Source organism: Falco punctatus (assembly GCF_963210335.1).
Source record: "Falco punctatus genome assembly, chromosome: 3".
Lineage (NCBI taxonomy): Eukaryota > Metazoa > Chordata > Aves > Falconiformes > Falconidae > Falco > Falco punctatus.
The window spans coordinates 62,945,366-63,233,723 of record NC_137582.1 but is presented as its reverse complement, the minus strand read 5'-3'; the positions used below and the strand labels follow the sequence as shown (position 1 = coordinate 63,233,723).

Genomic DNA, 288,358 nt, shown 5'->3' with positions numbered 1-288,358 from the left:
TTTCGGTAGCAGGGGCTACCAGGGTGCCTTCTGTGAGAAGCTGCTAGAAGCCTCCCCTATGTCCAATGGAGCCAATGCCAGCCGTCTCCAAGATGGACCTGCTGCTGGCCAAGGCCGAACCCATCACCACCTCTGGGATAATACATTTAAGAAAAGGGGGAAACCCTGCACAACAGCCATTGGAGCTCAAGAGAGGAGTGAGAGTGTGTGACAGCAACATCCCCGCAGCCCCCCAGGTCAGTGCAGGAGGGGCAGGGGGGCTCCAGGCGCCGGAGCAGAGATTCCCCTGCAGCCCGTGGTGAAGCCCACAGTGGGGCAGGCTGTGCCCCTCAGCCCGTGGGGGGCCATGGTGGAGCAGATCCCCACCTGCAGCCCGTGGGGGTCCATGGTGGAGCAGATCCCCACCTGCAGCCCGTGGGGGTCCATGGTGGAGCAGATCCCCACCTGCAGCCCGTGGGGGTCCATGGTGGAGCAGATCCCCACCTGCAGCCCGTGGAGGACCCCACACCGGAGCAGGTGGGTGCCCAAAGGAGGCTGTGACCCCGTAGGGAGAGGAGCCCAGGCTGGGGCAGGGTCCTGGCAGGGCCTGTGACCCCACGGGGGACCCACGCTGGAGCCGGCTGTGCCCAAAGGACTGTCTCCCGTGGGAGGGACCCATGCTGGAGCAGGAACTGATGGCAGCCTTCATTTCCTGTCCCCCTGCACCACTTTTGGGGAGGAGGTAGAGAAATCAGGAGTGAATTGAACCTGGGAAGAAGGTAGAGATGGGGCAAGGTGTTTTAAGATTTAGTTTTCATTTCTCTCATTATCCTACTCCGATTTGATTGGTAATAAACTACACTAATTTCCCCAAGTCCGGTCTGTTTTGCCCGTGACGGTAACTGCTGAGCGATCTCGCTGTCCTTATCCCGACCCAGGAGCCTGTCACTGCATCTTCCCTCCCCTGCCCAGCTGAGGAGCGGAGTGACAGAGTGGCTTTGGTGGGCACCTGGCACCCAGCCAGGGTCAACCCACTACAAACATACAATAAAATATTGCTGCTTTGCTTGAAATTCTTTAACCTGGAGAAGAGAAGGCTACAGGGAAACCTTACTGAGGCCTTTCAATACTTAAAGGGGGCTTATAAGAAAGATGGAGAGAGACTTTTTATCAGGGCCTACGATGAAAGGACATGGTATAACAGTTTTAAACTAAAACAGGGTAGATTTAGGTTAGATACAAGGAAGTTATTTTTTACTGTGAGGATGGTGAGGCACTGGGCCAGGTTTCCCAGAGAAGCCGTGGATGCCCCATCCCTGGAAGTGCTCAAGGCCAGGCTGGATGGGGCTTTGGGCAACCTGGTCTAGTGGAAGGTGTCCCTGCCCATGGCAGGGGCTTGGAACTAGATGATCTGTAAGGTCCCTTCCAACCTAAACCATTCTATGATTCTATGAAATTGCCAATATACTCTTACAAACTTGCAGTAAAACATAAATTTATCTCTATTCAGGCACAAAAACATAGTACTATTGAAGGCAAAGTTCCATCCAAGTAGGGCAACTTAGAAAACAACTGTCTTCCATTTTAAAGACTGTTCTTTGGAGCATTAACTGTTCTTTCACTTGTCTGGACAGCATCTAGCATGCAAGTGCTATCACACCACAAGCAAGTGATACAACCCACAAGCAGAAGGGACAAATTCAACTAAATTACTGAGAGGTATGTCTTCAGAGCAGCCTTAGGACTACATCTTTCTTTCAGATTGTGTTACATCTTATATAAACTTCATCTTAAACAGGCATTAGACTAACTGTACAATATGTAATCAGCCCCTTGGTTATCACAGCTGGGCTTCCATGGGTTTGCCCAAAAGCCTCCTGTGGGCTCAGACTCACAGTAGTCAGCCCAGACTCCCCAGTTTCTAAGAGGTCCAACAGTCCATATCATTATACTCAAAGTGCAGGGGGCCCTACACACTCTTAAGGCAACTGAATTTTTCCTCAAGGCTGTTGTTAAGCGGAAGCAGTGATTTGCTTCTAGATGAAGAAATTAATTATGCAAGGAAGCAAACAATTTCCAACCCTGTAATTATTTTTATTTATTCAGCTCACAGCTTTTTTACAAATAAGTAGGCTTCAGTTCCAGCTGTCTGTTACACAACTGTACAGTGGCAAGTGTCAAAGGGAACTGAAGAAAGAAAAGAACTATTTGGACCAAAGAATTCAGAATAATTCTTCTATCAGAAAATTACTACTCCACAGAGCAGTTTCCTTGGACTATAAAAATTAGAGATTTAAAAGCTGTATTTTACACATAAACCAAGGCTTTGTGTTTATTATCTCATTTATTTTTCTGTGGGTTTAAAACCAACAAAGACTATTCTTGTGCCTGAAGTCAGAACAATTCCATTACTGTCAAGTTAGAATATGTGAATACAACTCAGAAGGAAGCTATTACTGGCTGGGAGCTAGTAAGTCATCAGTTGAGTAGTCTCATTCCAAGACTATGAAAAAGCCATACAAGTTAAGAAGAGCCAAACATTAGGCAGGAGTAAGAAAGTATGCCTCCAGAAAATGTGAACACTGTTACTCTGTATCCCATGGCGATGTTACACTGCTAAGAGTAGTAAATTTCCAGTTTAATCATGATTAGTGATTGATTAAGGGTGTGCAAAAGAACATCGTTCTATCAGATTGTGTCAGAAACACAACTTACATAAAGTCAGACAAGACTGTAAGACTCAGAGAGCACAACTCCTACAAAGCTATTAAAACAATACGGCCTATGAACTAAAAGAATATCCTTTCCTTGGGCTTCAACTATTAAAAGCACAGTCAGACCTTAAATGTTCAAACACCTTACCCTGAAAGTTAATTTCAGTTGCTGGGAGATAGACTAAAGTGAATAAAAAAACAATGTTGAGAACCAGATTTAATAAAATGAAGGAAGAATGACAGCTTCCATTAAAATAGCATTTATACACCATTGGAAAACCTTTGACATCTCAGAACTTAATTTATCACAGAATCACAGGATGGTCAGGACTGGAAGGGAACCCTGCAATTCACCCAGTCCAACCCCTGTGAAAGCAGGGTCACCTACAGCAGGTTGCACAGGATCGTGTCCAGGCGGGTTTTGAATGTCTCCAGAGAAGGAGACTCCACAGCCTCTCTGGGCAGCCTGTGCCCCTGCTCTGTCACCCTCAGGGTAAAGTTCTTCCTCATATTCAGATGGAGCTGCCTGTGCTGCAGTTTGTGCCCGTTGCCCCTTGTCCTGTTGCTGGGCACCACTGAAAAGAGCCTGGCCCCGTCCTCTTGACACTTGCCCTTACAATATTTGTAGACATTGATGAGACCCCCTCTCAGTCTTCTCTTCCCCAGGTGGAACAGGCTCAGCTCTCTCAGCCTATCCTCACAAGGGAGATGCTGCAGTCCCCTCATCATCCCCTTGGCAGACCTCCGCTGGGTGCTCCCCAGTGGTTCCCTGTCTCTCCTGAACTGGGGAGCCCAGCACTGGACACAGCGCTCCAGGTGCGGCCTCAGCAGGGCAGAGCAGAGGGGCAGGATCACCTCCCTCCACCTGCTGGCCACGTTCCTCCCGATGCCCCCCAGGATCCCTTTGGCCTTCCTGGCCCCCAGGGCACACTGCCAGGGTCTGGTGTTAGCTTTGTTCTGCCTTACATCTGTTCTCTAAGTAACAGAAACATTCAAGGCAGTAGATAAATCTATGATGGTGATGGTATGCTGGAAGGGAGGTTAAGAGAAAGTCATTTCACCAGCACTAGCACATCCATGTAAAACACTACACACTGAGGCTGCAAAAAACTAAACTACATTAACAGTTTTTAGTTCAGTGCACAGTATTCATGTCATCAGCAGACAGATTCAGATTTCAGACTTTTTCTTTAAATCTCAAATGAGGTTTCTTCAAAAACAACTCAAACACTTGCCGCCATGTCCTATGGCACTTAAATGACCTGATTTTTGCACTTCACAGTTCTGAAAAATCAGGATGCTCATTTGCATTCACAAGTAACAATACAGATGTCCGTTCCCTCACTTCTGTAGAGACAGAAACTCTCATTTGTAGCACGCAAGCAACACTGGGAACTGAGATTACAAGACTACTGTTAATCCTACTTGGTATTAGACAAGACATTGCTCCCCCCAGAAGCATTATTACTTTGGCAATAAGTGGATTGCAAAAGTGGATTTATTACCAGCCCCTTGATTACTCTGCAGATGTTTTAAATTTACTGCTACCCAGCTTAATGTTCCCTAAATTAACTGTTTTCAAAGTCTTTACAAACACAGTTTAGCAGTTAGAATACAGCATATAATTACTCTGTTTAATAAAAACAGGTATTAGAAGAGAGAGTGCTCTATTAAATAGACTATGACTCAAAGGAAAACACTTTTAGTCAAAGGACTGAGATGTTCATTATGTAAATTAATCTATTCAAATGTAACAGTAGTACATGTAAGATTTGCAGCAGCTTAGCTTCTTATGTCAATCAAATCATTCTACCAGGTAACATGGTATGCACAGAATCCTTCATTTAGAGTAAGCGCTACTTAGCAACAACTAAAGCATCAGTGTGTTATCAACATTATCCTCACACCAAATCCAAAACACAGCATTGTACCAACTACTAAGAAAATTAACTCTATCCCAGCCAAAACCAGGACAGTGGGTTGCCCAGGGTGGCTATGAAAATCTCCATCCTTGGGGATTTCAAAAGCCTTCTGGACGTGGTCCTGGGCCACCAGCTCTATGTGAACCTGCTTGAGCACAGGGTTGGATCAGATGATCTCCAGAGGTCACTTCCAACCACAATCATTATGTGATTCTTTGAAATGTTGAGATTTGCTTAAAAGAGGAAAGACACTCCACTGTATTTCCCCTCCTTTTATTATTCTGATTTCTTCCAAAAATAGCATAACAATGTACTTTCAAATGAAATTTGACACAAGAAAACTAACAAAACTAGTTTTGATGCACACAAATTTAAATGAAACACTTCAGCACTTCTAAACTGTTGGCATTTTTCAGCTACTTTCACAAGTACTAATTCTAGCAGACAAGAAAGTTTTGTTTTCTTAAATACAGCAGCAGAACTGACTGTCATTTTACTGCTTTGGCGAAGGCTACAGGTGTTCTATACAATAAAATAAAACTAAAAATCAGGAGTCATGGAGGAAAGAGTATGACCTAATTATAGGGGGAAGGCAATTCAACTACAAACTCAATACTTTGAATGCTTAACTCTGTAACAGAAGTGTTCTTTCCAGATCTATTGTAATTTTTCATAATGCTCATGTACCATCAACATTTCATCATATCATCTCTACGTAAAGTATACCAGCCACCAGCAGCCGCCAGTTACTGTTAGCCCAAGAAGGGAGAGAAAAAACATGAAGTATTCACACCCTCTCAGTAGTGGGTGACTACCATCATGTGGAAAGCAGAGCAAACACCATGTCAGAAATCCCTAAGCGAGCTCCAAGGGACTGATGGGCAGTTAAGATGGTAGGTAGGCACTGTTTTGCCTATTAGTGTCATTAGATTACATTCCCAAACAAAACATTTGTCTCTAATTTGGGGACTGTTATCCACATGTACGGGGGTATATACATACAGACACAGCCCTCCCTTCACGAGTGAACTTCTGGTATCCCTAAATGTTATACAGGCTCCCCTTTTGGTTCATGATCCAGTACATGGCCACGTTCCTAATGCCTTAAGGACTGTAGTGAGGTCCCCATTACCACCAACAGTTCATCCTTCTGCTGAGCCTATTTGGAATTTTATGTAACAAGTAAGAAACATAGCCTAAGATCTGTCTAGTAAGTTTCAGGAGACATTTAAACTACCAAAAAGTCAGGAGAGTCTTTAATAAAGTAGAAAACACTCAGCAATCTAAGTTCCTGTTCCAGCTATTATTGATTACTACAGTCTTATTTGGAAAAACAATGTAGAGATTTAAAACTTTAGAAATTCAGTTTTTTCAGAGCAGTTTTGTACAGAACAAACTCGTTTAATCTTGAAAGCACCATAAAGTGACACTACATATTAGCAAGCATGAAAAACAAGAACATCAGGGGACTTCACCATGTAAACTACACCTTGAATACCATTAAGGTAGATTTACACTGCAGGCTTGAGCACAGCACAAAGGTACTCAAACTGACTCAGGTATTATTTGCCACTTAGCTCTGCATGCAATGTAGACATACCCTATATGTCTGAATATATCTCATTATGAATTAGTTAACCGAGTACAATATTTAGGCCCTCATACTGCACCATCAAAGTCAACAGTCATTTTTCCATCAAATTCAGAAAGTGCAGGGTCAGGCTTGTAATCACAAACATACTTCTACTAACAAAGCATTTGTTTCTAACTTAAAGTTGTGTCAAGTTCCAACCATGAGTTTTGAGAGCATGCAGATTGCTTACAAATGCTTAAAAAGACTGGTTCAGAATCTTTCTTATATATACACACACAAGTCCATCTGTCACAGACAGGCAATGTAACTCAGAATCATAAGCTTGCTCTAGTTTTTGGTAGTGTCCCGCACACTTCTGATAATTAAAAAATAAAAAAATAGTTGCCACAATGGATTTCTGACCATTCCAACTTGCACATGGATATGATCTCTTCTTGCTGCATCCAGAAGTGAAGAATTTAATCCGTGAAGTTTCACAGTTGCTTCTCAAATGCAAACACCAAGTAAATACCTAAAAAATAAAATTAGAGCATGCAAAGTTTCAGCTTCCTCTGACTCAATTAAGTTTTCAAAAGGTAAACAGGTTGATATTCTGCCCAAACAACCTGTTAGCAGATTACTGAAATCATAAGAAATGCTACAGTTTCCCAATGAGTGAATCTAGTATTCAATTCCAGCATGGTTTTAGACATGTTTCCACAATGGAGCTAACAATGCACAAAAGCAAAGTATCTTAAATATTGCTGATATGGTTGCTGATATGCAACACTAACTTCAGTTAACAGTATTACTGAAAGGTGAATGGATTTCATAAATTACTCTGCCATCCATTCTACACATAATGAACATCTACTGGTGCATAAAAAATCATATACAACAAAGTTTACAGATTCCTTCACACATGCAGTAATGGACAATCAAGGGCAAAATTATCAACTTCATTTTTTATTAAAAAGTTAATAAACTCATGGTACAAAGTTATTAATTTTGCTCTTTAAAATTATCACAGACAAAGAAGAAATTATGGCATTTTCTCAACTCCAAAACAGTACGATTCTAAAAATGGATATGCATACAGTTCACACCATCACCCTTGGGAAACTCTTATTTGGCACATAATCAATGCCACCTGTGCCAGATGTTCTTATACTTCATACCAGACAGATAAGTTAAACCACTTTCTTGAGACCATGAGTCTAATTAAACATTTATGATTTTCCACTTGAACTCAACTTTTATCTTAACAGGTGATGTGCCATAGCTACATTGCAAATCTTTCAAGACAAGCCTATCATACATTCCTCAGCAATAAAATGAAGTTCCATGTAACAAGCAAGCTGTACTTCTACCCTAACTATCAGCAGCTCCGTACTCCATATCTCTCTGAACTACTAGAAACAGACTACTTTGCACAGTCATCACTGAACTTTTAAAGGTATAAAAAAACCCTCAGTTAGATCAACAGTTTACATAATACTTCTACATAGCTGGAATTAATGTCTACTTTATGATTCATACCCTTAGAAATTAGGTAATAATTTAAGAAAGCAAACAGCTTAACTAAAGATTTTTTTATTCATTAATTGAACAGCATTTTTCATTTGTTTTTAAACCACTAATGCAACCAGTACACTGGTCTGCAAAACTGAAAATGGGTGGTTGGCTGCAGTTACACAGAATTAAGTAACTATCTCTCCAGGAATTTTTACGCCTAGAATTCTCAGTGCCTTGTATCTGAATTTTATTAAACTCAACATCGGAAAAGAAAGATCGTAAAAGTTTTCCATGGCACATGCTCACAACATAGATTTGTATTATTTCTGATTAATGTATGTCCCAAGTGGAGTTTGTTTTCCAATTGACTGATAACAGTATGATATCCAAGTGTACCAAACAGAAGTATAGTATTTAATCCTCTAACACTAGCAAAGTAATCCTTTAACATTGGGCATCCTCTCTTCATACATCTTAAGTAAGGCTTTCCCAAACTATTTTAGCCCAAAAGTTTGCGTGCCAGAAGCTACATAAAGCAAAATTTCAAGCCATTTTATGCATTTCCCTCCCAATTGCTTGAGATGTGTGCACTACAAAACCTATACATAGGCATCTGAATGACACAAATAATAAAATCTTGTTATATTTAAAATGTGGATTTTCTTCCATAACGAACAGGCTATTTTACACACTTTCCATAGCAGTGATTCAGTCAATACTGAGTTTTCAAAACAGTACTTACTTGTTGCTTCCCATTCAGATTTACTCAAGGTTCCCTAGAAGGGGACAAAAAAAACCCAAAAACACAGTTTCAACAAAAAGTGAGGAAACAATAAAACACCAATTTAACTCAGGATAATTAATCTTTCACAGACCAACATCTCACCACCCACACGAGCTGGCTATTCAGGGTCAAGAGCAGCATTCCTGTAGACCACAAATAATTATAACTCCAATAACTATGACGGTAGCGAATGGAACACACCTAAACTACACAAGTGTAAGAGAACAGGCCAACAGTCTGTTGGGCTGGACTCCTCTGCAATGCAGAGCACACTGGGTCCATCACCACACATCAGTGTGACTTGACCTGGCTCAAGCCGCTGTCCAGCCCAAGATGCCCAAGACTTGTGGAAGTCAAGACCAGGCCCTATACCGCAGTGCTGTCACCTTCCCCAGGAAGAATACTACTACCTGCCTCCACGTGACACCTCCCTGCAGCCCACAAAAATTCTACCTGCCAACCCAGCTCACACTGTGAAAAAAAGGTCTGCCTCACGGCCTAGGAAATCTACTCCTAGTTCAGCCTTTGGATGAAAGCTGGGCCAGTGCACAAGTATAAAGCTGCCGCCATTTACCCTACCAATTAAGAAGCGTGAGGCAACAACAAGCTGGTTTTCTGCTCTGCCCACTTCATCCCCTTTCCATGGGGGCATGATTTAGCCCTTATGTTACCAACTGACCAATCCTGACCAAAGGATTAATCTTATAAAATGCTAGTGAAAAAAAGGCTTTTTCAAGCAGATTTTCTTCTCTGACAGGTTATAAAGCACCTAGCAAAAGATGCCTCTGGTCTGACTTGACTATTCTCACGTTCTTAAGCTTTTCTTAAAAGTAGTGGGTTTATTTTTAAAATTTTTAGATTTCAAATACAGAGAACAGGTTTATTTTCCCTCTTGATGTAGGATTTTTATATACACAGTAAAAGGAATACACCTTCAAGAATTCAGAACATGAACGGTATATAAACTAATGATTAAAAAAAGAAAAATCCAAGTGGAAAAACTTCAAGCTGACCAGCCTCATGCTACATCTATGACAATGAAATAGGATGCCATCTATCAGTAACTGCAAATGATTTTACTAAAACCACAATATTTACTCAAACTAGTCTCCAGTTTTGGTTCTCTCTTGTCAAAGAGCCTCAACATACAAAAAAAGACCTAAAGTTCAGACTGGAAGAGCCAACATTCCTTATCAGGAACCATTCCACATGAATGGCTAGGTTAAACTAAGCCTTTGCAAGGTTTCCATCCAGCCTGACTCTCCAAATGCACAGACCAAAGCAAACACAGCTGTATGCTACCCTGAATAGCTAGCCCGGGTACAGAAGAGGCAAGACCCAAATGGCAGCAGTTCCTGGGGAAAAATGACAGTAGACATTGCCTGTCCTACTGCTTGCCTCCCAGGAACAGCAGCTGTGCAGGCTCCTGTCCATCATGCACCCAACTCTGAAACTAATACAAAGGAATGAAAAGCTGCAGACAACTCCAACATAGTCATGTACTGCTAGGACAACGGAAGAAAAAAAATCCTTCATAAAAACATAAGAAAGACTGCAAGCTCAGAAAGGTAGCATGTGCATTAGAAGACAAGCAGAAAAAACATGTTTAATCGGACCACTGTTCTAAAATCTAGTATGATCTACATTAACGATGGTTCAATATTATTCTATTTCTGAAGTCATAAATCAAACTGCCGAAATGGGAGAAATGAATAATGCAATAGGATAGCAGACTAAGTTTTGTACAAAGTAAAATTACTATCATCGCAAATAGTTTCTTTTCATTTAGAATATGAACAGAATATCATACTTAATAAAGTCTCGGGTGGAAAATACATTGATTTAATTTTATGCACATAGGACTAGTCTAATTCTAGGATGTCTGTTAAAATAAAGATGGTACAGTATATTTTAAAAAACAGCATTTACAGAACTTTAATAAAAAAGTCAGGCAAGAAGGGAGCTGGATCTTCCTCACCCAAAAAGACAACAGAAAAAGTGCGTTTAAGATTTCAAACACATACAGTATTATGAAGAAGGTTTTGAACTCTCCTGTCAGAGGATTAGAAGAAGAAAACTGAAGCTTCAAATTGGTAGTCTGAAAATCCAGAAATCTAAGAAAGTTCTTCAAATTAAAAAGAGTTATGTTAGAACAGCTGCCAAGGAAGATGGCAAAATATCCCTTGCCTTTGGCATAGTTACAAATTTCTCAATAGCTACCACATTAAGTGAATTTGATTCCTTGAGAATGGGGTATTGATTAGGAATTCCTCAGCCCTGCAGCTCTATGATTTTTCACATGCAGAGATACATTCATACCAATTTCATTGCAGCTGAAATGAAGAATGCACCACATGTCTAAAAGACCAGGACCCTCAATTTTAGACACCATTTGCTCTAGTGAAGTAAGAAGGAACTTACCAATGGTAACTTTGCCTTGCCATCTTTGATGAACTCTTTGGCGTGCTCATAATCATCAGGTTTATCAGAAACAAGCCTAGAATCACCAAATGTAGAATATGGCTGGAAAACACAGAAAAAATAAGAAAATAAATATTAATTGCATAGTAAGATACATTAATCACATCAGTCAAGTATTTTTCACAGGACAGCCCAGAACAGAGGTCAGTAATAATTAAGAGTACCTTAAACTTAGATCTCTCCTTTACAGCATCTACAGTATCAGGTCTGACATTCCCTACTTCCCAGAAAATCTGACACCTAGGATTTACAAATTAACTTTTACATCTCCAAAACAGGGGAAACAGAGTAACTACAAAAATTACCCTCTGTGTACAGCTGATTATGGGTATTACCTAGATATACCCTCTTTTACAACAGCAACTGAACAAACCAGCATCTCTTAAGCTGAATACTAAGAAGCGAGCAACTGTAAGATTTCAAGCAGAATGCTTAAAATGCTTCAGTAAACACACAGAAGCTGCAAGAGAAGTATACAACTGATTCTCCAAAACTAATATATACTTATTAAGGATCCCACTTACTTCATAATGGTCTGTACTTAACAATTCAGTCCCCATCATAAGTGGCCACCAATTTAAGACAACTGTCCCTTTTCTAAGGACAGAGCTGATATGTCAAAGGCTGTGTCACCATGCTACTGGCAATATGAGCCCATAAAAACCACTGCCACCTTCAGAGTCAACAAGGACTATCAAGTGCACTTGCACCCATGTGACTCAGTTTAGTAAGTCACCAGATACTTGACTTTATAGTTATATGCTGAAAAGTTCTACTGTTTGAGGGAGCAGGGAAGCACAGAGAATTGTAAGTAAAGCCAAAGCCTCAGAGAGAGCACTGAAAAGCTGCTCTGAAGCTGCTAAATTCATCTAGGATAAAAGTCTGAGTATGAGAAAGCAAAAGCATTGGGCAAAACCACAAGCTCAGCTACAGTTAAGTACCATTTTCTTCTACAAACACAGCCTGTCCTTCCATTCCTACAAAGATTATTTTCTGTCTTTTCAATCAATATACCTTGCACAAAGATAGAGCTTTCAGTGTCTCTCTGCTGAAGAAGAAATGGATTATGGTTACCATTGTGTGACACCAAGCAGGATTCTGCTTACTACTTAACAAAAACTTGCCTCAAAGTTTAAATTTTATCTACAAAATTGAATCACTTTATTAGGTGCTGGTGCCTAGGTGCTGGCAGTGGGGGGGAGCTGCAGAGGCAGCCTCTAAGGAGGGGCTGGGGCTGTCCCATGTGGGACACAGCCAGTTCCACCACCCCAACAGAGCCACCACAGTGCACTGCTGAGCCCCTCAGCCACAAGTGCAGTGCCTCTGGGAAAGCATAGTTAAGAAAGCTCAACAAAACCTGCACAACAGCTGTGAGAGGGGAGTGAGGAAAAATGTGAAACAACCCTGCAGACACCAAGACCAGAGAAGAAGGAGGGGGAGGAAGCTCCAAACCCCAGAAAGGAGACTCCCGGGCAGCACCTGGAGAAGACCATGGCAATGCAAGTTGTCCTGCTGCAGCCCATGGAGGACCACAGTGGAGCTGACACCCACACTGCAGCACATGGAGAGGGCCCCGTGCTGCAGCAGGTGGACATGCCCTAAAGGAAGCTGCAGCCCATGGAGAGCCCACGCAGGACTAAGCTCCTGGCACAGAGCTGTGGCCCATGGAGAGGAGCCCAGCCAGGAGCAGGTTTCCTGGCAGGTCCTGCAACCCCGTGAGGAACCAAACCATGCTGGAGCAGTCTGCATCCAAAGGACTGTACCACATGGAGAGAACGCATACTGGAGTGGTTTGCAAAGGACTGTATCCCATTGAAGGGACCCATGCTGGAGCAGGAGGGGGAAAGTGTGAGGAGGAAGGAGAGGCAAAGTGTTATGGACTGACCAAACCTCCATTCCCCCTCCCCCTGAGTTGCAGGGCAGGGAGAAGAGGTATAAAGGTCAAATGTAAGGGAGTAAAGTTGAGCTCGGAAACAAGCAGTGGGTGGGGCAAAAGTGTTTCTAGGTTGTCTTTGTTTCTCACCTTCCTAGCCTTTTTTTTTCCCAGTAATAAATTTATCTTCTCCAAGTTTAGCCTGTTTTGTTCGTAACAGTAATTGCTAAGCAATACGCCCTATCTTTATCCTGACACACATATTTTTTCCTTATTTTCTCCCTCCATCCTGTTTGGAAAAGGGAACAAGCGAGCAGGTTGGTGGGGGTCTGCCAGCCACTCAGGGTTAACCCACCACAGCTGCACTTTCAGCCAAAGGAGTTTAGCTCTTCTATTGGCAGGCCTTAATTAATCGCACAATGGTCACAACAGGAATTTCAATTATTGCACAAATAACTAACAAGATGTAAAATGCTACTTAAATGAAATAAGTTAACTCCATATTTACCTCCAAGGCCTGCATTCTCCTTAACAGCATTTTATGCTCCTCGTTCTTGATTTTTTCTTCATAGAATTCCCGAAATGTCATTTTGTAGACTAATTTCATACCGTGCTGCTTTGCCATTCTGTCAAAATAATAAGCTTAATTAGGGAAGCCACAAAATTATTGTCGTTTTCTTTCCAAAGGAAAAATTTTAAGCCACAGTGACACCTTCTGGTATTCACTAGGATTACACTCTTTCTAGAATTCATTTTTTTTAGTAAAGACATTTTAGACGAAAAAAACCTGCACTACCACCACACACTGTACTTTAATTAGGACAACAACAATCTACACAAGTAGTTTACAGAAATTTTCATAGGAAAAATGTCTCTTTTTCCCAACACACAGAAGTAAGTTCCATTTGAACTTCCAGACAGACTACACCATTTTCCCCGCAGCATCACCATCCTGTCACATCAGGTATTATGGATATACTTACAGAACCTCTTTCTACCAGATCTAGTGCATTACATGTCAATTATATGTATACACCCTGGTCCTACAACACTGAAGTTACAGGTGTCAGTGACAGATGCTGGTATTTTTCATAAAGACCTAAAAATGAAGTGTGAGAAAATATACAGGTTTGAAGGGGAAGCTTAATATGGTTTAACAACCATACTGAGCTTGAAGAGAAGGAAAAACCCCAACATGGAAACATTTGTCTGCATCTCCAAAGACAGGCTGAGAAAGGCAGATCTGAATTCACACAGAGGTAACAGCAAAATATATGCTCACAGAAGATTTAGAGGGAAAAAAAAGTAAGTTGTAGGAAAAATCCTACAAGCATCCAAAGAAAGTTGGAGAAGACAAGGGGCACCATGATGAAGAGGATACACAAGTCTGCTTGCTGAAGGACTAAAGAAAGGTAGAATGAAACCTCCAAAAAAGTTAAGATCAAAGAAGAAAAAGTCAACAGCACTAGAGGTTTGCTGACAGATTGAACATATCAGATTCAGACATTCTTGTGAGACCTAGTTTAAGTCTTCCCAGCTTCTGACCAGAGCACCTTCAACTGAGTGCAATGGACAGATTACAGTTGTGGATGGAAATGCATGAAACTTCTGCATTTGGAGCAACAACAAAAAAAGACTGAAACATATGAAAAAGAAAACCAAAATACAATTTTCTGCAAAAATTATGCTATAATGCACAAACTAAACAAATGCTTATTATATTTCACACCTTTCATTGTATAATGAACTCAAATTTAACTTACTCTTCCAGTAATGGAAAGTAAACCAAGAACTCAGGGACATCAACCACTTCTTCTAAGTGGAAATCATACTTGCAGCCAAACAGGGGATATTCTCCCTTCTTTTCAAATTTTACATTGTATACCTCATTCCCAAATGAATTTGTTTCTGAAGCTTCAAGTCGCTTCCTACAAAATGAGATATAAACAAACAGTAAACGACCAGTTTTAAATTTAAAAGGCAGAGAAAACTATGCATAAGAGGCCTGAAAGCATTTCTCCCAGTACCACAGCATTCAGTAATCTCTGTAGTTTCCCACCTCCCTTACCTAATAAGGCAACAAAACGATGAAAGGAAGAGAAGCAGCATACTAGGTTTTAACACTTTATCATTCCCATACAACATGCCAAAGACTAAATGGACCTAGAAAAATCAACCGTTAGCCCAGACACAGCGTACATGGACAAGCCAGGCTTCCTGGAACAAACACAGCAAAATCCTGACAGTTACTCCCCAGGCTGTGGCTATTTTGCCACTACTGAAGTCACTACAGAGGGTTTATGTACGAAGATCTATACCCAATACCAGAAAGGCCATGAGTACAACAGACAAGGATCTGTACAGATTTACCTGTTTGACATTCAAGAGTGAGATTTTCCTGACTAGAATCCAAACTTGTTGCAAAAAATTTGCTTTTTTTTGCACAAACGTATCAGAGCACTGTAAGAATGACTACCACATAACTATGCTTCACAGACTTTTGAAAGACTAATAGAATATAAAGGTACTTACACAAGTTCAAAGCTATTTGGAGTTGTGCCAATGAAATACCCTCCAGGGGAGAGGTTCCCACAAGCATTTTTAAGCATCATATCAGCCTGCTCATATGTCTCAAATGAGTAATGGTAAACAAATTGACAGCTGCAAATGTCAAAGCGCATATCTGAATCATTGTATTTGGAAGACAAGAGATCCTGAAATAGATTAAAAAGAAAAAAATTTGTAACAAAAGCTACAGAAACAAGAATGATTCACTTAAACCCTGCAATAAGTATGCTACATGCATAATTCTTTGAAGTCTTTCCTTTCAGCTCCCATTCCTTCAGAAGTTCAACAAGAAGACGAAAAGTAAGAGTGGAAAAAAAAGTCCTCTGCTACACAAAAAACTTTACACGATATTTGGGAACAACAAGAATACACAAGACACATTTCATGTCATCAGTTAACACCACTACACCTGAAAGGTCAGAACCTGAAGTTAGTTACCTGATAGTTTCCAGAGATATTTTACTGCTGAGTGTTTATAACTGGCCACTATTTAGCTGGAAACAGCTAAATATATTATTGCATTATTGCAATAATTATTGCATTAAATTGCAATTATTATTGCATTAAAACAGATTTTCAGTTTACTAAGTCTCTGTAATGAGAAATGACCCATTAAACATATAATTGAGAGGAGGATGGGTTGTTTTAAATATGGCAATTTGCACTGCCCACGAAGTTTTATTTGTCTGTATTCTCACACATGTACGTACATGAGTACCAGCATACTCCTTCCCCACCCCAGACCAAGTAAGCAGTAACTCAGAAGAACTTGGCACCCTTGGTATTTGTCAGGTTAAAGCTTGCCAGTTTGACCCTGTACTGAGCAGTTCTCTAACTCATCTTCATCAGGCTTCTTTTATACAATACTAGTACTTACCATAAGTAACGCTGGAGCACACAAATTTTCCCCAAGGCCCATGACATGTATTCTATACTTAAAAATATTTCATGCTTAACAGCTCTACCCAAGTTTCTCTTCTCTCCCAGACTTCCCATCCACCCACTCACTCCCAGACTCTACTAGTTCATGCCACATACTGTCAGCGTTCTGTATGCAGATAGACAAAAATAGACACTTCACATACCCATGGCAAGTTTATCTGTTCAATTACTCCCCCTCCACTTTTTGACAAAGATACAGGAAACAGAGAAACAGAGGTGTGTGGAATTAGACAAGCTGTGAGAATGAGATTTTGCACTATATACAACATAGATGATAGAGATACAAAGTCAGGAAGATGAACTTCTGTGTGCACGGACAGACAGAGCAGAGCATGCAACAGGAAATATATATGCATGTAAGTCTGAGTTGTAATAGCAACATGAAAATATCCCTTTCTTTCCTAGCCAAGGCTCTTTACTCTCTCTCCCACTGTAATTTTGAGCCAAAAGAGATGACCTGGAACCTGCATGAGGCTGTATTCCTCAGAAGAGGCAACCAATAATTCTAGCAAACAATTCTCCCTGCAAGACTGGGAAGAACAGGTTCAGCCTTTCAACAGATATGCTGGAACCACATTGGCTCCGTCCCGCAACCTGCATCAGCAGAGCACTCTCAGTCTGCATTTCTAGGAAGCAAAAGCAGTGCTGGTTACAAAATTGTCTCCAAATCTTCGGCGATGTATTCACCATTGCCTCCAGACAGTCTAAGATATCTACTCTATCATGTAAGTTTTGAAGGTATGTACAACAGTAATTAAAATGGCAGTAGAACAAAAATACTGGTATAAGCAAAATGTACAAATCAAATCAGAAAACATCCCCTATTCATTCCAGTATAAAAATACATTCATCAAGATAGTTTCCAACATCCCATGCTGGCTCCCAGAAATCCAGATGTAAGCAGTCATTTCCTTCCCTTTGTCAAGCAAAAGAAACTGAAAGCACCAGATTTATTACCTGGAAAAGACAGGCTTCAAGAACGTTACACTGCAAAACAATAACGAAATACATTTACGTCTTACACATCTTTTCAGTAACTGATACGGCTGATTCTCCTGATAGTACAACAATCTGATCTTAAAAATATACACACCCAAACTATTACAGCACCACCATCACCTCCAATACTTGCTTAACAAAAGGACGTTAAATCTCAAAAATATGAGAAAGCATAGGAACTGTACCTTAGTACTATCTGCTTGTATAAATTCTGCATCAAAAATATGTTCATTATAACGACATCGGGCCTTCATGTCCTCGTATCGCTGCTTGCACTGTTGCACAGAAATGTCTGCAATATCTAATATGGAGAGAGTGTTTAAAAAAAAGTGTCTAAAATGCTCCCCAGGCAAGAAAAATTGAATGGTTACTGGAAAACAGCAGATCCATTATGATAGGGATAAAAGTTCATCTTCAATTACACATTGAGGAGACAAAACACTTACTGCCAATTTGCAGAAAAGGAATTTAACTTGCAGAAAGAGTTTGGGCTTATAACTCCACCACTTTCAGTCTTTACTTCAATACAAAAATTGCAACATGAAGGTTTTAGAAAGCTCCCATGCTCAAAAGTACAAAGCAAGCCTCCAAAATTACAAGTGATGGATACTAGGTGATTGATACTAAGTGCTGTCAGCATTAAGTGTCTAGTATGCATTAGTAAATTTCAGTTCCCAGAGTTTCGCCAACAGTACTGAAAGCTCTTAATCTTCTTAAAAATATACAAGATGCTAAAACGCAATTATTTCTGCTATATGCTGTTATACTGCATCATGCTAAAGTTTCTTCTTTTTAAGACTGTTCCTCTCTCAGACATTTTCACTAAGTTTGCACAAATTTTAAAACTAACAATATGCAATAAATTTACGTAAAAACTGCGTGACTAAATCAACTGCATTTGAAGACTGCCAACTGAAAAAGGCAAGAAAGAACTGTAAAATGTACAACACCCAGAATTATTCCCACTAAAAGAATTTTATGAAATTTTAGTATATAACTAAATTTGAAGTTAAGTAATACTTTGTCTGATTTTCCTTGGGACACTTTTGGGGAAAAGGGAAGATGGCATCTCCCTCCCAACACCTAAGCAAACTGTTTAAATAAAAGATTTCTTTAATCAGTTTCAGCTCCTTCCCCCGAGTCTGAAAATCTTTAGTTGACTGTAATACCAAAGAACATTTTTTTGTCACAACACCGTGGGGTTTATTTGATTTTTTAAATGGAACTTTTCTCTGTGTGCTTTTAGAACAGTTAAAAAATACAACAAGAGATTAGATGTGGGAGAAAACGCACATAATACAAAACGTCGGTCTTCTTCCCAGTGCTACATTTTGCCTAAGACAATCTGTGACAATTGTGTATTTTTTCAGTGATACTAGTTTTTATTTAGGAGTTGAACTGAAAGCTGATCACATGGAAAATCAGTGGTTCTTATATTTATGCTGGCAATCAAGTTTTTTGTCCTTTAACCTGAAGACATCAAAGACTTTTTGGCAGGTGTATCACTGCATTCTTGGGCTTACTGAAAAAATAATAAGACTGGAGACATGCTTGGCTTTCCCACAAAACACTGATGTACTTTCCCTGGAAAGTTGTTGTGTCTTCTTACCCGTACAGACAAGTTTTTTAATTCTGCCTTTTTTCCATTTCAGTAGATCTCCACCTTTGCCACATCCTAGATCCAAAACAGTTATATCATTCTTTTTCCGTCGTACCCGGTCTATAAATTCACCTAGAAAAATAAAGAGAATGCATGTACAGGTCTCTGTAGTTCACTTGGATTGTACAGAGAAGCCTAAAGGACCACAAGATTTTGAGAATTTTAATACACCTCAGGAATGACTTTACCTATAAGTCTTCTTAACATCACAGACTTAAATCTCTTTTTTCTAGAAACCACTAATGACAAAAGGAACCGTAAACTTTTAAAACTATGGAGAAGATAATTAGTATTTTCTGCGCTTAATGTGCTTTGCATGCAATATGTCTGGAGCTCTGAACTGTTTCACTGGCAGACAAAGGCAAAACTGCACATCACTAAACAACCACAGTTCCCTTTCATTACCCTTATAATGAAGGCAGACATTATAAGTACAGGAAAGCCTTCTGCAGAAGAGTAAAAGCCAATTAAATACATCAGCCACAACACTTCTTTGTAGTCACACTACAAAAATGCATAGTTTTCCACTCACTCTCCTAGGCCTTGCAGTAACATTGCTACTTATTTGCTGTGGTTTTACCCTACATATAAATATACATAATTTCTGCGCTGACTGATGTTAGCATATTGTGCAAAACATATCAGCATGTATCAGCATGTTAGCAACTTTTCTTCACAGTAAGACACAGGAAAGAAGTTTTGATACAACTGCTGTAACACCACACTACTGAGATTCATCATGACTGAAAGGCTTCAGGAATGGCTTTATATAAACCTAAACACTGCTTCTAACTGCACTGATAAAACACAATAAAAAGCAGCATGCTAAGATAAATGTGTCAATATCTCCTGGCACAGATCCCTCTTCATGAATCTGTGCTGCTGTGCCAGTAATTCTTTTCTTTGTTTGCAGGTATCTGATGGTTCTGTTCCCTCACTTTGGAATTGATTTGTGGACAGCAGACTTTGCCTTTTATAAAAAGCTGTTGATTCTTAAATCACTACATCCTCTAGTTTTTCATCTTTTAAACTGTTGACTATGGGTAATACAGAAAATATTTATGTGTTTCAAGTTCCCTGCAGAACTGCTTAATCAAGACCTGAGGACAAACTGCTTTGGGAAAATGGCTAAGAAATTATTTGAGGTAGATTTAAATAACAAGAACAGATTGCTTCTTTGTGATTTAAAGGTGTATCTTTCTCTTTAAAAATCTCAGGAAGAAGAAGAGTTTCCAGTATGAACTTTTCCTAGTTTTCAGGTCAGTTGATCTTTAAAACTTAAAATTAGTTAAAAGTCTGAAGTGACCAATTAAGGAAGCTTACCAATGAGGACGCTCTTTGTCCAGTTATTAAAGTTTCGGAGGTAGAATATGCGAGATTGGCTACGTTTTTCCAATCCAACTTCTTGAAGTTCATTATAATGTGCAGCTACAGCTTGTCCATGGCCCACCTCATGCTGTAGAAACAAGGGAAGGAATAGACTCAAGCAGTGAATTATTTTTGTTACTTTTTCATTTAATCAAGATGTGTTCACTTTAAGGACTTAAGAAAGTAAACAAGAAATACTATGAAGAGCACCATCATTATGTATATAAACATTTCCCGTATCTGTCCTGGTACTGATATCAGTACTTCAATTATCACAGAGATAACTCCCTTAAAAAGTCAATCCCCTTTTCAGTTGTTCCAAGTAATTTCTGACAGATGATGCCCAGCATCTTTCCTTCACAGAATACTTAACTTTCAGTTCTCTAATACTGGACCACTCTCAAAGAATCAGTTCCATTCCCCTTAAGCCTAGGATTGAAGAGAGGGATGTTCCTTCCCAAGGAACTTTAAGCTTCTTTAAAAATCCTGTTTCAGAAATTCAGTGCTTAGATCTAACAGAAGTGTATGAACTGCCAGTTTAACCAAAATGCCAACTAGCTGATGTTGCACAAAGCCCTAAGTGGATGATCCCACTGCCAGAGGTTTAAATAGACCATGGTAAAGGAATAAGTGTAATGACCTGACAACATATCCCATTTAATGCTTAAGAGTTAGCAACAGAAATGTCCCTGTTTTAGCTGTATCTGTAAATACTTCAAGAGATTTCTGTCCCGTGTGACCCAGAGAAGCAGTCTACATCCAGATATTACACTCCTAACATTTCTTTACTTTGAAAATAATCTTCAATTATATACATGAAATTGAAATAAATTATACATAAAATCAAAGTAACAGAAAATGGAGAACCAACACAAAGTCAGTGAGGTACAGAAGTGTTTGAAATAACAGTACGAACTAGAAAGAAGGATTCTCTGTTAAAACCCACAAACATGCCACAAAGCCCCAGCCAGTATGAATTCACAAGGTAATTAAAAGCATTCCCCACAGCTGACTACAAAAGTCAAAATCCCAGTATCTTACTATTCAAATAGCAGTTCTTCAAGGGAAAAGGTCTGACTGACCTCAGTACACTACATGAATTCTTCAGTGTTTCATATAATTTTGGTAACTTTCAGAATGAATACAAGACATACTTGCCTGGAATCTCTATGACCCCATTCATCTGTTTATTACCATGCTCGACAGACTGATACTAAAAAATATTTTGACCGTTTCTAGGCTTTTTTAGGGTAAGCACAGATGGCTCCTTGAATGGCCACTGAAGGTGACATAAGCTAGAACAGCTGACTTTGACAAGTGTGGGGGACACATTCATGCCATCCATTAATGTGTCACAACTGCCACAAGCACAGTTGTGAACAGCCATCAGCAATAACATCTAAATGGTGGCAGCTGCATTCAATGCAATCACCTTAAGCTAGACAAAAACAATGTCATTCTTGTCTGCTTAAAACTTATCACAGAACTACCTTATTAAAAAGATGAAAGGGTTAATACTGTTTCTATCACAACAAAGTGCATCCTTTATTTTACCTAATTGCTTGGCATAAATCAACATCCTGGAAATACTCTGAACAGAGAAACAAAACAATAGGTCAAAGACATTTTCAAACTATACTTAAATATCCCAAAAGGTCAAAATTAGACTGGATTTTAGCATCAGATTCTGCAAGCTCATACACAGTGAGGGACAGCATCATATAAAACATTACCCTTTTCACCCTCCCAGTTAAAAGGACAAGTATTTTTTGCTACTCTTGCAGTCTTAAAAAAAAAACAAACCAACACCTGTGAACCTTTCAGTCTTCACTTTGCTAACAAATCACACTGAAATTGTATCACAGAGGATGCAGTTTGTAGAGTTTTCTAAATTACATAATACTTTGTTGAGGAAATTGAAGGACAAACATCTTAAGGCAGAACCTCTTCCTAACCTAGTTAGGTTAGGAATAACAACATACACAACAGGATAACAACATACAAAACACATGAACTCAAGATATGGGACTTGGACTAATACCAGTAAATCCTACGCTACACTACCAGATTGCTACCAAATAGAGATGGAATGTTAAGTCTTAGCATTAGACTAAGAACATGCTGAGATCAGTTTTCTTGACATTCTAATTACTAGCCCTCTTTCTCTTCCATTTAGCCCAACATAACTTCTGCACCTGCCATTTTGCTAGGAAGCTAGCCACAAACTTTGACAATTGGCGTTTCATGCTGGTTCACATGTTTACCATAAATACTTTCAATCTCTTCTTGAGCTAAGACTTTGAAACAAGGATTTGAACATAGCTTAAAATAAACGATACTCACTACTTACTTTCTTAGGAGGTTCATCTTCAGGATCTAAATTCTTCCTTTTTGCTCTGCCATCCTGATTATCACTAACAACTTCTTTTTCATTTTCAGTGGAGTGCACTGTACCTGAAGTTGAACTATCACCTTCCCAACCAACACCAGAATCTGCCTCTAAAGTGTGTGGTGTTTTCTCCACTTCTTCATCCAAACTCTTCTCTACTTCTTGTTCTTCTGTCTTGGTTAAATCAGCCATTTCTGACAGGTTAGTCTCCTTGTCCATTGATCAGAATCAAAATCTGCAGGGGGCGGGGGGGAACAAAACACAACTGTTTTCAATGTTCAATTTCACTTACTTGTGGTTACAGTCCTGACTTTCAATACTAATAGTGGCATTATAAAAATAACATGCCTTTGCCCTAAACATCATCTAGACTTCAAATTTGACTAGTTATTTAATAAACACAGCACAATAAAATATGCAAAATTTCCAAGTACTCTCATTATAATAAGATCAAACTAAGATAAGAAAGACTCAGATGTGAAGAGTAAAGATTTATCTTTATTGATTCAACTGCAACGTGTTACTGGCTTTCAGCCTATAAACTCACTTTCCCCCTCCCCATTAAAAGTAACCTACCAATCAATTTATGCTTAGAAACACAAGCTGACAAGAGTTCCTTGAATCAGTAAATTCATTATTTAACCTGATATGTTTTCAAACGCAAGTTTTCAAATGGAAGTTCTCAAAAACAAGAAAATCAAGGTGGTTTTAAGAGCACATTTTCCTATCAGTTGCGGATTTTCAAGTTTGCCAAGAATATCCACTATGCCTCAAGCTTCACTAACACAAGGCATCTTCAGCTCTACCTGATTTTTTTGTATCTCCACTTCACAAATACATACGCAGCCTGAAGGACTGCAAATCACTGCTACAAAGCTCATTTAGTCTCCAGCACATCACAGCCTTCTTGTCACCACCATCAGGAAGCAGGGCACCGGCTTTTTAATAAGGCACAGGACAGGAGAGCTTGGCAACTCCTTTCCTAAAGCAGTGGCCTATTCCAGGCTAACAGAAAACACTCACGTTCCACCATATCCAGGCTCTGGTCTCCTAATGAGGGCTAAAACGCGTATACGGAGATGCCGAACAGCTCTCCTCAGAACAGATGGCCTCGAAGCATGCCTTACGGACACGATTTTTCCACCACGGTACAGCACCCAACGGACTTCCAAAGGGGCAGCGCACCCTCCCTCATCCCCACCCGGCTGTCCCCAGCAGTTTACCACATGCTTTATCAGCCTAAACGTAGCAACGCTCAGAATTTCACCACAGCGACGGCAGCCAGGTGCCCGGGGCAGCTCCTTCGGGAGAACAGCTGGGGAGCCCCCAGCGCCGGCGGGACGGCGACGGGGCTGCGCGCGCGGCCCATGGAGTCGGACGCGCCGAGGCGACAGGCCGCAGCGGCGGCTGCCGCCAACGGCCCGGGCCCCGAAGGCTGTCAGCTGCGTCACAGGGGGCCGCGCAACGGGAGGGAGCGCGTCCCGCCGCCGGCGGGCATCGACTCCGCGGCGGGCACCGGCCCCGCGGTCAGGCCGCTGCCCGGGGCGGTTTCCCAAGCACCCGGCGCGGCCCGGCCCGCCTCAGCGACGGGGCAGAGCGCGCGCCACCGCCACCGCCCCCGCCCAGCAGCCCCGGCGCGGCCCCAGCGATTGGCGCCGGCCGGTGGCGCGGCGCGGCGCCCCCCGCGCGCACCGCCCCCCCCCTCGCCTCGGCCCCGCCCCCCCCCCGGCCGCCCGCGAGGCCGAGGGCTCAGGGCCTGCCTCCCGCGCGCGGCGGGCCGCGCCCCGCCCACCTCGCGCCGGCCGCCGCCTCGCGCGTCCCGCGCCGCCCGGCCGGCTCCGCGCCTCGCGGCCCCATCGCCGGGCGGCGCGCGGCACTCACCCAGCCCAGCGCTCCGCCATCCTGTTTGCGGAAGTGACGCCCCCGGCGCGCGGCGGCGAGGGCGACGGCGTCACGTCCGGGGGAGGAGCGGGGCGAACGCGGGGCTGCGCGACGCGAGAGACGTGACGAGGCTCGACGCCCGGGCCGGGCGCACGGCGGCAGGACTGCCGGCCCCAGAGGGCCGTGCGAGGGGGCGCGGCGCGCGCCTGCGCCGTCGGGCCCCGCCGGGCCTCAAGGTGATGGTGGGGACGGGCGCTGCCGCACGTTGTCCTGCCGCGCGCGCGGGGCGGGTCAGGGGGAGGTGACGGGAGCGGCGCGCGCGGCAGCGGCCGTCGGTCAACCGCCGCCCGGCGCGTCTCCATGGCTCGGGGCCCGTGAGGAGGAGCGGTGGCGTGGCCACAAGGTACCCGCTCGGTGGGGCCGAGGGGGAGGGGCCGCCGCCCGGCAGCGGGCCGAGGCGGGTGCGGGCGCCTCCCGGAGCCCCCCGGGCGGCGGCGGCGGGAGGGCGTGTGGCCGCTGCCGCGCGCTGGCTGGTGGGCGGCGGCGGGACCCGCGGGCGCCCCCGCCCCCGGCTGTTTTGCCCTCGCGGTCCCGGGGGTTGGGTTGACCGACCGGCGGCCGCTGGTGGCCGGGGGCGCGGCGAGGCGGGCTGGCCGCCTGGAGCTCGGTGCCTTCCCCCCGCTGCTTTCTCTTTTGCAAACTGCGGGGCCGTTCGGTCTGGCGTGGAAGACGCCGGCCGCCTCTCTGACAGTTGCACCGTTATAGAGCCGTAGTTAAGTTTCGCTCCTGATGGTGTTTCTGTCCAGAGACAACCGATTCTGCGCGTTTCTTGACTTTCTATACTATTTAAAGAGGCCGAGCAAATATTTTCTTGTCTAATAAATGCTTTGAGCTGTTCTCGGTGACTGGCTTGTCGTACGTGACAAATAAGAGCAAAGGGCTGGCTTCCCTCAGTAGGAGAATCTCAAAAATGCGACTTTTGCTCCTCTTACCTGTTCACTGGTAAAACTATGTTTTCTTGCTCGCCTTGAGCTCTCAGCACCGTTTTTTCTCTTTACGATTTGTATGGACCATCTTTGGAGGAGTCTGAATCCTTTGGAGGCAGTGGCTGGCCGAATGAGGCACAACCCTGTTGGCAAAGTTGCAGAGAGTTATGGTTCTCATTAGTAATCTGCTTCTGGTAATTAACTATGGGAGTTATCCAGGGAGGCAGACTGAGAAGTCATGAGAATTTTTGTTAAAGTTCTTAATTCAAATGTGGATTTACGTCAGGTATTACAAACTACATGTTCCGCCTTATTTACATCTGTTTCTGAAATGCCTTCTACAAGCTGGCCCAAAAGAGAAAACATTAATGTGGATGGGAGTACATGAGGTGACCTAGAATTCTTTACCAAAACTAATTCTTAAACTGAAAGTGTTCCTCAGTTTACCAAAACCCCAAGATGTTATTGTTGTTACAAGCATAAACATAAAATTATTTGCCAAAGTTTTGCTACTTTAGGGGAGGGTTAGGGAACAGATTCCTTATCTGGAATGTGTTTTGCTGCCTGTGCCACTCGCTTATATGACTTGCAGCTGCTTCTGTGTGGGAAATGCATGCACAGAGGATAACGTGTCCCCACCATCCATCTCCTCCTATGGGGCTGACAGCAGATGTTTAACTCCTTTTATGTTCAAGGGCTGCTTGAGGTAAAAGGAGGATGACTGGCCTCTGCGGCAGCATTATTGTATTGCACTTGCTGCTTGAGAAGCACTTCCATTGAGGGGGGGAACATCATTTGATTATTTGAGTAGGTGGATATCTGGTGGCTTGCACATGGCAAAAATTGAGTAGGCAAATTTCAGACTGCTAAAGAGCATGTAAGAAGCTAAGGATTTGTCTAGCATGACTGTCTACAGATCTACCTTACAGACTATATCAGCTGATAAGAAAAGGTTTGATCTGATTTTGGTTTTTAAAAGTATCTGTGTAATTCTCCTGCTGTAGATATCTCCAAACTGACCTAGCTCTCTGTGTATGCTTATAGGCATCACTGAGAAACTGAAGTCTGGTTTTGCAAGACTGAGCTCTTGCTGCCCCCTTATCTCAGATAACAGCCCTCAGTTTGCATCTTGACACATTTCTGGATCTGGAGGGAGTTCTGACTGGTCTTGAAGATAAGGCCACAACAAATTCAATGACAAAAGCAGAAAGAGGGCTGATTTTTACAATGTGAAACTGCTAGTTGAATGCATAAGATTCCTTGTAATCAGTTGGTTTTGCAGATTGGGGAAAAGATCCAACAAAGTTCTTGGTGTTGATACGCTGTGAACCCAGATAGTTGAATCTGAACTTACTTTGAAAATCAGATGCTGAAGCAAATTCAGCATCAATCAGCAATATTTCAGTATTAAGAATGGCATAAAACCACTAGAAGAACTGAGGCCTGGGCCCAAAACATGATTGAGGCATTCCTGGACAGTAAGGTGTCATCACAATAGATCATAAGGATTTTACCTTGCTGTTCTGATAGGTAACTACCTAGTTCCATCACTTTAGATCAGAGATCAACCTCAAGGTCAGGGATTCTTAGTGACTATAAAGTTTTTGTAGTAGATTCTTTGACTTAAGACAAACTGATTGTTTAGTATGGCAGTAACAACAACAAAAAAAGAATGCTGCTCAAGCTACAGAATTTCAAGTCATGAATCATGATACCTCTTAACACCACAGATTATTCTTCATGTCCCTGTCATTACAATAAAATTACAGTAAGAGTAGAAAGTTGTTACTCAGTTAAAGAATCTGTATGATCTATTGTGATGATACCTTCCTAAATTTAAGTCTTGAAGGTACCAGTATAGGTATGTTAAGTCCAATGTAGTTTATTCATATTAAGTCAAGAATATATCGCTTCAAACTGTCAGAAAAATTATAGTTTAGCCAGGTTGGTAGGCCAGATTAGTGTGCCTAGTTATGTCAGTCCCCCACTTTCTGTCTGTCCTAGTAAGTAAGCAGTTAAGGGCAGAAGTAATTTCTCCTTTAAGGCTCTGCGATTATACAGTAGGGCTTTACTCTTGTTGATGTCTAGAATTCTGCAGTGCAAGTGGTAGTGATCTGTGTTCTCATGAACTTTGTGTCCTCTAAACAGCTCTAATCCTTTCTACACCTGTGCCTTCCATCAGTTAGTTCTGCCCGCATCATCTTCAAACTAGCTACCCATTGTATGAGTCAACAAAAAAAAAAGAATATTTTTTTTCATTGGGTTGCCAGACATGGCACTGCTCCTTCTAAACAGACATCTGAATGGTAAAACTAGGTTGTATTCTGTTTGTGCACATCAGAAAATGAAGGTGCCACTCAGCTGGGCTGTAAATTCTAATTGCTTGGATCTTGTCCAAAAACTGACCTTGACCATGTGTAGCATTTCTTGTATCTGTGAAACAAGAAGTTGTGCAGCTGTGATTGTGGCTTTGTAGCAGCCATACAGAGCATTGTAGCAGATGATCCCTTGTAGCTCCTAGAACATGTGTAGTCTGTCCTGGCAGAGTGGGATGAGGGAAGGGAGTGGGGGGTTAGTACAGTCTGGTGCTCATGAACAAATTATGAATAAAACACAGCAGTGATGGTGGGTTTGATGTGTTTTTTTTTTTTTTCAAATGGCTAGATTTTGTTGATTCTAAATAAAAATACATGGGTGGCTTTACAGCAGTTCTTAAAGTCTCTTCCAGAAGTAGCTGGTTAAGTAGAACATGAGGGTATTTTATCTTTCAACCGTAATGGTAGTGCTTAGTCCCACACGTGTCAGTCAGCTATTTGCTCTTAATGTTTTGTGAATTTAAAAGTTGATTTCGCTAATGTTAAAATTAGATGTCATTTTTTGCTTCCTGCTCTCTCAGGCCATAGGAGAGTACTTTCTGATGGAGGAAGGTTTCTGTGCCGAAATAAAAGCCTTGGGCATTGTTAATCACATCTCATAGAAGGCAGTGTGCTTTCAAAGGCTGCAGTGTTGCAGTCACAGGAGTTCTCTCTCAAGCTGAATACAGCAGACTGTAAGCGGGAGCATTATTAGGGCCCTATTACTGAAGTCCTGTCAGACTTTTCCTTCTGGTGTAAAAACACAGCTCTCAGTCTCTTATGTTCTTTCAGACATTTATAAATGGTGTCATTTTGTTGTTTGTGTGTCTGGTAACATCATCAACCATGTCCTGTAAGCAAAAGATGTTGTATAAGGCATTAAATTTAATAGTGGGCAGGAAAGTTTATCTACTCAAGTATCAAGACCTTAATAAAAAAATTACTGCTTTCATGAGAACAGTTCACATTCATTTGTAGAGATGTGGGGAACAGCATTTACTAAAAATTAGATGAAGAGTGTGGTTTTGAGCGTGTGTGTGTTCTGTAAATGTTATGATCAGCATCTTCACACATAATTTTTCAAGATACTCTGATTGATACTACACAGATTTCCCCATATGGACAAGTTTGAATTCACAACAGAGAATTCAACACTTAGTTTGAATATTTAGAAAAGGTTTATACTGGAAGTGAATGTCTGCCAACAGTAATTCTGCTGAAAGATGAACATTCTGTATTTTTTGCTGGGGAAAATGACAGCTTTTCAGTGTTTGAGAATGTGAAATAAATGTGGTGAGAATATAAAAGAAAAAAAATTGAGCCTAATGCTTCCACTGTGAATTCTGTTCTTACTGAAGCTGTGGGTTTTTTCTCAGTTTGGGGCTGGTTTGTGCTTATTCCTACTTTTGTTTCTATTTGTAAGGCTTCAGAGTTTTTCCTTGAGGATGTTTTGTGAAAGTCTTAGAAACGCTTTGGTGAATTTGATGAGTAGAAGACTTGTTACTTGGTAGAGGTTGCTGTTTTAAGTGCTTTGTAAAATTGTTACATAATATAACTTGCATTTGAAGTATTATTACAGCCAATACCATTGGTTATGGTTGAGTTATGGAGGGAAGAGACTCAGAATAATGAGACAACACCTGCAAAGATCCAAGGTGGCAAAAAACGGCATTTATCAAGGCTAGAAAAGAAACAGTTTCGGAGTCCCAATGCAAGATGAGGCAGAAGGCTGTGTAAAGTTGATGCTAAGATCTAACATTAAGCATATCCCTACTAAATGCCTTTTATAGTTAGTCCAAAAAAAAAAGAGTATTTGAATACCTAAGCTCTTATTCTATGGTCTGGTCAAAAAGGATGAACTTTATTACCAATATTTGTTTTAATAAAAGTCACAGTATCTACAGAGTGTCTCCAGTTGTTTCATTAGACCTTTCAGGAGTAAATACTTGATTATAACTCCGAGAGCTGTTAAAAATTAATTATAATATTTAATTTAATATCAGCAAAGTCCTGAGTGGGAAGATTATGAATTAAAAAATGAGCTTGGCTACTAGAATCTAAATTATGAATAGCAGGAAGTCTTGAGCAAGCTGGAGTTCAGTTTTGCCTGCAGCCTTTTGATTGTTGTTGGTGGCTCTGTTAGTGAAAAGAGATGTGCACAGCAGCTATGCATTCTAAAGAGAGGTAGCAGAACTTCATAGAAGAAATATCTGAACCCTGAACATAGAATAGTTGTGTTTCTAATGTGTTCCTGTATGTGTTAAAATGTACACTCAGAACTCCTGAGATGCTCAGTGAAAATTGAAAGAGGCGAGAAGCTGCCAAATAAGGTTCACTGAACTATTAAGAGGGGAGATCCTAAGAAATTCTCCAGCAATGTTTCAGTAAAGTGTAGAAAATGGATCTGTATATTTATTTATTTGTTTGTGTTTTAGCATCTAACTCGCTCGCCAGTTCACTTGGGGGTGTTTTTTTCCTGAGGGAGTTCAAAGCCATATGCAGGAAACTGCTGACATGAGGCTTGCTTATGTGAATTACCTTTTGCTGCTCCTTTTAGTTGCTTGGTAGAAACCTCCCACAGCTTTGTAAACTGTACCACTGCATACCTACACCTCCATGTTAACAGCCCTCTGATTCAAAACTTGCTTGACAGAAAAACACAAGTGTCTTGAGGGGAATGATCTAATGATACATTGGGAGATACAAAGATGAAAGAGGCTATTAGGGGTTGCTTGAGAAAGTTACTACATAAGAGTGGAATAGAAAGGAGAGAGAATTAGAACGTGTTTTGATCATTAGTGTCAAGTGAAAGGTAATGTGCAGAAGGGCAAAATAATAAGCAGACAGTACAATCCCTGCTTTGAACAAACAAAGGGCTTTTTTAACCCTTTTAGCATAGATGTATATACCTATTTTAAAGCTTAGTTAAGGTTTAAAAGCATAACTTTTCTATCTTGCTTATTGCAGACACCTGTCTATGGAGTGACAAACAGACAAAAAGTCAAATCAGATAGCACTTTAAAAGGCAGGGTTTTTTCTCCTTCCCTTGACACCTGTCTGTTGTTTTGGGAGGCTCTGAAACCAACATAGAAGATGGTCCAGCAAACTTAGACTTACTGGAAGGAATTGTGGAGAGCAAAGACCTTTTGCAGTATAAGTATGAGAGGTGTACTTATGTAAAAATTCAGTAGAGGGCAGAATCTAACTTCTGAATGAAGGAACCCCGGGGTAGCTGTTCAGCACTATGGAACAGGAAAACAGTTAAAAGAAGGAATAGCACCAGTTATTAAAAACATCGTTCTGAAGAGCAGAAAGCACTACAAATGATTGTGATGCTTTGTTTTAGAAGAATTAGAGGAAGGACACTCACACTTTTATATAATGCTTAACTGCATGCAAGCTTAAGATTCAATGCCTTCTAACATAGAGGAAAATGGGGATACCACTGTAGTATTGACTGGGTGCAAATCAGCTGTTAAGCCTCCTGTTTAGCATTCCAGATCTGTAAATCAACAGGTAGGCATTGCATTACATTCTCATGCTTCATTTGCCTTCTGATTATCAGAAAATTGCTGTAGAGAAGATTGCTGTGTGTAAGGACACTATGAGGGTTTATCTTACTTTTGTGACTTCACTCTTTGTTTTAGCAAGTACAAGAGTAGTTCAGATAAAATAAGGGTAAAAAAGTTGTTGGCTTGTCTCCACTTACATCAGTATTGAACTGTAGTAATACGATCAATTTAAAAATTATAGCATAGCATTTGCTAAGTGGAGGTATTACAGAGATTAAATGTGGTGGAGGTGGGATGGGTCTAATGTGTGTGATTTGTCTGCAAGAGTTTACTCTTTCATTTGCTTTAACATGATGATTTTTTAACCAAGATTTTAATAAATCTCACGATGACTTATTTTGCATTACTCCCTTTAACCTAAAATGTGGTGTTATGTATTCTAGACAGTTCTAACTGATAGACAAGATTAGACGGCTAGTGATGCCCAAACTTCAAGTTAGAACCAAATTTCTTAGTCTAGAATGTATAACAGATTGTATCAGGGACACTGCAAACGTAGTAAAGGTCAAAATACAAATTCTGAATGCTCATACATACACTTTAAATGTACTGATACAAAGAACAAAAAGTCCCTATACACTGCCGTTTTCCCATCCATGGGTAGTGACTGCATGTTATGCTGAACTATTGCAGTTACTAAGGCTTATAGTTACAGTCTTATATTGAGTTTAGGAAAAACAATGATGCTTTGCATGTATTGCGCTATTATTACAATAATTCTAAAATGTGCTCCAAGCGTTTTAGGAAACCCATGTGTTTTTTCTGTTCAGGTTTTTTTTTAATTATGGTTTATGACCTTGGCAAGATGCCCTTTTTTTCTTTTTAATATACTGTCAGTAAGTTTGTGAAAAGAATTATTGAAATCTGAAAACAAGTTTTGCTTTATTTATTTTAATTGTATTTAGTATAAATGTAAGCAAGGGGGGGGCTCTTAAACTGATCTGTTTGGATGAGATCTCTGTATTTGCCTTTTATGCAGTCTGAAGAGTGAGCTGGAAAGGATTTCCGAAAACTTAAGAGTCTTTTCAAAATTCTTCTGTATATACAACAGACAACCCTCAAAGTTTGCTTGATTTTACACTAAAAATGACAAGGATGTAAATTAATTCTCTGATTTCATAGAAAGGTGTCTTGGGAATGGAAAAAGCTCATGGATTTTCATTGGGAGCTCTCCTGTGGTATAATTAATGTTCTTTTTTTAAACAGTAACAGAACAGGGAAAAATGTTTTAAATTCATCCATATTTACATATTGTATCCAGAGTGTTTCTGGTAGAACTGAGAAAATAAAACACTGTAATCTACATATGCTACACCCTCAATTCCCTCCGGTGCTTTCTGACCTCTTTTGCAAAAGAATTTACACTAAAGTTTTTGCCATCTTATATCGACCACATATTCTTGTATTTTAATTTCTCTGGGAGCTCAAAAAAAGTTAACTGTAATGGGGTAACTTTTAATACAAATTACTCTGATGAAAGTTTCATCTGACAGCATCTCTGGCATGGTTTATCTTTCCAACAGCAGATATCAACAGCAGCTTTTGCTGTACTTATATTGGCCTGGCTTGTTACTTCTATGTTTTACCACTGATCCCATTTCTTTTTTTGCATAAAATGTTGGCACACATCCAAAACGATGAATTTGTGGTAGTCATAGATGAACTCTGACATTAAAAGATCCTAGCGAGCTTTTGTTGTCCTCAGGAACAAAAGGAGGTCTAATCTGTACTTCCTAGTAATCACTGGAAGGCAAAGATTTAGCAGAGCAAATGCAAGAGACGGTACTCCTGCAGTACATCAGGTTTATGCCAAAGCTGATCTAAATTATAACAGAAGTACAAAAGTTTGCTAAACAAAAACTCTACTACTGTAATAAGAAGCTGATCTATACTTTCCCTGAAGAGGGCACTGGAGCACTCCCTTTGTCAGAGGCCTTCTTAATAGCTTGCCATGAGAGAGAGCTGCCTTCAAGAACTAAATGGATGGCCAAGAATTGCAACCCAGGAGTATGTCCTGAACAGCCAAGATCCCTTCGGCTCAGTTTACAGCCAGCCAGAGATACTCTGAGTAGTCAGCCAGAATATGACAGCACTGAATTGGAGACCTTCTCCCAGAAGTGTTAGTATATAGTTTCATAGATTGGCCTACTAGCATCTATTTAGTCACTGACCGCATGGCATTCTTACAGCAGAGAACAGCTATGTTTGTCCTTAGACATCCCAGTATTATTTTTTTTTCCTTGTGGCATTTTTAAGAGAAAGCTAATGTAGACATCTAAGATGCTTCCAAATACCTTCTGTTCATGCCCCACCCCCACTGCAAAATTCTCTGGCCACAGGCCAGCTGCTTTTCCACCTTTGTATCTGAAGCATCTAGCTTCTTTCCTTTCTGTGTCTTTGCAGCATTGTGCAATAGCATGAAAAAAATAAAACGCACTAAAATGAAGAAACAACTTCTGAAAAGTCACTAGGTGCAATTGTGGGTAACATTTCGGTTACTGTCCTGGCTTCCTTAGAATCAGAGTAGTTTGAACAACCTAAAGTTACAGGGAAATTGTATAGCTTGTATAGCTTATATAGCTCCAGTAATTCCTTTAATGAAAGTATTATACTTAGAGAATAGAATTGTGTCTCAAATTCATAGGCTCGCACACTTTCTCCCGCTGCCTGTTGAGCACACAGGGTGCTAGGAACTTTCTTTCACTAACTGTCTTAAAGGACAGATTTTCTGTATTCATCTCGTGTTTTAGAGGGATGAAACAACTAAGTTTCATTTGGACCTCCAGCCACATTTATTGTGCGCTTTGTCTGTCCTGTTTAAGATTTGTTTGCAACGTTGAGCCAAGTAATTAAAATACTACAGTTGAGTAGCTGCACCTATTACCCCTTTAACAATATTCATTTATTTAAAATCAATTTACGAAGTGTATGCTATAGTAATCTGTTGTTTTATTAATTTGCCTTTCCTGCTGTAACCGTTGTAATACTTGCCTCATTTAGTCTTGTCGTGCTGCTGGAAAGTAGCATAATCTTCAATTTACTGATGCTTCAGAAGCCTCTCCTTTGTTCATTTAGATAAGTAAAATGAAGCTTTTACCTATGAAACACAGTAGGTTTGTTAGGAAAATGCCAACCTTGTTTTAAAAAACCTGTTTTATTATCTCAAATAGAAGCACTATCATATTTAAGCCTTTTATATATCAAGCATCTAGCAAAATTTTTTTAAAGTAGAGAAGCAAAAAGTAAGCTGTTCTGCAGAACATTAACTAGAACCATACCATCTGTGCTTACAAGGTTCAGGACCTTTTCAGGATCGACCCTAGACAGAGAACCTTCCCTTTGACCAACCAGGTCTTGCATCATGGAGAAAAACCCTTTAGTTAATGAGTTCTAAGTCCTTCTGAGGATGCAGGAAGAAAAAAAGTGGCGTGGCAACTCTTTGTCAGTAGCCCTGGTAGTTCCCCTGCTTTAAAAGCCATTGGTGACATTTTAAGTTTTACACGGTGCAGCTAACTTGTGAGCAGAGGCCTTGAAACTCATTTACTAATCACAGAGCTATGTTAGCTACTGACTGATGAGTGTAGTGACCCGTTGCTTCTTTGCATTAAGGAGAATTCTAGCCCCCTGGCAGCCGTTTAATACCACGTGTTCTGCAGTCATTGCAATGAATCAGAGGTGTGGTGGTACAGCGTTATTTTTGTGCTGTCAGTAGGTGCTGAACAGCAAAACCTAGAAACTGTTCTGAGAAATGCTGCTATATATACACTATATAGAATGCAAAAATTCAGAAATACTTGTTCAGTTTCTTCCTGCATCTGTACAGAAGAATGATCTCCCTCCAAGGCTGTTCGGAATGCAGAGTCCAGTCAATAACATTAATGAACCAAAATCAGCACGCTGAGCATAGTTGTCCCCATCCTGTGTGGTAGCAATTGTCAAAGCTTGTTTGGAACAGGTATTTCTCAATAGGGTACCGTCCGCTGAAAACAGGTGAACAGTAGTAGTCTGACTCAAGAGCTCCCAAATTCCCATAGATGGATAGGTAACCTTTGCGGAGTCTGCTGGCTGGATATTGTGGAAATCTACTTGGGGCAGATGCTCAGTGTTGTGTACTGTTAGTGAGAGGGGGGAGACAGTCTGCTGTGGAGAGTTATCCCCCAGGAAAGGAGCGTAAGTGGCCATAGGCAAGCAGTGTAGTTGCGTTCTTCCAGTTTGTTACAATTTCTGTGAATTGGTAAGGTAGTTAGTATATGGCAGTGTGCCATCTTAACACTTGAATTTTGCTGAGTCTTTTCACTACTTTTTGTTTTGAGAAGCAATTGCATTTGGATCTAAGAATTCAGCAAGAATCTCCACTTCTCATAAAACCAGAGATAGCACAAGTAGTTATTTCAGTGAGTTCTTGCAGAAAACTGACTCGGAGAGAGGCAGTACCTGTAGCTGATCTACTGCTCTATAAGCAGCAGTATTTCTTGGCTCCCACAAGAGTTCATAACTCAACAGGAGTGAGTTACTGCTTGCTTGCATAGAGACAAGTGTTCCTTTTTCCCCTGTTGATGCAATACCTCGTGTTAATACAAGTTCAACAGAAGTGGGTGTCTGTGCTTGATGTGCAAGGTTGAGGTTCCCAGGGAGTTTGAAACCATTCCTCTGATCTTTTCCCCACATCAAACACTGTAATTCTAGTAATTGCAACTAATTCAAGTACAACAATAACATAAAAATACCTAGAAAACATACAGGCAGGAATATTCCAACAGATGCATTTGGGTTATGAAACTTCTGTCTCTTGGAAGGAAACGGTAATTCAAAGTTGAGGAACTTCTAAGTTACACAAAAAAAAATCTCCCATTACTGTGTCAGTATCCAAAGGGGAATTTATACCAATAACTTCTTCAGTAAGCAAGGTTTCGGGCTCACCAAAAATCTTCATCATATTAGTTTGCTGTTGTTGCTGTTTCTCTAAATAAGCCTTTTTTCTACTTTAGCAGAGTCATCAATATGTTCAAGAGATATATTTGAAAGGTGAGGAACAAGTGGAAGAGTTACAACTTTTTGAAGATACAAACCTAATCATACTGTTCTTGTTGCAGATCTGGAAAGTAATAAAGGGTATGTATGTATGGCTTCATTTTATTTATTTTTTTAAAACCTTCTGCCTGTGTTATGAAGTATTGATCATTTTTCAGCAGCCTAGACAAATTCACTATCAAAACACCCAATTGAAATGTATCTAACACTATAAGTGAAGGGGGAGCAGATATGAAGGTGACAGTGGAGTTTGAATTAAACTTTAATGATTTCTAGTTTGGATCAAGAATTGTTATGATAATTAAATACAAAAGCATCAGAAATATTTGAGCATTGTAATACAACTTAACTGACGTATTTTTTCATTACATAAAATCAGTTACTGGCACTTTTTTTGGAGGGAAGGAAAACTCGTTCTGTAACTTCCAGTCATTGTTTAAAGGGGAGAATATTTCATTCACTAGTTCAAATCATGCATTTTTTGGGGGAAAAAAATGACTTCTTGATGTTTGTACATGCCAGACAAAATTACCCTCTTTTGTGGGGAATCTGTAAATGGGGTTACTCCTGAAAGTTAAAAAAACCTGTTAGGTATTCAAAATCATAAAGTTAACTGGGTTATCCAGATTTTGAAGATATTATTTGCATTGTAATATTTTGGAAATTGCAGTTCAATTTTGCTTGTGTGAATACATGACATTCAACAGCACCATCCCCCTTCCTAACAGATTTATACTAGCAGGCTGTTATGGTTTATTGCTATTAAGGTTATTTCTTATTAATTGATTATTAATAAGTTACTGATTATTTTTTACTGTATTAACTTTTAGTTCAAAGTTGTATAGAATATGAAAGTTATACCAAAACTAACTGTATTGACACCAAAAATTAATGTTAATTGCACTTAAGTGAGTTCATACTATGTGTATGTAGGCTCAAAGTATCAAACTATCAGTTGCTACTAGAATTAAAGTTTCAGAGGTAACTTTTCAACAACTGTGCCAGATTATGCAGACAAAAGCAGCAGATAGCATTAAACATCTAAAAGTGTTTTTAGAGAGTAACGTGAGTGTTTTAGCTGTAAGGAGCAGTGTGTGTTAAGTGAAGGGGCCATTTTAGTTCAGAATGCTAAAGAAGTGAGATCTAAAATTATTTGCTTAATTCTGGAAGGTAGCCATTTCTGCAAAGCAAGGTAAGGAAAACCTTTTAAAGTTGAAGAATAGAAAGCAATTTAAAATTTGAGAATTTCAAGTGGCATTACAGCAAATAGAAATCAGATTATTGAATTGCAATGTGTTTGCTCTTTTCTTTTTGTTTCCTCTCTAAAAACCTCAGCCACATTTCATCAAAATGCATCAGAGTCTATTACATACTGCATCTCAGCTGGCGCGTGGGACATGTTTGGTTTTTCCTCGCACTAGTATCTTCCAGTGCTTAAAAGGACAGTCGGTGTTGTCTAATGCTGGGTGCAAAGTGATTTTGGCACGGGACCCTCCTAAACGACGTCTTCATGCAGGTGCAGCACACTTTGCCTCAAAGAAAAGTCCTTTTGCATCACAGCCAGCAGACACTCCTCACAAAGTACCAGAAGAGAAAAATCCTTTGACTTCAGCCACTGATACACCCAAGCAGAGCCCTGTAGAGTCAGATTCTTCAGAACCTGATCCATTACAAGACAAATCAATTAGTCTCGTTCAGAGATTCAAGAAGACTTTTAAACAGTATGGAAAAGTCATGATTCCAGTGCATATTCTGACTTCCACTGTATGGTTTGGATCCTTTTACTATGCAGCCATGAAGTAAGTTGATATTCTGTTGCAGTGTCCAATACTGCTGTTGAATTGAGACTGACTTTCACAGGTGAAAGGACATATAGATTATTATTACATGTTAAAATGACTCTATATGTAATAGGGAAATGAGGCTATGTTTTTAACTGAAGCATAAGATTAATATTGAAAGAGTATAGGACTTGAGAGTGTCACATACACACTATTATCATGCTGTTATTGATGCATACCAGATACCTGAAGAAATGCTCATCTCCCCAAAATATGCATGGATGTAAACATTGAAATTATTAGTAACCTCTGACAAGGTTAAGATAGGGATTTGGAATCCTGATTACAAATTGCTAGGTGAGGTCTTTGTAGACCTGTTTTGTTTTTTCGGTTTTTTTTGCCATTTGACTTGAGGGGTATTTTGCCATTTTTCTCTCGCCTTCTTCACTGGTCCTCCCTCATCATTGGACTTCCATGTCGTTCACCTCACTCTGAGCTCTTTGCAAGTCATGTGTATCTTTTCCTTTTTTTTTCCTTTCTTTCCTGTCTTCCACTGAAAAAAATTGCTACTGTAGGCCAGACTTTTTAACTGGAAATTAAATATTTGTGTGGTTAAAAAAAAGATAAATTAAGTATTTTAATTTGGGGTTTTCAGCTGTAGCACGTGCCAGATACTATTCTGGAAAATGGCATTTCTTAGGAAAAAGAACTACTGTATCATCTATGAGCTGCTAGTTAGTTGAAAGGTTTTATCTGCCTGCAAATGGTTTGCTAAATAAGAGTAAATGTTTATTTCTGGATTGCTAGTGTTGTGTATTTCACGGTGGCAAAAATGGGGTTTTGACATCAGAACGCCTTACCGCACAAGTGTTTTAGTTACTCTAACCAGCGGGCATAATTGCCCTTTCTAGGAGCTATAGATCCAAATGTCATTCTAAATTTAGCTCATGTCAGAGGAATAAAGGTCTTCAGCTATAAAAATATTTTGCTTTGGATTAATTCATCTTGATACTTACATCCAGAAATTTCAGGTAAGTGTTCCAAAAAAAGCAATCTTCAGTCAAAGTTAGCTGCTGAAATAGGTATTTGATGGATGAAAACAACTGAAATATTTAACTAGAAACTGTAACAAAGCTTCAGTTTGTCATGCCACAGGAGCAGCACCCTCTTGAAGTGGAAAAATAACTTTCAGAATGACTGCTCATGATACAAGACTAAACAACGGTAGTTTATGAAATAACGCTGTTAATGCTGTCTTTCAAATCTTACTAGGTCTACTTTTTCTGCTCTGGAGATAGGCCTTTGGATTGTAGGGTCTTTAGTAAATTAACTGCCTGTTACTGTTTCTGATACTAAAGTGATCACATGCACAGAAGAATGAATGCTTAAAATACTAGGTAGAAATGGATAATATAACATCTCTAAATATTGGAGCGTCAGGTCCTCTATAACTGCATGTAGCTTTCCACTGTAATGTAAAGATGGGCTGTCTTTTTGTTTTTTTGGTGCTGATACTAGCTTCCCTGATTTTCAAACAGAAAGAAACTGTGATAAGAGCTCCCTCCGCCCATCTTGACACCTTATATTGACAAGGTAGAACAACTGGGCCAGAACCCCTGAAGTCTTGTCCATATAACATGTCGCTTCCTTTTCTTTTGCCACATTCCATTTGTTTAATATATTTAAAAGTGAATGGAGGACACTGAAGTATGGATTCTGTGCTTCCAGGCATGCTGCAGATTAGTCTGAAGTTTTTAAAAGGAAAAAAAAAAAAAAAAAAAAGTAGGCAAAGTAGAACATGAAGTTAAGCCTGAGTAGCTGTCTTACCACCATTATATCTACTTACCTCCAAACATACTAAACTGGGGCACAGGTAAGTTAGTAGCTACTCAGCTCAGCAGGGATAATATAAATGCCTCACCTCTTGGAATCCTGAAAAGAACATTAATTTGTCTATAGGTACAGAAATACAATTCTGTAAGCGCGTTGCTTAGGTGAAAAAATACTTTGCTATAAGATTACAGACTTTGTGTAAATGAAAAGAATGGAAATGGTACTCTAAATCAGTGTTCAGGTTTCAAATTCCAATTCAGGTTATCGATTATTATTTTTTTCTTTTATAGAGGAGTGAATGTTGTTCCATTCCTAGAGTTGATTGGGTTACCAGACAGCATAGTAAACATCCTGAAAAATTCCCAGAGTGGAAATGCACTAACTGCATATGCATTGTATAAAGTAAGTATAATTATAGTTTGTAAATAAGCTGTAAATCTTGCCTGGTGAACTAAACAGGGTTTACTTGTTTACAGCAGAAAGAATTTATGCTGTTTTCTTTCTTTGATAGTTACACATGCTTGAACATTCATTTTTGTAGTAAAAATAGTCATATGCAAGTTGATATGGGCTCTGTGTTCCTTTTAAGGAGTCTGTCTGTATTTCTAAAATAACTTGTTTGCTGCAGAACTATTGTCTGCCCTCAGATTTAATTACAAATAAGTTATTCCTTTGTAACCCTGAAGTAATTAACAGGGATAAAGAGGTAAAGTCTAAACACATCATGACTTCCTGATAAAAGTACAGTTATTTTTATCCTAGAGCATTTGCTAGTTTGTCTTCCTACCTTAGCTCTCCATCATTGTCAAGTACTGTCACTGTCCATTTGACTCTATTACTTACATTCAGGTTTGGGTCTCTACTGCTTTATATATGCACAATCCATGTTTAGGAAACTTGAACCATGTTAGACCGTGCAAAACCAAAGTACTGTATTCTCTTTGAATGCCACTCACCTGTTTTGTTTCCAAACGTGATGTCCTCCTTATCTGTTATTTAAAAGGGTTACTTTCCTAAACAAAATGTGAAAGCACTATTCTGGCCAATTATTCCTGTGCCCAAAAGAGACCAATAAAGAAACGTGGTTAAATACAAAGATTTTATTATAGCTGTGAGATCTGGCAGTGTTGGAAGGAACTTCCAAGATGCGGAAGCACTAGAATAGGTTGCGAAAAGGTTGTGCAGGCTTTATCTCTGAAGTTCTGAAAGAACAGTTTAGTCTGTCTAGCATAACAAAGCTGGTTTATTGTGTCTTGGGTTAGCTGACCTCTTAAGGACTGTGTGTGTCCTAGTTTTGGACTGAAAGATGCCTATACTCTTGGATTTTTAGAATTTAAAACATACATTGTCAATATTTCCTCTTTGCTTATATGGTTAGGTGTTCACATACTGTCTGTTCTGAATTGCATTGTGGGATGCCTAATGCTTGTCCCACAAGCTACACAGGGAGGTTTGTGGGTGGTTTGTTTGGGTTTTTTAAATGCAAGTCTAATGCCTGTGCTGGCTTTGTCAAAAGGATACTTTAAGTAGGGTATGCATTGCGGGGGGTGGGGGGGATATGCACTGTATATTGGCTTATTTCCTTATAAATAGAAGACCTTTTTAGTATCTGATACTGGCCCAAAAGAATTCTCAACATTAAAAATACCTTTTGCTAAATAATACTGTCCTGTTTTATTGACATGGAGTGTTCTTTGGGTTTTTTTAAGATTGCAACTCCTGCCAGATACACTGTGACTTTGGGAGGAACATCCATCACTGTTAAATATTTGCGTAAGAATGGCTACATGTCCACACCACCACCAGTAAAGGAGTATCTACAAGATAGAATGGAGGAAACAAAGGATAAAATTACTGAGAAGATGGAGGAAACAAAGGATAAAATTACTGAGAAGATACAAGAAACCAAAGATAAAGTTTCATTTAAAAAACTAAAGGACTAGGATTGATGCTTAATTTTTGGATATATCAAACTTAGCACTTTAACCCTTTGTGAGGCAGGATATATGAAGTGCACTTCTGAGCTTTTTTTTGTTTGTTTTTATTGTTTCTTCCTGCCTTGTCTGGAGACTGCAGTTGCTCTGGATTTAAAAATTCTGTGTATTCACCAAGGTTAAAAGTCGACTGGGGAGAGGTTGTGACAAAATTTCAATTTACAGAGGAAAAGTAAATCTCAGATTAGAAGTTTGTGTGTCCATTGGTAATATCGTTAACAATTAACTCTTCCCTCTTTTTTTTTTTTTTTCTTTTTAATCACCACCCCCAATCCACAATGAAGATGGTTTCTTCCAACTACTTTGTTCTTCTTCCATCATAGTGCACAGCCATTGTTCCATTGGACTGAATCTTCCATTAAATGAGAATTAAGATTTCTCTGCAGGGAAAGGTAAAATATTTTGGTTTTCAGAGTACGTGGACCCAGGCCTCTTCAGTCGTGATCATCTCTCAACTTGGAGACAGACCATTGTCACCGATACTGCACATGAAGGAATCAATGGATTAGCCACTCAGTCTGAATGAATTATAACAGCTACATTGACTTCAGCTGAGTTGTGGTAGTTTACAGGTTGAGACTATGAATCTTTCTTGGACAGTGTATCTTTTCAGAAATCTCAACTGAAAGCTGTAGGAAGATGAGTTAATCACAGTAGCCATACTGTCAAGTATACTTTTTTCCTAAAGTTGATTTACAGTAGAAAGAAAGTTATTAAATGAAATTAATCAATAATCGTATATTACAAACTAGGATTTTTTTATTATGTTGAAGTTTACAAAACTGTTCTATTTCATTTTTGGAACAAAAACATTCTGATAGAGAAGTTTACTTGAGAAACTGGTATACTAAGGGGCTTTTTAAATAACGTGAAAAGTTTGAGTTTGGGTTGAGTTAAACCCAAAAGTCCCTCCTCCTATTCAGGAATTCCTCAGACTTCAGTAGAACGATTTAACTAAATGAAGCATAATTTTTGAGACACTGATCACTGTCTCAAAAACTTTTTTCCCCTAGATTTTCTTATGTTAAGCAAACACTTACAGCTGAAGGCTGAAATGCCATCTCAAATATCATAAAAGGACTGAAGTTGAAACTGTTCTATTTAAGTGGGCAGGCAAACTTCACTCATGGTTTTATTCAAATGTAGGCTAAATTGAAATGTGATTTTTTTTTTTTTCCTATTTCTATTGCAGAACTCACTTGGTAGCAACTCTCTGCATGTGTGTCTTGTTTAACAAAGGTGGGGTTTTGTAGGGGGATATGGGAAAGCAACAGAGTTGGACCCTGAGCATTGTAATTAACTAGAGTAAAAGAAGGTAGCTGATACTTTATCAGCTCAGCCCCACTCTTACATTTTCAGTCAAGTCACTGGGGGCTTCTCCAGGCTTAAGTGAGTTGAACTTCATTGACTTCATTGTGCAGGGCTGATTATGTACTTCTCTGCCTCTGTCCACATGTCAAATAGTAACTGCAATCTAATGCCTACCTCACAGGGATGTTGTGAGGAGTAATCATTGTATATTCAGTGCCCTGAAGATGTAAAGTGCCATGTTTCTGTTAAATATTAAAAAATAATTCTGTGAACTCTTATGCTGCTGAGCTGACCACTGCTGTAGGATTGGAGTTAAGAGATGCAGCTTTTTTTTTTTCTATTTTAGTGCACTTTTTCTTATTGTCCCCATGCTTGCATTCTTCTGATGTCAGCGTCTGTTCTGGTTTTCCATTTTTGCAGGCAGCATTGCACCCTGCAGAGCTTTAAGCCAGCCTGGGTAATACTGTATTGTCATCCTCTCAGTCTGAGGCCAAACGTGGTAACCTCTCGGTGCAGTTCACAGGATCTGTCTCTTCTTTGCATGTGGCAGGGATGGCACAGGGGCATCTTGGTTTCCTAGGATGGGTCTGTAGCCCCCAGGCACATTAGCACTTGTTCATTACACAGATGCACCCTTTTGGTACCCCCATCCTTCTGTCCTTCCCCCTGTCCAGCCGGCCTGTGACCCCTCCAGTGTTTACTGATTTGTCACTACCAATGCCAAGTACAAAAGGTATCTCTTAACTGTGTACAGTAGGACTGTCTTATGTGACCATTTCTGTATCTGCAGGAACAGCTCTTAGTGACTATTGGCAAGCACATCATCTGCGTACTGTTTGGTCAGTTTAGCAGCATGAACAGCCTCGAGCAGTTTCTGGGACAGCTGCACCCTCCACCCAGCATGTCCATTAACAGGGCACACAATTACGTGCATTGATCTGCACAAAGCAGGTGGGGAGATCTTCAGGACTTTGAAAATCTGACCTGGAGAGTTTTTTGTGACAATTAGTCAAATGCTTGGTTGTACTGGTGACCTTGTCTCAAGTCAGCCTCATCTGGAATCAATGCATTGCCTCATTAGTGCAGAGACCAGCTGGGGAGTTCTGGGCCACCCAGGGAATGAACGACGTTAGTCCACTGGGTGCCCAGCATGTACCCAGCTACACTGTGGTTTTAACTACAGTTAAAAGTTTGCTTTCATCTTTGTATCTCACTTATAACTTCATTTCTGTAGCTCTTGCCACAAGCCTAGGATGCAGTTTTTGTTACAGACAGTAGGACAGTGTGCATCTGCGTGGCTGGAAGCCAGGGCCCATGTGCCTTTGGTGAGGCTGGGCAGTTGCACCATGCAGAGGGGTGCCTGGGACCAACGCAGGGTCACTTACTCGTGTCCAAGCCAGCACAGATGTCACACTGCCATATGGCAGCAGCATTCCTTGAGGTGGAGCAGTACCAGTGGGTGCCTTTGGCAGCACAGGAGGAACGGGGGAGCAGGTGCTGTGGCCTAGGACAGCTAACAGTCCATGCACAGCACCTGGAGCTGGCACTGAGGCAGCCAACAAGTGACCGGAGCAAGGGAATGCCTGGCAGAGCTGCCTGATCTCCCCTCAGCAGAGTGCCATGTCTTTGGTGAGGTGGAAAGCCCAGATGGACACCCAAGGGGCTGCCATCTTCCCCTGGCAGGTCAGCATCCTCAGGGGAAAGGGATGTTCCTTTATGTGTCCTTTATGCCCTAGAAGAAGGGGTGGTGGGGTGGTACCTCCATCTTTTTGCAAAACCTTCAGAAATCTAGTGAGACCAGGATTAAAGGCGTCTGCCCGCCACGTAAGCAGCAGAGAAATTGCTGCTTTGGTGACTTTTGCCCACTTCTGCCTGCTCCCTGCCTCACACATCACAGAGCATCACGTTGTCTGCCTCTGGTGCGGGTACGCACAGGAAGGCACTGAGTGCCTGCCAGCAGAAGCTGGAAATGAAGCTGCAGCCTAAGCAGAAGGTGAAGTAGTGTCCAAGCAGGACCTGGGACCAAAGTTACAGCCTAAGGTGGGGCTAGACCCAGAGCCACATGCCAGGATGGAGCCAGAGCCAAAGCAGCAACCTGAAAAGTAGCAGCACATGATGGGGCTGAAGGCACAGCTTGTGTAAAGGCCCAAGCCAAGTGACTGTTCTAGCAGGAGTTCAAGTGAAAGTCACAGTCCAAGGTGATGCCAGAGCTGAAACAGCAGCCTGAGCAAGAGCTGGAGGCAAAGTCTGGCTGGAGCTAACTTAAGAGGCTGAAATGAGGATGAAAGCAAAATAATGCCCACATGAAGACCAGAGCCAAAGACATGACCCTACCAGGGGCAGGAGCCAAAGTTTCAGCCCAAGCACTGTTCACAGCTGAAGTCAGGGCTGGAATCCAAGTAGCAGCCTGAGGTGGGGCCAGAGCCAAAACTGCTGCCCAAGGTGAGGCAGAAGCTGAAGTCTCATCCCAATATCCTGACAAAAGTCCTTGATCTGGCACCAGTGCCAAAGCTGCAGCCCAAGCATGGCCAAGAGCAAAAGTTTTTCCTAATGCTGGGCAGGACCTAAAGTCACAGCCCAAGACACCACTAGAACAGAAGGACCAAGCGGAGCCAGAGCAGCCATGAGAGCCCAAGCAGAGGCCAAGAGTCACAGCCCAGTATCAGGCTGGAGACAACTTTGCAGACATGGATGTGGCTGGAGCTGAAGTCACAGCCCAGTGCAGGACTGGAGCCCAAGCAGTGACCCAGTATCAGGGCAGAGCAAAAGTCACAGCTCAAGATGGGGCTGGAGCCAAAGATTAGGGACCAGAGCTGTAGTACTCTCCTGTGCAGTGGACTGGAGCCAAAGTATCAGCCTGATAACTGACCACAGCCAAAGCAGCAGCCCAAGATGGCACCAGAGCTGAAGCTGCAGCCCCAAAGTCACAACCTGAGGTGGGGCCAGACCTGAAGTCATGGTCTGAAATGAGGATAGCACTGACGTAGAAGCCTGAGCAGGCTGGAGCCAAAACCAGGGCCCACAACTGAGCCAAAGCTAAAGCTGCAGCCCAAGACGAGTCCATGCTGTGATGAGAGCAGGGAATTGGGCCAAAACTGGGGTCCCAAGATGGGACTGGATTAATGTCATGACTCCAGCAGGAGCCAAATCTGAAATGGTGTTTCAAGATGGGGCTGGAGCTGAAGTTGCAAACCAATGCAGGGTCGGAGCCAACATCACAACTCAGTATGTGACTGGAGCCTAAGCTGTGGCTCGAGATGGGGCCAGAGCCAAAACTGCAGCTGACGATGGGGCCAGAGTCAAAGCAACAGCCCAAACAGGGATTGAAGCAAAAATCACAGCCCAGTATCAGGCCAGAGCAGCGGTTACCACCTGAGGTAGTGCTAGAGCCGAAGTCTCAACCCAGGATGGGCTGGAACCAAAGCCATGGCCAGAGCCTACATCGCTGCCCAAACAGCAGCCAGAGCTGCGATAGCTGCCTGAGCATGGACCAGCGCCAAACTTGCGTCGAAGGCAAGTAGTGGCCCAAGATAGGTCAGGAGCTGAAGTCACAGCCCAATATGGGGCCAGAGCCAAAATCATGACCAGAGATGCCATTGGAGATGAAGCCACAGACCGACATGGGGCTAGAGCCAAAGTCACAGCACGCTATCAAGCTGTAGTCAAAGTCACTGATGGAGCAGGCACCGGAGCAGGAGCAGTGACCCAGTATTCAGCCAAACTGAAGTCGGAGGCCCAGGATGGGTCCGAGCTGAAATCACAACCTGAAATTGGAATGGAGCTGAAGTCACACCTAGAGATGGGGCCAGAGCTGAAGCCATGGCCCAAAATTTCAGCCAGAGGCAAAGTAACAGCCCAGGACGTGGCAAGGGACAAATTAACAACTGAATAGGGGCCAGAGCCAAAGACGTGGCCTGAGATTGGGCCAGAGCCAAAGATGCAGCACAAATGGCACTGCCGCTGATGTTGCAGCTCAAGATGGGGTTGGAGCTGAAATCTCAGCCCAATACGGGGCTGGAGCTGAATTTGTGGCGTGAAACAGGGCCAGAGCTAAAGTCGTAGCCCAAGAAGTCACAACCCAAATAGAGGCAGGAACAGGGGACCAGAGCTGAGGTTACTGGGACAGAACCAAAGGCATGGTCTGATATTGGACAGGCGCTGAAGGTGTGGCTTGAAAAGAGCTGCTGCTGGCCTGAATGGGGAACAGGGCTGAAATCACTGCCCAGGAAGGGGTCAGCGCCAAAGCTGCAGCCTTTAATGGGCTGGAGCAGAAGTCATGGACCGAACAGGTGCCAGAGCCAAAGCTGCAACCCAGAGACCAAGATGTGGACAGAGGTGGCCAGAGTCAAAGTCGCAGCTCAATTATGGGGCTGGAGCTGAAGCAGCGGCCAAAATATCGGCCAGAGCCACAACAGCCTCCCAAGTAGGGCCAGAGCCAAAGCTGCAGTCCGATATCAAGCAGGTGGCCCAGCAGCTGCCTGAGATGGTACTGGAGCCAAAGTCGCAGGCTGAGCAGGGGCCAATATCAGGCCAGAGATTAAGTCACAGCCCAATATGGGGCCAGAACCAAAACTGCAATCAGGTATCAAGCTGGAGCTAAACTGGCAGCCCAAGATGGTGATGGAGCCAAATTTGTGGCCTGAGCAATGGCCAGAGCCAAAGCTGTGGCTGGAGCCAAAGTTGTGGCCAAGCAAAAATCTTGGCCCAATACTGGGCCAGAGCACCAGCAGCAGCATGAGGTGGGCCAGAGCTGGACTTGCTTCCCAAGATGGGGCAGGAGCTAAAGTCTCACTCCGTATCTTAAAGGTGAAGTCACAGCTCAGTTTGGCACCGGTGCCAAAGTCCCAGCCCAAGCAATGACCAGCCCAAGCAAGTGGCTCTGCACTGCTCTGCGAGGGCTGGCTCCGGGCACCCTTCCCTCAAAAGCAGGTGCCTGCACACCGCTAGGGCCTTCAGCCGCCCCTCCTCTCCCCGCCCCCCCCCCCCCCCCCCGCATTGCAGTGGACATCTTTTAATGCAGGAGACACTTTGTAAGAATTTTAGTGGGGGAAGAGAAATTTCTCAGCCTTGGCTGACTGATGGCTAATGCTTTGGTTCACCAATTGTCTGCAGTTCGTTTTTATCCTGGATTAGATTAGAAAAGCATTTTTTGGTTTCTTTATTTATATGAAAATAAAGATAACACACTAGAATCTTACAGAAGGAGCACTCCCAAGTTCTGCCTAATGTCACTAACAGTATATTTTATATTGCTGGATTGCTGTGCTCTATTTAAGCAATGTGCACATCTCTGCACAGTACGTACCTGCATACAGCCAACGTGCTTAAAAAAACCCAGAAAGTAAATCTGCCAATGCACAAGCAGCAATTAAGCTACAGCTGCACGATTTACTTTTGAGTACAGTTTTACCACAGACAGGCATTTTATTTCTTGCGTGTTACTGTCAGATGGCGATTCTAGCGCACTTGATCCGATTTTCCTGACAAATCATAATTTTAAAGTGTCTGTTTCCCCTAGCATATGGTGGGAGCTAGCACACATATTTTCTTATCTATATTGTATCAGCAGAATATACAGCATAATTTTAAAAGGTGAGAGTGCTTGCATATTGAGTAACTAATGCAGTTAGCACTCAGCCATCGGGCTTTTAACGTGCACCAAGGCACCTTCTGGCTGAGGAGCTGTAACACCTCACAGTGCACCAGCCACTATCCAAAACAAACACAGGTAAAGCGACTATCAGCGCCTTTGATCTGCAGAACGAAGGGGACCAAAGGAACCAGACCAACTTTGCAGTCAGTCATTCAAGCCTTACCTGTTAGGCTTTTCCTGACAAAACATTAGTGAAAGTTACCAACTCATCAGCTTTTTCCCCGAGAGCTATATATTTTGCACTTGTAAGCAAATTTTATAGCACTTACAATCCTAACCCCATTGTCAGGAGAGAACTAGCTCCTATACATTTTGCTGTTGCCGTAAACCCTGCTGAACGGCTATGCAAGCACATTTGTGCTTTTATATCTGGCTTCCATGGCTTCTTCGCCAAGTAGAGCCAACTGGGGCAAACATGGCTCAGCTTATGAAATATTCACAGCATTGTAACACAATTACGCATGTATGCATATACACGGGGATGTGTAATAAGCTGGAACATTCTCACTGCTTTGAGATGAAAATGACTTTTTTTTTCTTTTCTCCCTAGAGTTTCTTGCCGCCCAGGGTTAAATGTGGGTCAAGCTGTCTGAGCCCATGTCTGTGGCACACAGAGCAGGATTAAGCTGGAATTTTCCACTCAACTCAACTGTCAATCACTGTAATGTCTGCAAACCTTAAATTAATCTGGAGTGATCTGGTGTTGGCACTGACGGGAGCTTCTGGGGCTCAAGGATGGCATTTTGGCCTCCATGGAAAAGACACCCTCTTCCTCTGGACAAGGGGTGGCTACATTCCGGCTGCTGGCTTAAAGCCCTGCCACTATCAGCCCAACACAGAAAAACAGCTCTGTGTGAGGCAGCAGTACCAGCGTGTTAGAAGTGAGCGGGGAGAAACTGCACCTCGCAGGCGGAGGGACCGAGAATGGTGGCAACCGGAAGGTTATTCCCAGCATGGCCACAGACCGCGCCAAGACCTGCCATGTCCCTCTTAATGCCCGTTTCCTCACCTTTAAAATAGTATTAGCACCCTTCTGCTACTATTCTACAACACGCTTCATCATGGAAACCATTAACAGGTACAAAATATTTTACAGTAAGCATGTGTTAGTCCCTTCCTCAAGGAGAGCAAGCCTTCACCGTGCCCCCCCTGCTGTAATTAGCATGTCCCCTGGCATCCCAGCAAAGCTGCCCCCAGCTTAGCATGTGACGGACATCACTGGGACAGATCATGCAGTCCTGCCAACTTAAATAATGTATCAAGGGCAACTTGGAACACCCAAGGCAAGCAGAAATAGGCAGTTAAATAGTAGCAAGTACAAGCCCACAGTTTCTCCCTTATGTTTTGAAACATTCTGGGGACAAGTAACATTACCGACTGTACAGGATACGGAGAAACTCAGCTTATCAGTTTACCACATGCAAAGAATTCGGTATCTCAGCTCTAATCCCCACTTTCGGGAGCAATCATTTGGCAGTCAGTCTGGGGGGGGGGGGAGATAGAAAACAAGGGGGAAAAAATCGTGCGAGTTTTTATTCTAATCAATGCTAGACTTCTGTAAAAGCGGCACAATGCAAAATACAAAAGCAAGGCACTGCTGCAGTAGAGGCGAGCTATTAGAACAGGATTCAGCAGTAAGGATTTTAAAATGTGCATTTTAATTAGAACTCATTTAAAGCACAACTGATCAAAACAGTGATAATGAGAGAAGCCTAATTAATTTTTGTCTAAGTAACGAAGTCTCGTTACAGAAGGGTCTTCGGAAGAAAATGGTTTGGGATGTTAAAAACAGGGTGTTTGTAATGAGACACAATACTGCTGGGAGCCTGGAAGCCAGACCTAGAGGTTTCACAGGACTGCAGCAGCCACTGTATTAATCTTTTAACAGGAAAAAAGTAACCCTACTGAGATGTGACATCCCATTTATAGCCGAGTTCTGAGTTGCAACCATTGGCAGAGATATTAAAACACAATCAAACAGAATGGCATATTATAAAACAAATATAAATACAATTAAAACCATATTAAGTAAAAGATCAAAGCAGGCCAAAAAAAATAGGCAGTTTCCAGGGGGTTCAAGGTTCAGACTGCAAAGGAGGAGCAGAAGCTTGGAGATCTGGAGCACTTCTAAGGACTAAGGAACTAGCAATTTCCCCAAGTACTAAAGAATTAAAACGCTGTAGATGGAGGACAGCTAACTGGGGGTGGCTACAGGAAAAGAAGATGGTTACTTTTGAACCAAAAATAAGTATTGTAGCATTTAAAGAGCATAGCTATTCAAAAAGAACAGCAGCAAGGGGCATGCCTCCGGGTCCCTATCTGAGGGCAATACAAAGGCCGCTCTGTAAGCAGCGTGTCAGGAACGGGCTGGGACGGTGGCTCCCACAGCAGACCTCTTTCTTGAAAAGACCTGTGAGAACCCCCCAGGTCTGAAGTACCACCTCCCCCTAAGCACTGCGTCTCAACAACAGAGAGCTCAAGCTCCAGCAAGCGCAGGGACAGGTATAAAATATAATAAAAGATAATAATTTTGTTAATAATTGTGCTAAACAAAGCATCACTTTATAATTAAACAGTAATCAACTGCTCTGTTAAAAAATAATCTTTCCTGGGTTTGTTGAGCTTTAGTATAGCAAAGTGACAGGTACCAGGCAGGGACAGTTTGATCTACCTTGCAAAGATCAGCATTACGAAAGACAAGCGTCTTTCACAGGACCCTTCTGTCTAGTTTCTTACCAACTGTATATATCCCCCTCCTGCCGCTCCCCCCCAATCACAACTGCTCCCGTTCTAAACGTTTGCCAAAGCATGCCCCCGGTTTCTTAAACCAGGCTGTGCTTCCCCACCCACAAGCCGTACCTTGTACATTCATTTTTTTAACCAGTTTTTGCAGCTCAGCGATTTGGGGCCACCGCTTATCCCCAGCTGGCCAGGCAGCACTGGCATGCCAGAGGCAGCCACCAGCACCCAGTGCTTTAAATGAGACTGAGGCGGGGCTGATCTGAAGGGAACTGAAATCACAAGTGCCTTAACTACAGCGGGTGACGGGCAGGTGCTCCGGCACAGCTGCCTCCTGCTACGGCTCATCCCATGGCAGAAGGTAGGACAGGAACACCTGCAACCGCCCCAGCATTAATCACCAAAGGTTGAGGGTCAGAACACTGATATAAAATCCTAATCAAACATCTGTTTCCCAGGGCCCTCCCATATGCTTCAAGGATTGAATCCACCCTCTGATTCCTTAACGATCACCTACCTGGTTGCCAGCAGCAAACCAGCAAGGGAAGACGACAAGTACTTGTTCTACAGAAGGCCACTCCAGTGTTTCACCTTTCTTGTTTTGTTCGGTTTTGGTTTTTCGCTTCAAAGAGAAAATAAACTCAACAGGAGACAAATGCATTTCATGATTTTTAATAATTTTGTGCCATGGTTTAACCACAGCATATTAAGAACAAGCATAAAATCTGTATTTAAAACTAACAACAGCACTTAGAGCAACATCTTCCTTTAAAAGTATTGCAATAAACAGACCTTAGGTCTAAAAACTAGGACATCACCATTTGCTCAATTAAAAGTCAGATACACAACAGCTGAAATCTTCTCATGTATATAATTGGGAGTTACGGTGGAAAATAAGCAACAAATTAATCGTGTTAAAAGGAAAATAGATTTTTTAAAAAAATTAAAGCAAGCCAGGTTTGTCATAGCATCACGTGAACAGCTACTGAGAAACTCCAATACAGTTGTAAAGACTTACTGTTTTCAATAGCTTTGTTTTTACAACAATAAAGTTTAAAAGAAAGATTAAATATTGTTGATAGTGCTGTACATATTTCAGAATAGCTTGAAACAAAATGGACAAAAATAAGAGGTGTTGGAAACATGATCTCGAAAACCACAATGTTGGAAATACAAAAAAATCCATAGCGCAATAAAGCATTTTACACTGTAAAATAACTAGCAAGAAACAACAAAGAAAGGGTCAACACTCTAAAAACAGGCATTTGATGGTTAATTTTAAGTGTAACAGCCTGACTGATGTGCATACCATCATGAAATGCTCTGAGCACAGCAGCAATGGGCAGTTGATAGCTATACAAAGATAAAACCCCTATCAATGCTTATGTAGTCTTTGTACGGCAAGTAGAAAAGCTTTGTTAAAGAATATTAAGGTGATTTTTTTATTATTATTATTTTTGCTGTCCGGGTCTACGATGCCTGAGGCTCTCATAACTTCTGCTTACACTTCTTCTAAAATCTTGGCTGCCTGCTGTGCTTTGTGGTAAACGGAAAAGCGTGAACACAGCTGTGAATACACTTAATAGATAGTCTGCTCTTTCCACTGCAGCTTCAAAGCAAATTAGTGCCTCTAAAAGGAGACATGCTCGTGTTTGGTCCACTCAATATGCAAGTTTTGTTGTGATAAATCCTACCCTAGATTCCTCCAGTGGGAGGTTTGCTCTGTACAGTCTTCCTAGTCAAGGCCTGCGGTTTTTTGTTTGTTTTCCTTCCTTCATGCACAGAAGTGGTACTGCAGTGCAAACAAAAACACGAAGGTGGCCAGGCAAGGCGTACTTCCACAACAATTACCCTATGCCCTGACAAACAATAAGTGAGTTAACGAGTGACAGTCATGAAATATGCGCATTTCCCTATGGTACATGCTTACTGATAAAAGAGCTCGATACATAGAGGGATGGATACAAGCTACCTGTAAGGGCTTGATGATGCAGAACTGGCCATAAAAAACTTACACACTTCTTTAAAACAAAAGAACCCAAAACAACCATGATCAACATTCGGGTACAGGACTCCTGTGAGGGCTTTTTAAAAGATATTTACAAACGAGTAGCTGAAGTTTCAGGTCGGCAGAGAAGTCGTGAAGGACTGTGCTCCCGGGGCACCATCCTCCAGCGTGACGGACCAGATGGAAAGCCCACTCACACCAGAGGAAGCCTCCCCACTGACTTCACTGGGCCCTGGATAAGGCCCCCTGAGTTTTAGCATAGCGTTTAGCTAGTCATCTGAAAAACTAAACCGAAACGCCATCTCAAACATATCCCAACACGCTGCTACCTTACATCTGTGGTTAAAGCCTAACAAGTATAAAAAAGCTACATACAGACATGAGAATCTATGGAAGATTAGTCGGTATCCATCTGTGAGAGGACTAGTCTGTCTGGGACCAATAAACTTTTATATCACCTACCATCCTGGGATAGTTAGAACAAACAGTTTAGAAAAATAAGTACAGCATCTGCAAGTCTCTACACTAGAACTTCATGGTGAGTTTTCCTGAGGTATTTGCTTTACCAAAGAGCCCATACCGACGGCATGCGGGGCACGGGGACGGACAGCCAAACGCGCGGAGACACCGGGGAGAACCAAACTGCCCAGGGAACCTGGCAGAAAGTTCACGCATTTCATTACTTTCCACACCGCTTCCCGTGTTGGGTCTGAACAGGTTTAGGTGTTTCTCCATAATCTTCAATACGAACCCAGGGTAAGCCATTGCTGTCAGAGGCCAACGCAGCAGCAGCGCTGCCGACTCAGAAGGCTCACGCTCAAACCCTGCGTTCAGCTCGCTACCAGCTGCGGCTTTTCTTGCCTACCCTGAAGGCTTGCACCCCGCAGCCGCACAGGTCAGCAGCGAGTCCCAGCTGCACACCGAGCCTTAAGACCGTTTGCAGTGGCAGGATTGCACGCCAGTAGTGGGCACAGAGCAAGGGCTGGCTGTTGTCACAAAACTCTCGTTGGCCTAGTTCTGATTTTGCAGGGATGGTTTGGGTCAGTTCCCACTTGTCTGAGCTTCACTTCAAATCTAGGATGCGGATAAAAAGATTTGAAAGCTTTTAGCCCATTTCTAAGTTGTTGTGTTTTTTTTTTTTTAATATAACAAAAAGTTAATCAAGGATAATAATAAATAACGTATCTGCTGGAGAAGTAATAACTAATACTGGTCTAACTCGGCAATAGTGAGGCAGCAACCAATATGAGAAGCATCTAGTTGCAAGGTTAAAGCTGTGGAGGTTTTGTTTGTTTTGTGTTTTTTCCTTTTTCTTAAAGTGACACATCTAAAAAAAAAAACAAACCTTCACAGCAAAGATGCATCAAACGACCAATAGCTATACACAGGCTATTCAAAAAGGATTTGTTCAAACTTTTTCCCTTATGATATTATATTGATATTTAATAGGAAAATAAAATACATAGACTTTTTGTCATTTGTGTGCATTCATTTGGAAATTTTCTTACAAAAAAGGACCAAGCACAGAAGTTGGCATTCACAAAGTCTATGCCATTTTCTTTTTTGTGTTAAAATTGGTATCATCTATACATTATCTTACAGTATTAACAACATCTATTTGTTTTTGTATGTTTGTTTGTTCTACCCATTGGGTAGGATATGTGCATAATATATTCAAGTTATACACAGCACCATACAAAGAAAAAAAACCCAAACAAACCAGAAAAAAAAAGACAGACAACTGAAAAAGCACCATTTTAAGTGAGGCACAACAAAGGTGGGAGCGTAAGGCCTGATCCAAAGCCCCCTGAGGTTGGCAACAGTCCTCCTACCAACTTCATCGGGCTTTGGATCAGGCCCTCTCGAGTGCAAGGGGATTCCTATCTGCTCAGACCCGAACATGAGGCACCTTAGTTGCTTACAAACTACCGACATGCAAACCTCCTAAAAAATTATATCTAATACGGACATATATAATTTATTAATAAACCTACCACGGCGGACAGACAAGCACAAACCAAGGAGCGAAAGGAAGAAGAAAAGAGACAGCTTCATCAGCCACGAAATCCTACACACACCACGTTGTTTCAGAAAGCTCGTATATCAAACCATTTAAAACAGCAGCAGCAATATAGCAAAGAAATGACAGAGTCATCTCTGGCAGTAAATCACACGGCTGTCAGAGGGAAGAGGGAAATACCTAGGTTACAAGTTTGTTTCTTTATTGTTAACCAACAAAAAAAGGTAAGCTCTCTTACAGCAGGAAAGTGATGCTAGCAATACCCGGGTTGCTTGTATTCGGTCTAAAAATGGAAGAGACAACAGCAAGGCAGAAGAGCGAGCCAGGAGAGTTTGCAACACTTCTCAATACAAAATCGTGCTTGGTTTTCCCTTTCGAAAGCAGGAGAAACGTAGTCAGTGGTTACAAAACCGGCATTATCAGTCCTGGAATATATTTAATGCAAATAGTTGCAATTTCAAGAGAACACCCGTAGACTCCTCCACTGAATGTCTGTGGTACTTAGTAGTGTGGTAAAAGCACTTAACTGAAACTGAGCCATCACCCACACTGGAGTGTGCTGGGAAGGGGCAGTGCAGGTCTGATGCTGGTTTTGGAGGCTGAACTTGGTGCAGCTTCTGCTAATTCCCCAAGTGGAGCCACACCAAGAAAATGACTCTTCTTTGCCACTGCAAATGTGCCCGATGGGGCTTTTGCCAGCATAGCAACGGCAGTCGGAGGTGGGTCAAAAGGCAATTTACACCCCTAATTAATGAGCACAGGCTGGCAAACAATATATTAAGTAAGGGGGGCCGGGGGTGGTGGTGGAATCTTACCAACCCACATTTTCAGTTGGGACACTCAAAACTTTAAACTTCAATTTCCTAAAGAAACATACACCACAGTCTTCAGACGGGAAACCTCCGCAAGTTCAACACACCCTCACAAAGGACTTTTCCATGCTCTGCAAGGCTTCAGCAGGTCTCAGACCATTAAGAGCATGCCTCCTTCCAGGGACTTAAAAAATTGAAACGTTTGGGGCTACTTCAGGAGAAAAGCTGTTAGTCACACTTGTTGGCAAGCACACAACACAGTGTGGGAAAAGACCAGATGTGTGTAATTGAATTATTTGGAACAGCCTTTATCTAAAAAGCAAAGATGTAATCAAAAGCCAGCCTTCATCTGAACCCACTGTACAAATGGATCACTAGGTTCTCAGCATCAGCTAGGTCTGAAAAAACACACTTCTGAGATCTAGAGTACAAGAAGTACATTTCCTTCCTGTACATCAATAAGTTAGGGTCGTCCCAAAAGCACAAGGATTTTTCAAAGCTCACCCAAAAGGAGACTGCTGTTGGATGCAACATGCACTAGCGCACCAAGTCAGGGGCAAGGATTTGCGAAGCAAGGAACTCCCTACTGATAAAAGCAGGGCCACAACATTTACATGACTGAAAAGCAAATATTCCTCATGCATCCAGCTGTTTGACAAATGACCTGTCATTGTTCCTGAGAGCACAGTATATAGGCATTTAGCACGTCCAGAAGGTGACTGTGGAATAGTAACTAATATATAAATGATCGAGGGGTAGGATACAGGCAGAAGTTTGCATGCAGGTATGTATACACACATGTGCATGGACATGACTTAACTGTAATGACCAGAGACAACTTGTGAATAACCCTAAATACCTTCAAACGTACCAGCAAGCCTACTGTTCAGCCTTGGCGGAAGGGAGGGGGGAAAGTAAAGAACAATTTTGGAGCATATCTATTTTCCCCAGCACATTATTTTCTTTCCCTTTGCCTATGAAATAAGGTTACCTTAGTTACCACAAGCGTTCAGGGCTCAGAGTCAGAGAAAGGTTAGTAATCTATCTTCTCCAAAACATTCAAGCGTTCCTTACAGACCAGGATGTCAGTTTTAAGATCCAGTATCTCACTACCTGGCAGGGTTACAACCAACCACTTGAGACAGCACTGTTCCAGACAGCCTATGCACAGGACTCTCCAGCAGGACAAGGCTTTCTTCCCTGTTGCAAACAAAAGTGCACTCTTCCAGAAACAATGTCATTTACTCCTTGCCCTTCCCTGAACCACATTAACAGGAAGAAAAAAAAATATCATCAATCTCAGCAACACTTTTATATACATATACATCTATTTCTGCACCACAAAAATTCAGAGATTTGGGGTAACAGGAGCAGCTTCCAGCTGGGACAAACTGATGGGAGACGTGGGCAAACAATAATAAAAAGCCAAATGAAGCACAGCTTGACCCACGGTTCCTGCAGATTCCATAAACGCAGGAACTAAATACCTTCCTCACTAACGATCAAGAACTCGCATATGGGGCACGCATCTGAGTTTTCATACTTAAAAGGGGAAAGTATACTGTAATAAAGTCACATCAGACTGAGACTGGGTTAAGTGCAGAGTTCATCAGTGACAACACTAGGAGTAGCTTAAGTAGGTCCTCCCTGACAAAACCCACCTGTAACGCAAAATACCATGAGGGATCTGAACACTGCTCCATAGAGTGGGTACCAGTCTTCATATCCCTCACTCACATCTTTCAAGCAGCGTTACATACACAGAGCCTATTTGTACAGCACTGAGATGAACCCAACCACTATCAGGCTAAACATACATCCAGAAGTAGAGCTGAGTGCTCCATCGAGAAACTTTTTTTCTAGCCCTACAAGATCACAGGAGAACACCAAAGATCGGGCATATTTAGCACTAAGAAGGGATCCATGTCAAACCACATAAGGGAAAAATTAACCTTTGCAGAAAGATGATAATAACAACAGTAATAACGCTGCTTTATTTCTTAAAGGTACACTTAAAAAAACCCTCCACTTTTAACCTGAATATTTCTAAAATGGGGACACCACTGGACTGAATTTTGGGAAGATGGGTTACTGGGCAAAGGTCAGGAGGTGCAACCAGAACTCAGGCTAATACGATCCATCCCACAGAAAGTTCCACGCATGTATTATGCGGGTTTTGTGCACAATATGCATAAACCAAAACCCCACTACTGAGGTATAATCCACATGATTAAATCTACAATGTTTTCAGAAATCTTTTATAATTTAAAAAGCTTCATTTGAGTGGCTGTGGAATACAGTTCATCAATTCTGGCTATTTTCAAAGGGAGTTTTCCATAAGTGCTTTATAGAATTACCTACCTTCAGAGATCGCCAATTTCTAAGCCCGCAAAGATCAACAGTGCTATCTAATTCTGATATTCCTTCTTTTACCATTCTGTTCTGTTAGCCATAGTATATTCTCTTTCACCGCAACAAAAGAAAAACACACACTGTTGCAACATACTGATGGCACTCCCATCGGAGATGACTAATACTCGTCAGAAAATACCATGTTTACTCCTATAAGGGGCTCCAAAACAAAAGTAAATACCATATTTACTCCTTTAAGAGGCCCTGAAACAAAAGTAGCAGATTGCAAACTCACCTATAGCAAGCAACAGATGACTACACTTTCAGAGCTGACAGGTACACTGGCTGCACATTAGCTTTGCACACAGCAGAAAGAATATGATGAGAAGGCGAAGGTGCACGAGGAAACGCAACCATTAGGTGAGCAAATACTAAGTTCTTGTTAAACAAATCTCTTCCACAGAACTCAAACAGGTTACGTTTTCCACGCAAAGGAAAACTTCCTCAATCATGAAAAATTAAGAGACAACAATGCACATATCATACCAGACAACGTTAATGGGAAATGCATAAATCTACTGGCATGCAAAGATGGCAAAAGATGGCGAAGGGCCGTCTTCAAAGAAAGCATGTTCCCAAGAGGTGACTTCGAAGGCAACTTCAAGGCTCACTTCGCTGAGATCTGTGCATGGGGAGAAGTTGGTACTCAACCGGTCCAAGCCCAGGGCCCAGTCCAGGTGTGCTCTGCCATGATGACCGAGTTCCAGCTGTTCTCACATGACGGCTTCTCAGCTACATAATCCTCATTTAGGCAAAAGCACAGTATCCGTATAGGCACATGCATTCTCTGGCTTACAAGCTCACTTCTGAAGGACAATAAAAGTCACTGAAGACCAAACCCAACATTTGCTGGTTTTCTCTTGTTTGGGTTTGTTTGTTTGCTTTTTAACTAAGAATTATGTTCATAGGTTATTTGCAAAAATCTAATTTCACAGCTTTTATTCCCAGGAACCAGACATGATGAGAGCCCTAGCTGACTGACAGCCACCTAGTCATCTCCTAAACACCTGTCCTGTGGGTCAGGGAGGGGGGTGGGGGGAGTAAAACCCATCATACAATCTCTCTCTCTCCCTTCAAATAATACATAAATTAAAAGGCAGCTTTACTCTGCATTACCAGCACGACTCAGACCAAAAAACAATTACAGAGACAAATGGGGCTGCATATTCAGACTAACAGTTACATAAACGATTTCTAAACTAGAATAAAATCAAACTACCTTATGGAGAAAATAATCTACACTGAGGCCCATAAAACACACACACAGACATGCACACTGTTTTGGCATTAAAACTCTGCATAGATCAAAGATGCACTTCAGTTATCAGAGCCCCTGGTGTACAGAAGTCCTGCAGAAATCCTCCGGCCATGGGACCAGGCGCTAGGGCACGGCACTCGGTGGCTGCTGCCCCTAACCAAGCACAAGGCTTAAGAAAATAGAAAAAAGTGAAAGAACTTGAAGTGAACAGGTCTATGACACACTCATACACATATATATTAGAGACTATTCAAGCCGAGACTCTAAAGGTTCTTACTTTTAAGTCGGTTTCCGAAATGCATTTTAAGTGCAAGTTGTGCTTTTTCATGTGCTTGTGATGCCACTACCACCATTCATCAACTGCCTTCCAGCACTGCATGTGCTTCCACACAGAACCAGCCAGGGAAGAAACACCCCACATGCCACTTTACAGGCAGGTAACATTTTCCAGCTACTCTGAAGACCAGCATGGCAAAACCAGGGCTTACAGACACTTGGTTACTATGTGAGTCATCTTTACCCATGAGTGTAGTCCTGCTGGCGTCAGCCGGATGACGGGCATGGAGGAGGGTTTCTGCAACAGGGCCCAGAGCAAAATGCTTCGCAGTGAGCATAACTGGTGCTCCCGTGTCACTGCCAGGGACGCCACAGAAGCCAGCACCACTGTCACAAGCGCTCTCGGTCCTGCTGCAGAGAAAGCATGGGGGGGAGGGGGGGGCTACAGCTACAACAGCCCCTTCACTTCAACAAGATGGATCTCCAGGACTGAACTTCAGTATCTGAAGGATGAAACAGAGAGCGAAAAGCACAACAGAGTCTCACGTATTTGAACAGCACTGCAGGGGAAAAAACCCATCTTGCATTTTTACACAATTTATTGCATAATGTCATGATATGTGTGTCTAAATACATTTCAGGCTACAGCGAGGACAAAAGTCTCTAAAACTGTAAGTACTGGTGATGCTGCATTATGAAAACAAAAGAATGGCAGCACTTAGCATCAATACAAATTAACACATCTGGGATTTTGTTTTGCCATTTACAAAACAAATAGTCTACACTAAAAATCAGCTAAAACCTAAGTGATGGAAAGTGCTGGGATTTCATATTTGCCTTCTTCCATCCAAAAGTCTCCAAGACACTTCACTGATGCACTGTTATTCGAATGCAAATTATTGCAAAGACAAGTGTCCCTGTAATTTCTTGATTTGTAAAAGCCAAGAGATGTTAGGCTAAGTCCTGTCCCCTTTTTCTAGCAAACCTGGGGGGAAGGGGGCAAACTCCTCCAGATTACTTCTGGGGCTCTATCATTATTCCACAGGTCAAAAGACGACATATAGAAGAACTTCACATAAAACAGTTCCCTCATATATATTTTTTTAAAACATTAAGATAGTGCAACTTTTTAGAACACATTTATCACAACACAAATTAATTCCTTGCATTCATCTAAGTTCTCAACTTTATACCTTGGCACACAAAACAGGAATTTTGTTTCATATTAAAAAAAATCCATACCCTGGGAGAAAAAAAAAAGCAAACTAGCCAATTCTTCCCCCATTTATCTAGCAAAACCACCTTCTTCCTTCTGCCATTCAGTGAGTATAAAACAGGCTGTACAAGCCATTTCTGTGCTAAGTTAACTTTTAGAATTAAATAATTGAAATAGTTTATTAAAAAAAAATAATATATCCCCCCTCTCCCCTGAAACACTGCTCGCAGACAAACTGAATGGAAGTTGGTATTTCTTTCAATCTGCTTTGCATGCAATTCCCCTGAAAGGAATCAGAAACAAAGAACTGGTTTGCACGTTTGGTTTTACTAAGTTGTACCACGTGAAACGTAACAACATTGTGCACTGGAGCACGGGGGGGGTCTTCCTCCACTGCCCTGCATGAACCTCTCCTCTTCAGTTCAAATGCACCTGGGCGAGTAACTTAGACCAGGTTTCCTGGTTTACGGTCTTGGCCTTTGCTGGGGACTATTGTGCTCTCTGAATTGTTCTGCTGAAACTGAAGTCTGCTCCCCCTCTGTGAGGAAGGAGGCACGTTGTTGTGCTGGTGATGGAAAAAAGAGGAGCCTGGGTAATGCCCCATGACCTCGCTGTATGTCGGGGGTGGTCCTTCCATCCTTCCGTTACTGCTATAGTTGGTTGCACTTATGCCCGAATTGCTGCTGGGTGGGCAGGGGCCCCCATTGTACATTGAGATGTCTATCAAGTCGCTATCAAAAATGGTTCGGTTGGGCGGTGCCCTGACAGATTCCCGGTTGAGCTCCATCTGCTGTTCTGGGTCCCGGAGCTGCAGGGTGCACGGGCCTTGGTACGGCGGTGGCTCTTCCCCATCGGAGAGGGAGATGGTCGGAGGAAGGTCAATCTCATGCTGCATGTAAGGGTAAGTGGGCTGGAAGCGACTGAAACGGTCCCGCTGCATAAAAGATGGGGTGGTAAACCTGTCCCTGGACCTCGGAGCATACATGATCTGAAATGGGAAGAGACACACACATGACTCTATATCTGAGCAAAGCACTGTGGGGGCGCCGTATTAACGAAGAATTGATAAAATGCAAAATGCTTCTCTTTGCCACCCATCTTAGGAGGTTAAACCCAGGACACACTTGGACGCGTGCTCCCACATGCGTGCACGTGGTAAGAACAGGTAGGAGTTGCAGGAAGGAATTCAACATACTTGAGAACAGCTTCATGAAGGACGACCAAGACCCCACACAGCTGCTTCTGACATTAAAACATGCAGTGCCAACGGAAAATTATTCTGCTTCTGAACAAAGAAAGACATTCTCTCTAGTCTTGACAATTGACTAGTTCTACAAAAGTGTCCCAATACTGAATTTCAGCTGCAGCCTGAGCCTCCCCCTCCTACTCAGAGTTAATGTAATACCCGCATCATCAAAGAATTCAGATGGTCATTTTAGTACATTTTGTAAAGGCCCGGCATATCTCACGCCTTCACTACCACAGTGTATCAGGTGTCCTCCTCCTCAGTTCTCAGCCAGAAATCAGCCTCCGGGGAGGACCTATAAGGCTTCTGTGCTGCAAGTGGAAAAAATGTCCCTGGCATATTAAGCCCCGCAGAAGGTCAGGCTTTACAAAAGGAAGAGTTCAAGGTACTCTGTGAGAATCTATTGCTCCTCATTTGGTCTATTCCAGATCTAGACAGACACATCAGCTTCTTAGATCTAGATCTATCAAACTGCTCTTCTCATTTCTGGGTCCACGCAGAGCAAGTCTTTAGCCCCTGACCCTCACAGATGCAGGGCCAACCACCAGGAAGCTTTGCCGTTTGTCACAGGAGAGCTGGACCACTCGGAACAATACACCCACAAATCACACACAGACCAGCGATCTGTGCTAGCTGGAAGACAGGAGACACCGGTGATAGGATATGTGTTGTAAATCCAAGAAAAACTCGGGAAGAAGAGCAACTGGTCTCCCCGCTTCTATTGAGTACTCTTTAATTACTGAGCCACTGCATGACAGAGACACACCTCCACCACTTTACCTGTGAATGCCTGCTATGATACAGGGAGCTGCTGATGGAGATGAGGTGTCAGGTAGGCAGAATTTTATTCTTTTAATGAAAAAGTCTTACGCATTTATGGAATGGGAGTTAAGGCAGGCTCAGATGTCCACATGAACCTGGCTCTTAGTCTACACTGAAAAAGCTTTATTTCCTAAACAGATGCATGTTTTTGAAAGGAATTAAATATACATTACAGGAAAGAGGAAAGTACATGGTGAAGATAGTAAGAAATCTGTCCATACCTCTGAAGCACCCTGGCGCGAAACCGAGCTTTCTGAAGGCCACAAGCACCCTTCCTGGAATGTAGAAGAAAACAAGAAAAGAGGAAAAATTAATAGATCACATCACCATCCTGCCTCAGTGCCAAAACTCTTACAAGCAGTCAGCTTTGAAGGACTGGCCCTCTCCACCCAAACAGAGGTGGTAAGCAAGTAACATCCCACCCTGTTCTTTCCAAAACTAGAGCAAACAGCAGCTCTGCACCCAAGCAGGTCAAGATTGGTCCATTTTGCAAGTGCTGAGATGCCATCCACAGCACCCAGCTGGCTGCAGCTACGAGCATGTTGCAACATGCAGGAACGACTGCGGACACTTCAGCACTTTTGTGCTGAGCAGGTACCTGTCACCTCCCAGCTCGTGACAAGGCCACATCAGCGAGGCTGGCAGGTCCAACAAAGTTGACCTACCAGCCAGGATCCCAATTACACGCCAAAGCTGAACCCGTTCGCAATGAAATCTGTCGTCTGTAGTCTCAGTGAAGTGAGAGTCACTCTAAACTCAGGTATATTCTGGTCAAAACTTCCAGTTGCCCAACTCCCGCCATAAGCAGTAGTTAGACAGTTGGGTTTCAGCCACCCGTTCACCTCTTCAACCACCTCCCCAAACACCTTCTCAGGCCAAAGTGTTTTCCCTCTCATGCCTTGAGAGCCTGGTTCTGATGCTGTACCAGCACTCAGGGCAGAATAAGAGTGAAGAACAACATGTCAATAAGGGAAAACAGCTTAAGGTATATCATAATTTTTTCTTCTTAATTAAATGTTTAGAGTATCACTAACTACCACAATGGATTTATTTTACTGGAAATTTCAAAGCTGAGAAGGACACATCAGAAAGTATAAAGCACAGAATTTCAATCTTGGTTCAGAAAGAGAAAATCCAAACATTGTGTGGTCACAACTATTTTCGTGGTGCCAGTTCAAGTTTCATGATTTTATAGACACAAGAAATTTCAGGAACAAGAAGGAAAAAGCATACTGTCCCCAAAAGCACTACCTTGTGTAGACTACTTTCAAATCTTACCATACTGCTCCTTCTCACCATAGCATCCTTCAACATATTTCAGATGTAAAAACAGACCTCACTAGATGTTCATCGTGACACTCAGAGACCAAAAGCCACCTGTGATCTGGTCAGGAGAGCCCACCCCAGAGGAAAGCTGCTCTGAGAGGAATCTCCTACAGGATTCAGCTGTTAAGGGAAATGCTTTGAATAACAAATCTGGTCAACCACTTTTCTTCTGTAGCTTTAGAGAGCAGAGGCAGGGAGGCTGACAACTGCAATTGTTTACAACCTCCCTTTGAAAGTATCCCCATGTGCAAAGGCCTGATACGAAAGACAAATCTTACGTAGTCACATATTTCAGTGCCTATATAAGGTTTTGTCAAAAGAAGAAGTTGTAACTGTGTAACTGTATATATACGTGTACATATACATTACTCACCTTCCTTTCCACCCCTCCATCACATGGATGCCCCCATTTTGAAATATCTGAGGGTATAATTGCACAATTAAAAACTATCAGGTTATCAGCAGCTAACCCAGCAGGCTCCAAGCCTGTTGCAATTGTTAAGTAAAATATGTTAGTCAAAGCTACACTGCTCAATTAACTGCCCGTGAACTACAGTCCATACACAGCCCAACAGCAGATTCCCAAGTGACAGTCTGAAAAATATGATTTATGCAGCTGTCCTGGTCTCACGTTTAATGTGTTCAAGCTCAGAAGAGAGGAAAAAAGGCAAACCCAACCCAGAAAGGAATTCCATTTGCCACCACTACACGTTACTTCAACTCCCTTATGGAAGAGAGTTTCTGATGTGGAAATGATGGCTCCCATCCTAGGGCTCATCTCCCCTAAGGCAGGAGAGAGTAAGAAGAGTCGAGGGAGACAGTGCAGTATATGGGGAAAATCTTGCACTGAGATGGAGCGGGACCTGCGTGCTGAGCCGAGGCATGCAGATGTGGTACCAGCAACGCCTTAACAGAATCAACTTGCTAGAAAAGTGGCACTGGCCGTTACTTCTACTGCTGGTAACTCCAGTACACTAGAAGACCCTGCCTGGAGGCACTGCAGCTGCTACAGGGACCACCCAGGGTGCAAGCAGGGTGCTGCAATAGGCAGACCAAGACTACAAGACCAAAGGAGCCCAAGGCTCTCCCAGCTCTGGGCTAACTATTGAGGAGGCAGACAGCTTGGGATGCAGCCGAACTGCAAGGTTGTGAAATGGTTAGGATGCAATGATGTGTAACAACATGGACTCTGTCTCACAGTGTGTCCTGCAGCCCACGTGTAACTACTCCCTTCCCTAAGGTTTCCTCTGGAGAGAGCAGCAGGCTGAATAAATCATTTGGCAGCAGCCAACCCCCAGTAAGATCTCTATCCCAGGAGCCAGAGAACTCCCCAGGCAGATGGCTGGGTAGCATGTGCGCAGCACGCCCACACTTGGAAAATACCAGGCTCACACACCACGTGCAGACCAACCTCACCATGCATAGCTCGTTGGTCCAGTGCCATAGTACAGGAATCTCTCCTCACCGCTAGAGTAAGCCCAGACCAACCGGCCCCATGTAGGAAAAGGCGGTATGCTCTTACTTCAGGCAGTCTTGAAACGGACAGCAAGAGAGGCAATGAGAAAGGGAAGGGGTTAGCAAGCAACTGGGTTTCCTGCACTCAGCTATAGAGAAACCCCTGAACCCTTCTAGGACATGAATTTATTGTACAGCGACCTGCAATGACACATACAAACACGTAGAGGGGCTTCCTAGACTTTAAGAGGAGAACAGTATGACAACACGGGAAAGAGTACAGAGAGAAGAGAGAGACAGAAAGAGACAAGGGACAACCTGCCAGTGCTTAATTGTGAATGGCTCTATGAAGTTTTTATTTACATGTATGTGAGGGACAGAATAGAACAGGAAAATAATTTATGCCTGATATCATGCACTAGATACCCCTTATCCTTTTACATAGCACGTAATTCACGAGGTGCCTCCGACCCAGACGCCGCAGCTTGCTGCTGAGCAGTGTGGCTCCCGCTCCAGGGCTGGCCTGGGAGCTGCCCGCTCGGCGCAAAGGCAGACTGCTCGGGTCTGTCCGCAACCACTTACTTAGACATGCGCTTCCGCTAACAGCCCAAGGCTAAGAGAAAAGCTAGGAAATGAATAAAAATTTAACACACTGAAGTCCTTTGATGAGTCTTACCCTGAGATGCTGGAGGTTTTCTGCACTTTGCCTTCCATAGATAAACCCCATCTCCTCTACAGAAGGTGACATCTGTCTGGAACAAGAGAACTGCGTCCAAACAGGTGCCTGCACCATCTTCCCGATTTGGGTCTTTTCAGTCATTCTGCCTTCCTGAAATCACTACATCCACCACAGGAAACTTACTGTCTACCCTTCTCAAGTCTTTCATATCAGGGAAATCCTCTCTCCCCTAAACTGGGCAGATACAACCTAATCCGAGGGTTGGTGCCCACCTACCCCTGTGTTCGTTGGGTGATGACAAGGGGATGAGAGGAGAAGAAAGCAAAAACCCTGTGTTGCAGAAGGAAAATACTGCCACGACTTTTCTTTCCCCAAGATGTAGATGTAAGAAGTAACATGCTGGGACTGCCATCAACAATTTTGAGTGACCTACACTGTGGAAAAGTGTTAATTTCTTGCTCTCTCCCTGCCCCTCTACTTACAGACCTACATTCCACAACTAAAATGCTTCCCTGTGCTCAGGTCAGTGAAAATCAGGTAAGAACTGAGAGCATTTGTATTTATATTCCCTGATATTGTTTCTCTCTTTATTATTCAAAACAGCAAGGTATATTTCCTAATGATAAAAAAACCTACTTTCAACTTCGTTTCACTCAGTGACTTCTCATCCTGCAAGCAAGACGGAACTGGACACAGGCAATGCGGCTCAGCATGACGGCTAACCAGCTGCCAGGCCTGGCGCAAGCTGGCAGCCCCAGGACCGCACTGCTTGGCATCACGCAGATAGCAGCTTCCCAGCTACCAATGCCCTCTCACACCAAAAGCCCAGGGTGTTGTACAAGTAGGTTTTAGGTATGTGCAATCAAGGCTAAGCCTCAGCAAATGCCATTTATCCTTTTTTTTTCCTGTGGGCAATATATCATTTACCCGCTTCTTACAGGTTCTCAGTAGCCATCCACTTCAACTTTCTCCTTCTTAAAGAGACTAAAAGTCTTCAGGCATGAGCTTCCATAGTTAAAAGTAACAGGAAGAGAAAGCTTATACATTCATTCCTATACTGTATTCATCTTTAACATTGTTCAGTTTGGGAACAAAAAAGAATGAGTCTCCATGGTAAATCCTAGCTCCTACAAATAACACCAAAACAAGAAAAATCCTAGGGATCCAGCTACATCACTTGCTGACCTTTGCGATTGCTGGTTTCACAATAATTTACAGAAATTAATTTTGTGATTAGGTTTTGAAATAACAGCATCATTTAATAAATCCAGCTGAGTGATTACTTATCTTATGGTAATGATTATTTAACTCAATATTGAGATCTTAGGAGATCGGAGAAGACTAAGATAATTGGTCTAATTCGTATTTTACAAATGTTTACAACCTCCAGAATTAAACAGTTTAGGAAGATTACTTTTTGAGGCCATTTTTAAACACTGTGCTTCCTGGACCACGTGGTGTCATCCGAACTACCTTGGCTGAGCATCAGCACATTGACAGACAGCAGGGAAGAAATTTACCTGAAGAAAAAATTTTAATTCAGGGTTAAGTTACAGGTGAAAATTTACACTCAGCAAGAAAAATTCCTCAAAGTGCAATAAAGCAAAACCATCCCTGGGCTGGTTTCAGCTAGGACAGAGTTAATTTTCTTCACAGTAGCTAGTATGGGGCTATCTTTTAGATTTGTACAGGAAACAGTGTTGCTAACACAGAAATGTTTTTGTTATTGCTGAGCAGCGCTTACACAGCACCAAGGCCTTTTCTGCTCCTCACCCCACCCCACCAGCGAGCAGGCTGGGGGGGGCACAAGAAGCTGGGAGGGGGCACAGCCAGGACAGCTGGCCCCAGCTGACGAAAAGGATATCCCATACCACACAGCATCATGCTCAGCGATAAAAGCTGGGGGAACAGGGAGGAAGGGAGGGACATTCGGAGTGAGGGCGTTTGTCTTCCCAAGTAACTGTTACACATGATGGAGCCCTGCTTTCCTGGGGATGGCTGAACACCTGCCTATTGATGGGAAGTAGCGAATTAATTTCTTGCTTTGCTTGTGTATGTGGCTTTTGCTTTTACTTATTAAACTGTCTTTGTCTCAACACACAAGTTTTCTAACTCTTATCCCTCCAAATCTCTCCCCCATTCCACCAGGAGCAAGCACCTGTGTGGTGCTTAGCTGCTGTCGGGGGTTAAACCACAACAAAACCACAGAATCCAAACTTTTTTACTGACTCTCAAGGAGATCTCCAGTTTTTCTCCAAGTTTAAGTCTCTGAGAATTAGAATACTGACTGAAACTATCTCCTGAGAAACAAAAGTTATTTTTTCACTTTCTGAAATGCATTACAAGTATTAAAAAGTCCCTCTTTTCCTCTCGATTAAACTCAGATTTTTTTTTTTTTTTTTTTTTTTTAATGGAGATACATGTATACACCCCTCCGGCACATGTAAGCGTGTCGGACAGCAGCGCGGTTTCCCGCTCCGGCCCTAGGTGGCAGCGATACATCACGCCGCGCTACAGCGGCAGCTGGCTCGGAACGCTCCGGGAAGGCACAGGGGCCCTCCCGGCCTCTTCTCGGGTGACAGAGACCATCGCAGCTCTGCAGATGGCGACGTTTTCCCTGCTCAACACGAGCGAAACAAACTACTGCGTTATCCCCAACAGGACGACAAGGTTCCGGCAGGGCTGCTCTTCCCTTTAAAAGCTGTATTTCCCCAAGGGCAGGTACTTCCCCCAGTACCAAGGGGGAGAAGTACTACAGCGAGATAATTATGGAGAGCACCAAACCTCCCACATGTGGTAGTCCACCTCCCTACACTTAAGAGCAATAATTTCTGTTACTTAATGCCTTAAAACTTATTTTCCCAACTTCACAGCGCTTTACCCCTTCAAGTAATCTTCATTTCATCCAAGCGATGGAAGTAAGTACTATTATCCTTCCTCCTTTATTTGGAGAAGAAGCAAGTTGCCCAAGGTGACACATTTGAGTCGGGAGCCACCCGAAGCTGGTGCTCCTCACTCTCTAGTCCTACCTGCTGGTTTCTTAGATGGTCCTGCCCTTATTAAAGATGTCCTGAACTTTATTGTGGTAGACTTCAAAGAGCAGCAGCCAGCCCATGCTGTCCCTGCTGGCAGCACTCCCTGAAGAGACAAGCCCACATCCCTCATACAGACAGGAGAACACAGCACATGTCCAGCTCCTGCCAACTGAAGCCTGCCTTGTGCAAAGCAAAACGTTTAGCAAAGCACGGTGGTCTACAGCACTCACACTCTCTCCCTGCTACAGACTGCGTTCACGTTCCCAGTGGCATTTTCTTTCTTTTGTACATGTCAGCAAGAAAATGAGAATGAGTGATACAGGGATACCAGCAGGGAACAGAAGGAATAATGCCAACACCGGTAGGGAACAATTTAAAAGGCCAAGAGGCAAGACTAAGATTTGAAATCACTGACAAATCCCTGGCATTGTCAATATTGAGTGTTTTCTGTCACCCCCCTAATGTTCCCCTTTTATTCTGAAATGCTGTTCTAGGGAAGAGAGCAATATTTTTACAGCTGTGCTCCTGGAGCCTGGCATTCAAGATGGGCATTATCAATGCAGGTCCTAATGCAAGCTGACTAGCCCCAGCAGCAATGCTGCCCTGGGTGCTGGGCGGTGGGGTCCAGTCAGGGTGAGCATCTTGTGTGATAGATACAGGGACTTTGCTGCCAGGAGCAGGCCTGAGGCAGTCCAAGTGTTCAGTACCCCTTCAACATCCAGTGCATAAGAGAAAAACATGGAGACAGAAGCCACCAGGACAAAGAGAAGGAATAAATTTAGGAACACCAGAAGCTCATTAAGTACCTCTCTGTAAATCACTTAATCTCTTTTTCCTCAACATCCCCCCTGAAAATCACTGGTGATGACACTAAGAGTTAATCATCAGAGAGCAAGATCGATCTTTGTTTTGTCCCAGCGAACAGCACAGTGCCGCAGCAGCAGCTCAGCTGCGGCTACCTACACTCCAGCAGGATGGTTTTGGTTACCAGCAGTGCTGCCCTCCCAACGCAGAGCCAGCAACACATACCTCCCCTGGGATATCAGGCGGACATACCCCATACACAGACGTGCCTTTCCAAGGCTGCCACATGGCTCTGCCCCAAAACAACCCAGCACTCCACACCCCACAGCCTTCACGTTCCCCTCAGATGCTCTGCAAACCATGGCTCACTCCCGGCTGCAAAGCAAAACACGGCTGATGGACTGGGCAGCAGTGGGAAACCCTCCATATTTTATCCATTGCGGTATGGACACCATTCAGTACCATGTACACTCACTTCAGTGAGTCACCCACACTGCTGCTCGTGACAACGCAGCTGACACTCAGCATCCTTCCACCTTTCACAGTTAACAACCCCAAAATTTGGTTCAAATATTCTAAATAGCTACACTAGGAGACAGCAGGGTTTGCCTTGGAAGGGCAGGCAGCGGCCTCGGCAGTGCTGCTGCAGAAGCATCCAGTACTCCTGAGCACTTGAAGGTTGTCCTGACCCTGCTGTGATCTGTTTAAGGCCTCAGCACACTAACCCAGTTAATATAACAAGGACCTGGGCAAAGACTGGAATATGAGACTCCAGAGGGGATGAAAAGAAAAAAAAAAAAAAGATAAAGATTAATTGGTGGCCACACTGGAAAGCATATTTACAGAACATGAATGTAACAGCTACTTTTCAGCACGCACTTATCAAAGGGGAGGGGTTTTGCTTCTGAGATTGGTCCCTTTTCTGCCTTTCAAGTGTTACCAACACTTGTGATTCCAGTGATACTCCATCTTTTTAATACTATAATTTCTGGGCTTGGAAGACAATGAGAATTTCAGCTTTAAGGCCTTTTCTGTTTTGGTTTTCAGTTAATTTTTTTTGTTTGTTTTTAACACAAAAGGAAGTTCATCCAGACAAAGAAACACACAAATACATTTTATTTCGTTATTGTGGAAGCTGTACTGCTCCATGAGTTTTACAGGTGTGAGGTTGGCAATAACAGCAGCAGATAATTTATCTGCTCATTTCTATTATAGTTTCTAGAAGAACCAGAATAAGAGAAATCATGTGTTCGATAGTTGGTCTTTACGGGGCCAGAAATCTGCACAATTCAGCCACAGCTCAGCTGTTGGAAGGCACAATTACTAGAAATAGGACAGGGTTAAAGAAAGGAAAAATGAAGGTAACGAAAGGACAAAAGAAAAAAAAAAAGCCCCTCCAAATACAAAAGGCATGATTCTGCATCTTGGTACACATCTGCTACCTCAGTTACATGAAGGGGAGTTCACTTCATAGTTCACTACAGGAACTAGCCCACAGTCAATTAATTTTCTTTGCCATTTTCTTTTTAAGAAGTACGGCCATACTTCCTCGATTTCCATTCACTATTCCTCCACCAACAGAAAGCCTGAGTCAGAATGGTATTTTCTTCAGACATCAGTAGCTACTAAACACTTAAACCTGTTTTCAGAGTCCATATACCATTAAAAAACACACCCCACAAAACCATTCCCTTGGAAGAGAATCCACTTATCAATAGCACTTGCACACAGAACAAGGCCTGCCTGGTTAAAAAATAAACATCTTTTAAAATTATATAATCTAACCTGCATCTTACTGCTCACGCTATTTCCCTTGTACAATTCACTCCTCCGTGGACAATGACAACAGACTGGTCATTTCCAGTTTCAGATCACAGAGCAAATGCTTTAGGTTCCCGACCCTCACGCAACACACACCGCTTTTCAGGTTTCCATTGTAAGCAGTGCACAACCAGTTTCTATCATAATGTCTTTCCAACACCTGAGGCACCGGGGAACTCAAACATATTTGACATCTGACCTAAGAGACCTCTTAGGTCCCATTCCCCACAAGTATGACCCAGCTTCAGCCTATCAGAAATCCAGGAGTCAATGACGACAAACCTATACCAGAGTTTTCAGAAGAATTAGTAACCAGTTCTCGCCAACTAATCATCAATTCCCATGAAGTGCTCACTTGCCTATGATTATCATGACTGAAAAGGGTGACAAACTGAAACTGAGCCAGTGTTTTAAAAATTATTTAAGAGCAGTTCTGGATACTACAGTGCTCCTAAGTCTCCACCACCAAACTGCATGTTCTTCTTCACAAGAAGGTGATGTTTCCTCCCTTGCATCTAAGAGAAAAAAGCATCACTTGCTCCAACAACAGACAATACTAACAAACCATACAAAGGAAGGAACGCGTTACTTCATGCATTTGACAGCTTACTGCAGTTTTAAAAGATGTGTGAAGATGAAAATGCATTTCCTTTATCTCAAATTATTTAATTTTAGGTACTTTTAGCAATTTTAGCTAACATTTTTCAGACAGAAGTGTGGGTCTTGAATGACAGCATCCATTTAAGAGTAACACAAATTAATCCAGCCATTTTTTCCAATCCTGAAGTCCACAAGGGCTCAAGGTTTGACAAGTTCCAGTTTTGTCTGTAAGCAAATTAAGAGCTAAATATTTCTGTGCTACCAAAGCACTAGAGAATGAGGCTACTTCCCCTCAAGGAGACAGCTCCTTTCGTCCTTGCACAGCCTCCAAGGTATGAGCTATTCACCCTAGCAAAAAGGCGCAGGTGATGCGCTAAGTGGGACCTTTGGGAACTCAAGTTGCCAGGGGTCCAGCTCCACAGCAGCTGCTCAGGTCCAGCCCTGGCTGTGGCATCCCTGTCTCCTCCCTGGCCCAGGCATTTCAGTCGTTTATCTGGCTGAAATCTAACTGAAAAAAACACGATTAGTGTTCAGCCAGATCAGTCCCCTGACGCCTCTCACTATGACCCCAGTAGCTCCCTAAGCACAAAGGAGGAGGAAACACAGGACCAGGATGGAAAGAACGGTGAAACCATGGGCTTATGACTGGTGTAAACCATTATGGGGCTACACCTTTCAGCTACAGTCAGGTTTTCTGACAACAAAATGAGATGAAAGTGTGAACCCAACACTGTTGCCAGAAGTTCGATGCACCAAAATGCTATCCCCACCAATGGCCGCTTGGCTACCACAGTTAGCAAAGAGGCCAAGGGGCACCACTCCAGGGACACTGAAAAGCACATCAGAAAAAGGACCTCCCTGCAACAGCAGAGGATACTGCCTGGCTTGGGGGGGATGTTCCAGGGCCACAGACACCCTGTGGTTAAACCCTCACAAGGGAGCAGTGCATACCACCCAGCAAACTCCTGGTCCCAAGGCAAGTTAGGGGCCCATTTACTGCTGGGTTGACAAAAGACAGCCTTAAGAGGTCTCAGCTGAGACTGTCTTAAGTGTTTGGCTCTGTAACAACACATCTTAACCACTCCAGTCCTTGGAGGGATCATTTTCTTGTTGTTTGAGTACAACAAATGTTACATTTTGATGTAATTTGAGTGAAACAAACACAGGCCTTTACTGAGCCAGTGGTTTGAATCCAAAAAACCAGTTATTGTAGCTTCACAAAAGAGCAATAGTGATAAAACTCCAGGATATTAGTAAATACATGGAAAGTCAAACAACATTTATTTCAAATCTTTGTACCCCAGGTGGTCTCCATCCATTTCCCCTCCACTCCCCTTCAAATTACAGCAGCAGCAAACAGGATGTCACATCTGAGCCTCCAAACATAAAATGAAAATAGGCTACATAAAACATAGTAGGGTCTAAAAAAATTAAGATATGATTAATTAAAGAGTTATTAATGTTATGATTTTTTGTTCTACTGACAAATACAACCTCAGCAAAAGACCTAACTATAGGGAGTACTGGAAGTGGCATGAGAAGTTTTTCAACAGTTGCCTGTACTGGAGCTCCTCAGAAGGCTTTGCCGCAGGCCCGTACAGCGCAAAGAGAAGGTATTTGGTGCAAGGGGCTCATACTCACTGTCTGCAAAGTTTCTTCCTGTCTTCTGCTTTGGCTCTGTCGGTTGATAAAGGAGCGTGTCGAAAGTTTGTAATGGTTCAACAAGCAGATGATGACTACCACCATAACAGTTATAACTACAATTATAATGATGATTTGAACAAACTCCAGTTCAGCTAAAACAAAGAAAAAAGGAAAATATGTCAATCACAGAGAAAGTTATCCATCAAAGCAATAACCTGAAAAATCCTCAGTATTCCATCAAGACTGATCTTGATTAAGATGTTACTGCTGTCCATTTCACAAAGTTTCATGAAGAAAACACTGTTCCAAAGTAGTATGAAAATATTTTTTTGGCAGTGCCCATCATTCAGTATTAGTGGCTGCAGATCAAAGCTAAGAAACTTCTTGGTGATACTACTCTGCAGCCTTCACAAGTAACAAATTCTTCAGCATAAATAGTACAGACAAGCCTTCTGGAGAATAAAATGATTTCACTAGGAGAAAAAACAAACCAAAGACACTCAAACCCCACTCTATTTTAATAGCCACCTGCAATGCCAACTGAATCCAGAGGGTTCCATAAGCTTCAAAGCAGAGGCCATAGAGAAAGGAATCGGGACACTATCTAGTAAACTACTCTTGATTTTTCAACCAGCTGAACAGCACAAAAGCCATCTAAATCAAGAGGGGGAAATTTTTTTTTTTCCTATTGAATCTACATACAATGTCTTCTTCAGTTGCTTCTCTCCAACTAGATAAAAATTAACTGTTCTAGGACATTCCCATTCAAGTAAAAATCTAAAAAGAGATCTGATATTCTAAAACAAGTTATGTTCCACTATGGTTAAAAATGAAACCAGGGCCTTGGCTGTAGCAAGAGATACAATTACAAGTAACTCCATCAGAGCCCATCATCTTATCTGAAGTCCTGCCTATACAACAAATATTAAGTAGATTTAGAAATGAGTCACCCTTTCACCCTTTTGGCTATACTGGAGCAGCAGGGATGAGCAAGGGGAGGAATTGCCCTTTGGAGTTACACACTTGCTGATATTTCTATGGAAACTACATCGCTCACAGGGGATGCTCTCATCTTGAGAGACAACTCCAGTTAATGGGAAGAGGTTTTTGGTTGCTAGCCTGGCAGAAAAAGCAAAGCAGCAGTGCAAGTTACTCAGTTTCGGCACTTCCCAGAAGTACTGTTATTTTTTTGGACACCAAAAAATGGGCTTTGGGGAAGCAATACTACATTTTCTGTTTTAAAAAGCCAATAAAGAAAGAAAGATAAATAAAATACAAAAATAAAAAGACAAAGCAATCAGAGAAAACAAGTCGTCCCCCCCCCCCAATCTCTTTCATTTGCAGTCATCCTCAGCCTTCTGTGTAACAGAAGTATGCAAACACAACTATAAAGCTGAGCTAGAAAAATGCTTTTCACACATAAAATCCAAAGTGACCTGCAGTGGAACCAAAGGAAGTCCAAGACTGTTTCATTATTCTAAGATCTCTTACAAACCTAAGACTCTTAAGATCTCCAAACAAAACCTCAGATTACAGGAGCTGCAAGTTGCACTGGTGTCCAGTGGAGGCTGGTGCTGAGGTCCAGCTGTTCGTCACAAGTTACCAGTGGGCACAGACACACCACCATCTAAGCGCTGAGGTTCTGCAATCATCTCAGTAGGAGTAACTAAACCTATTTAAGGCTAAGCAAAGAGTAAAAGGGCAACAATACATCTATCATTTACTTTCTCTTTGCTGTTAAGTACCATCCACTACCACGCAGATCATCATCTTCAAAAATTTTTGTTAGTCAGTGCTTTGCTTCACTTTTGCTACCAATCCCATATGCAGTGCAGCAACATCCCTCCACCCCCCCTCGCATCACTGGAAGCTAATGATGTCAGCACTAAAAGATCAAAAGGCAGGAAGCATAGCATTAATTAAAAAACAAACCCACCAAACCCACGTTTAAGTAAAAAGTTGAGGGGGTTTTGCCTCAGAAACACAAACAAAATACAGACTTAACACTACTGACGACTGCTGCAAATCACATTCTGCAGCTACCGAGTACTAAAGGGTTTCTTTAACAAAACCTTTTTTGGGGGGTCCGTGTAATACTTTAGACTGGAAATTGAGAGACTGTTGCTAAAGGGCAACATGCAAAACAAGCAATGTTGATTTAGGCTTTCCTAGAATGCAAAGATCACTGGAATGACATATTACTTTCTCTATCTGCCAAGGGCAGTCTCTTCTAAATTTATCAGGGCTCCAGCATCTCAGCGGCAGGGGACAGTACCTCTCCTTTAGAAATAAATGATTGGATCTCTGAGCATTTCCCTTGGCAGGGGGGAAGAATAATTTCGAAATGTTTGACTAAAACATGGCCACATAGTAAAGAAAATTAAAACCACAACACACAGGATTTTCCAAGTCCAGCTTTACACCGCAAATGCAAACTGCAACAGAACACCCTACTGATAATTCGAGAGGATTTCCTCGCTGTAAAGTACGGATGGAAAGAAAAAAGGAAGGTAATTTTCAACCTCACCCTTCCTCCTGACTAGCCCTCCTGCTACTCACTAGTTTATTAACAGGAAAAAGGGAAAAAACAAGAGCTGCAGCGGTGTCTCTTCACCGGCGCCGCTCAAGGCACCGCGAGTGCTTCCCGGCGGCCGCCGGCCCCCGCTTCGCCCCCCGCCCCGGCACCTGCTCCAGCCGGCTCCTCCGCTGTCAGCTGGCAAAGAGACTTGGCGAAGAGAAACGACACGGTTTTTTACCTCCCCAAGTCTCTCTGTCACACTTGCATATACCTGTTTCTTTACATGCAGGAAATCACAATACATTTTTCTCCTCCCAGTAGAGTATTTTTCTATGGTAAGTGCCCAGCGCGGAAAAAGCAACTATATACTGAATGACGACACCTCCACAGAAAAGCATGAAAACAAGAGAAATCATTTATAACCCCGTCAACACGCACGCAAGCGAAAGCACCTGGACCGCCACCCGCAGTCCTCCTCGGCAGACAGACCCGCCCCCCCCGGCCAGGGAAGCCCCCACGGCGTCCCCCGGCTCCGCCAGCCGCGAAGTTGGGCTTCGCTCCGGTAAGCCGGAGCCCGGGCTCGCCGCAGCCCTGCCCCTGCGGGCGCAGCAGCGAACAGGCGGGTACCTCTTTCCAACAACAGGTCTTTTAACCGCGCATCCTTCACCGCTGTCCTATTAAGCTGCTCACTGGACATGCTCGCCTCCGGCGGACGGGGGGCTCAAACCACTCCGCCAGCCCCCGCGGGGGGCACCGCATCACCGGCAGCCCTGGGCTCCATCCAGCGGGGGGACAGCGTCCCCAGGCTGCCCGCTCAGCCCTACGCGGGCACGGACCGACAGACAGTCTCCCGGCCGTCCGTCCCTCCCGCCAGCGCACCGGCGGGGCCCGGCCCCGGCGCTCACACCGCGGCCGCCGCCGGGCAGCTGCCGCACGCCGCGGAGCGCCGGCCCGGCCGGAGCGGGCAGACAGGGCCGGCACTGGTCACCCTCGCTCCCCGGGCCGTGCGTGTGAGCGCTCGCACGGACACACGGACACGAAAGGCGGCTCAGCGCTCCGGACGGCGGGGCCCCGCCTGCTGCGGAAGGAATTTAAAAAAAAATATCGTAAAAAAAACCCGGAAAACAATAAAGAAAACCGCGGTGAACCGCCGGGAGCAAAAAAAAAAAAAAAAAAAAAAAAAAAGGCGGACAAAGCCCCCGGCCGCCCCGCTCCTGGCCGAGCCCGGCGCGGGGCCGGGAGGGCCGCGGGGAGGAAGGTGCGTAGCTTACCCGCGCCGCCGCCCCGCCGCTCTTTAAGCCCGGCCCGGCCCGGCGGGCGCTCGGGGCGCCCAGGCTCTTCCGCCTGCCCCGGCCCGCCGCGCCTGCGCCGCCGCCCGCCCCGCCCCCCGCACGTGCCCGCGCCCCGCCGTCACGCGCCCGCGGGGGAGCCGGCGCCGCGCCCGCCTCCGTCGGCTGCCGGCCCCGGCGGGGGAGCGGGGGTCCGCGGCACGCCCCCCGCGTTACCGAGCCATCCCCACCGGGGACGCGGCTCTTCGAAAGGCGCCGGAGAGGACACCCCCCCGTCCCGTCCCGTCCCGTCCCGCGCCGCAGGCACACAACCGGCAGAAGCGGAAAACGCGGAATCTTCCCCGCGCAGCACCGCAGGCGTGGTCGGGGGGGGGAGTGTAAAATAACGGGGAGGCGCCCCCTGCTGCAATACGGTAACGCGCCAACCCCCAGAGGAAAGAGCGCCTGTCACCGCCAGCGATCCACGCACACGCGTTTTAAAAAACAAGATAAGAGGGGGAGGGGAAAGGAAAGCACCGGGGCTCCCGAGCCTGGGGATCCAGCCGCACACGTGGTTCTTGGCCAACGCTCCCGGCTCCAGCAGCGCCCGCCCTGCCCTGCCCCGCGGCGGAGCCAGCCCGGCTGGGCCTCAGCCCGACCGCCTGCCGTCCCACCCCGCGCTCACCGTCGGAGCCCGGCAGCCGAACTGCAGGCTGCCCCCAGCCCCGCAGGGGTCCCTGCCTCGCCAGGACCCCCGTTACCATGAGCGGTGTGTCCCTCCGCTCCCGGGATGTTCCTCCTGTACCTGCCCCACCAGCAAGGCCAAGCCCCCCTCCCGTTGCTCGTTAAGCCTCCGGGGTAGCATCCCCAAAGCAGCGGGCAAGACCAGTGCGTGTCTGTGTGAGCAGGAGAAGAGAGCTCACCCTCTGGTCCGTACTCAGCCAGCTCCTGGGAGCTGCTGAAGGCACAGGAGCTGGGCTGCAGCGTGTCCTGCTTCCAGTGGGCTGGCTGGCTCGTCACAGCCCCACGCCAGCACCGCTCCCCCTCACAGCACCGCGGCGATGGCCCAGGCTGCCCCCAGACATGCTCTGGGCCTGCCCACGGAGACAGACCTGCTGCTCCCCACACCTCAGATATGCGAACTTCATGGACCAGTCCCCCCCCCAAAAAAAGGATCCCCTGACTAAAGTCAAGGAGCAAAGGCCAACAGGGGAAAGAGCCTGAGGAGCCAGCCTGCACACAGTCATCCGTCAAGCCAGCATGCAGAGGAGTCAGGGTGCTGAAAATACTAGAAGACACATCCTGATACCCATATCCGCAGCACACAGCAGGCTCCCTTGTTGGGTTACAGGCTATATCCCTGCTGTCTGGATTTATTAAACGATTGTTGATGTTCAGCTCGATACTGCATGGACTAAGGCCCCAAACCAAACAGTACAGTCAGGCTGGGGGACAGTGATTGTGGACTGTAAATAAATATCCCGAGAGTTCCTAGAAGAGCAGAATGAGTTTAAGTTGTATGTCAATGGAATGCTTTTGTGCAAGCAGAGTGTTAACAGACTACAGCACCATTACCAGCAAAGGGAAGTAATTCAGTTCAGATAGCGGATGTGGAACACCTTCCAAACTACAATCTCATCTCCCCTAGCCTACTTTGAAAACAACTGATTCAACAGACCAGCCTTTTAAACATGGCTGTTGTATGGGCATGGCCTGCTTTGTGCGTACAGAGTCGCTGCTGAGGCTGATTACCTTCCTGTTGCAAATTCTCTGTTGCCAAGGACTGAACTGTCAAACAGATTTTCTGAGCCAAGGATTGACCCACACGCATCATTCCCAAACCTCATATTTAACATGAGAAGTTGGTTTCAGATGTGTGTAGTTCAAAGACTAGAAGCAGAAAAAATAAAATTAATGTATTAGTATTAACGCTGCTTCTTTACTTCGGTCTCCTACAATTGAAGCCTGGATGTTCAATCTTTTCAGTTCCTGAAGGGCATTAACCTTCTAACACAAGCCAACTGCTTTGGCAAAACTGGGAATTCGGTATGTAGAGAGACTGGTAAGATTATACACTTTACTCCCTCTCTAGCCCACTACTTCCCAACCCACCAAAATTTGTTTAGTATTACTGTACAAGCGCAGGCATAATGACTGAAAAATCATTAAGAGTGCTGTATCCATAAGCAATGCACCTGATAAGCATCCTCAAGAACATCCTCAGAACAATATTTGGCTATTTATTAAGAATTTATCATCAAGTTTTTAATGTGAATCAAGCCCTTCAGGGGCTGAACAACTGCGTTGTAAGTGCCAGATAGCCCAGAAAAGCCGCTCTGTCAACAAGGACAGGGGACTGGCTTCCTTCTAAAATCCCCCTCCCAGTAGCAGGTTCCACATGACCTCTGAGCAGGTCGGCTGCTCTGGTGACAGGGTTGAAGCTACCTAAGCAGGCTTTGGCACACCGAGTCATCATGCTCCTCCACAAGCCACTGCAAGTCTAGCATATTAATGATAAACCCAAGGGCTAATTAAACTTGGTAACATTTAGGTGAAATTTTATAAAGGATGTGTTTACTGATCTGTCTCCTCGGTCTTCACTGGGAAAACAAAAGACTCATTCTGGAAACCACAAGAACGAAAGCCGATTTTTTGGTTTTACTAGTAGTAAAGATATTATCTCTTAAGTGTAAGAAAACAGCGTTATGCTTTGGTGACCAAAACTGGACAGGTGCTGCTTTCTCAATAGGAGTTTTGCATTTCTGCTACTTACCTCCTTCTTTCTTTCTCTGCTTCTCTAAAGACATTACTGACTGGGCAGGCTTTTGGCCAGCCCTTACTCTGAGAAGTAAAGAAAAAACCCCGTCTTAAACTGGAAAATAAGGGAGTGTTTCATCCTGCCTGCAGTCAGCCCCTTGTGGTCACTCACCTGGGGAACCTGGACAGTGGGGGTGTGTGTGTGTGTGCGCAGAGGTGCTTCCCCCTCCCTGATACAGCTCAGAGCCACGCACCTAACTTCAGCCCTGAAAACCATCTGAGACGGTCACATGTCTACAACCATTAATGCTTCACGCAGGGCCATGCATCCTTATGTGCCTCTTCCAGGCGGCACCAGGATGATGCTTCACAGTCAAAGACAGGCTGGGGTGACACGTGCCTGCTGGGGGGGGAGCTATGCTTTCAGCCCCCCAGCCAGCCCAGGCAGGCCTTGGGAGTACCCAGGTAATCACTGCCTGCTGCAATCCCAGCCCCATGTCAAGCTAGCAGCCATGGGAGCATGGACCTGGGTCCTTCCCGCTGTCTGTTTTGTGCCAGCCCCAGTGCACCCACGGACAGCGACACAGCTGTAGCACAGATGAGCTGGACCAGGTCTCTGCTCACAGTGGAAAAAGTCAAATTGCTTGCTGGGTGAACGCTGATGCCAACACAACAAAAGGCAGCAGGAAATGGTCAGTAAGAGACAGAGCAGAAGACCAGGACCATTCCCTTTTGGGTAAGGGTCTGCACCTGGATGGGCTTCAAGTGACTGCAGACACACCCACCAAATGCCCCCACCTCTCAAATTGCCACTTCCTGGAGCAAATTTTCACCTTTTCCGTTAAGTCTGGAGTTTACAGGTTAAATCTGTCAGAAAAAGATACTGAGGAATGGCACCACCTCAGGGAAAGGAAAAGTGCTATTCTCGCTGGCAGTGAATTCAGGTAACTTATTTGCCAGCAGGTGCATATCTATTATGTCATTGTATTTAATGTGATCAGGTGCAAGGAACAAGCAGACAGGAGCAGTGTGGAGAGATTATCAGCACAACCCAAAAAACGCAAGTTTGGTGGAGGGATTTAATGCAGAAGAGGACAGCATTCAAGGCCTCTAAATTAACTCCCTGTTCAAGCTGTTCTTTACTCTGCATTAATAAGGATTGTGAAATTGATTTTTTTTTCTTCTTTTTTTTCTTTTTTTAAATCACCCTTTGCAATCTGCAGTTAAGGACCTCCCTCCAAACTTCATTTCCTAGAAAAACAAAGCAGCTCTTCATATGCATAGTTAGTTGCACAGCCTGCGTGGTCCATGTGGTAGCCACGCGTGCGATGGTTTGTTTTCCTGTGCTGGAAGGAGGGTTCAACCTGGGACACTGAATTGTAACATGCTGTTTTAAAAGTAATCACCGTTTCAGACCTGACTAGCCCTAGCTCTGTTTACACTGGCGAGTGAGAAAATCTACTCATGAATTATCCCCACTGCAGTTCTATTAGTCCTCACACACCAGCTCGACACAGGCAATTTACAGTCGTCTCCTCCAGCAGGGTTAAATGGTACAGCGAGCGTAATGTGTTGGCCCTGTTTACCCTGGAGATTACACTGCTGGTAACTTTGATGCTCGTCTGCCACTGCTGAAAAACAGATACAAATTTCTTAGTGCTGACGCGTAAGGAACAAGAAACTCTACGCAGGGAAAGGCAGCTGTAAATCTGAGGGTGATAATCAGTCCAGGCTACTCAGACCTTGAAAATAACCCTAAAGGGACAAAGCAACTGGGTGACTGAGAAACAAAATTTCACGCAGGTACCCATTACGTCGAACACTGTTATACAGTGGCTTCCACTTATTTTAATCATCGACTAATTCAATCCTCCATTTAGTTCTATTAAAAAACCGTGAACAAAATCAGCTGTGCTGAAAATACTGCAACCCCTTGCATCCCTCATTTGATCACATTCCACAGCTTTTGCCTTACGTTGAGCTCAAATCTAACCAGTAGTTGTAAAAATGAGCCATTTAAGGAAAAGGCAAGAAAGGATCACCAATGTATTTTTCTTAATCCTGTTGTTATTCAGAGTTCTCCCTGCAGCACATGCAATTAATATCTGGTACTGGACTCTGTGGAGTCTCAGTGGTTGCAGCATGACTACCCTGCCTAAGCTCCCTGTGTTTTCCACGCAATTCCCAGCAAGTACAGGGAAGAATCATCCCTCATTATTAATATTTTTTTTAGCCCATTCAAACAGGAGTTAGAAGAGATGCACTAAGAACCACATTAAAAAGCTGAGAGATCACATCATGCATTATCCTACCATAGGAACAGATGAAAGTTAAATGAGAGACGGAATTAGCATGGGTGCTAGAATCTATGCATATGCAAGAACCCACCTCCAACACAAAACTGAAAGCCCTGTTGTAGAAATATAGGTTGCTAAATAAGCTATTAGCAGTATTTTACACACAAAAAGGAATGTTCATTCTTCCACTGAAGAACACACTTAGGAGTTACAGAGAGTCTCCTGCCAGGTGGATTATTCACTCCATAAATCTCAATTCCCAACAAACTCCTTGGCAGCCAGGAAAAGAAAACAATGGGCACTTGACTGCAGATTAACAGACTATCAAGATTTTTTAGTACTTTCTGACTAAGGTGTATGGGAAGACCTCAAAAAGCTGGACAGTGCAGAAACCTTCCAAGATCACAAGAAAACCCAGCAACCTTGGTCTAAAAAAAGGAACCTAACGGCAAGACATAGAATGGAGATAAGAAGGGAAAATAGAACCAGGATTACAGTAAAGCACTAAAAATACAAGTAGAATGTGAACGCTGTATTTTTATTTCTGACACTAATATAACCAGCTGGTTTAGAGATACAAAGCTCTGCCTCAATGATGGTGCCGTCTAGTACCTGAAAGTAAAGGATGAAGAGAGGAACCTGGAAGAAACATCCAAAGAGATAGGGGAGAGAAAGGGAATCAACATAATGCAAAAATTTAGGCCAGCGATGACAGAAAAATAATGTTTTTAAAGAACCAAGATGCCAATGTAAGCTAGCATTAACACTGAAAATTAAGGAAAATACACTGATACTGAAAAATGGATCTACAAGCAAAACAAAGGAATTTTCTTCATTTTCTTTTATCCTACAGTTTTCTTATCACTTGTCTTGCCGCATTTACATATATGCTGTCTGGATGTGTAATCATAAGGGAAATTAACCCTGGATAACCCCATGCTGCAGCATGTTTACAGAAATTGCTCTAGAGAAAAAAACTCTAGGAATAAAATGGGGGACATCCAAACCATTGGAAATAAAGGGAGTCACAGACATGATAGGTCTGAAGGATGGGAAAATCTCTTTATGAGAACATGCCATTAAACATTACAATCAAGCATAAAATTGCTCTGCCACAGTATTTTGTTTTATTTGCATTGTTAAATTTCTTCTCCTAACAACAATGGATAGTTTATAGCGCTAATGATTTATACAAAAAGAGCTGCGTAAATGCATCCCAAATGGGCGGCTTCTTTCTTAAGAACTGTAGACTCAGTTTCCTTCAGCTTGATCACAAATCAGTGACTCACACAAATTTCACATCTGCCTCAGGATACAATGGTGCAGCTTCTACTGAGTTTTCATGATGGATTAAGTTCCTATGGTGCAAGAGAGGTGTAAAAATTTATGCTGATTTAAAAAAGAACAGTGCATTTCCACAAATCACCATGGTGCAAAAACTATAGATGCCTTGCCATTAACAACTGTTATCACTGAATCTGTGTACTAAGTTCATTACTTCTGGCTTCTGCAGCCCTGCTTAAAATAAAATACATTGTTTGTATACAATTTGTGTATGTCCATGCACAAAACACACATTTTCCCCAGTAAATCAATGTAATTGATCTGGAGAAGGGGGCCACAGTTTAAAAGTATTCAAATTGGTCTGCAAAACACATTCACCTCACTTTCAGTGTATCCCCAAAAGAGATGGGGACTGAGACTTCTGACATGCAGAATTATTTGGATTTGTTGCACTTTATAAGCCACTTTATGATATAACAGAATATTTTATTCCTAATCCACAGCATTCCAAACTGTTAAGTCAAGCTCCCTCAAATCAGAGATCAAAGAGTGGCATAAAACAAGACTTTGGGTACACTTCGATCACATCTTTCCGGTGTTTCTTTGACCTTTATGTCAAAATGAAGATATTCGTCAACTCCCTTGATTCCAACAGCTGAAGCATTAAGAAACCCACTTAATTTATGTTAAAATACTGAGAACTGACAACACTGGGAATAAGAATCAGAATCTAGTCAAGACTTCTTAGACCAGCCACAATGAGAATAACTGCAGATACAATGTACTCAGCTCATGGGGAAGCATCAGGAAGTTTCTAATGCACTTCTGTTCTGACTAATGGCCTAAGTGAGCACGTAGACAATAATCCTCCTGCAGGGGATGTGAGGAGGTGGGAGAGAAAGTCCACAGAGAATGTTGGCCGTCAGAAGCTTCCTGCAGTTTTTCCATAACCACTTATCGGGAGCCACTTTTAACGCATCATCACAGGCATTCCTCGGCAAGCAGCGGCGTTTCTGCCACTTCCTTCAGACTGGCAAAGGAGTAAGACTTCCCAAAAATACATCCTCTAGAAAAGAGGGAATTAGGCAAGCAAGCTCAGTGCTCAGCGAGAATCGGATACCTCACTGCTGCTTGTGAAAAGCAGACCTCTGAGTATACCACCAGCGAAATGACAACCATGTTGCAGAAGCTACCAGGCTATTTTTACCAAAGCAGAATATGTTATCTTTTCATTTTGTATAAAGGCAATAAAAATTCATAAGATTCATGCTCTGCATTTAAAGAGAAGAGCTTGGTAATACAGCATTCAGACCACATGGTTTTTGACATTACCATGAATCGTCTACGTTCTTCAGTCTTTTGACATGTTCACAGGGATGATGTTTACACTGACTAGTTCATAGTACATCATATCACATTTTAATGATTCACTTCAGCTCTGACAAAAGGAAACATCTGCCATAATTTTTTCTTTCATGAACTTTATCACAATTAAAAATCTGACGTTTCACCAGCCTGTGTGCCAACCGAGAAGCACGCCAAGTTCAGCACTTCCTGATACATACAAATGCGTGCAGCATGAACAGCTAGTACCAACAGCACCAAGCCATCACTGACTTGTCAGTCCCCACCACAAAAGAGAAAAAAGATCACAGTTTGTGGGCAATAATTTCATAATCTTGATCTGGTTTCCATATGACAGAGTGCAAGAGAGAGAAAGAAAAAAAAAACACAAACCAAAAAACCCCATGCTTCACAGCTCTGTGTGATGACAATGTAAGATTTCTATGTCTTGCCCTATTGCAGCCAGAAAAATATTAAAGCAGCATGTTAAAACTGGCACAGCTTCTAAAAAACGATTTCCAAACATGACTTGACGGACAGCACCCTAGTAACTCGATACGAAGCTTAAATCCGCATCGACTTTACATAAAATTAGGCCAATCCTACCCAGTGCAATGACAGTATTCTTGTTTTCAACATAATTAATGGTATCTACAAGCTCAAACCACTTCTGAGACATTGCGCATATGACAGGAAGGCAGCTTGACCATTTACCATAAAGACCAACAACCTCTTGTACCCTGCACAAGTCTGGGATAACTGTTGTACCTCTAGGCAGCTCCAGTGACACCATCATTTCAGGGTGGAAGCCAAGAGCCAGAAACAAAACCAGCAGCCTAATGATACTGGCAATGCAGTGTTGCTTCATCCGTGGAATAGCAGCGTCCCACTACTTGGTGGGCTGTGATGTTACTCAGCCCAGGCAATCCAGGAGGGATGGATGTTTTTGAACAGACTCTAGGACAGAGCTGGGGTCTCAGTAAGGGCTGAAGGGGTGCTTTCTAACACTGCTCCTCCATCCATTTCTTCCCCTGTACTACCAGCATAACACTGAATTTGGTACAGTATACTTAAACTTGAAGTGTTTCATAGGAGGACTTCAGGGACTGAGAAAGAAATGGAAAAATGGCCCTGCGTACAGCACATACAAGACTGCCCCAAAAATATGGCATAAAAGATGTTTAAGGAGAATGCATCGTCTACTAGCTACATCAGACTGAGGTTCAACTTCTCTCCCCAGCTCTATCACAGACCTTCTAGTGACTTAAGGGAAGTCCCTTCAGCTCTCCCTGCCTGTCCCCACTCTTCCCTCTCCTGATACCACAGCAGTGCTTCCACAGAGCACGGCCTCACCCGCGCCGGTCTTCACACACTGCCTGATACCAGTACTCTATGAAATTTGGGCTGCTAAGCCACTTTTGAAGACGACATATGAGCACTTAAATCATAAAGGTGCATTTTCAAGATCTGCCTAGTGGCAAAGGACAGGTGCCCTTTCCCGATGAGCAAAAGGCAGGCCCCAAGTGGCTGCAATGGCATTTTCCTTTGTGTGCCAGCAAAAACCAAAATTTGCTTGAAATCTCAACAGACACACTGGGAACTGACAGCTAATGTATCTTACAGTTGGTTGGCTGGTATTTTTGGATGGGAGGCTGCATTTCAAACTACTTCATCCTATGTTCACACTCTGTACGACTGTACATCCAACACTGTACTGACTCACCGGTAGCATTTTTGTGTAGCCCACTAAAGAGATACCATTACACCCTGTTTGGGTGGGGTGAGACCTTCTGGGTGAATCTCCTTGTGGGAAAGGAAGTTTGGAGAGTAAGATACTAATTTTCAGAGTTACAGAGAAACTGTGCTCTCTCATGGGTGCCTGCACACACAGAGCAGGAAAAGCACATTCACTCCTCACTCTACGCTACCCCATTGTGGTAGTGAAACTACCGATGCTTCAAATTTGGCACAGTCCTAATTCTTAATAAAAAAACCCAATGAAACCTAATGAAAATTAGGATTAAGGTGAAGGGTTAAAAGCAAACAAACCCAAGTTGTTATGCAGCCTCCAGGGAGAGGGCTGTGCTTCCTGCCCAGCCTAGGAGGGGACACTGCCCGCACACCTTCCACACCGTCAAGTTGCACTGGCAAGTGCAGGGCAGATGCAGCCTTCTGGAGAAGCAAAGGGCAGAGACATCATCCCGTTCAGTCTGAGATCAGGGGTCTCTGCCATACCTCTGATCTGCTGAGTCTTAAGCCACAGCTGCAGAGATTTGGCCTGAGCCAGGCAAGTGCTTTGCAATGCAGCTTTGTGATCCCCTGCCACCAGGACTGCTTCACGCACTTGCGCAAAGATTCAAGAAACAGCACCGACTGCTCACCCGTTACCTGTGGGACGTGAGTCAGGTTTGCAATGCTGGGAGACAGGTATTTTTACCACAGGATCTGCTGTCACAACAGCAAATCCCAGTTGCACATTTACCAAAAGCACTAAGGGGATTTGTCCAGGATTTCAGGACGCCTGACATCCTGATCTGCATAGCAGCTCAGACCACGCTTTTTGCCATTCAGAAGTCCCAGACAAATGACTCCTGAGAGTACGTGTTTTGCCAGTGCAGTGCATACTCAGTGAGTGTGCAGGGTCTGGGACACGTCTGACATCAGAGGCACGTGCTGGCCACCTGCACACAGCACCTCAACCTCCCACACACACTGTGCGCCCGGACTTCATCAGACACCTGTGTGCACCCATGCACCTCCGTCCGCTCCCATCCACAATGCCTGGGCACACCACACCACAAGGACCACGCATACAAACTCCCTGTGGCATGTGACAAAGACCTGGCCACGCAGCCCCCACCCTCAGGAAGGGCAGTATATACTCCCTGTACATGCTGCACCACTCCTATTTCTGTAGTCGCAACCGAATGCAGTGCAAGCTTGCAATTACTTTCCTCACAAAGTTTACACACTACGGAAAGAGCTTCTCAGCCTACTTCTGTTCTCAGGGATCTGATTCCCTGGCTGCAGTAGGTACACAAAAGGGTCTCACAGGAGAAATCTCAGTGCACTAATCACGGATGATTCATGGATGAAGTCTGAGAAGCGTTTCTGTACCACACTAGGGATGGCGAGGCTGAGTTGCTCACCTGCTGATACCTTACCTGCCATGTTTCCTGCCTTGGAAGCTGCATGTCATTGAATTAGCACAGTTTTATTAGATTTAATTAGAAAAGGGACACTCTTTCCAGCTCTTACCCTGTTTTTTATAGACACATCAAATAACTTTACCTTGCTGTCAATATATATGGTTTCTGTTTTACACACAGAAGATGGGAAGAAGGGAACTGCTCAAGCCAAGGCTGTGCATACAAGGAACATGAATCTGTCATACAACCCAAACTGGCTCCCAGCTTGAATCTATCCTTTTTTTGGGCAGACAGCTTAGACACTTTGAATTTGAAAGGGCTCTGGCATTTTTGCTTCATGTGCTCTCATATTTCTTGCTGTGAAAGCTCAACTAGGACTTTCTGTTCATTGTAGGTGTCCTCCTTAAAGCCAGCTTAAACGTGAATACCTAAAAAAAATTTCAGGAAGGTGGGTTTTTTTGTTTTTGGTGTTGGTTTTTTTTTTTACTTTTATAGGTAAGAGTTGTGGTTTCCAGTGTTAAATTGGAAAAAAAAAATTCAGCTAAAAGAAAAGTTGCTCTTTTTTTTTTTTTTTAGCACAGAGCTTCTGTCATATAAAGAAGTGTGAGTCCCAGTTTCCAAACTGTTCATATTTTACCTTTCCTGCTGTATTTCTTTAGTTAATACTTTACAATTATGCCTGAAACCGAAGTAGTTTTAGTTTCTCTGTTGCCTACACATTTTGTCATTTCTAACACGACAGTATTGTAACCCATTTGTTTTCTCAGTGCATCTTTCAGCATCACTTGTACTTCACAGTGCAGATGTCTAATGCAGATCAGGGCAGGCACTGCAGTATATTCTGTTCCAAAAGATATCCCCACCTCTTCATTTGTTTTGCAACATGGCTATCAGAGTATTAAATAAATAACGTAATACTTAGCATATATCCATTGTTTTACATATTCTGAATGGTTTATAGATGTTAATTTCTTCATGTGCTGCTCCTGTGAAATAGACCCAGCAGCAATCATTTTATATGAATTGCAGCTACAAAGCCAGTCAATAGCTAAACTAAATAATCAGATTGACAGCCCTTTCTCAATTTCTGAGGCCAGAATAAACCTCACTGATAAGGAGAAACAACAAAAAAATTGCAGATCACCTCCTGCAAACATATGAAATGTAGGCTAAACTTTGATCACAGCTTTTTCTCTGTGAGCCTCTAGCCCAAATTCAAAGCCTGTGTTCTCTCCCTTAAAGCTCACACCCAGAGGCACAGCTCACTGGTCAATGCAATCTTCAAAGTTTCCCATCTTGAACAATTTATTTTCAGGAACAAAGCCTGGAAAAGGTCCAAAACCCCCGTGTGGGTTGGCAGCAGCTCAGGATGCTGTCTAGGTGTGTCTGGCTTGCCCAACTAACGACTCTTTCCACTTCCTCTATTCAGAGCACAGTTGTGTTTCCCCGAACTGCAGCAAGCCACCCATTAACTTCTAGTCCTTCATTTCTGAAAAGGCTACCGGTTTCTCCCACTAGATCCCCAGCTTTATGAGCTGTCAGACACTTTGGGTTTTAGCTGTTGGCTGAGAATTTGACAGCAAATGTACAGTTTAGGATTTACGGCTGGGAAAACAATTTCCCAAAATATCTGTATGAATGCAATGTAGAAATATGCCACATTATAATGGTGAGTACTCTCTCAAAATGGAAGCGTTAAACTTCAAGCACAGCTCTATGCCTGAGACAAGCCAAGAAACTTCTGAAATGAGTAACAGGCCTTGCTCAGCACCCTGCGGGCAAAGCAGCCCCCTCCTTCCTGCTCCTCTTCCCCCTCCAGGTAGCCCTGGCACGGTAAAGACTTCTCAGCTATGCTTTTCAGCCAAACTCACCTCAATACTGATACCAGGACAGTGTTTCCCAGCTGCTACCATCAAACTGTTAAACCCTGAAATGGGTCCCTTTGAAGTTTATTAGAATCATAGAATCATCTAGGTTGGAAAAGACTTTTGAGATCATCGAGTCCAAACTTAAACTCATTTTTTCATGTGCAGAAACACAGAGAGTAAAAAACACTAATATTAACCTGTTCAAACAGCAAGAAATCCCCCCCATTTCCCCTCCCCCCTGGTTAAAGCTGCAAAAATTAAATCCATAAGGGCATTTATAGAGAATGTCTTACTTAGGGAAGAAAACAAAAGTGACTGACACAGTTATTTGTCACCGCTGGTAAATAAATTTGCGTGGCTTACAATGTTTACCCTGGAGTACAGCTGAAAGATCCATTCGTGCTGCATTAGAAACCCGCCTCAATGACAAACTTCAGCTCCCCGCTCCAGCAAAGCTGATGTATTGACTAGACAGGTAGATTTAGGTGCTCTGACTGTCTGGATGCTATGGAAATCATGCTGCACACATCTGACCGTTGTCAGTGGCAGAAGACAAGCGCTGGCCTCATTCTTATTCTAGCCAGGAAAAAGGCCTCGTCTGCATTAGCCTTTTTACTGAAAGGCTGCCATATTTGTCAGTTCAGACGCATGTAAGATAAGCTCTTTCCCCGTTATCTAATATTTCACCAGGCAGTGGAAACGAAGGATAAGCAGAACCTAATAGTCTATGTGGGCAGGAGATCTTGAATGCTGTCAAGCTCAGCACAAGGCCTGGATGCCCTAGACAAGGGGAAGTTTACAGCAGAAGTTAATCACTTCATTTTGAAGAAAAACTCACAGGGATTTGGAAAAACGGTTATGACTTATCCTGGCTACACAGCAAGCAAGGAGACAAGTGTAAAACCCTTCGTGCAGCTTTATACTCCGTGCCTCTCCCTTCCTTTAATGTAGGTACTGCTTGGGTAAAATTGCAGTCCAGTGAAAGGGGATTAAAGAAGGCAGCTGTAAAACTGCTGCTTTCCCTAAGCAGCTGGAGGAAACAGGACAAGCAGGGAGAAGCAAAATGAAAAACCGAATTCTGTGTTCCTGGAATGTCCTGGGCTGATCAGTCCCTTGCACAGCAGCTAGTTTTACCTGTATCCCTCCCCTCTAAAACTGCCCAAGTCTCATGCAGAGTTGGTAGCAACCTGGCAAACAGATCAGAAGGGCTCTCGCTCAGTCACAGGGCTCCCTGGTGAGCACGTATCTAACAGGCTTTTATGCTGCATAATGTGGATACAACAGTGCTAAGCGAATGCTGAATAAAATTAAGATAGCCTGTTTCAGAGCTCACAGAGTAAGTCTGATTTAACAGCATGTCTGCTTAACAGATACACCATCTTAAACAGTAGTGACTGTATGGTCACACTACTCCATTTTAATGCACTGACATGAGAATCAAACTGTATTTGCACAGAAGTGCAGCTCAAAGTATAATCTTTCAATGTTTTGGCCCACCCAGAATGGCCAATCTATGTCCAAATGCGTATTTTTCTTGTCCATCTAGCACAAGTGGATTTTTTGGGCATAACTGTTAATAGGTGCCCTGCCAAAACACAAGTGACAGCCTCTGAGAAAGGGTTATAACATGCACGTGGGGTGTGGTATCCAGCATCTCTCTGCTGCTGGCTCCTGATCCACTGCCCACATTTTAAACCAATGTGTGACATGGTGAATTGTGTCATGTGCATGGACTCCTAACGTCAACTCTGCACTTAATACCTCATCTGCTCACCAATAATAATTTCAATGTTCCCTGCAGTCAACAACATTTTGGCTGTCAATGGCAACAGTCCCAGGATAACTGCTGTCAGCAGCGCCGCACCGTGTGGGCCTGAATGTGATGGCAGCTCTGCTGTGTCGCCTGCCTGCTCCCATCGTGTGACAATGGGGTGCACAGAAAGTCACAAGAGTCAAGTGCTCCTTGGCGTCAGCACTCGCCGTCATCACGGAGTAGGCCAACTGGGGGAAGATGCATGTGGCATGTGAGCCTGCAAGGAAAACAAAGCCTAGCCTGCATCTAATTTTAGGCTTGGCAGCCTTAAGGAAGTTTTGGGCCGTCTTTATCTTTGGCTTTTCCAGCACCTCTTCCTTTAAGGTCATACCCTTAAAAGTGGTTGTGCTGCCTCTTGCTCCAGGTCTCTTCCCTGCCCCCATGAGCCCGGTCAGAGGGTACAGCAGTGTGAAAGCCCTGACGCCCCTGGAAAGCCTTCCTTTCAGGGAGCTGGCAGGATGCCTCACCCAGCAAAGGCCTCCCAACCTGCTGGCATAGGTGGGACAGAGAAGGGATGATCTCTTGCACTTTACCTCATCACCAGCTGCCTGCATGCCTTTCTGAATCGCTCTTGTCCTTGGGTTGGTCAAAACCTTCTCTGACTTTTCACACAACCTTGCGATATACTTTCTTTTTTTTTTTAGTAATGTACATTAACCACTTCATTTAAGATTATCAGTTTCACGTTACTGGGAACAAGAGGGAACAGGAAGGTGCCAGGAGCTGATGGAGTCTTCTAGCTAGCCAAACTCCATTTCCCCTTATAGACCCCCCAAACTCCAAAGCCTGTCCAACAGGACTCAGATACCCATTCCTCAACACAGGAGCAAGATGCCAGAGGCTAGCTGCTTTGCAGAAACTGCCTGGAGGCATAGGCAGAATAACGCAAGTACCCTCCCTGCTCTCTGCAAGCCACAAACTCTCTGTTGTGGCAGGCCAGGGGAGAGGAGCAGAAGCTGGACCACATTGTCCCCACTGACACGGGGAAGCTACTCATCCCCTGGGTGTCTCAGCCCAAGGCTGGTCCCACCATGTAGGCACTGGCCCTCTCCCAGTCACAGCTGCAAAGAGCAAGCATGCAGCAGTAATGCTACCAAGCCTGCACGTCCAGCCCCAACATCCAGCAAAGCAGCACCTTGTGTTTAGGGAGCATAGAAAGGCAAAATGAAGAGAAAGGCTATGATGGCTTTCCAAAATATTTTTGTTTCACTGTTAAACTCCTAAAATGCAGCAGGGTTTTGTCAAAAAATTGGAAGAAAAACATAATAACCTAATGGTGACCCTGCACCCTTTACAGTATTCCACCTCTGCTGCTGTTTTCCATACCCACACTTGCAGAATGCAGCAGGTTACCCATCACGACACCACCACTGCATCCCAGCCCTGGTGGTACCATACAGACTCCTCCCCACATGCTGTAGGGCTGAACAAAAATACCAGCTTCTGGAGGAAAGTGTCTTTCACGCAGCCATACAACATGATCTCTTCCTTCTACTTGGCAGTCCAGCTGCCACTCTGAAGCTTGCACAGAAATGAATAATCTCATTTTCTCTGCTTTTTAATTTATTTTTTTTTCCAGGGGGATGGGGGAAACCTTGATTAGACAGATGTGGCTACTTAAAAGCAGTCTCTGGCAAGTCCATTCTCTTGGAAACAATTGGGGCAGAATGGCTCTCTGTTAATGTTACATTTAGTCATTAAAAATGTGCATTCGTAACTCTAAAAGCTGCTAGAGGCAAACACAAGAGAGAGATACATACTCAGATTTACATTCAGTTTCCAGCCTGGTAGACTCAGCGAAACTAAAATTAACATCTCTACCTTTCATATGCATTTATGGACAAACATACATTGAGTAATAACCACCACTGCTGTACACATTTGAATCCTCTTTCAGCAGAGAACTAAATGCCTTTTGAAAAACCTAAATAATTTAGCATCATAATAGTGTGAAGTGTGTAAAGACACTTTCATATATTACTGCATCTAGCTCTGGGGTACAGCACAGGGGATGTCATCTTAAAGCAACAACACAATGGCTTTGGGCAGGAAATACAGCTAATAGATAAAAGGAACAAAATTACTTGAACTGGACTGGAAGCCATTGCTCAGTAGTAATAATAGTTAACCCAAATAAAAATAGTAACAAAAAATAATACGAACTATACAGTGGGATCTTTAATTATGAGGATCTCTAAAGACCTTGGTTTCACATTTCATCCATGCTTGTTAAACAACATCATGGTAAAATTAGCTCATTCTGACCTTTTATTTGTATTACAGCAACACAAAGATCCTTCCATCAAGAATCACAACTGCAGTGGCCTGAGCACTGCATAATTAAAAAAAGACAGTCCTTATATCTACAATCTTGACGTCTGGAACTACAGCAAAAAATTTTAATTTCTTATAAAACAGGAGGTGAGATTAAGGAGTAAAATGCTCACAACCACTGTACAAAATTCTGCATACTCTTAGCTCAACATCTGCCTAGCCAAAAAAACCCAAACAACCCACCCATCCTGAAGGAAACCTTTTCAGGGTGTTGACAGCAAATACTATTTCCCCTATATCAGGGTCCATCTACTGAATCACCAAGACAGTTTTCTGTTGCACTACGACAATCTCCCACCAAGCCACACGCAGTAACCACAAAGCCCGAACATGGGGAGTAGCAGGAGAAATTAGCCCCATTGTGTTTTCTGTATTCCAAACGCCTTCTGCTCTCCTTTTTACTAAGCATTAAAAGAAACTGTGAAAACAAGGACCAGATTCTAACAAAAATAAAGCTGCTTTCTGTCTTCCTATTACCTACCTTATAGCATTTTTGGCGTCTGAAAAAAAGCCTCACATTGGGAAATAATTAAAGGTTAAAAAAAAAAAAAAATGCAATCTGCAAGGTCCAACTTAAGTAAAAGCAAATTAACTAGATGGACACACAGTTCAAATGCTGTGGCCATACTACCCAAGACTGTCCTTCACCACCAGCAACTGGAAAAAACAACTGTCCAAGATGTTTTTGTTCCATCACCCAAACTTTGCTTTGCTCCCAGACTATGGACTCCAGGAACAGAAAACTATACCTGGTTTTCCCGTAACATTTTGCAAATTTCACAGCCTACTTTAAATAACTTCTGGCAGATTCCCACCCCCACACCGCCCCACCACACACACCCAAGCTCCTTGGAGCAGGGAACCTTTAATAATTTGCTCCTGCAGTGCCAAGCAGAATGGCAAAATGACAAAAGAGAAAGAGGAAGGGGAAAAAAGGAAAAAAAAAAAAAAGAAAAAAAGAAAAGCTATAGAGCTATGCAGAAATGAATCAGCAACAAACTAAGCTTCAATGTAAAAAAGGGGGGGACACCTAAATTAAGGTGAGGGACTATATGAAAATAAGCAGGTGGGATGAAACAGGCACCCACACAGGTGCTCAGAAGTGATGATTTAACAGTCTCTTCTGATTTCACAGTTCAGGAGATCCCAGCACACCACTGCCCTAATATGCAGCATAACCCACTGGAAAGAAAAGTCTCCATCTACAACTCATTTGTTAAAAAATGGCTCTTTAGGCTATCGTAAGACAGTAATTTACAATGCCTAGATTCACTCTGTGCTTTGTTGCTGAGAAGAGCAGAAACAAACTTACTGTTCCTCTTTTACAGTGGTTTAAAAGCACAGCGCAATTTCAAGGGCAGATCAAAGTTAGACTAATTATTTCCTTTCTGCATATCCTATAACTAAATGTAACAGGTCACTAGGGAAGGGTGAAACAAAAGATGAATGTATTTGCACACACTAACAACAAACACTAAGAAACAAGGACATTATTTATATAATAGAAAGATGCATAAGGGAAAACATCAAAGCCAGTATTAAACACACAAACCCACAAATATATCACCAATGGTGCCTAAATAACTAGGGAAATAAACTGTCTGCTCTCTTTCTCCACACTTCAAATTAAACGTAACTGCTGAGGAGGTTAAATCCCTCAAGAGCCTTCAGCACTACCCATCAGGAAAGTTTGGTAATTCTAGTATTACCCACTTGAAGTTAATCCCAAGATCAAGAAAACGTTTCCATTGTTTTCTGTTGTTTAGAAACATTTGAGTTTACTAAGGCCATGCCTTAAAGATTTAGGCCGCAGTCTGGAAGGCTAGAAACATGCTTTATTATAAAATCTTTATAATGAAACTTGACATTCTTATTTATATGGTTCCAGGAATCAGAGCTTTAAAATACTCCAACTACCATGAGAACTGAAAAGCAGTCAAGAATTATAATTTGCCTGTAGAAACTTGCAGAAGCAAATAGCTCCTGTTCTGCATTAATTTCTCTCTAGGAAACCTCAACAGGGATATTTCGCATACATTACTGTTCTTTTGTCCTTTTCCCAGGCTACTTGATCTGCTAGTCAAGAAATCTCAAGCTTTTTTGGGAAAAACAACAGTGTGTAACTCTAGTGTTTTGTCCATCTGTCAGCAACTTCAAAAGCAGTCTCTGTGGCATATCCTTAAGCATTCCTAGTTCAACCACTGCTTCAAAGTACCTACACAAGGTAAGACGACCCCAGCATACAGGGACTCCTCCAGATAGCACACAATACACAGCAGCATCTGTCAAGGCTCAGGCAACTGTCCAACTTCTGTTAAGGCCCATTAAACTCTCCATGATTCAAGAGAGCTTATGGAACAGAAGCACCACTGCTGCTTGTTTTGAGATCTTCCCCTGAAAGCCATGTTCTTGGACAATATGCTTTTTTCCCCACCAAGGGTTAAAGAGGCTCATGGGAATTGGAAGAGGAAAGGGAACTAGCCTTTTCAAGGAGGAGAACTGGGGGTCATCAGTGAAAGCCCTCTTGAACAGAAAGGTGGCACCAGAGGTAAGGTACCTGAGCAGGACAGGGGTGGCTAAGGCTGCATGGAGCACAGGTCCACCAACATCAGCTGGGGCTCCACAAGTGGCAAAGTGTGCAGTCCCGCGGGAATAATACTTGGAATATTTATTGCTCTTTTCTTTCATTCCTGAAGCCTTAGGGAAGGCTGTCACCTGGCTCACATCCAGGAAAGGTTGCAGGGATCAGGCCGAATGCACACGACTGCAGCCTGCCACGCAGAGGTCTGAACAGCACACCTAAGTTTCTACAGTACAGCCAGGAGCAACCCCAAACTCCTTTTCAATTTCTACACACAAATAAAGGGCCTTTCATTTACTTTACAGTGCTCTTTATTTTTTTAATGTGTGCCCTTTTACTGTTCTTTGACTAAGAGTACAGATACAGGCATTTCTCACCCACACGGTACTCAAATGACTTTCAAACCTTTGTGTTAGCTTGTCATTTTTGGTAGCTTTCACACCCCTATTGAAACAAAGCTTAGACAAACCCTGAAAACTAAGGATCTCTCCAGACATGTCTAGACTCTCAGTTCAACAAGGCACAATATTTTTGAACTCTCTAACCTTTATGGGAGGTGACCAAAGCCAGCTCAGACAGACTAAACTGACACACTGCCAGCTAATACCCTGAACACCTTAAAATGCAAATAGCTCTAATCTTATTAAAAATGATGCAATTCGCCCTACCACAACAGCAAGAGGGGGAAGGGAAGCAAAAAATACCATTGATAGCATAGGCTACTGCTCTCCTCATACAAACAAAATTGTACCATTTATGAATTATTTCAATTTCCAGTTAAAGAAGTTGAAGAATTGGGATTTTTTTATTTTTTTTTTTTTTTAACATCCATATTGAGCCCGGTAAAAGACTATATCTAGGCTATGCGTGGGAGGTGAAGAACTGCCACCATCTCCCAAAGACATGACTAATACAAGATTTGGTAAGTCAGGAAGACAATGCCAAGTCTTTCCTCATACTGTACAACTTGGATGAAAGCAAGTATGTAGGAAGGTAGCTACAGCATGCCAGTGTAGGCTCATGCTGTACCCACCGCTATAAAACAGGTACCTCACTAACTTAGATGGTGCAAACAGTGTAGAAACAGAGCAAAAAAGTAGCTCTTTGCAAGCCAGAGCTGTCACGCTATCCTGCCTCCTACCTCTAGTGTGGGACAGCAGGAAACCCGGCACCCCATATTGCAATGGAGGTGCCGGGCAGATGCAAGTCAGTTCTGCTTGGAAGAGGGACTGCGCCACCGATGCCATGAGCCTCGCACACCACCTGATTCCAACTGCCTAAAATCTGCTCATTTACAGCCTGTTAAAGTACAGTCTCAATTTCCAGTCTTACAGGGTGCACGCTCTGAACATAAGGTAAATGAGATTGGTGAAAAGTTCTTTATTCTGATGGGCTACTTGTATCCAGTATCCTGGAAAAATAATGCTGCCTTGGATTTCCACATGCCTTTCCACCACAGGATTTCTAGATTCACTCCGAAGACTAGTCCCAAGTCTAGCCCTCAGTGGAAATGCCTCAAGTGAGGCTGGCCAACTCCAAGCTTGTGACGGCTAGCATTTCCAGATACCCAATTCACTTCTTTTCCAGGAGCAGGAATGCATGAACAGCTAGCGCTATCAAAGTATCAAAAAGGACACTGATAATAAACTGGTTTCTACCATGCAGTATCAGCGGATGAGCTGTGCTCCGGTAGCACAAGAGCCCTTTGGTCATGCTAACAAGCAAAGGCACATGGGAGAAAGGACTGCTGGAGTTTTGGAAGCTATTTACTATGGTAATCTGCAACTGGCGTAGAGCAGCATGTACAGAGGGAGTGTGGCAAGTTGACAGAAAGCAAGTTGCAAGCCTCTTCTCTTTTATTGAGGCTTTGCTCAGCTGGGTTGCTTTATGCAACCACCACAGGAGCAAATTTACCATGGGAGGCAAGAGGAAAAACAGATTGATTTATCTTAAACCCTGTAGAGCTGCTGCATTCTCAGTTTTGCAGAGTACAGCCCCAAAGCACAGATCCTATCACATGAAAGACCTGTCAAAAATAAAAAACTAAGCATTCTATAAACACTATAACATCATCAAATATGCATTTGCCTCCAGATCATGGCTTATTGCTAAATTAGGACAAATCTCTTTTCAAGTGACATCTCAAAGTAAAACAAAACCAACCATACCACCAAAACCAAATGGACCAAAAGCCCTGCAGCCTAATATCCCAACCAGATGCACATAGACTTGTGTTCCTGTCTGTTTTGGATCACAAGAGCATAACTATGAACCTATTCTCAGACGAGCATTCGCATGCCATTAAATAAACTGCTAACAATCTTCAATACTAAAACTCTGGTTTAAGTCGGGTCACAAAAGAAAGGATGGAACAGTCCCTGTAAGTAGCTGGGTTTTGCTACACCTCTGATGGATTTGAGATGAGGGATCTGGTGACAGTCTGCCAGTCACTGGACAAAGGGCCACCAAGGATGTCAGCAATTAAGGGAGACCTGTGGTGAATAGGCAGGATTTGGAAAAAACATCCAGGATGAGAGCTGCGAACAGGGCAGTCTGCCTGTGCCATGCTAGCTGGAAAGCAGCTCCCTGTAGTGGCTGGTGATCTTGTAAAGGCATTTTCAAAAAAAGTAGGCAGCACAACTAGCTCACTCTCTCAAGTCACACTGGATCAAAAAACCAATCAATTCCATTAACAAAAAAGGAAATTCTGCCACTGTGAGGCACTGTGAGCAACATCTACACCATGGCTTGTTTTTCCAGCTTATACAAGGGTCCAGCTACCAGAACTGCCACTCTGCAGAGAACCTTGCATGGCTACTGCTAGTTCAGGGCTACCAATTCCACGCTTAGTCTCCAAATTACTGCTGCCTCTGAGGTCCAAAACCAAGTCATTCCTGTTACCATTCAGATTCCTTTGCAGAACTTCTTCCTGCAGGATTTGAGTGCTCACGTGGAACATGCTGGGTCTTTACGTTGGTTTTAGTCCTAGAATGAATCGGCAAACAAAATGGGAAATCTGAGTGCACAGTGAAGCACTGGGACAGCAAGACAGGAGTTCCAGGATTTTCTTTACAGCCCTACAGACTCCACAGAATTTAAATCCAGCTCAAACAGCAACACTGTTGGAATAGGATAGTGTAAAAAACAGAGGGGATAGGAGGGCTTCCAGTTATAAGCCCCACTTTCAAATTGCTAGAAAGACTTGGGTCAGTCATTCCAAGTCAATAACCTAAGACCCCTAGCGCACAGCTTCACCAAAGGAAAGAATTCTGCTCTTGTCTTTTGCTCCTCTTCTTTGGCTCTGGCCCCAGTACAGCACTGCCGTCTAGCTCCCATGATCTGGCATGTAGAGACAGGAAATCGGAGAGGCACTGCACTATTGGGAACATAAGTGGTGCCAGCACAGTGGCAAAGAAGCAGGAGGTGACAGGTCTCCTCTGTAACCCCCCCATGACTACACTCAACAAATCCATGTGGACAATCACATCCATGCCACAGAGAAGGAAAAGATTCACCCCCCCCGCCCCCCCCCCCCCAAAAAAAAAAAAAAGATAAAAATCTTCTGAACACTGAAAGAGGAACTGGGAAATTTTGTGCCATTTTCCTTCACACTGCTAGCTCATTGAGGTTACTGAGTGCAAGGCAGGGATGGTAGATGGACCACAGATGTTCTACATGGCATGCACCACTGGATGTCAAAGATACAACATCAGAAAAACAACAGGAACTGTAACAACACTTAAGAGTTTAAGAGTGCTGTTACTGCTAGCCCTGCACCTTTGACACTTGCCAGGGATGGCACAGTGTGAAGGAACCGTAGCGATCACCAGATGAAGCAGAAGAGAGATCCAGCCACTCAGAAAGCACTTATGATACAAAAGATCTCTTTTTTTGTGCACGCAGGCAATTTTTTTCCATCACCTTGCCAGCATCTATGAAGGCTACAGAAGTCATTCTCATGCATACAGCACGTGCTGCACCATCACCCATGAACTGGGACAGTCCGGTCCAGAGCCACTGAATCCTTCAGGCGAGGTGCCTCCTCCAGTGCTGTGCCCAAAGCCCGGTCAGCACTGAATCCACATCAGGTTGCAACTTACATTCTGTCAATCAGATCGACTGTAAGAAATGCTCTTTAACTCATTAAGACAAGGAGGGAATTCCACTAACTTAAACGAATCCACTTCTAAAAAGACATTAAATCAGTATTGCTTGTGTCTAAGTACGGCTGGCAAAGGTTTCTGAAAACAGGCCATCTTGGCAACAGGCATTGTTCCTCCTAGCATGAGAGCACTTCATGGAGTTCAGAAAGTTACACAGGTAACTGTCTCTTATCCCGACACAGCCTATATGAGCAAAGAACCCCTCAGACGGTACAGTTTAAACCTGTCTCTTGCAAGGAACAAGCTACACCAGCAAAATAATCTTTTTTTTTTTTTTTTTTTTTAAATAATTTCATCTACCCTCCAGTTTCTGCTGGCACAGCTGAATGTGTTAGGAGAGTGATTTACGCACAACCCTCGCTGACATACCATTTTCTACTGCAGACTAAGCCGCAGTCATTAACTAAGAGAACTTCAGAGTAGGACGACTTTAAAGGAGCTCCCCAACCAGTTCAGAAATACATGTCAAGCAATTTTTAGAAGTACAGCAAACAAGTCCCTGATATTCTTTCCTTTACGAATAAGACTTGTCTTTCAAAAGGTTCAATTCAATCATTGTGGTCAATTTTGGAAAAGCACCATGTGACATTTAAGATTACACAAAACGAACAGTGCCAGAAGAGGGAGAAAAAATTTTAGGAGTAAACCATACAGCTTTATAGTCGAGGAATGCTGATTTGATACCTTAAAAACTCTCCAGGTAATATAAAAGCATATTTGCAGATATGCCAGCACCATAACAGCTCTGCTTATGGCCCACAAGCTGACAATGACAGAACAGTGAATAGGAAAACTTTATCTTTATTTAAGTTAAACACAGAAGTTCTCAAATCAGTCCGTGAGTTATGCTTGTGCGACCAAGGTAAGCAATTTTCCAAACACAGTAGGTTCAAAGCTGCAACTGTCCTACACGCATGACTCCTAAAATTATAAAAAATTATTTTTTTAGCAAATAATTGTATTTTTGTTATTTTCCTTACTCTGCTCTTACTTCTGATTCCAGAGGGTTTGTTTTCCCTTGCCCCAAATGACCCATTGCCACTACCACAAGCTAAAATTACACATGGCTGGCACACACACTGAGGAACATGAAGAATAATTTTTAATGTGATTTGCTTTTAAAGGCAAACCAGCAGTTACTGATCAGTTGACCTATTTCTACTCTAATTTACCATACTTAAACACACAACCCAAAAAGCCTTCCACAGAAATGAAAAACCACCTCAAAAACTGAACCGGAGTAGAGAAAGAGGTAAAGATGCCATTATTTACTAAATTGCTTGGGGGGAAGAAAATTGGTATTTAGAAATAAGATTAACTATAATAAAAAGAAGAAAAGAAAGGGAAAAGCTTATGGAAAAGATCCAGGTCATGAGGATGGTATTTCCAAATTTTTTAAAGCTGCAACACAACATTCCCAAGCTGAGAAAAACACGTTCCCTGTCCTCATAGCAACCCCACCACAGAGATGCCAGTGGCCGGTCCTATCTCCTCTTCCAGTTCTTCATGTCCCACACCTCCAAACCCAGAGACTGACTCCTCCAACCAAGCGCCAAGATTCCTGCACGTCTGAAGGAAGACTGGCAGAACTAACGACACTGCTTACAAAACATGTCCCTATGGATATTAGCAAAAGTGTCTATTTTAATAGTATCATTTATTTTCACCTATTTGTGCCCCCCCCCTTTTTTTTTTCCCAATAGTTTTTCCTTGAGCAGGCCATAGAAAGAGCCTAATAGTTTTCCCTTTTCTTTGCTGGCACAGATCCTGGTCCCAGTGCCAGGGCTGGCGAGATGCCTGTTGATTTCAGTGGGAAGAGGATCAGGCCCAGTCCTGCAGATGTTACTCATGCAAGTACTCAGCTCCACCCTTTGTTTCTCACATCACTCCATGCTCTACTACTTAAAAAACAGGGACAGACTGGAATGATGTAGCCCAGCATGCAGTGTTTGCCCTCTCATGCCTTCTCATTGTTAGTATGAGCTGCCCCTCAAAGCTCTTTGTCACCACTTGGCCAGAGACTGGTAACATGCAGCATTTCACACCTCCAGCTGCCAGCATCAGGCCATTTGCAAGCAGATCTTAGCGGAAGCCATGCACCATCGTCTGTCTTTGTCAAGGGCCATGGCTCTTCTGGCCTGTGGGAAAGTCAAAAGTCAACAAAGCCATCTCAAATATTGCGGCGTTTGCTTTTTTTTAAAAGCCCCAGTTCCTGGAGTCACGTATCTTCTTGAGAAACTTGGCTTTCATTTAAAAACTATTATTTCTGGGTTCCATAATTGCAGAGGATAGCCTGAAAATCTGGCTTCAGAGTTTCCCAGGAGGAAATAAAAAGCCAGTAAACAAATAAAAAGAACTGGAAGTTTTTCTTGGTTTGATGTCATTTGTTGATTCTTCTTAACATCACTATTTTAAGCAATTCTCTTTTTTTCTAATGTCTTGGCAAATTATTTTTGAATGCTTCAGAATGGCAGTTTGCTCTGAGCTAAATCCTGATTCAGACTGCCATCAATGAAGATTAAAAAAAAAAGTTTCTTCACTTGTTCGTCAGCATTATCCAATACTCATTAATTATATTTTTATATCTATTCTTTTATAGTAATGCTTTAAACTTCTTTATTGGATTAGAGACAAACCTAGTCCATTCCCAATCTAGAAAACCCTCAAGGCAACTAAGAGACTTGGATCTCATTTTATGCTTATAAAGCTTGTGTAGGAATTGTAAATATATACCTATGAGACACTCAAGATTGGGAAAGAAAAGCTGACTGTTGCCCCTTCACAACTGGACAATTTACAAATAAGTGTGTAATTGGGCTTTAGTTGCTGACCTGTGTAATGTGCACTATTTCAGTATTTGCAACTCAGAAAAAATGATCAGCTTGCATTATTTCAATACTGAAAACTGCTCTTCTCTAAGCAAAACTGAAACAGAAAAAAGGGACATATTTTATATATATATATATATATATACACATACACACAAACACTTTTTGGTTTTGGTTGTCCACGGCGCCCCCCCCCCCCCCCCCCTCCCCCCCTTCTGCCTTTAGGAGAGCAAGACATGCAGCTTGGACAACTGCAGATGTTTAAGAATACACCCTTACAATGCTTAAAGAAAAGGAAAGAAAGAGAGAGAACTGTGTTTGCTTAATGTCTACGTATTTTATGCACGTGGGCGCAAGAGCGTATTAGCTGTAACCCTCACTTTGCACTGTCGATTTAAAAAAATGATAGAGAGAAGAATGAGACTTTCAGTGCAGCTGGGTCAGCTCGTACCACAGATTCATATCTGGCACTGGCGTGGCCCAGCTGTGCAAAGTATCTTATGCCAATGTCACCACCCAGCTACTACAAACGAGGGCTACTGCGCAGTGGTAGCAATCTCTAGCAACAGGCTGCTGGGGCTGTAAATACTGCAGCCCTGTCTTGTCCCCAGCAACCCGGAACCATGCCTGGCTGAGAAAAGTTCCTGCTCGCAGACTGGCACCGACTAAGATGTGGATGTATCCCAGAATTTATGACCCTCTACACTTCTGGCTGCTGACAATAACCTTCCTCTTAAAGCAGCATACGATGGGATGGGCTGTTGGTGCCAGGCGCACCAGGGTGGAATTGCTTCCCCCACCCCCGGAATGAAATCCCATGTGTTTTCCTCTGTGTACTCAGCCCCGATAGCCATCCTTCTCCATGACTCGCCATCACAAAACAAGCTGACCACAGAGAAATACTCACAAGGAGCTACTGCACATTTCTTTACAGGCATTCGAGCCTGGACTCCTCAAAAGACACTCATTAAGGTCTCTGGATTGGCTTCTAACAAACTGTATCACCGTAACAAAATGAACATGCCATTTATTTCAATTTTTTGATGCCAGAGGTGAGGGGCAGGACGTTGCAGAAGAGATTTTCAGCTGCAAGGAATAAAACAATCTAACAAAAAATCCCACAACAGTGTAGCAAGCTTTGAGACAACGTAGATTTAATACATTTGACTCCAGGTCTAGTCCTGCCAGCCAAATAGGAAACCTACAAGTTATGCCGGGGAAGTCCAGGAAACTTAGGCTGAACTTTTCTGCCTACCCCTCCCAGCCTTCTGGGTTCTTGCTGAAGCTTTATGAATTTTAGGGAAAAACATACTTTGGTTTTGGTGCACAGATGAGTGAGACTCAAGAGCACATTTCTGAGAAAAATAATAGCAATATGCACTGTGCTAGCCCACCAGGCGATGGAAGAACCAGCAAGAGAGCTTAAGGAACCATGAAAATATTATAATATATGAAAATATTAAGATGTTGCAGACAGGGTGCCTCAGCTCAGGGAAAAGATGGGACAAGATATAAGTACCAGGAGAACACAGCGCTGTCAAGACTGACTCACATTCTATTGTGTTAACTGTAAAGCATGGACTTTTACTTAGGATTTTAATACAAACCAAACAAACCCAAGAATAAGTCATACAGAAATTTAAAATTACCAAGTCCTTTCCTTCTCATCTTTCCCCTAAGGACTTTGGGCCTAATTTAAGCATAAAAGGGATCTGAGGCATTGAGACTGTTTCTCAGTGGTGAAACTAGAATTTTGGGGCAAACCAAAACCAACTGATTCTTGTGGAAAATACCTGTTCCCTTTTAAAATGATAGCAAAAAGTACCTGTTTGGGGTATGCACAGACCCAGAAGAGTGATGTGTTTACAATGCAAAAAAATAACTTATCAATCCAAGCTGAGAAATCAGGAACTGTCAACTGACCTCACCACGACTGCACAAGGTACATTTTTCCCAAAGGCAAACAAACTTCAAAGAATTTTCAGATACTGCGTGTGAGTCTATTTTTTTTTTAATGATGACTTATTATGATGCAGTAATATGTGAATAATCTTTTCCTGGTTTGTTCTTGAATTTAAAACTTAATGAGATCAGAAAAAAAATCAGATCACTCATTTTTTCCATTCCCCCAGAGGACATTTTTAAGGGTTCTCTGGAAAATGCTTACATTCAACCCAAGTGTAGCCTTTCAACCAAACATTCCCTAGGATTAAGCTAGTATTCACAACATCACAGAGAAGATTTTGTAGCAAGTACAAAACCTTCCTCCTCTAAACTGCTCAGTCTTTGGTAGGTTCAAGTAGTAACAGTCTTGAGGACTTGAAGAACTGCAGGACTGTGCAGTTCTGCTAAAACCAGCAGAAAGTCCCAAGCAAACATGTGATAAAACCCTTCAAACTTTCCCCCCATTCTCTTTTTCTCCTTTTACATGGCTATGTTTCATATCATCCTGATTTTTCTATGCAGAGAAATCTGAGAGTGTGTTCTCCCACACATTCACATCATCTTTCAGATTACTTTTTTTCTTCTCTAGACGTTTTTCTGGGAATACGAACATAAGTAAGGACAGAACTCTTTACATCCACATGGAAAATTGGACTCCTGCTCTGATTTCTCCACAGTGGTTGGACTCAATGAAAATCTCAGTGAAAACAACCAGATTATTCTGGTGGAAACTTCAGAGAAAGAAAAAAAAAATGAATTAGGCTATCACTCCACTACAGAAATAGAACAGTGATGTATGTTTAGGCAGTGGCATTTTTCACCCAAGCATTAATAAGAATAATCAGCTTGAATATTCCACATATTCCTTAAGATCCTGATACCTCTTCCTGCAACTAGCTCTTCATTAAATTTAATGACTCCTTAAAACAGAAAAGAGAAAATGTCAATACCACCTGCTAGCATGAATGAAAGCTATCTAGGTAAACTGGGTCAAAAAAATTATACTGGAAACTTCCATAGCGAGTATTTTCTTGCACACACTCATGCACGCACAAAGGGAAAAAAAACCTCAACCTGTTTAAAGACAAATTCCTGTCTTCCCCTTACAGTCCTCCCCACCCCCCCAACCCAAAAATGTGATTTACCAGAAGGAGCTCATAATGCTGCTCTGGCTGAGAAAGTACACTGAGAACTTCACAGTGAGCCCAAAATAGCCTGAAAAGAGGAAATGGGTGGGGGTGAGGTTCTTTCTTCTGCTCACAAAGGGCTTCACCAGCCGATATAGATCAAGTAAAAACAGTCCTGACATACAGAGTGGCACTTGGTGACAGTCCTCCCCTCTTTTCCCAGTCTGGTCTATTTTAAGATCACATCACAGGAAACTTGGCAGCTACATGTTTCCGAAAGTTGCCCCTGCCACTTCCACAAGTTCAAATTGTTTGTAAGGGCACAGCTCACAGAAAATTCTGAGGGGACAAAAAAAAATACTGTCAGGCTACCGAAGGCAAGTCATTTAAAGAAAGAAGACAACTACTGGTAATTAAATAAAGCCAAAAACATGTTTGCTTTTCAGTACTGTACTACTGTTTTTCAAAGAAATGCAACATGTACATGAGCCATTCTAGTGCTGATACTACTTCTGATGGACGCTGTGTGTCTGCTCAAAGAAAGAAGCCTCTGTTTCAAGACATTCAGTTGTGTGGGTTGTATCCTCATCATTTTGTCATGGACTTTCTCTCACCTTCTTAACATTTTTCCAGAAAAATTTAACACTGTTAGTTACAAATTTAAAAAAGGATGTCTGTGTGAGTTATACACACTGACACAGAACCAGGAACAAAGAATGACATGGTTCTTGCATGTGAAACCTCAACTCTGATTTCAATCAAGCATGGAATAGGAGAAATGTTGACAGCATGGTCTGATGAGAGAAACTGATGGTAATTAAAATACTAACAAAAAACGCAAAAGCACATAAACATTGCTAATGCCTTCACCCTGCATTATAAAAATCAACCATACACACAAAAGCAGCGATAGAAGATGAAACAGGAGTTTTCTGAAACTAGGAAAATCAACAGTAAACATAACTGAGCAAAACTCTTAAAAAAACCCCATGTTTTATTATGTCATAACCATCGCTTTTATAAATGCCAAAGCTTTATGGTCCCCCTTGTTCAGAGAACTATGTTTCTGAGTAGTCTGGGCTCAAAAAAAACATTGAAAAAAAATATTCTGCAGGGGAAAGACACACTATTTAAACTCAATGGATTAAAACAGTCAGCCAGATGTTTACCTCCCCTTCCAGAAGGAATTTATTTCTGGATATGGGAAGACCATTCTCATCCCCAAAAGTCAATTTTGAGATACCTGTAAATAACTTAAAATACAGGTCCTCATGTTCAGTCTGTACACTAATGTCATTACTGGAACACCAGAAATCTTGAGTCGCAATCTAAAGCTATTAAAAAAAGAGAAAGATTAATACTGTCCATGAAGAAAGAGAGGAGGTGCAAGCCCTTGCCTCTTTATGATGTTTAAGACTATGCAAAAGCTTTCATGGAATTTCATGTTTGGTGTTTTGTATTTTAGTGACATCTGCTTCAAATGGAAGGCCACCAGAGGAAAGGTGTGTTAGATCTCTTGTTGCAGAACTCACTAACTTCTCCCATGCTGAGTATCACTGCCCCTTCATGCAAGGGCTCTGTTCAGCTTCCACACACAGTTACACAGATTAGCTTAAATTGCTGTAAATAACTCCTACTCGCTATTCTTGAGCCCTTTATTCCAGGCTGCTTTATATTCTTAAACTGTACCTGAGTCACCTTCACGTGTTATCCTCAGCACTCTGGGAAACTCAGGGTTTAGTAAACAGGTTAAGCAAATGAAAAGATTAGTCAATATTGTGCTTCAGATGGATGAAAGATGAGATTACACCAAAAACAAGTATATTAACAAAATTAAGACAGAAAGGCTTCCAGAACTTTTGCACTAATCTAAATAGCATGTACTGCACAAAAAGAAACCACCCCCAAGTTCTGTGCTTGAGTCTTTTTGACCCTGGTATTGAAGACCATTACGAATACTACCAGCTTATTGGGCAAACCGGGTTTTTGGTTGCCATACAGGCTAGATGATATGGATATTATGAGTTCCCTCTAACTGCGAGTAAAGTAATTGGAAAGAACAGAGATTAAGGGGGCGACTAGATAATAATATTAGTTATGGAAGACAGAGTAGCACAGTATACTAACATTTACTCCTCACCATGTTTTAATGTGTATCTCTACAGCAAACAGCATGAAATTCAATATACTTAAACACTCTTTTCACCCCTCGAAAGAAGAACTAAAGCAAGTTAAAGCAAGCTCAATTAAGACTGAATACTGACATTTAAGAAAGGCTCAAGATAACAGTTCTTCATTCATTTTTTGTGGTTTCCCTCGCCTCAAACAAACATGCTAGTGACACTAGCCCACGACAAGCCATCACCAGTTTGGACTCAAAGCTCACCAGGGAGAAAAACATTAGAAGCAATGTAATCCAACCAGCATGGCAATGGACAGAAAATCTACAGAGGCTTGGATGCGATCCGGTCTCTTCCATCCTTCTCCGTACCTCTGTCATATATCACTCCAACCCTCAGACCTTCATTTTCCACTCACCATGAGATTGGCCAGGATGGTTATTTCTCTGTAAAAGCACTTACAGACAACTGTAGAAAAATTCTGTACAAGAACTTATTCTTATGTCTTAAAAGCAACTCTTCACCTGAGCTGGCTTTCAGTCTTAGTTTCTCCATGTTATGCAGTCCCTCAGCAAGAACACGTTTAGGTCCTGGTAAGTATGCCATCATCTCAATACGAGAGGCATCATCCATCATCTTGGATTGCTACAAATCAGCATCCTCAGAAATAACAAGGGGAAAGGAAAGGATAGAATGATTTCTCCCCTGAAAATCAGTTCTGAATAACAGGGGAAATATCTTGGACTTAAATGTGATGGAGCAGAACAGAAACTGCCTAAGTTTTCAGACTGAAGAACTGCAAACCAACAGAACATGTCTGGTGCCAGTATCCCAAATAACCCGGCTCTCTAACGGCTTTCTGATGCAGTCTTTCAGCTGTGAGATAAAGTGGTTATTACAATAACTCCTTACACAAACAGAACCCACACAGCCACATGAGGAGCTGAAAAAGTTTTTCCAATTCAGTGTTTCAAAGTAAGGACCGCCCCACCCCCCACACCTCCCCAGGTTCCGCTGCATGGAGCAACGCAGCACCTATGAGTCCCTGTGGTGCCACAATGCAGCCCACGCACGTTGTGTGACCATAACTAATTAAAGTTTTGGTGGGTGTAAAAAGCAAAGGGTAAGCAGAGAAACAGGCACAGGGAGGTGAACCCACTGTCCTGAGCACCAGCTGAAGGCAGGTGGCAAAGCCAAGAAAAAAACCCATGGCTGTGTCTACGTGATTGTACAAGCCTGAGTTCTGGAGAAGCCATAAGGACAATGCATTCCTTGCCTTCAATATACAACACTCACTTGTTGCCTGTCCTTTCTCCCAAGCCATGCAGAATGCCATAGTATCGTCTCAGCTACCTGGATCGCCATCTCTTTTTTTTCTTTTTTCTTTTTTTTTTTTTAATGACACATGGTAATTTCATACAGTGGGCCACATTTTCAGTTCTCAGCATCCAGAAATGTTGAGCCTTCAAAGAGCTCAGCACTTTGCATGTCCTGAATATGTAATGACGTATTTAGAGATTTGCCTTGTTCAAAAATCTAACCTTGTTAACCTCTCTGGAGGTTACATCAATGCACACAATAAGAAGAGTTGTTGACACCTTCCCCCTCCTGTTAAAAAAGAAAACAGAGGCTTAAAATATTGTTCTAGTTTTTAATAACAATTCAAAGTTAAAAACCAAAACCTACATCTTTCCTGGAGCTCAAACAAGTGCCCCTTCCCAGTAAGTGCCAGTGAAACCCTCACAGGAATGCCACTGACTCGGTATAACTAACTTTTACAGTGTCTCTAACCTTTTGAGCCTCATAGCTAGCTCAAGGCATGCTCACAGCCATGTACCCTATCAGTATAGCATTCACACGTGTACACTTCTTTTTTTACATATATAGCAATTTTTCTATGGTACAAGGCTCCTTTTCAAAGATGCTCATCACTCTGTTTCCTGTTGACTACTCAGGAAGCAGTGGATCCTCATCATCTCTGGAAACAAGGCCATAGATGACTAGAGCTGAGCTGACACTCACTGAGATGGCATCTTCTGCTCAGTTACGGAAGTCGAAGTCTTCCAAAACCAAACAGTGGATCAGGGAAAGAACAGCTTTCAACACTGAAACATGAGGTACTGTGTCTACACAAAAACACTAAAAGAAAAAAATCCTAAAAATCTGCCTAATTTCAATATATTAGCAGACACATTTTAAAACCCAGCCTATTTTCTTAACAGAGATACGTCTTGATGAGATGAAGGACCTGTTCTGCAGTTAGGAAGGGTTTATCAAGAAGAAAATAGCCACTGTGATGAATGACAAGGAACACAGCATTCAGCCCACCAGCTCAGCCGCAGCGTGTGTCGGCAGGCCCTGCAGAGGTGGTGGTTAGCTGGAGGGGCACCCGCAGCACCACCAAGAGAAGGGGGAAGGCTGCCCTGGAGGACACCCGTGTGGGGAGGCTCCGCTCTTGGCAGGGGTGAGGGGCTGTGGGCAACCTGATGAGCAGGAATGCTCCTCGCTGAGCGGGGACTGAAATGGTGAAACACAATGCTGGCAGACAAGGAGTGAAGAAGAAAAACTGGCAAGCTAGGAAAGACACCTCCAGCATTTTGTGTAGGTAATGTCCACCTGCTCCTCTTTAGCCTGCCCGGTTTGGATCACAGGATGTTGATCTCCTCACAGAACGCGGCTGGTGAAACGGGGTCCTCACACAGGCTCAGCTGCTGGGGACCTTCTCCCCGCACATTATGGGGGCAGCGGGGAAGCACGGGGGTTTGGGCAGCTTTGAAGGGCTGGTTAGAAGGCTTCAATGTGGGGTTGTAGAGAAAGGGACTAATCAAAATGTTATGAAATACCTACGTTTTAATCAAATTATTACTTAATTAAACCATTAGGGGAGTTAATGTTTATTTATCACCAAGGTGATGGTTCAGCCCCCCCCCCCCCCTCTTTCCCTGAACCCAGAAAACAACGTTATTTCTTCCCCGCTCAATGGGGCAGCGCCTGCCAGCGCAGCCGGCGGGAGCCCGCAGGAGCAGCCCGGCGCCCACGCCCGGCCGAGGAAGCCCAAGGGCGGCGGGGCCGGGCGCTCCACCCGCCCGCGGCCAGCGCGGAGGCCGCTCCCCGGCGCCGGGGACACCTGCCGGCCACGGCCCGCCAGGGCGGGAGCGCCCCGCGGCCCCGGCCCCGCCGCCGCTGGCTTTTTCTGGAAACATGACAGCCGGCCTCGGGGAGCCGGGGAGGGGGGGTGGCGGCAGGACGCGAAGGCGGGACGTGGCGACGGTTGTTAAGGGAGTGACAACAGTGCGATCAACAGAGGGGCTGGTGCGCGGGGAGGTGTGATGCCCCGGGTTTTTATAGCCGCCTCATGATGTCAGCGAGCCGCGCTGGCCGCCGCGCACGGAAATAGCTGGGCCCTGCAAACGCGCGGCCGTAAATCCGTTGGCAGGCCCGCAGCGAACGGTTATTTTTGAACGGCCTGAGCAAGACAAAACTTGAATCGGGGGAAGAGTCGCAGATTTACAGCCACTTTAAGGTCAACCTGCTTCGCTACAGAAGGGTAAAAAGGCTTTTTAGCGCGCACGGGAGCATTCTGAATCGGGGAGCCTGGCCCGGCTGCCAGTGCGCCCCTCCAGCCCCGTCCCGCCGGTCCCAACGCCCCTCTGCGGGCAGCAGCTGCAGCTCCGGGAGCGGGAGCAGCGCGGGCAGCCGCCCCGCCCGCAGAGCCGCCCCCCATGCCCGCAGCCTGCGCGCCTGGCCCCGCGGCCGCTCGCCCTCCCACGCGGCCGGCCCTGCCCCGCAGGCACAGCTCGCCAGCCCTCTGGCCAGAGCAGGCGCTAGACACCGGCTGCGGGCTTCCCAGCTCCGCTCTCGAAATCCAGCGCTACTCCCACTCCGAAAGCTGCTTCACCTGTTCAAATCGGGCCCTCTGGCCAACGCCTCTGAACCTGGATGGCGAGGACCAGCAAGGAAGCCCAGCTGGCTTAAACCTCATGCTGCCACACTGTGCCTTAGAAAAGAAGAAAGATGTGGGATCCTCTCATTGCAAAAATTAACGTGCTGAACTACAGCAAAAGCCTTGACAATCAAACTTCTGTTCTGACAAAGCAGTTAACAACAATCTCCTACACTGCTGTGGCAAGGCCCTGAGTCATGTTCCATTTGCTCTGGTTTTTTTTTTCTTGTTAAAAAGGAAAAAAAAGGAAAGAATTAGGAATGTTTACGAAGCTTTCAGAAGAGCAAATGATCGGGTACCTTTAAAAAATAACAGTATTTCAATGCAAATACAAACTTATCATAAGCTTCCTGAAGCGCACACAGCATAAAGGCAGTATCACTGCAGAGAAGGTATCTGCTTTCAAGGGGATTTGCATTCTCATTGAATGCTGGACGAGGTCCAGACCAGCCGGAGGATAACCACCCTCTAACCTCCCTGCGGAGACTTAGAGAGACGAGACTGAAGCAGTATCATTTCTGACAGAAATCAAATCCTAGCTACTGCACTGCTGGGAACACTACAGACAAGAAGAACAAAAAATAGGCAGGAATTGGAATTAATTCTATGGAGCTCAGTTAGAGAATACCTTATCAAAGGACCTGATACAGGAACACATTATATATTTACTAAATGCATGCAAAAGTTAAGTGTCTGCTACCATAAAATTAAATTTTAACAAATGGGAATGTGCAAATGTTAAAGCTGCCCAATTATAAAATTGGTTACGTGCTCAGGTTAACTAAGCTAAATCATCTAAATGTCTAGTCAAATCGTATATAAAACCATGGAGAGCATTCAAAAAATACAATTTGTTCAAATTTCCATCAGTTTGTATTTCAGCACTAGCATCTCAGAGGACAGCATAATTCCTAGCAATATGACTCCAAAGATTCAAAACCAAGTGACCTTCACGGAAGCTTATGAATATTACGATATTGCATTATGGGTGCTGGGTACACATTCAGTACTCCCTTCCTGATGTAACACACCCAGAGACATACACGGCAAAATCCCAGGATAGACTGCTGAACAGCTTCTAGGTATTTCCTATCTTGCCATACTCATGCTGCTGTGGTGATAGAAACCTTTGAGTAGCCACACAGCAAACTGGATCAGAACAGTAAGTGATTTCTGAGCACCAGCAAAGCAGACGAGGCAGAACAGGAACGGGAACAAAGTGATTGCACAAGGTAGCAACCACTCAGTTTTGCCAATATGGCCAATATTCTCTACTGTTTTCAGGGGCAGTGAGCTCTAGATTGTTCCAAAAGTAGCAGCTTCTGAACTGTGTTGGGCCTACAAAGACCCTTAGGCATAGCTGGACTGTTTGTGAAAATATGTCTAGACTAAAGAAAATGTAATGTTTTAAAATGTCCTTGTTGGCCCATTTTAGCTGTAATACTAGCAACCCAGATCATGGATATGCCAAACCCAAATGACAGTCAGATATAAAATTGCAGCATTGCAAAAACATTAGATGCAATTTATTTTTCAACTGATACCTTAATTTGTACTTCTTTAAGTCACAGTTTAAAATACTTCCGACTAGAATCTTGGTTTTGCTGCATTGTAGCATTTGTAGCAGAAATATTAAGATTGTTCTGAAGAACGTATGAACAGAAATGCCTGTCAGTAAAAACACCACAAAAGGCAACAGAGCAAAGTTACAAAAAAAAACAACCCCAAAACATTTTGATAACCATGGACAGGACTGACAGCCATCAAACAGGTAAGCACCAAGGACTGTGGTGTTCGCATTAGGACCAGGAAGCTTGTGCCTTAGGAAACCTGCAGTGCAGATTAGCAGAAGACCTGTGCCCTGACAGAAGGAGGATAGCAGCGGGCTGAACCATGCTATACATGCCATTCCTTTTCCTGCTCTCCCAGCAGGGAAGCAGGCTGCAGCCATAAAGACACCCACAGAGGGCAAACCTAGGCAACAGGCAGCAAACTAAGATTCACCTAGGCTAAGTTAAGCAAGCTTCGGAAGCAAAAGGACACACCATAATAACGTGCCTGACTGCCAAAGGAAAGAGATTTACCCCCAAAACAGGGCACTGCAGATGCAGAAGTCAAGCAACATGAGAACTTGGTGCATGATGTCCCTTGTCCTCCAGGGGCATGCAACTGATCCTGGCCAGATCACTCTTGGACAGCATCTCTTTGAACTTAAAAGCATGGGGGTGTTGTGTGAGAGCAGGCATGAAACTGATAAGAGAACAAGTGTGGGACAAATTGAGTTTGGTTTACAACAGGTATCACCTTCCCTTTCCATAACATCTCACTGAAGGGGTTTTTTTGCATTAATTTTCTTGTTGCTATGTGTTATGATTAAAGCTGAGATTCTCAGATAATCATTAGAACCTCAGAGCTGAAACTTGCAGAAAACCATGGAATGTACAATAAAATCGCAAGAACTAGCAGGCAATACTACAAATAAAACATTTTCACATAAGCTAGCACATAAAAAAGGGCAAGCCGGTGATGGAGAACCCCACTGCTGTTTATTTTACCTAGTTAACAATTTTTAAAGTACAATTTGCTCTATAAGAGTGTTTTAGGTGTATTTTCTAAAAAAAACCAAACAAAACACTTTCTTCCCTGTTTTTAAATGCCCTCCTGGTTCTCCAGGAGAAGCTCCATCAGCAGTACAAGTTACACTAGGCTTAGGGTCTGAATGTATTTTAATATTTGCATAGAGACAAACTTTGCTGAAGACAGAGGGGAAGGAATATTCAGTAATTGTAGCCTGCCTCTAAAAATGGGACAGATTTACCAGAGGGGACATCAAGGGACCTGTCAGTGTTAGTGCTTTGCCATCACATGTCTGTGTGGGTTCTTTCTCTGCCACCACATCCACACAAAGCTAGGGGATGTTTGCCAAGGGAAGGCAACTCTTCATCCGATACAGAATTCAGGAGGTAATGTAGTTTACTGATAGTATTTGTGCCAAACATTAGGAAAGGCAAGAAAAGGAAAAATAGAAAGGAACAGGGCGATCTTGTAGAAGAAACAACCTGAAGCTATTCTAGATGTGCAGTTTCCTCCCAGAATTAAAGGAAGCAAAAACATGAAGGTAAATTGATTTTTATGCTGAAATGAATTGCTCTCATGGATTGTAGGGAGTGTGTGTGAGTGTCACATCAATACAGCTACAACTAGGTAGCCACCCTGCTAATGCTATACTGGGAACCCTCCCAGTACAGACTAGCTCCAAGATTTGGTCTGTTGTTTCTGCACAAGTACACTGGGTTCAGTTATAGGTGTGATTCTTACCGAAACACTTTACACCAGCACAGCCTGTAATACAGACACATCTACAGTGGTATAGAAGTTTCTCTGTGATGCTGCTATAGTTAATCCTGCATGGGAATACTGTGATACTGGGTAGAGTACACCACATCAGTACTGAAATCAAACTATTGCACATTATTTTCAAAAGAATTTGCTGCTGCAGTGCTGCAGAGTGCCTGCTTCTCAGTGCTGGCTGCTCTTCGATCACCAGTTGCTGTTTTCTGGGATTTATGACCGAAAGGATTAAAACCAAAGAAAACTAAAATAGGTCTTTGAAGGATATTAATAGCTCCTTCAAGCTCTGTCACATTCTGCATCTTACTACAGAAAAATATTAAGGTCACAGATACAGCTTTCTCAATTTAAACATTTTTTCTAAAAAGTAAATTTTAATTCATTATTCAAATATTCAATATCCCAAACGCAACCATCCATGCCAATGGTAACTGCGTGATCATTTTCTCCATTTGCACATATATTTAAAGAGGACTGAAAATCTGGGCCATTGCAAATGTATGTGCATGCCACTGTTTTGCAAACATAGGGCTAATGCCCTGGAAATATTCAAATGCCCAACGGCATCAGTGGGAATTGAGGGCTCTCAGCATTTGGCAGAACTGAGCCCTTCTTATGTGTGGATATAAACACATTTGCTTGCACACAGAAAGGTTTTCAATAAAACGCAGATGGTGGACAATAATTTTCTATTCATCTGGACATTCTGGGAGATGACATTACTGAATATAGTTTTAACATTATATATTTACATTATAAATTAAGATTTGCTAGTTCATTCAAACAGAGTTCATTTATTTTCTAAAGATTCTGGTTCTTAGCAAGTGAAGAAAACACATTCCCAGCCAGCAGAGCAATCATAATATTAACTCTCTTACACTTGCAGATAACCTTTATGGAAGCTTTACCTATTTATATCACAGCCACGAAAACATCCAAGAAGCATATTAATTAATAGAGATAATAAAAAATAAAGCCTTCAGTCATGTGTTCCATTCAATCACTTCTACCATATATTTTTAAAATTAACAAAATACATCTACAGTTTGCTGGGGAATTATTTTAAGGTCCTGGTGTCCCTTAGAATCTCTTCTCACGTCTTTAGATGTCTGCCTTTCACTCGCGCGGACTGAAATGTCTAGACATCCAAATTAAGGAGTGACCAATCACCGACAAACTGATCTCTCTGCGTACAAGGTCAGCACTACAGAGGCGCACACGCATGCACACACGCATACTGGCAGCAGGCACTGTGCAGGAGACCTTTATTTGTGCACAAAAATATTGATGTTGCTAAGTGATACGCAGGCGGTCACTAGCCCTAAGTCTTTGTGTTTGTTTATTACTGTGTCTTCTTTCCCGAGTAAACAATGCAATGGTGATGCAGAGATGGAAGAACCTGTCTAAATTAAACCAGCTATGGGACCTAATTTATTATGTCTGTATGATATCAGCCTCTTACTTCTTTTCCTGATTTTGTTTTGTTAAATCAGAAGGAAAAAATTTAGGAGGAACTTGAAAACACACATGTCCTGAATGGTCCCAATCATTCTACTTTCTTTCAGTTAAATTATAAAAACAATTAATTTGCAAAGTTCCTTCTGCATCTTAAGCTTGCTGGCACCAGATTTAAGGAAAATTTTCTGAAGTTAAAATAATGGTCTTGTATTAAATTCATATGTCCAGTCAATTGGAATAAGGGGCAACCTGAAAATAGTATCTTATGATACCACATAATAAGCATAAGGATACACTTTTATTATCTAAAAATTCAGTCCAGTTCTATTCAGTTCTAGAATCCAAGTTTCTATTTTAAAAAATCTTTTAAAAATCCCCCCCCGAAACACACACACACACACCCCTTTTTAAAGTCACCCCAGATTTTAAAAACTATCTTTGGTGGTACTAGGAGTATGTTTCTGGAAACAAGTGTTCATGACAGGGGTCCCATTTGGAGTTTTCGAAATAAATTGAGTTACTTGACTTCAGGGATGGCAGAGCATGTAGAAGCTGAGTTTCCATAACCACCTCCCTTGGCTAGCCTTCAAGGCTTCTGGGGTACCACCCCAGAAGTGCTGCAGACCCTCAGGCTTGTGAGCCCTCTTGCTCTGATACAGCACCCGAGGTGAGGTGCCCAGGTAAGATCCTGGGGAGCCCTGCAAATGCGGGTCCCCAGAGGTCACCATGCTGTCCGCAAGCACGCTGTGAGGAAATCAGCCCAGTCTCCTCCTGGAAGTTTCCAGATTTCCAGAAATTTTTACGGTCAGTAAGGCAGTTCATTAGATTGCAAATCCTTTTTTCAACAGAAAAATATTTCATAGAGCTCCTAACAGAGATGCCATTGGAGTAAGGCCACTCTCCCCGTCACCTACGTGTACCACTACTGACACCTGGAACTATTACTTACACAGAACATATTATTAGGAAAACAGTAAGTGTACTTTGACTTGATTTGATTTGATTTTAGCAGTGAGATACAAAAATAAGTACTTATGGCAACTGCCTGTGGCAAGCACAGCTTGAAGAACATTTCAGAACCTTTTACACCCTACTGGAACAGCAAAAGCTTGCCCAGCAATGTAAAGTTGAAAATACACTGGGAACTGATGTAAAACAGTAATTCAGGTAACTTGGTTTTGGTTTCGCTCTAGGTTACTGCAAGTCCTGTAATAAATTACAAGAGAGGCATAAACATCTAGATTTAATTGTCATGTACATACAAGTTCCTCCCAAACTCTGTTTCTCTCTTTCTCACTGAAACAACAGCAAGTTTACAAATGCAGTATTCTGCTGAGTGACTACTTTTTGGAAGTCTTGATACATAACAGTACCCAAAGCAGTGCTGCTCCAAACTATCTTCCATTCAGTCCGCCGAATCTGACACGGCAGCAATTGGTCCGGCAGGAAACTGAAGGGACAGGGCAGCTTGGTCCCTTCCTCCCTCCATCGGTAATTTGCTGGATGAGTCACTGGCCCTGTCTCAGTTTTTCCATCTGTACAATGTTAGTAGTAATGATACCTTCCAAGCAAAAAGTGCTGCTTTAAATTCCAGAGATCAAAGACTAGAAATATTCCTGTTCTGGACAAAAGCAATACTTTGCCTTATTCTTAAGCTGCTTGCATGGCCAGCACTGGGAGCAGAGTGTTCCTGAAGTAATCATGAGGTAAATGTATTAACCCTTATGCACCAAATCAATACTTTCCATTAAAGCATTATTTCTGCAGAGGTACTCTGGACACACACTTCAGTTGTAGGGTGAGGAAAGAAGAGGTAAATGAGGAATAAATAGAACACGTTTTCCTCAGAAAAGCTGTATATTAATTAAAAATATTATTTTCCAACAGACTTTTATTTGTAGCAAGAACTGAGATGCTGCAGACAAGAGGCCTTAACAGCAATGGCACTACTTCAAAGGACCTGACTTGCCTTCAACTACAATGTGACCTCTCAGGCAATCAACACACCCTGTGAAAAGCACATAGCTTAACTACGCATGAACTTATTTATTTTACTACTTCTTCCTCTTTTCTTAAAATGTGCTTTACATCTCACTAAAATTCCAATTGTCCCACTGAAAGCTCATGCTTTTGACTTTGCCTGTCTAGAGGAGAAAGTGTATTCACAAATAAACTTTACAGTATAGAAAAATGACAATGAAGAAATATCAAGTCAGACAAGTATAACTAGAAACTCAGACGTAAAGGATTCAAATATTTGAAAAGATGTCTTGATAGGTATATTCCCACCTCATTCTAAGCAAATAAGATTAGCACGTATTACTGAGAAGTTTATGCCTCAGTAGAAGGCCCTAATTATATTTCACACTGCTCTGAAGATTCCTGTAATATACACACAACTTTAATGTGGAACTTTATACTCTATTTATAGCACATAGTCTCTTTTTGATATTATTACTTTTCTATGAAAGTTCCTTTGAAGTCAGGTAATTACCTTAAGCAAAATATTTAGCCTGTTGTGAGAACTGAACTATGAGATTTGTGTAGAACAAGTCAGTCATCATGTAGCCCAGCATAAAGGTTTCTGAGCCAAAAGTAGGGATGGAAACACTTATTGCAAAGACAAATCCAAGAATGCATTTTAAAAGTAATTTCATAGGAGACCTGATAAATCTGTATAGTACTACATCTTGCTTCATGCATGCCCCTAAAAACTATTTGAGCTAAGCGCTAAAGAGTGTAGAATTATTTCATTACTAGTTACTATCCTTAGTAAAGCCACAGCTTTAGGTTACCACAGACATGGCCAGAGTCAGGCTTAACTGCGAAGAGGTCAGGGGGAGTTACTGAAGAGGCTAATAATGATCTGCAGTAACTTTTCCCCAACCAGAAATGTTGCATCATTAAAGACTTGTAAATGCGGATTCTTCTCATGCTAGAAGAAAGTGTGTCTCTTTCTCCACAAAGCTATGAATCTCTTTAGTGAGATAACTGACATGGCTACTGTATATCAATATACAAGGTTATTTCCTTTTTATATTGCATTCTGATCTAGGAATGAGCCATGGCCATTTTGTGTCTGACAGCAACATTTTCATGAAAAGTCACCTGTAGTGAGAAGTCACCAGCAGATCCCCCCTTTACCTCCTCAGGCACAGTTCCCTGAAAATACCTAAAAGTACAGGATGTTAAAACACCATCCCATATGGATCCGCAGTTTGTCATGTGTATGTTACCCTCATATGCAATTCATAATGTAACACATGAAACCACAACTTCAAGACGTAACAGAGCCATACATACACATGCATGTGCACACACGTACACACAAAAGGTGAGTCAGCCGATACAGCACCACAAAACCAGTTTATTATAATTTTTCACAGATGGAATAAATTCACCTGGTTTACTGCATCCAGACAGGTTTCCCCAACTGCATGCACTCCAATAATTGAGAATTGAATCCGCTGTTTCTATTGTATTTTTTGCCTAAGCAAAAGTCTGGCTTCTTATTAAGAATGCTTAATAAAACCAACACACATTCAAAACAGTCAGCACGGAGTGTTGCAATTAGATGCTTGCACAGTGCTTCCCTCTATGCCTACATGCAAATATTTTTCATCTTATACAGACTTTCAGAAACTTCGTCATGTCGCTGCAGTAAGAGACACCTCCTTTTACTTCATGTGAGATGTCAGGCCATCTATTGCATATCACCATTACTTTATAGAATAAAACAAAATTATTTGTAAATTGCCTAAAAATTTAAAGTTCCCACACCCGGTGGGACCTCATTACAGCCTAACTGAAGAAACACTGATGCTGCAGCTTCATCCCCCAAAAATAAGGGGTGGAGGAGAGACTAGGAGTAAAAAGGCAGATGAGATATGAGTCAATAAGGAGGTAAAAAGCTGGAAGACCCACATCTAAGATTACTGAGGTATCTACATCGATTATATGAAACATTTTCCTTTACTGAATATAGAAAAATTGCTGAATATGGTTTTTTTTTTGGGGGGGTGGGGGGGGCCAGGGAACTGTTTGGACTAATAAGGGCAATCATAGGCAAGGCAGGCTTACAATTAATCTCCATCAAGTTAGTCAGATGCATAATTCACTAATTGCTGTGGGATTCTTTACATAAAGTTAGAGTCTACAGAGTCTACAGAGTGCTGCCTGCTCTCAGCACAAGTCCTTCCATCTGAGTGAACGATGCTCAGTGGTTTATAGGAGGCGCTCCTCCAGCTTGTAAAATCAGCTGCACATAACTTCGTAACATCTGGAATTCTCTGTCTTCATACTCTTTCTTCCCAGAGCAACCTACTGAAGGGACTACAGCATATACCTGAAAGAAACCACATTGGCAGGAGGAAACTTTAGGAGGGAATACGAGGAAAAGGAGGAAGGCTCTGAATCACAGGCTTACAGAAGGGTTCAGGCTGGAAGGGACCTCTGGAGGTCATCTCATCCAACCCACTGCTCAAGCTGGGCCGCTCAGAGCTGGTTGCTCAGGGCCACATCTCTCTCCTTCCAGCCTTGCTCTGGTGAGGGAAAGGCTCTGTTCAAGGGGAGTAACTGTGGCTGTCTCACCTCACCCTGGGAATCCCACAGGACACAGTCCTTTTCTAAACCACAGCCTATTTTTTATAAAACATTGAACCTTTCTGTAAAGGCTTCCAGTCAGAGCCTGGTGGCATTTGACATCACTTTTCTGATGCCACTGCCTGACAAAGGCGGCTTCCATTTTGTCAGAGCAAAGCTCCCACTACTGTATCCTACCCTGCAAGCACAGCAAAATGTCTCTACCAGAAGTGAGTATGCAAACAAATAAAAAAATGTTGAAAAAATATTCAGTGTGAAGAAAAGCCACACCCGTCATCTAGGTCCGTCCAAGCCTGTCTTTTCACCATACTTCGAATGTTGCAGGTTTGTTGGATTATTAATTGCAAATTTGTCTGTGTGAGTATCCTACACATTCATCACAGTCTTTATAAAGATACTCTTTGCAAATGCCTTGAGGTCACACTTAAAACCATGGTGTGAACTATGCCAGACATCAAGTTTGTAAAAGAGTTTCTTCCAGGACCATGCGTGATGTCTGCCTCTCTGTGCAAAGCAATTCAGGAATGAGGTGCAACTACAGCAGGCCTTTCCCGGATGCTTCGCAGCCGCCTCGCCTCCTCTCGGTCACAGCTGATTCCCATAAAATGGCACGGCACAATTTAATCTGAGCTTAATCTGAGATTTTAAATGATGACTCCTTTACTGACGCAAAAGTCTGCCAGCACACTGCCTCACTACACATCTCTCACAATCCACTTCTCTCATGGAGCGTCTTTGCAATTTTCGCTGAATCAAAACATTGCCCATCTCTCCCTGCTGACAGCAAAGCGCTGTTTCTTTGCAGCTCTTCTGCAAAACAAAGTTGCAGTAACTTGAAAATAAAGGTAGTCTTGGGTTGTGCCATCTACCTGAAACACCTGAAACACGGAAATGGGAAGAAGTTGAAAATGAAAGAAAAAGAAGACATAAATGAAGAGTATGTTTTGGTTTAAGATCTTTCAGCTCTGAATGGTTGTCAGTGCTACTAATGTTTTGGTTTAAATCAGTCTTAAACCAGACTTTGCCTAAATCTTTAGGAAGAAATTTAAACAGAAATGGAAAATTAACGCTGGTTCAATCAGTACAACCCCTCCATTACATAGAATCACCATTATCAAGTTGGAAAAAGAAGAAAGAAAATTACATTTCTGGTAGCCATGCATGAAGTCGGAGAGAAAAACAACCTCTTGCCGAAAACTGAGTAAAGGCTTCCCCTTCTTTTCACTTTTGGTTTCTACCACTTTGTCTGCCCGAGCCAATATTTCAGCTCCCTGTCTGGGAGCGTTCCATGCAGAAGCTGCTGTGTTGGATGCGTCCCTGCCTGTCCACTGCCGGGGAGAAAACAGTTAAGTAGCAAAGCGACAAGAGAGGCAGCAGCCTCTGGCAGCCATGGGAACAACAGTTTCTACAGACTAGAGGCTGAAATTTCAGAGGGAAATAATCCCAGCCGCTGTAGCCAGGTCAGAGAGGGGGGCCCCAATGGCACTGGCTTGAGTTTTAAGGCAAAATGTTACTGTAGACGTGCATGGACCTGACTTTACCATCCTCTGAAGGGCCATAATAATGACAGCCACATACCTGCAAGAGGTAATAAAGCAAAGCAGGAATTCTGCCTGCACAAAATGTAAACATCAAAACAGATGGCGCAGTTATGTTAATCAGTTAATGTTTGCAGAGTGCTTTGAAGATGCAAAGCACTGTAAAGGTACTAAATACTTACAGTCTTGTCTAGACATCATCAGGCTCATTTTTAGATTGCAACCTTTTCAGGCCAAACAGTGCCTCTCTGTATATGTTTGCACTGTGCCTCCTGTAACGGGCTCCAACCTCGGGATGTGTTCGTAAGGGAGGAGTAACATAGGAGGAGTTCCTAGAGGTGAAAAGCACAAGCCAACAGACCCTGCTAAAGCAGCATGAGCTAGCACAGCAGAAAATAAAGCTAAGTATCATCCAGGAATCATATAGAATACAAAATGTACTATACTAGAATCAAAATAAACACATGGCTTTTGTGCAGTGCAATATGTAAAATGCACGTTCAAATACAAAGACTATTTGTTGGATGTTTCACTGAAGAAACAGGTAAAGATTGAGGCTGTCACAACAGATAACCCTTTACAAAACAGCTTGCCGCAACGGTGAAAACTGTTTACTGCACTAACAAGCCAGGATAAGAAAAACATCTTGACAGAATAAACTACATATGTAGACTTAACAGAGCTGTAAGAAGTGCAGTGGCAAACATTGTCATGCATAGTCCAAGTATAGAATTTAACAAAGCAAGTTATGAACAATGAGATCACAGATTTTGTTGAGGTTTGGGGAAAATCCATCTAAACGATTTCAAAACTCGCACTTTTTATTTGCTCTAAGGAATGTGGCATGCAAATAAAATTAAACTCAAGAGACTTATTCTGCAGTAAGTGAGCCTTCTGTGTCAGACTGCCATGCAACCTAAACCAAACCTCACTATTCTGATGTTAAGAAACCACAGATTTCAGAAACCTTTTCCACTCACATTTCCCAGTCAGCCTAGACTGTAAATGAGGAAAGAAGTCTGGTGTTAAACAAAAGGTGTAGACAGCTGAAACACGTAATCCTTATTCATAACCTAAAAATAGACCCAAACTGACCACCCAGTACATTGCCAGAGCTACTGAGAATGGAATTGGAGTTACAAACTTCAGCTCAGCTGCTAGCTCCCAGCTAGGAGCAGCGTGGAGCTGGCATGTGGAGACCTGAGGGCAAAGCAGCTTCCAGTCTCTGAAATGCTGCCTCCAACCCGCTCTGAGGCAGCACTGACCAGACCCACGGGGGGAATGGCAGCCCTTTCCCTACACCTTGAACAGAAGCTCAGCTTTGGTCAGGAGGCCTGTATTTGGAGTAGAAAGGACTGAAGGAACAAAAGGGTGTTTGCGTTTAGAAAAACGATCTCTTTCACCCTAAAAATAAAATAACCCTTTTTTTTTTCTCTTTTTTTTTTTTTCCACCCAGATCAGACATGTACATTCCGAAACGCAGAGGAAAAGACAGTTTTATTCCCATTTGCACTTTTGGAGCATTCTCCAAAATGTACCTTCCTACTCTGCTGGGGAAGTGTGCGAAGGCTCTGCAACTAGCTCACTATTCCCATAAATAGCTGTATGACAAAGGTCCTATGCTGCAGATTTGCTTGAATACTAATGAGAGGTAAGGTTATTTTCTTGCTTTTGAGGTTTTGCTTTACTTATTTTCCAGCCTCTTCACTTCAGCTGTTAAAACATTAACTTTTAAGCAGAAGAAAAGCTCTAGTATCATTACAGCTCTTATTTCTCAATTTGTTTTCAAATCATTTCTGCCACTGTCCCAAAATGAAAACTTCAATTGGAAAAGGATTAAAATAATAACAAAAAAGTAGTCCTTTGTACGGGCAAAGCACATTAAAGAGCAATGCCCGCACCATGCTGACTTCTTTCTTTCCAGGGTAAGTGTTGCCTCTCCCTGTCTGTTTCAAAAAGCATGTATACATAATAAGCCCAATTTTCAGTCTCATCTTAACTGGGTTACCCTTTCCTTGCCCGTAATTTTGCATATGCTCTCATAATTATGGCCTGAAATTTGCAAATACAATTACTTGCTGACATACTTTGTTATTTCAATGATAAAGTATTTGATTGTATCCAATGAAAACAAGATTAAGATGTGGAAGCAAACGTGTTTTAGCAAACCTAATGCACTAACTTAAGCTTCTGTTGTTTTATGGAAACATGATCCTCTAACAGCATGTCTACACCCTTCAGTGAAGTACTGTCTAGAGACCTTACATTAAAAGGATAGCCATATCACTGCATGACCACATTTGCAGTTGCCTGGTAAGAAACATAGCTACATAGGAACAATCCCCTTTTCTTTCTTTCTTTTTTTAAACAGGAAAGTTTATTTGCATAAAAATCATCAAGTTAATAGAATAGTAATGGAGTCACAAAATAACTAACAAAAAGGTGCTGTTAAATTAAACTAATTTAGAATTCATATTGCATCTTGATGTTTGTAAGTTCATTGCATGTAATAAAATTTCCTTTTGTCTCCCAAAATTTCCCAAAAGTGTTAAATCAGAACTCCTGGTATGAAGAGGAGCTGTCAAGCCAGTGAACTACAGCTTAGCAAAGCTGAGAGGTTTCTGGCTGAGTTTAGTTAGGTTTGTCAACGACTTCTGAAGCAACATTTATTTCTCATTAGTTCAAAGTCAGCAAACCTTTTATTAACAAAATTCCATAGGAAATCCTTAAAATTGCACATTGGGTCTATCTGGGGGCTGGCCCTCTCTCACCACAGTCCTGTAGAGTTCTTGCTGGATTTCCTAGCGCTCACCACAATTGCTAACAACTAACCGGAAAATCCATATGGGGTTCAACTGTATTTCAAGAACAGTTATGACATAAGACTTTCTGTATACAGAGCACAGATGTGAAGCTAGGGAGATTACACTAACAACTCATTTTGGTTAGCATCTTTCAGGAGAGAATGTGAAGCAGCGGTAAGCAGCCTACTAATTACATTTAAAGGTATTATTCAGAAAATCTAAGGACAGCAAAAAAGTTACCAATATACTTAAGAAGCATTATCAGTAAGAACAGGAAGAAAAAAAGCTTTTTGTTATTAATATTTTTGTCTATGTTTGAATATACTGTCATCAATGGAAAAAAATATCCATGAATGACTAGAGTCATTCATTTTAGGTCTTGAAGCTGGCACTGATTAAAAACACAGCCAAACACACAGATATCTAACAAATAAGTATTATAAGGAATCAAACATCATAACATGACTTACCACCTCAAACTATTCAGAAATTAAGGCAGTGCTTCTATCAGGAGAGCTTAAAGATTCCTACATCTTTTTTCTTGAATTTTATCTAGTTTCAAAGCCTTCAGGGATCATGTGTTTAAGCTTTTCTTTGCAACTGAGAGAGCTGGAAAATAACTTCTTTTCAGTGAGACCAAAATTCATAACTATTTCTATAATCAGTAGCCTTGGAAGACAGGTTTTAAAGAAAATGCAAATCAATGTATGACTATAGAGGAAGATGGCAAGAGTTGGTAACTACAAACCAGCAATGACAACGCACCATAAAGTGGATACTAACTTCAGGAAGAATCAAACAGTGAAATTCCACTGAAGTCCTGAGCAATATCAGCTAAAAGTCGTAATCCAGGATGTCTGCACCATGCTAGCCAAACCACAGATAAAGCATCCTACAAGTATACAGTTAGAGGACAGGTAGCCACTGATAGCTCAGTATTTACTGCTGCATTTGACACGAATGTTTATATATGAGGGTCAAACTGACATCTTGGTGTTTCAAAACGCCTAGGTGACCATACTCAATCATCCATATATAAATACTGCTGCAGCCCAGGAGGAAGCCTACACGTCGTCAGATACATTTACAGGACACATCCTACCAGCACACAGCCCATTGCCACCAGAGAGAAGCTCAACGCTTTTACGCATGGGCTGCCAAGCATTGCTCCTAAAACCAACTTGAACTTGTGTTTGTATTCCCAACTTCTGTTCCCACTGGAGCTACCCAGGATCAAAACCTATTTACTTCTTTGGCTTAGTAGGATCTACACCAATGACGTTTCAGGAAAATGTGCCAAAACCACCAATCAGGGCTTTCATGTTGTGAGAGCCTAAGCAGGGATGACACAGTGTGTTTACAGCTCATGTGGCTCCGACCTCTCCAGTTCTCTGCGCAGAATGACAGCACGATCACAATCCCCTGATTACAGCTTGCATTTTTGAATTGTTCAAAGCTTTCCAGCCTTTCCATAGTAATCAATGCATTTTGACCATAAAGTGCTCCAGTGTAGGCAAAACCAGCTGGGAAAATATTAATCCTCTCCTTACACGATGAGAATAAAAAGGAGAAAATACAGGCTGCATTCAATGTGATAAATGTCTAAGAAATACCTCTTTGACTGGATACCCTGACTTTACCTTCTACATTCACAGGAGACAAATTACTTTGGCATAGAGATAAGAAATTGTGTCAGCTCAAGTTAATTTTGTACCACAATTATCAGAAAATGCTGTTTTGACCTTTAAAAAACCCCTGTATTTTCAGACTTTCACCCACTCTTAAAACTTAATTCTAAGAGCTGTGCAACAGTTCTTGCAAGTTAGACAAGTATTTTTATTTTGCAGATGAGAAAACAAGATAAAATTGCTAAGTGACTTCCCCAAGTCATTATTAAGAGCTGAAGAAAATTCCAGAAGACTTGATACTGTATCCTGCATTATTCATTAATCAACATTCCTGACAAGAGTACAAAAGCTATCACCACTATAAATGTTTGCATTGTATCTACTAAATGGCTACATGGGTTGAATAAGTCACATTAAACCAATCTCCCTTACTGGGTTGCTTTCCTGTTGGGTCAGCACTGCAGTCTAGGTCACCACACAGCTGTAGGAGAACTGTCACAAGGAAGTACGCTAGAACATGTGGCCGGAGATAGAGCAAGACCAAGAGCAGACGAAGATAAAATTAGACGTGGAAAGCAGACAGTGATCTAACAAACTCCTCTGTTTTAGCCACAGGGTGCTGTAGGGGTTTTTATTCATGCAGAAAAACATAGAAATATGGGGCTGAAGAATTTAGAGATTAACTAGTCTGACCTCCTGCTTTAAGGTAGGATCAAGTGCATGCAGATTGCCTATGACTGACGATTACCTAAGCTGTTCTCACCTCTAGTGAGGACACTGCATTGAGTAAGCCTCAGGTAGCCACTGGTGATGTTTAACCATCTCAGCAACAGAAAGATCTTACAGACTTCTAGCCTAAATCACCTCTGTGGCACCTAAGATTGATTGCTTCCTCTGGAAATTATGGCAAGCCATTGATCACTGTCCCTTAAATACTGACACTTTGCTTATCAAAGACTTAACGTCCCTTCTGGTTTCCTGTTCTGTAGACCAAGCAAGCCAATTTTTTCAATCTTTTCTTTGTGCTTACCTATTTGAAATTCCTTATCATTCAGAACTTTTTCTGCTTCAGTTCTGTCTCTCATGAAGTGAGGGAGCTAAAACCAAACACAGTATCCTGCTGACAAGGATCAGTACCAAACACAGCAGAAAAAGACTTCTGTAGTCCAACTTTATCCTTAAATGCAATGGAAAACTAAAATATCACTGAAGGCACTGACTGAATTCCAACATTACATTTTTTTAATGTGGTGAATAAAATTAAATAGCATACAAGGAAAGTCCCTGCCCTACAGAGCTAGCTCATCTTTTGAAACAACATAATTACACACACATTCTCACACACATTGTAATCTGGCTAGCCGCCTGTATGATCTACAAATTCTACTTCTTGTTAATGTACTTTTATTTATTCAACAGTCTTCATTTTTCAGAAACGCTGTGCGCCATGACCTTGGCACTACAGTCACCAGACTGAGTAGGAACGTCCTGGATGTGACAACAGTTGCAACTCTCAATAACTGCAAGGACTCTCCTTTCAGATGAGCATACCCACAGGAAAGATTTACTGGCAAACTACTCTTTCTAGTTCAGACACCAAGTCTGTGCTGGGCAAGCAACCAGTCACCTGAAGGTGCTCTTCACCTCTCTGGTCACTTCACAGGAGAGAAATCAAAAAGCAGAGAGCAAGGTTCCCAGTGGCAATGCTCCCAGTGAACAGAAAAGTTGTGGACAAAGCGCCAAAGGATCACTGCTGCAGTGAGGGAATATAAACGGGCATTCACGAACAGGTCTTTCTATTTTTATGGGGCTTCCCATATTGCATACTGCCTGCAGTCAGAGGGACTCACATAAAAATCTTTTTTTTGCCAACTTCATCCCTTTCTTTCAAAGGTGAACCTGAAAGAATTGACAAAGAACTGCATGCTGCCAGAAGAATGGGAATCTGCGGAAGTGCATGCTTAAACTACTGGGTACATGGATCGATCAGTAACTTGCTCTAATGCTCTTTGCTCTTTTTCCAAATTATTTTTCTGCCAGATAAGTTCCTGGAAACACCTGTGTTTGCACAGCTCAGGGCAGCAAAGAGTGGCTGGAAGGCACCATCTGAAGTCACCACCACTGACTCAAATTTGAAACCAGAATCTTCAGTCCCTTTGGCCAGGCCTGAGAAATCACAAAGGAAATTGAGAAATCAGTGCAAACAAGACTACTTTTATATGTTAAGAAACTGCAGATCCATTCATATTGATTATCTGAATATTGCAAACTACGTGTTTTCTCCTGACATACTATAGCTACCAACATGTGTTGGGTTTCACTCAAATTGCCTCTCATAACTCATCGCAACACAAGCAATCTATAATGTTTTTGCAAATCATGGCAATAGATTTTCTTCAATTTCAACCAGCAGCTGTTGAAGCAGACCAATAAATAACCATAGCACAGTTCCCACTGAGCTCCCCAAAAAGGCTGTAAATACATTTAACAACCTGCAGCATAAACGCATCTTCTGCTTTCAACCACCACTGAATATCTTTCAGAAAGTGTTTTTGTCACGAGTGTATCTGAAGGGAAGAAAGGCTTTAAAGGACACAGCCGAAATGCCTCTTTTTCCAAGGGATGTATCCACACTCCCTGCTACATTGCATCTCCAAGATGAATCAGTGATCTACAAATACCAGCAGCTAACCGTCTTTCTGAAAATGATGCAGTAATCACTCTGATTAATTTAACATTTACTTATTTTAACATGAAAACTTTAACTTGGGGAATACTTGACAACTGATGGAAATCACAGAAGCCTGTAATTGTGTCTTGGTTGGCTTATGGTATTTCCATAATACACTCCCACCGTTAGTGCTGAAACATTTGACAAATTGCTGGCTACGGCACTGAGCTGAGGTTTAAAGGGTCCCACTCACCTGGACTCACACCACAGCTAGCCACCTCAACTGTCTGTGCCACCATCCTACATCGCAGAATTGATCCAGTGTAACAATATCCAGTACCTTTTTTTCCTGTAGAGTTGTTTTTCCACAGAGATATTTTCACTGATAGCTCAGCAGTTCAGCCCTGCCAACAGTCATACTGCCAAAACCTTGGTGATGGCAGGCAGATGCACAGAGCCAGAAGGCTCTTGCATTGACTTTGCCAACAAAACCACTGTCTTACTGAGTTACGCTCTCAGGAGGCAGCAAACTCTAAAACTTCCCGTGAGCTTAGCCAAAAAGTGCCACTACAGCAGGACATATAATATGCTGAGGCAGCTTCCAACTTAAAAGCTAAACAAATAGACAGAAAAATCAACCTGAAATATTAAAAAAAATGTGTTCTTGAATGAAACTTGAGTTAAAAATTAAATTATGTTTCGTTACAGCATCAGGGTACCTGATGCTTCAACAAATTTGCAATTCATCAGAGTTACACTGAATTTGTATAAAATGAAACCAATTACAGCCTCCCCCATCTTGACTAAGAAGTGACAGTCTTTGGTAAACATATAATCCAGCGCTTGGAAGAAGAGTCCTTAAGGGGCCATATCCTGGAGAGAATTGATGCAAGTTGAAAGAGCTGGTGATGCAAGCCCCAATGCCTCCTTGCCCCTGAGACCAGTTTACCAAAGTCTCTGGTTATGTGAGACTGAAGTCGGGTCTTTACTGTTGCTGGTACTGAATGTCTCACATTCATTCCAAATGTGTCTTAAATTAAAATTCTGAAAAAACAGAATATATAAGGGAAGAGCTGGTGTACATCTGCCTCCCATTTCAATTCCACATCCAGCTGGGGTAAGCAGGAGTCACTGGGAAGGCCTTAGCACTCTATTTCAGCCAGGACCATCCCATCAAATGTACACAAGAAATGACTAACAAAGGAGACATCAGTTTATGCGGTGTGCTGTGTCACTGGGAAGATCACGGTTTTGGCTGTGTGCAAATATACTTTTCAGTTTAAGTATACAGCTCTTGGGTATGGCACAGGACTTAGGGCAGGATTAAAGTCAGGGTGGTTGGATCGGGTAGGGAGGTTCTGGCATTAATGCTTAGGCAGTTTGTGAGAAAGTCACTTCGCTTTCTATCTCTGTTTCCTGCCCTTGCTGCATTCCTCAGTTTCTGTTTTGGGTTTGGGTTTTTGGGGTTTTTTTTCATTTCAACACTCTGAGGCAGACTGAAGGCTTCCGTGCAGCTGTACAGCACACAGGTTGCTCAGCCATTTTATGACTTGTTGTCGCTTCAACCTTGCCTTGTTTCACCGTTTCTACTATTGCACAGTGCTCTGGTTTCCAGAGAGTTTCTGTTGCTATTTCTAATTGCAGAGCATGTAAAAGGTGCTAAATTTTCAATAACAATAAATTACTATCAAACCCAGAAAAAAATAGGAATGTTAACTGTTCTTCCTTTAAGCAGAAGTAAATGATAGGGGGGAGGGGGAAGGATGATAAAAGAAAGCTAAATGAAAACTCCTTCCAAAACAGAGAACACTTACCTAGAGTATGGAAAACTACCTCTGCCAGCTTTGAAGAAAATACTTGACCTTGGGCCTCCCCGAGTGCATCTGTTAGGCTACAGAGCAGTCTCTGCTCGCCTTTGCTGACACCTGTAAGTACCTGCGCAAAGCAGAAACTCCACCAAGCAAGCATGAGACACGGACTTTGGGACGGGCAGCAACTCTCCATGTGAGGCTCCTGAAGGTGGTGGTGGTGGTGGGTGTTACAGAAGATCCAACAAACTGGGAATAACCTGATTCATTTCCAGTTCCACCACCATCTAGGAAAAAAAAATGTTCTGGTAGGCACTTCACTGCAACTCTTATGTTGTCTTAGTTTTCATCAGTTTTCTGTAGGCTCTACTACTCTTGACTCAAACCCAAGCTTCCTAAAGGACATCATAATGAACTACAGCAGAATACCTTGTACTACTGTAAATGTTTAAGTCTGAAAACCTCATGTGAAGACTAATGAAGCGTGCAATCACTATTGTTACATTGCAACTCGGACAAAGATACCTGGAAAGAAAGTATTATGTTACAATTCCATTGGGGGGTAAAAAGGTGCCTTGGAACAGAACAGCATGATTTTTTACGGCATTTGCCTAGTAACTAACACTATTTTCAATGCAAGTGAGGGGAAACACAACCATGCTCACCTGCAAAAAAAAAAAAAACCAACCAAAAAATCCAAAAAAAACAACAACAAAAAACCCCACTTTGCTGCTGTCAGAAGACCTTCAAGCAAATTCTTTGTACACTGCCGCGGAAGTCCTTTGGTTCTGCTTCAGTCAAAAGACTCTTTATGCTGTCAAACAGTCCTAATTAATGCTCCTAAAGCAGAGACAGAAGGAAACCTGAAAAATGAATTTGCAACAAAATTTCTTTAATTTCTTAGCTTAAACATTCAGCTTTTGGAAAAAATGTACAAATAACTATCTACAGTGACATTACCTCAGCTATATATTTGTAAAAGAAGCTGAGCAGCAGAGTCTGGGAAAAGTGCAAACTATTTCTCAAAGTAACCTCTTGTCTGTCTGGCACATTTCAGGGGACAGAACGTCTGGGTCACATAGGAAAGAAGCTGGAGTCTCTGTGAACCCTGACAGAGCCATGTTGCAAGCTGCATGAACTGCTTCAAATGAGGCATCTGGGGGCCGGAGGGGGAAGTGCTGCTCTAAATGTCTCACAGAAGCACTTAAAATACTGTAAAGCTTCTAGAATAAGAGACTCAGCATTGCCAACCCTTGCAATTTTATTTCAAGTCTCACGATGTTCTATTTAAAGTCATAGCTTTTAAAAACAACTGATTACCTTGGAATCTGCTTCCATTACAGAAGGCCTCCAGCAGGTTACACAGAAAAGCCTGAAAAGCCCAAGTAGGCTGCAAAGCCTCAAGAAAATAACCTGTTTATTAAAGGCTCGTGATCTTTAAACTAATCATGATTTTAACAGATTGGCTCACAATTTTAGTAGTTGGTGTTAGCCATACCAGAGAGGTGAAAAAAACCCCAACCAACTCTGCCTCAAAACAAAGCCTAAATAAATCCCCAACAGCATGAGAAAACTGGCAGCAAGAATGGAAAGCTATCTCCACATTGCCTTGCCTTTGAAAGTCTCTCTACAAAACAAAATGAAATAAAACAAATCTCATACTTCTCTAAATCAAAGGTAATAATCAAAGCCAGCAGATTTCCAGAAATATGTTGGGCTTATGGAACTGCTCCTGGAAGGAAAGGTAATAAGAAGTAGAAGAGAATCTCTGGGTTGTTGATTCCAGCATGATAGCTGGAGCCTGGCAGTCAGCTGCAAAATAGGTGCAGTATCTTCAGAAACAGGAGATGTGGGAGCTGGTGGAAAACAGATGGATGGTTTGCCTACCATGCCAGGGAAGGTTATTTTTTGCTGCTTCTACTTCCATCCACACGAATTATAATATACATCCTGTGGATGTTGACTGTGAGGGAAATGGGGCGAGAGGATCGGGCCACAGCCACAGCAGTGGGAGAGAACCATCAACACTCATCAAAGGAGCTCGGATGGGAAAAAAACCCAGTCTTCAAGTAGGCCAGATCAAGATAACAGAGATGTAACACCATGAATAAACTATCACTTCCACCTTTGCTACATTTATCTCTTCCTTCATCATTATTTCTCCACTCCCCCCCACCACTCCTTCAGATTTCCATTTCCAAGTAAGACAGAAGATCAAGATTGTGTGCTTTAATTTAAAAGGGAAGGCACAGAGGAAGACATAAAGAGATTAAAGTGATCAGACTTATTTCTCACTTGAAAGTTTTCTTTTTCAGGGAGGAGGCTGGTCTGATTTGAGTCAACCGTGTTTTGTCAGGGTATCATTGCCATGAGCAGCGGAGCATCTTCAGGCAAGAGAGCAGCTGAGCCTGCTGGCCAGAGCCACACCAGAGATGGGAGCAAAGAACAGGGAAGAGAAGTTCTTCCCATCCAGACCACTTGGCAAATCACCACAGAAAAATGGAAACAAGTGTTTTTCCTGCAGGAAGGGGGCCTGTCTACCTCTGTAGACACAGACAGGTATATTCTTTTCATAGTCTGGTTCTCTCTGAAGAAGCTTCTCTTTAAAGCTGATATCATGCCAAATACTGTTAACAATAAAAAGCACACTTTTTCTATCCAAGACGGAAAATACAATAGTTACAATCATACAAAGAAATCCTGGAGACTCCCAACCAATGCCTGTTGGGTCCATCCCTGCTAAACTTGCTGTATGGAAATAATTTGGAGGTAGAAAGCCAGCCAGGAGACTTGCAGCCCGTATTTTTCTAGGTTTTGGTAAAAGTCTTGGTTCCCATTTGGTTTTGATATACCCAGGATCCTCCCAGACCTGCTAAGCTCTGCACCGCTTTTGTTCATTTAGTTTAAAATCTGTCCTACAGACACTAAAAACAAACAGAAAAAAAGCAAAAACCAGAAAAACTTCAGGGAATGGAGTACAGCTGTCATTAAAACTGCATTAGGCTTTCAAAAAGCCAGTTTCACTGGCCCAGCACACCTCTAGACAATGACCACAAAGCAGATGGTTAGCAAGCCCAGTCTTCCTCATCAAAGTGACCACACACTTCAACGGCTAAGAGGGAAACACAGATACTGTCCTTAAAACGAGGCCATGGATGTATGTGGATGTCAGCCCCACACCCAGCAGCACGGTCCACTGACTTCAGTAGGGAGAAGAGAGCAGGAAGGAACAGTGGAATTTAATCCAACCTTCCATATGCCTGTCCAGCAGCGAGCAAAGCAGGACAGCTCAGTTAAGAAGGGCTCATGCCCCTACAAAACAAAGATACTGCCTTGTACTGCTGTTGCTATTTCTGAAGCTTTGGTGGATGTTTTTACTTTGGGCCATCCTTGTCACAGGTCATACACCATCGTCCTCCAAGAGATGAGATGGTCAGGGCAGGAGGGAAGGTTGCAGATGCAATGGCTTGCAGCAGCTTCTGCAGACTTGACGGGTGGTTTGCCCAGGCTGCAGAGATGCATCTGCTGTTCAAGTGCAGCTTAGTAATGCTGTTGAAAGATGTTTTTGCTTCACTAGCAACTGATTCAAGTCAGTCACTGATCAAGGACAGAGAACTTTCTGCTGTGGAGACACAGATACATTGTTAGTTTACTGGACTCTGTAGCCACTTGGAAGAACTGGGATGGTGCCAGGCTTAAGCTCTTAAGTCAGGCTGATGTGTTACTTGCATAGTGTACACTTATGCAATAACACTGTATAGGCTGATAAATCACTGCATGCAATGTATTTGTAGGTGCCTGCTGAGATATATACTACCACAGTGAAGCCCTGCATATAAATGTAAACATTTAACAGCAAAACGGGTAAGTCTGTGTGTGTATCAAAGTATTTTTCACTCAAGGACTTTAATTAAAGCTTACTTGGAACGTACCAGATAAATATTACTCCCTGGTTTACAGAATCTGCAGTTTGTTGGTGGTTAGTATATGTCTACTAAAAGACTGTATATACTATTTGAAGCTGACAGTTGCCAACATCTCTACATGCACAACAGTCCTCAGAGGAATGCTCTACCCTCTGTAATATTTCCCGAAGAGTCACAGTTCTGTCCTGTGCAACAGAAAAGGAAAGATGAAGCAGAGGTAGGACAGAACATAGCGCAGTCACACACAGTATGTACAGACATGTTGGGCCCTACCAAGAAGAGATAGTGCTGAGAACAATTTTCAGTTAAGTAGCTCAATACTACAGATAAAAGTATACAAATGCATGTGTTGCATAAAACTTTTCAAAGACTGTGTGTAGCTAGATATGAAATCAAATTAATGGCCAACATGATATTGTGTAAGCATAATTCTCAAGATGATTGGATGTCTTAAGTTAATTTAAGGAATATTAACGGGTTCATAAATCTTGTCAGATAGATTTATCAGATTGGAGTATTTTGAAAACCTCACCAAACAAGCTCTGACTTTAGAAAGAGGAAGATTAGACTCTGCTGTTGCACATCTCCTACAAAAACAAAACAGGAAGGTCAAAGCCCTGTGCCTGACATAAACTGTACTTGGAAATTTCATTACAGATTGGCACGCACTCTATTCACAGCATCATCTAAAGTTGCATTCAGCCAGGAAGCAAAAGATAAAAGGTTCCTCAATATTCACCGGAGTATCAAATAAGGAAAACTGTATCTCAAGTGCAAAGTCCTCCAAAATGCTCAGTAAAACATATGCTGTCTATGAAAATTAGGCTCAAGTCAAAGGAGTATTTAAGGACTATCCTGTTTCCTAGACTTCCCACAGGACCCAGCCATGCTTCCCAGGAATGGATCATGTCCTAACTCAGCACGCAGCTTCAGCTCCCATAACACATCTGCGATTTCTTTTATTCTGAGCTACACAGACAAATTTAAGCATGCTGTAACTTAAAAGATAATGGTATAAAATTAATTCTTCAGCATAATTGTAACTGTAGTTGACAAAAGGTTCAATTTTGTCAGTAAAGTATCAAAGGAATTTTAGCATATCCTAGACAATGGTACAATTGTCTAGTAAGAGGAGACCTTATGCCATATATAGTTTAGGTTAACATCCATGCATACTATATATACTAGCACCTCTCTGATGCAACAGATTTTATTCCATTCCATGTTATGCCATCAACAAAAATATTTCACGTCTTAGTGTTTGCAACATTTTGAACCAAAAATAACTGAGTGTGTCATAGTTGCTACAGAATCATGGAAGTTAGGAGGAACATCTACACCAATGCTTTTCTTCTATAACAAAGCTGAGCATGCTGTCTCCTGTGTTGATTAATTTCAAACAACAGGATGTCCCTAACATCTTAGGTGAACTTCTGCATTCAGGGTAAGGGACTTTTTCTTGATTTAGCCCTTTCAGTCAATTTTACTTCCAACCATGTACTTTTGTTCATCTGAAATATTCAATAGGTCATTAACAATTAGCAACAATCCTCTGTGAAATAGCTTGACTCAGGTGTTTTGCATGATTTAAAAGAGTCCTCTGACTTGAAATCTGGCCACATCATTTAACAGACCAAAACTCTAGCTGAAAGGTGGAACTCTCTTCCACGTTCTGCTAATTCCCCCCACCCCTTCCTCAGCTTCACACATTCAAAACAAAGGAGTCTCCTGCCCTTCCATATGTTGTGAGTATTACTATTTGTTCACTGTTTCAGGCATAAAAAATACCATGTAAGCACGTAGCTTTATTCTGCATGCACAGAGCCATGCCATTCTACAACTCTGTGGTCCCTACAAATGCTGACATTGAGCAATTTACAACTCGATCAAATCTAAACCATGGGGCTTACCAGGCCTTGAGAAACAGTGTTGACTACTTTCATTAAAAAAAAAACAATTTTCCCTGCAATATGCAAATGACAGTAGAATTGGCTGTTAGACACTGCTGAGGGTAAGAATTTCACAAAGCTTATGATGACATCTGTACAGATCAGAAGGTTGTCCAGAGTTACAACAGTTAAAGATTCAGGAAGAATATTAAGCATCAGACTTCTGGGTTTAAGCCAATCATGATGAGCAATCAAGCTGAAACTTAATATGGAACACTTAATTATTTTTTTTTTCCCCTTAAACATTCCTCTAGAACTGGAATGGTTCACTTACACAGACAATTAGGGGGCATTTTCCCTCTCATCCAGCTATTTGGCTGTGCCAAGGATGTTCCAGGAAGAGTGGTCATCTCTGTAAGACCAACACAGGACCAGTCGCAGCTGCACTGAATGAAAGAGAAACAAGTGCTCATCACCTATCCAGTGATGGGACAAGCTCACAGCAGGAGCACGACAGCCCATGGCCTGGGCACCCACTAAAAAAAGCCTCACCAAATTCATAGTAGGAAGGTGGGGCACACCACCGAGATCATGCTGGGCTATCAGGGCTTATCAGCTCCTGCTCAGTGTAAGCCCTTTGTGACACTATGGTGCAAACTGAGGGAGAGGGCGGCTCAGTTCAGGCACTGGAGGCCAGCCCTGAGCTGAGCTACTGTGCCTTCAAGGCACCAGGGCTCAAGGAGTTCAGTACACTAACACCCATGTCCTTCTGCATGCAGTCAGCCCAATGGCCACCAGGGCATATGAGCCAGCTCAGTGCTGATGACAAGTGACCGCACTGTTGAAATAATCTGGAAAAGAGTACAGCTATTCCTATATAGTGATGCCTGTGAGCTAAAAAAAATCTTTTCAAGCCAAACGTGGCTCTGAAGGGGAAGAAAGCTCTACTATTCCCAATTCCTCTTAATCTGCTGCAGAGGTATTTGAGATTTGACTGTCTTTCTCCAGGTGCAAGACACCAGTATTCCTTATCTATAACCTATTCATACTGCCTAATTGCATACCCCCTCCTCCTGCATCCATTAACTCTGCTGTGTACTGGAATCTCCATCTTTTGTCTTCCTTTTATATGCTTATGAAAGAACTGTACAACAAGCAGCGTGCTAAATGATTTACATGACCCACTAGGGATGGACAGGGATTTACAAGGAAAAAAGTATCATCAAGCTAGACAGATGGCTGTACTGCAGGGGTTATGGCTAAGGACAAGGCTGCAGAGACTAATCAGAAAAGGAGGTCCAGATTTTACAACAAATTGCCAAACAAAGGGTTGGTAGGGACTGTTGGAGTGGGGCAAGATTTATGTAAGAGGCCATCTAGTTAATCTTAAGGCTGGGTCACTAGGTAAACATTTAGGCAAAGGATTGGAAGGGTTGCTTGTTAGATAGGGGTTAACAGTTGCAGTATGCAAAGTCTGATGAATAAACCTTGTTGCAGAGAGGGCTGCTAGCAAAGGCTCCCTTCTCCAGCTGCATGAGCCCTGCAGTCTACAAGAAGGTACAAGCAGATGAATATTAGAAGAGAGCAAGAGTGCAAGGAAACCATCGGGTGGTGTAAGTCAGAACAAAACCCTAACCTCATGATTGCCAAGTTTCTGCAGACACAACAGCAAGGGAGACTTCCAAGAAGGATACCGTGAGAGCCTGGAGGATGTTTACAGGAGCTTTCAGGGAAGAGCATCAGCATTGAAAGCACAGAAGCTAAGGAAAGTTTGCCCCTGTCACTCTTCTTCTAATCCTTCCACCAATTCCCCTTCCTCTGTAACAAAATCTCTAGCACATATATTGCTTGCCTTTGCTTTCAAGACCTATTCATTTCCTACCTATCATATCTCATTTCTCACCAAAATATCAGCTCCTGTCTCTGATCAACCAGTGATGCCAACATTCATCACCAACTTCAGTGACAAGCTGGGACAACAATCTTTGCAGGAGCATTTGCCATGGATATGAGCAAGACTGCATTTGTCAGGGCAAAAGAAAAGTACATGGCAGTAGTTGAAACACGAAACTGAATTTTAGCTAGATGAGAAGGTGGATAGAAACAGCAGATGTTTCAAAAAAATTCTAATTTGTCTGAGACTCTTCTCAGACTCTTCTTGCAGCTGTGTGTAATTCCGCATACTCTATCCTAAAACCAAAACAAGGTTGTATGCTGAGGCTCTAGTGATTTTCTGCAGCATTCCCTTGCTATTGGCTTCATGTGAAAAAATTCCACTGTTTTCTAAATGAAAACTCATCTACCCAATTAATTATAATGAAAGGCAGCAAAACAATCATATAGACAAAACAGAGAATTCAAAAGCTTAATAGCAGCAGTAAAGCTGCTCCTATTAAAAGGAGGCTACTTATTGTAAATAAAAGGTTGTTTTGATTTAATTTCTACATTCCTTCACCTTTATTCAGACCCATACTATGTATCAACTTGACTGTGTTACTGTAAGTACATGAGCTACAGACACTGCATGGAAACAAAAACCAGAAGACATTAGTACTTTTAAGTGTGGACTTAAACTTCAGGTTTAAAATCAAAAAATGTGAATTTCTGGCTAACTGAGTAAACATAATGTAATTATTGTGCATCCCAGCATGTCACATCCCACGGATCACAGACTTACAGAGTGGCTGAGGTTGAAGGGAACTCGAGAAGTCGTCTGCTCCAACGTCCTGCTCAAGCAGGGCCACCCCCACCCAGAGCCAGTTGTCCACGATTATTTTCAGGCAGCTTCTGAAAATCTCCAAGGATGGAGACTCCACAGCCTCCCTGAGCAACCTGTGCCAGTGCTCAGTCACCCTCGCAGTAAAAAGTCTTTCCCAATGTTCAGAGGGAACCTCCTATGTTTCAGTTTGTGCCCACTGCCTCTGGTCCTGTCACTGGGCACCACTGAAAAAAGCCTGGCTCCATCCTCTTTGCACCCTCTCTCCAGGTATTTACAGATACTGCTAAGATTATGACCCTGAACCTTCTCTTCTCCAGGCTCAGAATTCCCAGCTCTCAGCCTTTCCTCATAGGAGGGATGCTCCAGTCTCATTGTCTTTGTGGCTCTTTGCTCAACTTGAGTCTCCGGTATGCCCACGTCTCTCCTGTGCTGGGAAGCCAAGAACTGGACACAGAACTCCAGATATGGCCTCACCTGATAAAGCAGTCATAGATAAAATCTCTTTCATCTATACATTCATATATGGACCAAGCCAACCGTATTAAACAAAAATATTAGGACACTTGTCAACTGCTCAGGTATTCAAAACTGACGACATGCAAAGTCATTAGCCACGAGTAAATGGTGGGCTTCAGGGCTTGATTGAGATCTCAGCCTCTCTCATGCTAATAGTTTTGTTAATTTGCACTGTTATACCCATTTTATATTGGTGGTGAGTGCAAAAGAGATTTGAATTACTCAAGGTTTTTTTACTTAACCAGCTACCTCTCTCCACACACACACACAAACCATGGAGTGAAATAGATGTGATATTTATGAGTAACACGTAGCCAAATGACAGCACAGGGGCCATCTCCTGCTGCATGCACGCCTCACGTGCACCCCATGGCTGAATCACCGTGGCAGCTCTTCTGAACAGGCCACAGCACTTCCCAACAGCCAGCTGAAGAGGAGAAAACAAGTGCTGGAAGGAAGGAGAAAGGCAGGCAATGAGCTTGTGTGCCAAAACGGACTGGACTTGGCTGGGTTACTTCACATATACATTGGGATCTGTGGGTTTGCCATGTTAAAGATTCCTAGTTTCAATCCAGACTACATTTTGTGTACAGTGGCCTTTAACTTCCACCTAGCTTCCACTGTTCAAACTTCAGCAACTTGTATATTCGTAAGTGGGACACAATATTCATTGCAAAGAGACAGCTCTAAGACTGCTGAAGAAAGAATACTTCGGAATTTCAGACATCCATAGAGCATTTAATGTTAAAAAAGAGAGATGCCAAATACCATAGCACTCTGCAAGGACCAAGTATTAACTCACTCTATCATTTTACCACAACTTTCTGACATATACTAAGTAGAGCTAGTGTGAGAAGCAAGCGAGAAAATTATTGTTGGCTCAGCACAAACCCCACGAGGCCAGCAAAAGTATTTCACTTGCAGATTAGAAGTTATTTATTGAAACTCTTCATACAGTCAGCAGTTTACAAGGGTTTTTTGCCCCCCAGATCATATACATCTGATGATAATTAACCTGCCAGCGTATCTGCCAGAATGGACACGACATAGCAGCTATGACCCATGAAGTGAAAAGCATTTCACAAGATGACAACCAGTGAAGCTATCAAGTCCCTCAGGACTGGCAAAATGCCGGGTGATGATGGGTTGCCACCTAAGTTCTGTAAAGCCTACCAAGACCAGGTAGGTCCAACCTAACAGGCAGCATTTCAGGAAATGGAGAAAAACAAACTTTTGCAATCCATCTCTTAAAACGATCAGTTCTTTGACAGTCGGAGACTCCCAGAAAGGCAATGAGACACCACAGAGAATGGACACACTGGAAGGATTTAAAAGGCAGACCAATCACTGCAAGAACAGTCATCTAATTTTATAACCCACTTTGCATTTAAGTGCCATGCTAAAGTACAGTAGATAGCTTTAATACCAAATTAACTATGAGAAAATAATTGCAAATGTAAAATCATGTCTTGTTTGACAGAGGAAGTGGGAGATACACTGTATATCATGGAAGGGTTGCTGGTTACCAAAAGGGCTTTTGACAGGTAGAGTGAAAGAACTTTTCAGAACTGAAGGATATTCACTGTTATTTAACTGCAAATATGTTTTTCTTTTGGATACAAATGGGTGTGTGTGTCAAAACGTTCTTGTGAAATGGTTCTATTTCCCTACTATTTGAAGCCCTTGGAAATATTGCTCACTCTATTTCAACTTGAAATTTCTGCTGGGAACAAATGGGAAGAAATATACCAAAAAAAGCATTAATATGAGGAATCAAGTCTATAAAAATTATACAATGCTGGAAGAATGCTGCAGCCACTCCAACATTCTGTTATTGATATTTAAAGGCTGGTTTGCTGAATCTTAAGATCTTCAAATTAACCAAGTATTTAATGTCACTACTCTGCATTCCTGGGTTAACCAAATGTGAATGATAATTCAGACTGAGCAAAATAAAGCATGACCTGATTAGGTAATGGATGAGGTACAATTAACATTACTATTCAAAATAATGGGTGAGATTCTCTTCGCTATAGAATTTCTGCTTGGTTAAGTGGGAAAAAGGGTCAGAAAAACAACTACAGTTCCCTGCTTATTTGTCCATCCTTGAAACACAGACAAGCCTGATGTCTGCTTCAACATGCAGCACAAGGAAAAACTCTTCAAAACATACTGTCAGCTAAAGAGAGCTGGAGTACTTAAACCACAGTTTCTCCCTGTCTCCACCTCACTACCTGAAGATACCCATGTCCTAGGATATAGTGAGAATGGTGTAAAGAATAACTGTCTTAGAACAAGAAATCCCCAAGATGAATATGAGCAGAGCCCCATGTAGGTAGATGTGAGGACAAGAGAGATGAACAAATAAAAAATAACCTAATACATCACGCAGACAAAAATGATATTAACAGAAATAACTGCATTTTGTGGTGCTGCAACTATGCCGCAGTGCAATTTGGGTACTTATAGAGTAGCACTGCAATAGCCTAAAAACTGAAAGAAATGCACCAAGATTAATTAGGAAATAAAAATCCAAGTGGTTTAAATTCAATATAAAGCAAGTAGCTGCCCGAGAAAATATTTAAAAACGGATTAAAACCATGAAAGTGCAAGCTTTTTTATCTTTTGTCCTTTTCCTACTTCCCAAACCAGACAGCAACACTCTTACAGAAACGTAAGGCACATTACGATATAAGCATGCAGGGACGGAGGGCTGCCGGCTGAAGAGCCTGGTTACCATTAAGGGGATCGAAAGAGAGCTCATCTGCCCAGTATGCAAGGAATTATTTACCCATCCACTGATCCTTCCCTGCCAGCACAACGTGTGTCATAAATGCGTGAAAGAAATACTCTTTGCATTTGAAGACACTAGTGTTGATGGAGGCTCCGAATCCTCTAATCAGAGTAGCCATTGAATTAGAATCTTTTCTAGCATGGACAGAATTGACAGGATTACTAGATCAGGTAGAAAAGGCAATTCAGTGACTTCTAGATCGAGTCTATTTCCTTGTCTGGGTTGCCAGTGGGATATTGACCTTGGAGAACATGGCATCAATGGCTTATTTCTCAGCTTTACTTTGGAAACCACTGTGGAAAGATACAGACAGGCAGCCAGGGCAGCCATTGCTATTAAGTGTGATTTCTGCAAACCTCCACCTCAAGAGTCCACAAAGAGCTGCATGGACTGCAGTGTAAGCTATTGCAATGAACGTTTCAAAATACACCATCCTTGGGGAACTGTGAAAGCCCACCAAACAAAATTCAGCTGTAGCTGCTAGATCAAAGGCAGCTCAACAGCCCACAGACATGTGACACAGACCTGTGATCCCTTCCTCCTCTTGAGGAAGAATACCAAGAATACTACCAAGAATAGTTTTACCTGCTTAGCAACACAAAGCCAACAAGACGGGGCTTTAATAAAACTTTTTTTTTTTTTTTTTTCCTCTTCTCAAATACAGAATAACCAGTGCCTAGCTTCTCAGTGATCTAATAAAGTGTATTGGGCACTTCTAACTTCTAAAGACAACTAGTTGAAATGGAAAGAAATTAATTCCTATACACACACAAGGCTATTTTACACTTCTTTTGGGAGTCACTATTTCTATAGTAGAAAACTTAGAGGATAAGATCTTGGAAAAATCAAAAGAAGACTACACAACCTACATTTGAATACGGTTTAGACTTTCAAAGCAAAGCATTTGGTAAATGACTGTAATGACATATACACACACTTTGCCCCCCTTCCTCTCCTCAACCCTTTAGCTTTCATAATATATGCATCAGATGCATTTCTAATATAGCACCATTCTCCAAACAAAAGGAAGACATTTGAATTAGATTTAAGGTTGAGAGACCATAATCACAGTTTAAGAAAGGAGGTGGGGGGGTGTAGGGGTGTGGGGAAAAGGATGAAGATTCTGTCACTGTAAATAGCAGCCTTTGGAAAGTACAGAAATTTAGAGACCAAGTTTGACATTAAATCTGTCTGTTTAACAGCTGTGGAGATGCACAGCTGACAGAATAGAAACACCTTAATTCTGTTCTGTAGGGATGCCATTTATGCAACTCCCCCCCCGAAAAACCCACAAAAACATCACAACCGCAAGAAACACTTATAGAGGGTGCAGGGTGGTGAAGCTAATTTATCCATACTAAATTCACAGAGCTCTTTACAGGAAGAGAGTATGTCAAGAAGGAAATCACCCATGAAAACAACTATATCATTATAAGTGTATAGGCATGGTAAAGTGATTAAAAAACTGTGTGATGCTATTTCCCTGCTTTCTTTAAAGCTGAGGCTGAATACCATACATATACATATACAATTAAGAGGTGGTAAAGTGTTAACCAGATGAATACTTCGGTATCTGCTCTTCTGGATGACAGAAAAGAAATTGCGCTAATTATCTGCATTCATTCTCAGTACAGAACTTTCCTTGACCAAAGGCAACACCTCAGAATTGAAGGTGGAGGCTCGTAATTGCCACTCCCTCACACTTTCTTAGAGTACTGATTTTTAACATAAATGGTCTGTATGACGCTGGAAAGCCATCAAGTTTTAAAAAAAGAAGTTTATCATGCAGGATAACTGGGTAGAATTGCACTTCAATTACCTTCCTAGACAGGAAAGGAAACCAAAAATAGGAAATTAACATTCCAAGGAACTTTTTGCATGTCCCAAATTAATACCAAACAGGTTTAACAAATGTTTCATTTGTTTACTAACAAGCACCATATGAACAAAAGTGCAGTGCAGTAAGTTACACTGGAAGTTCAGTGAAGCTTGATGCTTCATTACCACTTGGCAATAGCCAGGAGCTCCCTGGGTGTTCCTGGGAAGAGCGTCCTGGAAGGGAGCTCAGTGCTGAACTGCTTCTTGGCTTCCGCAGCTAATTTATACCTGAAAGGTCCTTAATAATAGTTACTGAAGTGTTCCTGATGTAATTTGCTCTATTTCTCTTTTTGCAAATTTGTTTCTAATATTATAATGAAGAATTTAAGCCCTTGATTTACTAGCAGAAACTTGCATCTTCAAAGCGTGGGGTATTAAGAACATCTTCAAAGAAACCTGGCAAATGTTTTTCTAAACAACTCATCCATATCATACTGCTTATTGATGTAATTTGCAAATGCCTGTAACTTAGCAGGAATTTCAAATGCACAGGAACTGAGCACGTTTCCATCAAGCTGCCATTGCCAATCTGAGAGCTGGTACCTACACACGTCACTTCTGAAGAAGCTGATCTCCTTGAACTGGCATCAAACACTTTTCTGGCAAGAAGATACTCTCAATGACATTAGGCACCAACCATGCAGCTGCCTCTTTGTTGGTGCTTACAGGAAATGTCTGGTCTCACAGACAACCAGAAAGGCACTGGCACTACCCCTGCAGTGACTTGGGAGGGGTTATCACCTGCTGTCTCCTTTGGAGGTTCTGCAACTTCGACCATTCCTGACAATTATTAGGAAACAGCCCTTGACTGGCTGACTCCTGCAAGAGGAATTAACAAGCTGATGAGAGGTCCAAAGGAAGAGGAAATCCTGCCCAGCACAAAATCCTGCACTTATTGTCGAACCTGCTTCAAGCCCAAGATCTGCAGTAGTCTCTCCCTCAATGCCTCACACGCTCATCATCACAGACTATACACTGCTGCATGACGTGCTGACCCTGGTTTTGATTTTAATGATGCTGCTTTGCCTTGTGTCCTCTCCAACACTTTGTGTCTGCCAATGTCTCAATGCCAGCAGGAGACCTACCACTAAACCTGACTCACCCAGACACCAAGCACCTTGTCCCCAGTAGAAGTGCCATGGGGTTATGCTCTCACTAGCTTTGACAAGTCTGCACTAAATAACACATCAGGTCTCAGACTTCCAGAACAGTCCTCAAAACCCATTTGGAAATGACATTACCAACACCAGGACTGCACACCCACTTATCCAGACAGAATTGTCTTACAGACACTTGGATCTACTTAATAATGAAGTTTCTTTTTCTCTGTGTGAAAAGCTGGATAATTTAAACCTGAATGTCTGGATATAGTGAAGTATAGATACAGTAACTGTTGGGCTCAACAATCTGAGACGTTCATCTGTACCCACATACATATCATTGGTGTGTATCAGCAGCATCATTCAGTGATTTCAAAACTTAATTTTAATGGCTGTTTTTGCTACCATCTTCTCAGCAAATTATTAATTAATTAATTAAAAAGAAATAAATTGGGAACAGCCAGACACACGTGAATAAACATTTCAACCAAGAAAATATCAAAGAAATATTTAGACTTACCTGTTGTTTATAGACTCACAACTTATCTCTCTCTGTTTTACTAATCTGCAGTGTACAAGCCACACCTCTGGACACATAGTAGCATGATCTTTGTGGTAATATGAAGAGAGGTGAGCTGTCCCTCAACCTCTCTTAAAGTCCCTTATCTTACTACAACTCGAAAACTAGGCATTGTTAGAACTACAAAACCTGACAGTAAAATCCCTCTCTGAAGCATTCTGTTCCCTATCCTTCTAAGAAAGGAAATACTTCCAGTTAGTCAAGAGTACCTGAAATTGTCTTCACCACTCATGATGCATCTAACCCTCCTGGATTGCTTTCAGTGCTAAAATGCTTTTTACCTCGCATATAGTTATGCCAGTGTGATAGATCATCATAGTGAGAGAAATGATGTATCACCTACATTCCACGGGTGACTGCAGACTAGTATGTATACTGTGCCTAAGTGAGTATCGCTTTGATGAGCAAATAAAAAGGAAAAGGTATGGGATATAAAGGTGTGCTATCAAACACAACTTCCACCCCTCCCTGGAACTTCGGCAATAAGGATAATTCACCATTTTACTGCCTTAGTCATCAAATTTTATTACACTTATGGTAGCATGAATGTTTTCCTTCTAACATTTCGGCACTTGGTGATTTGTAAGGTCTCTTTGTTCAGCTTTAAGCAAAAAAACCCCTCCAAATTTTAATATCTGTTACAATCACTCGTCTCTGCTCTCTCTCCCCATGTCTGAGACTTTCAGAGCCTAAAATACATTTAACAAACTGAAGAAAAGTATTTGCAAGACATGGATGCTCTGAGCAGCCACACACTTACAATACCATGTACAAACACTTGGGGCTACAGTCCCAACACTTGGGCCCTACAGTAATGGCACCAGTTTTCTGCTTTCAGAAGCAGAATACTTGTCTTTGCCTTTTTTTTCTCCAGTCTGATGCCTCTTTTAATTGTACTTATAGAGTGAATCCTTTCTACAAAAAAATTATCCTATTTTTTGCCAGGAGACTTTTTTATGTTCCAGAGAACATCAGAGGAGTGTTAAGATCCAATATTCTAACCCAAAACTACGGAAATGCAGGCAATGTGAACCCAACTGCATATCCAGCCACGCATTTTTAATTTCATATGAATGATCACACACCATTGTCTTTGTATAAAGAGGAACACAGATATTTTGAGAGTAAATTTAAGATGCAGCCCTTCAGTTGAGTAGCTTTGCTAAGTCAAAAGTCACGTTGGAAAGTAGCATGCCAACATGATGTGGCGTTTCACCTTTCCCTCTATGCAATCATTCCCTATTCATGCACTAAAGTTTCATGCAACAATTTCAATATTACATAACATGTATGAACACGTAACAGTGTTCACAGCTGAATTAAGTGCATGCATTAATAACAGTCTAATAATAATTTTCTAATGGTTTTGGAGTTAAAAAGATCTGGACTCCAACTTTAACGATGATTACCCACAGAACACAAGAAAACATGTGAAACCTCTATGTCTCACTCTATCTGCCATTTAAAAAAGGGGGGCGACATGATGTCAGCCCCACTTTGACAGTGTTATCGTGGCAGTTAAACTGCTATTTGTGAATGATATTATAAGATTCAAGGTAAGAAGATGTTTTGATTATACTTGTTAAACAATCACATTCAACACATCATCATCTGTCTGTATATCTGCTCTGTTACTCATGCAAAGAGCAGTAACTTGCACAAGATCAAGGTGCACAAAAGGTCTTTGGCCCAAGATCCAAAAAATCTCAGAAGACTGGAAGTGACTCTTATTCATACAGACAGACAGTTACAAGTATGTATGGCCATCGAAACACATGCACATACCATGTGAACAGGTAATTCACAGGTGCTTTTTACAATGTTCCTAGCATCACACAAGCTCTCTTACCTATTTTCAAACACTGCACAATTCAGAAAAAAAGCTAATATAGGAAGCAGCTTCATCTTCACTGATGCTAAACCGCATGACCCTGGTCTTTGGGGAATTCATTAAATCTTCTTGTAAGCAAACTGTTCTATTTGAGCAAGGATAGCGATGGGGAGCATTCCACACACAGTTGTGTGTACATGGAGACAGATACACACTGTATGTAGACCGAGAATTATGAACACTTCTATGATTCTGCAAATTATTACTTATTAATTTTCCATAAATCAAAGGAGTTTATGAAAAGTATGTTCTCCTCCTTACTTAACCTCCCACTCAACATCCACCTCAATTCAATTTAGACTATTTTTAAGCATCTCTCAAGGTACATTCCACAACATCTTGCAAGAAGAACAGTAAATACAACCCAAATAATGTCATGAATCACAAGACTTGAAACAACACAGTGAGAAAAAGAGAATCAACATTTTGGGCAGCCCTTTAGCAGAGGAAAATTCCCTAAGGCCGACGCCTCTTATTTTACACCACATTCTTACTACTACTTTTGAAAACACTGCCCACCTTTGGATAGAGCCAAGACTAACTCATGTTTCAGTAACTAAACTGGGCCTTCAGAATTCTCTAATACAGGAACTGCAAAGAAAAACAGGTCCTAAAAAACCCATAGAATTTCTTACATGTACTAACACCACCACCTTAATGGTGAGTAAAAGCTAAAGCATTTAGTACATAATTTTTGTTTCCTTTTTAGTGAATCTAGCACACAAGGTATTGCAAAACCACTTCAATAAAACTGTATTCAGTAATACAGCATAACTTATCTAGCCATCCTTTCTGCCAATTTTTAAAGCTTAAGAAGAAAAGATACTAATATAACCTTAGCTTACTGTCATTCAGTATTTGAGTTACTTAAAAATCCAATCCTTGTTTTTAACATACATACAGAAATACAGACAAAACAAAAAATCTACAATAGATCTTCTGAACTGAAAATCAGTTCACCAGAACTACACCTGAAACACCGTAGTAAGAAACAAAGACCCTTGGACTCTCACATCACTGTCCCCTTCTCCTGCCCCCCAAAACAAAAGTGGCCAGAATACAGTCTTTTGATGCTTAAATTGCCCATGCAGATCCATCTTTAATTGGAAATAACTGAAATCAATTGCCACCTTGAAGGTTTTCTGGTTTATGTTAAAGGAATCTGAGGCCCCGGCCTAGCTCCTGGAGCAAAGGCGACTGCAACATGGCCCACGACAACTGATTCAACTTGGCAAGTTCCTTTACTGGTTGATTTGCAAAGACAGTAAATAAACGGACAAGAAACGGGAAGCACCCTCAAGCTTTTGCAGGCAGCAGCAACTCTGCCTTGCTGAAGAGCTTTCATGAAATGTGCAGGCAAGCCTACATGGTGATTACACAAATTACTTTCCTGTTGGAAAGCATACAACTCCGAAGATACCTACATAGCAGTATTCACCCTATATATTCTTCAAAAGAAATGTTAAAATCACACATGGGTCTGTGAACAGCAGAACTAACAATATCTGATTTCCCAGAGCTTTCTGGTTGGATTGATGACATTCAGTAAGATGCAAGCACTAGAAAAAGTTCTTTCAGTAGCTGAAGCATCCATACCATCCCTTTCTCACATAAGATCCTGGTGCTGACTAGGCACTGGGTTCTTCCTGCAGCTTTTCTTTCAATGGGCTCACTAATAAGGTCTTTTTTTTCTCTTTCACCTGCTTCTCACTTTTGAAGAAAGCATCACATATCTAAGACCTGTTTCTCTTTTGGGGAACTCCTGGTTCCAAAGTTGTTGCAGGCAGGCAAACTGGCAAAGGAACACGCACATGCATGTGTGCACACCCATGCACACACACACAATGTTCACAGTCACTGAAGCCCTATTTCTGTGGGAATTTTAAACAGGGAAGAAATGTTTTGCAGGGGCTTTAGTACATTGTAATTCTCATTTGTGTCTAAGTGTCTGAAACGTTAGCAGAGGAAAATATCCACACTTTAGTAGCATCTGGTAAACACTGCACTCTGCTGAAAATGTAGTTTGAGCTTTGTGGAGAATGAAAGTCAGCCAGAGCTCCTAGCTCAGTGGAGATGCACGCTCAGTAGCACTGTCCCCCAGGAGAGCAGCTGAGCACCTCTCCCTGCAATCAGAGGAGCCTTCTGACACTTGTTCCCCATCTGTGCTGGACCACAGACAACACCGCTGAGCAGAGTGCACTGTGGACAATGCTGTGCTCTCCTACCCCAAACACCAGCATACCTCAGTTGTGAATCAGCTGAAAACACAGGATGTTCAGGATCCTGCCTCTTAACTTGCAGCCCCCATAGAGATCTGGATGTCACTGGCAGAGTGTGGTAAGCAGAGACCCAGCAGTCTCTTCTCAAATCTGAGCTCCACCTATTCCACTTCTGTCTGCAAAATGCATGACAATATTTAAAATTCATCCCATTCAACAATATTCAATAAAACTTCTTCTCTTACAAAAGGCATACAGGAAACATTTTAGTTTTGTGTTCGTAATGAGCCAAGACATTTTATTTGGAGTTGCAATTTTATCACTAAAACAATAAGGAATTGGCAAAATCAGATTATCAATATCCAAAGTTGTATATGATCTGAACTGTTGTTTGGTGGCTGACAGCAGTAAGCTATAGAATTGAAGTCACATGGCCTACCCTTTTGACGACTGTTAATGATATGGCTATTAAAAACAAACAAAAAAGCAAGCTCTGCACTTTTATTTGTTCCTTATTTATTGAGTGATCTGTATTTTGCCTTTTTATGTAAGTAAAACAGGATAGCTGTTACGTTTTAATGGCATCATATTCCAGGGTAAATATCATTATGGAGTAAAATCATAGCAGTTGTAAGGAAGTGGTAAAACAAAAGCAAAAATATAAGTCAAGTTAATTTAGAGAGATCACAATTCAGGGCAGGGGTGGAGGCTCAGTATGAAGTGGTAAAACAAAAGCAAAAATATAAGTCAAGATAATTTAGAGAGATCACAATTCAGGGCAGGGGTGGAGGCTCAGTATTTTATAATCATCATGCAAAAGGATACATCTGCTTAATGCAGAGATCACACCATCAATGGATCTAGGAGTTCAAGCCTATTAAGAATATGTATTAAAGAGGAAGTAACTTCATTTGCCACCAGGTATAGGGTGCCAGCACTGTTTTGTCATGTTGACGCAGGCAGAGATCGCTGATAAGATAAAGTATTATGGGATCTACCATACCTCCCTGTTAGCAACCTGCTACATTTCCAATTCAGATGAAGATGTAAATTGTCAGGTCAAAAGATAAGCTACAGGACAACTTCTAGATACTTCTCTTTTTTGAGTAGAAGCAAAAATGCTTGCTAAAGAGGAGTGTTGTAACCAATGGCTTGCACATTTTTTTGTCTGAGTCCTGGGGATTTAAAAGGAAAATTTAATTAGGGACACACTGAAAAAAATGTTTACTCTTGCACAGTCACTGGCCATAAAGCAGCACAGGTTGTGCTGGCACTGTACATGACCACTGAAACAACATAGTATTTTCTGTCATGTCTTAAGCAACGTTGTTCTTGCTTTTGCCTTAAGTGAGGAAACATTCCGAAAAAAATGAAGATTATGTTCCGCTTCTGTTTTCCCTTGAGAAAAATTTAGAGAGCAGTGTCATAACCCAATGTCCATTCTTCTCATCTGCAGATGACAGAAGGGAAAATGCCACTTTATTTCAGAAATGAACTGGTTTTTTCTTCTTCCATTAGTCATTCCTGCCTGCAGGCACAAGGGTTATGGAGATGACTCCTTCAAACTCATGTTTAGAGTACTAGCACTTCTCCTAGCCAACAAGCTAATGCTTGTATACTTCGATAACTCAGGCAGCTCGATGTTCCACCACGTTAGTTGGCCCCGACGCTACGAAAGCTTAGATTCTTAAATGAAGAAACCCAATGAATTTTATAATTTAGCTACAAATTAACATCCAGAAATATCTCAGTAGTCTACTTGTCTTTTCATAAAGAGGACAATCTGACTTTGTGAATCTTTCACCACTTAAATAATCTGCCTGAAAAGTGTCAAGGTCTTCTGTCTGTGTCAAACTAGGCCAAATCACTAGCAACAGGAGAGTACCCTTTTTTGACTACGAAGTATTGGAAATACAGGAATGATGTAGAATTTTATTATCTTTTATAGTGCTGAGGAAAAAAAAACAATTGGGTCAGAGACTTCCCTCAGATATTTTGATGAAATGCAGAACTTTGACATAGTTTACCAAGATCAAGCAAATACCCTTTTCCTTCTCTGCTCCAGAAGGCCATAAGCTCCTACTGTTCCCTTGAGGAATGTCAGGACGCTGCTTCCCTTTTTGCTGATGGCATCTCTTTTATGCCACTGCCTCTTAAAGCCTCAACATAAGATGGTGTTACTGTTTCAACGGATTTGATGAAAACAACGACAAAATCCTCATAAGCAAGGCTGAGTGAGCAACTGGATCCCTATTCCTTTGTGATCCTTCTGTAATATTTCTGTCAGAAATATTAACTGCCACTTAACCAAAATGATAGCCTTACAAATCAAAATGTCCAGCTCTACCAGTAATTAAGAGTGAAGAATCAGTGTCCACTTCTGTGTTTCTATAGCATCTTAATCACTGCTGTTAAAAAGACATGGGATTTTTTTTTTAAAGGATTTTCTCCTCCTTTAACACACTCAGGAGACTGCAACTTGCAGCCATTTACCAACAGAAAACTCCCCTCCTGGGAAATAACTCAGCTGTTTTGCAGGTCTACTGGTGCAGGACTACACCTCCAGACCCCATTTCCAGGAGAGTAATGCATGTTTCAGTAATACACTTTCTCAGAATTAGGACCAGTAATTGCAAGGAAAAAAATTACTTCCAGAGCTTGGCGACTGGGTAGAGCAGGTCCAGTAGAAGCCACGTGTATTTTGGCAGGACAGAAGAAGGTGAAAGATGCCGATCAGTTGAGGCCTTTTCTTCATGAGGTAGTTCCTCACTGTTTTCAACAGCTGAGTGGACTGCGATTTAGAAATACATCCACTGATCAAAACGGATAAGAAATCCACTCGATTATAAATACTACCCTTGTGCGGAATGACTTCAGATTTATGAACATCAAAACAGAAGAACAAGAGGCTTAATTTCACTGTGCCTTTTCACCATGTCTTCCTGGTAATGTAACCGATGGAGCCAAACGGGGAAAAAGCACAAAGGTGGCCAGGTGGCCAGCTTCATACAGGCTTGAAATGGAAACAGATGTATACGTGGGAAAATACTGGTGCGCCAACACCAAGGTAGAGGTGTGACCTACAGACATCCACAGCTCTTAAATGCACAAAGACATTACTGTGAGGACTTTAACAAATCAGTAACAGTGATACTGTATCCTGGACTCCTTGAACTTTGTTAAGGAAAAAAAGATGAGTGGTAGCCAAGCAGGTGGATGCAACAGCGTGGTGCTCTTTTAAAGGTGCTGCAAAAAAATCAGCTGTTGTTGGAGATTTTTTCCCCTCCACTTTGTTTTTCTCCTATTACTATTTTTATTACTACTTGTCAGACTATTTGTCTGAAATACATTATGAGCCTTAATTTTTTTAAGGAATATACAGCATGCTGGGAGTCTGTGATAGAAGACACTCTACACAGGCCAACTATCATTATTACGCTATGATTTTACGCCCAGCAGGAAACATGATTTGCCACCCAGGAACAAAGCTAAAGAAATGATCTAAGGTAGCCAATTAAAGTTTTCATGAAGAAACCCTCATCTATTCTCAAAACCCAAAATCTCCTTTTATAGCACAATCCTCTTAGCACTTATCTCTCCCTTCCTCATTAATCCAGTTTCACCTAGCTGGCACTGACACATGCAGAGATGGGGAGGGAAATACATACACGTATGTACACACTTCAGTTTCTTCCTTCTGTTCTTCTTGACCTTTCTGATTTGGTCCAGCATCTATACTAGCCCACCTGTCTGGCCAATCTCCCCTGCAACACAGCCTTCAAGATAAAAAAGGTAGTTTGATAACTCATGGTGACAAACCTTGCAGAGAGCAAGCAGGCGAGCAAAAGAGAGAAAGCGCTAAGGGAAATCGCTTCTAACCAGGATCTGCTGCTGCACAGCTAATCAGGCAGGTATTCAGTTGTTCACTCCTGCAGACTTGCTTAGCATAGAAATAGGCTGTCTGCCCAGGAAGATGAGGTAATGTCTAGGTTTAATGCCAATCTCTGTAACTGGCAGGACACATCGGGTAAATATTTCTGCTGCAGAAGACCACATTAATTTGATTTTGCTACTAATTTTCATTATTGTTATTATTTCTATCACTATGAATATGCATGAATTTACCTTCTATTGCTGAGGATAGACAGGGCACAGGGCTCCAGGTGAGGCTGCCTCTGCACTGCAGCACTGCTCTCCCCCCTTGACACTCCTCACACACATTGCTGCCTTCACTTTGTCCTTCCACGTTCTTTATTGAAGGACCAGGTGTTCCTCTACTCACTTACCTTCTCTACTCCACTTATGTAATATTATTAGATCCCCTTTTCCACTCACAGCATACATTTTTTCCCTCCTTGTTATACCACAAAACCCACCTTCCACTCACTACTGCAATACTGTGGTCATCTACAAGTGCTTGTTATGCAGGCACTGCTTTACTTGCATATGAATACAGCCATCTTCTATCAAACTGTCAAAAATGAATAAAACTCCCAAAACACGAAACAAAACTTTTCTCAAAACACTACCAAGCAAACATGCAGAGGGGTCTTTACACCCATTTTTTTTTTTAATCTCCCCAAGCAGAAAAGACCTTGAGAGGTCAAAGTGAAAACATAAATGGGAAGTGTGAGTCTGTCCATCTCAGAGCTTCACAAACACAGCCACAGTTCTTAAGTTTAACACATGTTTAGACCAAGTCAGGAGTACCAGTGCCTGCGAACAGCAGCAAGAGGGAAGTGGAACAATCATTCAGGCACAACATCATCAATGAATTCTCTAGGACATGGTGGCTCCAAAATGGGCAAAGAGTTTGGGGGAAAAGTTTCATGGCAAAGGAGGATGTGGATCTATGGTCTGAGAATAGGGTTGCAAACCATGATTTTCCAAAGCAACTCATTCTTGGCCTCAATCACTCTCTTGTTTCTCTATCAGTTAGAACAAAGTGAACTACCTGTGCCTTTAAAAAAATTAATTCCCCCCCAAACTTTGCCCAATATACTACATTTTCTGTTTCTGGATCATTTGTGTTTGAGCTCTTGTCTACTTGAAAACAAAATCCTGAGGATACAACAGTGCTTGCTGTAGGCTCATATTTGCTTAGAAACAGAGACAAGAGCAACAGTTTGGTTTTGGCAAATATAAAAATATTCAAAGTCATAATGTTGCCTGTATTTAATTTTAAAAGCCTCAAACAGAAATACGAACTGGTATTTTTCTCCTTTTTCATGAGTTCTCTCCAGAAGAGCAGATTCCAACCACCTAAATACTATCCATATTGATTTCTTTAAATCTTAGGGTTTCTCAGCATAATGGGTACAATTGCACTTTTGAAGCTACCACACTAAGAAGACAGTTGCGTGCAAACTTGCTCCAGTCTGCAAAGACTGTGACAGCAGCGAGTTCAGGCTGAACATTCCTCTCCTCTAAGGGGGTCTGTCAGCCCTGGCTGTGGGACATGCTTACACTATGACCAGTTCCCTGGTCAGAACCTGTCTGGAAGGCCCCAGTTCAGGTCCAACATGCAGATGTCTGCATCCCACCGTTCAGAATACTCCTTTATATTCAGTTGTTGTGCACAATTGTATGAATGTTGGGTAAAATCAAATATGGTCATTTTCTCCTGTTCAAAAGTCTAACATGCTTAAAACAATCTTCTCAGTATTAAAAACGAACAAAATCTTTCAAAAATGCTAGCAAATCTCTTGCATTAAAACTACTTTTTTCCTCCTCTCATCTTTCATCTCTTTAATGTCAGCACCATATCGCATCAAAGAGGGTGAGGATACAATTTGAGTGCATTCTTTTCCTTTGATAGAAGTATACAGATGAGCATTTCAGTTTAAAATCTGTTAGCATTTGTGATCAGCATCCATATACTGAAGATTGCACTCCAGCTCTTTACTTCTTTACTTTGTGTTTCAGGACATGTTGTCTTTTCAATCTGTGCTGTTCCATTTGATTCCACCATAACTACTCCTTAGACCGGATTTACTATTTAAAATACACAGTCTACCACATGAAAGTAGTACACTAGCTTCCTTGGGGTTCAACCAATTCAGGGCAGACATAATATAGACTTACCCACTTTTACTATATGCACGTATTTTAATCAAGTTCTTTGTAGTTTTTGCTGAGGAAACTGCTCAGGCATCACAAATTTATTACAGATTTGTTTCTTGTTCATCACTACCAGTGATTCAAAAACATGAAAGGAACATTTTATATAAAAAAAAGAATAAAATCTGCACAAAGAGGAGAGGCAGAAGGTGTCATGGTTTCTTCCAGACAGCTCTTTATGGCAAACAGCAAGGATAACCGAAATTGATGAAACTTATCTAAATTGCTCATCCGAAGTGAGGTGTGCCTTCTTTCATCTCACGTGCGTTAGATACTAGTGATACCTGACAAACATGAGACAAAAAATGATCCAGAGACCTCTGTCAGAACAAGAAAGGAATGTGACTCTCTTTGGCAAGGATGTGGTGACTATTCCCAAGCTGACTACAAGCCAGAGCATAAAGAAGCAAGCCCATTTTCAGCGTGAGGAATGGGCAGGCACAGAAATCCAACTTGGAAGGAAAAAAAATATCTTCCCTCACTACGAAGAAAAACACAGCTAAAATGTAATCTGTAGGCTTGGTGTTACTGGGACCAAGAAACAAGATTCTTTGCCCAGGAAGCCTCAGCTACTTGGACTGACAAGACAATGGTAATGGATGTGCTCTGCACGCTGCTTTTCCTGGTGGGAATATGTTCTCATACTGCCTATTCAACTAAGGCCATGCCCTGACAAAAAAAGACCAGCATGGATTTGACAAATGACACATTAAAATATTTTTCAGTATTTTGCAGCAGAAAAATGTGCCTGCTTAGAGAAAGGCTGGATATGCCCCCTGCAAAATAGTAATGCCATCCAAGTATTAGACATTCCCATATTGCACTGTATACCAAAGTGCTAACACACATCCTCATGTGCTTCCATTTGCTGCCAAACCCCAACAAAACAGGTTTTCACCTCTAGGTCCCTCAAGTTAGCATCTTTTACAAGGGACAATTTCACTTTAAAATACTGGAATTATTTTTAGCAAGTCAAATTTTAAGCCATGATGTCACCAATACACAGCAATCAAGGACAACTGTTTTTGAGTGCCAGTACTCTGACAGGTTGATGATACCTCTGGCTTATACCCCGAGTCACTCATTCTTTCCTGTAGGAAAGCTCCCTCAAGAGGTTCTTAGCAGAGATTTAGCCACGTTCAGTTTCTACCCTGGAGACAAAGTCCAATGACAAGATAAGAAGAAGCCACAATTGCGACGAGATTCCTTATTGGAACACTTGGTCTTCCCAAGGATGCCCACGCTTTTTCAGTAAGTTTTCAGGTTTATGTCAACAAGAAGAACATGCTTCTCTCAGTGTTTCTGATTATTTTTATTTTAAATAAAATGCTAACAGATTTGTATCACTTAAAAAATGGAGAAAGAGATGGAAAAATTGTGTCCCAGCCACGAACCAGTTTTGTGGGGAGTTAACACCCTACACTGTGACAGGTCAAGTTTGAGCCAAAATGCTTGCCCTCGGTGTGTCCTGCCAAAGCAGGGAAAAGAGAGCAAGGCAGATTGCTGGGTATGCCAGATTCTCTGTGACACGAAATATGTGGCATGTTGTGGGTGCAAGCAGCTGGAGCAGGAAAGCCGTGGTGAGGTGTCTGTGATCGCTGGAGGAGCTGTGACAATCAGATGAGGTGGCAGACATTAGGGTGCCTTTAGGATGCAGGAAAAAAAAAAGGTCTCTCTCTCTTGCCACTACACGGGAACTCACAGCAGCACTCTGCAGCTGGAGGAAGGGAATCAGGCCACTTTGTCATTACTGAGCTAAGCTTTTGATAACTGGAAAGGGAGGTCTGTTGGATAAAAAGAGGGCACAAGGAGAATTTCTTTTTTAATAAAATAAACTCAAGAGGATTTTGACAACAGGGTGTACTAAGGGCATCTACCACAAAAGTCACTCAGCAAATCTCACACATACCTCTAGGCTGATGTGAACTTCTTACTCTTCCCTCCAATCTGCTGAAGAAATTCTCCCAAATCCTCTCAAGTGGTGACAAGTGCTCTTATTCCTGCTGGCTGCCAAACCTCCTTCCTCCCCCAACCTGTTACAGTAGCAATGCAGGAGGAAGATAAAAGGGGAGGAAATAAAAAGAGTCTCTAACATGGCTTTCCTGAATTCCAATCACTGAAAACCAGGTTGATTAATCTTTTCCTGAGAGCAAAAAAGCTTCTATGTAATTGAAGTATTTCTTATTTGCCCTGTTCTAATTGTGCATCATAACCACAGGACTGAAAAGAATATTCGGCTCCCTTCTCCCTTCAATTCAAACAGAAATTGGGCAGTTGAGGATAGTGATTAAGTGAATAACAAACAAGCTTTTTTCTGGAGTTTTGTTTTGTGTGTTTTTTTGCATTTAGTACTTAAATTTTCTCCAACATAAGTTGGTCTTGTAAAAAATATGTGAAATTTAAAATTTAGAAAGATTCTGAAATGAAATGTTTTGACAACTTAAAAATTCAAATACTGAAATACTTCCCTAAAAAATTATTTACCAAGTTTGACAGAAATTTGTGACAAGGTTGAGTTGGCTCTAAACTGTGTTTCTCAGCAAGCTTACACCTTATCTGCTTTGTGGTTCACGATCCTGTACAGCTTACCTTCTCACTCAGTCTTCAACAGCAATTTCACACCAGCAGCTGCGAGTCAGACTACATCAAAGTCTGGAGATCCATGAGAAAACCTGTATCAAGACTGGCCTGTTGCTTTTCAGAGCATCAAGACATTGTTCAATTCCCACTGATGTTAGCATAAAAAGTCCAAAATACAAATTGTTTCTTAATTTGTTAACTATATTTGTGGCAATTTCAAATACCAAACACAAGATATTCCCCAATTACTTACTTTATGTAAAGCCACACATTTTGTTAAATGCTGAGGTTTTGTGAAGGCAAGCAATCTGATTTTCTACCCTTCTTAAAAATCCTACTACCTGATCTGTCACCACATATCCTTGATGACAAACTAGTGAGCTGGTTTCTCTGGGACACTCCTGAATCAGAAGCGACACTGATTTTGAAAAGGCTTCTTCACATGGCTCTACCACACAGATGTCCAGGACTTCTAGAATCACCATTTATTACTTCTTAAAGTCTTGACTGCTTCCTTGCCATATACTCCCAGCCCCTCTTTTGTGTTCCTGTTGTACCCTCTCAGTAGCAGACAAGCAAGAAAAAGCATTTGCAGACATTTTCACATAGCTAATCTTTATGAAACAACAGCATTTCTGACAAGCCATTATCTACAAACTACGGCTATTACCAGAGGAAAGACACTTTTCAACTACTTACAAGGATACAGCAACAGCTTAAAAAAAACTGACAAGAACATTATATGCATCACTTCAAAACTTTACACTAGCCTACATCATCCCCCAGCAATCTTAACTCTCTAGAGATTTTTTTTATTTTATTTTTTTTTAAATCTTGTAGTTTGCAGGCATAGGCTGTAAAACCAGACTCTCTCCAGAAGATGAACAAGTTAACTCATTGGAAGTAGCAAACCTAAAGTTGTTTCTTAGGCTGATGAATATAAGACATTTCTTTACTGAAACCAGTAAAAAAAAAAAAAAAGCAGCTGCTTTTTTTTTTTTTTTTTTTTTTTTGTCAAGATGGAGCTCTAGTTTTCAAAGGGATTTGGACAGTAATGCCTTGAATTTCTTTTCCTTGCACTAATCGATTAATTTAAAAGGTGCAATAGAAATTAATGCTAGATTATTTTAGCCCTTTCTGCAATTGCACTCGTCCTTCTACAGATCTGTGTTCTCCTCCTCACTCACCATCTGCAGGTAACACATGTAGCAAACAATGGCTGCAGTGAAAAGCTACCACCAGGAAAATAGTGGCTTCAGCAAAACCAGACTGACTGATCTGGCACCATTTCATCTCAGTGAAGATCATATGAAGAAAAATTGTGAATTACAATTTCAACCACCCACCCGTGCCCACTCGTGACACTGTTTGCTCACACTACCTACACAGCAATACACGGACTGGTTCCAAATTACCACCTCTAAAAGAAAGAGCAGAGTGGAAAGTTCCCCAACCTTTCCAGAACAGCACAGTTTAACATCAAAATACCTCTGCATACATTACTACCTTCCTCATTTCTAACCACATTTCTTTCCTATATGGTTATGGACTATTTATATTTTCAGTAACAGTTCATGATGCCATCCTTTCTCTAGAAACTTTAGTGGAACTCAGCATATGACATTAGGGTCAAGGAGATCTGTTACACCAAGGTCTAACTTAGCCGTGTAAAGTTATCGCTGTTGAATAGAGAAGGCTAAAACAAAGTCAGGCTTTAATCTGCTGGAAATGCACTGAAATTTACTCTTCAAATACAGCAAACTGTAGACTGCTGATAAGTCTCAGGTCTTTCACAGCTATGATACCCATTCATTAAACCCATTTTTTTAACACAGTGAGCTCATTAAAGTTTTCTTTTAAAATAAAATGGTTTCCTTTGAAGACAGTCTACCCTGTAATCTTGACACTCAAACTCCAGTAGCCCTTTGGACCAGAATTTAAGTCCCTTCAGCCTCTCAGATTTGGAAAGTTACATCTGCATCCTCCCCAAATAAAAATCACTGTTAGTTTTGGGTTTTTTTCCTCCACATCAGGTTATCCAAAAGAACACAGACAAGGGTTTTTATTTCCCATTTTCACTGAATATACATTTTCATGTCAGCCAAAGTGAAAGCTAACACAGTTGGAATATAGTAAATGTCAATATTTAATCTGGCCTTTCCTTTCCAATTTGTTAAACCACAATGCAGCATCTCAGCATGATTAATAACAACTCTTCTGTTGCTTTCCCTGAACCAACCGGAGGTATTTTTGTTGCTAGGTAATGTTTTGTTGTAAGGCGTCCTCCCAACATAGGAAAGATTAAGACATCTCAGATGGAACCAAAGACGGCATGTGGGTAATCACAGCTGAAAGACGCTTGCCCTTGACATCTTGAGATGGGAACAACATGTCTATTGTTTGGAGCCATCAGTTCTTTGCTATAATGCACGGCAGACAAAATCACCTGCCTTGTCAAGAAGTCATTTGTAGTGATTGGATAAACAAAAGGAGAATCTGGAGAAGCAGGTTCATAAAACAAACAAAATGTCCTAGAAATGGCCCATATTCACCATTACATTCCAGAGCAGAAGGAGCTCTAAATCTACTTTAAGTGTTCCCAGGAGGATCCAATACTCATAAAGAAATCTTGCATTGACCTCAAGCTTCCACAGCAGCTTTTATAAGAATACAATACGGCACTGCCAAGGGAGTAGGTTTAGCCAGAGAAAAGAGAGTTTTGGCCAAGACATTCCTCCATCTGACTAATCCTTGGCTTTCCAAGAGCCTGTTGGAGCCACTGGCAGCTGATTCAAAGAACCTAACACCTTTTTTAGTCCCAACCTATATGAGATAGTATTTCAGCAACCCGAAATCAGGCAAATGTGTAGTCATGCTGCATACTTCCTCCAGACTTTAACTATTCCTTTGTCTGACCAGGACATTTATTCTAAAACACTTTTTCTGTGCAAGGATGAACATTCTTATTAATGCATTTACAAAAATATATAGCCATATCTTTCAGTTGCCCAGCAATACCCTTGTCAGAAATAAAGGAAACCAGACTGACATAAAAATTATACTCCAAGATTACTGTGCTGTATTCTTTGCCAAAGAGTAATTTGTCAATGCAGCTGACGAATTGAAAAAGGGGAACTTTTTAGTGTTAGCCCCAGAAAACAACAGAAGTGAAAAACAATGCTCATTCCCTTACTGAGAACATCACCATATAGTCTGTAAAATAAGGAGGGGAAATACAAGGGAAGAAAAAGAAGTCACTGCACAGAGGAACCTAACTCCTTAAGCTTATATGCTTTAAGACTGAGTAAAGAGAAACACTGTCTACTTTTCCAAGCTAACATTGCGCATTCTGGTGGCACCTAGGCTCCCATCAGAAGTCAGAGATCCTTTTGTGCTAGGCACTGTAAAAACACTTACTAAAAGGACAGACAGCCCCAAAGGCTTTATTATCTAGAATAAATAAATTATCATGAATTAAGACTCAATTTTCTAGCAGTGTGGGTAATTAAACGCAGGAATAGGTTGCCAGGTGGTAGACTCACCATCACATGGAGTCTTGAAGACTGTATTTCTCTCTAAAAAATATGCTTCCACATAATTTATAGGAAAAACTAAATGGCTAACTCTAACAGGAAGGGTTCAAGCTGAATAATTACAGTGACCAGTTCTGACCCTTAAACTATGAATCCCCTATTCAATCTCTTAAACCAAAGGCAGATAATTAATAGTACCACACTCAGTTGCTACTAATACCGTTCTGCACAAGGCAACAATGACAACAACCACACCAAGAAGGAGATTCTCCCCTGCTGTACACCCCAGTGTTACTTTCTTCTACAAAATGAAGCAGTCCCCTGAAATGCTATGCCACAGCAAGAATCACTGGGTAGGATGGAACAATATTCAGTGGTAACACAGAGAATTTTACTTCTTCAGTGCTTAATCTAGTGAGTGTTACTTGGCTGTACCCAATTATACTGGCAGCATCTCCCCAAATCTGGAACCCCAAAGGAATTTTCCTGCAGTGGTCTAATGACACTTTTGCTTTCTTTTTTAGTATAGTGTTTGAATCACAGCGTTTAAGCCCGTACCTTAGCTTATCCAGACAGGCATCTTAAACTTCTGATGTGACCTCTGTTCTGAACTTTTTTCTGAATGTGGCATGCAACAATTTAATCCAAATAAAACCTCTGAGGTCAATATTACTAAGGGCATATGAATGAAATTCCAAGGCCTTTTGCACCCTCAAGTTAAGACAATCTAATGAAGTCCTTCAGGTTCTGAATTCTGTGAAATCAATATAATGGCTTCTCCATAGGCAAAGAGCACCCAAAACATTCTTTTCTACCATATATAACTGTTACTTTCAGTTTAATGAATACTGAACAGCTTAATCTTCATTATATATCTGACTGTGTCTACACAACTGCCTTGGCTACTTGGAAGCATTAAACTACTGGTCCCCAATGACTTCTTAATGAACAGCATTCTTCTACTGCATGTCTGGGAGCTTCTCTCCCTTTATTAGCCGTATTACAGACCACTGTGCACAGGTGGTCATAAACAGTGTGCTACATCTCTACATTATTCATATGAGTTACCATATTAACCAAACTCTGAAATGCAGAGCAGCATTAAATAAAAATGGACTTCTTCAAAACAGTGTTCTCATGGATTAATACAAATCTCTGTGAGATGTTTTACTCCTTTAGGCACCCAAAACCTTCCTGGATCACAGCAGAGGGAAGGCAGCAGTAAGGCCTTCAAGATTATGCTGGGGTTTGTTATTGCAGTTTTAAGAAAGCTGGCAGACTGCTTGCCACATCCCACACCCTTCCCACATCCCTGCCAGTTGTCTTGAAGAGTGAAGTCAAATTAACCTTAAAAACCTGAGGTAGTTGGCCAGCAGCTGTGGAAATAGTAAAAACAAGGAATGGTTGAGCCAGCCAAATCACTTCATTTCCTTAGGCAACAGCAAAGAAAAAAGGGAATGGGCAAAACCTTTAGGACCCAGGGGACTTTGGGTACGTATGTATTTGTCCTTGAGAGTAAAGCACTCCCTTCCTGGATTAAAGAAGGGAAATAGATAAGAGAAGTTGGTGTTTTCAGGTTAAAAAAAAACCTCAAAAAAACAAGAAAACCTACCACACTCAAAATTCAGCAGTTTTTCCTTCTTTGCTTGAAAGTCATTGACCGAGTATGACTTTTGTTACATTCCCATTCTCGTTTGAATTCCAGACACGATGCAAAGCACAGAGAAAACAAACCTTTTCCTATCAAAGAAAAACAAAACAAAACCCCAACAACCCACATAACCACCACTCTTCAAAAATCCTCTGCTTGTAAAACATTAAGAGAAGAATCATTTGCGTCCAAATGCCATTCGAACTGGCATCACTACCCAGAAATGCTGCTCAGTATAATCGGTAAGGCAGATTCTAACCTTTGGGGATATTTTAATCATCACAACCATCCATGTTATCAGCTCAACTTATGTGTCCACCCCTAAGACATTCTTCAAGGAGAGTTCAGTGTACAGGCACTAGTTTTAGGGCATGTATTTTACAACGTAAAAAGTAGCTACAAGTCTAAGAGGACTGCAACATTTCCAAAATGGCATAGGCATGCCATTCTCCTATGAAATCTAATAAAAATCTGTGTCAGTTCAGTGCTGGGTCTAAAATTTTATGCAGAGCAGACATCTGCCTGGTAATCACCATCAGCATAGAGCCTGGTTGAACACTGCAGCAGGAACATCTTAGGTGCTATTTGTCCAACAGGGTTTAGGCTGGTTTCACGCCCCAGTAAGCTCCATCAGTGCAAATAGCAGCTTTGCTTCAAAACCAAAAAAACCAACCCAAACCAATCCACCCTATGTTACTACCCATGACAGTTACACTCAAGTTACACAGCCTCTCTCTCCAATCTAGACAGAAGCAAGGAGAAAGACCAGACAGCTCTGGAGAGGGAACCTTCAGGACAACCCAGGCACTCTCTGCAGGAGCACAGTTATCCAGACCTGACTCATCTCACGTCTGCAGCTGAGACACTTGCACTATACTCCACTGTAACTGCCATCTTAAAAAAAAAAAAACAAACAACAAACCAAACCAAAACAAACAAACCCTCTTTCAGTCACAGATAGGCATCATCTGCTTAATATAACCATATCATTCCTTTCCAAATTCAAGAGATGAAACGCTTCTCTTTCAAAAAGTTGTGAGACAGCAAACTGAACATTGTGATAAAAGAAGTTTCTGATCAGCAGGTGCCTCCTGTGCTGGCAGCAGGTGAAGATAGTCCTGTCTGTCAGCAAACAAGGCAGCCCCCAAACAATGAGGGCTCCCACCTTAGAGGCTCTGCCAGAAACACTATCACCACCAATATCAAGTAGCTGACAGCACATGGTGTTACGTGCAGAAATCGCCCAAAGGTCACTGAACATTTACCTTATGGTTAAATGCCAAAATGAGATTATCCCCATGGATGCCACCTAATAAAAACACACACACCAGGCTGTGAAGGGATGCCAACTTCCTGGACTGACAACCACTCGCAGTGCTTGCGCTGGCTGGCAGGAGGGGAGCATGAAGAAGGAGCCTTCCACATCTGCGCAGTCCCCCTCTAGGAGGAACTCCAGACATCCCCACCGCCTGCTCGATGGCCCATGCATTGCATTTTGCTCTTTAAAGCCTTGCCCTGCACACATGTCAAGCAGCACCACCTGAATTGCCTCAGTGTGCCCAAAGCAGCGCTGCTTCTTATTGTCTCTCAGAAGCAGTTTTGTTAGAAGGGTATTTCAGCTGAGGTTTGCAGATTGCCACAAGAGTTATTACACAGAAAACCTATGCAGCAGACACCTAAAATGTGGGCAGTACTCAGAAAAAGGACATTCTTGTTGGACGGGGCACTACAGAAAAGCTCACTTTGGTATTACCTAAGGTATTACTTAGGAAAAAAAAAAAGGGGGGAGGCAAAAAATTTTCCATCGATCTAAAAGGAAACTATGGGAAAAGGGCTGAAACAAAATCCTTTGGTTTGTGGGTTTTTTTTTTCACCTGCAAACGTAATTTCTACAATGATGCACAAATGTAAATAAATAAATAACAAGTGGGTACCGTGCCAGGGAGGGGTGTTACTTTATGGCAATTCGACAAGGTACAACAGAGCAAAAGAAGACACACTGCGTAAAACTGTCACAGGTAAAACCATCCGGCACTCTGGCAAGGACCAAATGCTTAAGAACTCCAGGCCACACAACCAGCTGATTTCTGAGTAAGGCACCATCTTGTCCTGAAACCTTCTCTGCCATCCCAATGTGCTGACAACTGAAATTCACGTACAGCTGTTGGGCAGTGATTCCACTGCCAAACAAGGAGCAGGATTTGCAGCTTGCTGTTACCTCTGCCTGCTCCTCCCGCCATCCCTTCCCATCCCCTTGGGAATGGCCCGTGCTGCTGACCCCACCTGCTGCATCCCCGCTGGCTGCTTTAGCAGGTGGGACACCCCGCCCGCACCCAGCCTTTAACATGGTCACGTGCTTCACCCAGGCCAACACAGTGCTGTACTATCAATTAAGTGTACATTTACTACTAATAATGAAGAATATAGGGTCATTCTCCCCTCCTGTTTTTCCACCACCAGCTCCTCCCTGCTTCAAGGGATGCTATAAGGCCTCTCTTCCTTTGGATGACTAGCTATAGAGCTTACGTTTACATCAAACCCAAAAGAAGCCTTTGATTGAAGAACAAGTTATTTGTGGCTAATGTTATTTGTCCCTGACATAGACACCACCCAATAACGGTTCTCCCACTGTTCGCAATGCCCCAACATAGGACCAGCAACACACCTCTCACACATTTAACAACCTCCATCGCCAGTCTGGGGAAACACCACCAGAAAAATAAATAATCCTGCTCTGGCAGCTCAGGATCAGATCAGTTAAACATGTCTAACTGCTCCTGGGAAACCCTCTCTCTTTATAAATTATTGAGAGGTAAGTTCTGAGTTGTCTAAATTTTAGATGTAGCCTCTGGCATTGTCAGTGGCCATCAAAGGCAGACAGTACTAGTCCAAAAAAAAAAAAAAAAAAAAAAGCTTACCAGTTTTTAGAATCATGCCCATTCTATTAGCAAATGCCTTTTTAAAACAACTGGCACTTTTGAGTTCGTTGCCTTCACAACATCAGGAAAACAAACGTCACACCTCACACCAATGAGCTGACTTCACCTAGTCAGTGGACAGACATTTGCATGGCCCCAAGAATATCCCCCTGTTCACCCTACACCAGCAAAAGGCACCATATGGCCTACTATATTAGTGTCATATCTAATTTCTGAAATTATGTAGGGCACTCTTTCAGAGAAGTAGGTCGCTGTGATATTTTGGATGCAAAGGTCTTCCACTCTTGGAGGCCTGAATCAAACTTTCATGTAAGCATAGCGCTTGTTGCTATGACATAATTGCAAGCTTGTTTATGTTATGAATACTGTGTAATGAAGTCTGCATGCAGCCTCCTCTATTCTGGGATTGAAAGTACTTTGACTTATGAGTTATGGCAAACATTTTCAGTCTGGGTATCTGCTGTCACAGGAACTATTTGGAAGGCAGTGGGGCAGAAAGGCATGCACAAGGGGAAGGTGCTCAAGGACGTGATCAAAGGAACAAGAGTACTACTTGTTTGAGTACGACTCAAAAAGCAAATTCACCAAAATGAAAAAGTGCATGAGGCAGTATGTTCCTTAGATTCCCCTCTGCTTAAGACAAGGCTATTGCTAGTAACCCCCTGCACCTCTCCAAATGAAACTGCTAACTGTGCGTGACAGTCACCATACATACACACATCAGTCCCTGAATACACGTCAATTTAATTTGAGACAATACACCAAGACATCACTATTCCTTCCCTTCCCCGACCACCCAGTCCTCCCAAAGGAGTGGGGTATTACCAGAGTAGGAAATGGTGACATGACCTCTCACAGTTAATTTGCTCTTAGACCTCAGCGCAAGAAAGAAATTCATATAATTCTCGAGTACTGATCTGAAGCTTATAGACATAAGATGGGTTAACATTTTATTTTCTAACTTGCATACCCCCATTCCCAGAATAGACATATGAAAAAGCAGTAATTATCCTCCTCTAGTTGATTCAATCACAAGGGCAGTAAATATCTCAACAGAGTAGCTTCACCCAAGAGTCTTGGAAGAGTCTTGGCACTGTTATTGCCCTCCTCTGACCAAGCCAATATTTTAACTCTTTTCAGAGATGTCTGCAACTTTATTTTAAATGAAGTTTCAAAAATTGTGAACTATTTCAGGCCAATAATGGGGGGGGGGAAGCGGCGAGAAGGAGAGACCAAGATAAAGACTATTTAAATTTCATTCTACAGTTTTAAGAGATAATTCTTCAGGAGCATGGGAAGAACAGTGCCACAGCATTAATTGCTCTACCTGAGAGCATAACAATAATTTAGCCAGGCTTCTGCTCTTACAGTGAAGCCAAAAAACCTAATTTCATAAAACTGAGCCATAGTACAAAGCTTCATTTCTCCTTGCTTGGAAAAAGTACTGATCTTTTTGGTTTTTTTTTTTTGTCCAGGGCTTCACAAAGGAATTTTCTTACATTTCCCTTGAGTTTGTAACAAAAGGCAGTAGAATCAAATATATACTCTGTCTAGGGAAAAAAGCTAGGTGTCAGAAAGGCCACAGCACTGTATAAAATAGTTTGTAAAATAGTGGTTACAAAGGTATTAACTGCATGACATGGTCTTCTAGTATGGAAAAATAATGGAGGGACTAAAGCTACATTCGAAAAGGAAAGAAAAGAAAGTCTGATTATCTAACGACAGACCACCACTCAGACTTACTTCTGGGTTTGGAAACCAGATGTCAACATTACTGAATGACTCCCTCCCAGGTGTAGACACCACCACTGAAAAGCCGAACTCCAGTCACAACTTTCTCTCAATTTTACACACAATTGCACCTGTCCTAGAACTCCCTGCAACTTTGTAAGCCAAGCTTCCAGAATATGCTTCTGCAATCAGCTGCAGAAAAAACCTGTCTGTACTTCTGGGCATTCAAGACCGGGAGCCAAAACCATGAGAAGGCTTTGAAGGACCATCAACCCTCCAGTTACGTAGCCTGTGTCCTCACTGCAAAGTAGCTGCACTATAAGCCCTGGTGAACAGGAGGTGGGCTCTTGACTCTCAATCCTACCTCCAAGCAGATTAGCCTATCTGAGGACAAAGCACCAACAAACTGCATTGAGAAAGTTCTATGTATGGATAGAAGTAAAGCTAAGGGCAACACCCGAGTAACCAAGTTAAGACAGAACCTGTGAGTGCTGAAGAAGTTGTATCCAAATCAAAAGGAGAAAACATTTTTTCTTGCTAGTCACATTTTTATAGCAGAAATAAATAGAGACTGCCTTTGACAATAGCTCCAAAATCAACGGGAAATAGTTATAAGAGGGTAACACAGAAAGCACTCACTGGCAGAGATTTGAATTCAGCCAGAGGAAAATCAAAACAAAATGCAGATGTCGGGCAAGTTAAGCGCTAGAGGGGTAGCCAGAGGTCCCCATAAGGTACTGAGATACACTGACTGAACTACATTTGAGAATACCAATAGCTTAAAGCTACACTACCACACTTTTTCAAAGTCAAACTAGAAAGCTACCTTAAAACAGAATTTATCTTTATGAACAAGATTCTGTGCTGCCTCTGGTGATTTGCATATCGTCTGCATTGTTTGCCAAATGCCATCAACAACCTCTCAAGGCCACTTAGAATCAGTAACATGCTATATCTGTTTTAAATTAGCTGAGCAGGTGTATATGGGTTCTTAGGAAAAGTGGCTTGGCTTAAGCAGGAAAAGCAAAGCCTTAAAAAAAAAATAATAACAGGAAGATAAACATGCATTTGAAAAACCATCAAGGCAAGAGAATGACCTCAAGTTGCAAGTCAGAGAGAGCTAAGTAAAAAGGCACAAAAGTGCATTTTGCTGTCAGCCTCTGGGTCAAAACATGAGAGGTACTCACTGTTTACTTGCTAGAACAGCAGCTACACAAGGCACCCTTCCTCTCCTGCTGCCTTACATAAGCCTCTCCATCTAGACACAAGCTTGACTTTGACAGAACATGCTGGTCCTACATTTTCCCTAGGACTTCTTTCCTCACCATCTGGAAGCTACAGCAGAACAACAATGCACTCAACAGTGACTCTGCTTCTCTTCAGCTGCTTATATAAAAAGTCTGGGCTTTTAAAGTACTCAGTGGAGGATGAAGAGAGTAAAAATCCAACTGCTTGGATTTAATTTCTTACTTCAGTGATATTTCCAAGGGGTTGATCTGTCATGCCAACATAGACAAGAATCAATATTCCTCAGTTACTTCTGCAAACAGAAAACAGAATATGGATCAGCCTAGAAAGTAAATGCACAGGGAAAAAAGGAAAAGAGAGGTAATAAAGGACAAGGAAATGGCATGTAAGCAGGCTATGTATAAACTGTTTTATATAAAACACCTTCTATATCCCACACCCTTTATCAAGGCTTCCTGGCAGTAACAAATGGTATTTTGTTCTCTGGGAAATAACATAGTCTAAATCAATGACATGTTGAACTCTAATACAAAAATGCACGTAAAGTAACGTATGGGTTTGGTTGAGGTCATGATAATACCTTTGCTAAAGAAGCTAAAATTGCATCCTTTACTGGAGTTCTGAGAAAATCTGGCATTTTAATAATTCTTAAGGTGAAATTAGGGCAGAAGAATCTCTATTACACGTCAGGAACTGGTAAGAGTTCATGTACCAAGTTCTGTTTTCCTTTTACTAAAAATACAGATACACACAAAAGCAAAACGGCAGAGCCAATATTCACAGCCACTGGAACTTTGTTTTGTGGTAGAGAACAAACAAGAACAAAAGATAATGAAGTTGATCTCCTAGTGGAAAACACTTGGGCATCCTTCAATTTTTGTCTGGCCATTGTTTGACCAACACTTGTCCATCTTGATCCAGTGGCCTGACAGGAGCCAGCCTGCATACAAACAGACGCAGCATAGGACTACAAATAGAAGATGCGATTTTGCATACCTTAACATATTTCCAAATGCTAAGCAAAAACTCAACAAATAGTTTTCTGAAAATTATTCTCTGGAGTCTGTGCAAAGCAAGGCAAATATCATTTGAGATCAGACATAAAATAAAAAATAATAAACAGGGAAAAAAGCATGCTGCAGTTATAAATGGCTTGTTAGTGGAGTTCAGCAGCAGGGCAGTCTGTGATTGATCAAGTTGGCTGTCACCAGTGGGAACCACTATAAAGGTTTTTGGCAGAGGAACTAGGATGGGATGATGAAGTATTTGCTCAACTAAGGAAAAAAAAGTAAGTAATAATGTTTAGTAAAATATGTAATAACAGATATTCACAAACACGGTTCACGGTAAACTTTAAACTCAAGAATTTTCTGCAGTGACACAAGAAGACTGAAGGAGCTGTTGAAAGAAAGGAGGAATAAAAAGTATTTTATTCTTATGTACATATACTAAAAACCACCCTTGGCTTTTGTAAGAAGCCAGTTAAAAACTGTTTGGCATCTCCCAAGATTCCTCCTCTTTGATCTCACTGCCAACATGATCCATACTAAATGAAGAAGCAGAGCTTACACTATATATCTGTCAGTAAGAGTCAGAAGAGGCGTCAGGAGAGGCATCAGGGAGGAACATCATGACATTCTCACTCATGTCATTTTTGTAAATCATGGCAAAGCTTGCTATAAAAGGAAGAGGAGGACAAAACCCCATCACCTCTGTGTGAAAGAGCTGTTAAGTAATGGCTGAATAATGCAGAACAATACGATTAAACAAAAAGTCATCGTTCACTACATACAGGAGCGTATGAGTATAAACACATGTACACACACATGCAACTCTCCTGATCGCAAAGAAAAAGAAAAGGGTGCAAGTGCCTTGACTGCCAACTTAGAACTTCCATCACCCACCCCAAATTGCCAGCATTCATAACAGAGGTGATTCTGGGTCTTTATAATCTCTCTATTATAGATTAAGTAATATTCTCTGCGTGGCAGTCTCAGGAGAATAAGGAAATTAAGCAAAGAAGAGTACAAGTGACCCTGTAACAGGAGTGTAAACCAGCCAACCACAGAGACACTGGCCCATTCATTCCCCCTGGCAACCTTGCAGCTGCACAGTGGCCAAGGCACATCTTGTACCTGCCATCATAAGAAAACATGGAGAAACTTATTTAAGGAACAGTAAAACTGAAACTAAATAATGATAGGAGGATCTTAATTATTCTGCATTTAACCAAACAAAAAGTTTGACCATAGAGCTGGGGAAAATAAAAAATAAAATTGATGAACCACCAAGGCCTGAATGTTCATAAGAATTAAGAGACAGGTGAGAAGCTCAATATATCCTCTATCAGCATTCATCTGAACAGTGTTAAAATTGTTGCAAGCGGACAGCTTTTGAACAGCCTGCATGAGATCTCACCTCTATGTGTATTGTGCAAGTGTCCACACCACAAAGCCATCAGCCCAGCTGGCACTCTTACTGTTAGAGTGAAGAAGTCAATACTTCAATCTGACCTGAAGACCAAATACATAAAAGGTATTTGCTGCCGAGACAGTAACGCTGGGCAAGCTTGCAGTAGCGGTGTCCATATGTTCTACTCATTACAGTACTGCCAACACCAAGTACTCAAAAATATGAGTCAGGTACCATAAAATTTCACATTTGGAATAAAAACAGGCATTTCTTTTAGTCAATAATGGACTTTAACATTTTATTTCCTTCTAATTTCTGAGGACTTACAGCTCCTAAGCATTTTTCAGGAACATTAGGAAGGCAATCCTGAAACCCAAGAGCTGAAATCCCATGAAATGCCATCATGCTAGCAGACAGGCTTTCCAGTAGGAAAGAAGAGAATACCATGAGACGAGAACAAAATCAGAAAGTTAGCAATACATTTGCGTAAGCAGCTTCAAGATCATCATCCACAGAAAGGCAAGAGGACAATAATGCACACCCTTCTTTCCCAAAGTCCAGAGTTCAAAGCCAATAATCCATTTTAAGTAAAGCTATCTCAACTCTTGTACAGTAAGTGGATTCCTTGCACTTCCTGAACAATATGTGATTTTCACACTAGAATTTCACATTGCCATTGTGGGTTTAGAAGGAGGATTGCAGTTCTGCATATAATCACACAACTGATTTACATGTACCTGTTCTCACAGAAAAAAAGTAAGTGTTTCTTTTTAAAAAGGACTTGTAGCTCAAACAGACTTCTAGTTTCGGAAACACATTTCTTGTGAAGGTACCAAATTATCAGAAAGCAACGCACCACACCTAGGCGAACATCACCATTCTGGGGATAACCAGGTCTCTGTCTGCCAGCCCCAGAGCACACCACCAGCTTCCCTCAGTGGACCAAACCCACTTCGTTCTCCACTGTTAACACTGCAGTCTTACAAACTCAAAACCTGTAAATCTCAATTAAATATCCTGTTACTGTAGAGAGCTGACATCTCTCCCCAACTGAAGATGCGCTACCACTCTGCTACCTTTGACATCTGTGACTCATCGTTGGGAAGCCTGCAGTTTCACAGGGTAGTGTCTCTTTAAATAACTGTTTTTCTCGGTTTCATTAAGTTGTGTATTTACTTGAAGGAACATTCCTTCACTGCAGAACCAAGGGACTATTGCAATTTATTCCTCAGTGATTTCTCACCACACAGACAGAACTGCTTCCACAAAGAGGCAGGCGGGTGGGCAGCAAGTCTGTAACCCAGCTGATCATCACCATCCCTGTGGGAGCTGCTCTCGTGTAAGCTCCCTGCTGAACCGCACCGATGCAGAGGAGCTCCCAACAGTGACCCAGGGGCTCTCTTGCTCACCTGTTGATGCCACTGACTTAATTCACAAGATTTGCTGAGACAGATCAGTTTGGTTCTCCTCATTCTTATCTGAGCACTGTTACCAGTGTGCAGTGAACAACGGCCGAACTAGGATTATAAAATGTCTGATCAGTTATTGGTAAGTCCACCTGTCCCCCTACTCCTCTCACTCAACACAAACTATTTCATCTGCTCTTTACTACCTCCTTTCTCTGTGGTCAGGCAAAATGCACAACAATTACATGGAAGATGAAGAAAGGACAGAAGGAGAGAATAAACAGGCAAACCTGGGGAAGAAGCAATGATGAGAGTGGCCACACATGGGTTATACCAAAGTCTGAAGGACTGGCAGAGTCCAGCTACCCTGTGCTTGCTGTCTGCCACAGACCACTTTGAGGACACTTCCCACTCACCACCTTGCTTGGTTCCCTGCAAGTGTTGCCCACTTCTCTGGCCACCAGCCACAGGAACAAGGCCATCCCACAGCTTTCTGGCAGCCCGTGACCCTCAGCAGCTCGCTGTCTGCAGGGATGGCTACAGGTGTGACCACAGGATCCCCCAGCACATCCCAGCGAGCTTTAACCCCATGGATTTGAACTTTAACATCACTGCAGCCACACGAACAGGTTTGAGTCCAGCTGGATTCACATCTTCAAGCAGCTGGGATGAAGCCTGGCTTCTCCAGTCTCTACTTCTACCAGCAACTCAGCCCACGCAGATTATCTCTGTGCCCATCACAATTAGATCTCCAAACTGCCACGTAGGCATCACAGTGACAAATCCTTTTCCATGCCTTTACACTCCCCTCAGCCTTTGCCAGATCCAGCAGGGCATGTGAGATGCAAATGCTTTCACACCTACGTGTTTTGTTTAATCAACCACAGATGCTCAGATTGATTGAGCAGTGATCTGCATAGATTAGTGTGATGTCAGTATTTATAATACAGGAGGAATAGCATGCCAAAATCCACCCCAAGGAGGTACCTAATCACAAACTAAACAATAATTGGATAGATTTTATAGTAGAAAAAGAGACCAAAATTAAAAATTGAACTCTTCAAGCCAGATCTATTAGATTTCCTCAATCTTCTCCCCTCCTGCAGGCTTCTTTCTTCTTGTCTATCTGGTGACATCAGAAATTTTCTTCCTTACCTTTGCTAGAACAATTACAACAGCTGTCAAGGCTGACACTGTGACCAATCTATCTGAAGTGAGGAAGATACACAGTGCAAAGTAGGTATTTCTACACACTGTATTTAGTATCTTCCTTATAACTAGTTGTGGGTAAAGATCATAATCTTTCCTACGAAAATCTTCATGTTTTAACAAAAAAGTGGAAAATAAAGTGGAAAGTATTTCAAAAGTTCCATTTAAAAGTAGTAAAGGCTGTCCAAAAGAGGTCTGAAATCTGTAGGAGTTTCTTGCCAAGAAAAATTACATTTTTAAAGAAGACTTAATTTCAGACAAATAGAAATTGTCAGCATTTCTAAGCAGCACTAATCAGTTTTCTCCTGGCCCAGATTAGACAGCTATAAAATTCACTTTTGTATTTCAGTAATCTGCATAGTGACTACCTTTGTGCAAAATGTAAAATGTATGTAAAATAAATTTTTAAAAAAGGCCCAGAATATGTAACTCAAAAGGATGAACAAGAGAATTAAATTGTGCTACATCCTCTTGTGGAATTAGAGTTAAATATTTTGTTGAAATACAGTGAATACATGCAATAATCTCCATTTTATCATATAAGAAATCAGTATTTATTTTTTAGCCAGCCCTAGTAAACATCTATCAAAGCAGCAGAATACAGAATTTCACTTGCAATATGAAATGGTTACCATGACCAAAGGATGCCAAGTATAGTCAGCTGTCAGGAGATACAAGTACTACAAACAGCAACACAGACCCCAGGTACTTCACAATCAGGTGGCTTTTTGCAGAACTTCAGAGACTGGCAACATTATCATTACTATACTGACATACGAAAATAAGGGGTAGGGGGGGCTGGAGGGGGGGGTGGGGGGGGGTGGGGTTGTCCCCTGAAGTTACAATATAGAATTAGCTAGGCAATTTGGGGTTGACTGATCTATTTTACTGCCTGCTTCCCAGGACTGATTCCCCGCCCCCTCCAAAATAACAGTCCAGGACCACCTCCCAGACATCATACCACCAGTAGGCAACCAAAATCCAGGACCACCCAATGCGGCTCAGGTATTACTGGCATGGCACATCAGCTATGAGTTCTTTTCGTCTTTGGTTTACCTCTTCATAAGATGACAGTTTCCATACCACTGAAAAGTAGCTCGGGGTTGAAAAAACTCATTTAACTTGTTGTGAAACCTAAATGTAACTTGCATTCTTGTAAGACTGAGCCAGAGCCTCAATTCTACAACAGAAGATACTTACAATATTAAGAGAAACAAAGACTTTTTTTTCCTAAACTGGTCTTTGTTTCATGTATTTTAAACAGTAAGCATAAAGAATCAAGAGTGAATATAGAGAATATTTTAATCAATTCTTATTTAAGTTTTAGTCTAAGAAGCTGTCCAGTTCAGCTCTCCAACACTTAACTAACCTAACTATTCCTGGCAATAACAGGTATTATGGGTTGATTTTCCTGCCCTCTTGCAGATGTTTTTCACCAAGATGTTTGGTTTTCCCCTACTTTTACACAAAAGTTGGAATATTTCTAAGAGTAGCAAATTTCTAAACATGGCTTTAGCTGGCAATTAAAATGTACTTTTTGCTCCCATTAATTTTCACTGAAGATCTGCATGCACTGATGAATCTCCTCACAATTCCACTGGAAAAAGCCAAGCTATTAATAAAAAGTGAAAAAAATACAAACAAAAGAAGTCAACAGACCAAAATCCCAAAATACACAATTTTGGATTGTCCTTGAACATCGGGACAACATTTAGAAGGTGTACAAATTTTTGAGGAAAATGCAGCCAGTCTATAGAAAACAATTTTGAGTACAGTGATGCCAGTGGAAAAAGCACGCATTCACTCACTGGTTCTGAAGTACATGAATATGCACTTTCCTCTCTATAAAATGACCAATTTATCGTTCAGAAACCGCAAAGCGATAATTAATGTACAAGGTTAAAGAGGAAAAGAAAAAAAAATCTTTCAAGAATGCAGCAAGAGAATTTTCTGCCTGAGGCTACATTAGCCAAAATAAGAACGTCCACTGTACAATATCTCATTTCATGCATGAATGCTGCTCTGGGTCACAGCTCTACGCTCTCTCCCTCTGAAGCTTCCCCATTCACGCCTCTACCTCAGCCTAAAATACTGCTATTTATAAACCACTCAGAAAACTGGTACTCCAGCAGCCTCATAGGTTTTATAAACAAATGTGTCTGTCTAACCTGATATTGAATTTGCAACATTTTTCAACCAAGAGGAGTAAACAAGATGATGCGGAAGGCCATTACTTCCAGATTCAGGCAGAATGGAGAGGAGTGTTACTGACAGCTGAAAAATTGCTCCTATTTTTGCCAACAAAATTAAGAACTCTGCTGGAACAAAATGAAAACTCCTTCCAATTTCCATTAAAACAATTGTTTTTCTTTATATAACAGAACTCAGGTTCCTTTTAGGGAACCTATCTTCAGGGCCAATTAAGATACGATTTATCAAGACAAACACTGTCAGTTTTTTTCTATTTCAGTTTAGGAACAGCAAAATTGTTCAAATATGTCCTATATTACATCCTGGGGGACTGAACTCTATGCTGAAATAAAATGAGGGCAGATAACCAGGCTGCAGAACAACAACTTCAGGGCTGGCTTACACTCCACAGTGTAGTAACTAACATGAGCAATGAATTATCTTGGACTTCTTTATCCACATTAGCATGGCATTGTCCTAGACTAATACAATCATGCTTCTGATACTCATAAAGTTAGCTGGGGTATCTCAGCAATCATGACTGCATCCACATGGACACATCTTCTGATGTTATGTTGTATAAACACACTGATTCACCAGTTTCAGCCATCAGTGGACAGTCTGCATAGCCCAAGCTAAGATGGAAGGCAAAATAAATCCAGTACAAACCTGCTCTATGCACCTGTGGAATTGCCATGATTGCAAGCGAGATACGCTGCAAAGAACAGTTTTATCTGTCTAGACGAAAGATTTAGATTGGCTTGCAATCAACTGCTTCAAATAAGGCAAATCTCCAGCACAGGAAGGTGAAAAAGGAGAGGAAAGTAAGTATACGAAAACTTCTTTAAAGATATGACATATCTTCACATAATGACAGAATGGTTGATGTTGGAAGAACCTCTGGAGGTCAACTGGGCCAACGCCCCTGCTCAAGCAGGGCCACCCAGAGCTGGTGGCCTGGACTGTGCCCAGGCAGCTCCCGAATAAGCCCAAGGACCGAGACTCCACAGTCTCCCTGGGCAACCTGTGCCAGTCCTCAGTCACCGTCACAGTACAGAAGTGTTTTCTGATATTTGGAGGAAACCTCCTGTGTTTCAGTATGTACCCACTGCCTCTGGCCCTGTCATTGGTAAACTTGGAAAGAGCCTGGCTCCTCCTTCTGTACACCCTTCCTTCAATATATTTATATACATCGATGAGATCCACCCTGAGCCTTCTGTTCTCCAGGCCAAGCATCCCCAGCTCTCCCAGCCTTTCCTCACAGGTAAGATGGTCCAGTCCATCATTTTCATGGACCTTCACTGGACTCTCCAGTAGCTCCAGATCTCTTGTACTGGGGAGCCCTAAAAGACACTTCGCAAAAGACACTTCTCTCAAAAGACACTTCCTTAGTCTGAAAGTAGTAGATTTTTCCAACTTCAAAACAGCAAACAGTGAAGATTTACTTGAGATGGTTAATATAACCTATTTTCTCAACCAAAGATATTAAGGTTGGGTTTTTTTGTTTTAAGGGGTCAGTACTACTATTTGGTCCACAAAAAATCCACCAGAGTCTCTAAACAACAAAAATTTTGATGCATACCAGAGACAGAATTATACATATCTTTTTCACACAATTTATAGCTGTCTTCTAGAAAAGGCTTGGAAATGACTAGAAAGGAAAGTTTATTAAATTGTTTACTGCTCAAATACATTCTGAAGCAAAAATAAATGCCTTGCCAGCTGGTGTTTCTGTGCTCTCTGCAAAGAAGCAGTGTGCAACACTTATCTCATAGGACCCAAAATTCTTCTACCTTTTTTCCCCCTGTGCTGTCAGGTTTTTTCCTAACATTTCCTCTTTTAAAAAGTGAGATCAATAAATAAATTCTTGATGTAGTTGTTTGCATAATGTCATGAATGTTGTGGGAGAGCACAAAGTGATCTTTAACCTATCCCTTACTGCCCTGGGCAGTTCGGGCTGGGAGCAGCACCACAAGAGGTAACAGATGAGTGCAGGGTGCTGCTTGCAGCTGCTGTCGTGTCGCAGACCTGAATCACAGACTCATGGAATCGTTTATGTTGGAAAAGAACTTTAAGATCATGGAGTCCAACCATAAACCTAGCACAGCTAAGTCCACCACTAAACGACGTTCTTAAGTGCCACATCTACATGTCAAAGTCTCAGGTGCCCAATGTGTTTCAACAGGGAGCTTCCCTAACCGTTTAAAAGCTGTAGTTTCTGAAGCTTCCAAGAAGGAGGGGGGAAACAGAAGAAAAATGCATATGCTAGAGTCCTCTGCCTGGAAGGAAGTCACTTGATAAAGGATTGTTAAAAATCAACATTTTAATGAAACCAAAGACAGGATATCAACTTTTAAAACTACTCCCCTGCACAACTTTTTCCAGTCTAAATTGGGGGAAAATAACAGCAAGAACATTTTAATCCTGTTCTGGCTTACTAGTACGTTATTTATAACACACTTCAAAATTTTGGAGAGTTATATTATGGAGACTGAGCTGTATTGTCTATTGTTTTACAACCAGGTGCAGGAAACACCAGTAGAGCCAATGCTCTTACTGAAAACAAAACAAAACAAAACAACCAGAAACCTCTGGATTGCAGAACTTGCTTTCTGTACTTCTCTAAAATGCACGTTTTAACAATTGTAGTTTTCCCACAAATTGATATATACTAAGAATAAATGGAGACACCCTCCCTTTTTCCTTACGTTTCTTCTTCTATAAATGCCAGCATCTGCCAGAGGGTCGTCTTTGAAGGGAAACTCCAAACCTACCTTAAAATTGTTCTATCTTGCTAGCTGATTTCATATTAAAGACATGTAACAAAGCGGTTTTGATAGGGAAAGGCAAGCTTTTTTGCAATAGTCTGGTCTCTGTACTTCAAAGCATACACAAGATGACTTCTTGCTTTTCTGAACAGACAAGTAACAGAAAATCATGTGGGCTATTCCTTTTTCTTATTCAGTTCTTGCCTCTTGCAGACCTGAAATAGAGTCATCTATTGAAGACATCTCGTCTCACCAGGGAGGACATTCCCCAGGTCTTAAAGATCTGGAGAAATCAAAGCAGCAACAGTACAAACACTGTGAACAAGAAAGGCATCTATATGTTAATTTAGATGAAATAATACTGACTTGAACAAATAAATGCCAAATGTGATACCTTTTCCCAGCAGCAGACTGTGTTGAACAACCACATCATAATTATTAGACAGCTGCCAATTCTGAACAGGATGCTTTTCTGATCTTGCGCAGTAACAGCCAAAAATTTGCATAATTTTCATTTTACGTCAGATAGTCCAATACAAAGCCTGTGTCTGGGCAAGTTATATTTATGTACCACTTACCTGTTCTTCCCCTCAGAAAATTCATTACCCAGTTTTCCTTCCTGCTTAACCTTAACCTCAACTTCCAAAAAAATATTGAATTCAGCTCACACAGTGTCCTTTATAATTAGACACAAATTGTTTAAGATGTTCAATTATAATATTTTCTGCTTTAGCATCTAAAAATGCTGGATAGTAATAAAAGCTTTAATCATCCTGAAAACATACTATGCTATCGCAATTCTATTCCATGTTCTCTGAGCAGAAAGAAATATAAAGACCAATATATTATTACTGTGCACGTAGTCATCATTCCATGAATTTTAAAAGTTGGCTTACAACAGTCTCACAATGTTTAGAATACACCTGTCACTTAAGTTTTCATCTATGGTGTAGATGAAATATGTAGATGAAATACAGTAAAGCTTATTTTATAATGTATGAGATTTATGTTGTTATATATTAATTAAAAATTTACTTTATATTGTTAATATGACTTATATTATAAAATACTAACACAATATATGAAATATGTGTATATGTGAGTGCACATACATACATGAACATGAAACAGGCAAAAGAGGTATTCAGCTCCCTGAGAGTCTGATGGGCAATGTATACCTTATAGTGCAGATCTTCAGACTATCCAGTTTAGGTGTTTAGTTACTAGTCTACCAAAAATATATTAGGACACAAATATATCAATTGCCACGTAAAGCTAAAACAACCTAACAAACCACTGGCTGTTGCTAACAGAGCTTGTAAGACATGCTAAATGTTCAAAAACTGGTTTTATGCTCCTGAAGCTTTTTCCATATTAATATACATTTTCAACCTAATACAGGCATTGAGGGAGTTTGATGACTTTACATTTTAAGTACACATCATCTTGTTTTTCTCTCTCAATTGTGTCAAATCCTTCTTTAATTCTGCTGTCTGCTAGCAGGTCAGCCTCCCATTCTCATTTTCCACATTTTACATATTTCCTTCTTCGGTCATTCACTGGCACTTGTCAACAAAATTTACACACTAACCTGCTTGCTGATGTTGACATTTTCCAGGAATGTGTGCGTCAGTGTACAAGGAACTTAAATAAAATGAAAAAAATGCAGGTTTCCAGGAAGATGCTGAATTAGAAATCCCTTATGCAAAATCTCTTCAGTTACACAAAGACTGGGCACCCAGTGTAACGTCCTGCCCGATAAACTTAAGCACTGCCCTTCAGTCTTTCTCTTCAAGTGCTGGTAGACGGGAAGATGTTTTGGTAAGCAGTTACGATGGCTAAGTACAATAATGGATGCTGAAGAGCCCTCTTGTTAATAGGGAACTCTTGCGCCCTGGCTTTTTAAATTTGCTTCAGGAGCTGCTGGGCTTTTTGCTCTTTTATTTCACTTCTGTATAGTTTTATTTATTGCTGGCTCTGATCATTAACAAAAGTGGATGGCAGCAACTCTTCAAGAGCCAGATGTTTTCTTGCTTTTCAACATGTCTCTATAATTCTCCTCCAAACTATGTATTTTAGGTTGGAGAAAACTGTTTGCATGATGGCTTCCCCAAAGAGACACTTCCAAACCTAAACCAGACAGTTTCTTATTTAATATTTGCTCTTTTGTTTTCCTTCTGAGAGAAAAAGGTGTTTAAATCTTGTACAACTGGAAAATCTTTGGTGGAAGACAGGTAGGTGGTCACAGATCCAGAAAACTGAAGGCCACTTTCCCAGGCACCAAGAACACAACACCCAATCTGAAGACGCTCAGTACTTTTGAAAATAGTTGGAACAGATGCATGATCCCAATGAAAACAAGGGATGCAATGACCAAACTGGAGAGATTTCTATTTCCAGCAAAGAACTCTACATTCCAATAAGCACTGATGCAGTCACTCTATATAGGTCACGATCACACCTCCAATACTAAAGTTTTCATTGTTGCATGAAGATCACATCACAATTTATCAATTAGGTCTTTTAGATACTATTATGTCAATACAGGCTTCAAAATCCTAATCAGAAAGTGTTTCGACTTCCTGTTCCACTCAGAAAACATACAACCTTTCAAAACAATCTTTTTTACAAGGCTGTATCATAGGTCAGATTTTCCTTTAACAAATGTTTACCTGACCAGAATATTATTATTTTTGAACAATAAAGCATTAGTATCTAAGTCCAAACCTGAAGACTCAACAAAGCAATAAAACCTGAGGACCCAGACAAGTCAGACCCAACAACAATTTTGGGGCACTTCACATGAAAGGCTCTTGGTGAGAACATTGGCTTTACTATAACCATTCTTTTTTGCAAAAGCATGCATTGGGGGTTTTCCAGTACACTTTTCCAAAACTAAAGTTTTGTTCTAAAATAAGTGTCAATTTTGTTACAGTCAGTAATGAAAAAAAAAACCCCAAAACCACAGAAGAAAATGTAACCTGTAAATATTGAAGTGCAGCTATGCTAGCAAGAGATGAAAGATTTTTCAGCCAAGGAAACTAGTCTATACTACGCTGACTTAGAAAAAAACAAACCATGTCGCATCTCCTTGTTATCGGGTGAAGGAGGCAGATCTAAAGAGAGAAATGAAATCCAAACAACATAGATGCAATGGAGTTTTCCAAGAAAAGAAGAGAGAAAGAAATCAATTGTGCTTATTTTATCGAAAATCGTTTAAGAATTCAAAGAAACTAGCTCCCAGGGTGTTTTTCTGGACTGAATGACTAAAACCTACTGACTGGAACACTCTGATGGAGGCATGGTGTAGGAAGTGTAAATCCAGTTCTTTATGAGCAATGAAAAGGACGTAAATCCAACTGCATATAAAAGCAAAAACATTTACATTCAAAAATCAGTTTTATGAGAAACCTGGGAAAGCAACATCTATTCTCTCAGCAGAATTAGGAAAACTAGTCCTAAAACTGCTTTTGAAGGTCCATGTGGTTTCTTTCAACAGTGGATTTTAATAATTGCTTAATAGTTTGACATTAATATTTTATATTAAATACTATGTAACATATAATACATATGAGCATTGAATATTAATGTTAATAAATATTAAATTAATTTTAGTTAAAATTATTTTATTCATTTGCCCATAGTACCATTTAGTTTATCTTGATTGTGCAGTCTTTTAACATAAATGAACTTCACCTGACACTCACTAACATTATTTGGGCTTTTCCCCCCCTATTTTCCTCTCATGCCCTTTCCAACTTAGCAGTTTAATTAATATCTGTTTCTAAGAATAAGTGCCAGCCTGAAGAATTTAACTAAACATGCTGAATGAACCCCATTTCTAAGACCTATAACAACACACCAAGCTTCAGCTGAACTTCATTTCCCGGAGTACAAATCCCTCCTTCAGCTCACTGCAACATTTGACTTACCACTGGGAATGTACAAGGTTTATGTTATGTTTTGTGGAAAAAAATCTGTAGAACTCATCTCAAGTGAATCCAGACTCAAATGACCTTCTCAAAAAAAAACTTCTTAAGCTTCCAGAAAATAGCTCTTCGTGATAAACCAGGTATTTTTTAAGCCCAGTTCCAGCTCTGTAGAGCTCTTCAGTAAACACAGCCCCTTCCAGCACACTGTGGAGACTACCTCTTACTGGAGAGATAATATAAAGAAATTTAAATAATATAAATACTTTTATAAAGAAGATATAAATCTTTCAAAGCTGGAACTGCCCATTAGACACTGGTCCATTCATGCAAAGCAACTCTGTGATCTGACATAAGTCTATAAAATCTAGACTTTGACCCTGAACTGGTTCCTGAAAACTCCTCCTACAGCGGTGAGGGGCGACAATTTCAAAGGACAGGAGAGTGGGAAGGGAAGGAAGAAAGGGAGCTGAACTGAAAGGTCATTTTTTTTCATTAAACTCTCCATGGCTTAAAACCTGGCATACAACACAGGGCAGAATAAAAATCCAGCAGATACAGCACTGAATACTTCCTTGTTCTTTTTATTCTAATATATTTTGCCACAAAGAACAGAAGTAATACTGTTAGACTGGAATATGTCACCAAACTTGATTCTTTTATCTGAAACCGAAGTCTAAATGACTCCTTTTATCTGCTTGCTGGTTCACTGTCATTCTCCAAGTGCCTGAGTGAAAAAGAGGAAGCTCAAAGCTGTCCAACTTCCAGATGTCAGTGGACGTTGCAACACCCATACTTTGAACAGAAGGAAGTGGACTGATTTGGTTAAAAGGATTTTAGGAGGCAAAACATCAAAAGATGGCAGGAAGCAAGAAGAAGGAGGGGAGACCCCTAGCTAGTTCCAGCCTTGGCACAAATTGAAACAAAAGGAGATGAAGCCGGATCTAACGAGCCCCTTTCACTGCTTTCCTCAGCAATGCTCAGCTGAAACGGTAGGTATGATTCAGTGAAAGGAAAGCAGTTTACTGAAGTTCAGTACTTCTACTTACAAGCATGAATTCACATCCTCACAACTGGTACTACCATACTATTTGTTTCCAATGTGTTCATTTTCAGCATCAGTTTGAGTTGTCAAGGTATCTGTTCACCAGGAATATTGTTATCCTACAATCAGCAATTCCTTACATCCTTCTCTCCTAACCTCGAACTTACTGAAGCTTTTCCAATATATAGATTTGCTGTGACATGTACTAACTACATCAAGAAACATTTTAAAAGAGACCCCTTTATGCTACCAAGTAGCAGTTTTGCTACTCTGAATGTCCACACTAAGGCAGCCTCCCTGGATGTGTTGTGCGTGTCTAGTTGTCAATTTCTTTTCAAATTACAATGAAAAGTAGTAACTGCTTGTACTATATTTGCTGAAGGAATCGAAGACACGATGCAACTTATAGTACAAACACAAATACCATTAAAGCACAGCTTCCTCCACATCCATGCTATTGAACCCTCCCAACCACCATGGTGGGAATAACCTCCACCTTCTCTTCTTCCTGTTCCTCAGGCCCATCAGCATGGCCCAACGGACCTGCAGCTAAACCGGAGCCGTGGACATGCTGCCAGGTCCCTGGTATTTAATTTGCTAGTCAACAAAAGGTCTGAAATATACTCAATGCTTGAAACATTATTTATTTTTTTCTTTCTTGATTTATGAATATTATCTACATTTACTACTTATGAAAGTAACAGACAAGATGAATAATTTGATATCCAGCAGGGCTACATCAATGAAGCTCCTCTGGACTCAGTTCACAATGCATATAACTTCAATGCAAGGTTCTTCACACCCAGCCCTACCAAAGGGCCCCGAACAACTCCAAGTACAGATCTTTTTAACCCCTTGCCTAATTTAGGAGTGAAAGGAATGATGCCATGTAAGAAAGAATGAGGTCTGTTTTCACCACTAACCTGAGCTGGGACACCATATATGAGCAATTAGGACCCTAATCCTGCACGACTTAAATTTCCCAATTGCTTTTACCGGTGTTTTTTAAAACAATGGATTATTGCTTCTTGTTTTCTTCATGAAAACACAGCAAGTATAATCAGGTGCTCTAAATACCCTGTATCCAAATAAATGAGAATCTGCAGTGCTCCACCTGGAGCAACATCCTCACTATTAACATGCACATACAGAGTGGCTGATGGCACACCAGCTGAATGTTAGGTTTTACCTACATGACTCCTGCACAAATAGCAGGAACCAAAAATCCCAGGCAGTTATAAACTGACTTAAAGACAACCCGCAGGAAGGGTGTTTGGGAACACGTACGCGCGCAGTGAGTTTCGGATGGCGACAGCTATGCAAGGCAGGGCAATGTCTTTGGGAAATCCAGCAACTTTTTCTTCCCACAACCTGCCACACCTCCTGCTTTCTTCCCACTGACTGACTCGTCAGACAGCTTCGCTCTGACTACCACAAGTTATCCATCTTCCAGTTTCTCTATCAAATCTCACCTAATCTTTTTGCTCTCAGACTAAGTCCCTGTTTCTCCATCCTTTTTGGACACACCTAAAAGGCCCAGCTGCTTTTTTCTAAGGACTGTCACTGTTTTAATAGGTCAGTGTAGTATTTTGTGGAAGCTTCAGGTCTTTTAAGGTCAGCTAAAGGGACCTCCTCCAGGCAATGTACACTTCAAACATGTTATGGACAAATGAAAAGCTTTGTCAGAATGTAGTTACTCCTATGAGCAGTGGAAATACTGTGTAGAACTGCAGTGCAAGGTGACGTCTTCACATGCATGAAATACAGCATGTTTTGTCCATGCCCGACTTCAATATGCTATGTCTGCCAAGGGCTGGCAGGCCCAGCAAACAGCCTGCAAAGGCGTCAAATGGAGGCTATGAAGTCAAGATGTTGCTTTGATTCCCGCTTAAAAAAATATTGACAAGATCTATAGGCCAGTGGTAGGATTCAGAGACCAGGGCTGATGCCTTCAGGAGCCCAACTGGTTCAGTCACACATGGAAAAGAAACATCTCTGAACTGAAAGAATTAGATTGCTCCTACCATTTATATCCAAGTACTTTAAAAGACCACCTTCTAATGTAGCCTTCTACCAAAGAAAGAAAAAAAAAGCTACCCAAACCAACAGTATCTTGAAACACTCGTGTACTTGTAGCTGTTCTCCTATTACTTAAATTTCAGTGTTTATGGTCAGCAAGCTCTCCCTCACAATACCGGACTCTACCACTGAGAGATGCACCATTGGTGTGAAAATATTGTGCCAGGTGGAATATAAGTTTTTTTTTTAAAAAAACTAACAGTTTAAGAATGCAAGTTACATGGACTCATCACCCCATACCTGTCCATTGGTAAGTGACACTTAAACCCCTGATTTCCAACACACAGTGCCTGTGCCTTTGCCTTGTTTCCCGCAGACAAATGTTTTACCAATGTTTTATCACTAAGAATCATTAATAGATGTAGCTTCATGCACAACATGAGGCAGAAAACCTGAAGTATTATTTTGTTGTTGGTGGTTTTTTGGGGTTTTTTTTGTTTGGTTGGTTGGTTGGGGGGTTTTAACTGAGATAAGCAAATCACTAAGAAAATCCCAATGCATTTCTTTTTCAGATTCATGTGATGAACACAGATTTTTAAATGTCAAAAATCTGTTTCACATCTGCAGATTTCTAGCAGTTGGTGGCCCCACTCTGAATCAGATTTTCTCTGGAAAATCACCTCTGGAGTTGTTTTTTTTTCCCCCCACTGGTCGACAACTACAATTAATTAGAAGAGAGGTGTGTGTCTGTCTGCCTGTGTATGAATAATGGAATGAGACACAGCTGGTAAAACTAGCAAAGCATAAATGTAATGTCTTGACCACTTGTTGCTATTACAAAATCCTATGGCATTTTTCCCTTGTGTATTAGTCTTGCAATGGGGATAATTACATTCCATCTACTTAAATCCTTAGTTTAAATAGCTACTATGGTCATATATAGAACACGTTTGTGTGTCTAGCTCCTACTTAAGTGACTTAACTGCCATTGAAATCGGGGGCAAACATACCTTTTGAATATGGCTGATATATCACTTAATCAAAGAAAAGAATTTGTAGAAAGAGCCTATGCAGTCTGTGATTTAGTAAGGCAAATTTTCTATTTGGCTTAAAAAATACACATTTCCTACAATAACCAGTTATCCACCTAGGTACAACATGCCATAAAGTCTGTTATTGCTCTTTTTAAATAAGAGACCTTCAGTGTCATGAAAAACACACTCTGCAAGCAAGGTCATGATAGTTAAATAGTACTTTAGCTTCCTCACTAGGTAGGCCAAAAATTGGGGTGGGCGGGTGGTGGTGGAATCTAACTGATATGATTCAAACAAGTAGTTCAGTTAGCCCTGCAGAATGGAGAAAGGAATCCTAATTATTATTATTACTATAATCTAATCCAGCTCAGTATATTGCGAAGTACTGCAAAATTTTGTGTCTATGGGAGTAATTCAAAGATCTCTGAAATCCATTTTTATTATGCATAAGCATTTTTGTACACAGTTATTAGCTTGACAAATGATGTCTTTATAGAATCCATAATAGAATGTGTGGCCAAATATGTAACTGAAGTGTTCCAGGCAATATGGAGAAACAGTTGTGCTCACATAGAAATTAGGCTTTCCAACAGAGATCTCTAAAGCCCCATTTGTACTTGAAGGACATGTCTTTTGTTTCACTTCATTTTTTGCTAGCCAACAAATATCTCATTTGTATTCTGCAAAACACACCTTTCAACTGTGGGAGGAAAAACAATGCTTTAGCATTCTGTGGGGAGGGAAGATAAGGAGGGAGAGAAGAGAAGAGGGGAAAGAGGGATTACTTCTCCAGCTACCTGGAAGATTAGAAGCGCTCTTCTAATTTACAAGCTTTTTCATACGGATAAAGAAGGAAGTTGTTTCAGGAAAGCATGAGAAACATTTTACAAATGCAGAAACGGTATCAGAGAAAAATCATCTCTGTGTTTACGTTCTGGCAGCAAATCTGGAGTCACTCTTTCCGATCTACAGATGTGCCTTTTACCCGGAATACAGTACAGTAGTAGGTAACTTACAGCCCCAGTGCAGCCACACTAGTTGTGCTGTTACTGCCTGTTCCTGTAATAACGGGCAGGGCTGAAATGTATCACAGATCTGGACTTAACAAAAGTAAAAAGACTGTTCAAGAATATATTCACACGTGTGTGCATGCATGCATGCATGTATTTTTAGGGCATATAGCCACTGGAAATACTAATACTTTGTACTGAAATTCTTAAGAGACAATACAATAAAAATAAGAACTTTAGATAAATTGCAATAGTTTTCCTAAGGAGCTGTTCATCATACAGCTAATATTACCACATACTTCCCTCAGCTATGGCAGTTCAGAAATTGGCTGCTCTTTGCTGACTCTTCACTGAAAAAGGTACAGTGAGAATCATCAAGGGGGTAGTTTAAAGTTGAGATGGCACACATCGGGTTCATTAGCATGACAGGAAGCAAAATGGATGAGTCAGGTTTCCTCTCCCGTGTTAACCCAATGCTGTCCCTTAAAGGGTACAAAAAGCTGATGGCCCTACACATTCAGTAGTCTACACCAAGAAATTAATCTGCTGTAACAAGTAAGTTCTAGATACCTCATTTTCAAAACAATTTTAATAGAAGCATGTTACTTAAGTACCATGTAGAGATTAAGACAAGTGTGAAAACCAGATGCCGGACTGCACTCCAGCAATCGCACAACCACCAATATTATTCAACATTCCAGCCGCTAATTAGACAACGGATGGTATCTGAGTAATAGCTGGCTGGTGCATATATGACCAAACATCTGTTTTCCACCTCTCTGCATCACTCTGCATGTTCACAGCCTACACACATTTCTCTCTGAAAGTCCTAATTAATGGACAGCTTGTGTTGCAATAAGCAAGGAAACTATTATCACCTCCTGCAAGAACAGAAGATCTACAAATGGTGTCCATTACTGCTGAACACTGACATACGGAGTTCAGTACATTACATGTAACGAGTAAACATTTCTGAAGGTCTGGTTTATTAACTACACAAGCCTAATGGAAGAAGGGCTGTAAGAAGCTTCAAAGAATTAAATACCAATCCATATTGCAACACATTTAATTCTAAACCTTGCTTGCTTAAACCAGCTTCCTCTGCAATTCCTAGTATGTGTTTCCCACCAGTGTGCTCTCCTGCACTGGGGATGTGCTCAACACCCCTCCCAGGGCTAGAGCCTGGTGTGCAATAGGTAATTCAACACTGGCTGGCAGAGATAACCACAGTTTTCACTTGTTGAGCAACTCCATCTGCCAGCCTCGCTAGTTAACCACCTTCTATGAAAAACATACACAAGGCAGTCCAGATTTCTGCTTTATAAGATATGACGGAAGGCTGTCACATGCAATATCAGTATTACTTAAGTCAGTGAAACTGCACCTAAGGACTTTGATCATAGCTGCACACAAGCGCTATTCCAACTCACTTACAATGAACTTCAGTCTCACACCACACATGGCAATCTACACATTGTTCTCCTGGAGTAGGATGTTCAGTTCTCCAAAAGACTGAAACCTCAGCCTTACACATTTCCTAACTACTCCTCTCTGGATAGATTGCACACAAGTGGACTCTAGTGTTCAGAGGCTTCCTTTCTTTAATTATTGCTAAATTCTTGCCTCAATAACACTGCACAATAATGAGGTATACAGCCTAAAGACGGGATGTGTGGAAAAAATTGTTTTTTATCAGCTTTCAACTACTGCACTGAGCCATCTTCTAATCTTACAATACAGCCTAAGTTCCAGACCCACCTCCTGTTCAACACTCATAATTCTGTGTACCTTTTTATCTCCCCACTCTTTACCTAGCCTCACTAGTAAACAATTCCAAGCTTTCTGGTCTCTATTCATATCAAAAGTCTGTTCACAACTTCTTTCTGCTGTTTTCCCATGTTTTCTACATCTGCAGCATGTTTCTGTGCTGTGGCAACACTTGAACACAGCATTCTAGATAAAGGTGAAATGTTGATTTATGTAACAGCATCACAACATTTCACATCCTATTTTTATTGATTCAAAATATTTTATCTGACCACAACCATATTCTCTAAAGAGGTCTTCATTCAGCCCTTCGTAGTGATACTTTGGTCCTTTTTCTTTAAACTACACAATTAATTAGGATCCAATAAACTGTATTAATAGCACATACTTTGCCCTCCAGTATGAATTACTTTGCATTAATCAAGATTGAATTTCATCCATCATTCTGTTCATGGCTGACCTCATTTGATTAAATCCTTCTGATATACCTCTTCAGACTTCCCTAACACACAACAAATATCATTACATTGCATTACATTCACCTTTTTTTTTAGATATTCTGCTCCAGTTGTGGAATTATAGTTGACTGATAAAACTTACTCCTATTCTTCTGTCTCTAGTCAAATTTTAATGCAAATTGACTTTTTATGTGTCTACTTAGAAACTATTTAGCATATCTATTTCCTTGCTCTTACATGTTGACATACAAGTGAAAAATCAAAGATAAATTTATTAATATTGGACAGTATGTGCTAATGTTAATACACAACATGAAGCACATGCTTTCTAAACTTTTTTTAAAATTCTCACAGTCAGCTTATTGTTGGGTTTTTTTGCAGTATAATACCCATTTTCTGAGGTTATTACAGCTTAACATCTCTTTGCATGTTTTTCAACCACATAAATTTTCATCTTCTTTTATTACTTCTGCAAAGTAGATGAACATCATTATCTCAATTTTATAAATAAAGACATTAAGGAAGAAAACCAATAATGATTTCATCAGGATTGCAGAGGAAGTCTGTGGCAGAGATGCCAAGCAAACCTGGAACTCTTGGCAAGACCTATTCACTGATCACCATGTCTTCCATTCCTCATATCATTTCAGTCCTTCATTTAGTTTTATAACATCAGTGGAATTAATTTTCCCCATACTTCATCTAATAGGATTGACAAAAGGGGCCATGGTTTGAAACCTGCATTACATAGTATAGTAAATGCAACTGCGGAGGAGCACCGCCAGCCCCAAATACTCACAGCCAGCTGACTGATCATGTGCATTGTAATAGGCTATCAGAAGTGACAGGTATTCACAGTGAGAGCTGCAGCTTATTACAAACAAAAGCCACATGCACCTTTCATCCTGGTAATTGAAACAAACAAGCCAGCACCTTTGCCAGGGAGGTAAAAAAAAAAAAAAAAAAAAAAAAGCAGGTTTCAGGTTTGCAACATAATGATTCCCAACAACGTCTAGGAAATCTTTGACTGGTACACATGGTAATTTCTTCAGGAATATCAGAGTCTGCTGGAAAGAAGTCAAGATCATTTGCTACTGAAACAGTTGAAAGGTTCTGCAACATAGCAATATTCACTTTGGGCATTAGCTGCAAAGCATGGAACATGAAGGAAGAGACCCGAATATGTGAAATACCATGAGGTGGGTGGCCAGGCTGAGGTACTGGAGTGGAATACAGGCCCCTGTGACTGTTTCTCCAGGAGACTACTGACTGACTCTCCTCTGGAAAGCACAGGGAGATGACCCTTACATCAGACCGTGGCTCTACAGTTTCTCAAACCAGATGGTTTATTCTGGCCAGATGGGCTAGGTTTTGAAATCAACAACAATAAAATTATCTGAAATTCAGTAGGAGATGCAGAGCATGAACTATCCAAGAACCGCGATACTGATCCCCACCACGACACACAGGGGTACACCCATTCTTACAGAACACCGTTTGAATAAAGACAACCCTTGCCTAACCAGCCTTAGCCATAACAATTTGTTTATACACACATTCGTTATCTTAGATCACAAAAAAGAACATTCTAAATCTTGGTAAAATATCAAAGAAAGAATGATAGTTTTGGAGGACTGTGCTGCCAAGAACACAGTAATATCACCATCAGCCCTCACACATTTGTTATTGTATTCAGCACAAGTGCTGGACTGAACATCTGCACTGTAAAAATTCAAGCCATTAGCTCCTTCAGCTTGTTAGCATATTTTAATACTGTGATCACAGCTTCCTATTTCTACCAAGGTGCTACTAGGTGCCAGACTCATATTCACATAGTGCGTCATTATTATCTCTACAACCCCCAGGTCCTTAATCTGTCTAACTTTTATGAAGCTATTACACAGCAATACTGAAACAGAAGGAAAGAAGGAGAAATCTAAGAAAGAAAGAGGAAGCCACCAGTGTAGCAATACTGCTGGAAAGAAAATAGAGCTGTGATCTTATCACGTATGGTTGGACTAATGCTGTGCTACATACCACTCTAGCCTCTTCGATAGTATTGCTAAATTAGAGAAAACTCACTTATCATATCAAAATGCAATGACTTTAACAACTCACTCTCCTGATCTGTTTTCCTTTAGCTCTTAACAGTGGCTCAGTATCAACAGTTGGTCAACTGTTTCATTTATGGTCTAAACAGACAATGAAAAAATATTTTAGCCTTGATTTCAACCCTAAATCTTTAATTAAAAAGAGTGGGTATTTTTAAACTGAGACAGAAATCCCCATTTATGATTTCATAGGAGCTGAGGTACAGATCTTCCTATGTGGCTGCTATTTTTCCTAAATGCCAACTGGTTAGTATTCACTCCTTACATTTGCATACAACATGCATGTAAATAAAACAAAAAATGAGTGGTAGCCTGCTGGAATATACACATATGCACTCCCACAGTATCTGATGCCTGTACACCACACAGTCCCAGATGACAACTGTTTTCTACCTGCAACAGGTTTTGTGCATGCGTTTGGGTTTTGTAACATCGAAGCCAAATATAAGCCTACTCTCATCACAAGATGAACATGGTTCACCATTAAATATAAAGCTGTCACACAGTCCACAAATCCTGTCCGAAAGAACCTCACCACCCATCAGAAAAACCAGTAAGCTTTGAGAAATATTTTGAGATATTGAGAAATATATTTCTCAAATTTGAAATTTTCAAAATTCAAAATATTTGATGAGAAAAAAAAAAAATGTTCCTTGCAACATAAGTGAAAAGACCAGGCAAATAGTCTTTCGGGTTGACATGAGTTCAGCACTTTCAAGTTTGCATCCTACATTCAAAGTGCCTCAACATGAAAAGCACGCGATGAATATTGAAGAAACCAATGCGCCCACACATCTATTGGCTAGCAAAGGGTTGGAAGGCTCTTCTCTCATTCTTACACTTCTGAAAAGAGACATTTGCTCTTTACCTCACTTCCTTCCCTTTCTAAATGTTGAATTCTCTCAGGAGGACAGAAATCCCATGCTCCTTATGCAGAGCAGTGTAGCATTCCTCCAAGGAACCTGGTTTACTGGGAAAAGCACAACTGTTTTGTTTCATTTGCTTATACTCTTTCACTTAGCATCTGCAACTGGCCAGTGCCAGATTCAGTATTGGGCTAGCTGGGCCTTTGATACAACCCAAGACAGCTGTTCCTATGAACCCATTTAACTAGCTAACATTATTCCAATAAAGCCTCATGTCTTAAGCCAAACTGGACTTTGTTATTGAGATGTTAAGCATTTAGCATCTACTAGCATGGGTTCATTCTTAATGAACCCAAGCCCATGAACGGGCATGAGAGACCCCCTTCTGATGTTTCATTTCTCTGTAACAAAAAGTGACAAATGATGAGAGTTTCAGAATGGGGGAGAAGAGGGAAAACTACAATTAGCTCTTAATTCCCAAACTCTCCTTTCAGTATATGCTTTAGTGAGGCAAGGACTAAGGAATTTAACAACACTACTGTTTCATGGATACCTTAAACCAGTCAAGGATAAAGCACCACTAAATGGAACCACTTGTACTGCCCTCTTCTTTGTGCCAGCATAAGAGTTTGCACAGTTTTGCTGAGAATAGAATCAAAGACATGACACCAGCCACAACAAAGTGGAAGTTTCATCAGAACCAGAGGAGGTCTCCAACCCAACTCCTGTGTGGCTACACAAACATTTGCACATGGACAAATGAGGGAGCAACTACAAGGGGCAACACTGGCTTACACCAGTTTCAAGCACTTGCAAAACTGTGGAGAAAACGGGGTTTCTCACACTTCCCAGTTTGAGAAAAATAGCTGCACACTAATGGTCAAAGCAACATGCTTTGGTTAAACACTACATGATATGTAAAACGTAATTTCACACACAATACTGGCCATAGAGATAACTGAAATGCATGAATATCTTTGAGTATGAACATGATGCTCTAGGTTAAGCTACACAGAAACTTCTGACAGAAAATATTCAGTGTGCATTTATTCCCAGGACATACAAGCAAACTCCCAATTCACCTTTATCTCAGATGTTACTTTAAAACAGAAGGAGGAGATGAGTCTGATTCAGAAAAATTAAGGTGCTTCATTTCATCAGGGAGATGAAGAGTTTCTGGAGATAAAGGGTCAGATATGTATCTGCCAAATGAAAAGCAATCAAAGATCACAAGTCTGCAGCATTCCTAGAGATGGAAGGTGGTCTAGTTTGACTCCAGGTCCCTTTGTTGTGAGAGGGGTTTTTTTAATTATTTTTTGTTTTAAAAAGAAGCTGCCTAAAAGCACATTCTCTGAAACACTTTAAAGCATATGAAAATATAAGTAACCTTCATGCTACCAAAGCACCTGAACAGCTTCCAATGCTGTACAGAAGAAAGTTTGTGACTGCTCCTGTAGGCTCGTATTAGTCAAGTGCAAACACAGCACAATTGGAGTGCTCCTAATGGGCATTTACCAGTGACAATCAATGTGAACTGCATGAATGACAGGGACACCAGCAGCTTTAAAACTCACACAGGATTTCAGAGCTGCAGCTAAAACTTACAGTGATTAGCCAGGCAGCTCGTAGTGCACTGTACAGTGCGACCCCTGCAAATGAAAAAGTAGAGAGGAAGGACAGCAATGAACAATACTTACTAATGTGGACTGAAAAAGAACATCAATAAAAGTTGCTCAGTTCCACTCTGTATGATTTCTGATCTGGTGTTTAAGCACCTACTAGTTCTACTTGAAATAATGTCTGAAAATAATTGCCTTACAGTTTATTCTCGTCGTCTCTCCAGGGCGAGAATTGTGCCTGCGGTAGGATACTGTGTTGTGGGTTTTGTACTTTAGTTTTAGGCCTGCACTTATGAAATATTTTTGCTACCATGCACTTCTGATGGAGAAGACAGTGTGAGAAATGGTGCCCTCAGAGCCTATGGGAGGCCATCTCCCTTCTTCACAGCAGTCCACAAGGAGCTCCTGTCTCTTGCAGAGAGACAGCATACCTCCAAGACAGAAAGTCACATCATGCCTGGCACTACTGCTTTGGAGATTTCCAGCCTGAAGTTTAGGCATTCTCTCAGATACATAAAAATCAGTCTTTGAATGAAAGATTTTAATACACTGTACACTCTGAGCACTTGAAATTCTCTTTTGCTTCTGTAAGAAACCAGTAGCAGAAAAAGGAAACAGGAGAAAGCAAAAACAATACCAGGTATAATTGTACTAATTAGTACTAGATGAAGTTTCTAAAAGCTAACAGGAATTGAAGGAGGGATGAATGAAATGTGTATGAAGAACAAAAACAGTTCTAACAAATGTTGTATCTTGATCTTGATTAAAGGTGATACAACTGACTTAACACACTTTGTCAATGAATGATATAGCATTTCAGAGCTATTGAAATTCCCACATTTTCATTTGCAGGGAACTATGAGCTTTTATGTCTTTTCTCATTAACTGTAAAAATACGATTAATGTTCAGCTGGAAACTTTGTGAAATGGAAATTCCTTAGCAGGAGCAGAGTTCAGCCCTGTTTGTAAGCAGATGCAAATACCTGACGTTGTACCAGCATATTTCATGGTTGTTATTGGCCACATACATGTGTGTCTGGCTTGTCCGAGCTGTTAATACTGTAAGGCTTCAAATGAAGAAGGGGTAAACTCTAGCGTTACTGAATTCCACTGCAGTTTTATTACAGAGTTCATGGGACCAGCATTCTACTTCATTCATTAAACACCAGGAAAGGCAGTATTTTTAAAAATAAGTACAAAATATTAAAGGAAAACAGAAAATTTACCTTCTTTTTTTCCAAATTTTCATGCTCCTATAAACTGCTAATGTTCCATGCAGTGCTTCAAAAATATGTAAAGATTAAATTATTTCAAAACAAAGCACAGAACCTGCTTACAGCACTTTAAGAAACCAGACTTCACTATAGGCTGAAAGCCAACTGGATTTCCTAAATAAAACCCACCCAGTATTTAGTTATATATACACAGAACTAAAATCCAGAATGCCATGGCTTGTTCTGTAACACAAAACCCAGAGAACCTCTTGCTTTTTAAGTAAGTTAGCATATGTACCAAATTAAGTTTTTATGATAACTCCACCAGTCAAAAAATATTTATCATTCTGTCTACATCAGAATTTTCTATTTCCTAATCACTAATTGTGCTTAGTGACAGGGAAAGGACAAGTAACAGCATGAGAAGACCACTAAAAAGCACAAGATCTGCCCTAGGCTACAGGTCTCACCTTGTTAACACAGCTTCCCCTTTCCAAACTGCAGGCAGCCTCATGTAACCTCATCTTAGCAGCCAGGGACATAGAATCATGGAGTTGTTTAGGTTGGAAAAGACCTTTAAGATCACTGAGTCCAATCATTAACACATATGGAGCCCCAGGTAGGGAGCAGAGCTGAAACCCTCTGAACAAGTGGGCCAAATCAAGAAAAAGTTAGCAAGTAACTAAGCATTTTCAAGGGTATACTGTGACTAAACCAATCAATAAATACAGATGACCACGCAGTTTTACACATGTACTTGATGGCCAGATGATGGCTCTCCCAATCCACCCCCTCCCGAGATCTATACTCCCAGCCAAATCACCCGGCAGTCCCTGGGCAGATGCAGCTGAAATCAATAGCGTCGTAACACCATCCCTGTCCTCTCCCCTCTAAAGCCCCGTAATAGCCAAGTTTCAACTGAGATCAGTATTGACCAGCTCCCAGCACCAGCGGGGCCTCTCCCCCCACCCGGCAGGGCAGGATCAGCCCAGATCGCCATCTGATTATAGAGGGGAGCATGTCCTGACTTTCCCCAGTCACTTAAGCCGGCGTCTCATTGCTTGTCCTTAGAGACCACAGCTCCACTCAGGCAGAGAGCGTCTAGACAGTATTCATGATCCATCTGTCTGGCACAGCCAGGCTGATGACAAACTCTATTAGACCCGAAACAATTTCCACCACCCCCCCTGCTCTTCCCTCCTCCCATCTCCCTTTTCCTCCAAGAAGCAGTGATCTGACACTGAAAATTACTATCATTGTTGCAATGCTCAAAATAGCAGTGCCAGACTTTCATTAACATCAATGCTAGACTGCTAAATATTTAAAGAAATGGATAAATTTCACCTGAAGTGGGACAGCCTGGCATACATGAAAGCAGAAGCACAATCAAAATGTAAATCTAAGCGGTTGTTTTTATCTGCGCAAATTCAGTGTCACAGTCAGAGGGGGATACCAAAGGTCTCTTTAAACAAAATATTTTCCTTTGATTGAGCTTTTTGTTTTTAAAACAGAATCATTCTCCAACCCCCTGTAGATCCCTACAAGGCTCAGAGCTGACAGAAGTAGGTGGGGGTGGTGAAAGGGAGAGCTATATATTTGATTTGTTTGGGGTTTTTTTACCTTGCAGAGGAAAATGAACTCCCACAGCAAACTATTCTATGCCAAAACAGCCATGACACATCACCTCCATCAATGCTGACAACTTGAAATTTGATGTAGACAGTTTTCACATGACAAGAAGGATTTGCTCTCCTTTATTCTTCAAATTCTCATGCATGTCAATATTTGTGTTTCATATGCCCACAAACATATACAGATCACAGCAGAGCTAGCTACCTGTACTGTTTTCTACCAAACAATTAAAGAACTAAAATCTCCATCACTGCAACCCTTCTCAATTAGACAACTCAGATGCTGCAAACAGACATGCTTCCCATTTCAAAATCTAATTTACTTTTAGCAGGACAAGGCAGTATGATCATTTGTTGTGAAACAAAGGGAAATGCTCGAACAAATGAACTGTGTCCTGCTAGAAGCAGGCACATTGTTTCAATTCCTCAGAGTCCAAATTTTGCAGGTCACGTGGAACAGCAAGCTGCTGCCAAGGCCAAGTCTGCAATGTTTAAAATCCTACCCTTCGTCTCATTTTTCCCACTGTAGCTTTGTGCTGTTAAATACACCCTGGACCTCCAAGTAGTGTTAAAAGAACAGTTACCACCATTATCTCAATCAATAAGTCTTTATAGCTGATGAAAATAAGAACAGAAAGTAGACCTACCAGAAGGTGACAAGGGCTACTTTGCACCAGGCTACCTGTGGGGAAACGTGCAGTAACACTGGAGCATCCTCACTGAGGAGGGCGAGCTGCGCTTCGACATGCATCACCAAACCCGTGTTAAAAATCCCAATGCAAACCAAGCACGCTGTTACCTTAACATGTTTGGCTTAAATGCCTTAGGATGTATTTTGAGCAACTTGCTGGACTGCAGCTTGTGTTGTCTAAAATCAGACTCTAACACACCTTGGAGCTGCTGCAGATTTCCCCCCGCGGCCCTCCATCTTCTGTGTGCTATACAGACTGAACTGCCCATGTAGCAGCATAAGGAAACCTCCCTACAAGTCAGCAGAGGAAAATTAATAAAACCAAAGGGCTGCAGAAATACATGGGTTTTTTAACTTTGTAAATGTGAGACATCTTATTGACTTCAACAGCAACATTTAGAAGACTGAATTAACAGACTTCACACTGGTGCCAGATAACAATAGCAAGGAGAGAGAAACACCAGGTCTGGGAGATTTAAACTCAAACACAATGAGAGAGCGTCTGCTATAATCACGAGATCCAGGGAGCAGGTCACCCACAAAAAATATCTTTCTATACCACTGCTCATGCAACTTAACTAAACAATAAGCTCCAATGAGACATTCTGGATTTGGCTGCTGGCAAGAGCACAAATGAGAAATGCTTCAGTAGCTTGGAAATATGGGCTACCACTAACATGGCATATACTGCTTAAACAAATGAAAGCAGAACTTCCATATGAAAATTTATTTATTTAGACATCGTTTGGGGCAGTCTATGTGTTACTGTGAAATGAGATGAATATTGTTTCCACCATGGGAAGATAGAAGGTTTCAATACAGTATGAGAAAGGGATTCTTTGAAGAAACAGCAGAAGGGAAGGGATACCAAAGGAGTGCCAATGTGCTCTAGGTAAATACAAGAGCAGTCCCAGGGAGAAACAGGCCACCCTGCTCAGATGCAGACCAGCACACACTTAATGTGTGGCTCCTTCCAACAGTTTCTTCCCCATTCAGGAGCTGTGCACAAGCAAGAAGACACAAGAATAGAGCTGATACGTAACACTGACCAGAAATTCCTGCTTTAAAATTCCTCAAACGACTTTTGTTTTAAACTCATTTTCTTCTTATTGAGCTGTATTGTGTCTTGTCACTGATCTGATGCCAATGAATGTATGTACTTCTGTGTGGGGAGGTAGCCTCGTTAGCTGGGACATTTCAAGCACATATATGCTGGTAGGGATTCCCATTAAAATCATTGAGCAAAAGCATGCACAGGTTTCTTAATTCAACATGTCATCCCTCGAAGGCCCGGGGACCTCACTTCAACAAGTATTCCACATTTTTTCAGGGCTGGAATAAGCCGACACAACCAACTGCCACATCCATAATAATGCTCTTTCCTATAACCAACTGGCACTGATTTATACCATGTAGCAGCCTGTTTAATAGCCAGGACATGACAAACATCACTAATCCTAATTTGGTTTAAATATTGTTTTACGGTTATATTATTTTTCCATCTGGCTTCGATATTTTTCCTCTTTGTTTCACCCATTAGGACCCTGTTTCACTGGGTTTTGGGTTTTTTTATTTAAAATAAACAAACAGCACTTGTCACACAGTCCCTATTGCAATTAAAAAGTACAGTCACTATCAATATCCCCAAGTGCAACAAATAATGAATGGCTCTCTGCTACAAGGTAAGCAAAAGGTTAAGCACTTCCAAATGCTCCTAGCAATAAATCAAGTATTTCCTCTACAAACTCCTCATTTGAAATGCTGTTCCAAAACCAGCAAATATAGTTCTTGAGTGACTTAATAAGACTGTTTACCTAATAATTCTTCTTTGCTCACCACTGGGGAGGACTGAAGTAGCAGGACTATTGGACACCGTATTTTAGAAGGAATCAGAGAAAATGAACAAGTATAACAGATTTGAGGAAACATAATTATTGTGAAGGAACTTGGGTTTATTTTGGGGGTTTTTTTTTACCTCCCAGAGGGTAACTGACAGATGGGTAGTAACAGTCTTCATATTTGTAAAAGGCTGATTTGAGAAGGAAGCAAACTATTCTTCTCCAAATCCACTGGAAAAAAAGAGAAATGCTGCCACGTTGACCTGCATGACTTTACAGAGACAGGATCATGAAACACACAAGTCGAAGTTCCTGTGCAAGCAGGAGGAAACCTGCTGCTGAAGGTTTTTTAGAGACACAGTTTGTTGGGTTTGGTCCAGATAAACGTGACGCTGCTGGAGGTGAGGGGGATGACCAGCCAGCTAACTGGCACCACTCCCTTTCAGGCATGCCTGTCTTCATGTTCGTGACCTGCTGCAATGCCGAAGGGGACAGATGTGACTTAGGGGAAGACCAGGAAATCTGCAGATCCTGGATCAAGCACGTAACAATTTCTACAGTCCAAAGGCCTTTTGAGGAGGCAGCCAGCACATGGTGCCAACACGCTGCTGCGATTACTGCACAGCTGCCCCAGCACAGAGGGGTACTGAAAAACTACCGGTGCCCTGGATATCAGGCCCCAAGTTGAAAGAGGCTTTGGGAAGTCCACCCAGGACCTCCACCTAGGAACTTACAGGGTGCCACCATCACACTGCAGCCACACAGGGCCACCACCTGCAGTGTTCCAACTGCTTGTCACCAAAGTCCGTCTTTCCATCTGCTACCACATGCTACCACATGGCTCCTTTCAGACAAACAGCTGTGCTGGCCTGGTTTACGAGAAGAGCTGTACAGTGTTCCCATCAAAAAATTCCTCTATTTGAACTTTAAAGATATGCTTACATGTCTTGCAAACAAATAGTAAGGTATAACTTTTTTACAACTCAAAAGCCAATATTAGCCTAAGTTCATGGGGAAATACATGTCTGGACCCCTCACCAAAGCCTATGTATGGCTAGTCCTGGGGCTTTGGAAAGAGTTCCACTCAAAAAAAACCCCAAAAAAACAAAAAACAAACCCAACAAATCAGAAGAAAAATAAAATTAAGTAACATAAAAGCCTATGTAGGCCATTGTTATTTCAAAACCTCTGAAATCACTGCAGACATACCAAAGTACTGCGAAGTACAAGATTTAAAAACTTTTACAGTACATTTAGAAACATGTTAATTTGGACGTGAGAGGGCAGAGGAGGAAAGGCGTATTCACCACCAGATTTCGTCTTCTATTACGAACCCACTCCGTGATTCTATCCTGCTTAGTGGCACATGCGTTCGTTACAAAAATTACAGATACAAACTGTTTAATATAAACCCTATTATTAATAACAACATAACAACACAGATATTCCTAAGCCACAGTCACAACCAGAGGTGAAATAGCATGCTGAGGGATGTCAGTATTGGCAGAGCCAAACCATTTGGAAAGCAGTAAGTAGTATAATGGCACTTCTGTCATACTTGTACACCAGAAGCATTATTGGAAAATTTCTCCCCCATCCAGAAAGCTGAACTGTGGTTTAAAAATAAATTACTGTAGAACATACAAACACAAAAATCAAAGTTTGGTTTCAGTGTACAACACTGAGGGAAAATTACTAAGAGAGCAATTCTGGTGATAAACTCTGGTACTCTGTGAGAAATTCATGCCCCAAAGAATAGCAATTAAGCTGTTTTAAATATATACATACAAAAGCTCAGTGACCTACCAAATGATGTTAATCTCAGCACTAATAAAATATATTTGATTAACAGGAATGATAACTGAAAAGATTACAACTTTCTTAATAGTCTTAATAGCATATAAAGACTGTCACACAGACAAAGCATAAAATATTTTTTAGAACCTTGGAGAACAAATTCTTTAATCATTTAGATATTTACGCTTCTTTCTCAGAAGCCACACATGATCTGTACAATTACAACCTCAACGTCTGCAGCACAAACTCCCTTCACTGCTGGTTAAGAGAAAAATGGTATTTCTTCATCTCATCCTCCCTAGGTATCACACTGCAGACCAAGTCTCCAAACAGACTGATTTCTGAGCTAAACAGAAGTATTCGACATATATACACACACGGATGCACACAAAGAGCCAGTACTTACAGCTAAAGATGCCTGGAGGTGGATGCTCTGTTACAAGCAGACAGTTCTCTTCATCACTGTTATCCCCACAGTCATTCTGTTGGTTACAAATCAATGAACCAAGATACAAGCATTTACCACTGGCGCAGGTGAATTTGCACTCTGAAAGGCAAAAAGAAACCAAAACAAAAATTTGTGAGGAAACGGATGCTTACTTTCTTCACTGCTAGAATGACTGACATTAAAGGCAGTATTTTTCAAGTAGATGCTATCATGGTGGATGGGTCTTTAGCATTTCAACACCAAAATATTATATGTATTATTTGTAGCATTGCACATACAAATACATACATGACACATTGCAGATCACCATAATCAACCCACTGGTAAACCAGATTTGCCATTTGGGGAAATTCAACTTTGTCTTCTTAATAAACAGACTATTTATTTTTTTTTGTAGTTCATGTTGATTACAGTTCACTTCGGACAAAGACCATATTCTCATACATGTCTGTGTGGCACCTTGCATACTTGGGTCAAGACAGAACTATGAATAAAAATAATAATTGTCCCACATTAAAAAAAGTCTTGCACAGTATAAAACAGCATCAGGTGTAATGCAACATTATAGTTTGTAACCAGGAACAATACTGTCCAGACACAGACGATTATTCCTTAACTACCTTTCCAAAGCAAATTTCCCAGTCTCCCAACTAATTAATCAAGCATTCCGTGTCTGTACATTGAAATCCCACAAGCCAGTTTGCTTCACAAAGTCAGTAAACTTCTAAAACCTCTATAAAGTATATGAATGCTATATGCAGACATGTTGTATTTTTCACATTTTGTTCATTACAAAAAAATGAATGGTTTCCCCTAAATATAGTTCCGTCACAAGAATAATTCCTATGAGACCAAGTATACTTTAATAGTAAGTATTTGAGATATAATCAAGAAACATTCACAGAAATACACATGCAATTATAAAAAGCTTTCTCACTAGGCTTGTTCCAAAGTTAAATAAACTACACATATAGAACAAAAGACATATTAAATTTAGAAAAATTATAATTTAATGATTACATTTCCAGCATGTTGACAAATCCTGGCAAAGCAGACAGAATTAGAAACACTCACAAGTAGTTATTAAAGTAGTGCCATTCCCTGAACCCTGGACTTCCCTAAGGTTGCAGTTTGGGTTGGCTGATTCTGCTTCAGAGAGATGATTACTGGTCCTTCCCAGCAAAGGGACAGCATTTGTTCATCTTCAACAGTATCAACAAGAGGCTTTCCTTTAATCTTAACAGCACTTGGACTTAACTCTGAACTGAGACAACAGGATCTCTTACTCAAAAAAGCCCCTGAAACAGTTACTGAGATGTGATATTTACCCACGCGTATCTGATGTGTAACATAAGCATGGTAATAGCAAAGGAGAGGAAAAATAAAATGGGAAATGGAATGAAATTATTTTCTTAGCAAATTTACTTATAGGTAAAAGTGATTTGTGGACTTCACTCTGAACACTTTTCATCAAGAGTATTAATACCACCAAGAATCTGCTGCTGCAAAAATATATGTATCCACATGCATAACATATAAAATGCTGCTTAGGAATACAAATAAAAGCTGTAAAATGCTGCGCAAGAAAAAAAAATATTTCCTGTGGAAAAAATCTATCTTTCTATTTCATTTGGTCAAACTGCACTTAAAAATCAGTAAGTGTTTGCCTAAAAAATGTCCTCAAGATTTACGCTTTTTCAGTCCAACCCTGCAGTACTCTATTCCAATTGTACAATAAAATACTGTACAAACAAAATATTTTTCTCTGTTCCTTTATCACCCTGTCCTTCTCTGCTACAACAAAGAACTGAAGAGACATTTAAGGCCTTAAGTTTTCTGTTTTGAGTATAGAGCATAAAAAAAATTATAACCAAACAGAGTAAGCCTTTGAAAACCAAGGAACTAAGAAGGTCATTAACAGTTACTTTTGGAAAGGAGACTAAACAAATCGGCCTCAATATTAACAATCTGACAAAGCAACACTTTAATACTAATTTCTGCAACTTCATGAAGTAAGGAACTAGAACAAGAAAAGAACAAAGCTGCCTTAGAAGATTAGAAAAGTCGCCTTGAAAGGGTTCAAACTTCCCAGGTTCCTTAAATAAGGAATATAACAGGGTGAAATTAAAGTGGTAAAGGACATACTGCTTCTATTTGAAAGACAAATATCAAATGCTATATTGCTTGAAGTTAGAACATTTGACGTGTTACTTTGGCCACACTATTTAATTCTTTCCTGTGTCTTTGTGTTGAGTGTTAATGTAAAGCTTTCCATGCTTCCTCCATGGCTGATAAATGCTCGGGCAAGATGACACCTCAAAAGCAATTACAGCTAAGAACTCTGTTTGCCACTAGATTATACAGTCTTCAGACAAAAGACCAAACAAAGTATTACATCTTTAGTAGCTCTATTAAAGTGTTAAAGTTCTGGTTTTTAACTAACATTACCGTAAGAGGATTAACAAGAAGAAGGATTTGTGCTTTAAGAGTGGGGTGTTTTTTGTCCTAGATAGCAGACCACATCAAAATTGTCTTCCCATTGTTCAGAGACTTGGCTGGGCATCGGTCTGCTTGTGGGAGGTGGTGAGTGACTGCCTTTAAATGACTTGTGTTTTTTTTTCTCTTTCCTTCACTTAGTAAAAGTGTAATTTTGCTGTTACTCTTCCTGTTCTCTCCCCTGTCCTGTGGGGTGGGAGGGGGTGGTGAGTGAGCGGCCATGCAAGTGCTTAGCTGCTGGCCAGGATCAACCTACAACATGTGCATGTGCAAAAGCAACTTGTAAATCTAACAAAATTTAATGTCTAATGGAGGACACAAAAGTTTACAACTTAGCCTGCATAATCACATTCTGTGGAAATCTGAAGGAAATACTCAAAGGAAAAAATGTATTGTGGGACAAATTAGATCATTCAATGAAAATACAGATACTTCTGAACACAGAACCTATTTAGCATCAGGTATTTGTTACTTGTAAATGAAAATTCAGTACCTTAAAGTAGTTTGCATAGTAAATGCATTTAAACAGAGTGTGCTTTTAAGCAAACCAGAAGAGAACCCTTCCTTGTAAAGCAAGGTAGATCAAAGTCAGGCTGATGGAGAGAGTAGAAAGGAAATATTAACAGTATCATCAAACTGAAAGTTGGTAAATAATCCTGCCGAGGTCTGTACCAGAATACTAGGAGTGGCCTCAAAACACTCCAATAGGGAAATCCAGACCACTCCAGACTAGACCAATGTGCCTAATGACACACCAGAGAGCCTTTTTCAGTACAAAGTCTTGTACTTGGCCTGTCTAGACAAGAAGAGGGGGAAAGCTCCTGTTCTGAAAACAAGCCAGCACGATCCTTTTCATGAATAATGTTTCAAAGCTAGGCAGTTTTCCTTTTCATTTTCAAGTGGCAATTAGTGAAACATCAGTAGGTTGGTCAGCAAGGCTCTGACTAGAGCTAAACCTGAAGCAAGATGACAGCTGGAGGTTGAAAAAAACCCAGCCCTTCTTATAATTACATCTTAATATGTTTGCAATTATATCTGCAGCATAATTTTAAAATTTATCTTGACAATATACTGATTCTTCAACATAAAGTTTTCATAAACATGATTCCATGTTGAAAAAAAGGAGGAATACTAAGAACACTAATATGAACATTTCCTATTTTTATAAACTGCATGCAAATAGTATAAATAAGTATATTGTTCACATGTTCAAGGTAAGATGCTTGCAGTGTAAAATCTCTACATACAAATACCCATTAATATATGACTGCATTTTAAATAGTTAATTGAAGGTTATGTTTCAGCTCCAACAGCAAAAGATGGATTTGCTTCATGATACAAAAAATTCCTCTGTTTGGAGTTTTTTATTGTGAAATGCAGGATCTGCTGTCCTGGGTAGGCTTATTTTACACTTTCTGTGCCTACCCAACAAGTTAATTTTGTCCCTGCATTCAACTTAATTCTTTTAGACGTCATTACACTTGATTTCGTCCATATGAACAGCATTCCCATTGTTTTGTCATCCCACTTACTGTAGGGCATTTTTAATTATAGCTAAGTGCTGTTTGGTTTTGTAATGCAAGTCCAACCACAGGCCAAGGAAACAAAAAGCAACAAAGTGTCATATTGAAAAAATATGGTGGTTTAGGCCGCTGTTATGATGCATGTCACAGCTACTTATTTAACGGGTCTGAGATGATTATCTGCCCCAGGGGTGGAATTCTATTCCATCCATTCAAATAATAAAAAAAAGCTATATATGCAGCCAGTGATCTCAAATTGTTGTGGCTAAACTGTAGTAACACAGTCCAAATGCACAAAATGAAATCCTGAATCACTTAACTGGAGTGTAAAGAAAGGCACTCTCCCAAAATCCAGCCTACTGGTTGCAGCCCCGGCAGCACAGCCAGCAGAGGGTGATCAAATACCCTACTGGCATTATCTCTGCACACCGTGAAAATCTCTTTGCCTCCAGGTGGATCTAGATCTCTAGAATAAAGGCCTGATTTCTAATTTCTCACACAAAAGCTTCCTTATTTCTTCATACTCCTGTTCATAGGGCAACATGTAACAGCCTGAAAGAAACTTATGTTTAGAGAGCAGTCACCTGTTATATGGGTAGTAAGAGGCAAAAGTAGTAAATTGGGGAGGGTGGGAGGAAGCGCACTGCACTAGAGATTAAAGAAATATAAACCACAAATACCAGAGTCAGTACAAAAAACCCTGTTCAACCTCTGATAAACATCTGTCTATTATTTTTAATATTGTAGATTGTAGCTTTATAATGGGAAGTAAATCATAAATAGGAGGCAGTGTATACAAGGAACATGTTTATTTGGGAAAAAGCTTGGTTAATAAGGAAGATGGCAGGCTGCCACAGGATCTAATAAACCTCCATTGGTGCAGGGAAGGGAGGGATAAATAGGCCTTTACAAAACAAAATACACTTCACAAAAAGAATGCCAAGCAGAATACCAGCAAAAATGAAAGCGGATCAGCTTATGCAGAGTAAGAAGCAGAGCTGTAAGCCACGGTCAAAGGCCTGCCTCACTGCCCACTGCCTCGCACAGGACAGGGGACCCCGCTGTCAGTCAGGCAACATGGAGACTGAGAGAGCTCCTCTGCCCAGGGGGGATTACAGCCTTAAAACTGGGCTGACTGAAAGAAGATTGTCACTGGTTCAAAACCAGTCTCATCTGCTGAGCTGCTACCTTCTTGCAGTCCTCCATGCTCTCTTGCTTATCCAGCAATTATCTTTTCATCTTCTTCTTAAGGCAAAGCCTGAAGCTATGCCCTTTAACTAGTTACTATTTATGCCAGCAGCTGAAGGAAGCAAACACAATATTCTTACAGGTAGTGAAATCCACTGTTCAGTTCACCAGTTCAGGGCATTAGGACATTTCACTAAGCTTACTTTAATTAATAGCCTGACCAAAATTACATTAGACGTCATGAGGACAACTGAAAGAACTCCTTTATTTTGAGATTTGTCAGTGAGGTCAGGTTTTGTCTGTGATCTTTCTTCCCCTTGTATACCTGTCTCCAGTGCGAAAAGAAACAGAAATGTCTCTTCCTGGAGTCCATAGGGGCATTATAAAAAGAGTTTTCATCAACACAGGAAATTTTTTCCTGTCTTCACCAAGTTCAGGAGACTGGCTATGGCTCAGCCACCATCCTGCCCATACAGCGAGCCTCTGCAGCCTCGCAGCAGGGCCCAGCAGCTCCCCTGAGCAGGTCTCTCCAAGAAAGAGGAGAGGACAGTTCCCACCACAGCACTCATATCAAATGGAGAAGCCTCTCCAAGGTGATCTCAAAGACCATCACAGACTCACTCAGATGTCCGGTTTTGCCACCACAGGGAAAGACCAATACAGGAAAGCTTCTTTTATCGCTACCTTCATGAAATCTATCTATCATCTTACCGTAAAACCGCAAGGCAGTATCAGGGTACAGGTTTGCATTTTCTGCCCTTCCACCCACTTATTTTTCCTGACCTAGCAATGATCTGCCCGTTTAAGCCCACATAGCACTGAAATGCCAGAACTTCTCAACAAAACTTGAGAATTGTGTCCCCTGCTCCGCACTCGTGTAAAGCCTCCTTTACAACCCTGCCATAGCAGCCTGACACCTTCTCCAGCCACAAAGCTTCTGCAGAAACGTCCTTCCAGCATCACATGCCCAGCGCTTCCCCCCTCAGGGACCTGTGTCAGTGCCAACAACTCAACCGAGTCACAATCTTGACTCCAACCCATGAGTCACTTGCGTCAGATCCCACAGAAAGGAGGACACAGAGCGCCACGACAGATGCGTACAGCCGCCAAGGTGGTGGACAGGGAACACCTTCACTCCAGCTCCTGAGAAGGAACAGCCTCTAAGGGACAGGTTTCCATGAGCCATGAGAAGGCCGTGCGTTTCTCCCAGTTCAATGCAGTGGCGAAGCAGGGTCCACTATGGCACGCCAAGCTCCCCTGTGGGCTCACGTCCCAGGCCATCACCTCACCCCAGGGAGGTGCGCGCTGCCCGGGGTTGGGGCTGCCCTGGGGCCCCCCAATGCCCTGCTGCTGGCTGGGATGGTGAGATGGGCTCTGGGGCCCCCCAGTGCCCTGCTGCTGGCTGGGATGGTGAGATGGGCCATGGCTGCCAGGCCCTGCCCTGACAGACCTTGGGGGAGCCCCCACCACCCCCTGACTTCTATATATACTAGCAGAGATTTTCCTAATCAAGTATGGGGAAGGCGCACTGGTGACTCAGATAATGACACTCTCGTTTTCAGTTGTGAAATTACATGAGGAGATGATTAAAAATACATTAAATATGTACCTTATAATTTTTGTCAAGCACAATGTCATTATCATGGGCAAGTGCAGATGAGAAGTAAAGGGTATGTGCAAATGAGATTTTCTAAATGTCTAGTTCTTCTTAATGATAATTCAAAGAATTCCTGAATTATGATAAATATTTCAAAATTATCTTAGTTGGTTTTCATATTAAGGAATCTTTAAAAATCACAGTGTCACCAGGTTCGTAGTGCTGCATACATAGAGGAATACAAAATTAAAAAAAATGTTACTATAGCAGCTTCTTGTTTTTTCTTTGGAATATTGTTTGCATAGCAAATGGCTCAAGATAAGACCATTTTATCAGGTAACACCACAACCTTTGAATCCAGAGAAATACAAAGTAAACCATGTCACTTCACAGACACATTGGTAAGTTTTGACTGCAGTCCTAAAAACGGGCCCAGATGAGGACACAACAGTTACTGCAGCTCCTGAGGACTATCTGGGGGCTGGGGGAAATGTGATGATTGGTGGGGAAAATACGTTCTCTGTTATTAAATTAGGTCAAATTACTTAATACTGTGACCCCTGTTAAGGCAGGAAGTGTTTTCAGTTAGCTCTCCTAGGAGGTACTGAAATACAGAATAAATATCATTCCTGTCTGCAATCTCGTAATGTTACTGAAGCAAGGAGGGGTCCGAGAATATACCTGAGACCTTGACTCTCCATACAAGATACAACACACGCAAGAATGTACCATGATTCAAGTGGCTGTTTAGAAGACGTCAACCTAATACTGATGACACTTATTTTATTTTTACACGTCTTCCTATGCATACTGTGCAGAAAGAGAAATGGATGTATTTACTATGTTCAAGATACAAGACAGTGATGGAGCTTCCACTGTAACATGGCTTCCAGATTTTCATGGACAAGAGAGTTCCCCTTTCATTTCTCAATGGCATCTGAATTGTGCAATGCACAATAATGTGAGTAATGACAAGGGTTTTTTTATAATCTGTAACACATGTTCTCCAATCCACATCTGCAGAGATTTGCATGTTCCTGTATTCAGGAATCCTGTATCACTGTTAGTTTATGTACTTTAAAAGTGATTTCACTTTGTCTGATTACCTAAGAAGTGTCTAATTCAGATGACTGTGCCCCAGTATTCACGTAACAAAAAATATAAACAAAAATAATACACACAGTACAGCCAAACAGATTGCTCTCAATGGCTTGCATTGTATGGCATATACAATGTTTTTTACAAACTAATACTCTATTGTATCAATTGTTATTTAATTCCTCAGTCCTTATTCAGCTCCTTCCAAAAAATGAGTCACCCATTTTATTCACCTTAGTACCTTTCCCAGAAAGCTGGGCGTTTATGGCTAAACCTTCTTAAAAAATGAATGAAGGAATGTTTTTCCTATTAGAAATTTCCTCTTTTCTACCCCTTGCCTTCTCCTTCAGTCACTTTCCATTAACACTTCCTCCCATTTATGCATTGTGTTACAAATATATAGACTCTCACCTATATGCATTTCCATATAGCAAAGCTGGTAGTCGTTTGGATTGCCTAATATTTTCTACTATAAATGTCTTGGAGAATCCCTCCTATGTTCACTGAATGCAGTGGGTCTGTGTGATGCTGAGGGGGAAGAACACCCCTGGGCTACAGAAGTGCCTTTGCTTTGTCCCAGGAGTCTCTTCTGCTTTTATGGAAATAAAAACTGTTTTTTAAAAAAATGCAGTTATCTCTCCATTGTCTGCATCAGGACAGTGTCTGGAAAAGCTCTGGCAGTGCATCAAAATAACTCAACGGCGCAGACACTGTGAGGCTCCAGCAATACCACCACTAACTAGAACAACAGTCCAAACCATACTGGGACAGCAGGGGAAGAGGCAGATTAACTGTGGTGGAGAAAGGAGGTAAGCTCTGTTCCCCCACACTTTCACACAAGATTTCCATTTCACTTCCAGGTGTCTGTGCTGCCAAGCACAGCCATTACAACTATCAGATGCTCTTTTGTCCATGAGTGCTCCCAACTTTCAGTACACAGGACAGCCAGCCAAGAGGGAAGAAATGTGAATGCACAGCAAAGAGTAATGTCAGTATTTATGGGTTGAGAGTGCCTCATTTAGCAACCTAAGCAGCATAGTTTCAATAAAGATTCTTTCACACTACAATTATGCAATTTTGTTTAAGCATAAGCAACATATTTGACCATATAGCAGCTATTTAACCAAGATTATTTCATAATTTCCACGGCCGAAGTGCTTACAAAGTAGACTATGCAGAAAACACTGATACAGGCACCCTGAAAAAATCCCTACCATATAAATTTTTTTTGTTGTTGAAATGGTATAATTTAAAAAGCAACAGTGCATTTAGGGCAGTGCATTTCTGCTTGTGAACATGAACATACAGTTCACATTACACTGGATGGTGCTGAGTCTATCCACGCACCATGCAGTACCTTGGGAAACTTTAGAGTTTACAGGAAACCAAAGCAAATAGCTTTCTTCCTTCCCCAAACTACATTCAACTCTGCAGATAGGCTGTGTGTTTAAGTGAAGTACCTAACAGGCACAAGCCTGACATGATGCAAAACCTGTATATGAACAGTGCCTCTAGAACAGAACTAGAGTTCACAATCTCAGGCCATGACTATGCTGCATATGAGAACCAAGGTAAATGAGCTGGAGTGCTGCGTCTCCATAACCAAACGCTTTGGGCTGGCACTGCTGCACAATGCAGGGGGCACAGCCTTCCTCCACCATTGGCTGCAGTTCCCATCCACATGCGACCACTTCTCTGAAAGGAGACAGAGAAACTAAGGAAGTTTCCAATAGGTCTGTTTGAATCAGCCAGTCCCCCTGAACCCAGCACCACCCCACTAAGCAGCAGGGTGGTGAGGAGGGGAGAGACTGGAGCTGGACACCAAGGGCAGAAGGATGATGCCAGGGTGCCCAGGTGTGATGGTAAGGTCTTGTCTTCACAACTGACATCTGTACAATGGGCTTGCGTGGAGCTGCACAGCCTGGCACCCTGCTGGCACAGCTGGCTTTGAGAAGTTAACCATCTCTGCCTCTTCCTAAAAACAGTTTTGCAAAAAGATCACCACCTAGTTCACACCAAAGGCCTGCTGCCCATTGTACCAGCACACCTGAGGGAACGCCAGCCTGTCATGCACATGTAACTGTGTGACCTAGGCTTGGGGGATCATTGACATATGAAGCTGACTTTGCTGACAAAATATGCATTATGTTTGAAAGCCAAATAGAATTTGATCTCCAAACCACACCCCAAAATCCTGACACATTATTTCAAGCCTACAGCTCTTCTGGACATTATTTCTGTCTGTGGTTTATCTTAATATGCTGGACTGCAAAGTACCATGGCTGACATGCAGATCAGCTGTGCCAGCCTTGAGACAGCAATGTCTGTCAGAGAGGCAGGGTAGGCAGTTGACAGCGATAACCATTTCAGCCATCTAATTTTAATCTGCCACTGCATATCAATCAGAAGCCCTACAGAGTTTTTTGGGTGGAGACAAGAGATGGGCTAGAACAAATCTCCAGTTACAGCTCAAGTTATCAGTGTATCAATGACAAGTTAAAGCATGTTAAAAATTATACAAGTGATGTGCTGAACACAAGAGAATCACCCCAAACCATAGCTGCATTAACAGTCAGAGCACTGGAAACTCAAGAGCAACTAATTGCGTTTTAACTGTGGGCACGGTAGTTTGTCATATCGTACCAGTTTATTATTACTAATATGTTCAGAGATGGTGATAATTTTCTGTGGTTTTATAAGCCAACATAATTAAAGCAAGGTCAGTTTTCTAGCTCTGGCCTATCCTCAGAAGACTTCAAATAGGGAGCTCATAGTAAATCGAAAAAGCTAGCTAATACAGCATGCTGCTAATCTTCAAGAAAAAACGAAGGAACAAAATATTTCTTACAGCTTCCTTGTGTTCCATCATATCCCTCTTAGGGTCCTTTGACTTAAAAAATTATGTTGAGACACTAAGAAACACCATTTAAACAAAGTAATTTTCCTTGTCATTAGGAAATACTTCTTTAAAACAAAAAGTGTGTTACTATTGAATGTTACACTAACAGAGAAAAAAACTTCTCCACAGAGGTGATCATTCCAAAATCCAAGCTGCAGATTAAAAACGTTTTATGGTTTGCAGGCGCTGCGTGCAGGTAGATGAATATGAAAAGAATGATCACACGTCCTCAATAAAGAAAAAGGTAATTCTCTGAAGGACCCTAATGTGCTGTCCAACAGCTACCAAGATAAGGTAAAGAGCAACCTAGCACACAAATATTTGGGGATCAAATTCAAAGTTGAGTAAAATGCCACAGTAATGTTATCATAAGACTCCCTGATTTTTTTCTTAGTCCACTTAAGCTCTCAGCTATTTAGTGGTACATAAAGAAGGCTACAATGAAATGAACACTGTGAACAAGTTAGTACATTTTGATAAGTTTGTATATCAAACCTGTTGTTTGTAAGAGCTGAGCTGAGATGCAGCTTCCAGTGTGCAAACACCACCTGTTCTTTGCAATACTAACAAAAAATGTTCAACTAAAGTACTTCAGCAACGGCTTACACAAATCCTTTGAGGTTTGTGTTACAGTGGATTAAGAACAAACTAGCTAGAGGAGTCGTAATTAATAAGAACTGGGAAATAATATTGAAATATCTCTTTTTACACTTCATGCAGTAACTCTGTATTTGAGTTGACAGCAATTTATTTAATGTGCTCTACCACCTAAGAGACAGGAAAACACACCCTGATAAAAGGTCATTCCAAAGGACAGAAAGCTCCTTTCATAATATATTAAGGTTATACAAAACTTAACAAAAATTTCATTGAAAGACCTATGTGTAAGGGTTTTTAAGGAGGTTACCTGTCTTAAACAGCAAATGCACACTCTAATACTTACTGGCATATGGTATGCAGTCATAAAAGGCTTCAAAATGGGATTAACCACTTAAGAGATGAGCATGTTTATATTTAAATATAAACAGATATGCATGTGCAACAGTAGTAACTTGCAGTTTTCAGAATATATTGCAGTTGCTAAATGCATAGCTTAAATGGTAGCACGTCTGAGAGAGAACAGTTTTGGTTTAAATATGTTTTCTAGATTTCCAAACATGATCTCACACAGTTTTATTTTTGTCAAAGCTTAAAATATGGAATGAAAAAATCTTATTCTAAAAGCACACATTAAGCATACCATTAATAAAATAAGTGTTATATTATCTTGTGACTAAACCATCAACATTCATGTGATGTGACACAGCAAAGTATGTGCTTACTCTTCTTGAAAGGCAAAGTTGTGGCAGAGCTGCTATTGTCAGACTAGATGGATGCAGTTTTGTTCTGTTCCTCAACATTATTTCTCAGGACACTAAATCATCACTTTTAGATTTCCATGGTGATTTCTAGGGAATATGGCTGTAGGATGCTGTTCTTTGCAACACTTAAATTATTAGAGCAAATATTTAAAATGACAGGTAATAGACACCTCACAAAGGAGTAACCAAAGAAAAAGAATTAATTCTACCTCTGATTTTCAAACAGCACATTAGGGTCCTTCAGAGAACTACCAGTCTGCAGCTTTTTAGAAGTGTAATTACATCAGACAAAACTTGGGTAAAAAAAAATTCTATTTGATGGTATCTAAGATAGGCGGAATTCACATACTCGGACTGTTTACAAAACTAGCATTAAAATTATAAGCATCAAAGAAATGGGCAATGGATACAGCAGGCTAGGAAACTTTCCAACAATACACTGACGTTCAGTGCGTCTGTCTCATTTTTGAGATTTTGGGGGCTGATCACACATAGTTTAATGATAACTCTGCTTCACTGAATTCCAGTTCTAAACATGCATTTTAAATATCTTGCTCACTCTCTTCTTTGACATGCGCATATATAGAGATATAGAAAGATATAAAAGGAACATTAAAAAAAAGAGAGGAGTGGTTTGCCCTTTCTTATTTTTTAAAACATTGAGTATTTCATTCTCGTGTATCCCGTGGAGAGACAAAGTGAAGAAATTTTACACGTACCTACATGGTGAAAACTAAACAACTAAGATGAGAGAGGACTACTCCTCTAAATCACTTTAAAACTCTCTGGATCAGATCTTCAACTTTAATAGAGCTTCGCATATTTATTTCACTTAAAGATTATTTATATCAAATGCCTAGCAATCAGCAGTCTGCATCTTGCCTTTTGCATAAAGATTTCTGTAAGTGCCTTCTGATTTTTTTTTCTCTCTCAAGCCTCATATCAACAGCAAAACAAGGAAAGCATAACCTGATTAATAGAAAGAATCATACCAGTGTTCTCTTTTTTTAAAATAATTTCTTTCTTTACAACGTACAGGCAAATGCCTCACAAAGAAAAAAAAAATCAAAGAAAAAAATTCCAATCTTTCCATATTCTTCCCTTAAAAAGTTCACCTTTGATTCACACCACTGTATACAGGAACATACACTATTACATTAATGGATCTAACAGCAAACTTAAAAGTGTAGGCATTGTAGACCAAGGTTTGAAGCAAAGTCTGACCCTGCGATTCCTTCACAAAGTAGTCAGTGTGTGAATGTTTTCATACTCCTTAAATACAAGGACAATGTAGAGTTCAAAATCTCAATGCAGAACCATTGAGAACTGGCTTGTTTTACATGGAAATTCCCACTGGTTAATAGGAAACACTCTTTTTAAAATTTTTATTTTAAACAGAGTATCATCTGAATTTGAATCCATATATCAACAATGTAATACATGATGTGCATTAGGCAATGCAAAGCGAAAAAGCACATTCCAAGCACACGTGGAGTAGTCCTGCCAGACTGCACTACAATTTTCCAGCTTCCATTTTAATACCTGATGTCTGCATACAAAATCTGCCGGCCAACCAAGAAGACTAGCCTCAATTACTTTCATATAATGTTCAGGAGTAAAGGTATTTGGTGGCTGTAAAGGTTGCTAATTTATAAGAGGGAGCAGCCTGCAATACTGCACTATTACATTTGCAAAGTACGGGTGCTCTCCCAGCCTGGAGCAGCATGAAGGGAATGCATAAGGTTGTATACCAAAAGATCCAAGGGGAAAACTATTATGCTACCTTAACTAATAGTCTATAATTTTTTATTTCTGAAAAGTCACAGAAGATTAGAAGATTTTCTAAGAACTTGAAACAAAATGATTACAATTATTTTCTTAGCTACTGTTCTCCCCCAGTCTACATGATGCTGGGCAAGCTATCTGGCTTTCCTCAGCATATCTAGGGCTGGGATGATGATGATAATAATAATACTTGTACTGGGTTTGCATGGCAAGGTTTTGGTAGCAGGGGGGCTACTGGGGTGGCTTCTGTGAGAAGCTGCTAGAAGCTTCTCAATATCCAATGGAGACAGTACCAGCCGGCTCCAAGACAGACCCATCGCTGGCCAAGGCTGAGCCCATCAGCGGTGGTGATAGTGCTTCTGGGGTAACACATTTACGAGGTGCGGGGTGGGGAAGAGAAATCTGCCCAATTGCAGCAGAAGAGAGGAGTGAGCATATGTGACAGAAACAGCCCTGCGGACACCCAGGTCAGTGCAGGAGGGGCAGGGGGGGCTCCAGGCGCCAGAGCAGAGATTCCCCTGCAGCCCGTGGTGAAGCCCATGGTGGGGCAGGCTGTGCCCCTCAGCCCGTGGAGAGCCATGGTGGAGCAGGTGGACACCTGAAGGAGGCTGGGACCCCACGGGAAGCCCATGCTGAAGCAGGTTTGCTGGCAGGACCTGTGGCTCTGTGGAGACAGGAGCTCACACTGGAGCAGGTTTGCTGGCAGGGCTTGTGACCCCATGGGAGACCCGACCCACGATGGAGCGGTTTGTGAAGAACTGCAGTCCATGGAAAGGACACACATTGGAGAAGTTCATAAAGGACTGTCTCCCACAGGCCAGACCCCACACTGGAGCCGGGGAAGAGTGTGAGGACCCTTCCCCTGCAACGGAGGGAGTGGCAGAGACAGCGTGTGATGGACTGACTGCAGCCCCTGCTCTCTGTCCCCCTGCATCACTCAGGGAGAGAAGGCAGAGAAATAGGGAGTAAAGGTGAGCCCAGAAATAAGGGAGGGGTGGGGGGAAGGCGTTTTTAACTTTTGATTTTTAGTTCTCATTATACTACTCTGGTTTGATTGGTAATAAATTAAACCAATTTCCCCAAGTCATCTGTTTTGCCCATGACAGTAATTGCTGAGTGATCTCCCTTATCTTGACCCACGAGCCTTTTGCTACATTTGCCGTCCCCTCTCTGGTTGAGGAGGGGAGTGATAGAGCAGCTTTGGTGGGCACCCAGCCAGTGACAACCAACCACAATAATAATAACTACAACAATAATGATGCCACTACTGCTGCTGTGAAATGATCCAGGTATGTAAAGCTTGTGATGACTGTAAGAAGGAAGGTACTAGCAAACTGAGTAACATTATAATGTGTCTCAGTGTTGAGGAGAATCTGTACTGATTAATAATTTTAATAATTTTCTAGTTCCATTAGTTTTTTCAATTCTCATCAACTATTAATTTAGTTTCTGTTATCTGTACAGATTTTCTCAATGTAAACTGCCAGTGCTTCTACTGTGCCACCCAGACAGCTATCAGATGAGATATAATGCTCCTGTTGACTTCCATTTAGTCCAAGTATTTATCCCTATCAAAGAAAAAGTAAAACCAAACACTTCCATGTCTCATCTTGCATGAAAAGTCACTTTTTTTGTTCAGAAGGGGTTCCAAGCATCTCTTTTCAACCATCTACAAAGAACAATTCTGTCAGTATATAACTAGCACCACTGCAGTGGCTAGTGGAGCTTTACCTTGTTTATCTTTCATTTCCTGAAGTAGCTACGGCACCTCAGAAAGAAATCTTGAGCAATATTCTCTTAGAAGACTAATCCATATTCTTCTTATATCCTTCACTTCATTCAGGATCTAATCTCTGTACTCAGTGAAGTCAGTAATGTAGCTAATGTTCACTGCAAGACTGCAAAGATCAGGATTTCAATGAAGAAGGAAGAATGATTATAAATTTCTTATACCAATATACAAGGATATCTTTGTCCCCAGTGATGTCTTCCACAACTATTTCAAATTAGTCAGATAAATGAAAATGCTTTATCCCTGCATGAAGGAAAAGAGTATTAGCAGGGTATGCAAGGCATCGTAAGGATGGAAAGCTGCCATAGCTCTGTTTAAAATACTGTGCGTCACACCTATGTCAATCGTCCATGACCCTGTCACCTCTCCACCCCGTAGGCCATGAAATTGGGCCTGACCAAAACTCTGGGATAATTCAGAACAAATAATAATAATAATAATAGCACTGATAAATTACTAATTTATGAGAAAGGTGTGAAGGTTTGAAAGAACTGCTCTGAGACTTCTGCTACAGCCATCATGATGAATATGCTGAGCCCCCAGCACCCTGAGAACGCTTTTGAAGAGGAATAAAAATAAAAGCACAATTAGCAAGCAAATGAATGTAGCTACAGATTGCCTCTGGTTTGTTATCACATTCCCCAGTATGTCAGGGAAGGATAATTTTGAGAAGACCTACAAGTGAACAGAGACCAGTTACTCTTGTCTTAAACTGCTATTAAAACCTGAACAGCCATTTTATTTTATTGTCAGTTCAGCCACTAATACCAATGGGTCAAGAGCTCAAATTCACTTTCATTTGACGCTGTGTCTTCAGTCCCCAGCACAGTGGTGGTAATATGTCTCTCAACAGCCCAATGTCAATAGGACTGTAGGAGGACTTTCAACAGGACGTAGGACTGCACCTCAAAACAGGGACCTTGCATTTCTGCAGCTGCATGCTAGCCCTAATGCCAGCTGATGCTCCCAACCCCAAGTGAGCAAGCAGCACCCAATGCTCATGGGAAGAAGTCTCCTCTGCAGTAACAATCGTAAACTGCGCAGATGTATTTGCAGTCTATGACAGACCCAGGTGCCTCTCCCAGTTCTCCTACTCCAGAAAAATGAACAGGATAATTAAGCATGCCTGGGATTTACTGAGCTGGCAGATTTAGTACTGAAGGAGAACACCTTGTGCAGTAAACTAACTCCTGACACATACAACATTACCTGCACGGGCAAAAGGAGACAGCCTTATTTGTGTGTCAGCTTCGCCCCTGTCTTACATCCAGTGATCTTCCTACTCTCTTCTCACCCTGCAGAAAACATACTCATGGTACACAAGTTTTCAGACTAAACTAATATTGATAAGGTCACAATTTTTGCTGGCAATGCCAGTTAGCTTCTGAAAATGAGCTTCATATGTATGTTTTTCCTTCCTTTTTACCACAGACAGTCAACAGACACTGGCCCTCTAGGATTAAAACTAATTCAAGCTTAAAAATATTCACAACCATATTTTAAGGTCACACACACACACAAATTATTACTAACCATAATGAAAAGGGAAAAGTCAGAAGGTTTTGTGCTTGAGCTGCTGAACTGCCACAGCTGCTTTTTGGATGTCATGATAGAAATAATGCCTATTATTATAAAAATATCATACAGAATCTGGCTCTGTTGAACTCAGCATGAAAATCAAATATTGTAAAAACTGATGAAAGGTCTACCATTAATATTAGCAATGTTATTTGGCAATGTAATAAATCATTAGATGGAAAACTACACTGAAACATAAACTTCAAGTTTCTTAGAAGTTTGTAGAAGTTCTCAACCTATCTGCACTTCACACCTTAGACACATCTTCCTTATAATGGGTATTTCCAGGTTTTTCATAGATATTTCCTTACTCGTGAAATATGAAATCTACCACATCTGTCTTAAAACTCACTAGAGAAAATTTTCCAAGGTTTCAGGTAACTAGTTTAACACTAAAAGAAAAAAAGTTACTACAGGCACAAAAAAGTGTTACTTCAGTATTAAAACTTCCTTTCTTAGAAAAAGTTACAGTTTCATGGAGAATTTTAAGTGCAAAACGTGCTTAAGTAGTTGAAAAAAACAACCACAGAAAAAAAACAACTACATGATGGCTCTTGCAAGTTTTCCATGTATTCTTTATAAAAATAGAATAAATGAGAGTAACACATGATGTTAAAGCACAGGAAATCCAGGATTATCAAGATTCCCAAACCATTTCTGCTCGTAACTGGTAATGATAAATTTTCTGCCACGTTTCTGTTCATCACTCTACACACATTTGAATCACAAATACTTGCATAGTTAAACAGCATAAGCAGAGCCCCTTTAGGGTGATGACAGAAAGTTTCTAACTAAAGACAACAAGTACATATCCCAATTTTATAAGGGTCCTTATGCATGATCATCTCTCAGGAAGAGGAAACAGCGGTCTTAAAAAAATCTTGTTCTTTTTCACAATGTGTTGTAACTCAAAAAATACACACCAGTCCACTATGCTGATAGAAGGGATTTTCCAGTCGCTTCTTAGCATAGCTCTTCCGCAGAAACCACTACAGTCAGCTTGCTCAAGTCATGGCAGGACTGTCGGAGCCAGCAGAAGCCAGTCTCTCAGGCTGTGAGCTGGAGCAAGAGGGGACATTACAGTTTCCAGGAAAACCTCCCGTCTGACCACTGCTCGCCTGTCCGAAGGGAAGAGACAGAAAGCCATACACCCAGGTTCTCAGGCTACCAGCTGAACCACAGCTCCTGAGTGGAGATAGTGAGTCTTATCCAAAGGCTCTTTCCCTTTCGGATCAGTCATCAGATAGACATGAGAAAGGTGGCATATGCACAGGGCAGCTGTGAGAGGACCGGCAGTTCTCTTCTGTGTATTAAATCCATTGCGTGCACTGTTGTTGGACCCAAAAAGGTTTCCATGGCAAAGTTAGTAGTGGAGTGTAGACAAAGCTCTGAGAGGAGCTGGGGATCAGGAGGAATGAGGTTCATTCAACCTGACAGAAAACTACAAATGCTACAAAGAAGAAAGTGACTTACCTGCTCTAGGAAAATTCCCCTTACAAGGATGCAATGCTGTACAGCATGCCCCTGAAGACAAGGTGATTTGACTGAGAAGCATGAAACCAAGCTTTAAATAGATTGTTTAAATCACATATGATAGGCCACAAAATAAATACTTTGGCTACCAATAAGGTCTGTAGCGAAGTCTCAGTGGATGGGAACAACATAAACTGAAAAGCAAATCACAGCCTCAACTGCTTCATCGCGTTTTTAGCACCACTTCATTTGAGCTTAGGTAGAAGAGTCAGCCCTTCTGGCTATACCCAGAGCGAGAAAATGTGAAGGGAGAACTCAGCACAAAGCAAAATGGCTGAAAGTAACTTTAACTGAGGCAGTTCTAAGAAAATAAGCATATGTGTCCTGAATGGCAAAGGCTGAAATTACAAAGTTGTGGTTTATTGTAGACGTGGCAGTTTAATCAAGGCAAGCTTTATAAAGAGACAAGTTATCTTTTAATTGATCAACAGATACATGTGGAAAACAGCAAGGTTTGGAGCATGCAGATCTGTCATTCAGGAGCTTTTTCACAGACCTGAATAAGGAGTTGCAATGCACACAGCTTGTCTGTTTTGTCCAACTAAATCAGATGGTCTAATAAAGGAAACTACCACCCCCTATAATTTCTGCCTTGTAGAAATTACCAATACAGGGATGTGTAACTCAATGTAATATATTTCACAGCAAATGGAATAGCTTTTCTCAATAACAAGAGTACCCATGAGATCATCAGATATGCAATGTCTTCCAGTGTCAGCATAAATCATTAGGGGAAACCGAATCTTCAAATATCTAACAATAAAGTCCAGCAGAATAAATCTAAGGATGAATGTCATTACATTTGACACAGTATGCAGCCACGCACCTGCTAATATCAATATCTGAACTCTAAATCATATGTAATTTACTCTTCATGACACCTACTACTGTAGGTCAGTATCAGATGCACAGCCGTCAAGAAAGTAATCATACCAAATTTCAACTATGTTGTCATATGAAGTAAAATCCAGAGTAATCTTTTTTCCTAGGGAAATCCTTGAGACAATGCAACTAAGTGTTCTTACTACTGAGAACAGAAAAGCAAAGCTATGTCACATCTTCAGTCTGATAAACATCATAGTTTTTCCGATCAGCTTTATTTTAGCCTTTGTTCCTTCAATTTTTTGTTGTTTTTTTAATATCTTACTCTAATACAAAACTATTTGCTATTTTAGGGATGCAGTTTCAGTTCTCCTTAATTCTTCCTATTATACAAACTCTTGACAGCTAAACTTCACTGATTATTACCTGTACAGAACACAGAAATCTAATGACAGATGTTATAACCCCTGTAACTTCTTGTGGAGTCTACTTCTGTTGTAAAACCTGACAGAATAAAAAAACCCAAACAGTATCACTTTAAAAAAAGCTGCAGAACAAACTGAAAGTAATGGAGACAGGAGAGGGTTATTGTCTCACTTCACACTAACTGATTTAGTAATTTGTAATCAACAAAGTTAACAGTGACAAGTAAGAATATCATCACTACATTAGAACATCTGCACAGTAGTGAGAAAATACATACTTTTTTTTCACTGTGGACCAGAGCAGTAATGTATCTTCCCCTTGTACTAAAGGCACATCTGATACTTTTTAACATTATGAGACTCAAAATACTGCTTTCTAAATGAACTGGACATATAATTCAATTTTGTCTCTTCTGGTAGACATGTTCAGCAAAACTAAGCGTTCTTAGCAGCTGATCAAGTATTATTAAAATGGGATCTCTTCTACCATTTATACAAAGACTATCTTGTTCTTTAATTTCTGATTTCCAGAGAATAATCTCGAAAGATTCAAATACAATAAAAGCATGCCTGCTGTAACAGGTTACACAAATTTTCTACACACTATTCTCACAGTTTAAGTTGCACTTTTTAAACCTCCTAACACTCATAAGATGCTGACAACATTACAAAATGGTAATCAATAAAAGAAGTTTTAAGGTTATCATTTTGGAATGCCTTTGTTAAAAAAAAATCCTACTTCTATATCTCAAGGACTCTGCTCCACTCAATTTAATGATTCATTATTACCACAGAGGTAAAAAGAACATGTGAGGTTAAGAGCTGTAGCTATTAGCTGTAACCTAACCAGCGTTACACTGTATAATTGATCTATTTTCTTCAAGAACAAAAATCAGAAAAAGAAAATTACTACTAGTATATCTACAAAAAGAGTACAGAAAGCCTGGGGGCAAATGCGTGGGATAATTGTAAAGACAAGAGGAAGGAAAATGGGAGCGCACCAGGAATTTATTTATAAATACCTGGCAAGTCCTTTCTTGGCATCATGTAATGTCTACACAGTTTCACACTGATATGACTTTTAGACAGTGGCCCTATATTTAAGAACAGAAAAACTAAGAATCAGCACACTAGACTTATGAAACTCTTCTGAAAAATGAGTATAGCTCTTTCACAGTTAAAACTGTTTCAAGACTGTCAGTTTAAGGGTAAGATTTCCAGAGTTTGTTCCCTGTACAAGTGTTTAAAGGTTTTTGTAACCCGCTGTTGGCAGAACTTCAGTGTGGTTGTAGTGACAGCACTCACTGTTAAGCGAATCACATTAACCACTGCATGCACATCTAACTTCATCTTCAGCTTTACCTTCTGCAACCATCACAAGTCAGGCTTTGACATCCATCTTCTGGTTTTCCACAAACACTCTTTCCAGGTGGTAGACTCAAGCATGTATTTCTTTCAGGGTGAAATTCTGCAAGTTCACTTAATTTCAGCTGTTATCCCTAGGTCTCACTTGTCTTTCCTTAATTCCCTCATTAACACATCCAGCATCCCACTGCCTCTTCGTTAGGTCACAGGTATCAAACAGCTGGAAAAAAACAACTTTACCTTCTCTAGTCTTCTGTTAGCAAGCACTGGCTACTCTGGTGGCAACAAAGCTATCTTCTAAGCTGAACCACAGTGCCACGAATGGGGCCAACTGGGGGATTTTGCTCACAATCACAATACTGATTGAAAGCAAAATGCTAATACAGCAACAGCCAATTTCACTTGCATGAGAATTTTCTCCCCACTGGCTGTCCATGACTGGTTTTAATTCTGTTTTGCTTATGTAGCAGAAGATGGCCCTTAGCAAACTGAAGAATCTCAAATGCTTATTTAAAGATTTCCTGGAGGTAAAGGGCTCGTATGCCTGAATACTTGTGGGTTTTGGTAAGTTGTTTGTTTGCTTTCCAAACAGACCACTAGTTGTAGTATAAAATAGGATCTTTCCACAAAACCTGCCTTTCCTCCTTCAGAGAACGCAAGTTACATAAAGAACAGACCTTTTTAAGGCTCTTCAGAATAGATCTTAAGACATCATGTAAGTCTGATTCATACATGTATAAAGCAACAAAGCAATGAGCCTGCCTGCATTACATTAATGAACATCATATTTTGCATTTAAAGATCCTTGAAAAAGAAGTACAACTACCATGGACAGATTTATTTGTATTCATCTCACTAAATTTTGTTCCCATAAGTTTCAATAATCCTGCTCTCTAGTTGGCAATTCAATGACATTATTTTTTTTAAGCCCTTAAGTAATGTCCCATATCCTTCAAGCAGTCTGGTATCCCAGCACCCCCTTCTTGCCAATGCACAATTGATACTTGCAGATGAGAAGGGTTGTTTGTGTCACATATTTTATGGGTAGCTCTAATTCTTTTTCAGAGAAATTCTTTCCAGGAATGCTGACATAAAGCAAACCTCTAGTTTCCACAAAAATCCTACTGACTTATGTTCTTCTCCTCATGGCAGCAAGTAAAAAGAATAAAGATACAACAGATGAAATACAAGAAGATAGTGCAGCAGGTATACTGCTGACTAGGAGATAAAAATAAATACATTAGTACTTGTGGTTATAATCTCACCCTTCCTACTGGGTTCAGATTCAGAGGCTGTAGCTTTAGTTCTCAGGTCTGCCAAGTTCTAGCTCACTCCACGTAAATATTTCATCTGTGCCTTAGTTGCCTATCTGCATATGGAGGACAGCAGTAGCAGTACTTTTTCTTCCTGCTTCTATCTTGCCTTTTTTAGACACTGAGATTTTAAAAGGGGCTGACCTTCATTACCTTTGCACAGCAGGGTCCCCATATCAGCTGAAGGTTCTTCGGTGCAACACTGATCACTATAAGCAGGGATCATATGCCCGAGAGAACACTACCTTGTTTGTATCAAAAAGTAGAATAATATGGTTTTAAACCAGTAACATACTTGAGTGATTGTACAAAAGCCACTAAGTCAATGCTATGTCACTTTTTCCATGCACACACTAGAGAAGGCACTGAATAAAAACATCTTCAAAAACCATACTTGTTGACTTTATTGTTGGAGCTCACCCCTATTCCTTTTACTACACAGAAACTCTCCCAACGATTTCTATAAACAGCACTGGTTTGGATACAGAAGTTATGATCTCTACAGAAAAAAAGAGAAGTGTCTTTAGCTCACAGATGCCACCGACATCCTGAACTGAGAGCAGTGAAGTTTTTCTGAACTTACTCTTGCATTGTCGTAGCAGGTCATGTGTCTCTTCAAATTCTTGCTCTGAGCAACTGGAAGCAGATATTATCTTGAAAGTATTTCATTTGAGATAAACAAATCAAGTATAATAAAGCTCAGGAAGGGGAAAAATGGAGATTCATGCACATACTCCAATTTTTTCGTTTAAATCAAGGACCAACTGAGTACACAGCCAGGCTGTGAATCTGTCTTCAGCCAGTATAAATTACTGGTTTGTACAGTCTAAGCCTCCAGGACAAACAGACAATTCTTGAACAAGCCACATCCAAGCAAGTCTTCTGGGATTTTCTGAAGCCCATACCTTATCCTGGGTCCTCCTCCCACCACCTCAGCATACGTACACCTACAACACAAATGCTTGCAGCGCAGCATTGTCAGCAATCAAATAGCATTGAACGAAGCTATTTCACCCACTAACAACAGACACAAGCTTATCCTCAGAGGTGTGGATTGAAGATGCTGCTTAGATGCTGGCTGTAGAATTGGATTCTTTTTTGGGCGTTTTCATCATGAAAAATCCTCATTGTTAACTCCTCACCCCTCAAACAAAGCTCCTTCTATTCTTGCCCTTAAATCAGAAGGGAGTGACTTTGTAGTGAGGAAAGCAAGAAAGCTATGGACACAAAGAGCACACAATAAGGACAGAAAAAATTAAGAAATAAAAATCAAACCCCACAATGTATGAAAGACATACTGCTCAACCTGTTCTTCACTGTTAACAGATTGTTAATCCCAGCATGAGAGAATGTGGAAACAGACCCATGGTTGTGAAGAGCAGGAAGAGTGCCCCTGTTTGCCACCTGCACACAGATACATCTGCTTAAACCCCTGGGAAACACATCTTGATGGTTTTTAAAGAAAGCTTAGGGATTCAGCTGCCCAAACAACTGGGTAAATTTTACAGTCAAATTATAGCGGAGTGACTACAGGAAAGAACTCAAATACGATACAGAATTTTGTTTTGATATCAAACCCCAAGTTTCTGGGCTCCAGATACTGTCAAAAGCCCACTTGCCAAAACCCCCCTGGCTCAGAAATCAGCAGTTTCTCAGCCCTACGTGAGCGTAACTTTAGAAAAGATGGATCTCAGAAAGCAGCAGTGTTATTACAGATAAATCAGAGTATCGTGTCTTACTCTGTTCAAGGGCAGAGAGTATCTCTGGGTGTTCACAAGAGGCTGGCAGGGCTCAAAGGCTGCACCCTACCAGCAAGTAATGATCCTACCAGAAACCAAACGTTTTGCTTATTCAGTGCTGCTGAGGGTTGAGCAGAATAAAGAGGGTGGGAGAATCCCTCTGGAAAGGGTTTGGAGCAGGGGCTGGGCAGTGCCCAGGGAGAAAACCTGGGAGGGGCACAGCACGGGGCGCGTGCTTTGGGTGGGTCCCGGTTGCTCCATCACAGAGTGCTCCTGTGAGGAAAGCCATGCCCCAGGATGGGAGATGCAGCAGATACAGCCACCGGAACGTGCGCGTTTGTAGAAAGGCTCAGAGGAAGGACTGTGTCCATCTGTAAGAAGCTCTGCTCTGAACAAAACCCAAACCAAACAGCTACAAAAAAAAGGCCTGACAAGTAAATTAATCCCCATGCATCCTGGCCTCTCTTCCGAAAAAGTAGAAGGGTGTAAGTACCAGAGAAGTAAATGTGACATTTAACTCTGTATACGTGGTATTACCTCCTCCTCAATTTTGTGGCTTTTTCACCACAACATTTATCCTTCAACGTCAAGTATTTTCACTTCTCTGTTTACCCAGACTGCAAGTTCTGATTTGTAAAGGCATTGCCACAGCATACAACAAATAAATGTAACATTAATTCATATTATTTATTTTTTGGTAGAAGAAAATTGATCGAATATAAAGTGAAACGGCCTACTTGACATTACAGAAAAACCAAGCAGCAAAGCCTTAGTCCAAACTTCACCTCATGCTACGCACCCAAAACACCGCCGCCTGGAGCCGAGTGCCTGGGATCACCCCGCATCGTTTTTATGTGAATAAAATTAGGTTTGGGCTAATATGGCTCATATTTCCACTCGGCCACTGTACTCCCCAGCTTCCAGAAGGGCTGAGGCACTCAAGTGCTTCAGCCGTTCCTCATCAGTTTGAGTTTTACGCTTCCTCTTTAGGGGCTTTTTAAGCGCGTACCGGAACGCGCTTCCAGGCCGCCTCCCGCTGCTGCTCCCAGGCGAGGCGGCAGCGCCGCTCCCGCCGCCGGCCCGGCCCGGCCCCCCGCGGCGCCCCCTGCAGGACGGCGCCGGGCCGCCCGCCTGCCCGCCGCAAGGAGCCGGGACGGGCGGGACGCCGCCTCCCGCCAGGCGGGCGCTGGGCGCGACGAGCGGCTCCTGCGCGGGGCTCCAGGCCGCTCGCAACAGCCGCCGCCCGAGGCTCCTTCCCCCTCGGAAGCAGCACCGGCCGCAGCGCTACCTGCGGGTGCAGAGGGGCTTTTCCAGCAGCGAAAACACCCTCGGGCCAGCCACTGGCACAGCTCGAACGCCATATCCCATCTCTTCTCTTACAAGTAAATATTAAAAAATAATTTTTAAAAAGCACCTAATTAATTACAAATAATTAACAGAAAACATACACTGCCAATTTAACAACCAGTTTTCACTGCTTTTTATTTTATGGGTTTTATTGAGGGACTACGCATTCATTTTGTCCATTCAAAAAAGTCTGCCTTTTTATTATGATTAAACACTGAAATGTAGCATATTTACAGCAAAATTTACTGTCATTCAGTCTGGAACTGGCCATTTGGCTGATTAAGTTGTACCATGCGAAGACACTGCGACATGTACTATTAAGAAATGAGGAAATGGCAGATGGGCATTTCCAAAAAGCCATCAGCTTTGCAAATGGTAACGCTACAGCTGAGTATCATCTACTAAAAATGGTTATCAAAGGTGAGGAGCCGGGCCCAACATCCTCCCTGAACATGCTGCAGCATTCCCCCCCATGACTTTGGGAAGAAGTTTGCCATTTCCAGCAACACGCTACTTCACAAAATAATTTTAATAATAGCATTGGCCATGATGTTTCTCTAAATTTGAGCCTGCTTTCCCTCCAGCCTGCCCAACCCACAGCCCCTCATTTGGGCTCTGGACAGTCATAAGAACAAGTGGATCATGCACACATAGCCAAGACCACATCTACACTGAAAATTAAGTAACTTAAAATGGAATTTAAATTAACTCAAATATGAATGAAAATTAATTTAAAATAAAAAAAAAAATTCCTTCCAGATCAGAGTAATAATTTTAGGATGCAGTTTGACAGGAATGGTGTTACATGATGCCTGCAGTTCAAGGTCTGTGGAGGATCCTTTCCTGAGTCCAGTGAATCTCAAGGTGTTTCAGAGGGCACCACAACGCTCCTTTTCCTCTCAAGCCCTCTTGGTTTCTTTTCCACCTTTCTCTTCCTCCACGTTCTCTGAGCTCCAGGTGGCTTCACACAGCAAGGCCACCTTCTGGGAGCGACTGCCACCCAAATTCTCCCATTCTTCCCCTTAGCAAATGGAAAAGGATGCAGTACTTTACTGAAACAAGCAAACAGGCAAGAAGGTCTTCTACTCCAGTTAAGTAAAAATTTGAAAGGAGAAGCATTTAAACCATGAAATCTTCAGCCTGTGCGAAATGCCCCTCTATTTGCCTAAGAACTGCCGCAGCTGACTTACCAAAGGCAGTATCTGTCCGGTTACAGATTAAACAGTTCTTCAACCAGACATGTGCAGAGGACTATCTGTTTTCTTGAGGTGAAAGGAAAGAGCAGAAAACACAGTGTTTCACCTACACAAAGTTGGGGATCAAAACTTAAAAGCTGACCTCTCAGATCTGAAGAGTGACCTAAAGCAGAAAGTATTACTGTTTTAATCACTCATCTTAAGGACAACAGAAGAACTAGGCTGTGACCAAAAGCTATCACTCTCACACAGCACCAGCGTTTGCGAATTGATTTTCACAGTTTCTCACTCTCTTGTAATTCTATTAAAGCATTTAACCCTGAAGAGGAGACTTCCAGGCTATGCACGACTATACCAAAAACAGTTTTGCTGAATGCTACTGAACGTAACATTTTTAGATAGCAAAATCATAGGGACTACAGTTATATCTTCTTCCGCGTATTTTTGCTGAGAATACTATCTGTACTCCAAAAATTGCACACTAAATAAAATATCTAAGGGAATACAATGGAATGTGATCTGTTACTATCTGTGTGCTGAGTAAGGGGCATTGCAAAAAGCAATCTGTTTCTCCCAAGAACTAAGAGGCAATAAGAGTTGTCCATGAGTGACACAGTAACCTTGAAAATTTTTAAAATAAGAATGCATTTGTTAAGAAGACTTCAGAGATTTTAGGAAGGCCAGACCAGCTTCGAGAGGCAGATGAAAATAAAACAAACAGAGGGGGATGAAAATGTTCTGCTACATATTCAAGTTGTATTTTTTAAATTAGATGTTTATCTGTAATTGAAAATCATGCAAATAATGACAGCAGCAATGTGGGAGACCTGTGTTAATGTATAAGTGATTTTTCAACTGCTTTTAATATTAATTATATTATATAGTTATTAGAAGACATTTCAAACCTGTTTTGCTGTTTTACATTGAGCCTCAATTATAATTCCAAGGAAGAAGGCTACCTTCAGCTGCAGATACACCAGTTATATATTTGGTGCTAAGTAAATTGCTCATGGTTTTATTCATAACAAAGAAAACAAACTCAAAGGGTAGTTGCTTTGGCTTTGTCCTATTTTTTATTATTCTTAACAGTTACCTTTAAATATGTTCACTGTCTAAGAGTGGTAAAGGCTTTTCTTAAAATACTTGCATACTGTGAAACAGAAGAATGGATGCAGTATTTCTGTAACACTAAAATATTTCTATACAAGTTGCCCAGACACAGAAACAAATGTCACACACCCCAAAAATAAGATGTTTAAAGAAGGCCAGGGTAGAAGGAATGCAGCAGAGCAACACTCCAGCAAAAAGAGAGTTAAGACTTTAAACACCCAAGACTCTAAAGCTGTCCTTTGTCAATTATTCCAAGAGCTCCAAAGAATCTACTTAAACACAGAGAAGACAGAGTAGTGCAGGTGGGTTACTAACTTTGAAAATGTACATTTATTGTCCAGGGAACCAGCAGTAATAGAATCACAGAAAAGTAAGGCTGGAAGTGCTCTCATGAAGTCCGTTCCCCTGCCCCAGGGCAAGATCAACTATACATAAACCATTCCTGACAGGTATTTGTCCAACTTGTTCTTAAAAACCTTCAGTGATGGGGACTTCGCAACCTCCCTAGGCAATCGGCTGTAGTTCTTAACTATCCTTACCATTAGAAAGATTTTCCTAATGTCTAACCTCAATCTCTCCACCACAGTAAACTTGTCTGTTACTTCATGCTCTATCCCCAGCAGAACTGGGAAAGAGTTTCTACTACCTTCCTCTTTACATGAAATTTCCATATACTTTTAAATGGTTATCACATCTTCCCTCACTCTTCCATTGCCTAAATGAATAATGGCCAACTGGGTCATACGCAATCTGCTGGAGCAATTTACCTGGTCTCCCATGTAATCCCCTCAAGGAGCCTCCCTATTCTGGAACTACCACCCCCATGCCAGACACGTCTCCACCCAAAACGCCAGCAGTTAAGCAAAACAAGATGTGGGGAGAGAAGCCAAACTGAGAAGCAGGCTCCCAGATCGCCTTTCTGTAAAGAAAGGTCCCACACAAACCAGCAGAAGTCATCGTGGAAGAGATGTTAGGTGGGGAAACGTACTCACCCCAGAGGGGGGCAGACAAAGAGAGGAAGGGTTGAGTCTAGAGAAGAGGCTTTTCAACAACCTGGAATTAGGTTGGTCTGGAAGTGGAAGGGGTCTGGAAACAAAAGAAGGTGAAGGAAAGCAGTGAAAATCAGGAAGATCAACAGAAAGGTAGGAAAACTGGGAGAGAAGTGAGACCATATGTACACATGGGGAGGGATGGAGGAGCCTCAGCACAGAGAGAGGGCGTTTAGGCACTGATGGGGGAAGAGGGGAGAGTGGTTGGGAAAGCATGAAACACAGCAGAAGAAATGCAGCAAAAGTTCTGAGTGCCAGGGGGGTACAGAGCAGAGCTGGGGGAACTGGAGAAGCTCTACCAAGCTGTGTTTCTGTGGGCACGAGGATCTCCTAACAGATGCGTTCAGTCTCTCTGCTAAAGCAGGGCCTGGGCGAATATCAGCCAAGCTGAGGAGTTGCTCCTTGGGAGTAACTTGGGCTCTCTGGATATGGCCCAAGGTCAAGCTTCAGTGACAATGACCTTGAGATGCAAGGCTGCAAGGGATTATGGAACGATTTGAGGGTGCCATCACTTCCCCAGGGAAAGGTGTGAGGGAGTAGATATGAAGCTATGACAGAATGGGATCAGAAGGTGACAGGAAAAGTCATTGCCAGACTGAAGGGCAGGGGGCCCCTGCACAGAGCAACCTCTTACTATTTATTCTGGTTTCCATAGTGCCAGAGCTAATAATCCCACCAGCAGTGCTGAGGGTCAGATGGCAGGAATGCCTCCGAGTCAGCCCAGGTCTGACAGAGCTTGTGCTGCGATGGAGCTAATAAAATCCTGATGGACCTAAACTGACCTTGCAAGGTCAGGAGGCTTCATACACTGGTTCCTAATCCATCCCACAGTATTCCCCTTATACTCTGGTCATCCTGGATGGCCCGGTGCCACACACTCCCCAACAATGGAGTACAGATTCACACTGTTCTCCTAAACCAGCACTCCAAACACACTGGTGAAGAAAGCTAATGTAAAAAATAGACCCTGGCTGTCCAGGATCCCCACCACTGTTACCCTAGCACTGGCACAGCACTGAGAGCAGCCAAGGCAGAAAGTGCAGTACTTCATGGCAGCTAAGAAGCGTGCAAGAGAGGTGGTCCTTCTGACCATCACACCAGTATCATGGCCACATCTTGCCATGTAGCTCAGCGCATCTGGCACATGCCCTGGCACAAATCCCCACTGCTTTGTGGGAACCTAGGAAAATCATCTTCAGAAAGTTCGAGAGTTACTGCTCTAGTCTGAAAAAGACTTTTTTCAGTTGTCAAGGGTCATGTTGTCTAGACCTCTGGCCTTTCTCCTTTTGCTTTTCTCTGGATGCTTCCAATAGGCCTGAAGAGCACTGCTCAGAGCAGGCGTAGTCCACCAGCCACACAAATGCTAAGTAGAGTGGAAAAAACATTTTGCATGTCTTACATGCAGACTCCTGTCCATATATTCTAGCATAACATTTATGGCATAGTATTGTTGTTTCATAGCCATTTTCTGAACTCTTGCAACTGCCCATCTGTTTTCTGCAGACCTGCTGCCTCACCAGTTATTCTACATTTTGATTTGCACAGCTGATTATTCCTGCCCAACCACGATTTAGAAGTTGTCCTTGATGAACTGCATCGTATTTATTTTAGATCAGTTCTCCATTATACCACATTAATTTTGAATTCTAATCCTGTGCTTAAGAGGTTTACATCCTCTCCCTGGTCGGTGTCATCTGGAAATTTTGCATGCAGATTCTATCACCTAAATCATTAATTAAAATATTTAATATTTTCAGGCAATCCAGGACAGAATCCCACTTGACATATCCTTCTAGTTTGACTATGAATCACTGGTAATTATTCCAAGAACAGCTTTCCAGCCAACTGTGCACCCACCTTGTAGCCCATATTGCCACCTTGTTTATGAAAGGGTGAAAAGCCTTTAACAGTATATCAAGATATACTATGTCTCTGCTTACAGGGAAATTAGGCTTGTCTGACAAGGTACCTTCTGGAAAAAAACATGCAAATTCATTTATCATATTATTATCTACTAGCTATTCTTTTTTTAAAAAAAAAGATCAGTTGATTATTTGATTCAAACTTTTTTCCTCTAAGAATTTAAGATAAGCTATCTCCTCCAAAGGGGAAAAAGAATGACCCAGGAAATTTTACATGTAGGTCCAGTGTTTGCTCTTTCACAGCTTGTTTGAACCTAGACTGTCCTCCAAATGCTCTCCAGTGTAACCACTAATTGTTCAGACATTGCTTCAGCTATTTCACCCTGTTGCAGAGACAATTCAATAAGCTCCCGCTTGTTCTAAAATACCTATTATCTCATTACTTTACCATCAGTTCTGTTCCTGCACTAGTTGGAATACTTACCTTTCTCAAGGTAGCAGTCCTTTGCTTGCCACCTGATTACAAGTCACCCTTTTGGGCAAAGCATGATGCAAAACATTATCATTAAATACTTGGTCCTCTCTGCAGCACCACATCATGAGTTTTGTCATTCCCTCTCAACTAGCAGTCCAGAAACTCAGCTCTCCTTTTATTACTGCTGAGAAGACAGCATGATTCCCTGTTTACCATGTCCTTTAATAGCTGTTCTATGTTTTGCGCCTTGGCCTACCCCATTTGGCCCTTGGATTCTTCTAATGTTCTTTTATACTCATCTCCAGTAAAGTATCTACCTTCCACTTTCTGTATGAGTTTTTAGATCATGCAGTTTTGTCTCTTCTTACACTTTTTCATTGGGACACCTTCTATTTGTGCTTTTATTATTCTTTACTGTGACTGGAAAAGAAAAAGTTAGTTCCTTTAGAAATTGCCAGTCTTTCTGAATTTCTTAGGTTTGTTTCCCAAGAAATGTTACCTATCACTTCTATGAGCTGCAATCTACTTGCTTGCATACTATTGCTTTTATTCTCATGTTCACTCTTCTCTTCTTCTGAAAAATGATAGGCTCACTCTTTCATGATTGCTGTACTCAAATTGCCTTTTACTATCATAGGCTCAGCCATCTCTTTCCTAATCAAGCCTAGGAGTACTTCCCTTCCATTGCCTTTTCTATATTCGGTAATCCTGAACCTATTATACTTACATGATCTACTGAGATTAGTATTTAGCCCGTAAAGTGAAAAAGCTCTAACCATAAGCTATGTTTTGGTAATACATAATGAAGTGATTGGATGAGCCCATCTCTTGGAACAAGAGCCATCTGCAAAAAAGGGCAGCTTTGGCATCTGTGCCAGTAAAATGAGCATGCAGACAGGATCATGGTATCTCCTAGCCTTAACTGTAAGCCTTTCTAGGTCACAGCAATTAGCAAGGTGGAAAGGAGGTTTATGAAATACTCCAAAGGTGGCTACACAGAGGCATCACCCTCACAAGCTTCTTTTGCCAGCACTCTGTTCAGTTGTAAATTGAAATGATTACTCTGATTGTTGCAATAGCTGCAGTCACTTAGCATGCCTAGATTCAGTGTTGACACTGCACAGGTTTCAGGTATCAAAGCTTTTTCTGTACAAATTAACTCCCTTCTGCATGTGGTCACGCCCCCTCTGCTGCTAGCAGCTACTGTTTTCTCCTACAGCTCAACTGGCATTCCAATAAAACAGAAGGAGCAGTATAGCCAGGATCAGAGGAGCAAACACATGCACGTGCCATTACACTTTAATTGCAACTCTTAAATTAGCATAACAGTCCTACCAATTTTTCTAAGAAATACATACCTACCCACCTTTTACTGCTGAATGCATTATATAAATCTAACAAGGAACAAGAAAGATCTCCAAAAAGCAAATGCAGATATCAATTTGATACAAATTAGAAGAAACAGAAGTCCTTGCCTTCTCTTCATATAAAGCAATGAGATTTCAACCTGTTTCCCCTACAAGTCTCCTGCCTGTTCCCTTTACAAATCTCCTGAATATATGGTGCAACCTAACATTTAATAATTCTTTAGTACAGCTACCAAGATTTGAAAATGTTTATTAACATGTTTACCTGAGGGCAACACCAAAAGAATGTAAGAATTCTTTACAAGAGACAAAGCAACCTTCATGCTGTTAAAGTCTCCAGAATAGGTCTGAATCTGCTGGGTTGCCACCACAATCTGAATGTTGTCCTGGGCCTCCAGGGACCCCAGTTTCATCTCCCTGAATTTTATGCAGCACTGTTTGCCAGGTCCCTTCCACCCAGCAGCAGCCACGAGGTTACAGCTTTCTGACATTCCGCTGCCCCAGCACCCTCACCACAGTGCCAACAACACCTACCTTCTGGGACGTAAGTGATAGGCGACGAGCGTAAAGCTGGAAAGAAAAGAATATTGCAAGGGTGCTAAAAGTAATAAGGTTTTCAGCAAAGGAGAGAGCCAAGAAGGCTGGTAAGGAAGAGAACAGATATCTACAGAGTAGGAATTCTCGTGGAGAGCAAAGGAGAGGCAAAAACTTCCTGGGAATGAGCTGAGGGCTGGCAGAGAGCAGGGAGGAGGAAGATGCACAAACAGGACAAGAACGGCAGCAGGGAGCTGTAGGAGCATGCTGCCGGCCAGGCAGAGGAAGGAGGGCCCTGCGGTGGTCCCAGACTTCACATCTCCCATCAGCACTGGAGCAGAGGTGGAGAAAAGCTTCCCATTTCCTCTCCCTTCAAGACCTGTCTCATTGACATGCATGGAAACCATATTGTAAATCAAAGCAATACGAGGTGAGGCATAGAGTTCAGAACTCCACTACCGCTCCAAACCAACACGCTGGTGCAGACAGGCGGACACAGAGCTGCTGCCCCACTGCAGCCAGAAGGGTGGGACCGGGCTCTGAGGGTGGATCTGCTTTGGGAAGGGACAAAGTGGGAGTCTGCCCACAGGGAGACTAACGGTTGTGCTGTTCCTTTCCTGGGAGGAGCTCCTCAAACAGCAAGCAGCCCAGGGTAAAGCAGCCCGAGACACAAAATGATCTTCCCATACATATAACCCACAATCCAGCAAACTTACTCGGAAGGTACACATTTTAAATTGGAAGCATAAACGTCCTGGACATCACTAACTTTCACTCTGGTACTAATCCATTAGCTAGACCTACTAAAGCAAGAGAAATACCCAACTGATTTTCTACTCATTTCACGCAGGGTCTCAGCTGGCTGCCAGACGTGGAAAGAAAGCAGCAGGATCTTCTGATCCCCATTTCCTTCTCCCACCTCTCAAATCAGAAACCAGAAAGCAATGAATGAACTCCAGTGGACTTTACGCTAGAGGGAGCTTTCCTTAGAGAGACACACCACCTTGGCGTCCTCTTTCTCATTACATTATTTTCAAGGTATGTGCAGGGAAATACACTGCACTCAGGTGAAACGGTTACCCTTTAAACCCTCCAGTTTTACTAGTTCAGGCATCGCAGCATGCCAATGGTGCAGGGCAGGAGGGAGAAGGTACCTGGCGAGTTCTGCCCAGAGATGTGCTCTGGTTGATAACGCTCAACACTGACACGCTTCTGAGAAGCCTCCTGATATGAACTGCGTCCATCCTGCACCCGCACCAAGCTGCCATGCTTAACACAAGAGCAACTTCACAGACTACATTTTATACTGACCCAGGAGGCTACTCATTGTTAAGCTGTTAATCTATTAATGAGTACTTTAAGGAGGAAAGCTGAGATACACCTTTCCTAATGCTTGTGGCCATCCGTTTCTGAGGGCCTGAAACACAAGCAAACTGTGTTACTCACTGTTAATACAAGCGTTGAACTGTTCCTCAAGGGAACTGTTTTAAAATACTATTTAAACTGAAAGTACCATAAGGCACTAACGACAGTGAGGACCTGTTCAATTTATTTTCTGAACTCCAGTAAACTGCCCCAAAATGATGAGCCGCACTAGAACATAATTCCTTACCTGTGAAAGCATTCGTGGCCTGAAAACCAGCTTCCTGCATACTGCTCTCCCAGCGAAGCTTGAGATTCCCGTCTTAACCTGTCCTTACTGGAGACAACTGCTGAGCTTGGAGCTGTCAAGTCACTTCCATCTTAGCTCGTCAGAGTCCATTTCTCTTTCCATTCCCGTATTGGGCACCATCCTGTTCCCACCTGATCCCAGGTCTTTCAATCTGTAGGCAGAGGGGATCTGCACTCAACCTAAGCAGGAAGCGTTGGACAGTCCCATTAACCAGCCAGCCAGAGGATTTGGGCCATGATGAATGTGGAAATGAAGCAAATCGCCTGCCAAGACTTTATTTCCCTTTTACAATTAAGTTCTAATCCTCTGTTCATCCAGCACCATTTTTTCAGGTCTTGGCCAATGGTGATGTTTAATTGTCTCTCCTCTCTTGTGTTCCTCTCTCCTCAGGCACGCTCACTGAGAAATTAAAAAAGAAGAGATTATGTATCCTGACGACCTGTAGCAACACTAAAATTAACAGACTCCAGGGAACAAAAACCCAACACACATTATCAGGGATTGATTGTACACATTAAAGGAGATCTTCAGAAGGCAAATACTGCGATTTTGCTGAGATGCAAAGTGTGACCACACAGCTCTTTGAAGTGCAAAGAGGAACAGTGCTGAGGGTGTCATATGCATCTCTGAGAACATGATATGATTTACATTTCAAAAGCCATATTTAGCAGAGATGGGGGCAGCAATACAATAACAAAATTGCAGTTAAAAGGGAAAAGGAAAAATACTCAAGGCTCTCAAGTCTAGTCTATTCAAAACCACAGTGAGATTATCAGCATTTCATATAGCTGCTTCCCTTCTTTTCTGGAGCAGTAAAAGAGCGCGCTTGTCTGCCAACACTATGTATGCCATTCTAACAGTCTTCTGCGGTTAAAAAGCTTTGTATGTCTTGCTGTCGATTATCTCTTTAAAATCTCAATTGTAACACAGATGACGCAATTCGGATGTCTTCAAACATTCCGTAAGGTTAAAAACACCCACAGGCTACACAAGAGAAAGGAGGTAACATTTTTCTTGATACTACTACTTCTGCATAGCATGGGTATCTGCAGCTCAATGAAAACTAGAGCTGTTGCACACCCAGCTTTTAAAAACCAGGATACATTTACTTTTATGGGGTGAAGATGAACAGCAGACAGGCACATGTTTAGGGAGAAGATTATTTTAGAAAACAAGGAAGAAAAGAGGACTTGGAGGAGAACCCGCTCACTCCCCAGCCATCCTGTCCCTTCACGTAACAACGCTTGGCTCACTATCTCTATCAGTGACACAGGCAGCTTGAAACTACATCCGTGATTATCTTACGATCTACTAATGGATTTCAGCTGGGTCTAGCCAGGGCCTGCAGTATTGGATGGAACTAAGGTCAACCTTCTACAGCAGTCCACATCAGAGGGTGCCAGTGTCACTGTCAGTCCCAGCACCTGCTGTCTCCTGAACAGTGCAAGTCCAGGCTCAGCAGGCAGGTGTGAATATCCCACCAGCTGTCCCCCAGCCTCACCTCACACTTCATCTTGACCTGCAAGATCGAGAGACTACCTTATACCCTGAAGCGTAAGGCTGAATATCCCTGATGGTCCAAAACTGCAGAGAAGATTCTCATGCTCCTTGGGGAACTTTCTGCTCTGCAGGCAGCGCGAGTGCACAGCCAGCCAGCCCTTCGGGGCTTCATTAGGGCCCTTTCCTGGGCGACAAAATGGGTCTCTGCTCAAGTGTGTCACTGAAACCAAGTGAGCCTGACACCTAATGAATGTTGGTTTTCCTCAGAACACACTGAATGAAAGCTAGCTGCTAACAAAGATAAATTTTCTATCTTAATGATGTTACTGCTTTTTTTGCCAATTTTATGACACTAGTATTACTGAAGAACACACATTTTTGTCTCAAAATACAGCAGAGGACTGACTCATTACTCACTTGTATTCAAATCTAGTAATTTTAACTCAAATCAAATAAGGTTACAGAACAGATTTTACAATGTTCCCACCATTTCTTACCCAAACATCTCAACTTAATAGAGGAGAAAGTAAAAATTAAGGAAAAAAACAAAGGCACTAACAAAAAGAACACCCTTACATGTAGCTCCTTCTATGAGAAAAAGCTGCATAAACATTTTTTAGAATAGTGTTTAAAATGGCATTATTCCTGAATGTCAGGTCCTCAAGATGTTTTTTCAGCCCTTCAAAGTGCTCTATACAACTAATATCCATTTCATATGAGATTATTTTATTCCAAAATAAATACAACTGATCAAGTATAATACACATACACCACAGCATGTATTTCTCTTGGCTCTTAACATTGTGCTATCTATTCTATAATGACTACAGATGGATGCTGCACTCATTTCCCAAGCTTTTTCTCTAGAGGCCTGAGTTTCTTCTATATTTATAAGAGCAGGTCCATATTCGCATTCACATTTTCAGCCTTATAACTTTTGATTTTGATTTATAAATCTACAATTTTGATCCCTTCTATTTTCAACATTTAAGTTTCTCTCCCCATCCTACAGATGCTCAAGAGATGTGCACTATTACCTTCGCATCCAGGGAAATTCTCTTACTGTTACATCTTTGTATTAGGTATAATACAATTCTGATTCTTAAAAGAATAAAATACTTTCACTTTCTTGAAAATTAACTTTTCATTAAAAGGACTATTTTCCACATTTCTGCTAAACTAGTTAAGAACCCAACAGTGCTGAAGAAACTCTGACACAGGCACTTTCAGCAACCACTGCTTCTTCAGACAGAAAGATGTAATTTGAACAACATAACAGACATTGAAACACAGAGTTTATTCAAAGCTTAAAATTTAAATGGTAGTGCCCTGCATCAGGTTTAAGTCCTCTCTTAAGGACGCAAGGGAAAGAAGATACTGGTATCTCTCGATTGCCCTAAGTGAGCAGTATCTGTCACTGCAAAAGTACTTTCCTCCCTTGACAGATAATGAACTCAGAGGTGGCTAGCAGGACACACTAAGGAAAAGCAGCAGGCTGCTGGGGCAGGACAGTGCGGTGCTCAGTGCTTGCTGGGTCTCCTCGCAGCTCATAACCAAGTTCAGTACTTATAAAATGCTTCACAAGTACAGCTAAGCAGGCTGTTTAACGGGTATTTTCAACAAGCAGACCTTCCATTAGTCCCATGTGCACAATAGTTCCAGGTCTCTCAGATTTTGAATGCATCCAGGTGAAGATGACAAAGCAGCCCAGACGACACTACAGCACATCAGGAAAATGGCAAATTCAATTTTTAACAGCACACAGAGCTATGAACTTTCTATTGTACTTTAGGTTATTCGGAAATCTTCCATTAAAGCTGAACTGATACTTAAAGAGGAAGTTTGTGTTTGTTTCCTAACAGACTGGCATGTTTTGCATGCACAGAATGGGTCAGGACCTCTACTGACACATTTAGGTGTGCCTCAGCCAACTCCGGTGAAGCTATGCATTTATTCTTTTATACCAGTGTGGTGCAGAAATGTAAAACCAACCTGCTTAAAGGATTGAAAAGTGAAAATACATACCTGAAAATGAGTGTGGAAAGCAAACAACACTGATAAAACTACAATAAAGTGTGATCTTTGATGCAACTATTGAATTTTTCACAACCTGCAGAGACCCTGGTGGGAACGTGTTCCATTATACTGATCAGATGGCAAAGAGAAAATGTAGACTAGAAAGACTAGAGCTTCTCTCTTTGCTCCATCTGTTACCTCCTTTCCAATTGCAACAGGAATTCCACTTCTGCTTTCATCCATACACTGCAGTGTTATATGAATCTTAGAAGGAAACTAAAGCAAAACATTGTGTTTTATAAATACGTAGCTGTGCTATAAAGATTTTCAGCTGCCATGCACTTCCATGATTGAATACCTAGAGAAAAATAAAATCAGTTTGTTTTCATCCTCTCCACTTGCCTCAGATTTGGTCCTGGGAAAGACACCACCATCTGAACCTCACACAAACTGGAAACAGAAAATATTTTGACAATTTAACACCTTATTGGAGTTCCATATTCTCATGGTATATTTAGCTAGTCAACCTGCTCTTCCTCTTTTCTAAACATTTGAAGACACATATTAAAGAGCCACTGTAAAAAAGTATCTGAGAGAGAAAAATAGCCATTGAGTGTCATTAAATCCTGCAATAACATTTACACTTTGCCAGATATTGTGCAGCCATCAGTCAGGACCAAGCCTGGTGGAACTTGCACTGAAAGAAGTGAAACACTGCTTTTTCCAAGACTGGTATCTCTGCAATGTCTTGAAAAACTCAAAAGCACTGGCTGACATGTAAAAGCTGCAACCCGGAGTTTTTGTTTGGGTTTTTTATTCCCCATTTCCTTTCACTAGATACAGTCTGTTTCTCTGGCCATGTGCTGTTGCTCCCACAGAGGCATTAAGAACTCACAGGATGTGTTGTCAGAAGAGCTACAGCCATGGGAAGCATTTCCTGTGATAGCCCTTGGCACAAGGCATCCTAAAGAACAGCATTTCACTAAGGTGTTCAACAGATTTCGCAACAGGAGTATCTGCAGAGTAAGCCCACACATCTACATTTTTTAGAAGGTTACTGAACAGTTTTGCAAGCTGTGGTTTAATTTAACTTAATCACGGGAGGACTCACTGCTTGAGTTTCCGGCTTTCAGGTGAGAGAAGGGAAGAGGGGAGAGCGCCTGGGCTAACCCACGCTGCTCTCGCGGTGGTCCCTGCAGAAGGCAGGTGCCAAACGGGGGCAGACCTCCTGTGGGAGCTCCGGCAGCCCCCGGCAACCCTTGGTGGCTAAAAGCAGAAGAAATGCTGGCCAAGCCGGCAGCGTGATTGCAGCTCAATGGGAGATTTTAAGCGTGTCTCCAAGTTCAAGGAAAAAACTAAGTTGTCCTGACTGAAGCCAGGACAAGTATTGAACTATCCATGTGCTTAAATAATTAACTGAAGTAAGGCCTAGACTTCCTATACATTAAGGCAGGACAGACTTGGGATATATATTTAAGAAGTTTTTGGCTGAAAAAGCACTTCCAACATTTTGTTTTTATTCTGAAGTTTGCTAAAGCAATTTAAAATGAAGCATATGTACACACATACAGCTCACCCCTCCATCTCCTTTTGGATTCACCAAGTTTTCCAGGCTTTGGCTTTCCTTCTCATAGACTTCTAAATTAGATATACTAATATCTACTAGTTATATCTACCCTTTTTTAGATGGTAAGGCCTGTGTTTTACTGCGTGATCCTCATTTATGTTATTTTCTTCTCTCTATACAAGATACCATTGCACCAGTGTTAAATGAATCCTGGGTTCCTGGGGAACAGTATGCTCCATAACTCAAAGACCACTTAAAAAACTCAAGGTGACTTTCACAGCAGACCCTACGCAAATCAAACAGAAACCCAGATGTTTAAAACGTTTATCTATTTGCATCTTCCTCACACACACATATACCTTCTTTTTTTTCACTTTCTATCTTCAGTATTTGTATAGGTCAGTTGTGATTTTTTAAACAGCTCCTCTATTTCACTTCCTTGGTGCATTTCAGTGACATATAAAATGAGTTTGTATGTTACATTATACATATTTATATTCCTACAGACACTTTCAGATACTCTTCAGCTTGTTTAGGAATAGTGCCCAAGCTTCTTTTTACTTCTTTTCTGTTACAGCACTCCCTGAATTGGGGCAAATGGAGGACAACCAAAGTGAGGTGTGGTCTTTTCCGCATTAGTTGAAGCAGGAAACAGGGCTCATGAAGAGGGCATATGGCCAAAAGCAAGCATCATTTTTTTCTAGCCTGTTAAAAAAATGTTCTATAAAGCAAAATATATCTTCAATGCCAATGCCAGCACACACTGCAAAACCCACTACAGATAAGGCCCAGTTTAAAAGAAAAATAATTAATGTTTTGGTACAGACATTTCTCCTCCTCCTCCTCCTCCTCCTGTTTATTTCTTTTCGGAGCAAAGCAACAAACTGAAGCAATGATACAAAAGTCGGTCTGTTTAGCAGCTTCATGCCAAGTGAATAGCCTCTGGTAATCAGATAGCAAGGAGTATTTCACTTGAAGAAATCTTACAAATAACTGATAACACAAAGGAGCATGCCACATTTCCTTCCATTTATCTTGTGAAGTGAAATAATTAATTTGGGTCCTCTCTTTTCTGTCTCTATGAAGAAACTAAAGAGCCAGACATTTTATCATAGCTGTGCTGACAGAATGCAGTAAAACCCCAGTGGAAAAATTTACTAACATCTCCATGACAAGCTATTGGATTGGGATGAGATAATTACTGGGAGAAATTGTACAAGCTGTGTTATGCAGGGCAAATGAAAAGATTGCATTGTTTATTTCTGGACCTTAATAAAACTATGATTACCAGAAGTTGTCAAGAGAAATCATTAATCATGCTGTTCTATGAACCTGACCACTCAGAGAAAAACCTGAGCTCTGAATTTTATTTGCCAAAATAACAAAAAGGTAGTAAAAGCAGAATCCAGTCTCAATTAATCTTTTTCCAAAGCAACACTGGGTCAGTATTTGAATTTGCAAAAGGCTGGTAAAAGCAAAAATTGCATTAAGCAGACTGGACATAAGATCACAAGTTTTTGACTGGTGCTCCCACGACTTGGTGTTCCCCCAGAATCCCAGGGGATTCTGCGTATCTCAAGACTGAGTATTCAACATCCACCTACACTCCAAAGGGCATTTAGCATCCCTGCACACCACTGGAAAAATTGTGGTTGTGAGTCATAGCTGCAGAACCTGACCACCCTGATAAGCAGCAGTAGGATAGTTACTGGTTTAACCAGGCAAGTTACTGGTTTAATTCTGCTGTGCCACGTAGGATGCATAAGCAAGGAGGAAACACCTTAGGAGAGCACAACATGGCCACACTGCCAATCTGCTGCCAAGACCATTATCAATGTGGAGCCTAAGCTTAAGATGAGAGACAGTTTTCTCTCCTCCTCCTCTCCCACAGCAACTCACTGCTGCTTCAACAAAATGTTTCTTCTGGCTTCCTTTCACCTCAATTTGAGAACCCGCCACACAGATGCAAACAATGTACGTTTTTTACAAGCTCTCCATTTTCCAAGTGTGCATCACACATTTCGTAGCTTTTCACCAGCCATAACAAGTTCCCAAGTTCTTTATCTAGGTTTTCAGGTGTAACAGGAGCACATGGTCATTTGCCATCTCCACTGACAGATCTCGCACAAAAGAAGCAACTGGGCAGTGCTCTTCTCCCGCAGCAGATGATAGTTATGTCAGCCATTCCCATCATCTAGGAAGTCCAGCGTTACCCTTCCTCTCTCCACTGACAGCACCTTTTGGGTGAGGGCATCGCACCCACCAGGGGAAGAGTGCACAGCTGAAACCAGCCCCTCCCACTGAACTGGTTAGAGAAGCCAAAAATACTAATATACACAATGAAGATACAGACACACCTACCTATTCTGCTCATAAAAAGCAGGCTGTGTGGTTCTAGCCAAGCTGCACTTTGTTTGTGAAGGTAGAAACGTGCACTCTGACTGTTCTGGAAAGAAAATGCAGAAGACAGTATCTCCAGTGTGAAAATCTCAAGAAGTGTATGGACATGGAATGGTGGAGTCCTCCCACTGAACAGTATTGGGGACTACGGAAGTAAATACGTATGGGAATCTGAAAATTCAGAGATTAATAGGAAGAATTATCCAACATTATTACAAGTTCTGTCAAAACACTTAGGATGAATGAAAAAGCAGAATACAATGCTCATCTTGGCGAATGCAAAACGCAGAAGAGAACAGTGAACCTGTGCTAACTGTAATGAAAAATGAACCGGTGCTGAAGAAACACTCAAGGGTCATGGAAGCTATTGGAGAATAAAACTACTGTCTTGGAGAATAAAACTACTATCTGTACAGCACTTGGGTTTGCTGCATACACCACTGGGAAGCAAGGGTGCTCAGCCACTCTCAAGAAGGATATGGCATCCTATGCACTTGGGCCACAACCAAACAAAATCCTCTTCTGCTAAAGAATAAAACATGAACTATACAATTGAATTAGAATAAACTGCCACCATACTAATTTAAGAGGCACTGATAAGAATTTCCTAACTTTCTGGAAGACTGTATCAGTCAGTCCTATGAAAGTCCATCTGCTGTGAGCAGCAGTTGTTCAGGAGGGTGGGGAACATAGGAGAAAGGCCCACTACTATTTTATACACATTACTGCACAAAGCTAGTTCTCATTTCCTGCAAATCAAGCCATGCCACAAGAATTCATCTGGTTTATTTAGTGTCTCAGGAGCCAACATCATCTGCACGCTGCATGAAGAAATGCAAATAGAACATTATCCAGACAAACAAAACCCAGTTTAAAGAAACTATACACAGCACTGGGCACATCAGCTGCAGGGTGTTCCCAGCATTACTGGGGGCAGCACAGGAGACGCTGGCATTCTGCAATACAGCTGCAGTCACTGCAAGAAGTCAGTCACATGCGTATGCCTCTTCTAACCTAAAGAAGGTGTGCAACTATTTCAGACTTCCTATATAGATCATCTACTGTACAAAGCAATTTTACTTCTAGTACCACAGAAAACTTAAAAAGATATGAGTGTATCCAGAAAGGACCCTTGTTATAACAATACCTAAAACTTCTCCCACAGAACTGCACCAGATTTTAGATGACTGAAAAAGCCTGAGGTTTGCTGATACATATTCTACCAGTTTTGATTTTCACGCTGAACTACAACAATCTACACAAAGCACTAAGTTTTAAACTCTTTTTTGCTGCCATTAAGACCAGGTCTCCGTTTTCTCAGTACATAAGAAAACCAGCAAGTTTAAATTGTAATTCCATCATTATACTATGACTGAGCTCCAAACTCAATGCAGCAATCCAGACAGCCAAACCATTGCCTTAACATGGTCTCCTGGAGCTACACATTCCAGGGCATCCACTTGAATTTTATCTCCTGCCAGACACTAGATAGCAACTAGATTAATATGGAGTCTGTATCCGAAGTCACATCCAAGCAACAGTTTCACCTGAGTTCATGGTGATTTTGCCCATGCCAGGCTAAGGAAAATTAACTCTGCTTTATTACTAAACAATCTAGGCAATACCAAAGAAAGCGCTTCTTCAGCATTTAAATGTGTGTACTTCTAAGCCCCACAGTCAATGAGGCATAAATAATTGCGACAGCAACTCTTAGTTACAACTAACAATACAACTTTACTCCAACTTTTAACCTGGAAATGAAAAAAGGAACAAAATAACAGGTTTGAATTTCTCGTATTTTGATTGGACTTTGGAGGTTGGACTTGGTACCTTTGGGCACGTTACCTGATCTCTCTAGGCTTCCCATCCTGTCAGTGAAGTGGATATAACTTCTACTTGTGGATTAAAGAGCTGTAAAATTCTTAGGGAACAGAGGTGTTGCTGGTAAAATAGGGAGAAAAAGCTAAAGCAGAATTTTGATTGATTAGATTTTGTTCTCAAGTAAGTGTATCATTCTGAAAATCCCGAACAACTCTATTAGCATTGTAAAATCATGCCAAAGAAACCCTTTTAACAAAGTCAGAGGACAGTGATTCAGTACATATCATACAACACCAACAACACATACTCTCCCTTAAGCCTGGCCTCCTTCAAAAAAATCTGTTGGAAAACAATTGACAAAATAACTCTCAAAATTCAAGGGGAGAGCACAGCTGGGAAGCAGTAGCCCGACGTGATCAGCTAAATCTCATTTTCCAGAGAACTACACAGCTCATTCTCTCAAATCCCTCACTACTCAACATACAGAAGCAAAGAGGCTATTTTTTCCTGTCCTTGAAGGACAGCTTTTTACATAAACAAACTGCATAAAGGCATGGGAAGCAGTGCTGTTATCAGTTACATCTGTGAAATTCCCGTAGCTGAGAAGTACTAGTTCAGTACGGTTACAAGGACAGAATTCCAACTCCCTCACTCTGGCTGTAATTCGGGAAGCATTTCTAATCCGGACTGGCAAAACCAAACAACTCACCAAGAGCACCATGATGTGTTTTATTAATCTATTTTCTACCAACATTTTTTAATAACATGAATTTTAATATAACCTTGTTATATTTTAAAACTGTTCTTGCTATGCCCATACACAGTGTCTGGCTGTAACTGGAGGCACGTAACTGCACATAACTGAAGAAGTGTGCTAGCGATGCAACACTGACAGCACCTTCTTTAATCACAGAATCTTAGAATGGTTTGGGTTGGAAGGGACCTTAAAGACCATCTAGTTCCAGCCCCCCTGCAGTGGGCAGGGAGACCTTCCACTAGACCCACTTTGCTCAAAGCCCCATCCAGCCTGGCCTTGAACAAGCCTGTCAAGGTCCCTCTGGACAGCATCCCTTCCCTCCAGCGTGTCAACCCCATGCACAGCTTGGTGTGGTTGGTGGACTTGCTGAGGGTGCACTCCATCCTACCGCCCATGTTACTGACAAAGATGTTAAACAGCACCAGTGCCAGCACTGACTCCTGAGGAACACCACTCATGTAACCGGGGGAACAAAAGTACTCTGAGGTTTTCAACCCAGCAACTCAAAAATTGGTATTTTTATCTAGAAATTTTGGCCTGTTTTGTTTCTCTCAAGGAAACATCCCATTCAACTGTTCTCTTCTTATACTATCTGTGTATTTAGGGAAATCTGACCTCTCTGGCCTTGTTCTGTGTTTCACAACATCCTTTTAACCACAAAATCATAATGCTGACTTTCAAATACCCGTAAGATTACGTATGGTCTTTCAAGCCTACCTGCCAGTCTTCCCCCCTGCAACCCTCTCCCAATACAGAGACAGATTCCTATAGGAAGACCCTACACAGATATAATGTATAAATAATTATGAATTTTAATTAAAGCTTCACAACTACAACTGGAAACACTGCATCTCATATTAGAAGAAAATAATGATCTCTGCAAATGAACAATCATTATTTTTCTTGTTCAGCCATGGAGTTGCAGCTTTGTATTTTCCAGCTGTTAACCTTTCATCAGTCTTACCATAAAAACACAGAACACTTATGGAATATTTTTTTCTTTTTAAAAAAGTAGAAAATGTAATGAGAGTCTGACTTTGTGCCTTTGATAATTAAGCTTCTAGTATCACGTAATATTTTCTAACAGGAGCATCTGCTTTCTGCATTACAGCCCTACAGCTAAGAAAGCATTGGACTTATTATTAATAAAATACAATAAAGAACCAAACATCTGGGTGGGAAAGATGCACAGAAGGGGAGAAACTGTCTTCCTCTCGAAACATTCGACAGACAGCAAAGCTCATCCAAATAAAATGCACTTTTTCTGTTGAGGAAGCAGCTGGAATCAACGATGCTGATGATTTTTACTTGACTATATCCTGCTGCAAGACACAAACCCATTTAGAGGAAAGAGGGGAAAGCAGGAAAAACCCCACCTGTCTTAATCTATACCACATAGTTAAAAGCTCCTGACAGAGCAACCCATTCTCATGCCCAAGGAACAGGCAGATGGGTGTACATAAGTTCTTTCTGCTAACAGCACTGGCAGAAAAGGGCTTCATATCAACACTTCAAATACTGAAAAGAGAAAACAGGACAAAAATAAAACAAGAAACACTAAGATCCCAGAAGAGTTAAATAGCTAGAATTTTGGATCAACAATTTGAGCATCTTATGTAACACAGTTCATCATATGGTACCCAGTCACTCATGCATCAAGAGCAGAAACTGGGTTAACTACAAAATTTCTCAGAAACAAACTGAAACCTTGATTTTAAAACACTTCTAAATGTGCCAAATACTTTGGTACACTGCTCAAAGTTAATTACCATCAAACTAAATATCTGTGCTTCACATTCTTTTTAAATGCAAAATCTGTGAGGCTGCATGCTGATGCTGCGAATGGCACACACTTTCTTTAAGGGTATGCTGTACTTCTTCACACACTGACCTAAGGGAACAGGAAGGAGTCAGAAAATCTTTTTGAGGGAGGACGGTCACCCCCAGAACCCACAGGTAAACTGGAGTCTCCCACTGGGCAATGGTGGACAGGCTTGACTGTATTATCCCCCCTCAGCTCAAAGGGATATATACCCCATGCCCGGGGACCACTGCCGTGTCCTCCTACCTTCCAGAGCAGCAGAAAAAGAGTAAGGGCTATTGTCAGTGAGAGACAGTGTCCAGAGGAACTGCATACAGGTCTGTCTTCCAACAGCAAATGGAAAAATTACTTGTCCTCTTTGGAGTCCAATTTCTTGGAAGGAGTAAGTTGCTATCCAGTATATACATAAGCTAGTAAAACTAATCCTGATTTCACAGAAACTTAGAATGGTTTAGGTTGGAAGGGACCTTAAAGATCACCTAGTTCCAAGTCCCCTGCTATGGGCAGGGACACCTCCCACTACACCGGATTGCTCAAAGCCCCATCTGGCCTGGCCTTGAACACTTCCAGGGATGGGGCATCCACAGCTTCTCTGGGAAACCTGGCCCAGTGCCTCACCACCCTCACAGCAAAGAATGTCTTCCTAATATCTGATCTAAATCTAAATTTACCTAGGCGTTTTTCTGACTTTTCCCACCTCTTCTATCTTAACGCTCGTTGTCTTGTTGGTTTTTTTTTTAAATAACATGCAAGAAAAAATATCACCAAAGTAAGGTATAAAATCTATTCCCTAGTACGATGACAGAACCAAAACCAAACCAACCAACCCTGACATGTTAAATTCAGTACACATTACAGATTTGTAACAGGCCATTTTCAAGCATGTGTGTCTTCACAACTTTAAAGCTCAATTACCAACAAAATGTCAAAGATTTTGCTCCTGTTACATCATATCATACATTGAGATACAACCCGCTTTCTATCTGTTGAGACTTCATGGCAAGCCTGAAGCTCTACATCTATTTTAGAGTTCAAAAAAGTCTCTGGGACTTTTTAATAAAAACATACAGAACAGACAGGGAAAAAAACAGTCAAATATGCATCCGCAGACAGAACTATGTGGATTTTTAACAAATAACCAAACCACACTTACCTTGTGGCCAGAAGCAAACATCAAAAATGCCAGCTCAGGGGGCTATTTTCTTTTAGTAACAGTATCACTTTTGGAAACTATGAAAATAGCACAAACTTAAAAGCAGCATTGGCAAGAACTGAATGCAGTTGAACTCCAGTTTCCAACTAAATGCCTTTTTTTGCACACATATGCTTTGCCTTCCATTACTCTGCTGCATAACATAAACCACCAAACTGCACTTACAACAAATCTGAACTGACAACACCAAATTTTAATTGAAACACATGAGAACAGTTGAGCAATGCACAAGCATTTTATAGGGAAGTTAGCAGTGCTCACAGCTGGAATAAACCTCCACCCCTAAAAGGGAGAAAGGGATCTAGTTTCCTCATTTTATTCCAATCCTTCCTCCAAAAAGCAGACGAATCTGCCAAATTAAAAAAGCAAATAACACCACAAATATTTTCCTAGTCTGAAAAATCTTTCAGTTCAAAGCCCACAAACAGTCTGACAAGTGGTGACTTCAGGAAAAAGAAAGTTATTTTCTACCTCTTAATGAATGAAATTACATTCCTTCTCCCAATTCAGAGGAGCTTTCTTGCAGACTCTTTATATGACAGCAACATGCAATGACCTCCCATCATTGTAAAAGCTATACAACGTGTCTCTGAAAATTGTCTATTTGTGTACACACTTGTGTGTAAATGTCTTTGTATAAAGCTCTGTATGCAAACCATGCCTGCAATACATAGTCTTCTAGAGCACTTCATGGCATCATTGTAGACACATTTTTCTGCTTAAAGAGAAAACTAATTTACACTTAAAAAAACCCAACAAACACCTCACAACAGTATGACGCAGTCCTCCTCCAGATAGTTTTGCTGAGATTTGTAAGTCAACTTTATCATGAAAGTGAACTGAAGAGGGGCAAAGGAGACCTACAAAAATATCAGGAAGTAAACACAGAGCATTCAAATTGAAATCTGTTAGCAGTACCTCAAATCTAACTTCTAAAATTAAGACTTTTCTCTGTTATTCCATTTAGCTGGATGAAAAATCCCCTACTTCATTATCACACATCTGCCCTTTAGGAAAGCATGTATGTGGGAGTTAAGGCTGGGTGACTGGGTGGGGACAGCACAGGCACAGCACAGTCAAAAAACACTTGCTTATACCTGGTTTTGGGAAGGCAAAAAGGTCAACTGAGATGGAAGAGCATCACTCTGTCTCTATTCCTGACTGGTTCATGAATTCTTCGATGAGCTCATGAGCAAAACATCACCACTTACAACAGTATTTCAGTCCATGAAGAGCTACGTTAAGATTATGGATGCCACTAAAAAGTCATGGCCCTCAACTGTTATTCAAATGTACCATGCAAATGTAAATAAATGTATTTATTTCTGCAACCAGCTGAATTACAGCAGCAGTAAACTTCCACGTTTGTTTCCTCACTGAAGTTTTTAATTTCAAAGCTTACAATCTATAAAGTACACCATAATACAACTGCAAAACCCAGCACCCCTATAATGTCAGTGAAACTGTAAAATGTAACTGCTGTACCTATTCCCCTTGGGAATGCTGAAGATGTCGGGCAAATGCCCTCTGCTCACATCATTAAAACAAACAAAGCCACTGCCATGAAATCATTCACTGTGCAGAAACTTTATAAGCTCTTCTATTATCTTTTATAGCTTAATTTGAGAATTGAGAATCTCTAGAGTGCTTTGCAGCACATTAATAAGAGACACTTTGCTTTATAAAGTTTATCATTATTACTGTACTGCCTGTGTCAGCTCATTGCAGTCAAGTTTGTTTTTCTAAAAAAAAATTCTCCTTATACCAAGACTTGATTTTTTTCAGTGAACGACAAAGGTGGTGGTGGTTCTCAGCATCTCTTTCGTAGGACTGCTGCTATTTCATTTTCCATTGCGCTTTAAGAGCTATTTTATTAATGAAACTGCTGAAATATTCTTCTCTGAAGCCGTGAGGCATCATAGGCTTGACTGCACTCCTATTTCCCTCACTTAAATCCGGGGCCTCTGAAGTCTTTGAAGAGTCCTACTGGAAATTAAGAAAACACTACCGGACGTGACAGCCAGCAAACAAGGGAGTTTGTCATCCCCTGGATGAGCTTTTAAAGAGACTCCTGTGTTTCATACTGTACTCTGGATACCTAAAGACTTTATAGCTTACATCAATTTTCATCCTGTAACTAAAGCTAAACATGATCTGAATTCAGTTCTTTGAGGGGTTTGAAGACAGACGTGTAGAAATACACACAGGCAGCGGAGGCCACGCTGATACCAGCAGCTTTCACCCGCACTGTAACATCCCTTAGGGTGCGATCCTTTCCCCTTTCTCTAACAATCTCGGTGCCAGCAAATGTGCTAACATAGTCATACCAGTATAAAGGTCCCTAACAGGGGTGGCTTATTTCAGTCCCTGAGGCACTACTTTGCTTGAGTCAGCTTGCACATCAACTTCCCCAAGCTTGCTGTACCGGCGAGACCTCCTGGGCACCAACGTCCAGGAGGGAAATGCGGTGGGACCTGGTCCCTCACCAAACACCACCCAGCTCAAACCAGGAAGGAGACATGGGGGTACCACCAGTGGAGACCTGATGTTTCTGGAGCCCACCACAAAGACATCCACCCAGATGTGGAGCACAACCTGTAACACAGTGCAAGGCACCCGGCCAAACCCTCACATTTCAGAAACAACACTGCAATGCTTTTACCTGCATTTTCCTGAAATACGAGGTGCACTTCTGGTGTATTCATGCAGGATGCCCGACTGTCAGATCTGGGCCTAAATTTGTAAACAAACTATTTCAAGCAAATCAAAAACTCAAAGTGTTTTTGAAATCATGCTTCACTTTGTTAACAAACACTGACTGGCAGAACTCTTCCATGTGTTTTTTCTTCTTAAAGTATACAAATTTTGCTGCACCCCAACTCATTAACCATGTTGAGTTTTCCCCAAAAAGGGGTACAAGAAGGGAATGGAAGCACATGCAGGTTTGCTGGACCATTAAAAGCAAATGATGAATTTTTTTTTCTTTAAATGGTGAAAAGCACTATTTAAACTTACCTTGATTCATAGAACTTACTTGAGTAGAATTTATTTACTCAAGTAGTTCTAAAAACAACTACCTAAGCAAATAAATGATTGCTTACACACAGTTATGTGTAATTAATATTCTCCATTTAGTTTCCAGAATATTTACTAATTTTTAAGTGTAAAAAAACCCTATACAATATAACTAGAAAATCTCACTAAGGTAAATTTAGAGATTTTTTTTTCCTCTATTTCTACTTGCATAGTCAAAAGAATGCAGTCAGTTCATTCGAAAAATTAAGAAATCGCTTTCATTTTCCTAAAATGCAACTAAAAATAATACACACACAATCAAGAAATATAAACAATGTGGCCTTTCTAGTTTGAGTCTGATATGGCTTGCAAAATTTCTCCATGAGCTCTGATTCCCTCAAATACTGGAGTCAATAAGCCTCACGCTGATAAAAGCGTGATGAAGCATCCATTTCTCTGATCAAATTCTTGAAGACGCAGTACAGAGAACATAGTTAAGATTTTTAAATCAAGCTCCTAAAAAACAATCATGCTGTCCCCAGTCTATTTGGGAATATGCATTACACTAATCAAACTGACAGGTTTTGCAGCAGAATTCAAGACAACCCGTCCTGCTGTTCCTGGAATCCAGTAGCCCAGAAGCTCAAACCTCCTCATATTCACTTTGTCTTCCCATTACTATCCAGCATAGCATTTATTTTACAGAATTTATGGTTTTCTCACAGTCCAGGATAAAAATCCCTTCAGAAATGAAATATGCATGTCTAATACTGTTCTTCTTCCTTGTCCTCAGCATATGGCCTCAATCCTGGTTAACAGTTCTGTTCAGACCCTGCTCTGAGAGGAGAACCATGTACCTCCTCAGGGGCTTTTAACGGAGTTCTTCATTGCATCAGTTTGATGTGGGTACACTAGGTGAGACAAGCAACGTTTTACTAGTATTTATTGGTAGCACTGGGAAGTTAAGAAGCAAAAAACCACATTTCTGCCAAATTTCTAAATAAGAGAGGAACATAAGCTTCTCAAGAAAAGTATGCCAAAGTATTTCTTTTTCACAAATGCAAAATACGCTTTTTATTAATCCCGTTATTTGAAACAGTGGAGCCATTTTGACTAAAACATAACATACCGGAATTCAGGCAACCAGCATGGAAAACTTCAGTCCAAAAGTTAAAGACACATGAAGTGATAAGCAGCTGAGAACAATCATACAATAGCAAATGTTTAATAAAAAGCAGTAGCTAGATTATACACATTTGCTACAGTTTGTTCATGTGCATAGTTCACACACATTCACTTCTCCCTTTTGGAAGCATGAAGATTAGCAGAGCTTCCATGGAAAACTTCTACAAGAAATATTTCCGCTAATAGCTAAAACTTTCATTAATAACACAGAAAAATGAACGTCATGAATCTGACTGTAGAACTGTAAGCTACATAGCTACCAAGACATTAATCTTATATGAATACACAAAACCCATCCAAGCACGCAGAGAGAATCCACGAGCTGTTTACAATTAAATCCGATGCATTTCATTGTATATATAAAACATTTATGTGAAAGGTTTGAAATCTCCGAGTTTAAAAGTCTGTTCCTGTCCAGTTGGACATCCAAAAAGATCACCAAATCTCACAGGAGGGTGTTTCCCCAAAGATATTTCCCAGAAGAAACAATATACAAGGAACAACACTAACATACTGTAACAGTAACATAATGTATGTGGAGACTAAACAAAAGAATTCTAAAAACTAATTTAATGTGGCAAGAGGGTAGTGCTTTGCTCCTGACAACTACCATCACAGATGAAGCTTGTAAACAACTTTAGGAGTAATCTTAGAGCGCTCCCAGTAGCCATCACCAAGACCACCGTGGTTACCAGCTATTTTGCAGGTACTCTATCTTCCACTCCCACAGTACAGGAGTGAGAAAGAATGTATGCTTGACAGTTTCTGCCTGATTGTAGGGTGAAGGCAGACGTATATGTTTTCATGATCCTGTGGTGTCTGAATGACAACAAAACTACTGTAGTTTCCACTGACCAGGCACAACAGATTTAAAAATTACATGTGAATTTATTTTAATAAGAAAATGTGGGGAAACAGGGTCCTCTGCAGCTTGTCAAAAGAAAGGGCAAATCCTTTTCTGTTTTCTCAAGCCACCTTTTCACAAAGTTAGCCAGAGTTCTGCTATTGCAGACAGAGCTTCACCTGAAGAATAGGTATGCCTGCCTTACCGACCAAAACCAGTCACCCACAGCGACTCTCTGCCTTGTATTGCACTGCCCACTCCAGTCGGACCAGCAGAATGGAGTGTGAGCAGTACCTGAGCTAGGAGCAAATGTATTTCTTAAACCTCTATCATCTGGCAGAAACGGGAGTTAGGAGGATGCTGAAATGCTAGCTGCCTTTGCTCCTAACACAAGGCCAAAAATAACTTCTAGCACATAGGAAAAAAAATTAAAAACCTCACTACCTTACTATGTGTATTTTTTAAAAAATAATTGATCAGGCTTTCAGAGTTCACAACTAAGCAGTTTTTAGTGAATCTGAGGAATAAAACCCAAAGAATCTCAAAAAAATAATTTTATCAACAGGAAAGTCATAACCAAATGTACAATAGCAGAGTCTATTAAACCCAGTTGCTAACTACCTAATGCTACCACCTCAATTTGACTTGTGATTACACCCTTGTTGCTTTAAACCAGAGGTCTGACTAACAGCTTTCAGGTTAGTGTTTAAGCTCACAACATTAAGTCAAATGCAGTTAATGGAGCAAGTTCCTTCACGTTAAGGAGAACTAAAATATTTTTCTTACAGGAGGTATAGCCCCCGGCTATCTCCAAATTATAGTAAAACTACAAATAACAACTTAAAATAAAACTTACTAGTGTGTATGTTATTAAAGATCCAGTAGAGACCATCTGAAATTGCCTAGAGGAAAAAATGCTTAACTAAAAATACTTGCTGAGGTGAAACGAGCAATCTTTGCTCCGAATGTAAACCCACCTCCTGACAGCTCTCTAGGAGGAGTACGAGTTAAGAAATGCAATTCAGCTTTGAGGGGTAGGATCTCTCAGGGTTTGTGGAAAGCCATTTAGATAAATTCTGAAAGAAATCAGTAGCAGAAATGAAGGTAAGGCAAGGAAGGAGAGAAAGAGCCAAGCCAAAATGATTTGTAACAAAAACCCGCTATAATACTACTGAGGAAAATGCCTTTTATCAAAAAACTACAGGGCAATCCCCAGTAAGACCTACTTCCTCAAGCAGCGGTGAGCAGTGGAAACGACTGTAACGAGGATTACTTGCTAACCTCGTTAGCTGATCAAGCTGCCTCATTTTCCTGTCTGCTGAGACAGAGCCTGCTCTCTCTGCATAGCAGGGAGAAATGACGTTTAGCTATTGGAAAAAAAAAAAAACCAAAAAAAACCCCCAACCAACCCAAAACTCCTATATACCAACCCAAACCTCCTATTGAGATATGACAGAAGCAACCCAGGACCTTCAGTCCCTCTTGTCCCTCCTTAAGGGCTGAGAAATGGTTTTTAGCCTTTCACTGAGAAAGCAGGGGGGAAATACAGCAGGCTGTTCTCGCCCTGCCCTCGCAGCAGCAGACCCCTCGCTCAGCAGCGGGCCCCCCCCCACCCCGGCGCCGTGCCCGCCGAGCGCGGACGGGTGCGCTCCCCCCGCTGCTCCACGCGCTCGCGCGGGGCTCTCCGCAGGTTCGGTCCGCGCACCCGCGGGGCCACCTCCGGGACAGCAGCTCCTCTCCCCTTCCCCAAGCACGGGCTAAGACCACACTAGTCATTCAATCCCAGCCGGGCACAGCACCACCCGTCACTCTGTCCTTAAGAGCACAACGGATCATACGCTTCCCGGGCTGGAAGCGCGTCTCCCTCAGGTAGGGGCGACCACCGAGGTGGGCCGGGCGGGCTGCTCCTCCCTGCCTCTGTCGGGCAAACCGACCCAGGGGCTGGTGGTTTGCCCCAGGGAGCGTTTCAGGGAGAGCTCAGGAGCAAGCTGTAAAGGATTTCTGTCAGCGCCGCAGCCTTCCTGGCGGGTTGGGTCGCATTTCTCGATACCTCCGTTTATACTCGGTACGAGAGCTCATAGCTCTCCCCTCACCAGGACAAGAAAACAACGGAGACAGCATCTCCACCTGGGTTTTAAAAGTCTTTTCATACACCACCAGCCAGACAGCACAAATTAAAAACAAAAACATGTGTTGCCAAGTCACTTTGAAACTAAATACAAGAAAAGGTTTTTGTTTTTCAAAATCTGGTTACTTGAATGGGGATAACATCACCAGCTCATCTATTTAGGATTAACACTTTTAATACTTTGTGTCAAAGACAGATTATATCCTGTCAAAGGAAACCTAAACGGACACAAAAAGGTTCACAGAAGCGAGGGGTGTTTATTAGTGCGTTACCAACTGTTTTTAGGAACACAGTGAGCAACTAATTTCATGAACAAACTCACTCTGATTTAACTTAGTAATATAGTTTGAAAAGAGATGTGACTGAAGAAAAAAAAATATGGATTTTTATTTTAATAAGGACATGAAGTTTACGAAAGACACGCATACTTTTTCAAATGTGAATTAGGGTTTTGGTTTCTTTTTTAACCTTGCACTGGATTTCAAGTGGATTTCTTGTGTTTCAGCAAAATCCTGCTCCCAGCTCATTCAGTGGGAATTTTGCTAATAACTTCACTCTGACCAGAATTTTACCTGGGGGAGCCACATTCATTTCACCATTTTCTAAGTAAACCCAAGAGCACTATGCCTTATACAGTGAGGACAGAGCTTGAAGAAATCAGTAACCTTACACTTCACACATTTCCCAAGCACGCATGCTTAAATACATTAATACTTAGGGTAGCCACTGTGTATATTCACTTCAGTTTTCAGCCAAGGGTCAGAAAGAACTCCTTAACTTTATTTTCTCATAATCAAATGCAAACCTTTCTAAAACGTTTGGCAAATTTCATCTGACCATAAAAAGGTTTGAATAATTACATTACTTCAAACTCCTATCACAAATTACTAGTTCACATTCACTATGGAAACAGACTTTCAGTTCACTTGAGAAATAACTAAGTCATAAGGATTTAACTCCCCACGCTATTCATTAAAAATAATTATTCAATGCATAAAGGCTTGGTGCTGAGTGAGTGCACGGTCAGGCTGGAGTATTCCCTTTAGCTGTAGAACAGACATCTCAGATGCACCAAAGATGTGTTTCTTCAGGCAGTCCCCTTTATTGCTCATTTGGAAAGACTATCTCTAGAATAAGATGAGACTTCAGACACCCATTTAGTTCCCCACTCCTATATTGGTTTTTCTTGATAGGAGCGCTGATTGTGGGTAGACAATAATGATTTTGTAATGTGAACATCTGTGCAATACAAAACAGACTGAGATCAAATTAATGGCATGTATCTCGCCATTAAGCAGGTACCAAATAGTAAAGATTTGTTTTTAACTGCCAATAAACCTGACTAAACTCTTAGCAAAGATTTAGCCATGGAAACACCAAAAGCATTTAAAAATCCATGAGTGAGACGGTCTTCAGTACCCTTTTGAAATAAAAATATTTTTTAAAATTAAATCATCAAACTACTCTTAGGCAAAGCTCCAACTGATGTCTGAACATACAGAACTCCAAATCTTTTAAGTTATTGGTCTCACTGCAACAATAACTCAGCCATATTGCCCACGAGTAGCAATTAATTAAATTTAATAAGGAACACTACGAGTTGTTCCTGTTTTTAAAATCCTAGCCAGGATCCTAAACAATGCTGCTTTTCTTATTCCAATTTTCAAACGTTTAAAAACCCAATTGAACAAAATTATCTTCAATGTTGGAGAAAATCCCAATGCATAAGAATTCACTTAAGTGCTCTATTAAACAAACCAACAAAATCTACGTGGCAGAGGAAACATCAGTTTTTAACAAGCTACTGAATTCCTCCTTCCCAGCAACAGAAATATAATTTATCTTTAATAACATGCATAGAAGTTTTTCCCCATCACTTAACTCTGAATCAGACATTCACCGAGGAATAAAAAGCAAACATTAGAAAAAATGAACTTGGTGTGCTGAAAATTCTCTGTTCACTTCTGTGTGTGCAGGATATTTTTCCCTTTCTCCTTCCAGTGAAGAGGAGGGTGATCTTAAGCTTGAAATTGTATTACCCTCTTTAGTATTTGAGTATGAGACTACATGATATGACAGAAAGCCGAGAAAAGAATTCAAGCATTATACAAGCCATAGTACCCAGCTAATTTCCTGGCAACTACAGCACAAGTGATAAATGGGAAACCAGCAACATTTTCCCAACTGTCTTTTACAAAAACTTATTACCTGAAAAGACAGTACAAAAAAGAGTGCTGACTACTCTTGAAAAAAAGGGATCAAAGACAGCCTTTAAAGGAGTAACATCAGAAAGTACGGGCTTCTCAGTAAGAAAGTTAACAAGTAATGATCATGTAAAATCATAAAAGGCTACTACCAAGGCAGGCACCAAGCTATCCCACGTACCTTTGGATGAAAGGTTAATGCAATCAACAAGAAAAATCCATCAGACTGGAAAACCATTTCATTCTTCCGGTATATTACACGTTTACATTGTGATTACTCTAATCTGATGTTTTAAAAACTCTCATCCGCTTCCTCATTTGTACTTATGGTCAATGCCAGCAACATTATGCTAAAAAAGAGAAGTTTAATTTGCTTTGCAGAATTCGTACAGAAAGCACTGTAGCCACATAAATTCCACCAATGTACTCCACACAGGAAAAAATCCACAATAAATAGGAAAAAAATGGCAAATTGTAACTACCTTAAGAGCTGGATTCACATGTACTGACAAATACTACATTGCCTGAGTAATGTTCAGTTTTGCTACAGATTAGGTCCAAATTCTAAGGTTTTCAAGCCAAATTCCACAAGGAAATTCTACATCAGATTCAAAATCCTCTTTTTCAAATTCCAGGTGCAGCCTCAGCACTTTTTACTTGTTCTTTGGAGAAAAAAAAAAAATGCTACAAAGCCAGCTAAGACCTATATTCACAAAACCTGCTTAGGAAGGCAGTCATTCCTGTCTGAGACTACGGGGACAGATGCTTGGAGTGTAGCACAGGAACTCCCCAACGCGAAAGGTCAATGAGCCCCGTGTTCCCACCAGAAACCAAGGACCAGGAGAGCTTTATAGCAGCGAGCGCCTCAGGAAGGATGCCCTTGCTGTCAAACACCCTTGCAGACAACCAGAATGACTCCTCCTCCCAGCACTTTCAGGGGCTATGGGTTCCTTAAGACTCTCTGCTCCCTTGCCATACCACCAAACAACAATACTTACGTTACAGGAACTACTTGTTAAAGAGAGTGCCTTGTACACACGGTCTGTTTCAATCAGGAAGGCTGAGAAGCAGAAGAAAAAGGCAGCCAAGTATTTTTCAGCCGTTTTCCCCCTTGCTGGAAGCTCACAAGCTCCTCTCAGTGCAGACCCTCTCTTGCCTGTTCAGTTTGGGGATCAGCATGCCAGCAGCACTCAGTAAATAAAAAACCTGACTCCAAACTGCACATGTTATTTGTAGCTCAATAAAATACAACGTTGGGTCTTTGACACATGTTTATATAACACCCAATATAAAAGGGTTGTTACCTTCTCATGAATAAATATGCAGCACAGGCTGGAGTCTGGAAGCATTTTCTAACTACGGAGATGAAATCTGTGAAGTTCAAACTCCAATTCAAATTTTTCTTAAGGTTTTTAGACCTAAGGTTCAAGTTTGCAACCATACTCAGTCAAAACTAAGTAGACTTGCCAAAAGAAACAAAGAAAGTCTATTTTATGATGTAGTGATCTTAACTGATTTGGTTTGTTTATTTATGCTTACACAGAATTTGGTAAACTGCAACAAGTGCCTCAGCTAATGCAAGACAGATTCATTCACCTGGAAACAACCAATATTTTAACATATATTAATAAAAATGCTCTAACAGTAAACAGTAGCCTTTCCTACTGGTTGCAGTAGTTATCGTAGAGCTTTATAAGGCTTGATCTTATAATGCAGATCCTTCTCATCACACACTACAGTGCTTACACTTGGAAAATTAATGTTATAGCATTTTAATATTTATTATTCTCTACAGTTTGGAATGACCTGTCTCTTTGACTTTATGAATAACCCAAACACACTGTACGCTTAATTTGCTATCACCATAGCAATTTTATTCAAAGGATGAGTCAAATTCTTAGTCCAAAATGAAATGCATTTTTTCAGTTAAGTCTTCTTGTGGCATTAAAGCACTGGGCAGAGTTTTCATTCAAAAACCCCTTTCTTTCTTCATGCAAATTTAATTACAGCAATCATAATAAACCTTTCTGTAACATGAAACACTAGGTCTTATATAAGATGTGTTTACAACATTTACTACCTTGTTAATTCTTTTGTTCATGGAGCAGGCATTTGCTATGACACAGAGTCTGTCATTCTCATCAACTCAGTGATTCATCTGCCCTTCCTACACTTACCTTCCAATCTGTCTCTCCTAATTTTTTGTTTAACTTACCACTCACTGTTTAGGTACTGCTCTCCCTCTTTAGATTGCAAACCAAGCTTTTTCCTTTCCACTATATAAGGTCTAATATTTGAAAAGCTGTTGAGCACTGCCATTCATGGTACCGTGACTCATTTCTGTAATGATTACCATTTCCTACGAAAGAAAACTAGTGTTACTGGTCATATAATTACAAAGAGTTAAACTCACCCAGGTGTTAGAATATATGATGCAGGAGAACAGACACAAAGCAGCACTGGCTAGCACTTATGGGAAGCCGAAGCAGTCTTTGGCACCCATGCCATCCTCCGCTGCCTTGCTTACAACCACCAATAAAAAAAAATTAAAAAAAAAAAAAGAAGAACTGGAACAAATAATTTTTCAAATGGATAAAGGGGCATCCTTGAAGATCCAGGACAGTCCATGAACCCCCCACACCCTCCAGACCTGAGACATTTGTGCTAATGCAGGTTTTGGCAGGTCTAACAGGCATGTTAAATCCTGTTCAGCCTGGCTCCTGTCTTTTCAATTAGACAACATCTTGTCTCAGAAGTTGCTTGGGTCACTGTAGTCACTGGAATTCATCGCTACCAAAGTAAAGACACATGTAACTAAAACCTCGGTCTGAACTGAGGTGTATTCCCATGCAAGGAAAAGAACTCTAGAAAGGTTTAGTAAGTCAGGTCTGAACTCATCTTGACCATCTTAGATAAGCACAAATAAACTGATGTCATTCACCTCCCTTATACAGGCTAGGAGTTGTTTTGTTCAGCTCCTAGAGGTCTTTACAATAAACATTCTTTCTTTTCCAGAAATTTGGATTTTTCATAGCTGCTATACTTACATAAGATAGAAACAGAGGGCTGTAGCACTGATTTAATTTTCTTTCTTCCCCCCTCACAGACAGTCTGATGAACTTCAACATTCATGAACTATTGGAATAATGAGATTTCCAATCTCATGTTCATTTTCATATGCTAACATGAAAATCATACCACACCACTGCTCTCACTCTGTCATGGTGTATGGTCCCATCTTTTAGTTTTTTTGCCATCTGAAAGGCAACACCCATAATTCTAAGTTTTCAAACCCCAGAACAATTTAAAAACATTTCCCGCATGGCTGGCTGGCACTCCTTTGATTCACATGGCAAACAGATGATGGCACAAGAGGTCAACTGCACGATGTGGTTATTTTTGGGTGTGGGGGGTGTGGGGAGTGTTGGGAAGGGTTTTTTTAATAATCCTGGCATCACAGAAAATCACAGCTTTCATATTTGCACCCAAAACCCAGTGGACAAGGGTATACTACCTTTGGCTTCGTCTTCAATTTGAAATGCAGGCTAATACTTCTAGTTAACTGAAGACACTGCCTCACAGTATCTCATTAAAACCAATACTTATTTGATCTTGTAAGTTTTTATTGAGACAGTTTATCTACAGAAGCATTTATGTCTTATCAAACAGTATTTTTTAGAAGTTCAGAATCAGTTCAATGGGATTCTGTCTTGCACTGCATTCACTTGATTTATGTCTGACCAAAAAACTACTGTCACAAAACAGAGCAGTTACGTGCAGAGCATCTACTCTGTCAAACCTGAACAATCCAGGCTCTCTATCTCAGAAACTCAAGCACCTTTACACAGCTCAGTTTTACACATCCTTCAGATGCACTAAGCCCCTATCTAACAGCCGCTAAATGCCCAGGGCTAAGATCAGTCAGAGAGAACTACAGATGAACTGAAGTCTCAAAAGATTTGATTTAGAAAACACGACTGTGGTTTGCATCATTTTTTACTAGCCACCACAAAGTCAGAAAAGACTTTCTCCTTTCCATACAGATAAGCGCTACCAGATTTTCAACTGGATTATGGATTACAAAGCCATGAATCCTGACAAGATCACTTCTGAAGTGAAATTTCAACAATACACTTAGGATACTAAACATAATTGTTTGAATCTTTGATCCTTTCAATAAACATTTTGCAAAGAAAACTGTAAGCACTGAATCCCTTGAACATGTTACTACTTTTTTCTTTCTAATATTAAAGCTACTGTAAGAGTAGAGGGCAAGGAAGAAGGCCAAAAATACATTTCTGTTTCATATATTACAGCTAAAACAGACCTTAGGAGTATACAGTACTGCCCATCTGCCTCTCTGATGCTCCAACAGAGTAGAAAAATGGCTGGAGAGCTCAGGAGAGAAGTCAAGATTATCCGAACGCCTGAGGCTGTAAAATGCTCTGCAGTAGAAGTAATACCATCAAAAGCCACAACTAACATTACCTTGCTAGTCACAGGAGATTTCTTGCTATCCTTCTGTCTCCTGAAATGACAACTAAAAGCCACAAACTTTTTGGCAAAGAACACAAAAGATGGGTAACTGTAACAACAGGCAAAGAGCTTCAGAAGGCAGATGAACATAAGGAACAGATGTGGAGCAGGTGTCTGCTCTCTGCTTATAAAATGATGGTTTTTCAGGGTCGCCACTGAAATAACAGAAACTTGAAGCAGAATGTAAATCCTGAGAAGGTTCCCCTGTTGGGCCTCCATACATCACACGTAAGATTTCAAGCATTCACTGTTACTAGGTGAAGCCCAAGGGTCAATGATTTCCTTACTAATTTAGGGAGTGACCAAAAACAGAAGACAGCTTGTGGCATACTTGTCAGAGCAGACCTATGGAGATCATAAACCCCAGGAAGGCTTGCTGCTGCTCCTCTCACTGAGGAGTGCCTGAAATTACAGTTCCCTACAACTAGAGTCAACCAGGAGCCACACTCCCATATCCTCCCTTCCAGCTGAGCCCACGAAAGACCAGCACCAAGCTCTGAACCGCCTGCTGTCCAGCCTCAGATGTGCTCATTAAGAACTGCATCAATTGCAAACTAATGAGAACTGAGCCACCTGACACATCTTTATCACAAAAACTTGGTTCAACATCTTCATGTTCCATTAAGGATTTGTGTCGTATTTGAGTTTCTGTAAACCACATGAGATGCTTTAAGTATCGTGAGAGGACAAGTGAAGAATCAGAATGGCCCTGGGTCCCATGTGGCATCAACTCTGCAACGACATTCACTTCAGGTGAAGTCCATTTCATGAAAGCATGTTTTGAGGATCTATACAAAGGGCCAATTTAGACATGATATTACCAAAACTCTCTCTGGACCGCCCAAAGCAGCTGCTAGAGTTCTACCTAGTGAAGAAACAGAGACCATACGCTGGTAGACCGCACCTGTCACTATCAAGAAGTGATTCAGATCATGTTATTTCTTAACTAGCAGCAAAAAGCAGGACAATAAACACCACAGACAGCAATGGCTGCAATACTGGTCCCATACCCCAGGGTCATACAATGCTGTAATGCGTTATTAGGTGCTGCCCAGTGTTGAAATGAAAATCCTGGGGCTTACAGTCACTGTACGCTGAGCTACAGAAAAGATCACATGGCCCTCCTAGCAATTTTTTTTTAGTTTTTACCTTTGGTTTCCAATAGGTCATCTCAAAGCACATGCACAAATACACTTATTCTTCAGCTTTCCTCAGCTGAAATGCAAGAGGAAAACCTCCAGTGCCCCTGGCAGAAGTTACCAAGCACAGAACCCTCATAAGCTTTTAGCAGCCTCTTTCACCTGCTGAAAAGATCATCTCCTCCTTGAACTGACACCAGGCTACCAGAGAAGAAAAATCTTTGGCGTCTTCAACAGCTGCTTCTTGCTGTAAGTCAACAGGGGAGACTTACAAGCAAGGGAGAGAGTTTTCAAAAGAAATAGATACTTCATGACACTTTGCAGTCAGAGGTGGTAAGAATGACTAATGACTTACCAGCACTTGAAGAAAACCTATGTTTCATCTAGTTTTTCCCACAGCAATAGGCTGTGTTCTTACACACATGGCAGAGGTACACGGTGAGATCCCGGGCTCTGATGACTAAGAACAACAATACCCCAATCAAGTAGCAGAGAAGTATTTTTTGAAGCTGAAAGCTTATGCAGAAAAGTTTCAGCAGCTCAGCAGCTTCCTGTTGGCTGGCTGGCTTCGCTGAGCACTGCAAGATGAATCACCATGTTCTGCAGAGAGATCTTTCTCCCTTCCCAGACAAAATTAAGACTTTTCTCCTATCTAAGTCTGGTTTACAGGAACGTGCTCTGTGCCAACATACAACTGGCTGCCTATGACTTTGCAACAATACTTGTGAAAAGGGAAAATCACTAATATTCATGTAAAAGTGGCACAGAAATGCATGCACACGATACCCACTAGCAGGTATGCATATGTCTTAGCTGTGAAAGGTCTTCTTAAAGGCAGAATTAAATCATTCATCTTTGTAAATATTTCTCCATAGAAGACTTGTGGATACCTAGGGGTGATATGATTAAAGGGTTACACGAGAAGTTGTTTATTAGCAGAAAAACATCACAGCCAGCATCTAATTGGCCAAATGCTTGAATAATACTGACCTCAAACACTCATGCTATCACACAGAGCAATACCTAACATATTTTTCCATCCAGCATTTCCTTCAGTTATTTTTCTCCCTGCTAAGACATCAGCTCTATATTCCTGCAGCAAACAGCAAGAGCAAACAACTGGCTTCTTCATTAAAACACAACACTGCCAGGTAACTAAAAGCACCCACATTTCACATTTTCAGACTACAATAACTCAACTGTACTTGACTGTACCTGCTGTTGGAATTCAAGCTTAAAATACAACACACAGTCACATACCCATTATAAATCATGCTTTTTTTCTTTTAATCTCCCTATTTATTTGTTAGTAACATCCCCACTTCCCCAGGTCAGGTCTGCTTATCATTACTATGACACAAAAAAAGCTGCCAGTAAACAAGTATAAAGATTTTGAAACCAAGGCACACTACAGGGAAGTGCAAGCTTCCTGCAGCTGCTTAAACAAGGTTTTGTTTCATACTGTGGCCTTAACAGGACACTGTCATCCCAACTCAGCTAAACCCAGTAATTTGAAGTTAATTCTGTTTTCTTTCTTTTTTTTTCTTTTTTTTTTTTTTTTTAATACACCACCCCCAGTCCAAGTAATTTTCAGTTGTAACTTCTCAGGAGCAAAGAATTTAGTCCCCTGTGAATGGAAAAGCAGCTAGTAATTGAAAACAAATTAACCTATTTCCAACTGTGCCGAAGTCATATTATTCCATTTTCAATGAAAATCTTTACAATAAGCACACAAATCCTGGTAAACATTTACAGCAGGGATGGGAGAACATAAGTGAGTAAAGGGAGAGGTTTTACATCTCTTGGTTGCTGTGCTTAGGCAGACTGACACCATTAATTTCCAGGGCAAGATGGGAGGGAAGTAGTACCAAACTTCTAGCAGAAATGTTGTATGCAGAGAAAATGAGTTTCATACATCTGGAAGACTGACATTTGAAATATCAATAAGCTACCTTTCCCCTGAGAATAACATAAGTATTGTTTGCTGGTACTGCAGCTTTGTTGAGCAATTATCTGATCAGGGATCAACAGAGAAAAAATATCAAAATTAAGCATGCTCATTGCTCTCCAGTACCTTGTAATGGAAATATTTACATTTAGCTTCATGGAAGTATCATATACTTCATGGGTGTATTGTGGAAGTATATTAGCTATCCTGTGAACTCAGCAATCCTGATCAAGTTATTCCTCATTTATGACTGAAAAACTTAATTGGTTACAGTAGAGATACATCAGTATAAACATACCGTTGTGGCAACAAAATTATCCATATTTTGTAAGTACTCCATATTCGGAAAAATAACTCTTTATTTTTCAAATACTAACTTGAATAAACAAGGCAAAAAAGAAAGGCAGCACACCTAGGAAATCAGAATATGAAAAACACTACTTAAGATGACTAGTCTGGAAGGCATTAAAAAGGGGGACATAAATGTTTAGTTCAGGTCTGGTTAAAAGATTTCCTGGCTTGTCATTAAAGAAGATTTTCTGAGAGGCCCAAGAAGACAGTCTTGAAAGCTGAGCATAAAACTGGGCATTCCGTCAACTCTTTTCCTTGCCTGATTCTGGGTGGGTTCATTTCACCTCTGGCAGCCCATGTAAGTCAGTTTATCAAAAAAAGTAACTAAATTGGGGTACTCAATCTGAAACATTTAAAGCCTGACAGAGGTGCTGAAACCCATAGTTCAAACCTGAGTGAGCACAAGGTAAGAGCACAGTATTTCTCTTTAAGTCAAAGCGTCCCTCTGAAGCTTGGCACCCAGAGCTAATGCCCAAAATAGACTCTGTGAAAAATGTGAGCCTGAATTTCCCTTTCCCTCAGCCTGAGCTCCTCAAACTGTCATCTGATGCGAGGTAAAAAGGGAAATTATAAAGTGTATTATTAAATACTTTAGAAATTGCCTGGAAAGAGGAAAGTTTAATTTTGTGAAAAGCTATAGCTACTCTACCAGCATGGCTGCAGAGGCTGGACAGCTAAATGAAGCAAAAAGCAAACTGACAGCAGAAGCAGAAGCAGGGTATCATCCTCGCCATTTGCACTGGGCTCCACCTATTCTGCAACAGACAGACAGCTTTTCACCACCGTACGATACATGTGACAACCTGGATTTGCCAGCCTGCTGTATTATTGGGGTGTCAGGTAAGGACATAGACAGATGTGTCTAAACCAAGCCATTTTCCTTGTATTTACTTCCCTTTACATTTCTGCTCAAAACTAACTGAGACCAAATTAATGGCTCCTGATTTTAATAAGGATTCTGTATTTTCCCTTAGAACGTGACTTCTCAATTCAGACAGTAATTTGACTAAATCAGTAGTCATTCAGAAATGGTACAAATAGCTCTGGGCACTAAAACACAGCTTACAAGTTACAAAAATATTCAGCATGGTGACAGAGAAAGGCAGAAAAACTTGAATTCTAATTGTTCAAAGAACCGAAAAAAGTAAAAAGAAGCAAAATACACTGGCTTTATATTTCATGATTTGATTAAAAAAAGAAAAGTCGGGTTGTTTTGGTGTTTTATGCTTAGCATTAGTAATACTAGACCCAGAACAGCAGGATTCAAGTTCTTATAGAATGACATTTGTGATAAAGCCATGAAATTATTTTCAACTGCAACACAGTAAAACAGGGACTAAGTGCATTTTTTGGCTCCATGTTGTTTCTTAGCAGAACAAAAGATGACTAAATCCCTGTACTAGATTTTGCTAGTTCAAAGAGTCACTGGAGTCAAATTGAAAGCAAGTACCCACAGCACGTGGCAGAGCTGTAACAGGCAGTGTGCCTCTCAAGTCCCTGCTGCTCTCAGCCTGGGCTGCTCACAGGAGGGCATTTCCAAAACACATACTGTTGCCAACCCCACTGCGTGCTAGTGAAGTGTTAAAATACATGTACTATATTTAAATACTTCCAATATTTAAATTTATTTAAGATTAGGAAAAACTCCACATGAATAAGAAAACTGTATTGCCATATTCATACATGCTTCAGATAATTAAACTTTACAGTTTTGAGACGTGTAGCTTATTAGACTCTTAAGAATGTAAAAACACCGCTGGCATTTTTCATATTGCAAGTGTCTAGTAAATAATGGCCATGCAGATTTTATACACAATGGTACAAGTAAACTTGCCAAACTTTCATCATCACTCCTTTGGAAACTCTGAGGGGGCCTATTAAACTGGCATTTTGTTTGAAATGTACACAGAATGTGCTTAGCATGCAGAACAAGTATGGCAGTAAACCTTTTCTTAACAGCTGTGTTATTTTAGCCAATGATAAACATGTATCTAAAGCCACATATCACTATAACTTAAATTGGTGAGAAAAGTTTAGTCACCCCATGGAAGAAGAGGCCATCACAACAGACAGCAAGTAATTTCTTTATTCTTAACTATGAAATTAATTGTGTCACCAAAACACACAGCCAAATACACAAACTGTTGTCCTAAACTAAGTAAAGTTCATAATCATCATCGCATATATTCTGTCTCTGACCTTGCTGCATCTATTCTTTAGCAACGGATTCCTATCCATGGGTACATGTGTGCAATTCTCACTGATCTCAGTGGAAGCTGTGATTACATAATTGACAAAAGTTTATTTTCCGGAAAGTTTTCTTACAGTCTTAAGAGCTGAGGAGGCCAAAAAGGCTCTTTTTGTCATTGTTGTGGCTCATTCCATTCTGACTACATTCAAAATGAAAAAATATATGGACATGTGAAATGTAGATGTTAACAAGCAAGACAGCACATTGATTTGGTTAAGCCATTTAATTTTGACAAACTGCCAAAACAACAATAAAAGAATCGCAAACCTGAAATATTGGAGATTTCATCAGCAGCCTACAATGAACGGAGAGATAATGAGTCCCTGGCAACCTCTAGGAAGGGATCGATGCTCTCCATGGAACTGCAGTGACTGGGAATTCCAGACAGTGCCCTTTGATTTTCTCTGAAATCTTATCTTTACAAAGTAAACAAACACGAGATAATAACCTTTAAACTTTCCACAGCCATTCATAAGCACACTCATTACTACAGAACAGTGGCTGACATTCAATATTCGTCTCTGTTCAATACATGGTACTCTGTGCATCGCAAAACTTGACCTTTTAAAAAAAACTTGACTTTTAAAAAAGGCACAGATTGCAATCCCAAAAATCATGACACTTTAAAAAATAATAAAGTTAATTACGATGTCTCAGAGGCATTTTCCAGCTCTTCTCTGAATCAGCAGAGCTGTACACATCCCACGTTCCCAGTGAAAACTATATTTATCATATAATCAACTGAATCCACTAAATATTGCAGAAAACACTGCAATAACTAATATCTGAGTTTCAAAATGGGAAAAATACCTTTGTTTTCAGCATTTTTTAAAAAACATGACTAAACTTAGATCAAATTTTAAAATGTTTTCTTTTTTATTTACTTGCAACCAATCTAATTTTAGCTCCTCTGCTCAAGAAATATCTGAAGCAAACTAAACTATGACAGAGCTTTTAAAGAGCATGTGCCTGGAACATTACTGGTCTCTACGTGCATGTTACCTATGTATTTTTAAACATCCTCAGAATTAAGTTAATAGCTATATAAAAGCAGATTATTTTCAAACTAAGCTTTGACATATCCATCTCCACAGAATTAAAAAGGAATTTTAAAAGGAAAATCAAAAGGAAAATTAAAAAATATTTAAATATTTGATAAATGGTGTCTAATTCCTTGAAAACAACACCATTTACACTATGTTAGCCCAGTATCTCCTTCAATTATAACTGTATCGTTCTATTACATTGGTGAGAGAAAAAGAACAGAAGAGGTAGGTGCGCTACATTACCCCCATATTATTTTTCTACAGCAGTTTGCAGAACACCATCAGTAAACACTGTACTTTATAAGCCGCATAAGAAAGGTCATTACTCCAGAGAGCTTACAACTACAGCAAACAAATCAAGTACAACAACCCTTCCATTCAAAGGAGATACGAGGACATTCCTTGTTAATATATTAGTGTATCATCATTAAAGAGATCTTTAAACCACTTATGATCCCCAAGTCAAGCAGCATCAGAGGCTGACAAGAAGGGGCACGTTTTTCTCCTTGCCCTTCCTCACTCATAAGGTGCATCTTGATACAATGGGCAGATGCACATCAATTCACTTCTCCATCACAGACACAGAAGGGAAGGTATGAAAACACGCTGTGGAAGACACAAGGGAACTGCACCTGCCAAAAAACCCCACTAAAATCCAGGAGCACCAGCAGCGCCCCAAGCTCTGCTACTCTCCCCCTCTTCATGGTACCTTGTCGTGACTCTTCACTCTTGCTAGCTACACTTTTGCTCTGACATATTGGAGTCATGCCCACCAAAAACAGCGCTCAAGGGAAGTGAGGAAAAACAGGAGTATTTCATGCATGAGAAACAGGACAGAAGCTCCTAAGAACACAGATTGAGATGTTTGTATCGTGGGCTAAATATTAAGGTTACCTTTCAAGTTTACTTGTTTTCAAACCGAGTTTCTTATATGACATCAGACCTCAATAACAGCCAATACAATGTCTGACCAACTATGACACACACTCACTCTCTTTCAAAGGGTCTCCCTTTCTTTAATTTTTAGGTCAGCCATAAACTTCTTCATTGGGTCCTTCAGAAGCTACCATCATGTTCCTGTTATAAGAGCATTAACTGCCAGACAGTCAAGAACAAGCCATGATCAAAGCAGAGAGCCTTGTTTTCATTACAGGTTCTGCCACCACAGCAGCAGTGCCTGCAAGGTACAAGCACAATCATTTTGCTCTTAATAAGCTCCTTCACAAATGCAAAATTAGGGTTTTTTTCTTTGATTAAAAAAACCCAGTCCTTGATGCTCTCTGCTGACGTGTGCACTCCTTTCAACTCAAAGAATCCATGCCTTTGTAACCCAGGAAATTTCCTTTGTGGCCTTAGGCAGCATCATCACACTCCTCCTGCTACTTACGAGTTAAGACAATAAATCCATCACCTGATCCTTTCTAGATATTACCAGAATTTTTCCCACACCTAAGAAACCAAAGAAGTGGGGGAGAAAAAAATGTGATGGGACAAATACAACCTTCCACAGGCCGGACACATTTGAAGGAGAGGTCTAGGCATGAGTGGTAGCTCAGGGGTCAATGGTGAAGGGTGGTCAGGAAGGTTGAGGTTGCCTTGGCCTTGAGCGGAGCCCTCCGTGAAGCACAGGGATGGGGAAAAGCAGGTGCAGCAGCATCATGTATGAGACAAAATAATGTTGTCTAGAAATAAAATACTTTCTTAAAATTATGTTTCAATCCTATTTTTCCTTCCACTACCACCCCAATCTCATCCCTCCTCTCAATCCAAAAACCTACCAGAGAAGTTTACCCTTTAGCTAAGAGAGAATAAAAAAAGCAGTGCAAACCCCAGGAATGGTAAGGTAAAATGGCTGAATATCTTTAACCTCAGCCAATTCCCAGAAGTAACATTTAGGAAGAAATGATTACTCAAAAAGATGTTCTTTTTAGAAATTATTTCGTTGTCAGATTCACTGAACACTGAGGTTTCATTTACAACTGATGAACACAGATACCACCTTCTATACCCACTGCAGACCAGATTAACTTTATATTATCAGTGATTATCAACAAGAAGGTGGCTATCAATTATGAGGTTTTCTTTAAAAGACTTATAGCTGATAACTAACAAGGTATCAGCACATTGTACACTGGCAATTGCTTATCCATTCCTTAAAAAAAATCATTTGTGTGTTACTTGTGCATGACTATAAAGTTGAATATGAAATGGAATGTTATTTTCTCACCTCCTACCAATCCATGCTCCCAGTGTGCATTACTAAAAAAAAATAAAAATACCGAAGATGTTTTCTGTGGGTAACTGAGGAAAATGTCTGGAAGACTTAATTCTGAGGTTGGGTTTTGTTTAACAAAAGCAAAGAGAGACATACTGCATTTCCCTAATAACTCCTAATCATAACGGTTAAAAAGGGAAGATAATTTACCAGGTGTACACATAATCTTTGCTGAATTACCAAAACACTGGAATGAAAAGAGGAAGCTGCTGAAATGCAGGGAAAAAACCCACATGTAGGCAAAGAATCAAATAGCTTAGCTTGATAATATGGAAAAGTAATTAAGAACTTGGGTCAGTCAATTACTGCGAGAGTATAAAGTTTTCCTGGAATATGTTCAAACTGACCAAATGGCCTATGTTAGGCAGAAGTGTGCTACCTTCAGTACACCCAAGTACTCCTTTTTGGATGTGCTATCTTGCTGGTCAAGTGTACAACCATCACGGTAAATTTACTGCATATATACCCAACACTACCTCAGATTTTGTTTGAAACTTACTTCTGTAAATTCAAACCATTTCCAGCGCTCTGTCCTAACAAGTCTGCACTACTTTTGTAGGGTTTTTTTTCTAAATTGAATTTATTCTCCTGTAAGACAGCATTCTTCAAAAACCCCAGCAAGTGAAAATAAGTGGCATAGTTTTTCTGGCATCAGACACTTAGTTAAGTTTATTTATACTTATATATTTATAAATTATATATATATTTATAATATTATAAATAAAAATTTATGAAATTATACTTCCAATGCAGGATTTAACAAGAATTCCAGAAAAAAAATATTATCATACGTAGTCACACTGGATACTGCTACTAAGATACTTCATTTACTTTTACTATATACTAACGTCAGGTTTTGTTTTGTTGCTGTTCTAAATTTGTAAACATTTTTATATGTCACGTTTACCAGATTTTGAGGTGATTAATAGCTATAGCCAAACACAGTTACCTGTGAGACACCATCCTTGGCGTACCATACAACGAGTAATGCGAATTATCCGTCTTTATGCCTCGGTGTACTCCATGAGGACTGGACTACAACATCAAGTCCTAGGAGAAGGGGGGTTGGTTCCATTTAAGTTGTATGCTTATACACGCAAATAAGATGACAAAAATCAAGACTTTCCCTTGCCTTTAGACTCTCAACCATTCAGAAGGGTTGAGGCTGGATGAGACCCAAGCCCCCATCCAGGATAGCTCCCCACGAATGCCAGGGAACAGCCATTCTGGAGCAGTGGGAAACAGAGCACTGGAGATGCTGGTTGCTCTTCCACTCGGTTTTCTGAGGAGGCTTGAAAAACAAGAGCACAAAGCACTAAGCCGGCACCCAAGCGCCTCAGAAACAGCACTTGGCAGCTGCAACCAGCCAAACGCTATAGGAATGACCTTGCATAGCACAGACCTAACATAACTGCGCTCTAAGGACCAGAAGGGAAATACCTACACTTTATTTACATACACAAAGAAGGCTTGCCATGTAGGAGGTGAGGTGCCTTGCTGTTTGCATGGCAGCTAAATCAGCTGGTACCTTCTTTGTGAGCATTTGAGAATAAACTTACTTTCAACAGTGAAGCAGCAGCAGCGACCACAAACAGTGCCTCAAGGAGAAGCAGACAGAAAACATAAACTTAAGATACCGAACTTGGAAAGATCTGACCTACCAGTCTTCAGCAGATATCAGGAATGGAAAAAAACGAAGCCAAACAAAACCCAGTGAGCCTGGACAATGGCTTTCCTAACTTAAATAAGCAACAACCACAGTGCATAAAAACAACCAGTGAAGTATATGCTTCAGAGATGAACCATCACCTATCCTTTAAAAACGTCTAGCAATGAAAACACTGGTTGAACAGAAGAATGAGCATTACTTAAACATACTCATAAAAAGCAGGCTTAAAATGCTTTTCCTTTTAAAGCCAAAACTCAGACAACAGACCACCCTGGTGAACCAGAACTTCTAAACTAACCAAGCAGGGTCAAGGAACAGTTCTTTGGGAAGAACCAAAAAAGGAAACAAAAGGAGGAAGAGCATTTCCCTTCGCTTCAGCCCGCAGTCCTGTAGCTGCGGCGATGAGATAAACCTCTTCCTCACTAAATAGGAAATGCTTTTTCCTCACAGTAGAAAAAATGCACAGCCAAATTATCTAGAACTCAGGGATTTAAGTTTGAAATTAAAACAGTATGCATGTCCATGACAGTCACGTACTTTATAAACAAGTAAGTCCAGGACAAGAAGTTATCTGTGAATACAGATGTCCAGCAACATACTAAAAATAGTTGACAAGTCTAATATATTGTGTTACTGCTAAAGTCATTTGAAGATTTATTTTTTAGCTATATTAACAGGTGTAAGTTTAACATATACATGTTTTATGAGAGCTGTTTAAGCATAACCAGGTCCCAAACAAAATTGCAAGAGCGGTTACGACAGACCAGCTACTTCAAATTATACTTCAGTTGCATATATTTTATTGTTACATACACAAATGATTGGCCTGGTTTCAGCCAGGATAGAGTTAATTTTCTTCTTAGTAGCTGGTACAATACTGTGTTTTGGATTTGGTGTGAGAATAATGTTGATAACAGATGATTTTAGTTGTTGCTAGTAATGTTTATACTAAGTCAAGGACCCTTCAGTTTCTCAGGCCCTGCCAGCGAGAGGGCTGGAGGGGCACAAGAAGCCAAGAGGGGACACAGCAGGGACAGCTGCCCCAAACTAGCCCAAGGGATATTCCATACCACAGAACGTCATGCTCAGTATATAAACTGGGGGGAACTGGCCTGGGCTTAGCCCATTGCTTATCAGGGACTGGCTGGGCATCAGTCAGTGCAGTGGTGAGCAACTGTACTGTGCATCACTTGTTTTCTCCCTTCCATTTCTCCCTCCTTTTCATTATAATTGTTATTATTATTACTCTTGTTGTTATTATTATTGTTGTTCTTGGCATTTTCCCCCTATTTTCTTTTATTTTAATTATTACATTGTTCTTATCTCAACCCTCGAGTTTTACATTCATTTCATTCCCAATTCTCCACCCAATCCCTTGGTGTGGCAAGGGGGAGTGAACGAGCGGCTGCACGGTACTCAGTTACTGGCTGGGGTTAAACCATGACAATGATACACTACACTCACAATATTTCATGAATGACATTAAATATTAAAAGCCTAAGAGGAAAAAAGCATAAGGTTTTAAATAAGAGGAGAAAGATGGACATTACTGCAAAATGTAAGATGGAAAAAATAAATAAGATTATAGTTACATTTTTTAATTATTTTAGAATGTCCATCCACTAGTGAGAATAACTATTAACTTTGCTGGGCAAATGGCCCGATGTAACTAACAGCAATTGTTCCAATTGGAATATTTTTTCTCATTAGAAGGTAAAGAAACAAAAGAAGGTTGGAAATGAGACTAAGGCAATTCCCAGAATAGGTGACACATTTTGGGGAATTCTGCAGTAGGCAAGACCTGAAATCAAACAACCATACTAACTCAAAGAGCCAGTCCTAAGCCTTCAAAGCTCTTAATGTTTGATTTTCCTTCCTGCTGTCCTTCCTGCAGCCCTATTGATTTTACCCACTAAACCATGCATTTTCAGATTACAAAGAAGAACAGAACTTTTTTAGAGTGGTCTCCTGCCCAACGTGAGAAGAGCGCACTAGCTAACTTTAACAGACGTGACCTTTAGAAAGCGGTATTATTCACCCTCTGCTTGTGGGCGCTTTGACACATCAGCACTCCGAGAGATCTCCAGGCGGTATTTTATCAGCAGGGCCCATCCAGGCATGATCTGCACTTTCACTGTGCATTAACATATCCAGAGAAGGAACACTGCGGACCGCAATGGCCTTTCCTTGCAGGACAGGCTCGAAGTGTGAAACAACTTTACCGACATTCTCACTGACATCCAGGAGCTCCTCTGCATATCCAAAATTCATCAACATGTAAAATCTAGCCCTGTATACTGAATAAATACTAATTTCCAGAGCAGCCTAACTATTAGTACTTTAATTTTTTACCTGCTCATAGTGCTATATTCTGAAGAGCTCATCGTCTTAACTTTTTTCTTCTTACTACTTCTTGCATGCTAAGAAAATATCAGTCTATATTCTACATGCAAGGTGAATGCTGAAGTTTAAAAAGAAATCAAACTTACGTGACAATGTAAACAGAAACCCCGATACTCATCTTACATCTGTACTGACCAGAAATAACCCCAGTAAACTCAGTCAGCACAGGTATACAGAGGGAGGGAATATGGTCCAAAGAGTAACACAACCCTTCCTACACAGACACAACCCAGCAAAAGAAAGTGCTGATGAATTGATCAAGGTCACCCAGGAAGATGGCAGAGCCGTATGTAATAGATTTTTCCTCCTTAATCACCAGCCACTTTTGCACTCACTGTTTCTGGTGGTCAATGAATCCCGCAGTCTCAGCAGGGGTTTCCCCCTCTGCACGTTCAAGGTCATCTTGCCAACAAGGTAGAAAAGTTCAAATCGCAAATGGCGATCTACAGTTACTCAAAACCATTCCATAGAACAGCAGCTTGCTGGATAAATCTATACCTAGCTTATTATTATTAAAAACATTTCAAGCTGCTTCAAAATATAACTTTCAAATTTCAGTAATGAAAAATTGGTTTTACTAAACATAACAAATGAGCAGAAATTTCTGCTACAAGCCACTCTCAAGCCCCTGTTCCTGAGCACCTTGCAAATGTCCAACTGGCTTCACCAGTTTCTGAAACACACTGAAGATGGTCCTGAGGAAAGACCACATCCATCTTCATTGGCACATTTTTGTCACTGCTGCAAAAAGGAAGGGCAAGAGGGATTCTTCACCTCTGAAGTATTAGGCTAAGAAGTTTGGTTTGGTGACTATAATTCTGAGACCTGCTCTTCCAGATCTGGACGTGACTTTTTTAAGGATATGCATTAGTAGGAACCCAAGAGTTTTTTTTTTTTTTTAAAAAAACAGTAAATGTTTAGCAGGTCAGAAGAATTTCACCTTACAAACAGAGGCAAACTGAATTGACTGTATCCCAAGTGTAACAGCACTTCTCAAAGGAATCACACTAAAAATTTACTTATTTAGTTTAACATTTTTATAACCAAGCCTCCTATTATAAAACCCAACTTTCCTTAAAAGGTATGTCTATCACCATATCACAGTATGATACGCTTTACTCAAATCTGCAGTCATAAAGATTCATGCTTGCATTATAAACTTCTGCTAATGTTACACAGAGAAACAAACTTTTTGCATACATCAATTTCAAAAGAAATATTGCAAGTTAATGTTCTTCTTTTTTCTGCATCTTCATCTTAAGGGTTTAGCACTATGCGATGAAGAAGTTTATCTCATATATAAGACATGCCACTAACACTAACCTATTCTGTCCCCAAAACATACACAAAAGGAGCCATGGGTCATTGAGCCAAAAAATTAAATGCCGAAATGTACATCCAACAACATTACCCTTCACTAGCAAATATCCTGTGGAAAAAAAAAATAAACCAAATACAACTCAAATGTCTAGCCAAAAGAAAACATTCAGAAAAGAACAAGGTGAAATTCAGTCCTGCTCTTCAGGATGAAAGGTATCTTGTTACAGCTTCAAATCTTCCGTGGCGTTTGCTTGAGCACAGCTAGAACATGTGGAGAAAATTTATGGTATTTTATCATGGTTGGCTTCGGGGAAGGAAGAGGTTTCTCTGTGAGGTCAGGCACAGGAAATTATTTGCTTTTTTCCTTCAGTTCAACACACATTCTCTTCTACTGCTAACATTGCAGTCATTTTGCCTACAGAAAGCCGATGAGCCAAAGCAGTACTAAATTAAGGTTAGCCTGTACTATAAAGGGGCACTTCAGTGTACGTTACACCATTTTTTTCCAGGTTTGAACATAACAAAGTCAAATTCCAGTCCACATTTGAGTGGGAGATTTGCACCTGATGATCTTCAAGCTCCATATATATGAGAAACTGATGCAGTCTAAAGGAAAATACGGAATATTTGCAATTATACCGTGTTTCCCCCCTACTACCACTATACTTTGCAGGCTGTTTAAGGCGGGGGGGGGAGACTAATCATATAATATACCTCTTATACCCAATAAAATTCATCATGGTTTTATCAGAGGGAAAGAGACTACATTGTGAAAAGTAATGGTATTTTCTCAAAGCTGTGTCTGCAGTGTTCTCAGCTCAAGTCAGAGCTAAAGACAGATACTAAGATCAGGACATCACCAGCCTCAGAGGAAAACAGGACTGGAAAACATTTCAGGGAAATGCTGGAGAAAAAAAACCCACTTAGCAACTGAAATGAAACCAGAAAGATCAAACATATGCTACCATCTAGTTCACCCTTTTCTAAGCCCGGTAGGAATTTAAGATCATTCCTGCATATTGAATTGGACAAAGCTGCAAGCAACTTCATTCTTGTTTGAAGCGGATTTAGAATAATTGCTGTCAAAAAAGTTGATAGCTTGAATGGCTGCAAGCACAAAACCACAAGTGTCTTGTAGTCCCTGAAATAGGAAAAAGCTGAAAGGCATCATATGATATGTCAGGTAGCCACAGACATCAACAGGAAAAATAGATACAAATATTTATAACTAAAATACATTCACTAAGAAAATATCTAGGCCTGGAGTCTTCTAACTGTAAAAAATGCATTAATGAGAATATTTGTAATATATTAAAACAAGACTTTCTAGTAATGCACTGAAGAACACCAGGGAACAACAAACAAGGAATGATGAAAGAAAACACATATATATTGGGCATCACCTGAACACTGATGATAAATAATGAATTACAACTTTTGCTAGGCAATTCTGCAAGATATGCTATCAAATCTATAGTTCTACTACCCATCCTGGAATACTTCTTAATCCCTAGAAGAATAAACCCAGGGCACAACACAGTAAAGAAGAAAAGAGAAGATTCAAAATTTGAAATAAAAAAATTGTGATCACCCAATCTATTTTCCTAAGCAGTATTTCAGCTATTTAATGCACTTAAATTTAGGCAGGAGAAAAGCAATTCTCATTGCCTGCCAGCCATGACCTATAAACCCCTTTTTACTAGAATTCCCTTTTAAAATATAAATTCTTTGTGATATATTTCCCCTAGTATATAGTAATGTAGCAATGTGCCTACATTCAGTCTATCTTTGATCTCAAGTTTGACATGAATTCTTTAAATTACAGTAGTATTTTAGAAAAAATAGCTTTGAAAGATGCATAATTTCTGCAGAGAATTCCAACAGATACGAACTTTGGACCTTTTGATTGACAAGACCAAACCTCAGCTGTATTAAAATGAAATCCAAACCTAGCATTTTATATACCATCGAGAGGGTGGAAATGAAGAAGGACAACTAGAAACATGCTTCTGCATATGTGAAAGCCACCCCACCATCACCACCACCTATCTCCTTTGGTCACACTACGGCCAAACAGCTACACCCCCGTACAAACTCCCAACCAGACTGATCGCATTTTACTAAATTTTTCAGAGGACGAGATCTTCAGCAGCAGCCTATCATAGCTCATACAAATACTTCAATTTTTCAAAAGAAAGGGAAAAAGAGAAACCTCTTTTGCAATTAGTAAATAGTTCAATATAAAATATTAATGTACCACCAAAGGCCTGATTACTCAGAATTCTTGTTTGTTAGTGCTTTGAAATTTAAGTTCATTTTGCACTAAGTATGTTTATTTTATTTTAAGAAAGCAGACTGCTTAGAAGCCAGCAAATGAAAATTTAAATGAAACTAAACAATTATATTTAAATTCTTTTTTAAAAGTCCTGTATTTTCAGTGTATACCTCTCTCTTTAATTTCATCCTCAACATTATAACTAGCAATTTTAGAACAACTGCCTCATGTTAAAGCCTTCATCTCCCAAGGTTATTCCTCAGTGTCACCTTTTTTTATAAATACTGTTAATGTAAAACACTGTCAGTGCATGGCAAAAGCTGCTGTTATAACCTGGAACACTTCACAAGTGACTGTGAGCTCAGTGAGCCCTTAAGAACTTCCCAGCAGTTGCAGTTTAATAAAACAAGAGTCATGCCCTGATGTCCAAGGCTTGATTTAAGAAAACAGTAAACCACATGTGCAAGTGTTTCAAGTTTTGGGTTAAAGGAAAAAAAAAAAAAAGAGAGAGAGAGAGAAATTGTTTGGAAAAGCAAACAAGTTAAAAGCACAGATAAAAACCAGAAAGCTGGCAACAGAATACATTTTTATAACAGGAGTGCAGAATTAAAGCAAGAGCATTAAAATTTACCTACCTATATCTAAAAGAGCCTCCTCAGAATGATGAAACCTCTATCAACTGATAATTTGTTGAGTGTGCTCCAGTACTGTAATTTGTATTTAATTACAGTTCCACAGTTATTCCTTATTTAAGCTATAATGCTCTCCAGGCAGAATACATCTCAGGTGGTTTATTGCCTACCAAGGGATGAAAACCATGCTTCTTCAATCACCAGAAGAGCAGCAAAATATCCCATGTAGTCACTGCTACATTACTGAAATGGCATTTTTAAATATTACTTTCATATACTTTGACTGAAATTCATACATCACATGAAATCAATGACGGATTAATCAAAAGTTTAATTTGCATCTAGAGTCTAAGCCTGCAATAATAATTTAGAATCATTGAAAATGTAATCAATTTCATAGGTGATAAACAAGGGGGCAAAGGGTAATATTATCATAAAAACACAGCAACTGCCATATTCAATCCTTTGGGATTCTTTAGATTCTGCTATACTAGACATTTATGGTGTACCTAATCAAATAACTTTAGACAACAGCCATAACTGGATGCTCCAGATACAAATTAAGACCCATCAGTGTGCACATGGATAAAAACATTCCCCACTTCACTGATCTGTGCCTTACACATTTGTTAAGCCTTGAAGGTTTTGTGGTCCTTCCAATGAAAACTCTTGGCATTTTTTTAGTATTTCCTACTGCAGTGAAGCCCATTGTTTGTTAGTGAGGACAACGTGATCCACATCAGCACATATAAGCTATGGAAGACATACATTGTTAACACAAATGCATTCAACTGATGAGCTGCCCAATCTTAAAACTGCTAAAACCTTCCAAGTTCAGAAAAAAATGCAAATGGAATTTTAAAATTCTGCAAAACTCCAATTTCTTCCAACTAACGATGAATGCTAATGAATATCCACTGAACTGAATGTAACATAAAACCACCTCTTTGAAGCCCAGCTAAGGAAGTGAAACATATCTTCAGTAACAGAGACAAAGACAGAAAGCCAAAACCAAGAATAAATAAGGAAAGCGTAAGGTCTCCTAATAAAGCAGGAAAAATACTCCCTGCTCCCTAATCGCCTTTCCCTTAGAAGGCCACACCAATCCTTTCTGTTCTAAACCAAACCCATTTCAAGGCAAACTGTTCTATCATTAAGCTGTAGTCAGTCAAGCTGCACTTCACTACAGAAGAGCATTGTTTTATAAAACCTGCAATCAAAATACCAGGTCTTGTGAACTTTCCCTAGAAAGGAAATCAACCTTGCAAGGTCTTGACAAAGCCACATAACCCAACAAAATAAAACCTAAAACAGGAAAAAGAAATAATCAGTTCATGAGGCAATAATAAATTACTAACAGCACACCAAGTGCAGACCTACATCTAGAAATGGCTGATGGCTACAGAATTTCTATTTTATACTGAAGTCCAAAACAGGAGTTCTGTGATCTGTGTGCCAGCTTGTATGGGAAAACCAGAAAGTTTTGGTTGTCTCTAATATACATCTGCCATAATTAAAAATTAAAAATTTGTGCTGTCAAAATACCACAAATGCCACAACAAAGTTGTTGTTCAGGTGTAGGTATTGAGGATCTAGTCATGTTGA

The 288,358-nt window shown here is 41.4% G+C and overlaps 3 protein-coding genes and 1 long non-coding RNA gene across 12 annotated transcripts; 2 read left to right on the top strand and 2 right to left on the bottom strand.

Moving 5' to 3' along the window:
- Positions 1-6,541: 6,541 nt before the first annotated feature.
- Positions 6,542-24,764, bottom strand: RNMT (RNA guanine-7 methyltransferase). 2 transcript variants are annotated; one of them, XM_080378108.1, is made up of 11 exons: positions 24,649-24,764; positions 22,729-23,002; positions 20,334-20,466; positions 18,960-19,082; positions 17,536-17,651; positions 15,374-15,555; positions 14,605-14,769; positions 13,350-13,467; positions 10,909-11,010; positions 8,446-8,479; positions 6,542-6,720 (listed from the first exon to the last, which is right to left on the bottom strand). In XM_080378108.1, the coding sequence occupies exons 2-11, from the start codon at positions 22,984-22,986 to the stop codon at positions 6,683-6,685; spliced, it is 1,269 nt and encodes a 422-aa protein (XP_080234234.1). In that variant the 5' UTR covers positions 22,987-23,002; positions 24,649-24,764; the 3' UTR covers positions 6,542-6,682. The 2 variants fall into 2 exon arrangements, with proteins under 2 accessions (XP_080234234.1, XP_080234235.1); XM_080378109.1 differs by lacking the exon at positions 24,649-24,764 and adding an exon at positions 23,991-24,401.
- Positions 24,745-43,788, top strand: FAM210A (family with sequence similarity 210 member A). 4 transcript variants are annotated; one of them, XM_080378134.1, is made up of 5 exons: positions 24,745-24,884; positions 36,549-36,672; positions 37,927-38,390; positions 40,496-40,607; positions 41,915-43,788. In XM_080378134.1, exons 3-5 carry the CDS (start codon positions 37,942-37,944, stop codon positions 42,146-42,148), a joined length of 795 nt encoding a protein of 264 aa, XP_080234260.1. In that variant the 5' UTR covers positions 24,745-24,884; positions 36,549-36,672; positions 37,927-37,941; the 3' UTR covers positions 42,149-43,788. The 4 variants fall into 4 exon arrangements, with proteins under 4 accessions (XP_080234260.1, XP_080234261.1, XP_080234259.1 ...); XM_080378135.1 differs by having other exon boundaries at positions 24,746-24,884; positions 36,552-36,672; XM_080378133.1 differs by having other exon boundaries at positions 24,882-25,051; positions 36,552-36,672.
- An 8,770-nt stretch (positions 43,789-52,558) lies between these two features.
- On the bottom strand, positions 52,559-265,228 carry LDLRAD4 (low density lipoprotein receptor class A domain containing 4). Of its 5 annotated transcripts, none has more exons than XR_013926542.1 (6): positions 232,624-232,780; positions 207,269-207,409; positions 75,334-75,488; positions 64,194-64,247; positions 60,690-62,892; positions 52,559-60,581 (listed from the first exon to the last, which is right to left on the bottom strand). XR_013926542.1 is itself a non-coding variant. In XM_080378125.1 (6 exons), the coding sequence occupies exons 2-6, from the start codon at positions 242,414-242,416 to the stop codon at positions 62,350-62,352; spliced, it is 933 nt and encodes a 310-aa protein (XP_080234251.1). In that variant the 5' UTR covers positions 242,417-242,835; positions 265,090-265,228; the 3' UTR covers positions 52,559-62,349. The 5 variants fall into 5 exon arrangements, 4 of the variants coding, with proteins under 4 accessions (XP_080234251.1, XP_080234250.1, XP_080234253.1 ...); XM_080378125.1 differs by lacking the exon at positions 232,624-232,780 and adding exons at positions 242,377-242,835; positions 265,090-265,228 and having other exon boundaries at positions 52,559-62,892; XM_080378124.1 differs by having other exon boundaries at positions 52,559-62,892.
- On the top strand, positions 102,065-132,583 carry LOC308059997. The gene is made up of 2 exons (XR_013926548.1): positions 102,065-125,430; positions 127,080-132,583. It is a non-coding gene; the product is annotated as an uncharacterized lncRNA (long non-coding RNA).
- Positions 265,229-288,358: the final 23,130 nt, after the last annotated feature.

Excerpts from the sequence above, each read along its gene's own strand:
- RNMT (XM_080378108.1), bottom strand. The coding sequence starts at position 22,986 with ATGGACAAGGAGACTAACCTGTCAGAAATGGCTGATTTAACCAAGACA. Across the intron at positions 20,467-22,728 it reads AAGATGAACCTCCTAAGAAA|CATGAGGTGGGCCATGGACA; the intron begins GTAAGTAGTGAG and ends TTGTTTCTACAG. Across the intron at positions 19,083-20,333 it reads GACAAAGAGCGTCCTCATTG|GTGAATTTATAGACCGGGTA; the intron begins GTAAGCTTCCTT and ends TTATTTTTCTAG.
- FAM210A (XM_080378134.1), top strand. The coding sequence starts at position 37,942 with ATGCATCAGAGTCTATTACATACTGCATCTCAGCTGGCGCGTGGGACA. Across the intron at positions 38,391-40,495 it reads TTTTACTATGCAGCCATGAA|AGGAGTGAATGTTGTTCCAT; the intron begins GTAAGTTGATAT and ends TTTCTTTTATAG. Across the intron at positions 40,608-41,914 it reads CTGCATATGCATTGTATAAA|ATTGCAACTCCTGCCAGATA; the intron begins GTAAGTATAATT and ends GGTTTTTTTAAG.
- LDLRAD4 (XM_080378124.1), bottom strand. The coding sequence starts at position 232,669 with ATGCGGGGTGATCCCAGGCACTCGGCTCCAGGCGGCGGTGTTTTGG. Across the intron at positions 207,410-232,623 it reads TCCAGGCGGCGGTGTTTTGG|AGTGCAAATTCACCTGCGCC; the intron begins GTGCGTAGCATG and ends TTTGCCTTTCAG. Across the intron at positions 64,248-75,333 it reads AGGAAGAAACTTTGCAGACA|GAAGGGTGCTTGTGGCCTTC; the intron begins GTGAGTATGAGC and ends TCTACATTCCAG.